Raw genomic sequence first — 288,358 nt, 5'->3', positions numbered from 1 at the left:
GCTGCCTCGGGCCTAATCTCTGGAATTCCCTCCCTAAACTTCTCCTTCTCTCCGCCTTTGTCTCCTCCTTTAAGTCACTCCTTAAAACCTACCTCTCCTGTCCTAATATCTCTTTACGTGGCTCGGTGTCAAATTTTGTCTGATTATCGCTCCCGTGAAGCGCCTTGGGACGTTTTACTATGTTAAGGGCGCTGCGTAAATGCAAGATGTTGTTGTTGTTGTTGTTGTTGTTGTTGTTGTTGTATGGATCAAGCCGCCCTTTAAATGCATCAATGCTGTCTGCTTCAGCCATTCCACGTGGCAGAGAGTTCCACATTCTCACCACTCTCTGCGCAAAGGAATTCCTCCTAAATTGTTCATTTGGATTGTTTGTGGCCATCTTAGATTGTGAAATGTGAAAATGGTCTTTGAATGTTGCTGCAAGAAGGTGGGATATTTTAATACAGTTTAATTTTAACTTTAACTTGCAGACGAGTTTAATTGTCTGGATATTATCAGGTCCCAAGATAGCAGCGCTCCTGGGTTTTTCCCATTTATAAAGACAAGTCAAGGACTTAAGTTGGATCTATGATTCATGAGGTTAGACAAAAATTAAAGTAAAACAATAAAAATAGAGATCACAGTCGTTTGCTTTTAATTTTTACAGTAATTGAGCTATTCCTAAAGTAGTTTTCATACTTTAATATTCTATTGGTGATATTTTCACCGTCGCCGAACTTAAGCTGAAAGCTGACAAACTCAAAATAAAAGCAGAAAACGCAAGAGCTACACAGCACGGCAGCTGGCATCTGTAAAGAGAAAGGACAGGCTGGAACTCTCTGTCAGATCTGGAAACGAAAAGACTAGCAAGCATCTTCGTGAGGTTGGAAAAAATGGAGAGATAAAAAGGGGAGAGGTAGGAAAAATGGATGCTCAGCGAGAGAGTTCCTGACAAACTGGCTTGATCCAGGTAGAAAGGAAATGTGGAAATCCTCACTTCCCTCAGTCTTCAATTCTTTTTCTAATCTGCAAACTTGTAAAACTCAAACTTGCTACCACCTGACTTCTACTTTCTGATTTACTTTGTTTTCCCTCCTCTTTTTTCAATCTTGGTGATATGGGCTACCTCATTGGAAATCTAAGAGTAGACGTCCACTCTATCTTGAAATGTCACACAGGGATCCATGATGAATAATAATTATTTATTACACATATATATTTGGGTTATGGAAATTATTGCTTTTCCCACAGCCTTCCTCTCCTCACCCCTGACATTAATATTTCAAACCGTTGAAAATATACAATGTATTACGTAGAATGCACAGCACAGAAACAGGCCATTCAGCCCAACTGGTCCATGCCGGTGTTTATGCTCCACACGAGCCTCCTCCAACTTACTTCATCTAATCCTATCAGCAGAACCTTCTATTCCTTTCTCCCTCAAGCTTCACCTTAAATGGATCTATGCCATTCGCCCCAATTATTCCCTGTGGTAGTAAGTTCCACATTCTCACCATTCTTTGAGTAAAAAAGTTTCTCCTGAATTCCCTATTGGATTTATTAGTGACTCTCTCATACTTATGGCCCCTAGTTTTGGACTCTCCCACAAATGGAAACTTTTTTTTTCGTCTACCTATCAAAACCCTTTCATAATCTTAAAGATCTCTATCAGGTCACCCTTCAGTTTTCTCTTTTCTAGAGAAAAGAGCCCCAGCCTGTTCAATCTCAACAGCTTTTTGGGGAGAGAGTTCCACATTTCTACTACACTTTGTGTGAAGATGTGTTTTCCAACATCACCCCTGAACGGCCTAGCTCTAATGTTAAGGTTAGGCCCTGACGTTCTGGGCTCCGTCACCAGGGAAAATAGTTTCTCGCTATCTACCCTATCAAATCCTTTAATCATCTTTAAGCACCTCAATTAGATCACCCCTTAATCTTCTATACTCAAGGGAATACAAACCTAGTCGATGCAACCTGTCTTCATAATTTAGCGCTTTTAGCCCTGGTATCATTCTGGTGAATCTGCGCTGCACCCACTCTGATCACCCACGACCGTATAATCTGCTAACAGTTATTGTCCACAGTCGCATAATGAAGCATTGGCCATTTGGGTTAGGTAACGTGAGGCATTTGACCACATGCCAATGTCTCAAAGAGAGGAGAAAATGTAATTTAAGAAAGAATATATGTCCAGAACATCGAAACAAAAAAAATGATGAGGTGACCTGAGCGCACATTTGATTTGAAGAGAAAACATACTGGTGGTACCTGTAGGCATTGATTCCATCTTCACAGCTGCCTCCATTTTGACACCAGTGGTCCACACATTCATTTCTGTTGAGTGTGCACCTGCCTCCCGTCCAGCCAGGTGCACAGACACACACCGTCTGCATGTCCTCACTCAGGAAACAGCGACCGCCATTTATACACGGCTATCGGACATTAGCAGGCCGGGGGTGGGGGAGAAAAAAAAACACACAAATAAGGGCGGTTGATAAGATTATACAATACATTTTGGATATTTCATAACCTCACTACATTTTAATACTGATATGAGGAACAGCGAAACAGATGGCAGTATCTAGGGCATCGACTCTGTACAGTCAGCCACTTACTTACGCCACATGTAGCACGAGATCAGAAGCTGAAATGATAAAATGATGGTGAGCAATGTGAGTTACTAGGCAAGGAAGTGCTTTCCCATTTAGCTACAGGAAACAATGCACAGAGTGAATCTGAAGCAAGTAATCCATATATAAGTTGCCCTTCAGAAATATATTAATTCAGAGAAAACATAATAAGGTCCCAATGAGACTTGGTCATATTTCATAATCTCAACTGCAGTCAGGAAATGGTGCAAGTATTCTCCACATCTCCCTGTTTTTCTTTCTAAATTTGAAGTCCTCGATGATTTCGTGTGAGATAAAAACAGAATTACGCACAACGACAACCTCGCGGTGACTTACTCACAAAGTCCTTTACCTAAGAAGAAAAGCAGCGGTTTGTCACCACGATTATCAACATCCACCACGAGCAGGATGTGATGCCCAGTCAATGAAGGCGCAAAAAAACCATTAAGGCTTCTCCTTCCGCTAACTTTTCTTTTTGAGCGTGTCTCTGGAGTGTTGAAGCCATTCTCTTCGAAGTGATGCTTGCAATGATATCAACTGTCCAGCTGCCAGTGTTATCAAGAGTCAAGCACTTCCAGATTTTTTTGGGTGTAGTTAATGAGGAGGCGGGTAGCCACTCTCTCTTTGTGGTCAGGGTGACAGATCACATGATGAGGAACGTGCGTTTTCTGAATTTACGCCTCCTGTCCAAAATGGCTGCACCGCATCGTGGCCTAGAAAATTGGCCACGTGGCTGGCATTGCAGCGGCCCTCAGGTAAGTGAGGTGGCTGAGGAGGGAGGGGGATTGGTGGCTGGGGGGAGGCGATCAGTGGCTGGGGGGTGGGGGATTGGCGGCAGGGGGGGAGGATTGGTGGCTGGGGGGTGGGGGATTGGTGGCTGGGGGGGTGGGGGATTGGTGGCTGGGGGGGTGGGGGATTGGTGGCTGGGTGGGTGGGGGATTGGTGGCTGGGGGGGTGGGGGATTGGTGGCTGGGGGGTGGGGGATTGGTGGCTGAGGGGTGGGGGATTGGTGGCTGAGGGGGGGGATTGGTGGCTGGATGAGAGGGTAGTTGGGTGGGGGAGCAATCGGGAGCTGGGGATGGGCGATTGGTGGCTGGGGGTGGGCGGTTGGTGGCCAGGGGTTGGGGCTGGTGGCTGGGGGAGGTACCGATGAGTGATTGGATTGGTGGCGTTGGCCGGACGGGGTGGGATCAGTAGTGGCTGGGTCGGGGGGGGGATCGGTAGTCAGGGGGAAGTGACTCGTGACCAGGTCGGGCCGATCGGTGGCTGGAGGGACGAGAGCAGCCCTCCTCATGTGGGGTCGCGAGGACCACTCCTGCTCCTTCCGGCTCCACATACAGGTACGTATGGGGGTCTTCCTGTCGCAGGACCCTAATTTAAACAAATTATTCTGCACTTAAAACGTTCCTGATGTGCCCTCCTGATGCCAGTGCATCAACCTTATTTAATATGGCGAGCAACACACTTGTGGTTGGCAATGCGTGCGCTTCTTGTCCGCCATATTGAGAGCATAGTAGGCTATTTAAAGCCCGAATATCAGGCGCAGCGCAGCAGAATTTCTAGACCCATTTATCCAGAACAAGTGTCCCTCAACCATTGCCAAATCGCTAACATTTGTTTCAGGCAACGAAAACCCACTTCTGGGGAATAATTGAATGAATTTTAAAATTGGTCTAAACTTTAGCTTGGTCCTGTAAGATAACTAAATAACCTGTCCATAGCTACCCCTGGAGAATTAAACTCCGAGGCTGATGGAGGGCTTCTATTCACTTGCTAGAAGTGTGGCTTGTGTCATGATGCTCCTCTATATCAGGTGAACATTATGAGAGCCACTAAGAGAGAAAAGCAGTTACACGTTGACAGCATTTCAAAGATTGCTCCGTATTTTAACAGTGCAGGCAGACCTCTCGGAAAAATAAAGCACTATAAAATGGAACGATGTAACGTGGCCAAGGGTCTGAAAATTCAGGCCCCGCTCACACAGGTTTAGTCATTACCTGCAGCATCAGTGAGCAAGGCAAGGTTCCAAGGGGATCCCTGCCAGCTTCTCCGTAAATTGTTTCCTCGCCAGCTGGCATTGTGGGAAGCTGCAATCAGGCCTGGTGATGAAGTGAAAGGAGAAGCCCTGGTTAGACCCCACACCTGGAGCACTGTGTTCAGTCCTGGGCACCGCACCTTAGGAAGGATATATTGGCCTTGGAGGGAGTGCAGCGTAGATTTACTAGAACATACCTGGACTCCAAGGGTTAAATTACGAGGAGAGGATTACACAAACGAGGATTGTAATTCCCTGGAATTTAGAAGATTAAGGGGTGATTTGATCGAAGTTTTCAAGATATTAAGGGGAACTGATAGGATAGATAGAGAAAAACTATTTCCGCTGGTTCGTGAGTCTAGGACTAGGGGACATAGCCTAAAAAATAGAGCCAGGACTTTCAGGAGTGAAGTTAGGAAACACTTCTTCAGGCAAAATTTTGGAACTCTCTTCCACAAAGCTGAGATTGATAGATTTTGTTAACCAAAGGTATTAAGGGAAATGGGGCTAAGGCGGGTAGTTAGAGATAGGTCACAGATCAGCTATGATCTCATTGAATGGTGGAACAGGTTTGAGGGACTAAATGCCCTACTCCTGTTCCTACGTTCCTAGAAAGATGCAACGTATTTCAGGTTTTGTAGCCTGAGCAATTTGTATTAAACACCTTTTCAAATATATTAAGGCCTGGAGTTTCCTCCTTAGGCGCAAACCAGGTGTTAAACCCAAAAATGCGCCCAATGGTGATGTCAAATTATGCCCATGTATCCTCCCAATCTCATTGGAATATGCCCGAACTTAAAATAGGCACAAATCAGCGTAAACAATCGGGGCCCAAAGAAACGCTGAACCCACCCCAGTATATTTCTTCTTTGAGTCTTAAAATTTAAGTTTCAGCTCATTTCACCAGCATTCATGCACATCAGGCACAGCATGGTTCAAAACCTGGAAGATGAAAAGCTTTTAAATTTTTAATGTGACTTATTCTTATGCATAAAAATGCATTAAAGGATACAGAGAATATAGAGCAGGTTTCAGCAAGGGTACATTTCTGAAAAATGCTCTAAAAATTGCAATTAAAAGACCAGAAAAATGACTTTCTTTCCTGCTGTGCCTGAAAATCTGGTCGCAATGTTGAGAGACCCCCGAACGAGCACAATTGGAGAACATTCGCATTTAAGAGTTGGGGGCATGGGCAGTTTGTGGGCAGAGATCTTGAGCGAATTATAGTTACGTGGCTAACTCACTTAGACCCAAAACTCCGCAAACTTTTAAGCCACGTAATTGGCTTGCACCCCGATTACGGGTGTCTCTGGGTGCAAATGTGAGGGAAACTCCAGGCCGAGCATTTTTGGATCTTGGTCCACATCAGCATTTGCTGACATGAATCAGTGTAGATCAAGTCCCTCTCCCTTCAGTGGAACTTCAACTAGACTCCTCTTGCTAATACGAGTGACCCCGACTGCTGCATATTGCAGGCAGGAAATTTTGCAAAAACAGGAATTTCTGCCGACAGAATTCATTGGCAGCACTCAAATAGGAGTGGCATAGTGTTAAATGGCATTGTCATGCACATACCCCCTGGGAAGTGGCAATACTGACAATGGAGGGGAGGAGTGGATGGAAATGAAGAGGAAAGAGAAAAAGAAAATAGAAGTGGAAATGGATGGGAATAAAGAAATGGGAAAAGGATGGCAATCATGGCAGAGGGAAGGGGAATTGTATGGCAGGGAAGGGGAAACAAAAGAGGGAAATGGATGGCAATGAAGGGGATAGGACAGAGGAAGGGATGGCAGTGAAGGGGGAAAATGGATGGCAATAAAGGAGGAAGAGGAGAGAAGCTGAGTGTGATACTTTGGCGGGGTTAGAAAGAAAGGAATGTGCCAGGACTAACTAAGAGGGAGTGGGGAGGGAGAGTGCCAACTTGAAGTGAGATTGGGAAACACTGACAGCATGAAATTTGCAGGGTTACGGGAAAAGCGCAGGGGAGTGGGACTAATTGGATAGCTCTTTCAAAGAGCCAGCACAGACACGATGGGCTGAATGGCCTTCTTCTGTGCTGTAAGATTCTAGAAGTGTGTAATTTTTATCATCTTAATGGTTCCATTTTGTGAAAACATTTATCAGCTCTGGCCCTGGTCACCTTCAGGCAGGTCAATGATTTGAGTTGTCACTTCAACGATAGTGTTCTCTAGGTCATCTATCTTCGTATGCCAAATCCTCAACCAAGGAATTATTTTTTCATTCCTTACAGGCCTTCTAGTCTTCCCAGACAAAAATCCGTTTTGTTGATTCATGCAACCTGGAACTCCACATTCCCAATCTTTATATTAATCTACTTGAAAGCCATTATGATATAATGGGATTTTATTCTTACCAACTACAGGAGAACCTTTTCAATCTCCTGCTTTTCTGTAACAACCCACTCACTTTCCAACCAGATGCAGTGGGAGGAGGGGGTGGGGAAGGAGGAAGCTATTTTTGTGTCAGTGGTTGCTCTCTGACCTTTTGTCACAAATTCATGGGATCAAGCCCTACGCCAGAGACTGGAGCACATAATCCAGGCTGACACTCAGTGCAGTATTGAGGGAGTGTTGCACTGTCCAAGGTGCTGTCTTTCCGATGAGATGTAAAAACCGAGGCCCTGTCTGCTCTCCCAGGTGGACGTAATACAGCCCATGGCACTATTCCAAAGAAGAGCAGGGGAACTCTCCCCGGTGACCTGGCCAATATTTATGCTGGATTGCTTTTGCAAAGAGCCGGAATGGACTCGATGGGCCGAATGGCCTCCTTTCGCGCTGTAACATTTCTATGATTCTTTCTTTCCATCCCTCAACCAACATGCTGTTTGTGGAACCTAGCACTGCGCAAAATGGGCAGCCATGTTTCCGTTCATTACTGCAATACAAACGTACTTAATTGGCTGTGAAGCACTTTGGGATGTAATGGCGTTATATAAATGAAAGTTCTTTGTCTTTTATTTGCCTCCGGCAATGAAGGAAGCCTGAACAAACCTCACAGTGCCATTCAGCCAGGGTGTTCTATCCAGTTTATTGGTGATGACATCCTCAGTAAAACATTAAAATTACATAGAATGTACAGGACAGAAACAGGCCATTCGGCCCAATTGGTCTACGCCAGTGTTTATGCTCCACATGAGCCTCCTCCCACCCCTCTTCATCTAACCCTATCTGCATATCCATCTATTCCTTTCTCCCTCAAGTGTTTATCTAGTTTCCACTTAAATGCTTTTAAACTATTTGCACAACTACTCCTTGTGGTAGCGAGTTCCACATTCTCACCGCTCTTTGGGTAAAGAAGTTTCTCCTGAATTCCCTATTGGATTTATTAGTGACTATCTTAGATTTATGACCCCCACTTTTTGACTCCCCCACAAGTGGAAACATGATTGTGACATTATTGCTGAAAGTGGATCAAGTGATAACCTCCAATTGATTGCCATTAAATAAGGGCCCAGAGTTTGCTGTAGCATGGCAACGAACGGTGCCCGCCATTAGTTAGATTTGTCCTTGCCCGTTTAATCTCGGTGATATTTTGCACCACCAGTTGCTGGAAGTGGGAGATGGAAATGGTGCGGCGCCCCCTACAGGGCATCTGGGACCTGAGTGAACAGGGCAAGCAACTGGGTATCTCCTGAACCAATCAGACTGAAGGACTTTGAAGTGAACAGCACGAGGACTGAACCAGAAAGTTTAAGTTGGGAGAGTGAATTTAATGTCAAATCAGATACAGAAAGATAAATAAAGAGAGGGAAAGAAAGATTGGATTCAGAGAAATAGAGAAAAAAAAGAGATGGAAAGAAAAAATAAAAAATGTGTTAATTAATTTAAAAAAAAATCTCCAACAATTAAAACCTGAAGGAATGAGACGCCACAATTGTAATATTTAACTTTCAGTGTCAGAGAGGTTGATTGGCAGTATTAACACTTATCATGCCATTAAAAAGGGTAACAAGCAAAATAGTGCAGATGCTGGAAATCTGAAATAAAAACAGAAAATGCTGGAAAAGCTCAGCAAGTCAGGCAGCATCCGTGGAGAAAGAAACAGAGTTAACGTTTCAGGTCAAAGAACTGACGAAATGTCTTCGACCTGAAACGTTAACACTTTTTCTTTCTCCACAGATGCTGCCTGACTTGCTGAGCTTTTCCAGCATTTTCTGTTTTTATTAAAAAAGGTACTTAGACTGAAATGGACAACACATAGCTTTCTGTGGCGAGTTTAGTTCGTATCTACCGTGCAAATATAGGAACTTCACGCCGTTCAATGTATTTCAATGGTGAGGCAGACAGCGAGATGCCGTTCTCCTGAAGCTAACGGCAGAGCGGCGCAACTCGGACAGCAACGTTTGGATTTTCTGCCCTCGCCTGAAGTTGATGTGCAATTTGTGCATAAATAATAGCGAGTGCCGTGAGCCTCACCCGTTACTTTGACAGCAAATTCTGGGCCAGTATAATAATCAGTATATACAGAGGGAGGGAGTGATTTTACACTTTTGCACTGGCACTCACAAAATTTCCCCCGTTAGCCATTCCTATAGTTCTTATACACTTGGAGAATTGGAATTACATTTCAGTGCACATTTCTTACTCCATCCGCAGGTTTTGGCATCAACCCAGAGGTCATGAGTTCAAATCCCGCCAAAGCAAATTGTTAAATCAAATTCAATAAATCTGGTGATTTGTGGAAAAATGACGGTGAGCACTTCCGGACTTCTGTGAAAATGCAACTGGTTAACGAATGTCCTTTAGGAGAGTCTGCTACCCCTACCTTGGCTGGCCTACATGTGGCCTTGAAAGCTAACCATTCGTAAGCAGTCATTACAAAATTATGAAGGGTTTTGATATAGTAGATAGGGAGAAACCGCTTCCATTAGTAGGAGGGTCAATAACCAGAGGACGCAGATTAATTGGCAAAAGAGCCAGAGGGGAGATGAGGAGAATTTTTTTTTAAGCAGTGAGGTGTTACGATCTGGAATGTACTGCTTGAAAGGGAGGTGGAAACAGATTCAATAATAACTTTCTAAAGGGCTTTGGGGAAAGAGCATGGGAGTGAATCTAATTGGGTTGTTCTTTTAGAGAGCCGGCACAGATACGATAGCCTCCTTCTGTGCTGTGTGATACTATAAAGTTCCCCTGCTTAACACTACTGTGGGAAACACCATCATCACATGAACTGCTGATGCTCAGGAACTCCCGCCACCACCTTCTCAGGGCAACTAGGGGTGGGCAATAAATGCAGTCTTACGAGCATTGCCCACAACCCAAGATCAAATAATAATTTTTAAAAAAACGTTTGTATTTTCTGTTAGATTTTGCCATCTGAGTTCATCTTGAAACTTGGAAGCTTTAGGCAAGTGAGGTTTTTGCACACTGCACATTTACAAGCTGCTAACCAATGCCAGCAGAGCTGAAATAGCTATTCCTCTGTTCATACACTCATGTGGTGACTTCCCCATTAGTCACAGCACTGCACAACAGAATGAACACCATCAAGCTTTATGCTTCTTTTGTGTGTGACAATATCACACATTTCAAAACCAGTAATGAAATCAGTGTTTGCCCACAGCCTCCCCAATGCATCACTGAATACCAAGCTGTACTGACTTGTTTGCCCCTAAGACACATCTGAATCATATCAGAAGCTTAAAGGAGATTTACAGACACACCAGTCACTTAAAAATTAACCCTTGGTGCATGATTTTGCATTGACTATCCAAAACCGTTTTGGCAACTACTGCAGAGCATAGTGAGCAAAGATTACCTATCCAAGTGTTCATTAGGATGAAGAATTAATATATTATTCATGTAATTGTTGGAAAGATTTGCGGTTTGAAACTTTAAATGTAAGTGTTAATCCTTCGCAACTTGACAGCTGTGTGTGAAAGCAGAATAAAAGTATGATAACGATTTGCATTTGTAAAGCGCCTTTACCTTTAAAAATGTCCCAAGGTGCATTACAAAGCGGGAAGAAAAATTATGTAAAGGAATGAATGCCAAGCCATGGTGGGAGAGCTAGGAGAGGTTTCAAAAGTTTGTTAATAAAAACATAGCTTCTGAGTAGGGTTTCAAAAGTGGAGAAGGAAGTCGAGAAGGAGGATGGTGCCAGAGGTGGAAGAATTGCCACTCATGGTGAATTGATGGAAGGAGACCCACAAAATGTCAGAGTTAGAGGACCAAAGGCTGCTGGAAGAAATATGTTTGGAGGAGGTTGTAAAAATAAAGTGGGGCAAGGCTAGGGTTGCCAATTCTGGTTGGACATATTCCAGGAGGTTTCATCACATGACCTGCTGCCTCGAACCACCCCGCCCCCACACTCCCACCATTGGTCGCCCGACATGTACATCCTCACGGTGCACCACCTCCCTATGCTAATCGGAAAGTGAACAGACTCTTCATTACCCGACTGGATGATTCTTGACTGTCAGTCAAACAGCACTTTTTCCCCATGTCCAATATTTTTATAGCTAGTAAACAAAAGTGTTCAAAGGAAATTTTTTAAAAACACAATTTTTTAAACCCGCGATGATTTTTCTCCTGGGTGTTGCTCGCTGCTGTGTCCTGGAAATTAGTCTTTAATTCCTGGAGACTCCAGGGCAATCCTGGAGGGTTGGCAACCATAGACAAGGCCATGGAGGGATCTGAAGATGAGGAAGAGGTTTTAATTCAACGTGTTATGGGACAGAGAGCCAATGTAGGTTAGCAGAGGTGATGGGCATGGGATACTCAGTGTGCGACAACATAAATGTGGCTGAGTTTTGGAAAAGTTGGAGCCCAGGAACAAGGAGGATGGGAGGCTGACATGGAGTCAAGAGAAAACAAAGTTGTGAATAAGAGGCAATTTTATATAAGATAGAAAAAAAAGTCCCAATGTCTAATTGTACACTGAACAAGTCAGTGCCTAATCTAAAACTTTCGTAGCCACCAATTAAACTACATCTATCTGCCTATGTGAACTAATCATACAAGTTTTGGCTGTGGGGCCATATCACAAAGGTTGGTCTGATGGAGAGTTAATCCACCTGCTTGATGCCTCCTTTACCAAATTGGTTTTCCCTAAAAGTGACCAGCACTGGTCCAGCTGTGTTCAGGAAAACCAGGTCTACACTTGGCCTAACCAGCTGGAGGCCACGAACATAAAGGTAGGTTTTTAAAAAATACTTACCTGAATGTGGAGCCGGAAGGTGCAGGAGTGCTCCTCTCAACCTCACATTAAAACCACGAGCTGCTGCCAACCACCATTCATCTCCCCGCCCAAGCGCTGCCTTGATCCTCTCCCGCCCCCGATCGGAGCTATAGATACATTGAGCACGTCTGCAGAGGGCTACATGTTGAGGGGGAGGTGGACATATGTGGCCCACTACAAGAGCCAGAAGAAGAACTGAGTCAATCGAAAATTTCAAAACTAAGATTGATAGATTTTTGTTAGGTAGGTTATTAAGGGTTACGGAACCAAGGCAGGTAGATGGAGTTAAGATACAAATCAGCCATGATCTGTTTGAATGACGGAACAGGCTCGAGGGGCTGAATGGCCTACTCCTGTTCCTATGTTCCTATCTAATGGACAGAGGAGATGCAAACCATCAAATTACTTTCCGACTCCTCACTATCAGTTCTCTTGTTTGGCAACGTCATCTTACAAAAAAACAATTCCAGTCTTCACTGAGTTGAGATGGGATGAATGCGGAGAACAAAAGAACATAAGAAATAGGAGCAGGAGTAGGCCATCCGGCCCCTTGAGCCTGCTCTGCCATTCAACAAGATCATGGCTGATCTTCTACCTCAACGCCATTTTCCTGCACTATCCCCATATCCCTTGATGCCTCTAATATCTAGAAATCTATCGATCTCTATTTCGAATGTACTCAATGACTGAGCCTCCACAGCTCTCTGGGGTAGAGAATTCCAAAGATTCACCAACCTCTGAGTGAAGAAATTTCTCTTCATCTCAGTCCTAAATGGCCTACCCCATATTCTGAGACTGTGACCCCTGGTTCTAAACTCCCCAGCCAGGGGAAACGTCCTCCTTGCATCTACCCTGTTGAGTCCTGGAAGAATTTTGTGTTTCTATGAGATCACCTCTCATTCTTCTAAACTCGAGAGAATACAAGCCTAGTCTACTCAATCTCTCCTCATACAACAATCCCGCCATCCCAGGAATCAGTCTGGTGAACCTTTGTTGCACTCCTTCCATGGCAAGTATATCTTTTCTTAGGTAAGAAGACCAAAATTGTACACGATACTCTAGGTGTGGTCTCACCAAGGCCCTATATAATTGCAGTAAGACATCTTTACTCCTGTACTCAAATCCTCTTGTAATAAAGGCCAACAACCATTTGCTTTCATAATTGCTTGCTGCACCTGCATGTTAGCTTTCAGTGATTCATGTACAAGGACACCCAGGTCCCTTTGAACATCAACATTTCCCAACCTCTCACCATTTAGAAATTATTCTGTATTTCTGTTTTTCCTACCAAAGTGGATAACATCACATTTTTCCATCTGCCATGTTCTTGCCCATACACTTAGCCTGTCTATATCGCTTCAAGCCTCTTTGCATCCTCCTCACAACTCACAATCCCACCTAGTTTTGTGTCATCAGCAAACTTGGAAATATTACATTTAGTCCCCTCATCCAAATCATTGATATAGATTGTGAATAGCTGGGGCCCAAGCACCGATCCTTGCGGTACCTGCGGTAGTCATAGTCTGCTAACCTGAAAAAGACCCGTTTATTCCTACTCTCTGTTTTATGTCTGTTAACCAATTCTCAATCCATGTCAGCATATTAAGTCCAATTCCACGTACTCTAACTTTGTTCAACAAACTCCTGTGTGGGATCTTATCTAAAGCCTTCTGAAAATTCAAATACACCACATCCACTGGTTCCCCCTTATCTATTCTACTAGTTTCATCCTCAAAGAACTCCAATAGGTTCGTCAAAAATGATTTCCCTTTCATAAATCCTATTATTATTTTCTAAGTGTCCTGTTATCACATCCTTTATAATAGGTTCCAGCATTTTCCCTACCACTGATGTCAGGCTAACAGGTCTGTAGTTCCCTGTTTTCTCTCTCCCTCCATTCTTAAATAGTGGGGTTACATTTGCTACCCTCCAATCTGCAGGAACCATTCCAGAATCTATAGAATTTTAGAAGATGACAACCAATGCATCCACTATCTCTATAGCCACCTCTTTCGAAACCCTGGGATGTAGATCATCAGGTCCTTAGGATTTATTGACTTTCAGTCCCATTAATTTCTCTAGTACGATTTTTTTACTATTACTAATTTCTTTCAGTTCCTCATTCTCACCAGACCCTTGGTTCTCTCGTATTTCTGGGAGGTTTTTTGTGTCTTCTTCCGTGAAGACAGACACAAAGGGCCCGATTTTACCAGGGGTGCGGGTTCCCGGCGGATGGGCAAGCTGGCGCGTTGGTAATGCGCCCGGTGAAATTAGTGGGTTTCCCGCGCGATCGTAGCAGGTAACCCACTAATTGGATTCACTTACCTGCTCCTCCGGGTTCCCCGCTGCTGATCTGCGCGTCGAGCGGGCTGCGCATGCGCAGTAAGATCTGTCAGCTGGAGGCGCTCTATTTAAAGGGGCAGTCCTCCACTGACAGATGCTGCAAGAAATAGCAAAGATGACTGCATGGAGCAGCCCAGGGGGACGGCTGCTCCCAGTTTAATGATCCTTCACCCCAGGTATCAACACATGGGGTGAGGAGGAGGGGGAGGACAGAGATCTTCCACCCGGCGGGCGGGAGGAAGCGGCCCGCCTCTGCCACCAGGAAGGCCTGGCTCGAGGTGGCAGAGGGGGTCACCAGCGCAACCAACATATCGCCCACCTGCACACAGTGCAGGAGGCGGTCCAATGACTTCAGTAGGCCAGCCAAAGTGAGTACACGTAGTCTTTCCCCTACACTCATTCTGCTACAACACTGCCCCCACCCCACATCTCCTTCGGCACTGCCAACACTACTCTGTCACATCACCCCATCCTCATCTTACCTGCACCTACTCACCTCGCCAGTACGCACCCCGCCACTACCACTCAACCCAATCCTCATACAATGTCATGGCTCTATCCCATACTCACCCTCTCGTGCATCTCTCTCACGGCCAGCCTCACTCAACCTGCCACCACCTGTGCTGCAGCCACAGGGCAGGTATCACATATGTGCAGTAGGCAGCGTAAGGCAAACGTGTCGTGAGCATGAAGGGGATGCACAAGGGTGTTTGAGGGTTTGTCATGGTTGTTACTTCTATTGAATTTCAGAACAACTCACATCACACATTCTATTGGCACCACTACTGCCATGTCTTCGCGAATCCTGTCCGGTTTGTGCAATAAAGTCCACTTGTGGGTATCACTATGAGGACCCACCACTGATGCCACCCATTGTGTCACTACAGAGTGGGTGTAGGTGTATTTGCAGGGCTCTTCTGCGCAGACGACTGAGAGACATCGGCGATGTCCCCGGTGGCACGCTGGAAGGATGCGGAGGAGAAGTTCGGGAGGGCAGTGGTGACTTTGACACCGACAGGTAGGAAGATGGTGCTCGGGCCAGCCGGGAGCAGCTAGGCATGAAGGAGGCTGCAGATGTCCACGGCTACATGTCGAGTGACTGAGCCTCCGTGTGCACTGCTGCTCAAAGAGGTCCAGGAAGCTGCGCCTCGGTCTGTGGACCCTGTGGCGAGGGTAGTGCCCTCTGCGACGCATCTCTCTCTGCGGTAGCCCTCCCTCCTGCTGTACAGGTGGATGCGTCACAGCACTGTGTTGTGGAGCTCCGCGTGTCAGAGGTGGACGGCGTGGATAGCGAGGCTGGTGATGCTGTTCGCCCTCTGAGGAGGTCATGACTGCAGCTACGGCGGCCCCCATCCGCAAGATGTACATCTGAGGGGGTCCGCAAGGTAGGTACATGTCTCCGGACCCCGGGGTAAGTGTGCAGGTTGGTGACTTTGACCGTCAGGAGGAGGGTGGTGGAGGCCAAACTTTGTCCCAAGTAACAGAGCGGCCTCCTGCAATGAGTGAGGGTCTCCCCCCCCCGACCTGTCAAATGGACCTTTGCAGCTGCCACAGGCTGACAGCTGCAACACGTCCATTCCAGCTGGGAGTGTTTCCCCCAATACGGGAAACAGTCCCATGTTGCTCAAAAATCACACACAGTCCCATAATCAGGTCAGTTAATGACCTGAAATAGCAAAGTAAATAGCGACAAGTGGCATCCCGCTGGCTTTAATTGCCTGCGGGATTCCCATCAGCGGGGGCTGTGCGCGCACGCCCTCGCGTCAGCGGGGAACCCGGAAGTGGGCGGGATCGAGGCGCGATCCGGTCCCGCTCCTGGATTTCGCAATTTTCGAGGCCCCCCTGCCGAGAACGCACCCGAGAGTGGGTGCTAAAATCGGGCCCAAAGTATCTGTTTAATTTCTCTGCCATTTCCTTATTCTACATTATAAATTCTCCCGTCTTTGTCTGTTTGCCTTTACCAATCTTTTCCTTTTAACATACCTATAGAAGCTTTTACAGTCCTTTTTTATGTTTCTCGCTGGTTTTTTTTATTCGTTCACGGGATGTGGGCGTCGCTGGCGAGGCCAGCATTTATTGCCCATCCCTAATTGCCCTCGAGAAGGTGGTGGTGAGCCGCCTTCTTGAACCGCTGCAGTCCGTGTGGTGAAGGTTCTCCCACAGTGCTGTTAGGAAGGGAGTTCCAGGATTTTGACCCAGCGACAATGAAGGAACGGCAATATATTTCCAAGTCGGGATGGTGTGTGACTTGGAGGGGATCGTGCAGGTGGTGTTGTTCCCATGCGCCTGCTGCTCTTGTCCTTCTAGGTGGTAGAGGTCGCGGGTTTGGGAGGTGCTGTCGAAGAAGCCTTGGCGAGTTGCTGCAGTGCATCCTGTGGATGGTGCACACTGCAGCCACATATTCTATTTACCCCTTCTTTATCAATTTCTTGGTCCTCCTTTGCTGAATTCTAAAAAGTTCCCAATCATCGGGCTTACTGCTTTTCGTGGCAACTTTATATGCCTCTTCCTTTGATTTAATACTATCTTTAATTTCTCTTGTTAGCCACAGTAGGACCACTTTTCCTGATGGGTTTTTGTGCCCTAAAGGAATATATATTTGTTGCAAATTGTGTATTGATTCTTTAAATGCTAGCCATTGCCTGTCCACCGTCATACCTTTAAATGTAGTTCCCCAGTCAACCATAGCCAACTTGCGCCTCATACCTTCGTAGTTTCCTTTGTTTAGATTTAAGACCCTGGTATCAGATTGAACTACATCACTTTCAAACTTAATGAAGAACTCTATCATATTATGGTCACTCTTCCCTAAGGGCTCCTTTACAATAAGATCATTAATTAACCCTTTCTCATTGAACAATACTAGATCTAAAATAGCCTGTTCCCTAGTTGGTTCCTCAACATACTGATCTAGAAAACCATCTCGTATACATTCCAGGAATTTGTCCTCCACAGTATTTGTGCTAATTTGGTTTGCCCAATCTATATGTAGATTGAAGTCCCCCATGGTTACTGTATTACCCTTGTTACATGCATTTCAAATTTCCTGCTTTATACCGTGCCCAACATTACCACAACTGTTTGGTGGCCTATAAACAACTCCCACCAATGTTTTCTGCCCCTTGCTGTTTCTTAGCTCTATCCAAACTGATTCTACATCTTGATCTTCTGAGGCAAGATCCTTTCTCAGTATTGTACTGATCATCGTTTATTAGCAGCGCTCTCCCACCTCCTTTTCCTTTCTGCCTGTCCTTCCTAAATGTCGAATATCCTTGAATATTCAGTTCCCAGCCTTGGTCACCCTGCAGCCATGTCTCTGTAATGGCAATTAGATCATATCCATTTACATCTATTTGTGCCGGCAATTCATCTACCTTGTTGTGAATGCTGCGTGCATTCAGATAAAATGCCTTTAATTTTGCCTTTTTAACATTTTTTCCTATTTTGACCTTATTTGCTGCTGGCCTTTGTTTCCGCTGCCTTCCAATTTCACTTACTACTTTTCTGCCTTCCACTTCCAGCTTTGTTACTCTCCCTTCTGAATCTCCTCTCAAGTTCCCATCCCCCTGCCAAGTTAGTTTAAACCCTCCCCAACAGCACTAGCAAACCTCCCCGCAAGGATATTGGTCCCGGCCCTGTTGAGGCGCAACCCGTCCGGCTTGTACAGGTCCCACCTTCTTCAGATCTGGTCCCAATGCCCCAGGAATCTAAAGCCCTCCCTCCTGCACCATCTCTCCAGCCATGCATTCATCTGCTCTATCCTCTTATCTCTATACCCACTAGCGCATGGCACTGGGAGTAATCCGGAGATTGAGGTCCTGCTTGTTAGTCTCTTTCCTAACTCCTTAAACTCTGCCTGCAGGACCTCATCCCTCTTTCTACCTATGTCGTTGGTACCGATATGGACCACGACCTCTGGCTGTTCTCCCCCCCCCCCCCACAGAATGTTCTGCAGCCACTCAGTTACATCCTTGACCCTGGCACCACGGAGGCAACATACCATCCTGGAATCACATCTGCGGCCGCAGAAATGCCTGTCTGCACCCTTAACTATGGAATCCCCTATCACTATTGCTCTCCTGACCTTTTTCCTCCCCCCACCCCGTATAGCTGAGCCACCCATGGTGCTATGGTCTTGGCTCTGGCTGCACTCCGCAGAGGAACTCTCTCCCTCACCAGTATTCGGATCTGAACACTGGTTGGAGAGCGAGATGCCCTCAGGGGACTCCTGCACTACCTGCCTGGTCCTCCTTGTCTGTCTGACGGTCACCCAGTCCCTCTCTGCCTGCACTCTCTTAAGCTGTGAGGTGACCACCTCCTGAAACGTGCTATCCACTTAGCTCTCAACCTCACAGATGCACTGCAGTGATGCCGCTGTCACTCAAGCTCAATAATCAACACCACTAGCACTGGTGTTATCCTCAATATCAATACCAAAATTGTTGATGTGCATGTGAAATTTCAAATATCATTTCATGCAAAAAAGTTCTCCAATAATTTTGTCATGAGTTTGCCACTTAAAAAAATTAACAATTTACTTACCTGAATCGCCTTCCCAATTAGATCTGAATACATATTGCTATTGAATGCGAATGCTTTATAAACTGCAGTTGGTAACACTATCGCCTCTGAGTCAGAAAATTGTAGGTTCATAGTTCCACTCCAGAGACTTGAACACAAAATCTAGGCTGACATTCCCAGTGCAGTACTGAGGAGTGCTGCACTATCGGAGGTGCCGTCTTTCAGATGAGAGGTTAAACCAAGACACCATCTGCCCTCTCAGGTGGATGTAAAAGATCTCATGGCACTATTTTGTAGAAGAGCAGGAGAGTTCTTCCCGGTGTCCTGGTCAATATTTATCCCTCAACCAACATCACTAAATCAGATTATCTGGTCATTATCACATTGCTGTTTGTGGGACCTTGCTGTGCACAAATTGGGTGCTGTATTTCCTACATTACAACAGTGACTACTCTTCAAATGTACTTAATTGGCTGTAAAGCACCATGGGGCGCCCTGAGGTCATGAAAGGTGCAATATAAATGCAAGTCTTTCTTTCTTCTATATAGAAACATTCTTAAATTGTTAAAATATGCCTAGTAAGAATTCCCAAACCTTTTGTTCCCATAATGCTGGCTTTGAACTGTTAGCGGCTGAAAGATACTCCATGTAAATTGCAGGGCAGTGAAGCCAATTGGGAGCAGCACAACATCAGCTTCAAGTACCTAAGCCGCTAGGACACAGCAGAAATAGAGTTGCCATTTGTCTGTACTTGTACTCAACAATCCAGTTTACCAATGGCCTATCCAAAAATTTCTCGAGCGTAAGCCAGGCAAAAAAGATCTTTTCATTACATAGAATTACATCCAATTTTACAGCACAGAAACAGACCATTTGACCCAACAACAACTTGCATTTATTTAGTACTTTTAACGTAGTAAAACGTTCCAGGGCGCTTCACAGGAGCGATTATCATAACAAAATTTGACACCGAACCACATAGGACCAAAAGCTGGGTCAAAGAGGTAGGTTTTAAGGAGCGTCTTAAAGGAGAAGAGAGTGATAGAGAGGCGGAGAAGATTAGGCAGGGAATTCCAGAGCTTAGAGCCTAGGCAGCTGAAGGCACGGCCACCAATGGTGAAGCGATGAAAATCGGGGATGGGCAAGAGGCCAGAATTGGAGGTGCAGGTCAATGCTGGTGTTTATGCTCCACACAAGCCTCCTCCCAACCCTACTTCATCTCACCATATTGCCATATCCTTCTATACCTTTCTCCCTCATGTATTTATGTGGCTTTCCCTTAAATGCATCAAATCGCATAGAATAATAAACATTTGTTATTTATTTTAAAAGAACAATAATTTTTTTTACACCACTTACTTCAGTATCTTGCTAATTATTAAGGTTTTCAATGAATTTTCATCAGCGGCAAAACAAACCTCAGAACTCAAGCAGTTGACCCAACTCTATCTCATTTTCTGTCTGATAATAGACTTGCAATTGGTAGTAACATGAAAAAGAATTGGTAGTTCAAAATCATCATGAAGCCATTTCTTGCTAAATGCTTTGATTGATTGATAGAAGACCATTATTTCAAGAAAGATCTTGAAGGAGAGGCCATTTTAAAGCTTAATTCTAGAATATTCTTTCAATAAGTTATCTGAATTGCAGTGCTCAGTGAATGAATCCTGCTAATTTATGAGTCATTAGGTTTCTCTTTAGTTAGTAAATGAGTTCAGCCTTTATTTTAACACTTCTGAAGGCTTTCTACTGTCAACGAGCAGTATTTCAGCTTGATTGATGGGAAAACACAGACATGTTGGAAAGTTGCTCACTGCATTTGCAGAACCTATTAAAATTCTCCACAGATTTCTACCGATTCTGATGATGGGCAACTCAACAGGTGAATCATGGTCAAAATCTATCAGACAATTCACAATGATTGCCAGTGCTATGATACTCCAATGTGATCCATTAAGCATACATTATCTCAGTGTGCCTATTCTAAAAAAAGGCTTTTGTCCCAAAATGCTTTACAGCCAATTAAGTACTTTCTGAAGTACAGTCACTGCTGTAATGTCGGAAACGCAGCAGCCAATTTGCACACAGCAAGGTCCCACGAACAGCAATGAGATAATGACCAGATAATCTGTTTCTTAGTGATGTTGGTGGAGGGATAAATATTGATCAGGACACTGGGGGAGAACTTCCCTGCTCTTCTTCAAAATAATGCCGTGGGATCTTTTACGTCCACCTGAGAGGGCAGACAGGATCTCTGTTTAATGTCTCATCCAAAAGACAGTACCTCTGATAGTGCAGTATTCCCTCAGTACTGTACTGGGAGTGTCAACCAGGACTTTTGTGCTAAAGTCTCTGGAGTGAGAATTGAACCCACAACCTTCTGCTTGAGAGGCAGGACTGCTACCCACTGAGCCACGGCTGACACTTAGTTTACTGATTAACTGCTGAAGTGGAGGATATACAAGAAGCTTTGAAGCGTATTAATAAGTTTATACAAGTGGCCTAATAAGCACAGTAGGCAGCAAGGCGATTTTGGGAAGGTGGGGGGTCTTTATTTCAATATATTGGTCATCTCTCCACAATAAAACTGTTGCACAATATTTTTCTTTCTACACTAGGCAGCCTCACTCATGGTGCTCAGCCCTTGGGTCAAAAAATGATGAAATTTTATTTAACAAATAACCAATATGAACTTAGCAAATCAAAGAGTCATTACACTAACATAATAAGATTACATTACCACAAATCTGACTAATAATCTTCATTCTACACATCTGGGCTGTATTTTGCTTGTGAATTAGTTTCTCTGTATATTTTACTTGACACTACCTTGTTTAGTGAAGATGTGGAGATGCCGGTGATGGACTGGGGTTGACAATTGTAAACAATTTTACAACACCAAGTTATAGTCCAGCAATTTTATTTTAAATTCACAAGCTTTCGGAGATTTCCTCCTTCCTCAGGCAAATGTTTGCCTGAGGAAGGAGGAAATCTCCGAAAGCTTGTGAATTTAAAATAAAATTGCTGGACTATAACTTGGTGTTGTAAAATTGTTTACAATTGTTTAGTGAAAGCATTACACCCACAAGTCAACTCAAAAGTTAAAACTTATAAGACTAAATTGAACAGAAAGTAAATGAAAGTAGTGATTGTTTTGTCATTGTTATGATAGCTGTTTCAAAAGCATTTTAAAAGCATATAGTTATCCATGAATAATGTAATCCATTCAGTATTTCAAGCCGAAGGCTACATTCCCCCCAATATTTATTATTTTGCTAATTTAACATGTTCCTCAAGTATTCTATACCGCAAAACAATAGGATCAGTTTGTAGTTGATTATACTTTTTCCCTATTTTCTCTCTATCCTCCCTTTTCAATTTCCTAACACCTTTTGATGACCCTTCCAATTAACTTGTTCCAGAACCTTCCAAGTAATTTGTTCTGGACCCTTCCAATTAATTTGTTCCGGACCCTTCCAATTAACTTGTTCCAGACCCTTCCAATTAACTTGTTCTGGACCCTTCCAATTAATTTGTTCCGGACCCTTCCAATTAATTTGTTCCGGACTCTTCCAATTAACTTGTTCCGGACCCTTCCAATTAACTTGTTCTAAACACTTCCAATTCGGTTGCAAAAACCATTTGTAAATTATCACATGAAAAGGGAACTTGCATTATATGTGCACGAGCACACTTTTCCTGCTAATTTCCCCTGTTTGTTACATTGCTTCCTTTTCTTTTACAGCGCTAATACCCGACAGGAACGGTCACCTCTGCATGCCAGATCACCTGTTATGCTTCATGCTTGAAGTAGAATATTGTGTATTTATCAATTTCTGTTGGCTTTAACTTAAGTGTTCTACTTTTTTAAGGTAGTGCAGCATGTTGCGATACCAAAGTATTGTCCAAGATTATAATGCAATTCCCAGGCACGATTCCCCACACAGTTGAGTTCCCATATCCTTAATCTGCAATTTAGCTGAACAACACACAGTGCTCATGTCCTCCTGGACATGCTGCTTTCTTCTTTGAATCTCATAGAATGACGCTGGGCTTCGATCGTGTTTGTTATGGGAGATGAATGACAGAGGGTCCAAACTGTCATTCGCACAGCGTGTTTGCTCGGTAAGCTGACCCATGCTGACAGCCACACATCTCTGTCTAGTCAGTTAGCTTGTTCGTGTTGACAGCCACATCACGACTATTCAGTCAGCTTACCCACCGAGCTATAATTATCAGCTCCCGCTGTGCATCTGGTCTATCATCTTCCTCATCAGTTTGCAAGTAGCCTTGTCAGAATTTTCTTACCACTGACTACATAGTGGAGGTGTGCAGCCAGTGGCCATGGTATGAAAGGATTGGTGAATTGGCTTTGTCTGCATCATGGTCGTTCTCCAGTCCAACAAGTTGATCAACGCACTTCATACCACATAGTACCTACTTTAATCACCTTTTGACCCAACATAAATTTGGATCTGTTTACCCTTCAGAACATGGAATAAGACATGGAGCCTCCTACAGCCGGGTGGGAATGGCCCTGGGGTCCTAAACATTGACTCCAGACCCCATGACTCTCATGGCTTCAGGTCAAACAAGGGCAAGGAAACCTTCTGCTGATTACCACCTACCCTCAGCTGATGGATCAGTACTTCTCCATGTCAAACAACATTTGGAGGAAGCACTGAGGGCAGCAAGGGCACAGAATATACTCTGGGTGGGAGACTTCAATATCCATCACCAAGAGTGGCTCGGTAGTATCACCACTGACCGAGCGGGCCGAGTCCTGAAGGACATAGCTGCCAGACTGGGCCTGTGGCAGGTGGTGAGAGAACAACACGAGGGAAAAACCTACTTGACCTTGTCCTCAACAATCTACCTGTTGCAGATGCACCTGCCCATGACAGTATTGATAGGAGTGACCACCGCACAGTCCTTGTGGAAACCAAGTCCTGTCTTCATACTGAGGTCACCCTCGTGTCATGTGGCACTACCACCGTGCTAAGTGGGATATATTAAGTACAGATCTAGCAGCTCAAAGCTGGGCATCCATGAAGCGCTGTGGGCCATCACCTGCAGCAGAATTGTATTCCACCACAATCTTTACCACCGGACGAGATAATGGTGGAGACTGATAAAAAAAAAATTGGGGCATGAGGCCTACTACTGCCTCATCGTCCGACCTGCAGTTCCCTCCCCTACCCCTGCCAGGACTACCGTTGACTGCTTCTCACAGCATGGTAAACAGATCCAAATTTATGTCGGGTCAAAAGGTGATCAAAGTATGTGGTATGAAGTGCGTTGATCAACTTATTGGAGTGGAGAACGGCCATGATGCAGACAAAGCCAATTCATCTATCGTTTCACACTGTGAGGACAGGGCACAGGGTTCCTGGGAGATTTTCCTGGCATCCTCCACCGAGATTGCCGCTTCCCAGGGCTGGCATGCAGAAGGTGGCAGTAGGACCCAGGAAGTGGTGGTAATGGCCCTGTGGTCCCCTCCTGAAGGGGAAAAGGCCTCCTTTCCAACTGTCTCGCTACCAGTGCTTCTTTGCTGAAGGACTCTATCTTGGCCGAAGCCTTCAGTGGGACATTTTTTCCAATCTTTGGGTCGCTTTTCTCCCTTTTACGCCATTATCATCTCTTCTGCTGCTGCAGTAGTGGTCCCACTCCAGTACTGGCAGAATTTCCCCCTCATACCAAATGACTATTGTTCCAGGAAATTAGGGGTTGGATTCATAGCACAGGCGGAACTTCATCCCCACCGGAACGCCGGCACTGGCAGGGAATCTTGACCAGCTCTCAAATTCCCTCCCCAAACCTCTCCGCCTCTCCACTTCCCTCTCCTGCTTTAAGGCCCTCCTTAAAGCCCATCTCTTTGACCAAACTTTTAGTCACCTATCCTAATATCTTCTCTTTGGTTCAGCTTCCAATTTTTTTCCTCCCAATTGAGCCTCAGTGAAGCACCTTTGGATGGTTTTCTACATTAAAGGCGCTATATAAATGCAAGTGGCAGTTGTTGTATTTGTGCTTCGGGTAGGTTTTACTTTTCTCCCCCACTGCGTTTTTCACTGAGGTTCTGATCTACAGCTTTTGTGAAAAGAATCGATGAGCTGATGGTTCCAGCCAATTCAATATTTTTTATATCAGGAATAAAGGGTGTAAAAATGGGGGAAAAGCGGGGGAGTGGGACGAATTGGACAGCTCCTTCAAAGAGCTGGCACATCCACGGTGGGCCAAATGGCCTCCTCCTGTGCTCTACCATACCATGACTATGTAGTTGCCAATCTTTGTGGTCACGTGGTTGGCAATTTTTCTGTTCACATGAGATTGCTATGTTTTACTCATCATGTCGGCAAGAAGCAAATCCTTGCCCCTCTCTTAGACAACATAACATTCATAATTTGAAGACTTCACGTCATTCTCTGAAGTCTCTGAGTGCACTAATTGGCTTCTTTTTCAAAATGACTTCAAGTGGTTTGTTATGACTTTCCACAGCTATTTTCATTTCAAACATGCAAAGTTCCAATTTCTCCACATCAAAAACAAGTAAGAGTAACATCTCTATTCTCAGTTAGAGCTCTTGAGGTATAAGCCATGGGTTGACCTTCTTGCGTGAGACAAGCATTCAATCCTCTTTCAGATGTGTCATATCAGAGAAGTACATCCTAATTAATTTCAAATCGTTTGAGTACTGTGTTTGAGACATTATTATCTTGACCTCATCCAGACACATGCCCTGATGACAGTCCTATGTAAAGTCAACTTCTTTCTTCAGTCGGTCATGAAGAGGAACAATCACCTCTGGTAATTTTGAAACAAACTGATGCAGGTAGTCATCCCACAAATTATCTGGATACCTTGGTTATTGGTGGGAGAAGCCATTTTAAGCACTACTACAACTTCAGCAGGATCTGATTTTAGTCCATCTTCAAAAAACCGATGACAATTTCTGCTCATTTACCCCCTGGATTTTTTGCCAATTATCTTAAATCAGTGTCCTCTGGTTACCAACTCTCCCATCAGTGGAAATAGCCAGTCCCTATCTACTCCATCAAAACAATTTATTTTCATGTTATTTACAGGAACTTCCCGAAATGTCCTGGGCTTCATATCTTGAGTCACTTTCTCCGTTTTCTCTACTGACTACTCCATTTCTTCCCGGCCACTTGCTTCTTTGTTGCAGCCTTACATCGAACAATGCGTGGTTTCAGTGTTGGTTTCAGTCGTTGTAAAAGTTTCTTCCTAGTATGCCAGTAACGAAACTGTCTCTAATTAGAATTTCTTCTTGAGCCCTATTCTAGCTAAGATGCAGAGACTCGCTACATATTAGGGCAGATTCTCAGAGTCCTCACCCACTGCGACTGCTTGTCACGTGTGGTTTTGGGTGGCAGGTGAGGGCTGACAAAATGTGCCCAACTGTTGAATATATAACATTCGTAGGTTTTATTTGTCGATCAAACACAAAATTGTTCCATCTTGCTAAGAACAGCTTCTATAAAAGTCTCATCTTCAACTGTCTTAAACTGAGAACCATTCAGTATTGTCAGTGCTTTTCTGCCTATGCGGGTAATTAGTGTGGTGGCTCTAACATCTTTTGGTTGGATAATAGGAGGCAATGCAATCTGCTAACTGTCCCAAATTCTCTTAAAGCTTTTCAAATTGCTGGTTAGATTACCTGCAATCTCTAGTTTTTGCAGCAAATGGTACATTTTGAAACAATTGATTCCCAGAATTGTATACTGGTCAGATTCCCGAGCTTCACGCTTTAAGCTTCTGTTTTAAATAACTTTCGACTGATACAGACACCACAGAGCAGGATCCTGTCAAACAGGAACAGTATCAGATGCAGGTATGATCAGTTTACAGTACTTGGCTAAAAAACATCTGAACCTGCAGAAAGCTGGCTTTTGCGTTTTGAAATGTTCTTTTTTCTTTCCTCCTGCATTTCCTTTTAAAACAATCTGGTAGATTCAAAGTGTGTGACCGCCAATTCTGACACCACAAAGCATTTGTTATTAAAGTTAGTCGGTAACAAACTAGGAAAGACTTCAGGGTTTAAGGACATGCGATTTACTACTTACAATCAACCGTCAATCATAAAAACACTTCCAAGTCAGAGGGGAACAGTCATAGAACTTACTGCAACTGACTGCGGATACAAAATTACAACAATATCGACACATCGTCCATTAATTTTAATGGGCGCAATATCGGTGGGCTGTGTCCATGCAGGGAGTGCATAAGCAGAAAACTTATCCTGAAGTCACCAGTCTCATCGAGAGAAGCCACATAAATAAAAAAAGAAAGACAGCATTCACAAGCTCAGGACGTCCCAAATCGCTTTCCAGCCAATGAAGTACTTTTTAAGTGTGGTCACTGTTGTAATGTAGAAAACACAGCAGCCAAATTGCGCACAGCAAGGTGCCACTAACAGCAATGTCATAATGAACAGGCAATCTGTTTTAGTGATGTTGATTGAGAGATAAATATTGGCCAGGACACGGGGAGAACTCTCCTGCTCTTCTTCGAAATAGTGCCATGGGATCTTTTACATTCACCGGAGAGGGCAGACGGTGCCTCATTCTAACATCTCATCCGAAAGACGGCACTTCCGATGGTGCAGCACTCCCTCAGTACTGCACTGGAGTGTCAGTCTAGATTATGTGCTCAAGTTCCCGAAGTGTTACTTAAACCCACGACGTTCTGACTCAGAGAAGAGAGTGTTACCATCTGAGCCATGGTTAACACAGGATGATTAATCTAACCTCGGTGCTGGGCAAATTATTGGAATCAGTTCTGAGGGACAGCAGAAATCGTCATTTAGAAAGGCACGGGTTAATCAAGGGAGTCAGCGTGGATTTGTTTAGGGAAGGTTATGTCTGACTAACTTGATTGAATTTTTTGAGCAGACAAACAAGGAGGGTCGATGAGGGTAACGCATTTGATGTAGTGTACATGGATTTTAGCAAGGCTTTTGACAAGGTCCCACATGGCAGACTGGTCAAAAAAGTAAAAGCCCATGAGATCCAAGGGAAAGTGGCTAGTTGGATCCAAAATTGGCTCAGTGGCAGGAAGCAAAGGGTAATGGTTGACGGGTGTTTTTGCGACTGCAAGGCTGTTTCCAGTGCGGTTCCACAAGGCTCAGTACTAGTTGCTTTTTGTGGTTTATATTAATGATCTGGACTTGAATGTGGGGGGCTTGATCAAGAAGTTTGCAGATGATACAAAAATTTGCCGTGTGGTTGATAGTGAGGAGGAAAGCTGTAGACTGCAAGAAGATAGCAATGGACTGGTCAGGTGGGCAGAAAGGTGGCAAATGGAATTCAATCCAAATAAGTGTGAAGTAATGCATTTGGGGAGGGCAAACAAGGTAAGGGAATACACAATAAATGGGAGGAACAAAGGGACCTTGGACTTCATGTCCACAGGTCCTTGAAGGTAGAAGGACAGGTAGATAAGATGGTTAAAAAGGCATACGGGATTATTATCCGAGGCATAGAATGTAAGAGCAGGGAGGTTATACTAGAATTGTACAAAACATTGGTTAGGCCACAGCTAGAGTACTGCATACAGTTCTGGTCTCCACATTACAGGAAATATGTGATTGCGCAAGAGAGGGTACAGAGGAGATTTACGAGGATGTTGCCAGGGCTGGAGAATTTTAGTTATGACAAAAGATTGGACAGGCTGGGGTTGTTTTTTTTGGAATAGAGGAGGCTGAGGAGAGATTTAATTGAGGTGTATAAAATTATGAGGGGCCTAGATAGAGTGGATAGGAAGGACCTATTTCCCTTAGTGGAGAGGTCAATAACCAGGGGGCACAGATTTAAAGTAATTGGTAGAAGGATTAGAGGGGAGCTGAGGAGAATTTTTTTCACGCAGAGGGTGGTGGGGGTCTGGAACTCACTGCCTGAAAGGGTGGTAGATGCAGAAACCCTCAACTCATTTAAAAAGTATTTGGATGTGTACTTGAAGTGCCGTGACCGACAGGGCTATGGACCAAGAGCTGGAAAGTGGGATTAAGCTGGATAGCTCTTTTTCGGCCGGCACAGGCACGATGGGCTGAATGACCTCCGTCTGTGCCATAACTTTCTATGATTCTATGATTACTGAGGTAAATAGGAGAATGTCACTTAGTCGGTGGAAGTAGGCTTCCGGCTAAGTTACGGCAGCAGAGAGGGAAAAGCTCCGTGGAAAATTACCCCCATTATTTCTCATTGAACCTCAAGTTTCACCTCTTTTCCCCATCCAATTTCCCTCTTACACTCCGATTCCCATTCCAGAGGATGTATGTGTTTATGTTTGTTCTGCTAATTATCTTCTCTCCCTTGAATTCACTGACTTCATTCCCTAATATTCATCAGCTGTCTTTATTTCTCTTTTAACCTGGACAGCTCTCTTGAATGTTACAGTTTCTTCTCTCAGCTCCAACTTCTCTCCCCCCTGAAATCATTATTCTTGGTGACTTCAAAGTTCACCATCAGTAATGGTTCTGTTTCTCCTCTTTAACTGAACAGGCGAGAACTTATGGTGAGTCATTTGCTTTCCTGAATGATCTCAAACAACTCATCGATCAGCCAGCTCATATTCCTGATCAATCTTGCAATTCTCCTGGATCTTTTCGTCACTTACAATCCTAACTCTTACACCCAATCTGTCCTCTAACATCTACATATTTCAGAACACCCGACAACAAATCACACCTTGTAAACCCATCCCATCTTGTTTGGTACTATGGGGCTAATTATGCACAGCACTCATAATAACCTGATGCAGTTTGAGTTCCGTACACGCTCTCTGCACACTGGCCCAAGTGCCTGCAGGGCATTGATGGTGTTGGGGGCAGGTACGTGGGAAACCTGGCCCCACTCCAGAGACTTGAGCACAGAATCAAGGCCGACACTCAAGGGTGACCAGTGCAATATTGAGAGAGTACTGCTTTGTCGGAGGTGCCGCCTTTTGGATGAGACATTAAACCAATGATTAGCTGCCCTCTTAGGTGGAAATAAAAGATTCCATCGCACTATTTGAAGAAGAGCAGGGGAGTTCTCCAGGTGTCCTGGGCAATATTTATCCCTCAACCAACATTACTAAACCAGATTATCTGGTCATTATCACATTGCTGTTTGTGGGACCTTGCTGTGCACAAGTTGGCTGCCTGGTTTCCTATATTACAACAATAACTACTCTTCAAAAGTACTTCATTGGATGTCCTGAGATCATGAAAGGTACTACCTATCAAGGCAAGTCCTTCCTTTCGTACTCAGGAAGGGCAAATATAGAAGATGTGTCTAATAAAAACAATCTGATACTAAAAAAGGTATAAAAGCATTGCAACAACAAAAAACATGCAACAGCTATGCCATTGTAGCAGGTGTTTCATTCATGGAACTTTCCGTGCCCCCATTCCAACTGGATTTGCAAAGAAAAAAGTGCAAACCCTAGGGCAAATTCTTCAGAATTGTGCTAAGTGCTCATTTCAATATTTTTTCATTAAATCTGGGGCCTCCATGAAGTTCAAACACAAACTGAGTGCAAGCATTCCGCAAGCAAAATGCAGCAGAGCACAGAACTGGGTCTCGTAAAAGAAAGAACTTGCATTTCTGCAGCACCTTTCGAGACCTCAGGACATGCTGAAGCACTTTACAGCCAATGAAGTACTTTTTGAAATGTAGTCACTATTGTAATGTAGGAAATGTGGCAGCCACTTTGCACACAGCAAGGTCCCACAAACAGCAATGTGATAATGGTCTGTTTTAGTGATGTTTGGTTGAGGGATAAACATTGGCCAGGACACCGGGGAGAACTTTCCTGCTCTGCTTTGAATAGTGCCGTGGGATCTTTTACGTCCACAAGATTGGCTCGTGATAATGATGCTCTTACCTACACCCCTGATAATGATGCTCTTACCTACGCCCCTGATAATAATGCTCTTACCTACGCCCCTGATAATAATGCTCTTATCTACACCTCTGATAATGATGCTCTTATCTACTCTCTGACTCTCATAGTGATGTGGTTAATAATACCACATGGTCAGCACCTATGCGATCATACACAATAAATGAACATACATTGGATTGGTTTTTTTTTTATTCGTTCACGGGATGTGGGCGTCGCTGGCAAGGCCGGCATTTATTGCCCATCCCTAATTGCCCTCGAGAAGGTGGTGGTGAGCCGCCTTCTTGAACCGCTGCAGTACTTTTCGTAGCGAGATTTTACAACTGAGTGGCTTGCTAGGCCATTTCAGAGGGCAATTAAGAATCAACCACATTGCTGTGGGTCTGGAGTCACATATAGGCCAGACCGGGTAAGGGCGGCAGGCTTCCTTCCCTAAAGGACATTAGTGAACCAGATGGGTTTTTACGACAATCCGGTAGTTTCATGGCCATCATTACTGATACTAGTATTTTAATTCCAGATTTTTTTTTTATTTAATTAATTGAATTGAATTAATTAATTGAATTTAAATTCGCCAGCTGCCGTGACGGGATTTGAACTCATGACTCTGGATTTTAGTCCAGGCCTCTGGATTACTAGCCCAGTAACATAACCACTATGCTACCGTACCCCTGATAATGACATGAGAGACAACATCACATGGTTACCACAGAGCTCTGAGGCTGTACAATGGTAAGTGTTCCCAGTGAACAAAGCTCTGCGCTACATATACCCTACAATTGATAATATACGCCTGCTACCTTGATCGCTTTTCACCTTGCTGAAATTAGGAGGCAAGCTCGCTTACATTTGCGGAACACGGAGCGAGGCAGGCGTACTCCAAGCCGATCGGCCGATCCAGGCACTGCAATCGCCTCGGGCAGGTAGCATTTAGTATTGTACAGGCATCCAAATCTATTTCACAATTCTCGCCTTCAAATCCTGCAAGAAATAAAATGTCAAAGCATGTAAAGGTACACTGGAAAGGCAATTCACTAAGGAGAGTTCAACAGCGATAACTAGCATTTAATATACCCAATAGAGATTAATTACAGCATTTTACAAATCAATGTTAGAACTCATGCAAAATTTGACCTTTGCTGACATTTGAATAGATTTTGGGTGCGCTTACATATTCCTGTGTTTTTTTTGTATCATTGAGAAACCTAAGTGACAGGACAAGTATAGGGTTCTACCCATGTGGAAAGGAGCAGAGAGAAGACAAGGACAATTCCAAAATAGTGGTTTGGGGTTGCCAGACTGCTGCTTTCTGCTTTAAATGCAATGTCAGAGAGGAATCGATGCTACAGTTGTGTTACAGTTACATAAAGCTCTGGTTAGACCTTATCTGGAGTACTGCGTTCAGTTCTGGACACCGCACCTCAGGAAGGATATATTGGCCTTGGAGGGGGTGCAACGCGGATTCACCAGAATGATACCAGGGCTAAAAGGGGTTAAATTATGAGGCCAGGTTGCACAGATTAGGCTTGCATTCCCTTGAGTGTAGAAGATTAATTGAGGAGTTTAAGATGAATAAAGGATTTGCTTGGGTAGATAGAGAGAAACTATTTCCTCTGGTGTGGGAGTCTAGAATGAGGGGGTATAACTTTAAAATTAGAGCTAGACCATTCGGGGTGATGTCAGGAAGCACTTCTTCACAAAAAGGGTAGTGGAAATCTAGAAATCTCACCCCAAAAAAGCTGATGAGGCTAGATGAATTGAAAATTTCAAAACTGAGATTGATAGATTTTTGTTAGGTAAGGGTATGAAGGGATATGGAGTTAAGGCAGGTAAATGGAGTTGAGGTACAGATCAGCCATAATCTAATTGAATGGCAGAGCAGACTCATGGGGCTGAATGGCCTACTCCTGTTCCTATGTGAGGGAAAGTCACTTCTTCAGGTGGGTCTCGCTGAAACCAGGGCTGCCATCGGTGGTAAATTGGCGCAAACTGTACCATTAGAGAATGTAACCGTGGCAAACCACTACTTTGGGTGAGCTGGACTAAAAGCATGTTCCTTTAGCTATAAGAATTCCTTCTATTTAACAGGAAGATCGACCTGTGTGCATAGTCAGGAAGGAAAATATGAAAATTTAGTAATCCATAGGGATCTAAGGAATCACAATGGTGTTCTCAGTTATCTTATTAAAAGGTTGCAATGATTTTCAAACTAGGGCAATAAAGGATGTATGAAAGAGAACAGCGAGGATATGAAAGCATTCTCCAGAGGGACATAACCAGTTTTCACCAAACTTGCAATTTTATAAGGCATTGTGTAAGTGGCATTTGTAGATTAATGAGGTTTGAGATATCAGTTTAGAGCATTATTCTACTTGTTTATTGCTTAACAACATGTCACAACAATGTTGTGATACCCATTTTTCTCTTATATTTTGCCTTTTCACTGCTGAGATCACACAGGGAGAAAAGAAAACATAAGACGTCCATCTGCAAAAATTCCACTCATGATCTAGGAATACAGTGCAAAGGCAAATCCGGCTACAAACAGTAAGAGGAGGATTCAGTTTATTTTTATTTTCAACAACAACAACAACAACAACTTGCATTTATATAGCACCTTTAATGCAGCAAAACATCCCAAGACGCTTCACAGGAGTGTTAACAAACAAAATTTGACACTGAACAACATAAAAAGAATTTAGGACAGGTGACCAAAAGCTTGGTCAAAGAGGTAGGTTTTAAGGAGTGTCTTAAAGGAGAAGAGAAAGGTAGAGAGATTTAGGAAGGGAATTCCAGAGCTTAGGGCCTAGGCAGCTGAAGGCAATAAAAATCGGGGATACGCAAGAGGCAAGAATTGGAGGAACGCAAAGATCTCGAAGGGTTGTAGGGCTGAAGGAGTTTACAGGGATATGGAGGGGTGAGGCCATGGAGGAATTTAAAAACAAGGAAGAGAATTTTAAAATCGAGGCATTGCCGGACCGGGAGCCAATTTAGGTCAGTGAGCACAGGAGTGTTGGGTGAGCAGGACTTGGTGGGAGTTAGGATACGAGCAACAGAGTTTTGGATGAACTCAAGCTTACGGAGAGCGCAAGGCCAGGAGAGCCTTGGAATAGTCGAGTCTTAAAGTATCATAGTGACTAATGGATTGTTTCTACAAGAAGGTATTCTGTAATACAAATGCGACACAATAGTGTCACGAGTACAGCATTTTAAAGATATAGACACTACATTAATCAGTGAACCATTGATTATAAAATAAAAGACCTTGTTATACCTTCCTGTAAACCTTGCAATTCTCATTCACACAAATGTGAAACTCTTTTCATGAATGTCACGGTGGTATTTATTCCAACTCACATCAACAATCGCTTCACAGAGTCTGGTCTTCTCAGCAGTGTTGCGACCAATTAAGTTTTAAAATTCTAAATTATGTTGGCATGCATTATAGAAAATAGAAGATGCTGTGTAAGGAAATAAAAGTCCTAGTTCATTCTCAGTGATTCTTCTGATCCTCATAAAAAGGACACAAACTGGCTTCCTGTGGCTTATAAAGCCGTTAGATTACCATGGTAGAATCGCAGCTCTTTGGGCTACAGCAATAGTAGAGTGCCCTGTTATAATAATACACCGTAGAAAATAGGTCTGCATCCTTAATCCTTCACACAACATGCATTTATATCAGGCTTTCAACACAGAAAACTGTCCTATGGTGCGTCATGGGGGTGTAAGGAAAATGGATGCTGAAGCAAAAGGGGAGAGATTGGAAGGGACCATCAGCTCAATCAAAGAGGTAGGCGTCAAGGAAGGTCCTAAAGGAGGAGACGTTAAGGTGGAGAGATGGAGGGGTTTGGGGAGGGAATTTCAGAGTGTGGGATCTCGACAGCATGGCCACCAATGGTGGGGCAAAGTGTTATAAGCAGTATAGCCCGGTGGTGAAGGATAGAATACTAGGGTCTTCAGTTGCTTCCAAGCCTTTATTCACAGAGCTCCACATTACCCACTCCACACCCTAGATCATCTCTCTAAAATATGGAAACAAGAGAGTCCCCAACTGATACACACCACCTGAATACAATTAACACTAATTGACATAAATCACATGGATACAATTAACACAAAGGAATTGGGCACAAGAGGCTGGAATTAAAATGTAGAAAAGGTTTCAAAGTTGTAGGGCTGGAAGAGGTTGGAGAGATATTGAAGGGCAAGGCCATGGAGGGACTTAAAGACAAGGACAAGGACAAGGACAAGGACAAGAATTTTAAATTTGATGCCTGCGAGTCCGTGTAGGTCAGCGAGGACAGAGGTAATTGGCAGTGGGGAGGGTGATACTGCAGTTAAGCCTGACCTTGACCATGTACTCACCAGGCATAAGCACTGGATAGTGTCCACGAGCAGGGATCCTGGCTCATTTTTTTTTACCTTTGAACCCAAGGACACTAAGGCCAATTATAGTGTCTCCAGTGCTTCCCCTGTGTGATCCCATGCCAACATAACAGTAGTCACTGCACTTAAAAAGTACTTCATTATGTGAAGTTTCTTTTGAGATAAAGCACTAGATAAATTACATATTATAAAATTATTGTAGACCGGCTAATACAGCTTAAACCAGGGAGCAGTTGTAGATCTCTATTTTTTGATTACAACAATAACGACACCATGCAGTGTACTTTTCACTGAGCCAGTTGAGGAGCTGTGCAAGTGATTGGGTATCAATGCACCTGAACCTTTCAACTACACATAAGGGCGAGTTGATAGAGCACTGTGCACAGTTCTGGTCTCCATATTACAAAGGATATGGAAGCACTGGAAAAAGTGCAAAAAAAGATTCACAAGGATGATACCAGAACTGAGAGGTAATAACTACCTGGAATGACTGAACCGGCTGGGGCTCCTTTCTCGACAAAAGAGAAGACTGAGAAGTGACCTGATAGAGGCCTTCAAAATTATGAAGGGGTTCGATAGGGTAGACGTGGAGAAGATGTTTCCACTTGTGGGAGAGTCTAAAACTAGGGGCCATAAATATAAGTTAGTCACTAATAAATCCAATAGGGAATTCAAGAGAAATTTCTTTACCCAGAGAGTAGTGAGAATGTGGAACTCGCAACAATATGGAGTGGTTGAGGCAAATAGCACAGATACATTTAAGGGGCAGTTAGATAAGTACATGAGGGAGAAAGGAATGGAAGGTTATGTTGATAGAGTTGGATGGGTGGGAGGAGGCTCGTGTGCAGCATAAACACTGGCATAGACCAATTGAGGCGAATGGCCTGTTTCTGTGCTGTAAATTCTATATAATTCTATGTAATAATGTGGCTTTTGATGTTACCATTAACGTAAACTGTACGGGGGAACTGTAAACTTCAGTTGGCTAAATAGCTGAGAACTGAAATATAGGAGGGTGAATATGGCATGGGGAAGGAAAAACTTTGACCATAAAGAGCTGCTTCCATATGATTGGAACTAGCTGTTCCCCTACTCTCTCATCCCTCTAAAGGAACCATAACTAGTATTAGCTACCATCAACCTGCTAGAAACTTACTATCCCAGGTCTCACAGTTAGTCTCGAGCCTTCATGACAATGTTTTTATAATTGCTTTGGGGATTTTTGGGATTGGCAACCAGGATTGAGAATTATGCCAATCTGCCCTCCTGGTGGAAACTTCCTCACATACAGGCTGGAAAGGAGTTTTCTTTTGGCTGTGAAACCCAACGTACCTCTGAGTTTCTCCCCGAGACCACCAGTGACTCACAAATGTTATAGTCTCTTCTCACCCATGGAAGATTGAAGGTTTGCATTACAGGCTATCCAGAGGCCTTACTTTACCTTGAGAGTATTTTCTTCTCAACGTGATATGTCACTAATTTAAAACATGTAAGGCTGGATTTAGTGTCAGCCGTGGCTCAGTGGGTAGCACTCTTGCCTCTGAGTCAGAAGGTTGTGGGTTCATACTCCCACTCCAGAAGACTTGAACACATAATCCAAGCTAACAGTGCAGCACAGTACTGAGGGAGTGCTGCACCGTGAGAGGTGCTGTCTTTCAGATGAGATGTTAAAATGAAACCCTCTCAGGTGGATGTAAAAGATCCCATGGCTTTATTCAAAAAAGAACAAGGGAGTTTTCCCTGGTGTCCTGGCCAATATATATCCTTCAACCAACATCACTAAAACAAATGATCACATTGCTGTTTTCGGGACCTTGCTGTGCACAAATTGGCTGCTGTGTTTCCTACATTACAACAGTGACTTCAAAAAAGTGCTTTGGGATGTCACGAAAGCTGCTATATAAATGTCTTTCTTTTTCTCTCTTGTTGGCAAGGTAGTAACAGGTCAAGAATCCAACCTGCCGCTTTGTACCCGCGGTAACCCTGAACCATTTTCCGAGGTTGGGGCTCGTCAGGCTTGCAGAGTGGGCTCCCAGTGGGTTCCCTGTCACCGAGAGGGAGCCTGCTGCTGCCGAAGAGGAAAATACTGCTGGTGCTGCAACAAGACCAGCGTTGCAGCACCTACGAGGTGGGACTATTTAAAGGGGGCAGAACAGCCTTGGAGACGGTGCAGAGAAGACTTACCAGACTGGTGCCTGGAATGAGGGACTTCTGTTACGTGGCAAGACTAGAGAAGCTGGGGATTGTTCTCCTAAGAGCAGAGAAGGTTAAGGAGAGATTTAATGGAGGTGTTCAAAATTATGAGGGGTTTTGATAGAGTAAATAGGGGGAAACTGCTTCCACTGGCAGAAGGATCGGTAACCAGAGGACTCAGATTAAGCTAATTGGCAAAAGAACTAGCGGAGAGATGAGGAGAAATGTTTTTACGCAGCGAGTTGTTATGATCTGGAATGCACAGCCTGAAAGGGTGGTGGAAGCAGATTCAATAGTATCTTGGACTGGGCCAAGACCTAAAAAGATAAGAGTCTGTGGCCTAATTGGATTGAAAGGCGCTTACAATGGGACCCCCTTCTTCAAAATGGGCATCAGCAGGCCTTTTACAGGTATCCCAGGGACTACCACCACCCCTCTCCTGGTGGTCCCTGGGATTGGTGGTATTAGGGGCCGAAGGCAAGGAAATGGGGCAACTTACTCGGCCCCACCTCCCCACCATAATTTACATGTGGCATGTGGGGAAGGGTAGCCAGCGGGAGCAGGGGGGAGGAAATCGAGGAAGCGTCAGGAAGACAGCAATCGGCTTCAACACTTGATTTTGCCCTTTGCCAATTTTGGGTGCCATGGCGGAGGACAAACTAACCCCTACTATGATTTCAGTTTCAAACAGACAAACTTAGGTGGAAGGTCATAGGTCAGAATATCGGCACCATTCAGAAAAAGGTCTTTTCGGAGGGAGGGAGGATTGAAGGTAGTAAAAGATTTTGGGGTAATTACTCATTTCAGAAAGCATTGGTTCAAACAGGTGATAGGTCTGGATTTCAACAAAGATAAGCAACAGCAGTTTAAAATACTTTAAAAGCCACCCTACCCCACCCACCCTGCATCTCGAGGCTTGATCGCCCACCTTTCCTCACTTACCTGAGGGCCGCTGTGATGGCAGCAGCTGCCCGAACTTCAGTCACGACTCCTTGGCAGCTCTGCGCATCTCGCTCGCTCTATTTAAATGAGGCCCGAGGGCCAATATCAGGGACACCGAGGGCCTCACCATTCACGTGCAGGGATCATGCCCTGGGCCCCCAGTGTGCCCGAGAATTCAAGGCCTTAATCTCTTAATTCACATGAGGTTTATAAACTTTAGTCTCATAGTATGAAGCTCTCAATTACATCATAATCGTATTACAGGTTTCCTCGACTTGTCCTCTTTTTGACAAGCATGTAAAGAGGATGTCATTGCTTAACCATCTTCCAAAAGCTTCTCCTCTATTTTTAATCTCTGATGAAGGTTTACTCCTGAAAGGATTTATTTTAATTGTTCAGATACAGATCAACCGACTCTGCATTTTCTGTTTGTCTAACATTACAAAGGAGAAGACTGGGGGGGTGATCTGATAGAGGTCTTGAAAATTATGAAGGGGTTTGATAGGGTAGATGTAGAGAAAATGTTTCCACTTGTGGGGGAGTCCAAAACTAAGGGTCATAAATATAAGATAGTCACTATTAAATCCCATAAAGGAATTCAGGAGAAATTTCTTCACCCAGAGCGTGGTGAGAGTGTGGAACTTGCTACCACAAGGAGTAGTTGAGGTGAATAGCAAAGATGCATTTAAGGGGAAGCTAGATAAACACATGAGGGAGAAAGGATATGCAGATAGGGTTCGATGAAGTAGGGTGGGAGGAGGCTCGTGTGGAACATAAACACCGGCATGGACCAGTTGGGCTCAAATGGCCTGTTTCTGTGCTGTAAATTCGATGTAAATCCTCTATGTAAATTGTTGCACATTAATAAAGTCTCCTCCATTATGCTGACTGTGAAAATGCTGCTCACTTTTAGATATCTATTAGGAACTTAGGAACAGGAGTATTCCATTCAGCCCCTTGAGCCTGTTCTACCATTCAATTAGATCATGGCCGATCTGTATCTTAATTCCATCTACCTGCCTTGGTTCCGTAACCTTTAATACCCTTGCTTAACAAAAATGTATAAATCTCAGTTTTGAAATTTTCAATTGACCCCCAGCCTCAACAGCTTTTTGAGGGAGAGAATTCCAGATTTGCATTACCCTTTGTGTGAGAAGTGCATCCTAACTACACCCCTGAACTGTCTAGCGCTAACTTTAAGGTTAAGCCCCCTTGTTCTGGACTCCCCCACGAGCGATAGTAGTTTCTCTCTATCTACCCTATCAAATACTTTAATCATCTTAAACACCTCAAGGTAATACAAGCCCAGTCTATGCAACCTGTTCTCATAATTTAACCCTTTTAGCCCCAGTATCATTACTTTTGATAAAAATTAAACTGGTCCAACTTACCAATGGGACAGGTACAATTATAATATCCAACGTTATCAATGCAGAGGCCCTCGTGTCTGCATGGGTTTGAAGAGCATTCATCGACTTCTGTCTCACAATGAACCCCTGGTAATTTGAGAAGAGCAGTTGTCAGAGTTCAAGTGAGCTGATGGTTTCATTATTGCTAGCTCTGTTTGTTCATTCCATAATGGAACAAGCAATTTATTACAACATAAGTTATAATCATTTAAATGAGCTTTGGTGCAATGCACTGATTAACTGTAAACACACGTTGGGGAGCTGTCTTCCAGGTGGCAGGCAGAAAGGTATTTTGGGCTGCTGTTAGGCACTAAGGAAAATATTGGGCCAATGTTATTCTATTATCCACTACAGTTCATAATTATTCACTAATGGAGGATAAATTCTGCTGCAGAAGAAGTGGGATATCCAGTCATGTAATGGCATCAACATTCACTGTGTTATCAAAACAAAACGTCTCAAAGCAGTTCACATAATTAATTACTTTTGGATTTCAATGACTACTGTCAAGTTGTCAAATTCCCATCCATTCTGCAACAATGTTCTGCAAACAACAACAACAACAACTTGCATTTAGTTAAACGTCCCAAGGAGTTTTACAGGAACGTTATCAAACAATATTTGACACCGAGCCACATAAGGAGAGATATTAGTCCAGGTGGGAAGTAGGTTTAAGGAGTGTCTTAAAGGAAGAGAGAGATGGAGAGGCAGAGTGGTTTAGGGAGGAATTCCAGAGCTTAGGGCCTAGACAGCTGAAGACATGGCCACCAAGGGTGGAGCAAAGAAAATTGAGGTCAGAATTGGAGAACGCAGAGATTATGGAGGAAAACATAACAACAGAAGAAATAGGAGCAGGAGTGAATGGGACTTGGTGCGAGTTAGGATACGGGCAGCAGAATTTTGGATGAGCTCAAGTTTGAGGAACATACGAACATACAAATTAAAAGCAGGAATAGGCCATTCGGCCCCTCGAGCCGTCTCTGCCATTTGATAAGATCATGGCTGATCTGATTGTGATCTCAACCCTACTTTCCCGTCTACCTACCATAACCTTTGACTCCCTTGTTAATCAGAATCTATCTAACTCAGCCTTAAAAATATTCAATGACCCTGCCTCCACCACTCTCTGGGAAAGGGAGTTCCACAGACACACGACCCTCTGAGAGACATAAATTCTCCTCATCTCCGTCTTAAATGGGAGACCCCTTATTTTTAAACTGTGGCCCCTAGTTCTAGTCTCTCCCACAAGGGGAAACATCCTCTCAGCATCTACCCCTTCTAGTCCCCTCAGGATCTTATATGTTTCAATAAGATCACCCCTCATTCTTTTAAACTCCAATGTATACAGGCCCAACTTGTCCAACCTTTCCTCATAAGATAACCCCCTCATCCCAGGAATCAGTCGAGTGAACATTCTCTGAACTGTCTCCAAAGCAATTATGTTCTTAAATAAGGAGACCAAAACTGCACACAGTGTTCGAGATGTGGTCTCACCAATGCCCTGTACAACTGTAGCAAAACATCTCCACTTTTATATTCCATTCCCCTTGCAATAAATGACAACATTCCATTTGCCTTCCTAATCACTTGCGGTACCTGCATATTAAATTTTTGTGATTCATGTACTAGGACACCCAGGTCCTTCTGTACCTCAGAGTTCTGAAATCTCTCTCCATTTAAAAACATAGAAATATAGAAATAGAAAATAGGAACAAGAGTAGGCCATTCGGCCCTTTGGGCCTGCTCCGCCATTCAAAATGATCATGGCTGATCGTCCAACTCATTGCACTGTTCCTGCTTTTTCCCCATATCCCTTGATCCCTTTAGCATTAAAATATATCTATCTCCTTCTTGAATACATAGGAACAGGAGTGGGCCATTCAGTCCCTCGTGCCTGCTCCGCCATTTGATAAGATCATGGCTGATCTGTGATCTAACTCCATATACCTGCCTTTGGCCCATATCCCTTAATACTTTGATTGCCAAAAAGCTATCTATCTCAGATTTAAATTTGGCAATTGAGCTAGTATCAATTGCCGTTTGTGGAAGAGAGTTCCAAACTTCTACCACCCTTTGTGTGTAGAAATGTTTTCTAATCTCGCTCCTGAAAGGTCTGGCTCTAATTTTTAGCCTGTGCCCCCGACTCCTAGAATCTCCAACCAGCGGAAATAGTTTCTCTCTATCCACCCTGTCTGTTCCCCTTAATATCTTATAAACTTCGATCAGATCACCCCTTAACCTTCGAAACTCTACAGAACCCCAAACAAACAATCCCAATTTGTGTAATCTCTCCTCGTAACTTAACCCTTGAAGTCCGGGTATCATTCTAGTAAACCTACGCTGCACTCCCTCCAAGGCCACTATGTCCTTCCGAAGGTGCGGTGCCCAGAACTGCTCACAGTACTCTAGCTGCGGTCTAACCAGGGTTTTGTATAGCTGCAGCTTAACTCCTGCTCCCTTGTACTCTAGTCCTCTAGATATAAAGGCCAGCATTCCATTAGCCTTATTGATTATTTCATTTAAATATATTGCTTTTCTACTCCTCCTGCCAAAGTGGACAAGTTCACATTTTCCCACATTATGCTCCATCTGCCAAATTTTTGTCCACTCACTTAACCTATCTATATCCCTTTGCAGACTCCTTATGTCCTCTCCACAACTTATTTTCCTACCTACCTTTGTGTCTTCAGCAAATTTAGCAACCATACATTCGGTCCCTTCATCCGTGTCATTGATATAGATTGTAAATAGTTGAGGCCCAAGCACTGATCCCTGTGGCACTCCACTCGTTACATCTTGCCAACCTGAAAATGACCCATTTATGTCCACTCTCTGTTTCCTGTTAGCGAACCAATCCTTTATCCATGCTAATATGTTACCCCCTACACCATGAGCTCTTATTTTGTGTAGTAGCCTTTGATGTGGCACCTTGTCAAAAGCCTTCTGGAAATCCAAGTACACCACGCCCACAGGATCCCCTTTATCCACGTTACTTGTTACTTCCTCAAATAACTCCAATAAATTAGTCGAACACGATTTCCCTTTCACAAAACCGTGTTGATTCTGCCTGATTGCATTGAGATTTTCTAAGTGCCCTGCAAGAACCTCCTTAATAATAGATTCTAGCATTTTCCTTATGACAGATGTTAAGCTAACTGGTCGTGGTTTCCTGCTTTCTTTCTCCCTCCTTTCCCAAATAGAAGAGTTGAAATTCGGTATTTTCCAATCTGATGGGGCCCTTCCAGAATCTAGGGAATTTTGGAAAATTAATACCAATGCATCTACCATCTCTGTAGCCACTTCTTTTAAGACCCTGGGATGAAGTCCATCAGGACCTGGGGACTTGTCAGTTTTTAATTCTAATATTTTTTTCAGAACCCTTTCCCTGGTGATTGTAAATGTTTTAAGTTCCTCCCTCCCTTTCACCTCTTGATTCACAATTATCTCTGGCATGTTATTTGTATCCTCTACAGTGAAGATGGATGCAAAATATCTGTTCAATTCATCCACCATTTCCTTATTCTCCATTATTAATTCCCCAGACTCACTCTCCAGAGGACCAATGCTCACTTTACTTACTCTTTTCCTTTTTAAATACCTGTAGAAACTCTTACTATCTGTTTTTATATTTCTAGCTAGCTTTCTCTCGTACTCTAATTTCTCCCTCATTATTCTTTGAGTCATTCGTTGCTGTTTTTTGATAGAGTGTCCAATCTTCTGACCTGCCACTAATCTTCGCGCAATTGTATGCTTTTTCTTTCAATTTGATACTATCATTAACTTCCTTAGTTAGCCACGGATGGTACGTCCTTCCCCTAGAGTCTTTCTTTCTCACTGGAATATATCTTCGCTGAGTGTTATGAAATATCTCATTAAATGTCTGCCACTGCATCTCTACTAACATATCCCTTAACCTAAGTTCCCAGTTCTCTTTAGCCAAATCTGTCTTCATGCCCTCATAATTGCCCTTATTTAAGTTTAAAACACTAGTTTTAGACTTACTCTTCTCTCCCTCAAACTGAATGCGAAATTCAATCATATTGTGATCACTGCTACCTAGAGGCTCCTTTACAACAAGGTCATTAATTAATCCTGTCTCATTACACATTACCAGATCTAGAATAGTTTGCTCTCTGGTTGGCTCTAGAACGTGCTGCTCTAAGAAACTGTCCAGAAAGCACTCTATGAACTCATCTTCCAGGCTACCTTTGCCAATCAGATTCTTCCAATTTATACGTAGATTGAAATCACCCATGATTATCACTGTTCCTTTCTCACAAGCTCCCATTATTTCTTCCTGTATACCCTGTCCTACAGTGTGGTTACTGTTAGGGGGCCTATAAACTACTCCCACAAGTGATTTCTTGCCTTTACTATTGCTTATCTCTATCCAAACTGATTCTACATCTTGATCTTTAGAACGAAGGTCATTTCTCTCTGTTATACTCATGCATTCCTTAATTAACAGAGCTACCTCTCCACCTTTTCCTATCTTCCTGTCCTTCCGAAATGTCAAGTACCCTTGAATATTCATGTTCCAGGTGCAAGGTGGGAGGCTGGCCAGGAGACCATTGGAATAGTCAAGTCTAGGGGTCACATAGGCATAGATGAGGGTTTCAGCAGCAGATGAGCTGAGGCAGGGGCGAAGATGGTCGATGTTACAGAGGTGGAAGTAGGCAGCCTTGGTGATGGAGAGGATATGGAGAAGCTCATCTCAGGGTCAAAAAGGATAAAAGACCAATTAATTTGTGTGGTGACATTGATTGAAGGAGGGATGCCAACCAAGATCCCAGGAGAACACTTCTCCAGATAGTGCCATGGAACATCCACCTGAACAGGCGAACAGGATCCCCTGTTTATGGCTTTAGCTCTAACTCAAAAAATTATTGCCAGCTGCAGCAACATCTGCACTAACAGCACAGTTACAATTACACCTTTCATTGTGACTGGTGAAATCTCCTGTACAACAGCATGTAAGCAGGAGATAGGCACTGAGGGAGGTTTATCGGAAAGACCAGAACATAGGGGCATGACCTTAAAATTAGTGCTAGGCCATTCAGGGGTGATGTCAGAAAGCACTTCTTCAAACAAAAGGTAGTGGAAATCTGGAACTCTCCCCCCGAAAAAGCTGTTGAGACTGGGAGTCAATTGAAAACCTCAAAACTGAGATTGCTGGATTTTTGTTAGGCAAGGGTTACAGAACCAGGGCGGGTAGATGGAGTTAGGATATGGATCAGCCATGATCTAATTGAATGGCAGAACAGGCTCGAGGAGCTGCATGGCCTACTCCTGTTCCTGCTACAACTTAAAGGCCTTGGGGACAATAACTGACGCCACAGCTGAAACTAGGAACGCAACAGGCAGGAAATTGCCAGTGTAACCTCACACCCCATCACACTGTAGGAACACCATTCTACCCATATTTGCTAACTCATATACTCACATTATGGGGGTCTTCCTTTTTTTTTCGCTATTAGTGGAGAACCTTGCACACCAGCAGTGGACATCAGAAATAATAACCCCTGTGTATCACTTACATCCTAACTCACACCAAGTCCCGTTCACTCATCACCACTGTGATCGCTGACGTACATTGGCTCCTGTACCGGCAACATCTTGTTTTTAAAATTCTCATCCTCATGTTCAAATCCCTCCATGGCCTCGCCCTATCCCTATCTCTGTAACCTCCTCCAGCCCTACAACCCTGCGAGATCTCTGCGCTCCTCCGATTCTGGCCTCTTGCGCATTTCCCGATATTCATCGCTCCACCATCGGCGGCCGTGCTTTCAGCTGCCTAGGCCCTAAGCTCTGGAATTCACTCCCTAAACCTCTCCGGCTCTCCACATCTCTCCTCCTTTGAGGCGCTTCTTAAAACCTACCTCTTTGACCAAGCTTTTGATCTCAGAGGTCTTCCGAATATTCACAACATTCACCCTATAAAGTATGCTCCAAGGCAAAAAGCATCTTATTGCCTCGGAAATCATTTACATTCATCATAAGGTTGGGAGTTTATGACCATTTTAAAAAAGCTTTCAAGGATTATACTTGCACCAGCTTAACTATAGTGGGACTGCTGATCTAGACTCAAATTGATAAAACTTAAAATAAAATCTTTTATGCAAATAACAAAATGGATATTCATCAAAATCAACAGGGGGAGAATTTGTTTTTTTATGCACTTAACACGATTATATTTTAAGACTGGGCTTTGCCATCAATCTCCTGTCCTCTATTGATGCTTTGTCAATTTTGGCACAAAGGCATCTTTGAAACTGATGACATTGTGACAGCCTTCATTGAATGTTAAGAGAGTTTATGACTACTTCACTCTCTCAATACTTTGTATGTTTTTGCTTTATTGATCGGTCAGTATATAAGCAGCAGTCGTTCTTTTTTAACCCTTCGACTTCTGGCAGATGCATGGAAATTCCTGGGCTGGCCCTTTGAAAAATAAAAATCAGCGCACAGACAGAGAAACTGAAACAAACTCTAATATTCCAGTAATCAAGCTTCTCCTCCCTCACTATAGCTCTCGTACAGCAACATTAACCCTTAATTACCAAAATGCAATGTTAAAAATGTCAATTGGAAGTAAAAATTTTAAATGCTACTTCTTCTCAGCACACCTTCCCTTTTATCCTCTGCTTTCCTTTTCTCTTTCTCTTACATTTTCCTATTTGAGATGTCTCGCCCAGATTTCCAATAAATATAACATTCAATCAATTCCATTATAAACTTATATGACTGGTCTGTCTCCATTTTTTCTTCAGATTAATATTTGTTTAATCTTGGCAACCAATGAAATTAAAATGCAGGATATATCGCATTCAAGTTACTACACTGGGCTGTTCTTCCATTTTATTTTTGGATTAAAAAGTCTTTCCTTATCAGATGTCCTGGGCTTAGCAAGTCCTTTTGCTCATTTATTGAATAAGATGGCCTTTGATTGGCAGAAAAATTGACCTTTGAAGCCAATCACATGCCAGAAGAGTAAACATTGTCACAGTTACATCAAAGTTACAGCTAATCAACTTTTTCAATGCATCAGACACTCACTATTCTAGGACATGTGATGAATTTTCAACTTGATTTCAATGGAAATGATAATCAGGAGGTTTCTATTATGGGCGGCTGATCTGCAACACTACTTTACCCCCAGGTATCAGATGAAAATCTACCACATCATCTCAACCATGATACGGACAGCAAGATTGGGCCCATGTGAGATAATGGGGCAGAGTTTCTCATGGATGGCAGCAGGATATGGGTGGTAAGTGCTGCGATGCGATTTCCTTCACCCTACTGCCTTGTTCCCATCCGATGGAAAATCGGCCCCGTTATCCCAAGCCGTTGCCCTTTGTGAGGACTCAACTATTAATTCCCAACACATCATGTAGGGCACTCCCTCTTCTATAGATGGTAGTTGATAGAGACCAAAGAATCTTAAAGAAAAGACTTGCATTTATATGGCGTCTTTCACAACCTCAGAACATCCCAAAGCCCTTTATAGTCAAAGAGGTATTTTTGAAGCGTAGTCACTTGTGTAGGAAAACACAGCTGCCAATTTGTACACAGCAAGACTTAACATCTCATCTGAAAGACAGCACCTCTGACAGCACAGCACTCGCTCTGTACTGCACTGGAGTGTCAGCCTAGATCAAGTGTCTGAAGTGGGATTTAAACCCATGACCTTCTAACTCAGAGGCAAAAGTGCTACAACTGAGCCACAGCTGACACCTTAGGCTAAGCTCTCTACCTGCAATGTTAACCTATCTTTTTTTCCCCCTTTCACACTATCCTGCTGCGTCTTTGTGTTTTCATTTTGGATAAAGCATTTACAGTTTTATATTAATCTCTATCTGCAGGCTTTTTTATTTTTGAAACTGCAAACTCAATGAGAGACACTTACCCAATTCCTTTAAAACCTGGAGTACTGCCTTCTGAAAAGATAGGCTTTTGTATGAATGGCTAAAGCTTTTCACAGAGATTTGCAAAGAAATTATCTAACAATGCGATTAGGATTTATCTATTCAACTCATGGATATAAACATTTTCTTTGGCATTTGAGTTAATTAAAGCAGCACCTCCAACTTTAATTGGTTCTCAGTCCCTTCTAGCCTGAAGAAGGCTCGAAGTTTCATTATAACTATACATAGTTTTTCCCTTATAGTTAAGCCTATTATAATTTCTAATGTTTCATTAATGCCTCAGGCAAATAATCATTTTGCCACATGAACTGATAAAGATCCCCTAAATTCAAATATGAAATCCCAACATAACCCAACAGCATTAGTGAACTCTGCCTTTCTCTCTCGATTAGTGAGTGAGTTTCATCCGCAGGATACCGTGGAGAAATTAACAGTGTAAATTGGTGCTTAGAGTGTAAAGATTATTCAGATGTTAGCATTATTTTTGGCATAATTTCTGCCAACGTACAGGCTTCCCTGTTCATTATGCAGAGTAAAGGTGTATTGTTGCCCAAGACGTAAGTAACCCATCAGAAGAATGGAGGCATGACAGTATCCAACCAGTGAGAATCATGATGGGTGCATACAATTATGTCACTGGGCCGGAAAACAGGCACCCACTCTGTAACTCTCTGGCTGCAGATATAAGGGAAGGAAGTGGTCCTGGGTATGTTTGCTAATTCATTTTTCGGACACCAACGCTGAATTTTCCTTTAGAAAATCACTCGTTTCTGGGTCAGTGTTACCGCCACAATACTGCCCCCACCCCCAAAAAAAAATTGCAACCAAAACTGTGCTCTTAATAACCTGCCAGTTGCCATCCCTGCATATAAATGGGCAGGGGTAGGTTTTTACTATCTTCAGTTAGTAGCACTCTCACCTCTGAGTCAGAAGGTTGTGGATTTAAGCCCCACTCCAGAAACCTAAGCACAAAATCCCAACTGACACTCCCAGTGCAGTACTGAGGGAGTGCTACACTGTCGGAGGTGCTGTCTTTCAGATGAGACGTTAAATTGAGGCCTCGTCTGCCCTCTCAGGTGGACGTAAAAGATCCCATGGCACTATTTCAAAGAACAGCAAGTGGAGTTCTCTCTGATGTCCTGGCCAATATTTATCCCTCAATTAACATCACTAAAACATACTACCTAGTCATTGGGGGTGATTTTAGGAAGCAATTGCGGGTACATTGGAGGTGGGGGGGCTCCAAAAATCGCAGAAATCCCATTCGGATTCGGAAGCCGGCTCCAGCCTGCTGACTTCCGAGTTTCCCAGGGACCCACCTGTGAGCGCGGGGCGACCCGGAAATGGAAGTCCCGCCGACATTTAAAGCCGGCGGGATGACAATTAAAGAGCCAAATGTACCTCATTGAGGTACTTAAGGCGCTTTACCTGTTACAGATTAAGTAATTAGAACGATTTGCCCAGGTGGCTTGCCCACCGCTTTTGATTCACGCCTGGTAAAACCAGGCACGAAGGACCGGATCAGGGAAGAAGAAACTAAATAAATTAAATTAAAAAACCATAGACGTAAGTGAAAATACAAAATGAACCAACCTTTGCACCCAGCTCCGACATCCGATGTCTCCCTCTCTGATGTCCCTCTCTTCACCACCCCCTCACCCAATGCCCCCCCCGATATCCCCTTCTTCAACCCCCTCTCCCTCCCGATCTTCCCCTCTCCCCCACTACGGCCTTCCAGGCAAGCGTCGAATGACGTCTCGCTCTCTCTCTTGCTCACCTCTCCACCTCACGTTGCAGCTCCTGACGGCAGACAGCCTGTCAATCAGGCTGGCTGCCGGACAGGAAACCTGGAGAGGACATTAATCATCGGCAATCAACATGCGATCGCCTCGAAAATGGTAAGTTTTGTTCATGCGGGTTTGTCACGCGCACCTTCACTCCCCCGCTGCCAACCACCACCATTGCAAAATCGAGCCCGTTATCACATTGCTGATTGTGGGACCTTGATGTGCGCAAATTGCCTGCCATGTTCCCTACATTACAACAGTGACTACACTTCAAAAGCTATGGGACGTCTTGAGGTTGTGAATAGTGCTATATAAATGCAAGTCTTCCAAGTCTTTCTTTTTTTCTCAATGGAATCTACATCGCAAAAGTCAGCAAGATGTCCAATTTTATAGACTGGCAGGGTTTCACTCAACTGATGGGACCCTGTGGCCTTGAAAGCTGCTATGACAACCCCCCCAAAAAAATCGGAAAGTGTTTCATTCTATCAATATCCAGATGGTATGTGATGCCATCATCTTATCTTGGACATATTGAAACGGGGTTTCCCCCAAAGTTATGGCGATGGAGCAGAGGGGCCCCGAAGAAATTCCAGGCCAATAACTTTCACCAAATAACATTAAAATTGAGGGAAAGAAACAGATTTTGAGAGGGGCTCCCACTGCACCACATATAATATCTGTTCCAGTGCAAATTTCCCCTGGTTTTCAACACAAACAGATTGCAGAAAAGGCTTTTTCCCAGCTTGAATTCCCCCAAGGAACAGGCAACACAATTGTAAACTCACTCTAGAAACCTCTAGGGACATTCCGGAGAACTGTTAATCACTATGCTAATGTACCAAATCTTAACAGCACAATTACATGTTACGAAACAAACTGGTTTGTCCACGGCTAAATATTGGCAAGGAATGGTGTAAACAATGGAGAATATTGTCATATCACCTCATTTTTGGTTCATCAACCAGGCACCACTGAAAATTTGCAAGACTGAATAGGATTACTCATTGGCAGCCGTGGCTTCAGCTGACTAGGCCCTGGACTCTGGAATTCCCTCCTTAAACCTCTCCGCCTCTCTACCTCTCTCTCCTCCTTTAAGACCCTCCTTAAAACCTACCTGCACCTGTCCTAATATCCCCTTACATGGCTCGGTGACAACATTTTGTCTGACAATGCTCCTGTGAAGTGCCTTGGGATGTTTTACGACATTAAAGATGCAATATAAACGCAAATTGTTGCTATTGCTCAGTAACAAACGTGCTGGGGTAGATTTTCGCCTTAACCGCCTGGGTGTGAAGCACCACCTAGTCGGCGTACAGAAGGGAAAATCTAGCAGGGAGAATAGCACAGAACCCACCTCATTTTCCTTCCTTTGAAATTAGTGGAATGAAAATCTGGGGGCTTCTGGAAGGGGCATGTGGTTCTCCCGGAGCTTACAGCCCAGGAAGTAAAAATTAAAATCTATCCCGCTCTCTGTATCGCACGCCTCTCAACCTGCAATGTGTTGAAAGAGTGTTAGTTAGGTCATTATTTGAGACGAGAGTGCAGTTTCTGAGACAGTAAATCAGCTGATTCTTCTGAGTTATGGCTCTTGTATTTGTCTGCTGTTTTAGTTACTGTTTAATGTTGGGACATGGTCATTAGAAGAGGGCAGTTGAGACTGACTGCTGAGTGCCTGCATCTTGATCCAATTTCTTTTATCCAGTGTAAAAGAAACAGAGGATGACAACTCTCTCAGTGCCAAGTGACTCACTGGTTTTTATAAGCCATTGAGAGAGGGCTAGGCCAAGCTTGACTCAATACAAGTGGATGTCAGTTGTAGTCAGATTATCATCCTCCATCATCATGGTGCTTGTCATGGCTCTTAACTCAATAATATTAAAAAGTGACTTGACTTTATTTGTCCAATTGTGAAGGTTGAGCCAACCATTATTTCTTCCTTGTACTTGTTTACTAAATTGTAATATTAGCTGGGCTAGTCTAAGCTGCAGTGAAAAGATTTTCTTCATTTATTTTTCTGTTTCAGTACAGAATCGTGTTCGCTAATGGTATGTTTTGTTACATAGAATTACGTAGAATTTACAGCACAGAAATTGGTCCAACTCTCCTGTGCCGGTGTTTATGCTCCACATGAACCTCCTCTCACCCCTCTTCATCTAAGCCTATTAGCATAACCTTCTATTCCTTTCTCCCTCACGTGCTTATCTAGCTTGGGGGAAATGGAAGAGGTTTTTTTTCTGAACGCCCAGCTTCAAAGGTAAAGTTCATTCAGGATCAGTGTGGTTGAGCAAGTATATTCAGGTTTCCTCAATACCGGTATAGGAGAATTAAACAATTGTAATGCCTTCTTCAGCAAGATCCCACAAACAGCAAAGTGATAATGACCAGATAATCTGTTTTTTTAGTGATGTTTGGTTGAGGGATAAATATTGGCTCAGGACACTACTGGAGAACTCCCTTGGTCTTCTTTGAAATAGCATTGTGGGATCTTTGAGAGCGCACAGAAATTGGTCCAACCTGGAAGGAAAGGTTTTGCATAGGACGGTGGGCCTCATGGGCAAACAAAACCTCTAAAAGACTAATCCACATGTTAAGTACAACGTGTGAAGAGCTGAGAGTGGGGAGATCCGTGATTACTCTGGTGAATGTTAAGCTGTTGAGTACAATCTGTAAATATAATGTTAATTAATCCATCGGGTGTGCTTAAACGTTTTAAATATTAATTCACAAATTGGTTGGAAACAAATCTTGTTGTGCAACTGGTTATAAAGGCAGTCGTAGGTACGGTATCCCGGTGGTAACAATAGGAACCTAGAGATAGATGGAGTGAAATTGGACTTTGTTGCGCCCAGATGGAAAACGGGTGCAAAGAGTTCCAATTTAAGGGACAAACCTCCTGTGCCTGAATAGCATTGGAAACAAGTCAGACACCATATTGGTTCGGGTGCTGCAGAGGTGTCCCTGGCGGCTGCCTGAAACAGGTGTTCGGCCTCTTGAATATGCTAATAAGAGGACCTTGCTATGTGTCAAACTGGCTGCTATGTTTGCCTATATATCAGTGACTTCACAGCAAAAGTAATTTATAGGTTGAAAATTGCTTTTGAGTTTCATAGGATCATGGTAACAGGAGTCGGCCATTCAGCCCCATCGAGCCTGTTGTGCCATTCAACTAGATCATAGCTCCATTTACCTGCCTTAGCTCCATATCCCTTGATACCGTTACCCAACAAAAATCGATCAATCTCAGTCTTGAAAGCTCCAAATGTCCCCCAGCATCCATAGCCTTTTATGGGAGAGAGTTCCAGATTTCTACTGCCCTTTGTGTGATAAAGTGCTTCCTGATTTCATTCCTCAATGGCCTAGCTCTAATTTTAAGATTATGTCCCCTCATTCATGATGCCCCCCATCAGAGGAAATAGTTTCTCTGTATCTACTCTATCGAATCCTATTAACATTTTAAACACCTCGATCAGATCACCCCTCAATCTTCTATACTCAAGGTAATACAAAAAAAGTTTATGCAACCTGTCCTCATAAAGTAATCCTTTAAGCCCCTGTATCATTCTGGTGAATCTGCGCTGCACCCCCTCCAAGGTCAATATATCCTTCCTGAGGTGGGGTGCCCAAAAACTGAACGCAGTTACTTCAGATGGGGTCTGACCAAGGCTCTGTACAACTGAAGCATAACTTCCTCCCCCTTTGTATTCCAGTCCTCTTGAAATAAAGACAAACATTCCATTAACCTTTTTGACTGCTTTTTGTGCCTGTCCGCTAGCTTTAAATGTGCTATATAAATGCAAGTGCTTTCATATATGTGCATTTTTTGTTTTCAGCGTGAAGCTCCCAAGGTCATACATCAGCAGGAGGACACCAAGATTGTAGAGATTCCAACCTGGAAGGAAAGGTTTTGCATAGGACGGTGGGCCTCATGGGCAAACAAAAACCTCTAAAAGACTAATCCACATGTTAAGTACAACGTGTGAAGAGCTGAGAGTGGGGAGATCCGTGATTACTCTGGTGAATGTTAAGCTGTTGAGTACAATCTGTAAATATAATGTTAATTAATCCATCGGGTGTGCTTAAACGTTTTAAATATTAATTCACAAATTGGTTGGAAACAAATCTTGTTGGGCCAGTGTCCTTATGAATTATTCATTAACTGGGTAAGTTTTTTTAAAAAGTAAAATATTATATATGTTATTAAAAATAAGTAAAGTATTATGCATTTAAGGGGAAGCTAGATAAACACATGAAGGAGAAGCAATAGAAGGATATGCTGATAGGGTTTAGATGAAGAGGGGTGGGAGGAGGCTCGTGTGGAGCATAAACACCAGCATAGACCAGTTGGGCCAAATGGCCTGTTTCTGTGCTGTACGTTCTATGTCATTCTATGTGAATATGAAATAGAAAACATTAATCTGTTCTATTTTATTAGTTGTATGAATTTAAATACAGTAGACTAGACATTCCTCCGTCCTCCACTTTAACACAGCCACGGGTTAGAATAAAAGGATTAATGGCCGCATTAAAATGGAGGACAGAGCAATGTCAAACAAACATGCGAAGCACCGTTTGATAATAATAGCCAACTGCAATTTCTCGTTTAACATCATTCCTTTCCGCAATGGTTACTAATTTCTCCATATGTTTTAATTCATTATATGTAATTTATTTAAGATAAGATAAGATTTAGCTAGATGTTGAATTTATTGAATATCATTAAATGTATTAGTTAAAAAAAAATTTTAACTCCTGACGGTATTTATTACCTAATAACTTTTACACATAATGCAATTCATTTTATTACGTATGGGATGCCAGTGGAAATAAAATATATTTCCACTGGAATGGAGCCAAAAAATGCAGACATCCGTTTCTTTTTCTATTACCCCACCACCAATGACAATAATGGATAATACAAGATTCAAAATTACACACGCCTGTAAATGTCAGGAGCCATAACACCACATTTATAATTTTACTCAGCAAATATTCTTTGAGTGTCCGCACGATATTAAACATGTCACAGCTCCTTCACTCTCTTACATACACATTAGCGTGCAAAAAAGAAAGACTTGCACGTATCTCGTGCCTTTCACGACCTCAGGACGTCCCAAAGCACTTTACCGCCAATGAAGTACTTTTGAAGCGTAGTCACTGTTGTAAAGTAGCAAACGCGGCAGCCAATTTGTGCACAGCAAGCTCCCACAAACAGCAATGTCATAATGATCAGATAATCTGCTTTAGTGATGTTGGTTGTGGGATCAATATTGGCCCCAGGGCACCAGGGAGAACTCTCCTGCTCTTCTTCGAAATAGTGCCATGGGATCTTTTACGTCCACCTGAGAGGGCAGACAGGGCATTGGTTTAATGTCTCATTAAAAAGACTGCATTTTGGACAATGCAGCTCTCCCTCAGTACTGCAGTGGAGGGTTAGCATAGATTTTGTGCTCAAGTCTCTGGACTGGGACTCAAACCCACAACCTTCTGACTCAGAGGCGAGAGTGCTACCAACTGAGCCACAGCATAGACACACAGGCACATTCTACCACGGACACACACACAGATTGCACAACTCTTTCACTCCCCCATATGTACTTTGCAATGGCACCTCTCCTCTTATCATAATCCATCATTAAAATAAATGGAAAATAAACATTTTTTTAAAATATAGGTCCTGGAATGCAACCCAGAAGTTAGAACCGAGAATGCGCCCATTCTGCCGATGTAAAGTTACAGCCAGTATCCTCACAATTTCATTACAATACACCCGAACTTAAAATGGGTGGGTATGGGCATAAATCTGCATAAACAATTGGGGCCTAAGGAAATGCCGAACCCACACCAGTATTACTTTGAGTCTTAAAATTTAAACCTCAGCTCATTTCACCATCATTCATGCATTTCAAGCACAGCGGGTTTAAGAACCTGCAAAGGGGAAAGCTTTTCAATTTTTAATCTGCCATTAAAATCCGTTCAAAGAAACAGAAAATATAGAGCAGGTTTCAGTGAGGATAGATTTTATAAAAAGCGCTCAAAAAACTGCAATTGAAAGATCAGAAAAATGACTTTGTTTCCTGCTGCATCTGAAAATCTGGTGACAATGTTGAAAGACACCCAAACAAGCATAATTGGAGGATTTTATAGACACAAGAACAATGTTCTAATGCGGTTATACCAATCAACAAGTATTTATATAACAACGTTCTGATACAGTTATATCAAATAAACAAGGATGGTACAATCTGTCCCAAGGAAATTTCATGGTGATCTGACCTGGTTCGTAGGTGGACCTCCGCCCGTCCATCCCGAGAAACTGCTTCTAACTTGTAGTGGGACAGTGCCCCAGTTTCTATATTTTTCTGAAGCATATTTGCAGCTTTGTAGCTTAACGACATTAGTCCCATGATGTCATCTGTCCCGGACATCTATCCCCCCGGGGTGCTCATTGTTTCAGACATCTTTCGGATATCCGTTCTATGGTGTTAACTATCTGTCCGAACCTATTCTATGGGGTTAACTGTTGTCAATTCTATCCAGTTGATGGGGGAGTGACATGCCCTTATCTTTCTGTGTATTTGAATTGTTCGGATGCAGACATTTATGATGTCTCATCCTGTATACGCTAATCATGAAGGTTACCTAATTATCTGAACAAAGCTCCTGCAATTAACATAACAGGATTAGTCTGTGTCCAGATCCTGAATCTTTGATTATGCCTTGGGACTTCTTGTTATCTGTTTTTGAAAATTGGTCTTTAATGTGTCTGTTTCATGCTTCTTTTGTCTCTGCAATATTCCCAATCACTTTACCTGATGCCAGACATACCATTTCCCGTGGAACGTTGGCTCCCTTTGTATTCTCACAGATGCAAGGCCTGCCATTCACTTTGTAACCAACTGCTTGAAGCTTTGCAGGATGGGATACATGATTATATCTAGAAATTGCGGGCAGCATTTTAGCACCCGCTATCGGGTGCGTTCCTTGCGGGGGGGGGGGGGGGGCCCGAAAATCGGGAAATCCCGGAGCGGGACCGGAGCCCGCCTCGAACCCGCGCACTTCCGGGTTCCCCACTGATGCGCCAGCGTGCACGCGCAGCCCCCGCTGGTGGGAATCCCGCAGGCAATTAAAGCCAGCGGGATGCCAATTGGAGGTATTTATTTTGCTTGTTCAGGTCATTAACTGACCTGATTAAGGGATTATGTGAGGAGGGGTGGGATTTTAAAGCAAACTGGGACTGTTTCCCACACTGGGGGAAACACTCCCAGTTCAAATGGACGTGTTGCAGCTGTCAGCCTGTGGCAGCTGCAAAGGTCCATTTGACAGGTTGGGTGGGTGGGGGGGGGGGGGGGGGGGGGGGGAGACCCTCACCCATTGCAGGAGGCCACTCTGTCACTTGGGACAAAGTTTGGCCTCCACCACCCTCCCCCTGACAATCAAAGTCACCAACTTGCACACTTACCCCGGGGTCCAGAGACATGTATCTACCTTGCGGACCCCCTCAGATGTACATCTTCCGGATGGGGGCCGCCGTAGCTGCAGTCATGACCTCCTCGGAGGGCGAACAGCATTACCAGCCTCACCAGCCTCGCCATCCACGCCGTCCACCTCTGACACGTGGAGCTCCACAACACAGTGCTGTGACACATCCACCTGTACAGCAGGAGGGAGGGCAACCGCAGAGAGAGATGCGTCGCAGAAGGCACTACCCTCGCCACAGGGTCCACAGACCGAGGCTCAGCTTCCTGGACCTCTCTGAGCAGCAGTGCACACGGAGGCTCAGAGTCAGTCGACATGTAGCCGTGGACATCGGCAGCCTCCTTCATGCCGAGCTGCTCCCGGCTGGCCCGAGCACCATCTTCTTACCTGTCGCTGTCAAAGTCACCATTGCCCTCAACAACTTCTCCTCCGCATCCTTCCAGGGTGCAACCGGGGACATCGCTGACGTCTCTCAGCCGTCTGCACAAAAGAGCCCTGCAAATACACCTACACCCACTCTGCAGTGACACAATGGGTGTCATCAGTTGTGGGTCTTCATAGTGATCCTCAGGAAAGGGCATTATTGCACAAACCAGACAAGATTCGCGAAGACATGGCAGTAGTGGTGCCAATATAATATGTGATGTGAGTTGCTCAGAAATTAAATATAAGTAACACCCATGACAAACCCTCAAACACCCTTGTGCATCCCCTTCATGCTCATGACACGTTTGCCTTACGCTGCCTACTGCACATATGTGATGCATGCCCTGTGGCTGCAGCACAGGTAGTGGCAGGTTGAGTGAGGCTGACCATGAAAGAGATGCACGAGAGGGTGAGTATGAGATAGAGCCATGAGATTGTATGAGGATTGGGTTGAGTGGTAGTGGCGGGATGAGTACTGGCGAGGTGAGTAAGTGCAGGTAAGATACAGAGTAGTGTTGGCAGTGCAGAAGGAGATGTGGGGTGGGGGCGGTGATGTGGCAGATGGAGTGTAGGGGAAAGACTACGTGTACTCACTTTGGCTGACCTACTGAGGTCATTGGAGCATCTCCTGCACTGTATGCAGGTGGGCGATATGTTGTTTGCGCTGGTGACCTCCTCTGCCACCTCGAGCCAGGCCTTCCTGGTGGCAGAGGCAGGCCGCTTCTTCCCGCCCGCCGGGGGGAAGATCTCTGTCCTCCCCCTCCTCCTCACCCCATGTATTGATATCTGGAGTGAGGCATCATTAAACTGGGAGCAGCCTTCCCCCTGGGCTGCTCCATGCTGTAATTTTTTCTATTTGTTGCAGCATCTGTCAGTGGAGGACTGCCCCTTTAAATAAAGCTCCTCCAGCTGACAGATCTTACTGCACATGCGCAGTCCGCCCGACGCGCAGATCAGCAGTGGGGAACCCGGAAGAACAGGTAAGTGGATCCAATTGGACTACAATCGCGCGCGGGGCAGACTGATTTCGCCGGGCGCGTTACCCATGCGCCCGATAGCACCCCCCCCATCGAGAACCCGCAGCCCTGGCAACATCGGGCCCCGCATTTCTTACAATCAGTATAAAATCATAGAAACACAGAATCTTACAGTGCAGAAGGAGGCCATTTGGCCTGTCATGTCTTTGCTGGCTCTTTGAAAGAGCTATCCATGGAATCTTACTTTTAATATTGGCCAGGACATTGGGGAGAACTCCCCTGATCTACTTCGAAATAGTGCCATGGAATCTTTTACGTCCACCTGAGAGGGCAGAGGGGGCCTCGGTTTAACGGCTCATCCTAAAGACGGTACCTCCGATAGTGCAGCACTCCAGTAAAGCGTCAGCCTAGATTACGTGTTCCTGTTGCTGGAGTGAAGACAAGGACTTGAACTCACAAACTTCTGATTCAAAGGTTGAGAGTGCTACCCATTGAGCCACGGCTGACACTGCATGAGATAACTAACTTGGCACATGCACACGGCCAGGGAGATTTTCCAGGGTCTGGGCCCCACATGCAGTGCGTGGCCCGGGCATGGCAAATGTTGGAAACAGGACCATTCAGAGCACGTGCCTGTCAAGGAACCCATCTGATTATTCTTCTGTTCCAATTAATGGACAAGAATCGTGCTGGTAGCTGGGCAGTCATGGGCATTGCCTGCCACAATATTCTGATATTTGCTGCTGCCCAGTCAATCCAGTGCAGCCACAGGCCCAGCAATAATCTCTCCTACTGTGGGGAACCTTGAGCCCTTACTGCAGATTTAGTCAATCTTTTGGAGGATTACGTTGGTGCCTGTGCAGAAAATAAAACAATCATTAATGAATACTTTGCGTCTGTCTTCACAAAAGAGGGGGACGATGCAGACATTGCAGTTAAGGAGGAGGAGTGTGAAATATTGGATGGGATAAACATAGTGAGAGAGGAAATATTAAAAGGGTTTAGCATCTTTGAAAGTAGATAAATCAGCACGCCTGGATGAAATGTATCCCAGGCCTTTACGAGAAGCAAGGGAGGGAATAGCGGAGGCTCTGACCATCATTTTCCAATCCTCTCTGCCTACAGGCATGATGCCGGAGGATCGGAGGACTGCAAACGTTGTACCGTTGTTTAAAAAGGGAGAAAGGGATAGACCGAGTAATTACAGGCCAGATAGCCTAACTCGGTGATGGGCAAATTATTGGAAAACATTCTGAGGGACAGTATTAATCATCATTTAGAAAAGCACGGATTAATCAAGGACAGTCAGCACACATTTGTTAAGGGAAGGTCGTGTCTGACGAACTTGACTGAATTTTTTTGAGGAGGTAACAAAGAGGGTCGATGAGGGTAGCGTTTTTGATGCAGTTTAATGGATTTTAACAAGGCTTTTGACAAGGTCCCAAATGGCAGACTGGTCAAAAAAGCAAAAGCCCATGGGATCCAAGGAAAAGTGGCTAGTTGGATCCGAAATTGGCTCAGTGGCAGGAAGCAAAGGGTAATGGTTGACAGGTGTTTTTGTGACTGGAAGGCTGTTTCCAGTGGGGTCCCGCAAGGCTTAGTACTGGGTCCTTTGCTTTTTGTGGTATATTTCATTGATTTCGACTTAAATGTAGGGGGCATGATTAAGAAGTTTGCAGATGATACAAAAATTGGCCGTGCGGCTGATAGTGAGAAGGAAAGCTGTAGACTGCAGGAAGATATCAATGGACTGGTCAGATAGGCAGAATAGTGGAAAGTGGAATTCAATCCAGAGGAGTGTGAGGTAATGCATTTGGGGAGGGCAAACAAGGCAAGGGAATACATAATAAATGGTAGGATATTGAGAAGTGTAGAGGAACAGAGGGACCTTGGAGTGCATATCCACAGATCCCTGAAGGTAGCAGGACAGGTAGATAAGGTTGTTAAGAAGGCATATGAAATACTTTCTTTTATTAGCCGAGGCAGAGAATATAAGAGCAGGAAGTTTATGCTATAAGTGTATAAAACACTAGTTAGGCCGCAGCTAAAGTACTACGTACAGTTCTGATCACCACATTACAGGATAGATGAGATTGCACTAGAGAGGGTGCAGAGGAGATTTATGAGGATGTTGCCAGGACTGGAGAATTTAAGCTATGAGGAAAGATTGGATAGGCTGGGGATGTTTTCTTTGGAACAGAGGAGGATGAGGGTATAAATTGAGGTGTATAAAATTATGAGGGGCCTAGATACAGTGGATAGGAAGGACCTATTTCCCTTAGCAGAGAGGTCAATAACCAGGGGGCATAGATTTAAAGCAATTGGTAGGAGGATTAGAGGGGAGCTGAGGAGAAATTCTTTTACCCAAAGGGTGGTGGGGGTCTGGAACTCACTGTCTGAAAGGTTGGTAGAGGCAGAAACCCTCATCGCATTTATAGTACTTGGATATGCACTTGAAGTGCCCTGAGCTACAGAGCTACGGACCAAGAACTGGAAAGTGGGATTAGGCTGGATAGCTCTTTATTGGCCAGCGGGGACACGATGGACTGAATGGCCTCCTTCTGTGCCGTAAATTTCTATGATTCTATGATCTGAAAGCAGCACGCATTATGGCTGAAATATTGATACGTAATTTTTTTAAAAACATACATTTGACAAAGAATTTTATCAAAACGAAACACTGGCAGTGCAATGAGAAAGCCTGTTCTATTGTAATTGCTACTCTGGGGTAATTTAGTCCTCACTGAGGCATGCACAGAAGGTTCCAGCTCAAGACAATATTCCTTAATTACTGAGCTGATGTCTTACTGCTAGTCAAATAAATAGAACCTTCAATCACTCCTGCAATTTCTCTTTATTGTGGAAACGTGAGGTAACTCGCAGTCTGCCGACCACTGCGACATCCCCTACTGTTACCAAAGCTGCTCATGCTGGTCTCTCTCTCAGTTTAGCTTTTGTTGTAGGTTTTTCAGCTTTGAGGCTTTTTGCTTTGTCCTCTTGTTCCACAGCAATCGTGAGTGTCACATCGAATTAAGGCGAGAAAACACAGTTATTACTTCAGTGCCGGTTTTGGTCAACAGCTGACAGCGATATTACCCGCGTTTTATCTCAAGCTACATCCCTCTTGTAGAAATCGAATATCAGACGCAATATGTAGTTTAAGCCCTACAGGCAGCACAGGGTGAGAAAATTCATTATGACCAAAAACAGGTTAGACGTTAATGTCAATCAAACTGCACTCCATAGCCCCGGCTCAGCAGGAAACGTCAGAATGTGCTTTAGCGGCACTCAATTAATACGGAAATATACTAAAATAAGTAAAGGGTACTGTGTGGGAGATGGTTTTAATGCTGATTGATATTTCCCCCATAACTCATGAACAATTAAATCCCTAGTGCTCGCTGGCGGTTGGTCACTGTGATAAACTATGACTCAGTTTTGCACAGGCTGTATTCGCTTCATACCCAATGTGTAAGAAATGAACAGAACATGACTATGGCTCAATATCTCTTACACAAAGAATTTCTCAGGCAAGGTGTACATTATTTTCTAATAAAGCTGAAATGATGTTTTAACAAACAGACTCTTTACAGAGCTTTGCTGAACACCTCCGTTCAGTCCGTAAAGCGTGACCCTGAGCTTCCGGTCGCTTGCCATTTTAATTCTCCATCCCACTCCCACTCTGACCTTTCTGTCCTCGGCCTCCCACACCGTTCCAGTGAAGCTCAACGCAAGCTCGAGGGACAGCAGCTCATCTTTCGATGAGACACTTTACAGCCTTCCGGACTCAACATTGAGTTCGACAACTTTAGATCATAACCACCGCTCCCATTTTCTCGGACAGCAGGTGCTGGTAATGGTTCTGCTGTAAACATTTACAGCGCCTTTGGGCCCACCTTTTGTTTCTTTACACGTCCCTTTTGTCTTGCACTATCATCCCTTTCAACAATTAATCACTCCTGCCCTCCTCTGTGTCACAGACCTTATTCTTTCCTCCCCCACACCCTTTTCCCTGGCACTGTACTTGTTTAAAAACTATTAAATCTCTAACTTCTTCCAGTTCTGATGAAAGGTCATCGACCTGAAACGTTGACTCTTGTTTCTCCCTCCACAGATGCTGCCTGATCTGCTAGGTGTTTCCAGCATTTTCTGTTTTATTTGTTTCGGGAGATTGGCTGGGTCAGTGGTTCGGGACTGACCTTTCACCTCTGGGGCCTGGGCTCGAGACGAGTCCAGATTTAAGCTTCCTACTGTCTGCTGGGTGTCAGGGTCATTCGTGAAATTAGTTGAGGCAGTCTCAAGTCACTTTCCTTCTGGACATGGAATCACAGTGAAAGAAATGCCCCTAATTCGGCACTGATATTACTCAGAATGGCCACAGAAATAACTAGTGTGGGAAATTGAGGTCTTCAAGTTTATTAAAGGATTTGATAGGGTAGATAGAGAGAAACTATTTCCTCTGGTGGGGGGAGAGTCCAGAACAAGGGGGCAGAACCTTAAAATTAGAGCGAGGCCGTTCAGGGGTGATGTCAGGAAGCACTTCTTCACACAAAGGGTAGTGGAAATCTGGAACTCTCCCCCCCAAAAATCTGTTGAGGCTGGGGGTCAATTGATAATTCCAAAACTGAGATTGGTAGATTCTTGTTCGGTAAGGGTATTAAGAATTACGGAACCAAGGCTGGTAGATGGAGTTGGAATACAAATCAGCCATGATCTAATTGAATGGCAGAACAGACTCGAGGGGCTGAATGGCCTACACCTGTTCCTATGTAAATGGAAAATGACACATTGGTGCAGTAGGGGGCGCTCTTCTCAGGTTGGAGCCAAAATATGTTGATGGAGCAGAACGGAAGGACCTTTATTCGCACTTGAACATGATAAGCTGCTTGTTGCGAGGGAAGGGGAGTGGCAAACTTTCTTGGAGGGACAAGAGCTTTTCTTCTCTCCACCAGGTAATTCAAAAGCTAAAATGTAGTTTTGCTGCTTACTGGTGTGAGGGGACGGTGGCGGGGGTGGGTCACTATCTGGGGGGCCAGTTCTGCTGGTGAGTGAGGTGGGGGGAGGGGAAGGCAACGACATCAGGCCTGATTTTGGTGCTCAGTGGAGGGGTGTTACTATCCTGGGGCTCATTTCAATTCTGGATGTAGAGGGGGAGCAGTGCATGGGGCAGTTGATCTCTATGAGGGAGGGGGTTCGCATCCCCCAGGCTGCATTGCCTTTCAGCATTTGGGTCGGGGCCCACTAGATCTAGAAGGGCCACGGGGAAACTACCAGCAGGACCGTAACCTGCACTTTTCTACTGCGGGAGAGTTGAATGGAAGACTGAAGCTCTTACATCAGTAAATCCTCCAGTAATCTAAGGTTGGGGGATTTATATGTTGGACACCCAAACCACCCAGCACTATTTAGACCAACCGAGAAACTGGCAAATTAACAGGTGATCTTTCAGGTTTGGTGGACGGATGTATTGCCACTACTCATTATCTTTAATAGGACATAGTGACAAGAGGAAAAAAAGGGACACCAAGAGTGGCAGCGCATTTATTTTATGTCAGCTTCATCACCCATTGAAAATGTGACCACCCACCTGATTTTAAATGAGAAAATCTGATTATGTGCTGCCCATTCACAAATTGCTGTATTTCAAAGTTAGACAGAAAAAGGCCAATTTTTCAAGAGTGATTTTTTTTTATATAAAATGTCTAGATCCAACGTGAAAAGAGTTTTTCCAGTCACGCATGTACAAAATGGAGGACCAACTGCACATGTGAAAAACGGTCTGCTCGCACATATGCAAATATGAAATGGCCTCATATAAGCTGTGTAGAGGCCAATAGCTAGGTATGAGTGGACAGTTTCACATCCTTATTTAAATGCCCAGTTCAGTTTTGAACTGATCAAATGCCGGTCACCCTATAAACCCGATGGCTGCTGCCAGGACAGAAACTGACCCATCAGCATTTTAACAAGCCACATAGAAAGAAAAGCGTACACACAATAAATCTAACATGATACCGTGAGGAGTTGATAGCTGTAATCTCTTGGTTCAGATACTGGTTATTAACAGTTCAGGCACTACTCTTGTGATTACTCATGCCATCTGAACAATTCAATTAGATTAGTTCCTTGTAAGCATTCCCAGGTATCCATTGTTCTCGATTTCAACTGGGACTTTATCTTTCAGGTTGGGCTGCGTTTACTGCAAAATGCGTTTTCTCCACAAACCATTTAGCCTCAATTTTAAACCAGCGCATGGTCATTCTGTGTGGGGGACCTGGGCGAGGAACCAAGCTTGCAGGTCGAGGCCCGGACAGATTTTAACTCCCGGGCCTCATTTTAATATCCAGGTTCTGACTCCTGCCCGAACCCGGCAGGAATCACTGCCTGGCTGGCGGGAGGGAGCAGGAATTCAGGAGGTGGGAGGCTATCACCGGGCTCCTGCGGGAATGGTTCCTGGCAGTCAGGTAAGTGTATTGGGATGAGGGGAATCCGGATGTGATTGGGGGATGGGTGGGGGGCAGCCTGCTGCAATGAAGGACCAAAGTCCTGGCTCACAAAGAAACATAAGAGAAAATTTAAAACTTACCACGCTGGCCCGCTTCTGGCCCTCAATGCAGCTCCTGGCAGGTTTTGACCTGGAAGGGAAACCACAACTGCTGCCCAGCTCAGGCCTCCGGTTAAAATAGCAAATCAGGCCCGATGACATCATCAGAGCCTGATCTGCATATTTAAAGAGGACCCACCAGCTTGTCAGATCGGGACGGGAAAGGAGTGGGTAAGTCTCCCTCATTCCATTTTAAATGCCCCCCCACCCCCAACCCCAGCCTGGTTTCCGCTAAGCAGGGAGAGTTAAAATGGGGGCTTTTATTTTCACATACGGTCTTTGTGATCTAAACTCCCATTTGAGTTCGTTCACTCAACTTCAGCTTCAATGATAAAAGTTGAGTTTGGAGAGTAACCAGGATGAACCTTGAATGAGATCATTCCTGTGAAAAATCTCACAATATATTTCACCAATGGAACATCAATATATATTGCACAAAAATGTCTCAATTATTTAAACATGGGTACGTGTAAAAATTTAGAATTATGTTGAAAACATCTTCAAATACACTGAAAATACATCAACAAAATGAGAGATCATATTAAAATATGTCAGTACATTGCAGGAGATTTTGACAAGTTATTTTCGTTTGAGTTTGCAATTCATAGAGTTACATGAAGCCACCCAACTGCTTAGAATTACAAACATCTCTTTAGTAATGAAAAACAATTGTCGCATTTTAAAGGGTTGCGTATAATTTGTCCATTTATACTGGATGTAAGTAAACTGCAAATGCTGGAGATCCAGTTGTACTTTCGAGTTGATGTGACGCAGGTTTTTGTGTCGCATCAACAATAACAACTTGCATTTATATAGCGCCTTTCACATAGCATAACGTCCCAAGGTTTTGCAGGAGCGTTATCGAACAAAAATTGACACCAAACCAAAGAACGAGACATTCAGACAGGTGTCCAAAAGCTTGGTCAAAGAGGTAGGTTTTAAGGAGCGTATAAAGGAAGAGGGAAAGATGGAGAGGCAGAGAGGTTTAGCGGGGGAATTCCATAGCTTAGGGCCTAGACAGATGGAGGCACGGCCGCCAAGGATGAAGGAAATGGGGGATGGACAAGAGGCCAGAGTTGGAGGAATGCAGAGTGCTCGGAGGATTGTAGGGCTGGAGGAGTTACGGAGATAGGGAGGGGCGAGGCAATGGAGGGATTTGAAAACAAGGATGAGAATTTTAAATTCGGGGCATTGCTAGACTGGGAGCCAATGTAGGTCAGCAAGCACAGGGGGTGATGGGTGAACGGGACTTGGTGCGAGTTTGGATACGGGCACAGAGTTTTGGAAAGGCAGAAACTACAAGATCATTGGGGAGGGAGCAGATATAAATATAAAGATCCTAGAAAGTCCACAGGACTGCCCATTAACTTTTTAATATTAATAAGGAGCTGAGAGGATAGCCAGCTATTCATTAGCTTCAAAACTGTAACCCGAGCAGATTTCCACACGTGTTTAAGCTCCAATTACCCAAAAACAGAGCAGTGCAGATTGGCAGCATAACTCAGCTCATAGCCCTTTAAAACTGGCCCCAGATGCTTCATTTTTTTTGCGGGTCTTCCCTCCCCAAGGACATGGTCGTCAGTGGGCCCGAATAACGACACTGCCTCCGACGGGGAGGGGGGGAAGAGCGTCCTCGGGGAAGGAAGGCCAGCAAAAAGATGAAGCACCTGGAGCCAGTTTTAAACTGGTCTCAAACTGCCGCAACAGTGCCAAAAAATGTATCTATAGTAGGCTTATTATTCCAACATTCACTTGTTTAAAAGTAGAAAAAAATTATGGTAATCGCTCTTCAGGGATCTCCAGCATGCTGTGGTAGGGAACGTTAAGCGCTTGTGGGATTTATACCCATGATTCCCCTCATGTTAGATGGAAAATCACCACATCTGTTAGCTCTGCCTGTTTTCCCAGGGATATCTCATTGCTTGCTGTCTACATCCGCATCCCTCTGTATCTGCAGGGTTCGGGAGAGAAGGAGTAGCTAAGAAGGCATAGCAAACAGGCACACCTCCGATGCTCGCTTAGGACCTGCCCTTTTGCCATGTCTGTCCAGGGTCAGGCAACTGTCCTTGGACGTGCCCAAAGATGCCTGGACGTGGAGACTGCAATTCCCAAAGAAAGACTTGCATTTATATAGCACTTTTCACGGCCTCAGGATGTCCCAAAGTGCTTTACAGCCAATGAAGTACTTCTGAAGTATAGTCCCTGTTGTAATGTAGGAAGCACAGCAGCCAATTTGCGCACAGCAAGGTCCCACAAACAGTAATGTGATAATGACCAGATAATTTGTTTTTAGTGATGTTGGTTGAGGAATAAATATTGGCCAGGACACCAGGGAGAACTCCTCTTCTCTTCAAAATAGTGCCGTGGGATGTTTTATGTCCACCTGAGAGGGTGAACATACGGCTTGCTGTTATTAAAATATATTATGTCCAAAAAAGAATGGGCGATCTGCCTGAAAACCATGACATACAGGCCTCGACATGACAAAACAACAGGACTGGAATCAATTGAAAAATACTTACTTTTCACATCAAATCATTTTTTTTCTTGTAAAGGGCAACTAACTGAAGATCCCTTCGGGCTATGGTCTTTAATGAGGAGCGGGAACCCAGCATCCATCTCTCCTCCTTTGCTCCCCAGCCACGCACATAGGTGCATCAGCTCAGGAAACAGTATGACTGCTGATGCTTGGTGGCAGACGCTCACTGCAAACAGCAGCTAAAGGAGCAGAAATTCCATGCTGCTCGCAACCTGTACCTACTTTAACATGCTAATTACCATTTACTGTCTGCTCCTAATGGAGAGCGCTTTGTGTTCTAATTAGAAAAAAGCAACTTGTGCTTGTATTGTGAGGAGTGTTAGGGTGCATAGTTTAAGTAATATCCCCATTCATTTAAAAAAAACAGTCTGCCGACTCTAGACTTTGAATACCTTGTTTAATTATTGCAGGAGGAGGGCTAATCTTTTCTCGAGGCATTCCTAAGGGATTTCAATGGTATCCAAGGCATTACGTCTTAAATAACATTAAAGAGAAATTTGACTTTTTAAAAATAAGACTGGAAGCAACAGTTTGCAAAATCATGTGAGAGAATTGAACCTTGAATTTCCGTGCCCCCCGCCCCACCCCAAACAGTGTGTTGCCATTACCTTTCAGTCTTGCAATGCATTCTAGGAACACTGGCCGCAATATATTCGACAGCTGTGTTGAGGAACTCCGTATTTAAACCGTGACACTTGGCACTGCATTCTGTGTCATAATACAATAATTTAAAAAAAATCTGCTTTATTTATGAGCAAAAATGCTCTGTAGGATTTTATGACACAGCTACAGAGTGCAAGTCAGTCACAGTGATACTCAGGGAGCACTCCATGAAGGAGCAGTTTCTGGGGTGAAAGAAAGGCCTAGCTCCAAAACACTGCAACAAACACTTAGCTGCAGTTTTGTTTTTAAAAATCGTGATTTAAATTCACATTTTCTTTTTAATGTTACCTTACTGGGGAACAAATATGCTTGTTTTATATACACTTCAGCCCTTCACACCAGGAGTTTCCAGAGGGAGCACTGAGTGCCCTTACCTGGAACAGGTGAAAGTGGCAGTGATGTCAACATGCTCCCTGTCAGGAAGAGTCCGTGAGAGAAAAATTGGACGGGGCCTATTATTGGGCAGGGGTAGCACGATCCGCTATTACTCCACACCCAATGGCCTCTGCGCAGGCGGGACGAGACTTTCATCAGGCCTGTGGACTTACCTTCAAGCAGCGCTCCGAATCAGCGTTGAACAAGAATTCAAAACAATTTTCACTTTTCACCAGCAGGGGGAGCCCCAATCCCTGAAAGGCAGGCTGCCTCTTAAAAATCCCATAAAGGTAGCTGATACCCGTTATTTGCTGAAAATAACAATCTGCTGTCTGCACGGAGTCTGAACGGAGATCAGACATCACACATGCAGAACAGAGATGCAGGTTCCGTCCCTATGTTTACACACTGCTGAGTTATGTTAAGATGTGGAGATGCCGGTGATGGACTGGGGTTGACAATTGTAAACAATTTCACAACACCAAGTTATAGTCCAACAATTTTATGTTAAAACATTGAATAAAGGCTGCACACTACTAAATCGCACATCCTCCAATCTGCATGCCAGAACTCACCAATCTGCCGATCTGAGTTGGTATCAGGCCTGCGAGAGTGAGTGCACCAAGGTTTTCTGCTAATGCACTAGAGGCCTTGGTGCAAGAGGTGGCCAGAAGTAGGGACATCCTATATCCGCGTGGGGGGGGGGGAGAGGGACAAGAGGCCCTCCAGACTTATACCCAAAAGGCAGCAGGGGATGAAGTCAATGCCAGGCGCACAGCATCATGAACATGGATGCAGTGCAGGAAGAAGTTCAATGCTTTGACACAAGTGGTCAAGGTGAATGAGGTCAACTGTCAAGTGGCGTCTCCTACCAACTGCACCACTAGCCTCATCCACTGCTTCATGCACTACACCCCCATCACCCACATACCAACAAACTCTTTCCATCAGTACTCAACTCTTTGAATCAGATGCTTCCTCTCTCCCTCACACATTACCACTGTTTCAAGCCGCCCACCCACAACTCACAGGCCACACACACTGGCAGCTATTCAACCATGACAGGCACATCACCCAGATACACGTCCCGCTATCTTGCGGGAGAAGGTGGCGCATAACAGGAGGCAGCAAGTGGCAGTGGCATTTAACCCCTCAAGCCTGTTCTGCCATTCAATGAGATCGTGGCAGACTTGTGATCTAACTCCATTTACCCACCTTAGCCCCATATCCCTTAATACCCTTGGTTCACAGAAATCTATCGATCTCAGATTTAGAATTCACAACTGAGCTAGCATCAACTGCCATTTGCAGAAGAGCATTCCAAACTTCTTCCACCCTTTGCATGTAGTAACGTTTCCGAAAACACTCTTGCACATCCTGGCTCTAAATGTTAGGCTATGTCCTCGAGTCCTAGTATTCAAGTATAGGAGACCTCTAAAAATAGTTATAAATGTCTCGGCAGCCAGAAGCAATAATCCAGCCATTAACCTATAAATCCTGCATGGTCCCTTTAAATAGCACTGGTGGGGCTCCTCCAGTCCCTTTAAGACATGTTCAGATGGTCGGGGTTAAGACTGTGCGTTAAGTTGAGCTTTAAGTGCCAAAACGGTGTCTATCACTTTAAATCAGTGTTGCACGTTTCCATTTTCTCCTTACTTTACATGCTCTGCCGTTTGGTATTTACACATGCGCTAAGTCCTTCACCAAGATGCCGTCCGGCACACGTCATGCTGGAAATGTGCATGTGCAGCCAAGATGCCAACTTGGCATCTCGAGAGCCCGAGAGCCTGTGCAGTGTCAAAACAATGAGCGTTCCACAGCCCAATTTAGCGCCCTGTTTGTTTTCCAATCAGCATGGGAAGGCGGTGTGTCACGGGGATGGGCATGTTGGGTGGCCAATGACTGGATCATGAGGGCTGGGCAGTTGGAGGCAGGACGTCATGTAATGAAACCTCCAGGAATACATCCAACCAGAGATGGCAATCTGAGGTGGGTTCGATGAGCCAAACGGTCTATTCTTGTTCATTATGGGGGTGAATTGCTATGGGGGTTCTCCCACTTAACTTGCGTAAAATCCGTTTTTCCAGGTCTACCAGCCAAAGTTACGGTGACCCAGTGTTAGACCCCCCCCCCCCCCACCACCATGGGAATTTACACCCTGCATACTTAGCACAGGTTTTGTTATTGGCACGGAAATTGGAAGAAGAATATGACGACAAAATTGGAAGCATCACAACAACAACAACAACTATTACTACTACTACTTGCATTTATATAGCACCTTTAAAGTTGTAAAACATCCCAAGGCGCTTCACAGGAGCGTAATCAGACAAAATCTTACACTGAGCCACATAAGGAGATATTAGGTCAAGTGACCAAAAGCTTGGTCAAAGAGGTAGGTTTTAAGGAGCATCTTAAAGGAGGAGAGAGAGGGGTAGAGGGGTGGAGAGGTTTAGGGAGGGAATTAGGGCCTCGGCAGCTGAAGGCACGGTAACCAATGGCGGAGCGATGAAAATCGGTGATGTACAAGAGGCCAGAATTGGAGGAGTGCAGAGATCTGAGAGGTTGTAGGCCTACAGGAGGTTGCAGAGATAGGGAGGGGCGAGGGATTTGAAAACAAGGATGAGAATTTTTAAATCAAGGTATTGCCGGACCGGGAGCCAATGTAGGTCAGCGAGCACAGTGGTGATGGGCGAATGGGACTTGGTATAAGTTAGGACATTCTAAATGTAGAGGAGAGGACCTTGATTGGCGCAGTCCAATGTGAAAAGCTCTGCTCTAAAATTTAAAAGCAGAAACTTGTGGAATACAAGCATCCATGGAGCTTTGCTGTTAAGTGAGTCCAACAGGGAGGGTTTGGAGCAAAAGCCCTCCTCCTGAGGTATAGGATGAGGGAATAACAGACGTAAATAAGGTTACGGCCTATGTAATGGGTTCCCAAAGACTTACCTCTGGGAAAATAAAACCTTGGGCATTAATGCATCAACTTACTGCTGTGGGCTCCTGAGAGAGATAAACAAAAGCAAGAATAGAAGGCATCAGGGACAAGTTGCCAGAGGCGGTAATGCAGCTAGTGAGGAAATGGAAGTCTGGAGATGTACTTGTGTGTTGAGCGAAGTCTCTCTAAGTTCACTAACAAGTTAGGTTTGTGTTTCATACAGAAATTGCCAAAAGAAACAAAAATGGGCCTTAACATTTACTGTAATACCTGGTGTACAAGTCACACCATGTATTTTATGTACACTAAATGTTGGGGTGCAGCATATACAGTTTGTTAGGTTTTCACTATCAGTAAGATAGGGGACAGAATTAGATCCAGAGCTACTTATATATTTGATTTTACTGAAGCCTCTCTTACTCATCATCTGAAAGATCAGCACAAGAGGTTGATTTTTTTATGGACTCTGCACTCACAATGGAGAAGAGGACAATACGTTTGCTGTGATTTATCACAAACAGGTCATATCATACAAAAATGTCATATACAGCAGGGTTGTGTTTTATTAATGGCGATTACAGGGAAGCATGTGAATGGAAATATCAAATGGACAGTCTAAAGTAAAGTGCATGATGGGAAATTTATAAATTAAAAACAGAGACAACTTGCGCAAAATAAAAACTAAACCATAAACATTCTGTTCATGTTAAGAATGTGGGATGCTGTGCATTTATCTGAAGTCAACCCTTTAGTGCAGGAATGAGAAAAAACCCAATCACCTTTTCTTGACCTTCAATGGCACCGCCATCGTTGAGACCCCCACCATCAATATCTGGGATGAGGGGGTGGGGGGGTGGAGGTCATCATTGATCAGAAGCTTAACAGGACCAACCATATTACAACTGTGCCTACGACAGCAAGGAAGAGGGTGAGTGCTCTGCAATGAGTGTCTTACCTCCTGAACCCTCGATGTCTCTTCACCATCTACTAGGCTCAAGTCAGAAATGTGATGGAACACTCTGGATGGTAACAACAACACTCAAGAATCTTGACACCATCCAGGCCAAAACATTGTCACCCCTGACACTGAGCTCAGTCCCTCCCCCTCCCTTCCAACACCAGTGCACAGTGGTGCATTATGTAATATCTACAGGAGGCACTGCAGCAACTTGTCAAACCTACTTTAAAGCACCTCCCATCCCCACAATCTCTATCACTGAGAGCAGTAATGTCATAGAAACACCATCAGCTCCAAGTTCCTCTTGAAGTCACAAACCACCCTGGGCTTGGACGTAGGTCGTTGCTCTTTCACTTAACTTAGACGTAGAGAAGATGTTTCCACTTGTTGGGGAGTCCAAAACTAGGGGCTATAAGTATAAGATAGTCACTAGTAATTCCAATAAAAAATTCATGAGAAACTTCTTTGCCCAGAGAGTAGTTAGAATGTGGAAGTTGCTACCACAAGAAGTAGTTGAGGCAAATAGCACAGATGCCTTTAAGAGGAAGCTAGATAAGCACATGAGGGAGAAAGGAATAGAAGGATATGCAGATAGGGTTAGATGAAGAGGAGTGAGAGGAGGCTCGTGTGGAACATAAACACTGGCATAGACCAATTGGGCCGAATGGCCTGATCCTGTGCTGCAAATTCTATGCAATAGACTGGGTCAAAATCTGTATGGTGACTGGAGATGGGCAATAAATGTGGCCTTGCCAGTATTGCTCACATCCTGAGAAAAGAAGCTTTAAAAAAGTGCAAGGAATGATGCATACTAACTGCTACACAAGTCCTTTAGTGTACGGATAAGTCCAATGAATAATGCATATCTGCCTCAACAGCAGCCTGTGAATGTGAAAGTAATTGCAAGGAAATGAAGGCGAATCAGCCTCTGGTATAGAAGTACAAGGAATGATGAGCTCCAGAATGTGATCCTCACATCTGAACCTTCCTATTATTTTTTACCCTATTTCATTACATTTAAATTGTATTTATTGCACTTATTTTTATCTTACTACTTTCCAATTATTTTTTTTAGCATTCTTTGCTTTTTTTTTCCATTATTATTTCATCTCCTAAGTGGCAGGTCCCGGTTCATTCAACCTCTCCACCCTGCCATGAAATGAACTTTCCCCTCCCCTGATAACCGCACTCTCATGTTCTATCCACTCCTTACACACTCCCAATCCTCCACCAGGCCTATAATCTCTCCTTTCCCATCCCCCCACCGAATACTGCTTCAAAATAAGAGTTTTTTTTTATCTTGCCCTTCTCTGTAGCGTAGTTGCTATATAGAATGACAGAATTTACAGCCCCGAAACTGGCCATTCGGCCCAACTGGTCCATGCCAGTGTTTATGCTCCACACGAGCCTCCTCCTACCCCTCTTCATCCAACCCTATCAGCATATCCTTCTATTCCTTTCTCCCTCACGTGTTTATCTAGCTTCCTCTTAAATGCATCTATGCTAGTCGTCTCAACTACTCCATGTGGTAGCGAGTTCCACAATCTCACCACTCTCTGGGTAAAGAAGTTTCTCCTGAATTCTTTTTTGGATCTATTAGTGATATCTTATACTTATGGCCCCTAGTTTTAGACACCCCCACAAGCGGAAACACCTCCTCTAAATCATATATATTCCCTATGAGTACATGTATAGAGTAGATTATCTCCTGAGAAAATCTGAAAAGACACAGGTCTGTGCCCCTGAACATAGGTTACTGCTACTGCTGGCTTTCACTGAAAAAATATTGAGAAAATAGAAGTGGCACTTGCACACTTCCACTTCGCTGACCTGCACTGGCTCCCGGTCCGGCAAATCATTGATTTTAAAGCTTTCATCCTCGTTTTCAAATCCCTCCATGGTCTCGCCACTCCCTATGCCTGTAACCTCCTCCAGCCCTATAACCCTCCAAGATCTCTGCACACCTCCAAACCTGCCTCTTGTGCATCCTCGATTTCCTTCGCTCCACCATTGGCGGCCGTACCTTCGCCTGCCTCGGCCGTAAGCTCTGGAATTCCCTCCCTAAACCTCTCCGCCTCTCAATCCTCCTTCAATTGCTCCTTAAAACCTACTTATTTGACCAAGCTTTTGGTCACCTGTCCTAATATCCCAAGCCTTATGTGGCTCGGTGTCAAATGTTTTTTCATAAACGCCCTTGTGAAGCACCTTGGGATGTTTTGCTACATTAAAGGCATTATATAAATGCAAGTTGTTGTTGTCGTTGAGAAAGACCGATTCATGTTTTCTGAAGACATGCTGTAAGATTCATCTCTCTCTTTCCACCTGTTGTGGATGTCCAACAATTCCAAGAAAAATTATGGTTAGACTTTTAAGAACAAAAAAAAAGGATCTGAAACAATTGACATTCGCTTGAAATCACCATGGCCGCTGTTATCTGAGCTTACCTGAGTAACCCGGCAGGCACCTGCACTTGTACTGTGGAGGTTGATTGGACTCGCTGATGTCCACGCACGTGGCTCCATTCTGGCAGCGACTAGGATAAATTAGGCAGGCGTTCTCCACCAGTTGGCACAATTCGCCCGTCCACCCAGGGACGCAGAGGCACTACAGAAAGGGGAAATATTACACATTATTTGCATGTGAACAACTTTGAATTCCAGCCTCGCCAATCAATGTGCGAAGGATTAATCAAGTAGTCGGAACACTGTGACTTAACATTTTTTTTTAAAGTCAAGGGCACAGGAGTTTTTGATTACAATTCTTCTATAAAGAGAGAACTTGCATTTCTATAGCGCTTTACGCGACCTCAGGACATCTCAAAACGCTTTACAGTCATTGAAGTGCTCTTGTGAGTGTAGTCATTGTGGCAATTTAGGAAAAGCAGCAGCCAACTTGCGTACAGCAAAGTCCCACAAACAGGAATGAAATAATGGCCGGATAACCTGTAATGTTGGTTGAGGGATAAATATTGGCCACGACATTGGGGAGAACTCCCCTGCTCTTCTTCGAAATAGTGCCGTGGGACCTTTTACGTCCACCTGAGAGGGCAGACAGGGTCTTGGTTTGACGTCTCATCTGAAAGATAGCACCTCCGACAATGCAGCGCTCCCTCAGTATTGCACTGGGAATGTCAGCCTACATTATGTGTTCAAGTCTCTGGAATGGGACTACAGCCTACTGCCCTCTGACTCAGAGGCGAGAGTACTACCCACTGAGCCACGGCTGAATGTAGAAGTACAACACCAAAATAGCTTGTGCTGTGGCATTCAAAAACCCGTAATCCTTACAAAGTCTCTGTACATTTGTTATTTTCATGCAAACTGCACCGTTTTCATTAAGAACTAACGAGAAAATAATTGGAAATAAATCTGTTCTTTCTGGGTGACAAGTACCTGCCATTATGTTTGATTCCAGCTCAGCACGGAAAGATGAAAGTTAAGCAGCTCCCTCTTCAAATAACAGGGAAACGTGAATTACATAAAAAATACAACACAGAAACAGGCTGTTCGGCCTAACCAAGCTGCAATGGTATTTTATCCACCACACGAGCATTAGTCCTAATCTAATGTGCTCACTTTGGTCCCCCTTTCCTTCAGCCTAATTCTAAATATTGACATGGTCTCTGCTTCAGTTCTGAGCTCATTCCCCGTCCTCACAACCCTCTGTGTAAAGAAGTTTATCCTGCTCTCTGTCCTAAATCTCTTATATTTAATCTTACCTCTATGGCACTTTTGCTCAACATAAGCTCGAGGAACAGCACCTCATCTTTCAATTAGGCACTTTACAACCTTTCGGCCTCAACACTGAGCTCAACAACTTCAGGTCATAACTACTGCTCCCATTTTCTCGGACAGTAGGTTCTGGTAATGGTTCTGCGTTTGCCATGTACACCTCCTTTGGACCCACCTTTTGTTTCTTTACTTGTCCCATTACCACCCCCCCTTTTGTGTTGCACCATCATCACTTCTGTCATTTAATCACTCCTGCCCTCCACCCTATCACAGATCTACCCTTTTGTTCTTTCCTCCCCTTTTTCCCTGGCTCTGTACTTGTTTAGAAACTGTTAAATTTCTAACTTCTTCCAGTCGATGAAAGGTCATCGACCTGAAACGTTAACTGTGTGCCTCTCTCCACAGATGCTGCCTGACCTGCTGAGTGTTTCCAGCATTTTCTGTTTTTATTTTATATCTATGTCACCTCATTCTAGACCCCTCAATCACTGGAAACGACCTGCTTCTACCTGCTGTGTCTCATCCCTTCATAATTTTAAACTGCACCGTGTAATCTCCTCTGTTCTAATGAACACAGCCTCAGTTTTTCATCTTTGTATTTGCATTTCCTCATACCAGGTCGCATACTAATGAATGTGTGCTGAAGGGCGATGGATAGCAGTGATAATGTGATGTTTCTGTCTCTAAAGGTGCATTTACATCACAAGTTCAGTTTTAGTGCAAAGCAATTTCGGTTTCGCACTGACGCTAAGCTTGTAAGTACTATGTAGGTACTGACAACGTAGGATCGGATTTTAATACTGACGCTGGGTATTAAAATCACCAATGTTCACACACGGCATTGTCAGTCCAGCGGTACCCCTGCAAGAGATTGCACAATTGCCAGCATTCTGCACGCACTCCTTCCTGAAACTTTCATTACCATGCAATCATGAGGTTTCCACTTTGCAAGCAGTCACTCCCAGCCCCATTCTGAATCCCCACACAAGCAGGATGAGACGGTTGGGACCGAGAACTGAATGAACTATGGAATGAAATGAAAAAAAAAGTTGCCCTTGAAGTCATTAAGGAAACAGTCCCAAAGCATAGAAGGCGTAAGGGAATAAACCGGATCAGAAAGAAGACCTAAACTTTACTGAACAGAGAAGAAGCCAACAGGTTAACTCAGAGGTCAGTGAGGGAAGGCAAAGAAAAACTGAAGGAAAAGTGATGAGATGGAAATCCATGACAACAGAGTGAAAACCATAGGAGAATTTCCAGGTTAATAGAACATGATATAGAATGAAAGGGTCATTCTTGGCTGACAGTCAAGATATTAAAGAAAGAAAGAACAAACTTGCATTTATATTGCACCGATCACAACCTCAGGACGTCCCAAAGCACTTTACAGCCAATTGAATACTTATGAAGTGTAGTCACTGTTTGCACACAGCAAGGTCCCACAAATAGCAATGAGATAAATGAGCACATAATCTGATTTTAGCAATCTTAGTGGGGAGAAAGGAAGGAAATCCCTCACCAAGATGACTATGCTATGAGAAATTAAATGGAAAGCAAGAGGAAGACCAAGGAAAAGCTGGACGGGAAATGTAAAGAATTGGACCAGAATGCCAATCCCAATGTCAAGTAAGCACAGCACAGGAAAGGCACAACAAAAGCAAGATTGGTGCAGTATCATAAATGTGGCCATTTAAACTCAGACATGAGAACAACATTCATGATAATCCTGCATCAAATCACAACGAATTAGAATCTTTCCTTGTAACACTGGCACAGGCAGGATGGGCCAAATGGCCTCCTTTTGGGCTGTGTCATTCTATGTATCATTCAATTATGTTTATTGTGTCAAATGGAAGCCAAAACATAAGAAATTAAAAACAATGGTTTGATTCACTTTTTGTTCCCTATTTACTATTGTAAACTTTGTAAATTTACTGAATCCACAGACATTAACTCACCGTTTAACTGAATCTTCTAAAGTCAGAGTTTCCACCAATATAGACACTGATCGGCCCTGGGTGTAGACTGTGAATGGGACTAGGGGTGTATTTTCAAGCTTGTCAAAGTGAGAAATATCAGTGGGGAATAGGGAATGTTTCTGCTTATTTATTTGAAGAGTTAGAGATTTAGCATGGCCACCACCAGCCTTCCTACACTCATCCTTGTATTCCAACCTCAATAGTTTTCACAGAACGTACCTCGAATGTGGCTCCTCTTTGAAAAGGAATTGAAAGGGAAGCTAAAAGAGGTGAGGGAAAAAGTGAAACATGTCTGAGCTACGAACAGAGTATTCAGCTAAACAATGGAGAAAGTGAACATACAGAGCCATATCCAAATGCTGCCCTGTGTGTGTATACAAGATACTAGCTGGAGTTAACCCTAACCCTAACCCTTGATTACCAATGGTTGATGTGTCTCATGAGGACTGATACTGCACTTCGACAGGATTCTGAAAGTGAAATAGATTTTAAGATCATGAGGCAACTACGTAAATAAAACACTGGGGATTTTCTTTGCCCACTAAGCATTTCCCACAATTTCAGTATTTTTCTTCAGTGAGTTTCTCTTCAGAATATTTCTGACCTCTTTCTTTGTGGTCCCCCCCACCCCCCAATCTGTTGTAGCAATATTCAAATTGGTCAATGGAAGCATGGGATGTGTCATCATTTCCTAACAAATAGGAAACCCCTGTTACTGTACTTAATTGTTTTTCATTACTCTTCCACTGGACCATCACTCCATGCTTTGAATTTTAAAAAAATAATGTCACCAAGGGACTGGGTAGCACAGTGGGTAAAGAACGCCTGACCTTTCAGAACAAAATTTCTCACAATTCAGCAGTAATTGGCAGTCTCAGTCAGAGACAGCAAGGATAGCTGGCGTGGGAGGTGGAAGGTTCAGTGAGAGAGCTGTGTTCTTATAAGATATAGAATAAGTCATTTGGGTGAGTCAGAGCTGCAGGAGATTTATACTGCGCCTAGCCTGGGAGTGCTGTATTCTGACATCGGGAGGAGGGGAGAGTGTGGTCATTTTAACTTAACCCGCACTGCGGGAAACTGACGCGATCAGATCGACCGGCCAATTCTATTTTCCACTGAAGTCGAGGGCGGCGTGTTTAACAGGCGGCATATCTGATGGGAGTCAAGTTCCCACCAGGCAGGTTAGGTTAAAATTACCCCATAGCTAATACTCACTAATAAATCCAATGAGGAATTCAGGAGAAACTTCTTTACTCAGACAGTGGTTAGAACGTGGAACTTGTTACCACATGGAGTGGATGAAGCGAATTGCATAGATGCATTTAAGCGGAAAGCTAGATTCGTACATGAGAGAGAAAGCAATAGAAGGATATATTGATAGGGTGAGATGAGGTAAGGTGGGAGGAGGCTCGTGTAGACCAGTCGAGCCGAATGGCCTGTTTCTGTGCTGTAAATTCTATGTAATTCAATGTACATACAGAGTCCCTTCACTTTGCAACATTCCCAACCTCAGGAGAGCAAGTTCTACTGCACCAGGTTGAATTTCTCCAGTTCCCACATTAGACATCTATGTGGCTTACCTGAAAGGGCATTGCCAATTAAGTATTAATTTGGTTTGAATTGTAAATGGTTCTATACTGGGGGATTGTATCCCCTGGCATCGGGTGAAAATCACATAATTTGATCTCACTTAGGACTTTCCAGCCGGTGTGGATCGGAGATTTCCATGTTTTTCTACCTTACCATTTTTACACAATCACTGTAGTTACTCTGTTCTTCTCTGGTACAAAGTGACAGCCACCATCGATTCCATTACGCCAGAAAAGTCATGAATTATGTTCAGAATTGATTGTTAAAAGACATACAGGCAGTAGTATAAATGTCTCAAAATGGATTTTAACCTAATATAAAAAGTGATCATGGAATCATAGAGTGATACAGCACAGTAGGCGGCCATTCGGCCCATCGTGCCTGTGTCAACTCTTTGGAAGAGCTATCCAATTAGTCCCAGTCCCCTGCTCTATTCCACAGCACTGCAAATTTTTCCCCTTCAAGTATTTATCCAATCCCTTTTTGAAAGTTACTATTGAATCTGCTCCCACCACCCTTTCAGGCAGTGCATTCCAGATCATAACAACTCGCTGCGTTAAAAAAAATCCTCATGTTGCCTCTGGTTCTTTCGCCAATCTGTGACCTCTGATTACCGATCCTTCTACTACTGGAAGCAGATTCTCCTTATTTACTTTATTAAAACCCTTCATGATTTTGAACATCTCTATTAAATTTCCCCTGAACCTTCTCTGCTGTAAGGAGAACAATCCCAGCTTCTCCAGTCTCTCCATGTAATTGAAGTCCCGCATCCCTGGTACTATTCCAGTAATTCTTCTCTGCACCCTCCCTAAGGCCTTGATATCCTTCCACAATATTGCAGCTAGGGTCGAACCAGTGTTTTATAAAGGTTTAGCATAACTTCCTTGCTTTTGTACTCTATGCCTCTATTTTTAAAGCCAAGCTCTGGATTCCCCTGAATATTTGATGTCCCAGAGCTGAGTGGACTGACAGAGAACTGGTTGAACCGAATAGCCTTAATACAAACAAATAATGTGAACTGTCTTTGTGAATGTGGGCTAATGTTCACAACACACACAAACTGATTGGAAACCAATATGACATTTGACTGTAAATGTCAACATTTTGCAAAAAAAAATATAGAAAGGATATTTTTTACAACACAATAAAAGAAATAAATGTTGGTGATTTTCAGATAATTTAAGTTTTTTAAAAGGCAGAGGCAAGAAAAGGAGAAAAGGCAGAAATACCAACAAGTTGAACTGACATATGTGGCTCAGAATTTTCTGGAGCGGTGAATCTCGTGGCATACACCGTTGGGTAGACTCTTTCCTGCACCCTTCAGCTCGAAAATATTTTGCGCTGTAACTTGTAGGAAGTGTGAGATGATAACGGAGCCTTGGTGAACGACAGGAACAACAATCCATCTCCTTAACCAGTGAGATTTAAGGATAGAGAAAGAAACAAAGGAATGACAGAGAAGGAAGTAGGATGAATTAGAATCAAATTAGATACAGAAAGAGAAATAAAGAGAGGGAAAGAAAGATTGGATTAAGTGAGAGAGAAAAAATAGATAGAAAGGAGAAGTAAGAAAAAATATTAAAATTGATTTTAAATTTTAAAAATCTCTAGGAACAATTTACCACCTGCAGGAATGAGACCCCACAGTTCCAATTGTTCCCTTTCTGGGCCAGAGAGGTTGAGTGGCATTGCAGGAACATAAATCTCCTCATTAAAAGCGTCCTTACGCCGTTAAGTACCAGCCCTAACTTTCCACGGCACGTTTAATCGGCAATTAATGCGCAAATGCAGCAATTTCTTGAAACTCACGGAGAGGTTGAGGGTGAGCTGCTGTTTTTGCGGGGCTAACGGCGGAGCGGCGCAAATCGTCCAGCAACATGTGGTGATTTGCAACTCACGAGGTATCTTTTCCTCGCCACAAATTGCTGAGTTTTTTTGCACATTAATAACAGCGAGCGCCATTAAACTCGCTGTTATTTTCCCAGCAAATTCTGGGCCATGATCCCCTGTCCCGGCGCATGGTTAGTGAGCGCCAAACGGAGCGGAGCAGGAGCACCGGGTCTTCTGCCGCAGTGGAGCCAGGAGGAGCCTGAATGAGGAGGGGCCCGGAGAGATAGACTGGGGGCCTGGGGAAACCAAAGAGATTGGAGTTCAAGTGAGAGAGAAAGACCACCAGATTGGAGCTCGAGGGTGTGTGTGAGAGAGAGAGAGAGAGAGAGAGAGACTGGGCGCGAAGTGACGCTGAGGAGCTAGGGTGGGAAGAGGCCAACAGCAGGCGAACAGTTTAAAAGGAGGGTGGGAGATATGGAACAGCATAGGCAGGAAAAGCTAAGTATTATTTAAGAATTATTCAGCTAAACTCTAATTTATAGTTTTTACTGTAGAATAGCTTCAGGGGCAGGTAAAAGTAATACATTAGAGTGAGTAATAGAAATCATTCAATAAACAATAACTGAGAAAGTTTTTTTTCTGATGGATTAAATGCATAAATGGGTGTGGTGGGATAAGAGTCTACAGTGATGTGTGCAGCATATATAATGTGGATTTGCCTGGACTCCGATACCGTGCAAGGTGAATACTTATGTATGAAGCGTATACAGGTTGCATTCCTTCAGTATAAAGTTGCACAGCTTGAGAGTTAACTGGGCACACTCAGCAACATTCACAAATATTTTCTGGAGCAGCCATTCCGGAGGGTTGTCATGGCACCTGTTGCTAGGGGCAGAGAAGCTGGTAAGGGAGACTGGGTAACCATCGACAGACAAGGCAGGAAGCAACAGGTCGGGTAGAAAGAGGGTCATCTGTGGAGCTGGATTTGTCCAATAGGTATACCTGTCTAGGTGCCAGTGATGTGGACAACAAGGATGACACTGAGGAGGGTAACCATGAGAGACTAGAAGGCAATGAGGAGCAAGTTGGTCATCCATGGGGGTAACAGTGCAGGTAGTAAGAATATGGGAGTAGTGGTTGTGGGGATTCTATAGTCAGGGGTGTAGATTGTTCTTTTTGCAGACAAGATCCAGAGTCCCAAATGATATGTTGCTTCCCAGGTGCTAGGGCTCGGGATATTACAGAGTGAATACAAAAAATTCTGCCATGGGAAGCAATGACATTGATAGGAGTAAGTTTGAGGTTCTGCAAAGGGATTTCAAAGGAAGAAAAGAAAGACTTGCACTTATCTACTGCCTTTCACAACCTCAGGACGTCCCAAAGCGCTTAATAGCCAATGAAGTACTTTTTTCAAGTGTAGTCACTGTTGTAATGTAGGAAACGCGGCACTAATTTGCACACAGCAAGCTCCCACAAACAGCAATGTAATAATGATCAGATCATCTGTTTTTTAGTGATGTTGGTTGAGGGATAAATATTGGCCAGGACACCGAGAAGAACTCTCCTGCTCTTTTTCGAAACAGTGCCGTGGGATCGTTTACGTCCACCTGAGAGGGCAGACATGGTTTCGATTTAGTGTCTCATCTGAAAGACGGCACCTCCGACAGTGCAGCACTCCCTCAGCACTGCACTGGAGTGTCAGCCTGGATTTTCTTCAGAACAAATAAGGATTCAGGATGAATTCATTAAAATTTATAAGATTACGAAAAGTAATTCAGAAAGTTAAGGATGCTGTTCACTGTGGAAGAGCGTTCAAACACTTTGAAACACAAGTTAAAAATGAGGAAGCTAGAAGTATGAGCTTAAGTCGGTGAAGTTTTTCACTCAAAGGGTAGTAGATTCTAATATGAGTTACATGAGACTGCAACCGAAGCAGACAATATAAATGTGTTCATGAGACAATCAGATATATTCTTAAGGAGAGAAGGGATTAAAAAAATCTCCTGAGAAGATGGACAGGTGAGGTCAATATCTCAAAAAAAGACAGTCAGGTTTAGCCTTTTTCTATTCCTAAAAAATGTAATAAAGCTACTGAAAAATGTGTTCATGATCATCAAGTTATGTCTTCTTCCATGCAATATGCACAGTCAGACAAACTGCCATGCCTGTGTTCCAGCACTGATCAAAGGAACAAAATGATTGCCTGGGCAAGAACAGTACTTCTCTGTCCCTCACTTGACCCCCTTTCTCTCACTAGAAAATGTTGGCATTAGAGCTGTGCAGTAACACCACCTTTTGCAAATGTCATGTTGCTTGTTAATTATCACAATTCTTTCAATTAAACACCCATCTTTTCTCTCTCTGGGATCATAAACAACTTAGGGTCTTGATTTCTCAATCTTCTGCCGGGTCAACGGAACGCTTCTACATAGCACCTTGCATGTTCTCAGGACACACTAAAGTGCTTCATAGTCAATTAATTATTTTGGAGTGTGGTCACTGTTGTTTTGTAGGCAACACAGCAGCTAATTTGCGCACAGCCATTCTCCACAAACAGCAATGAGATAAATGACCAGTTAATCTCTTTTGATGGTATTAATTGAGGGATACACTGGGGAGAACTCGCCGTTCATTTCAAATAATGCCATAGGATCTTTTAAGTCCACCTGAGCAGGCAGATGGGGCCTCGATTTAAAGTCTCATCTGTCAATGAAGCACTCCTTCAGTACTGCACTGAAATGTCAGGCGAGATTATGTGATCAGGTTCTGGAGGAGGGCTCGAACCCAGGACCTTCTGACCACAGCTGCAGATTCTCAGACAGTTTTATGAGACATTCTGGCAATGTGGCCGAAATATGTCAGCTTCTTTTGCTTAATCGTCTGGGATGCTGGTGGTTACTGTATTCTATCCCTGACAACCTCATTCCTGATTCTCTGTTGTCATTTAATACCAAGTATCCTTCTGAGGCCTCATTAATCAAATGTTTCAAGCTCTCTTTCCTCTGCTTGAGTGAGGAGCCAAGTCTCAGCTGCACTGAATTTTAAGTAAATCCTAGGAACCAAAATTGGTAGGGTGAAATATTCCCATGCATGAGGAAGGCCTTCAGAATATCTTCCCAAAGATACTTACATTTTTCCCAATAAAACCAAGTCTAATTTAGGAGGTAAGTTAAATGTCATTAAAGTGCCAGGTATATTGTCAGACCCATAAAGATAGTGCATATTTTAATAAACAAATGGTGTTGAAAACATAGACCATTATCACATACAACAAAGCAAATGACCACTTAATTTTACTATTGACTCCAGTATAAAAACAAATTAATAGTACAAAAAAGAAACAAAATGGAAAATCAGATATTTGAATTTAAAAACATGTTCCACTCTTACACTAGGTATTCTGTTAACTTATTTATGGGTTCCCACCAAACACCCAAAACTGTAATTGCAAACGGAAGGCAATTAACTATCGAATGTTCACAATGTCTTATTGTTATTTTTGTTTCTTTTATAGGTTTCATTTGCTAACTTCTCCCTAATCACTTCTTAAGATTCCCTCTTCAAATTGCGCCATAATCCAAGCCAAGAGGTAAGAGGTCTGACTCATTCTCAGACGTTTGTCATTACTGCACCATAGAAGGAAGTGTGCAAAATTGGCCCATAATGATTTTCATTCACCTTGGTGTTACTCTTTGAGACGCATGGCCAAAGCTGGCAACTCACTGCATAGGAAATCACAGGTGTGAATCCACATTCTACCACTATATGATACAACTTGTTTGGTGTCCAAACACACCGAACCTACTACCCTTTATCAATCCTCCTGCAATTTGCCGTTCTATTCCCCCTCCCACCCCCCCACCTTTGCTTTATCTCCTGAAGATTACATAGAATGTACAGCACGGAAACAGGCCATTTGGCCCAACAAGTTATGCTGGTGTCTTATGCTCCATACGAGCCTCTTCCCACCATTCTTCATCTAACCCTACCAGCATAACCTTCTATTCCTTTCTCCCTCATTTCTTTATCTAGCTTCCCCTAAAGTGCATCTATGCTATTCGCCTCAACTACTCCTTGTGGTAGCGAGTTCCACATTCTCACCACTCTCTGGGTAAAGAAGTTTCTCCTGAATTCTCCTAATTTTGGTCTTTTAAATGATGACACATGCTAATTTACTGTGCTTTGGGTACCACCAATCCCTTCAATACCGTGTCCAAGGGATCATTGGGTAGGTTTGAGAGAGCACAAAGAGTTCTGGTGTATCAATCGACCAATGGGGAGTGGTGGCCACAACTTGATCCACCACAGGCAGGCTTCCAAATTGGCCACTCGATAGTTATCAGGAGTGGGGTCTTTGGCTAACTTTTCTCACACCTGGGGAAAGTTGTACTGCTCCAACTAGCATTGGAATATTCAACATAAGCCCGGTTTCAAATCGGGAATCTCCTTGGAGTATTTACCTAAGGCAATTGGGAAATCCATGCCACTTTTTTAGTAGTTATTTTTCAACATACAGCTGAAGTGAGTCAACCTAAATCCCATATCCAGAATTGAACTCCTCTCTCCTCCCAAAAAGAAAAACAAAATATCATGCAAAATAGCTCTGAGCACAACATAATAATATAATTTGGAGAAACATTTATCTGAAACTTTCTATACTAGTTGAGCCACTGATAGTTTATCAAAGGACTTAAAATTACTTACAGTGAATCCACCAATTAAGTTCAGACACAGCCCTGAATTAAAGCAGTCGATGCTGAGGAGTTTACAGTTGTCGATTGCTTCCTCACAGTTTTTTCCAGTAAATCCGGGCAAGCATCTGTGGAGACATCAGAACATTAGACAACCTGAGATGGAGGCAGGAGGTTGTAGCTGTAGCTCCTTCCCAGATAAACACAAGTGTATTTCATGCATCACAAACAGATGCTGTGTTTCTTTAATTCATCCATCAGATCGAGAGCACAGGAACCACTACGACACCATTAATTTGGTATTAAAGAAAGAATTTGCATTTATATACCACCTTTCACGACCTCAGGACATCTCAAAGCGCTTTACAGCCAATGAAGCACTTTCTGAAGTCACTGTTGTAATGTAGGAAATGCGGCAGCCGATTTGTGCACAGCAAGGTCCCACAATTAGCAATGAAATAAATGACTAGATCATTTGTTTTTAGGTGTTGATTGAGGCATAAATATTGGCCAGGACACCGGGGAAAACTCCCCTGCTCTTCTTCGAATAGTGTCGTGGGATCTTTTATGTCCACCTGAGAGGGAAGCGAGTGCCTCGGTTTAACATCGCATCCAAAAGACGGCACCTCCGACAGTGCAGCACTCCCTCAGAACTGCACTGAAGTGCCAGCCTAGATTACGTACTCAAGTCTCTATAGTGGTACTTGAACCCATGACTTTCTAACTCAGAGGCAAGAATGCTACCCACTGAGCTACAGCTGTCAAGCACTCATACAGTCCTCAACATTAACCGGTACCAGGACTTGTTTGTGACTGACTAGTTTCTTATTTTCAACATTATGAACAGTGCAGTTAAAACACAGATTAACTCACACTCGAAGGGATAGATCTATAATTATGCTTAACCCACAAAACTCCAGGGCGACGCTCATTCGAATCTCTATTTGAATTGCTAAGTCTTTGCCTTTTAGAAACACAAATTTATACTGGGCTAAATTTCCTCCCCATTCACAATCAATGGATGTGCAATCTATTGACACAACTCACGTGAAGTGACCACTGTTGCTTTTATTGTTGACCAGCATGAATCTAGTCAACAAAATAAAACAGATTGGTTTTCTGGCTCAGCAATAGGCAGCTGGGGGATTTGTCAATTATTTTGATGTTGACAAGGCTTTTCTTGGCAAATGTATATAGAAAGACCTAATTTTGAACATCCGTGTTAATGAAGCCTGCAAACCTAGGGACTAGTGTCTGTCACAAGCAAATTTGGCTCATAAGTTTATTGGTTAGCTTCAATGATTTTTGATACCTGCATCAAAAACTCTTTTATTTTAGTGCCTACATAAAATAAACAGAGTGAATATTGACACTGGCGCAAGGCCGATGACGTGTATGCGTGTGACGTTGCTCAAGCCCGGCCCAAGTGTTAATGCTGTGCTGTGTTGAAGCTCTTTACATTGTTGAGTTCTGCACTTTGCCATGTAGAGAGAACCTTACAGCCTGACTGCAACAAATTGCAGTTCTTCATTAATTGTACCGGCGGTGTAACTAAACATGGCCTTTATTTTATTCTCACTTCGCCCACCGGGGGGGGCGGGTTTCTCGACATCTCTCCTGAAGACGTTGGTAAAGTGCCGGGGTTACAGTTACCATCCCGCTGAATTGTAACGGAAGAGCCCCAGAGTTAGGCCCCCTTGTACAGTCCCACTTGGGAGTGTTGACTGCATCAAAATACACCTGCCAGGCAAAGTGTTGGGTGATTATTAGTCCTCCCACTTCTTGGTGGTGCAACTACAGGTCTTGTTAATTACACCGGGAGGTGTCCCTAAACGCTGCCATAAAAAAAAGACCAACAGTATTCCTTCAAATAAAGGTTAAAAGCAGGTGATTGTGTTTTCCTTACTTGAAAGGGAAATGCGTGGTCTTATTCTTGAGGGACTAGCATAGTTAATTAGGTCAACATTCTAAATGTAAATACCAGTTGCTGTGTTTATAGGAACTAATGGGAAGAGACTCATGGTTTAGTCCCAGTCGTAAGAACTCAGGAATTGTTTATATCAATTTCAGACCCAAATTAGTTGGTGTTATAATTGGCTGACTGGTGTGTGTTGAATGTGGCTTTGCATTATTATAAACCTACAGAGTTTTACTGCATCGTATTTTTGCTTGGTTATATCTTTTAACATTCATCTGCTTTCTTCTTTCAACAGCAACCTGTAATGTAAGAAAAAAAACTGCCCAAAGCGCTTCACAGGGGTGCAAGGAACAACAATGGACATCGAGCCAAAGGAGATATTAGAAGGAGAGACTGACAGCTTGGTCAAAGAAGGAGATATTGGAAAGGGAGACTAACAGCTTGGTCAAAGAAGGAGATATTCAAAGGAGAGACTGACAGCTTGGTCAAAGAGCTGTATCTTAAGGATGTGCTGAAAGACGAGGGAGGAGAAAAGGTGGAGGGAGTAGGGGAGAGAATTCCAGAGCGTAGGGCCTAGGTGACTTAAGGTACAGTCACCAATGGAAGGGCGAAGGGAAGGGGGGAATGCATCACGGCCTGGAGTCAGAGGAATGGAGTGATCGAGGGTGGGGAGTAGAGGTTGTAGCACTGGAGGAGGTTACAGAGATAGGGAGGGGGAAAAACCATGGACTAATTTAAAGCCAAGAACAAGAATTTTTAATTTAACGCATTGGACGAGCAGGAGCCAATCTAGGTCAGCAAACACATGGATGATGGGTAAGCAAAACCCAAAGGAATTAAAAGGATGAAGCCAGCAGGAATGGAAGGTTATGCTGATAGGGTTAGATGAAGTAGGGTGGAAGGAGGCTTGTGTGCAGCATAAATATCCACATCGTTCACCTGAGGAAGGAGGTAGCCTCCGAAAGCTTGTGAATTTAAAATAAAATTGCTGGACTATAACTTGGTGTTTTAAAATAAAATTGCTGGACTATAACTTGGTGTTGTAAAATTGTTTACAAGCATAAATATCGGCATGGACCAGCTGTTTCTGTGCTGTACATTCTATGTAATTGTAAAAAAATGCAGTAAATAGAGTATTCTGTTGAATGCCTGAGCTGAGCTTGCTACAAATTATTGGTGAGATAAATACATGCTCTGGGTCATCGGGAGTAAGGGCTCATCTACAGGATTGGTCTGAGACAGTGAGCCGCCCCAAAAATATCTAGAGTACAAACCAAAAATGTAACAAGCCCACCTTGAGGCATTTATCAGCATGCCTGACCCAATTATGCTAAATCTGATGAATAGTTACTCTGGTTACGTTACTTCACTTGAATAAGGACCCTTGTTATTGATGTGAATTCAGTGTTTGATTCAAGGAATAATCGAGTAACAGCAGGGAGTGAAGCTGATCAACTAGATTTCATACCACCTCTTTTGGGGTTCTACTTCCACTGTATTAAAGTAAAACTAAGAGGTAGGAAGGTTTTTTTTCGTGTTAAGGTACAGATCATCAATGATCTAAGTGAATGGCGGAACAGGCTCGAGGGCTTGAATGGCCTACTCCTGTTCCTATGTTCCTAACCTGCAGATCATGTGGAATACTTGATCTCCAAGTTCTCTCAAACCTTCCCGAGCAATAAATTCATGCCCCTGTTACATTATGGAAGTTTTGTCCACAGAAAGGATTTGGAAATAAGTTACATTTAACTAGCATGTTTTAAATTAAAATGGGTTTGCACAGATTTAAAATTTTGCTAACGGTTATAAACTGCTTTCACCGAGACAAAGAGGACTTTATGTGTTAATGAGCTAGACATTGAAGATATATTCCACAATGACGAGGGACTATCTGAGATTTGTTATTTCATTTCAGGTTTCCAACAAACATCCACAACTATTATCATCGCAATTTGAATGCAACATGGGATGATTGCTGAGAATCCACTCTTGGCTTGGGGGGGGCGGAGCGTAGGGTGGGGCAGGATGCCAGTTTTATTGACAGGTGAATCCCTGAATGGGAAAGAATTTGAATGCACAGCTCCTCCCTCTCCATTTCCTGTCATTAGAATTAACAAAAATAGTTTAGATTGGTATAAAATCTGGTAAAAAAAAAGTTGCTGGGTGGACAGATTTCCCTGTTTAAGAGAGAGCTGATTAGTCCTAGTGAGAGATGGTCGGATTCAGTAATAAGACCGACCGCAATAAAATAAGTGAGTCCAATAATAGGGCTAGCATGGCAGTAATTCATGATTTTATTTGCTGTAAGGAGTGACACGGAATAAAGTTGTATGTAGTGAGAGCAAAGTGAACTAGTTTGCATTCAGCCCCTTCTCTTCAAACTGCCAATCAGTCTGCACATGGGGAACTGCATGTAAGAAATAAACAAAATCCAGTCCAGGTCACGATGTGTTATGCCCCCGCACCAGTTTTACACCATGTTTAGACATTGGGTAGTAGAAGTGCACTCCTGAACCTAAGATGCAGGGACCACTTATGGTGGTGACCAGCACCACTGAACCCGGGAGAACATCAAAGGTAGACCCAAAACCTTACATTAGGTAATTTACATAGAACTACAAAAAAATATATGTAAGGATATAGAAGCACTGGAGAAAGTGCAAAAAAGATTTACAAGGATGATACCAGAAGTGAGAGGGTACAACTATCAGGAAAGATTGAACAGGCTGGGGCTCTTTAAAAAAGAGAAGACTGAGAGGTGACCTGATGGAGGTTTTTTAAATTGTGAAGGGGTTTGACAGGGCAGACGTAGAGAAAATGTTTCCACTTGTGGAGGAATCCAAAACTGGGGGCCATAAATGTAAGAGTTACTAATGAATCCAATAAGGAATTCAGGAGAAACTCCTTTACCCAGAAAGTGGTGAGAATGTGGAACTTACAACCACAAGGAGTGGTTGAGGCGATAGCTTGGATGCATTTAAGAGGAAGCTAGATAAACACATGAGGGAGAAAGGAATAGTTGGATATGTTGATAGGGTGAAATGAAGTAACGTGGGAGGAGGCTGGTGTGGAGAATAAATACCGGCACAGACCTGTTGGGCCAAATGGCCTGTTTCTGTGCTGTAAAAATTCAATAAGGTAATTTCTCACAATATAATTGTTTGTATCATATTACAACAGTGATTACACTTGCAAAAGTACTTCATTGGCTGTGAAGCACTTTGGGACATCCTGAGGTTGTGAAAGGTGCTATATGACTGCAAGTTCTTTCTTTTGTATGAATGTGATGATATGAATAAGGTGAAATATATCTACATTATAAATCTGAACACTTATTTCATCACTAAGGGAGATTTCTCCACCCATTAGATGTAGCAAAATCAGAAACTGTCTTTTTCTTTTGAACCACATTCACGAATTTGCTACACCGAGCGCAGAGAGTAAATCACTCCCCCACCCCCCACCCACTCAAGTGTCAGGTACAGATTACTGCAGACAGTTGCTATTAGCTTCACTTTCTCAAATGTTTATTGTCAAATTGAACTGTGCAGCTGTTGTGGTCAATTTGAGGAACCCAGCCTATGCTGGCTTCAAGGAAACTGACATCATCTTCTCAGTTTAGTTCATAATTTAATTGGATGTTAATTAATTAAGCTGTTGAGGCTGGGGGTCAAATGAAAATTTCAAAACTGTGATTGATAGATATTTGTTAGGCAAGGGTTTTAAGGGTTTACAGAACCAAGGTGGATAAGATACAGATCAGCCATGATCTAATTGAATGGCAGAACAGGCTCGAGGGGCTGAATGGCCTCCTCCTGCTCCTATGCTTTCTGAGGTTTTTCAGCGGGGCCATGAACTGAAGGTTGAATTCTGATTTGTCAGCAGTTAGTCAATGAGAGTAATGAAAGGAAAATAGCACTGTGAGGGATACCAGTTGTCACTTTAAACTCTTTTGTGGGTTAACATGTGATGAAGACAGATCTCCTTGAGGCCGATTTTAACTTTTATAGGCGGGTGAAAAATACGCAATAATGACTGGGTCATTTTACATTTCGCCTGATCTTTTTCATTAGGAATGTAGGAATTACTAGACGAAGAAAGACCAAGGTCCATCCAGGTCGCCTTCCACCATCTTGGTAGTCCCATGACACAATGATAATGGAATTGTTGACTAATCATAGTAGCAATCTCAATCATTTAGTCTACAACAGACCCAGACATATGGGCCTGGATTTTCGGATGGTGGAGCGGGTGCGTTGGGGGCTGGGGGGCTCCTAAAATTGGAGAAATCTGTAGCGGGTTGGCTCCAACTTCCGGGTTCCCCAGTGACGCGTTCGGGTGCACGCTCGGCTCCCGAATGCGGGAGTCCCACCGACAATTAAAGCTGGTGGGTTGATGATTTACATACTTTTACACATAGTTAAAGTACTTGAGATATTTGATTGAGGAGACACTTTGGCAGTGGTGCAATTTTGAAGGATCCGCAGTGTGTTTCCCGTGCTGTGGGAAACACCCCCTGTTGCAACAAACGTGTTTCAGCCAGCAGCTAGTGGGAGATGCAAAGGATTATTTGACAGGTGGGGGGAAACCTCATTTATTGCAGCAGGGCACTCTGTCACTTCAGACAAAGTTTTGGCTGCAAGACCTTCGTGTTTCCACTCAAAATTCTTATTTTCCACCCAAAACTCTGCTGTGCAAACATATTTACCAACTTTTCGGACTCCCTCAAACTCACACGGTCCGGATGGGAGGCGCCATGCCATCACTTCATCCGAGGATAAGCAATATCACCAGCCTCGCCAGGCACAGCGTCCACCTCCGCCACGTGGAGCTCCACAACACAGTGCTGCGCCACAGGCACCTGCACAAGAGCACAGAGGGCAACAACAGAGAGAGCGACGTTGCAGGAGGCACTACCCTCGCCACAGGGTCGACAGACCGAGGCTCAGTTTCCTGGACCTCTGATGAGCAGTGCATACGGAGGCTCAGAGTCAGTCGCCAGGTAGTCGTAGATGTCTGCAGCCTCCTTCATGCCGAGCTGCTCCCAACTGGCCCGAGCAGCATCTCTTTACCTGTCGCTGTTAAAGTCACCACTGCCCTCAACTTCTTTGCCTCCGGATCATTCCAGGGTGCCACCGGGGACATCGCCAGGGTCTCTCAGTCGTCTGCACACAAATGCATAAGGCAGGTCACCGACGGCCTGTTTCGCAAGGCCTCGCACTACGTCGGCTTCCCCATAGACGACCTCAGCCAGGTGGCGAGGGCAGTGGGATTCCACGCTGTGCCAAGCTTCCCACGGGTGCAGGGTATAATCAATTGCACCCATATAGCAATACGAGCACCTCCACACAAGCCAAGACTGTTCATCAACAGGAAGGGCTATCACTCCATCAACACTCAGCTCGTTTGTGACTACCGCAAGAGATTCCTTCACGTGTGCGCCAGATACCCGGGCAGCTGCCACGATTCCTTCATCCTCCATGAGTCCAACATCCTGCCCCTCTTTCATGCACCGAACACCCACAAAGGCTGGCTCCTCGGGGACAAGGGATACCCCCTGCAAACGTGGCTCATGACACCTCTGAGGAACCCCACCACCGAGCAACAGCATCGATATAACGACAGCCACATCGCTATTAGATCTACAACTGAGCATGCTGTAGGGCTGCTCAAGATGCGCTTCAGATGCCTTGATCGTTCTGGTAGAGCGCTTCAATACTCACCAGACAGAGTGGGACGCATTATAGTCGTGTGCTGTGCCCTGCACAACAAGGCACAACAGAGAGGGGTGCCGCTCGAGGAGGCCCCATCCACATCTGCCACCCATATTGAGGAGGAGGAGGAGGAGGCGGCGGAGGAGGAGGAGAAGCAACCCATGGGCAGAACAGCGGCTCTTCTGGCTGCTCGTGAGGCCAGGGAGTCACTGATATGTGAACGGTTCTCCTAACATCAGACAGTGTGAAGAGTCCAGTCCTCACCACCTGGATAGAGCAGCGGCCACAGCAGCCCTGCCCCCTCTCCCTGCACAAAACAGTCCTGCAATTACACATATACCCACTGTAGAGTGACCCAATGGGTGGCATCAAGTGTGGGTGTTTATGGTGAACCTCATGAAAGGGACTTATTACAGAAGCCAGTCAAGAATGCCCAAGACGTGGCAGTAGTGGTGACAGTAATAATATTTGATGTGCGTTTAACAAAAAGCAAATATAAATAAAAAACATGACCAACCATCAAACACACTTGTGCATCCCCTTTGTGCTTACGAAATGTTCGATTTTCGCTTCTGACTACTTTTACGTGGTACATCCCCTGTGGCTGCAGCAGAGGTAGTGGCAGGTTGCTCATGTTCATGCCCTGACCGATTAGATGCTTTGGGCCAATGCCCTCTGGGTTTCGGTGCCCGTGAGAGCCCCTCCAAAGACGGCTCCAACTGCATCTGTGCATGGGCAGACTCGGCTACCTGGAGAGGAAGTAGCATTGCGGGTATTGGTTCAGAGGGGGGCAACGGGTGAGACATGGGGTTGCTTTGAGTGGTGTCCGCGCTTCCATGTCCCTTTCGCCATCTTCCCTCCCCTGGACCAAGTCCATACCACTCCTACCACTCTGCTGGACGACAGTGCTAGAGTACCTGTCTGCCTGTTTAAGGTGGCAGATTGTTGTTCAACCTGAGTCCGAACAGACCATTGTCAGGGCCTGATTGGACTCATTTGTTGGCTGTGCTTTAAGCTCCATGGAGGCTAGCCTTCCCTCCATCGCTGACATTCTCGCACTTACCCATGACACCATCTCAGAGATGCCCTCACGTCCCTGCGACAGTATCGCAGAGATGCCCTCCCTTACCTGTGCCACCATTCCACTCATACAGGAGTTGGACTCCTCCATCCTCTGCGCGATTGTGGAGAGTGCGCGTGGCACCTGTTCCAGCACCTCGCAAATGTGCTGCTGCCCCTCGATCATTCTCCTTTTAATGGATGGTCCCCAGGGTTCAGCATCTGTGTCCAGCTGAGCAGAGCCTGGAGAGGAGTGCTCCCACCGACGCAGACTCTCCACAGCTGCTCCTGCCACCAGTGTCTGCTCGTGCTCATATGTGTGGGGTAACTCACCATATGCGACCCCAGCTAACTGCGGACAGGGACCCACTGAGGTGTGTGTATCTGTGCTGGTGGATAGCTTGCTCAGATGTGTCAGTGCACCATCAGAGGCCGGCAGGTCCTCTGAGGAATTGCCCTCCACTGTCATAGCTGTCGCTGAAGGCCCTGTAAGAGAACAGAAGGTAATATTAAGTATCATGACAGATGTTGAGGTGCTAAAGATGGCAAGGCATGTTAATGTCAATTGCTATTGTGTGTGCTGAATGTTAAAGTTCTGTCACCAGACGTTTGTCGGGTGCCAATTTCGGCGTCCCCGACGGACAGGCACTCGAGGGTGCGGCTCAGCTCCAGCGCCTCCTGCTCCTCGTCTGTGAGGACGACTATCTGTTTCGGCCTCCCTCTGGTCCTCGCCCTCTCCCGTGCATTCTGGGCTCGCTTCTCCTATAAGGGGAGAAAGTAGAGACACGTGAGTGAGGGATGGTGACGTGGCCAACCGCTGAATGCATTGGTTTGGGTACGGCTGACTGTGAAAGAGATGCATCAGAGGGTGAGCATGAGACAGAGCCATGACATTATATGAGGATTGGGTTGAGTGGTAGTGGTGGGGTGAGTACTGGGGAGGTGAGGAAGTGGTGAGGAAGTGCAGGTGAGTTGAGGATGAGCTTTGAGTGGGTGTGAGGAGTGATGTGATAGAGTAGTGTTGGCAGTGCAGAATGAGTTGAGGGGGGAGCGGTGATGAGGAAGACGGAATGTAGGAGAATGTACTGACTTTGACTGACCTAGTTAGGTCACTGAAGCATTTCCTGCACTGGATCCAGATGCGGGAGATGTTGCTGCTGCTCGTGACCTCCTCTGCCAACTTGAGCCAGGCCTTCTTGGTGGCAGAGGCAGCCCACTTCCTCCCGTCCGCCGGGTAGAACACATTCCTCTTCCTCCTCACCTAATGAGTGAGGCATCACTGAATCTGGGAGCAGTCTTTCCCCTGTGCTGCTCCATTGTGTAATTTTGGGTGTTTGCTCCAGGAGCAGCCATTGGAGGACTGCTCCTTTAAATAGAACTCCTCCAGCTGACAGCCTGTGATGCGGGTGCGCAGTCCGTCCGCTGCACAGGTTTCAGACGCCAAACCCGGAATCCATGTTAAGTGGCTCCAATTTACCCACAATCGCATGGGGAACGGACGGATTTTATTGGGCGGGTTACCCACGCGCTCAATCGTCCCCCCGCTGCCACCTCGCCTCCCCGCTAATATCGGGGCCAAGGTGAGGAAAACCCCCAGTGGTGGAGAGCTTTGGGAACCATGGCATGTTTCATATACTGTATCTCAAAATGTTATTTTCTGAAGGAAAGTGATCTAATTTGCATTTGAATGAATCAATGCTAACCGCTTCCATCACCTCCCTAGGGAGCCTGTTCCATAGATTGACCACTCGCTCACTGAAATATTATTTCCGCAGATTAGTTTTGAATTTACTCTCCTTCAACCTTATCCTCTAGTTCTACTGTTCTGGATAAGGTGAAATAGCAAGCCATCATCTACGTTATCTAATCCTTTTGTACTGACAATTTAGAAGAAAATTGGGTGAGTTGTAAAATGGTCGCTGATTCACTAACACCCATTTTTCACCTGGTGATGAAAATTAAAATGACCCCCTTTGACTCGTAATATTGTACGTTGTCTGTTTACACCACATTTTAGTGACACAAGTACCTCAAAATGAAGAACAGCATTTTATTGATCAAGCAAATGAGGGCAGCTGTTGATTTATTGTTTCTGCAGAAGAAATGTGCATCTGGTGCAGACAGAAACCGGGCTATTCTTCCAGCAGAGCGGAGCTGTTAAGGGTCGTCTTCACTTACAGAACAATTCCATGCTGGGCTTTTTCAGCAATTGACAGGAGATTGATTCCCCTGTAGTTGTCATTAAGCAGAGATTTATTTTATTTTGGCAGCGGTACAATATGGTTTGTCTTCCAATGCTTGGGTGCCTTATTGGCTAGCACATGTCATGGGCAGCTTGTTGAATGAGATCCCAGCGATTTTTCAGGACTTGGGCTTTGCTGCACAGCCACATCCTGCTGTGTCACCACATTTTAGCCGCTTGAAGGCTTTCTTTCTTTCAACTGGTGTGACTGGCTTGATATTGATGAACATATAATCAGTGGTGGGTTTAAAGTGGGAGGCTTTTGTAGCGGATCCAGTTGCACACAGAAGTGTACATTCTATTATTTATTCTATGTGGAGCATCGACAATCTATCAAATCCTCTTGTTTTTTTTGTCAGTAAGTATTTGCAGCTCAGTTTGAGTGTTTCCTTTAAGCAAGTCTAAAAGTCCTTTTGGGCTAGTTTGAGCCAATGTTTCCAGTGCTACCTGGTTTGACTCTATTGGTGAATGATTGTTATTTTCATCTTGCCTGCAATAAATGTGGAATACTGTACATGACCCAAACTGTATCTCATTGGTGGCCGTGCCTTCAGCTGCCTCGGCCCTCAGCTCTGGAATTTCCTCCCTAACCCTCTCTGTCTCTCCACCTCTCTCCCCTCATTTAAGACGCTCCTGGAAACCTATCTCTTTGACCAAGCTTTTGGTCACCTGTCTGAATATCTCCTTATATGGTTCGATGTAAAATTTTGTCTGATAATCGCTCCTGTGAAGTGCCCTGGGATGTCTTACTACATTAAAGGCGCTATATAAATGCAAGCTGTTGTTGTTGTTGTCTTCAAAGTAATGCACTTCTGTTGGATGTTGTTCTCAGTGTTTGTGGACATTGTGTTTCGGGAGCCTGTGGTAGTGTAACATTTTCAAACTTTGCTTTTTGTGTCCTTGGAGCATTGTGTGGCGAGATATCTCAGATAACATCGCCCGTTATCCCTGTCCTTGCTGACCTACAATGGCTCCCGCTCCCTCCAACACCTCAAATTGAATATTCTTGTCCTCGTCTTTAAATTCCTTCATGGCTTTGTGCCTCCTTGTCTCTGTAACCTCCTTCAGCTCTATGAACGCTTTGTTCCTCTTGCGCATAATCCCCTCCCATCGCCTCCCATGCTCCCGACACACCTTCACGTTACCAATGGCAAGTTACAAACTTGGTTATGAGGAAATGTTGCATAAGCTTGATTTGTATCCCCTTGAGTTTAGAAGTTTGAGGGGTGATTTAATCAAGTGTTTAAAATGATCAAGGGATTCAATAGGGTAGATACAAAGAATCTGTTTCCTCTCGGAGGGGGGGCGGGGGGAATCCAGATCAGGGGAGCATAATCTTAAAATTAGAGCTAGGCTGTTTAGGAATGAAATGAGGCAGTATTTTTTCACACAAAGGGTGGCAGAAATCTGGAACTCTCTCCCCCAAAAGGCTGGGACAATTGAAATTTTCAAGACTGAGATCGATAAGGTGATTGTTGCTCGGTAATGGTATCAAGGGTTATGGAACAAAGGCGGGTGAATGGAGTATGAGGTACTGATCAGCCACGATCTAATAGAATCAAGGGGATGAATGGCCTACTCCTCTTCCTATGTTGTAATTTACCTATAAAGTATCTGCAACGTCGCTAATTCCAAACTACAATTTGCACATCGGGAGATGAGTGAATGCTGTTTTCTAACTCGGAATTTTTTTTCGGGGCAATGCAATGTTCTTCTCTGATAAACTTGTATGTAAGGTTTGGAACATGAACCATTGGGTATTCCAAAGTATGCTTTCGTTTCCAACTTGTTTCATGGTCAGATTCCCTTGTGATTGATCTCCAAATATACTGCAATGCAATTAGTTGCGTTACATTTGGGCAACCAACTGCAATCTGTTGAGGCTTGCACAATTGCACTGAACCTGTATTTCTAGGAGCTCATTATGATTAAGTTTACAATGTTTTGCTTTTGTGCTCAGTCTCTATTTGTTCAGATCAATTTAAATCAATTATTAAGCAGCAATGTGAATTCAGTTCCCAAGTATTTGTGCTTTGATTTCTTTGTGGCTGCAAGTTCAGATTTTGTTGTGTTGTAATGTATTTGGCAGCATTGCCAGCTGGTAGTTCATAGAATCATAGAATCATAGAAGTTACAACATGGAAACAGGCCCTTCGGCCCAACATGTCCATGTCGCCCAGTTTATACCACTAAGCTAGTCCCAATTGCCTGCACTTGGCCCATATCCCTCTATACCCATCTTACCCATGTAACTGTCAAAATGCTTTTTAAAAGACAAAATTGTACCCGCCTCCACTACTGCCTCTGGCAGCTCGTTCCAGACACTCACCACCCTTTGAGTGAAAAAATTGCCCCTCTGGACCCTTTTGTATCTCTCCCCTCTCACCTTAAATCTATGTCCCCTCGTTATAGACTCCCCTACCTTTGGGAAAAGATTTTGACTATCTACCTTATCTATGCCCCTCATTATTTTATAGACTTCTATAAGATCACCCCTTAACCTCCTACTCTCCAGGGAAAAAAGTCCCAGTCTATCTAACCTCTCCCTATAAGTCAAACCATCAAGTCCCAGTAGCATCCTAGTAAATCTTTTCTGCACTCTTTCTAGTTTAATAATATCCTTTCTATAATAGGGTGACCAGAACTGTACACAGTATTCCAAGTGTGGCCTTACTAATGTCTTGTACAACTTCAACAAGATATCCCAACTCCTGTATTCAATGTTGTGACCAATGAAACCAAGCATGTCGAATGCCTTCTTCACCACCCTATCCACCTGTGACTCCACTTTCACAGGTGGATAGTTCGATCCACACCTGCCATAAAATGTAGAAAGAGCATTGAAATTCGAAGCAAATGACAAGAAGAGGCTTTTGCACGCCAACCATATTATTGTGCAGTTGTTAGAGAAGTAGGAAATTTATATTACCAACGTATGAAATTGATGGTCCATCAAGCCTGCCCCACACTATGATGGTCAGATCATCATGAGTAAACACTTCGTCCCACCCCTGCCCCAATACCTCTCACCCAATGTTGCCATGTAATCTCCTGGGAGAGGCAAAAAAAAATTAGAAGTGATTAAAAAATGAATAAATTTAAGAAAAATGCAACTCCAAACACTCCAAATCTTACAGTGACTCCATTTCACTTGGTTCTGCCCAATTCGGTGTGCTGTGGACAAACTTTGTGTTACTGGTGCAATGCAGCAAAGCAAAGCTTTTTCTGTGAAATCCTTCAAACGCAAAAGAAAGAAAAGACTTGCATTTATATAGAACCTTTCACAACCTCAGGACATCCCAAAAGCGCTTTACAGCCAATGAAATACTTCTGAAGTGTAGTCACAGTTGGAAACGTGGCAGTCAATTTGGGCACAGCAAGCTCCCACAAACAGCAATGAGATAATCGGTTTAAGTGATGTTGGTTGAGGGATAGATATTGGCCAGGATACCAGAAAAACTTCCCGCTTTTCTTCGAATAGTGGCATGGGATATTTTACATCCACCTGAGAGAGCAGACAGGGCCTCGGTTTAAAGCCTCATGCAAAAGATGAAAAACATACAACAAGTAAGAATCATGCAGAACAAGGTACAGGAAAACACACCAAAACTTAGCCCCCAACAATTTTGAGAAATGAGTTGGAAATCACAGTAGAGTGGAATGAAGGTGAGTTTTATCTCAAGGATATATTCCAGAAACATGTAATATGACCGTGGTGCACTATCCTTCGTCAACCTTCTCGACCTGCCTGCAGACTTTACATGGTTGACCACGCCAACCTCTTCCACCGCCTCTCCTCCACTGTCCAGCTGGATGGAACTGCCCTCGCCTGGTTCCGTTCCTATCTATCCAGTCATAGCCAGAGAATCACCTGCAATGGCTTCTCTTTCTGCTCCCGTGTCTTTATCTCTGGAGTCCCCCAAGGATCTATCCTTGCTCCCCCCCCCACCCCCATCATCTACATGCTGCCCCTTGGCGACATCATCCGAAAACATAACGTCAGATTTCACATGTACGCTGATGATACCCAGCTCTACCTCACCACTACCTCTCTTGACCCCTCCATTGCCTCTGTGTTGTCAGACTGCTTGTCTGACATCCAGTCCTGGATGAATTGGGAAGACCAAAACCATTGTCTACAGCCCTCACCACAAACTGCGTTGCCTAGCCATCGATTCCATCCCCCTCCCTGGTCAGTGTCTCAGGCTGAACCAAACTGTTCGCAACCTCATCATCCTATTTGACCCTGAGCTGAGCCTGCAACCCCACATCCTCTCCAACACAAAAACCTCCTACTTCCACCTCCATAATATTGCCCGTCTCCACCCCTACCTCAGCCCACCTTCTGCAGAAACCCTCATCCATGCTTTTTTTACTTCCAGACTTGACTATTCCAAAGCTCTCCTAGAGGGTCTCCCATCTTCCAATCTCCATAAACTTGAGCTCATCCAAACTCTGGTGCCCTTTTCCTAACTCACACCATCCCGTTCACCAATCACCCTTGTGCTCGCTGACCTACATCAGTTCCCGGTCCAGCAATGCCTTGAATTTAAAATTCTCAGTGTGTTCAAATCCCTCCATGGCCTTGCCTCTCCCTATCTTTGTAACCTCCTCCAGCCCTACAACCCTCCAAAAACTCTATGTTCCTTACTCTGGCCTCTTGTGCATCCTCCACGTCCTTCGCCCCATCATTGGCAGCCGTGCCGTCAGCCGTCTAGGCCCCAAGCTCTGTAACTCCTTCCCTAAACTTTCCCATCACTCCACCTCTCTCCTCCTTTAAGACGCTCCTTAAAACCTACCTCTTTGACCAAGCTTTTGATCACCTGTCCTAATATCTCCTTCTTTGGCTCAGTGTCAATTGTTGTCTGATTATGCTCCTGTGAAGCGCCTTGGGACGTTTTACTGCATTACAGGAGCTATATAAAAGCCAGTTTTTCTAAGGTACACAATCGGTGTTACAAGTAGCAGTACAGCTCAATTTGACTCATGCTTCCTATCGTTCAAGATGAGAAAGAAAATCCATGGGGTTTCATTCTGAAGCCTACAATTTTAAGCAGTACCTGCAGTAATAATTCATCTTGGTATGCACACAGCTCCCATTATTCATGCACGGTAAAGATTCACACAGTACAACCCGATTCTCACATCGTTCTCCAGCAAATTCAGAGGTGCAGGTGCATGCAAAATTCTGGAGAGAAAAAACGAAATGAACAGAACTAAATATGTATTCAAACAATAGTGGATGGAACACAATGCTTTTGAAATGAAGCTAGTAAATGCACCGTGTTATAAACTCAGTAAATCTGAATGTAACATGAGACTTAATCGTGACACAGATCAGTGATCCTGGAAGATTTTCACATTGTGAAAGGCTGATAGATGAAATCAAACTCCGAATAAACCGAGCCCCGGGGGATGTATTCAGCAAACAATTTTTTTCTCCATCTTGTGTGGCATGTCACATCCAGCACAGAGTCTGCCAGACTGACAAACCAGTCGCAACATTTTTTTTCTCTCTCGCTGACTAATTGCTGAGAATTTCTAATTGTTGCATTAGGCGTGATGTTTATTCACGCTTGTAAAACAGTGCGAGGTACGGTACAAGCGATGATTCAGATGCTTTTGCAAATCGACTAAAGTGACTTTCTGCAAAGTGCTGAACTGTTCTGTAAAAAATGATCGCTTGCAGACAAATTGCAACAAAAGCAAAAGCTGACCTTTTAAAAGACCTGGAAAAGTTTTATGATTTGGGCCAAAGGTGCCTTGGCATGAGCTCATCGATAGCAAAAGGAGAGGGGCGCAAAAGGAAAGGAGTGCACAGGGGGAGGGCTGTGCGGGGGAGGGCTGTGCAGGGGAGGGGCACGCTGAGGAGGGGGGCGCAGGGGGGAGGAGCGCGCTGGGGAGGGGCTCGCAGGGGAGGGGCGCTCAGGGGGTGGGGCGTGCACAGGGAGGGATGTGCAGGGGGAGGGGCGACCAGGGGGAGGACCGCACAGGGGGAGGGACGCACAAGTAGAGGGGCGTGCAAAGGGAGGGATGTGCAGTGGAGGGAGGCGCAGGTGGAGAAACAACGGGGGGGGGCACACGGGGTGGGGTGGGGGGGGCACACGGGGAGGGACGTGAAGGGGAGGGACGGGCAGGGGAAGGGACGTGCAAGTGGAATGGCGTGCAGGGGGTGGGGCAGGCAGGGAGTGGGACGCGCAGGGGGAGGGGCGCACTGGGTGTGGGGCCCACAGGGGATAGGGCGAGCAGGGGGAGGGTCGCACAAGGAGAGGGGTACTCAGGGGAAGGGACGTGCAGGGGAGCGGCATGCAGGGGGAGGGGCGCGCAGGGGAGGGACGCGCAGGGGGAGGGACGCGCAGGGGAAGGGACGCGCAGGGGAAGGGACATGCAGGAGGAGGGGCGCGTAGGCAGAGTGCCGTCCAGGGGGTGAGGCGGGCAGGGGGTGGGACGTGCAGGGGGAGGGGCGCGCAATGGTGTGGGGCGTACAGTGGGAGAGTCCCGCAGGTTGTGGGGCACACAGGGAGAGGGACGCGCAGGGGAGGGACCCGCAGGGGGAGGAGTGCATAGGCGGAGTGGTGCACAGGGGGTGGGGCGCGCAGGAGGAGGGGCACGCAGGGGGTGGGGATCGCAGGGGGAGGAACGTCTGGGGGAGAGCATAAGACCAGAAGAGATAGGAGCAGGAGTAGGCCATTCGGCCCCTCAAGCCTGCTCCGCCATTTGATGAGATCGTGGTTGATCTGATTTTTACATCAACTCCACTTTCCCGCCCTTTCCCCATATCCTTTGACGTCCTTGCTGATCAAAAATTTGTCTAACTCACCCTTGAATGTATTCAATGACACAGCCCCCACAGCTTTTTGGGGTAAAGAATTCCAAAGATTCACGAACCTCTGGGAGAAGAAATTTCTCCTCATTTCCGTCTTAAACGGGCGACTCCTTATTCTGAGACTATGACCCCTAGTTTTAGATTCCCCCATGAGGGGTAACATCCTCTCAGCATCTACCCTATCGAGTCCCCTCAGAATCTTGTATGTTTCAATAAGATCTCCTCTCATTCTTCTAAACTCCAATGAGTATAGACCCAAGGGGGGAGGCGCACAGGGGGAGGGGTGCCTGGGGGAGGGATGCACAGGAAGAGGGACGCCCGGGGAGAGGGGGAGGAATGCGCAGAGGGAGGGGTGCGCAAGGAGAGGGGCGTCCAGGGGGAGGAGTGCACAGGGGGAAGGGCACGCAGGGGGAGGGATGCGCAGGGGGAGGGGTGCTGCTGTACGCACTTGTTCATGTGGTTGCAGGGACCATGTGAAATTGGTGCTGCCGGTTCATTATCATGATTCAGGTGTGCAGCCAGCACTACCCATGCTATTCATGGGTTTGGGAGGTGCTGTCAATTTGGCTACTTGCTGCTGTGCGTCCTCTGGATAGTACACACTGTAGCCAAGGTGCGCCGGTGGTGGAGGGAGTGTTAAGCTGGTGGTCGGGCTGTCAATCAAGCGGGCTGCTTTGTCCTGGATGGGGTCGAGCTTCTTGAGTGTTGTTGGAGCTGCACTCATCCAGGCAAGTGGAGGGTATTCCATCACACTCTTGACTTGTGCCTTGTAGGTGGTGGTAGGCACTGTAACAGACCTCAGCACCTGTAAGTTAGGAGTGGCTAGAGTTGACACACCTGATCGCTATCCGGTGACCTCTGCTGAAGGTGTGCTAGTGTGGATATTAGGTAAGGACAGCAATGGATTTAGCAGTAATGCCCCTGTGTTGGGATAGCATGCGAGCACTGTCAAGGCTCACACTTAGATGAAATACTAGATAGTACCAGCACTTGGGAGAACCTTAATCCAGCCAAGACAGGAGAGGAAGAGAGGGGACTGAACTGCAAAGAAAACAGGGGAAAAAAACAAATCAAACAATTGCAGGGAGCTCTGGTTGACTTTAAAATTTATTTTGCCAGCTATTTCTGCTGATTTGTTTCAATATCTCTGGAAATCCACACTGATGACATTAGTTCTGATGACTTCAGATCATAACCACTGCTCGCATTTTTTTTTTCATTTTTGCTGTTGGACTGCAGCTGCTGGTTATGGTTCTGCTGTTGCCATTTACAGCTCCTCTGGACAGATCTTTTGTTTCTTAACCTGTCCCATTACCACCCTCCTTGCCTTGCACCATCATCCCTTTTGTCATTTAATCACTCTTGCCCTCCACCCTATCACAGACCCTCCCTATTGTTCTTTCCTCCCCTCCCCTCCCTCCCCTCACCCTTTCTCTGGCTCCGTACTTGCTTAAAAACTTCAGTTAATCCTTCCAGTTCTGACGAAAGGTCTTCGACCTGAAACATTAACTCTGTTTCTCTCTCCACAGATGCTGCCTCACTTGCTGAGCTTCTCCAGCATTTTCTGTTTTTACTTCAGATTTCCAGCATCCACAGTATTTTGCATCTGATGACATTACTGCTGGGCCTGGCTGGAAGGAGTTACTGAGTCTGGCAGTGTGAGGAAAGTGAACACCAGTCGAGGTACAGCTTCAGCACAGCCTCGAGCTCAGTGAGTGCTCCAAAGGTGCTCCCCAGTGATATCATTAGCAGTCAAAAATAAGCAAAAGAATGTTACAGCTAATGATATTTTTTTGAATCCGCTTGATATTTCTTTTTCTTATAAAAATGAGGGTGAGTCCTTTTATCTCTGGTGTCTGAGTTTGAATTCAGCCCAGACTGACAAGATACAACTTTCTTTCGCACATTGGCTTGTAATAGAATCTAATTTGGGCTAACAAATGAAATCTTCTCTCTATGGTGTTGGCTGTGAGGCTCCTGAATGATTTGTGCTTGGGGAAGCTAAATTCCTGAAAGACACAAGTCTGACATGCTTCATTCTCCAGCACTAGCAGCCCTGATGTTAATGAGTATGAGAATTCACCCAAAGGAAAACAGTTAAAAACTCTGCATTGATTGCAATACTTGTTTGTTAATCTGAAATCACTTGATCTGCTCTATCATTGGCTGGACATGATTTTATAGGAGCTGGATATAACCTTTAAAGAAAGTAGCTCTCAGCAAAAAACAACAATTCACATTTATATCACGCTTTTAACATCCCAGGGCACTTCAGCAGCATAATCAGAGAAAAATGGACGCCAAGCCAAAGATGGAAGGATGACCAAAAGCTTGGTCAAGGAGGTGGGCTTTAAGGAGGGTCTTAAAGGAAGAGAGTGAAGCGAGTCGGAGAGGCAGATGGGAAATCTAGAGGGGGTAGGGCCGAGATCGCTTAAGGCATGGCCTCCAGTGGCTTGGTGAAGGGATGAGTTGGGGTCGTGTAGAAGAGGACAGAGCCAGAAGAATGTAGAGTTCGGGGAGGGTGTTATAAGGGTGAAGGAAGTTACGAAGATAGGGAAGGGTGAGGCCTTGGGACCATTTAAACATAAGAATTATAATTTTAAATGGGGGCACTTGGGGGGTTCAGGAGCCAATATAGGTCAGCAAGGACAGGAGTGATGGGTGAGCGGGACTTGGTGCAAGATAGAATACGAGCAGCAGAGTTTTGGACGAGCTGAAGTTTATGGAAGGTGGAGGATGGAAGATCCTGGAGGTGACAAAGGCTTAAGTGGCCCATGATTAATTTTAATCCTGATTTATAATTTTTTTTTTCCCATGCAAGATGAACCATACTTACATTTAATCCATTGAGGCATGTACCACCATTCAAGCAAGGCTTTGAAGAGCACTCATCCACATTGATCTCACAGTTGTGTCCAATGAACCCAGCTGGGCAATCACAGACATATCCCGGCATTGTATTCCGACACATTCCACCATTGAGGCACGGCAGCAAATCACAGTACCTCATCATCTCTTCACAAAAGGGTCCTTTAGAAGACAGTATCAGTTAGTTTAAGAGCAGAAATTGAAAGCTTTGTATCACAGTTAGACACATACTACTTTCGTCAATATTATATGAGCTATTATTTCCTTCATAACAATTTGCAGAACGAAGTTTGTGTGGTATGTCTGACATTTTCAACAGCTTAGTTTCCCCAGACAATATAAAAGGAGGGGAGGATAGTTCAGTTTGAAATTCAGGGGCCTTACATTGGATAGATATGAAAAGCACTTTCATGCAAGAATAAATGTCTCTATTAACTGAATGTGTGATAAGGTACTCACTCTTATCAAATGGAGAAACCATGCCAGTCCTGCTTGCTTTATTATTAGTGTACAGGAATGTTTTAGTCATGATGATTTATTTGATCATGAAGAATTTAGTCACTAGGTTCACATGCACAGTGACGACCCTTTAGTGTTCAAACAGTGACAATGTGTAACTGAAGCCCAAAAGCAAATCCTTAATAAATATCCCCATTCTTGTTGATGCGTATTAGACCACAAGTTCTACAGTATCTCTATCTAATAAAACAGGTGATTTATATGTTAATATAAATTGTTATGAGTTGTTATGATCTGGAATGCACTACCTGAAAGGGCTGTGGAAGCAGATTCAACAGTAACTTTCAAAAGGGAATTGAATAAATCTTTGAAGGGGAAAACTTTGCAGGGCTATGGGGAAAGAGCAGGGAAGTGGGACTAATTGGATAGCTCTTCCAAAGAGCCAGCACAGGCACGATTCTGTGCTGTATCATTTTATGATTCTATAAGTTGCTTGTTAATTACTAGTTAACTGCTAGTTAAAGAGAACAAACATGACCTGTCTCCGAACTCAATAAGTGTACGAGGGAAGATGTCCTCATGTCCTGCCCTGTTTGAGTGTGCTCTTGGACATGTCAATAAACCTGTTTCAATGATGTAGAACGAGCCTTGTGATGTCTTTGTTCACTTTAGTTTCCCTTAAGAGGAGGTGAAGTGAAATAGTAAAGGGTATTCTGGATAACACGGAGGTACATCGACTGGTGCAACAATGGGATATGATACACCTAGGGTTGGAGCCCTCCAGGATTGTCCTGGAGTCTCCAGGAATTAAAAATTAATCTCCAGGACACTGCTGCGAACCATCCAGGAGAAAAATCATAGTGGCGTTAATTTTTAAAAAAATTTTCTTCATCACTTTTGTTTATTAGTTATAAAAATATTGGAAATGGGAGAAAAAAGGCTGATTGACTGGGTGAGGTGGGAGGTCATGTGATGAAACCTCCAGCAATACGTCCAACCAGAGTTGGCAACCCTAGATATACCACAGGATCGTGACTGTAGTTCTTTATATAGTTAGATGGTCAATTCAGCTGAATCATTCGGGATGATGCCCAGTGTTGTGCCACGAGGCTTACATGAAGGTGCAAGAAATAGACAGGGAATTCACCCAAACTGGCATAGGAAGAGGCTTCGATACAAGTCACCCCCACCTACCCTCTCAGACAGGGAGCAGTGCATGTTGTGAGTAAATAGTTTATGAAGGGGGGGAAAAGCAATAAAAAAAGGGGATGAAATCGGTCTACGCCAGCAGCGTAAAATGGGCACATAGCGAATCGGGGGCCCATTTTACACTATGCCTGATTTTCTTTCCCATTGAAGTGAATGGAAAAGAAAATCATGTGTGGTGTAAAATGGGCTGCCGATTCACTCTGAACCCATTACCCGCTGCAAGGGTAGACCAATTTCATCCCAAATGACTTTTGGAAAATATGTATTGAAATGTAACTGAGGAGAAATGATAAGCAAATATTTTTATACCACTTTTCATGCTTTTCAACTTTGACAGATAAGATATCTTCCACGCCATCAGTAATGGTTTAACAATCACAACCTTTCAAACCCAGAGCAGTTTCAACATGAATGTTTCATGACCAATACAACTGCAGATTCTGTGGAAGAATTTAGAATTTCATGAAGCATTTAGATTAGAAATCTAAAACAACTCTGCAGAAAGAAAGACTTGCATTTATATAGCACCTTTCACGACCTTGGGATGTCCCAAAATGCTTTACAGCCAATGAAGTACTTCTGAAGTGTAGTGACTGTTGTAATGTAGGAAACGCAACAGCCAATTCGCGCACAGCAAGGTCCCACAAACAGCAATGTGAAAATGAACACATAATCTGTTCTTTAGGTATTGGCTGAGGGATAAATATTGGCCAGAACTCCCCTGCTCTTCTTCGAAATAGTGCCGTGGGATCTTTTACGTCTACCTGAGAGGGCAGGCGGGGCCTCGGTATAATGTCTCATCTCAAAGATGGTACCTCCAACAGTGCAGCACCTCCTCAGTACTGCACTGGACTGGGAGTGTCAGCTTAGAATTTGTGCTGTCGTCCCTTGAACCCACAACCTACTGTTAGGCTACAACTAACAAAACTATAATGGTTATAAGTCTTTACTTAGGAATATTATTTGCGTCACATTTGGGCAGTTGGCAGCAGTTTTTGTTGTTGTTGCTGTCTGGAATTACTCATTTGTTTACCCACAAAGTCCTGCCAATCCTAAAATGTTTAGCTGCCTTTTAACGCCAAGGGGCAGAAAATATGCCAATCACCCTCTGCTCAGTGGCAGCCGGATACTGAAACTGTGATATACATTATGTCAATTGGCCATTTGCAGTCAGAAGACCCAACATGGCTGACAAAATGAAGAATGTCTTCATTGTAGAACTAACATTTGCACTTCCATTGTTTTCTAATATTCTGGGAGGAGTACTTCAGATGAATAAAAAAATACTCTCTTCCCCACAACACAGAATGTGTCCCTGCTTAATATAACATTGATGTGGAGATGCCGGTGATAGACTGGGGTGGACAAATGTAAGGAATCTTACAACACCAGGTTATAGACCAACAGTTTTATTCTGAGAAAGATGGAACGGTAAACAGCCAAAATATTTTTAGCATGAACTTTTAGGCCTTGGTTGGTTCAGATCCTATTGCTGTGCGAGTGGTCAAAAATAGTCACATCTTAAAACGAAAGAAAGACTTGCATTTATGCAGCATCTTACACGACTTCAGGACGTCCCATAGTGCTTTACAGCCAATGAAGTACTTCTGAAGTGTAGTCACTTTTGTGATGTAGGAATCACAGCAGCTAATTTGTGCATAGCAAGATCCCACAAACAGCAATGTAATAATGACCAAATTATCTCTTCTGGTGATGTTGGCTGAGAGATAAATATTTGCCAGGACACAGAAAGAGATAAATTCCACTATGCCTAATATAGTGATTTTCCAAAAAAGAAAATCATCTGTTGACAACAGTTCAGGAAACCTTGATAATAGATATGGGTGAAGCGATTTTGAACTTTGGCCCACAACGGGCGTGACGTCAGCAGTCCGCCCGCTCTGCCAGCCTACTGGGCGCAACGCGAGGCCTGAACCATGCTCAGGTTCGGGCCTTATCAAAATACAGTCCGCCAGTTTCTCAGCACTTAAAGATGGCTAGCAGGTAGCTCACCTAACCAGGTTGGGGTGGGGGGGGGGGGTGGGGAAATCCAGTGGCTGCATGAGCCTTGCTAGAAGTTGGCAGCCAAAGGCGGTGGGGGAGGAGGTGCACCAGGAGGGGCCATGTTATTTTTGGTATTACCCCCTAAAATCTTCCAGACCATTGTTGGAGCCACAGGTGATCAAGAAGGCCAACGGAATGTTGGCGTTTATTGCTAGGGGGATAGAATATAAAAACAGGGAGGTATTGCTGCAGTTATATAAAGGTATTGGTAAGACCGCACCTGGAATACTGCATACGGTTTTGGTGTCCATACTTAAGAAAAGACATACTTGCTCTCGAGGCAGTACAAAGAAGGTTCACTCGGTTAATCCCGGGGATGAGGGGGCGGACATATGAGGAGAGGTTGAGTAGATTGGGACTCTACTCATTGGCGTTCAGAAGAATGAGAGGCAATCTTATTGAAACATATAAGATTGTGAAGGGGCTTGATCGGGTGGATGCGGTGAGGATGTTCCCAAGGATGGGTGAAACTAGAACTAGGGGGCATAATCTTAGAATAAGGGGCTGCTCTTTCCAAACTGAGATGAGGAGAAACTTCTTCACTCAGAGGGTAGTAGGTCTGTGGAATTTGCTGCCCCAGGAAGCTGTGGAAGCTACATCATTGAATAAATTTAAAACAGAAATCGACAGTTTCCTAGAAGTAAAGGGAATTAGGGGTTACGGGGAGTGGGCAGGAAATTGGACATGAATTTAGATTTGAGGTTAGGATCAGATCAGCCATGATCTTATTAAATGGCGGAGCAGGCTCGAGGGCCGATTGGCCTACTCCTGCTCCTATTTCTTATGTTCTTATGTTCCAGCGATCCCCTTGAGGACCGCTGGTTAGGCCACCGCACAGATGGATGGAGCATTCGCAGTGCACGCTCCACCCATATGTACTTTAATATTGCAAGCGGGGTCCAAAGCCAGCAAAGGACCACGATTTATGTATGCAAGCAGCCTCCCACCTGTTTCAGTTGGGAGTGCTGGCTGCCCATTTACAGGACTGCCTGAAAATTGCATCAGGCCTTAGGTGACCAAAGAGGGCGGGCACTTTTTCCCCTGCCATTTTGGACTGCCAGATACCTCGTCAACAAGGCAGCCTGCAATTTAAAATAGCCCCCCCGGTCTACAGGAATGTAAGATTGATTGCCAGTGGGGAGTAAGTTTATGCTTGTGATTCTGTACAAAGCAAATTCCCAATTTCAGCTGACCTGCAGAACAAAAGCATTCTCTGAGGGAAAAGACCAGAGGAACAATCTCCTGGCAGCATCGGAACAGGAGCTATTCAGCCCCTCGAACCTGTTCCGCCATTCAATTAGATCATGGCTGATCTGTACCTTAACTCCATCTACCCACCTTGGTTCCGTAACCCTTAATACCCTTGCCTAACAAAAATCTATCAATCTCAGTTTTGAAATTTTCAATTGACCCCCAGCCTCAACGGTTTGTTGGGGGAAGAGAGTTCCAAATTTAACTGGAGCCAATCACACTCATACACTTCTCAGCACTTGGTTCAAGACAGCATAAGCAACTGACATTGAGCAAACCGCCAATCTACGCTGCTGAACATTACACGTAAAAAAAGAAACGATGGAAGGAAAGGAAATCTAAATATCGAGCAAAAATTATTTCAAAGGAATGCAGATGTTCAAAGTTGAAGTATGCAACAACACCATCAAGATATTCCTGACACCTCAATGCCCAACAAATCCTCAATGATATGGATGGTTATGGATGCAAGACTAGTTAGCACCAACCAACTCTTCATTTCTGGTTTTGCGAAGGAACTAAATTAAGAGACTCATTCTAAAAGCTATGGGAGTATTGTTGTTGAAGATTTGATTTTTATGAACAGTTCAAAGTGAAACACGAGTGCTCTATAATTAATATTTTGCTTTGTGTACGAAATGTTCTTCAGGTGACCTGACTTTAAAAATAAAAGCCTGGAAATTGTGCGATAAGCATCCAGCTTATTGCATGGCAGGGGGAGGATTGGAAAAAGGGGGTAGAAACCCTGGGGCCAGGCGCTTCTTCTGCCTGACCTCTTACGGCCTGGCAGCATTTTGGAAGCATTTCTGAGGATGTTCCTGGGCTACCCTGGCTGCCAATTGGGAGAATCCCACCCCCCACCTGGAAATTCCCAGCAATATGTGCAAACTGGTTCGGTCAGAAGTGGGTCAAATAGAAAGAAGAAAGAACTTACATTTATAAAGCGTCTTTCATGACCTCAGGACGTCTCAAAACACTTCACATAAATTAAGTACATTTGAAGTGTAGTCACTGTTGCAAAGTTGGGAAACACAGCAGCCAATTTGCGCACAGCAAGGTCCCACAAACAGCAATGAGGTAAATGACCCGATCATCTGTTTTAGTGATGTTGTTTGAGGGATAAATGTTGGCCAGGACGCTGGGGAGAACTCCCATGCTCTGCTTCAAATAGTGCCATGGGATCATTTACATCCACCTGACAGGGCGGACGGGGCCTCGGTTTAATGTCTCATCCGAAAGACGGCACCTCCAACAGTGCAGCACTCCCTCAGTACTGGCACCAGGAGTGCCAGCCTAGATTATAAGCTCAAGTCCTAGACTATATACGTCTACCTCCAACAGTGCAGCACTTCCTCAGTAATACACTAAAAAGTCAGCCTTTCTTATGAGCTCAAGTCTTTGGAGTGGAGCTTGTACCCACAACCTTCAGACTCAGAGGTGAGAGTGGTACCAACTGAGCCAAGTCTGACACCTGTCAAAAATAAGGACACAAGAAAGCATAGAAGAAGAAGCAGGGCATTTCACCCAATCAAGTTCATGCCTACCACAGACCGTGTACAAGGATTCCATCATATCCATTTAAGCTCCTGAGAGAAGGCTCTGCATAAATATTCCCTGATGCCCAACTGTAATGCATCCCAATATCTTCACTTTTCAACCCTGGCCAATTGGCCTTCATAGACAACACCCTCCTTTCACCACCATCACACGACCATTGTGTCTCACAGACTATAACTATCCCTATAACCCGTATTCCATTTGCCAGATGTTTTGACTAGTTCCTTTTTGAAGGAAGTAAGCAACATAGCATCAATTACTTGTGCTGCTGGTCTAACCCACAAGAGATAACTTTTGGTGTGTTTGACTTTAATGGAGTGGAATTTCCCATGGGGGTATAATTAGGAAGTTACGCTGATTCTTGCAATATCAATTTACTCTTAAATTTCCTGCCAATCTCAATATCGTAAGCCACAATGTAAAATTCGGTGTAAACAAGCTGAAGTCAGTGTAAACAATTGGGGACCGAGGCAAGTGTGGAACTCACATCATATATCCCTTCTTTGAGTATGATAATTGAAGTTTCAAGGCATCTAACCATCAAGGTGTCTAACCATCATTCATGCACATCAGGCACAGCATGCTTAAGAATGTGCAAGCGTGGAAGCTTTTCAATTATGAATGTGACTCACACTGATGCCATAAAAATGCATTCAAAGAAACAGAAAATACAGAGCAAGCCTCGGTGCGGATGAATGAATAAAAAAATTGCCTAAAAAAAATTACAATACATCAGAAAAATAACTGTTTCCTGCTGCACCTAAAATTCTTAATTTTACACCCGTTTTGAACCAACGTAATTGCAGGAAATTTGCTCTTTAGCATGGGGACGGAGCCATTATAATGTGCCAAGATGCGTTTGGGCACAAGGATCGATAGACAGGCGTAAAAGATTGAGGAAATTTCAGCATGTTTGCTCGATCTTTTCTGCTGGATATTTGCATTATATCCCAATTCTGCTGTGTGCAGATACACAGGAAATTCCGCCCCTATCGCTTAAGAGTCATAGATTCGTAGAAGGAGGCCATTCGACCTGTCATGCCTGTGCTGGCTCTTTGAGACAGCTGTCCAATTTAGTCCCATGTCCCAGATTTTTCCCCATAACCCTGCAAATTAGTCCTCAAGTACATATCCAATTGCCTTTTGAAAGTTCCTATGGAATCTGCTTCCACCACCCTTTCAGGTAGTGCGTTCCAGATCTTAACAACCCTCTGTGTGAAAAAATTTCTCCTCATTTCCCCTCTAATTCTTTTGCCAATTATTTTAAATCTGTGACCTCTGGTTACTGACCCACTTGCCAGAAGAAATTGGGTCTGGGGAGGAGATAGGGGGGGCCAGGAAGAAGATCGGGGGGACGGGGAGGAGATTGGGGGGCCAGGAAGAAGATTGGGGGGACGGGGAGGAGATTGGGGGGCCAGGAAGAAGATCGGGGGGCGGGGAGGAGATTGGATGAGCCGGAGAGGAGATTGGAGGGCTGGGGAGGAGATCAGAGGGCCGGGACTTGGAGATCGGAGGTCACTGGAGGTCAGGTGAAGAATTGGAGGTAGGTGGGGGGTCCACCATGAGGTGAGGTCAGCCATGTGAGCTTGGTGTGCCTGGATGAAGCACTCCTGCTCCTCCAGACCCACAAGCAGTGCAATAAAGGCAGTTACCTCATGGATCCGACCCTTCCCGCCTGCTTTCACCTGACGTGATTCAGAAGCGATGGGAAACTCGAACAGGTAAGGTTAAATTCATTTTAATTTTCCAATACACAAACTATGCCTCAAGTATCTCAATGAGGTACATTGCCCTTTTAAGTATCGGCCCACCGGCTTTAAGTAGTGACAGGACTTCCTGATGTCTGGTATCCATGCGCATACAACCCTGCCTGGGTTAAACCCAGAAGTGGGCGAGTTGAAGCCAGGATGTGGTCATTCCAAAAAGCTGATATTTTAACCTCCCACCTGCCCCAACCCAACCGTTCTTGGGGGTTAAAATTTACCCCCAAGATTGTTAAGTTGTTTTAGTTTCAACATTAGTTCAAGCTGCGACTTTTTAAAAAATTTGTTCATGGGATGTGGGCATTGCTGGCCAGGCCAGCATTTATTGCCCATCCCTAATTGCCCTTGAGAAGGTGGTGGTGAGCCGCCTTCTTGAACCGCTGTAGTCTGTGTGGTGAAGGTTCTCCAACAGTGCTATTAGGAAGGGAGTTCCAGGAGTTTGATCCAGCGACGATGAAGGAACGGCGATATATTTCCAAGTCGGGATGGTGCCTGACTTGGAGGGGAACGTGCAGGTGATGTCGTTCACATGTGCCTGCTGCTCTTGTCCTTCTAGGTGGTAGAGGTCGTGGGTTTGGGAGGTGCTGTCGAAGAAGCCTTGGCGAATTGCTGCAGTGCATCCTGTGGATGGTACACACTACAGCCACTGTGCGTCGGTGGTGAAGGGAGTGAATGTTTGGGGTGGTGGATGGGGTGACAATCAATTCGGCGATGGTAATGCCGTTGAATGCTTTGTCCTGGATGGTGTTGAGCTTCTTGAGTGTTGTTGGAGCTGCACTCATCCAGGCAAGTGGAGAGTATTCCATCACACTCCTGACTTGTGCCTTGTAGATGGTGGAAAGGCTTTGGCGAGTCAGGAGGTGAGTCACTCGCCGCAGACTACCCAGCCTCTGACCTGCTCTTGTAGCCATAGTATTTATATGGCTGGTCCAGTTAAGTTTCTGGTCAATGGTGACCCCCCAGGATGTTGATGGTGAGGGATTCGGCGATGGTAATGCCGTTGAATGTCAAGGGGTGATGGTTAGACTCTCTCTTGTTGGAGATGGTCATTACCTGGTACTTGTCTGGCACGAATGTTATTTGCCACTAACCCAGGTTGGCTTTCTGCCATGGAAACTTAGACAGTTGAACGAAGAATTCACGTGGAGAGGGTCAGGGTCACTGGGCTCATCAGGAGTGAGATCTTTTGCACTCAAAGCACATAAAGAAGGATTTCACCAATGGTTCCTTGAGCCATTCAGACCAGGAAGGTCCTAGATTTGATTGTTGGCCCATGACTGGCTACTTGATTTCAGGTAGGGTAACAATTGGACGCTACAGTTAGCATCTGCACCCTTAGGCTAGAGACGGGAAAAGTTAGTTGCCGTTTCCACTCTTGATTGCATGCAGGTAACACTGGCTGAAAAGCACAGATCTTATGGATGTTGAATGAAGGCAGAATTAGGCTCCGCTGTGATGGCCTCAATGGCAAATAGCCAGTCAACAGTCACTGTGTGAACGTGAAGACTGGTCGCCTGGATGAGGCTGACAGTGCCAAATCAGTGGTAACGACCGTCAATTACGACAACGTACATATGGCACCCCAAGTTGGCTCAGTTGGTTGCACTCTCACCTCTGAGTCAGAAGGTTGTGGATTCAAGACCCACTCCAGAGACTTGAGCACAAAATCTAGGCTGACACTCCCAGTGCAGTACAGAGGGAGTGCTGCATTGTCGGAGGTGCCATCTTTTGGATGAGACGTTAAACCTGTCTGTCCTCTCAAGGGACATAAAAGATCCCATGACACTATTCGAAGAAAGGCATGGGAGTTATCCCCAGTGTCCTGGCTAATATTCTTGTGGAGAAACATCTTGCCTCTACTCAGAGCCTCTGATTAGCCAGTCAGGTTGAATTTGGAAACTCTCCAAACGGGAACCAATATTCCAAACGCTCCATATCTGTCTACTCATAGCTCAGGTATTGTTTTAACCTGCTGTTGATTTGAAATTGAGAACAATCTTAAATCTGATTCCAGATTTTGACCTTCACTCAAAATCACTTTTGTGAACTGCTACCTCCTGAATACTAGGTACATGTATGTGCTCATCACAAAAGCTTATTACCAGTTGAGCATTTGACCTTTCCAATAGTGTATTTGACAGGGATAAAATGTCTTAAAAGCATTTGTTTATGAGGGACTCTTAAGACCTTCTATTTTAGAGATTTTTTCAGTCTACAACAGTAAAAACAAAGCAGCAATCTGTTGGTTTTAAAGCTTTTCAAGAGATAACACCTGCTTGCTGCTATAGCAGTTATTAAGAAATAGAAGTTAGAGGAAAATCCATATTTTTTTTTACTGAGGTAAATCACTTTATATTGACTAGAAAGAGTAAGGTTATTTGAATAAGGTTTTTGGATTTTTTTAAAACTAAACAAAAGACGGTTCATTTTTAACAATAGATTTCAGATGGAAATTGAGCCAAAGAGGTTAGAATGGGTGATTTACGCTAAGTCAGCAGTACCAGTATAAAGCACAATTCCATATGGCACCCAATTTTATCTGGCAATGGTAACTGAAAGGCACACTTTCAAACCAAGTCCTGACGCCTCACTTATATCTATTTCGACCACACTTTCATATTGGCACACTGGAAAAGGAAATGGCCAATCTCGACACTAGAAATTTAAAATGTCCTTTTCTTGGTGATGTCAAGTCAGAAAAAGAAAATTACACCAACATCATTGGAATTCTTCATCTGAGTCAGGGTGTGCAAATGATGGCTTTATTTAATCATTTATTTTTATTGAGAATGGTACAACAGTAGCATGCTGTTTTTGGGTCTCTGCCTCCATTACTCTGGATACATCTTTGACCTCTGTATCTCGGGCTACTAGTGTGTCTTTCAGAGTGTTTACACTTGCTTTGATCCATAATTATCTTGTGATAATTTTACAATCCTGATGGACCGACAGGAGGGGTTCAGGCCCTCACCTGTTGGATCTTCCGTCCATAATGGACCAAAAGTTGCGGAAGGCATATATCCAGATTCTCAACGTGCACTCCTGGCCAGTGGCACCCTGCACCGGCAGTGAAATTCGTAAAATTACCCATTTGCAGTTTTGGTCACTCTACTTCGAAAAGGACACTGATGAATATCGAGCGGGATCAGGGGGCAGTAACAGTTACAAGTACAATACTAAGAATTAGAACTCAAAACAATTAGGAGAAATTCAAAGAGCCTAACTCCTTTTCAATGAAGAGAAGATTGTGGGGAATAATTAATGATGGAGATATAAGCCGGCTATTTGACTTGTATTGTGAGTGCAGAACTAGAGGAAAGGGCTTTAAAATTAACAAGGCTTCTGTTAGAAGTTGTTTTTCCCCTTAAAGTAGTGGCTACGTAGAAGAAAAAAAGATTTGATGCCATGCTGACTAAATCCTTGGAAAAAGAGCTAAACATGGAGATTATAGAGATAAGTATAGAAAGATAGAACTTGCATTTACACAACGCCTTATCATGTCCTCAGGACATCTCAAATTGCTTCTCAACCACTGAATTACTTTTGAAGTGCAGTCACTGTTGTTATGTCCAGACTGAAATGATCAATATTCTATGGGGTACATTGGTTCCTGTCCTCTTGGGACCGAGGTGACATCTGTGGGGAGCACCTGCCCAGGATTCAATAGTGGGGATTTAAGGATCGATAGAGATTCTGGGGCTTTGTTTCATTACCTTTGAGGATTTGGGAGTGCCAAAGCTGAACTTGTTATAATTATCAAGGGGTTCGATAGAATCACAGAAGGTTACAGCATGGAAGGAGGCCATTTGGCCCATTGAGTCCGGGCCGGCTCTATGCATGAGCAATCCAATTAGTCCCGCTCCCCTGCCCTATTCCTGTACCCTGCACATTTTTTTGTTTCAAGTACTTATCCAGTTCCCTTTTGAAAGCCATGATTGAATCTGCCTCCATCATCCCCTCGGGCAGTGCATTCCAGATCCTAACCACTTACTGTGTAAAAATGTTTTTCCTCATATCACCTTTGGTTCTTTTGCCAATCACCTTACATTTATGCCCTCTGGTTCTTGACCCTTCCGCCAATGGGAACAGTTTCTCTCTATCCACTCTGTCTAGACCCTTCATGATTTTGAACACCTCTATCAAATCTTCTCTCAACCTTCTCTGTTCCAAGGAGAACAATCCAGGCCTCTCCAGTCTATCCACATAATTTAAGTCCCTCATCCCTAGAATCACTCTAGTAAATCTCCTCTGCACCCTCTCTAAGGCCTTCACATCCTTCCTAAAATGCGGTGCCCAGAACTGGACACAATACTCCAGTTGTAGCCGAACCAGTGTTTTTTAAAGGTTCATCATGACTTCCTTGCTTTTGAACCCAATGCCTCTATTTATAAAGCCCAGGACTCCGTAGGCTTTTTTAACCGCTTTCTCAACCTGCCCTGCCACCTTCAACGATTTGTGCACATACACCCCCAGATCCCTCTGTTTCTCCACCCTTTTTAGAATTGTGCCCTCTAGTTTATATTGCCTCTCCTCATTTTTCCTACCGAAATGCATCACCTTGCATTTTTCCGCATTAAACTTCATCTGCCATGTGTCTGCCCATGCCACCAGAGTGTCTATATCCCGTTGAAGTCTATCGCTATCCTCCTCACTGTTCACTACCCTTCCAAGTTTTGTGTCACCTGCAAATTCTGAAATTGTGCCCTGTACTCCCAAGTCCAAGTCATTAATATATATCAAGAAAAGCAGTGGTCCCATTACCGACCCCTGGAGAACACCACTGTACACCTCCCTCCAGTCCAAAAAACAACCGCTCACCACTACTCTCTGTTTCCTGTCATTTAGCCAATTCTGTATCCATGTTGCTATTGTCCCCTTTATTCCATGGGCCGCAATCTTAATAGCAAGCCCACCATGTGGCACTTTATCAAACGCTTTTTGAAAATCCGTATACACCACATCAACTGCATTGCCCTCATCTACCCTCTCTGTTACCTCATCAAAAAATTCCATCAAGTTGGTTAAACACGATTTGCCTTTAACAATTCCATGCTGGCTTTCCCTAATCAACCTACACTCGTCCAAGTGACTATTAATTCTGTCCCGGATTATCGTTTCCAAAAGTTTCCTCACCACTGAGGTTAAACTTACTGGTCTATAGTTGCTGGGTTTATCTTTACACCCTTTTTTGAACAATGGTGTAACATTTGCAATTCTCCAGTCCTCTCGCACCACCCCCGTATCCAAGGATGTCTGGAAGGTTGCGGCCAGTACCTCCACAATTTCCCATCCGGACCAGGTGATTTATCGATTTTAAGCACAGCTAGCTTTCTAGTACCTCTTCTTTCTCAATTTTTAGCCCATCCAGTATCTTAACTATATCTTTCTTTACCGAGACTCTGGCAGCATCTTCTTCCTTGGTAAAGACCAATGCAAATTACTCATTTAATACCTCAGCCATGCCCACTGCCTCCATGAGCAGATCTCCTTTACGGTCCCTAATCGGCCCCACCCCTCCTCTTACTACCCATTTACTGTTAACATGTCTATGGAAGACTTTTGGATTCCCTTTTATGTTGGTCGCTAGTCTATTCTCATACTTTCTCTTTGCCCCTCTTATTTCCTTTTTCACTTCCCCTCTGAACTTTCCATATTCTGCCTGGTTCTTACTTGTGTTATCAACCTGACACCTGTCATACGCTGCTTTTTTCCGCTTCATCTTACTCTCTATCTCCTTTGTCATCCAGGGAGCTCTTGTTTTAGTTGCCCCACCTTTCTCCCTGGTTGGAATGTACCTTGTCTGTATGCGAATCATCTCCTCTTTAAAGGCCGTCCACTGTTCAATTACAGTTTTGCCTGCCAATCTTTGATTCCAATTTACCTGGGCCAGATCTGCTCTCATTACACTGAAATTGGCCCTCCTCCAATTGAGAATTTTTACTTTAGAGTGGACAGAGTCCTTTTCCATTGCTATTCTAAACCTTATAACACAATGATCACTGCTCCCTAAATGGTCTCCCACTGACACTTGTTCCACTTGGCCCGTCTCATTCCGTAGAACCAAGTCCAGCAATGTGTCCTTCCTCGTTGGGCCAGAAATGTAATGGTCAAGGAAGTTATCCTGAACACATTTCAAAAATTTCTCCCCCTCTTTGCCCCTTATATTATTACTAGCCCAGTCTATATTGGGATAGTTGAAATTCCCTGTTATCAATACTCTATGGCTTTTGCACCTCTCTGCAATTTCCCTGCAAATTTGCTCCTCTATACCCAGTAGTGTAATGGCACCTCTATTGTTCCTTAACTCTAGCCAAATAGATTCTGTCCTTGACCCCTCCAGGATATCCTCTCTCTCCAGCACTGCAATATTCTCCTTAATCAATAAGACCATAAGACCATAGAGATAGGAGCAGGAGTAGGCCATTCGACCCCTCGAGCCTCCTCCGCCATTCAATGAGATCATGGCTTATCTGATTTTTACCTCAACTCCACTTTCCCGCCATTTCCCCATATCCTTTGACTCCCTTGCTGATCAAAAATTTGTCTAACTCACCCTTGAATGTATTCAATGACTCAGCCTCCACAGCTTTTTGGGGTAAAGAATTCCAAAGATTCACGAACCTCTGGGAGAAGAAATTTCTACTCATTTCCATCTTAAACGGGCGACTCCTTATTCTGAGACTATGACCCCTAGTTTTAGATTCCCCCATGAGGGGTAACATCCTCTCAGCATCTACCCTATCGAGTCCCCTCAGAATCTTGTATGTTTCAATAAGATCTCCTCTCATTCTTCTAAACTCCAATGAGTATAGACCCAACCTGTTCAATCTTTCCTCATAAGACAACCCTTCCATACCCGGAATCAACCTAGTGAACCTTCTCCGAATTGCCTCCAATGCAAGTATGTCCTTCCTTGAATAAGGGCACCAGAACTGTATGCAGTACTCCAGGTGTAGTCTCACCAGCACCCTGTATAGTTGTAGCATGACTTCCCTGCTTTTATACTTTCTAGAAGGCGGCTCACCACCACTTTCTCAAGGGCAATTAGGGATGGACAATAAATGCCGGCCTCGCCAGCGACGCCCACATCCCATGAACGAATAAAAAAATACTCCATCCCCCTAGAAATAAAGGCCAATATTCCGTTTGCCTTCTGGATTACCTGCTGCACCTGTACGTTGACTTTTTGTGTTTCATGTACGAGGACACCCAGATCCCTCTGTACCACAGCATTTTGTAGTATTTCTCCATTCAAATAAAATTTTGCTTTTTTATTTTTCCTCCCAAAGTGGATGACTTCACATTTTCCCACATTATATTCCATCTGCCAAATTTTTGCCCATTCACTTAACCTGTCAATGTCCCTTTGCAGACACTGTGTGTCCTCATCGCAACTTGCTTTTCCAACTATCTTTGTATCATCAGCAAATTTGGCCACAAGACACTCTGTTCCTTCATCCAAGTCATTGATATATATTGTAAATAGTTGAGGCCCCAGCACTGAGCCCTGCGGCACCTCACTAGTTACAGATTGACATTTTGAAAATGACCCTTTTATCTTGACTCTTTGTTTTCTGTTAATTAGTCAATCCTCTATCCATGCCATTATATTACCCCCAACACCATGAGCTTTTATCTTGTGCAGTAATCTTTTATGTGGCACCTTATCAAATGCCTTTTGGAAATCCAAATATACTGCATCCATTGGTTCTCCTTTATCCACCCTGCCCGTTACTTCCTCAAAGAACTCTAATAAATTTGTCAGACACGATTTCCCCTTCATAAAACCATGTTGACTCTCCTTGATTGTATTATGAGTCTCTAAATATCCTGCTGCTACTTCCTTAATAATGGATTCTAGCATTCTCCCAATGACAGATGTTAGGCTAACTGGTGTATAGTTACCTGCTTTCTGTCTCACTCCCTTCTTGAATAGGGGTGTTACGTTTGTGATTTTCCAATCCGCTGGGACCTTTCCAGAATCTAGTGAACACTAGAAAAGTGACAGCACAGAAGGAGGCCATTCGGCCCATCGAGTCCGTGCCGGCTCTATGCAAGAGCAATCCAGCTAGTCCCACTCCCCCACCCTATCCCCCATAGCCCTGCAATTTTTTTCCTTTCAAGTACTTATCCAGTTCCCTTTTGAAAACCACCACCACACCCTCGAGCAGATCCTAACCACTCGCTGTGTAAAAGTTTTTCCTCATGTCACCGTTGATTCTTTTGCCAATCAGCTTAAATCTATGTCCTCTGATTCTTGACCCCTCCACCATTGGAACAGTTTCTCTCTATCTACTCTGTCTAGACCCTTCATGATTTTAAATACCTCTATCAAATCACCTCTCAATCGTCTCTGTTCTAAGGAGAACAACCCCAGCTTCTCCAGTCTATCCCCTTAAATAAAGTCCCTCATCCCTGGAATAATTCCAGTAAATCGCTTCTGAACCCTCTCTAAGGGCCTTCACATCTTTCCTAAAGTGCGGTGCCCAGAACTGGACACAATACTCCAGTTGTGGTCGAACCAATGTTTTATAAAGGTTTGTCATGACTTCCTTGCTTTTGTACTCTATGCCTCTATTTATAAAGCCGAGGATCCTGTATGCTTTTTTAATTGCTTTCTCAACTTGCCCTGCCACCTTCAACGATTTGTGCACATATACCCCCAGATCTCTCTGATCCTGTATCCCTTTTAGAATTGTGCCCTCCAGTTTATATTGCCTCTCCTCATTACCGAAATGTATCACTTTGCATTTCTCTGCGTTAAATTTCATCAGCCACGTGTCCGGCCATTTCACCAGCCTGTCGATATCCTCTTCACGTTTATCACTATCCTCCTCACTGTTGACTACACTTCCAAGTTTTGTGTCATCTGCAAATTTGGAAATTGTGCCCTGTACACCGAAGTCCAAGTCATTGATATATATCAAGAAAAGCAGTGGTCCCAGTACCAACTCCTGGGGAACACCATTGTACAGTCCCTCCAGTCCGAAAAACAACCATTCACCACTACTCTCTGCTTCCTGTTACTTAGCCAATTTTGTATCCATGCTGCTACTGCCCCCTTTATTCCATGGGTTTCAATCTTGATGACAAGCCTATTATGCGGCACTTTATCACTTTTGAAAGTCCATACACACCTCATCAACCGCATTGCCCTCATCGACCCTCTGTTACCTCATCAAAAAACTCTGTCAAGTTAGTTAAACATGATTTGCCCTTAACAAATCTCTGCTGGCGTTCCCTAATCAATCCACACTTGTCCAAGTGACTGTTAATTCTGTCCCGGATTATCGTTTCTAAAAGTTTCCCCACCACCGAGGTTAAACTGACTGGCTATATTGCTGGGTTTATCCTTACACCCTTGACTTTGAACAAGGGTGTAACATTTGCAATTCTCCAGTCCTCTGGCACCACCCCTGTATCTAAGGATGTTTGGAAGATTACGGCCAGTACCTACGCAATTTCCACCATTACTTCCCTCAGTATCCTAGGATGCCTCCCATCCGGACCGTGTGACTTATCTACTTTAAGTACAGCTATCCTTTCTAGTACCTCCTCTATCAATTTTTAGCCCATCCGTTATCTGAATTACATCTTCCTTTACTGAGACTCTGGTAGCATCTTCTTCCTTGGTAAAGACAGATGCAAAGTACTCATTTAAGACCTCAGCCATCCACTCTGCCTCCACGAGTAGACCTCCTTTTTGGTCCCTCATCGGCCCCACCCCTCCTCTTACTACCCGTTTACTATTTATATGCCTATCGAAAACTTTTGGATTCCCTTTTATGTTTGCCACCAGTCTATTCTCATACTCTCTCTTTGCCCATCTTATTGCCTTTTTCACTTCCCCTCTGAACTTTCTATATTCAGACTGATTCTCACTTGTGTTATCTACCTGACATGCGTCACCCCTGAGCTTCTGCACTGAGCAACGCCTCATTCCCGATGATTTTAATCTCCAACTCAGCTCTCCTTATCCTCTCTCCTCTGAATTCACTGCACTTTTGTTCTCCTGAACCTCTCCCTCCATATAAACTCTCCATAGGAACAGGAGTAGGCCTTTCAGCGCTCTGATCCTGTTCCACCATTCAATTAGATGATGGCTGATCTGTACCTCAACTCCATTTAGTTGCCTTTGCTCCGTATTCCTCAATACCCTTACCTAACAAACGTCTCTCGATCTCGGTCTTGAAAATGCCAATTGACCCAGCATCCATAGCCTTTAGGGGAGAGAGTTTCACATTTCCACTACCCTTTGTGTGAAAAAGCACCTCCTGATTTGACTTTGTATAAATAACCGCAGAGGTTTTTATAAAGTGGCAAACTCACATTTGTTTCGCACTAGGGTGAAATTTCTATATATAATTACTACCCATCTCCTGCGGCCTGTCGACTCCTATTATTCTCCATCACAGGAATAGCCATCTCCAACTGCTTCATTATAACCCTCACCAATCATGTCATAGCCCCTTTTAAGCCCACTTCCTTCTGCAACTTCCCCTGGAAAAAAAACTCTCCCATGCCCCTTACAACTGCACTTTCAAACTCCCAACTATCAAGCCTTTGGTCCTCCATTCACCCGATACTTTTGCAGCCTCGATTTGATCAACCACTCCCTCACTTCCCCAGCAAAAACCTTTACTCTTTCCCATTCCAGTTTTTCGCCCTGATATGGCCTCCATTTTCGTTCCCTCAAGTCCAAGAGGCGCAGACTTGAGCTTATCTGGCACATATTTCCTTCTTTGGCTCAGTGCCCATTTTAAAAAAATTACACTTCTGAAAAGTATGTTGAGATATCTTTCTATTTTAAAAACACTATGTAAATGCAAGTTGTTGTTGGGGGAGGGGTGGAGTTGGATCTTCCGCCCACACCCCTACATCAAAGGAGTGCATCTGGGGGAGTTCCCACAATATCCCAGAAATTCCACCTTTTACACCTGGGCTTCCCTACATTACAACAGTGACTGCACTTTAAAAATATTTCATTGGCTGTGAAGCGCTTTAGGATGTCCTGGGGTCATGAAAGTTGTTACACAAGTTCTATCTTTCTTTCATACAAAGGTGCAGAAGAACTCGTGTCAGCAGAGAGCTGGTGTGAATCTTATTGCAGGAGTACCTTCACTACATGAACTGCAGCGGTTCAAGTAGAAGGCTTACCTCCACCTTCTCAAGGGCAACTATGAACGGGCAATAAATGATGGCCTTGCCAGCGACGCCCACATCCCGTGAAAGAATCCCTCTGAGGGCCTGGAAAGGCCTCAGAAAGGTCTCAGGCCTGGCCAGAAGTAAAGTAATCGATTTCAGAGGGGATTGATTATGCTGCTGAAGTCATGGCTCCATTTGGAGCCAAAAATCCTTTCCTGCCACTTTTTTGTTGGCTGGGAAGGGCCTCGGGCCGACTTACTTCCAACAAGTGAATTGGAGCAGGAGCCTCTGATATGCCCTTACAAGCCCGGACCACCCATCACAAACAGGCTAATGACCCTGATCTCAAATTTGAGACAGGGCTGGCATTCTTCAATTCGGGCAGCCAAGGGATCCACTCCACCTCACCAGCAGAACAAAACCATTGGAATTTCATCCCTACTGTCTTTGAAGAATTGAAAGAAGATTTTCACTGTCCCACTGAAGTGCAAATGTGATCCATTGTTAAGCATCTCTATCACTGAGAAAATGGCCTGAAACTGTACAGTAGTTGTTGACTAATCCGAAGTGATCAATAATTAATTTTGCTCAAATGCACTGATTGATATATAGAACTGGTTAGATAATTTCAACATTTGGTAGTTTTGTCCTATGTACGACTGATTACTGGAAGATTACGACCAATGGAATACTGGAAGATTACAACCAATGCATCCACTATCTCTGTAGCCACTTCATTTAAGTCCCCCGGACTGGCACCCCGAGTCCGGACTGGCACTCCCCCCTCTTATCTTTCCTTCCCTATCTTTCCTGAACACCCTGTATCCAGGGATATTTAGTACCCAATCCTGCCCTTTTTTGAGCCAGGTCTCCATTATTGCCACATCATATTCCCATGTGGCTATTTGTGCCTGCAGCACACCAACCTTATTTACCACGCTTTGTGCGTTCACACACATGCACCGCAAACCCATCTTAGACCTTCTTGTAATCTCTCTTGGTCTGACCCCATCTAACACCTTACTATTTTTTACTCTACGGCTATCCTTCTCTCCTGATCCTTTATGCTCCTTGTTTCCCCTTTCCAACACTACATCCTGGTGCCCACCCCCCTGCCAAATTAGTCTAAACCCTTCCCCCACAGCACTCGCGAACCTCCCCGTGAGAACATTGGTCCCAGCTCCATTGAGGTGCAACCCGTCGACATAGAGAAGATGTTTTCACATGTGGGGGAGTCCAAAACTAGGGGCCATAAATATACGATAGTCACTAACAAATCTGATAAGGAATTCATGAGAAACTTCTTTATTCAGAGAGTGGTTAGAATGTGGAACTTGGAGTGGTTGAGGCGAATAGCATAGATGCATTTAAGGGGAAACTAGATCAGTACATGAGGGAGCAAGGAATAGATGGATATGCTGATAGGATGAGATGAAGCTCGTGTGGAGCATAAACACCGGCATAGACCTGTTGGGCTGAATGGCCTGTTTCTGTGCCATAAGATTCTATGTAACTTGCCTACACAAGATTAAATAACTTATTTTTAGAAGCCAAGATGAAAAAGATCGCACCAAGATTGCAAAGAGTAGGATGGTAGATAAGATAAAAAAAAGTACAGATTGGGTGATGGATTTCAATAGTCAGTAGATTGCTGAAGAAAGGTTACACAAGTGGAGATGTGGTGCAGCCTATGATGGGCTAGACTACACCCAGTGGCCCCAAAAATGCATAGGCCACAATCCCAGCAGTAACGTTAGGACTAAGGCTGCTAGTGCCCCCTAAAGCTGACCTTACCAGAGTACGTGGGGTCAGTGGACCAGCACCTCATTTCCATGGGGACAACGGGTGCAACATCGTAAGTGCCCACCTGTTCCGTTGTGCCGGATACTCCTGCACCTCGCCGCCATCCGGGGGTTGAGGGGGTACTTATGCCCCTGTCCTCCGGAGAGCCCATGCAACTCCCTGTCTCATCCCCATGAGTAAGGTGTGGCCAATACTTAAGTGTATTTTTAGGAAAAGAATCACCCCTTTTTAAGGGGTTCAGGCCTCTTCCCCAGCCTGGAACTCCTCTTGTTTCCAGTAAGACCCACTTCCATCCTTCTTAAGGCTGGTATGCCTCACCTCACTGAACATATCAGCTTACACCAGCTCCCTCATGGGTTTGGAAAGCAGGGAAACCCAACGTATGGAGTTCCCACACCCAACCCCATCCCCTTTAATGTGGCTGGAATTGTAAGGTTTGGGTGGAGGCTCCGTTCCTTAGAAGGCCGACTGGTATTTCCCAACTAACCTCGGGAACTGGCGTATCTGGGTCCTGTCCTTTTCCCAGGCCGTTCTGTCAGTTACAGTGGGGATCTGATGGAATGGCTGAGGGAATTTGGCCTAAGTCTGTTGAAGCAACAGGTTTGAGAGGCTGAAAATCTTTTCCCAGCTCTATGATTTCCATGTTCTTAATAGGCACTTGGGCAGAGGAAGGAAGAACTTGTCCGAACCTTTCTATAGCTGAGTGCATGATGGCATATCTGAATTGCAGGCAGAAACATGCACCCGAACCTTCTGTGGCACATGTTATTGATATCTCAACAGGCTCCTCATTTCGAAGAGGCTGAGTTTCCAAGCTTCTAAAGGTATTTCTCAGCCAAGATCAAACAACTAGCGACATCAACAGAAATTTTCAAGGTTACCTCTGTTGCCAAGATGTTGAAAGATGCCAGGCTATTAATAAATTACTCATTTACATTACAACTAAGAAAACAGAAATAATGATAAAATGCAATTACTGAAGCAACTCTTTGCCATTTTTATTGGTGAGAGCAACATTTGCGTGCAAGCTATTTCATACACAGGCTGGTGTGTCTACTCGACCTCACGCAACAAATACTTTTTCTTCCCCCATTTATTTTGCAGAGTGAAAAATGTTGGTAGTAATTCATAAAGTAGCAACTTATGAAATTAAGATTTAATCACCCGTTACTGATAAGACAGTGCTTGAGTTCAGGATGTATGGGGAGCTGATTGTTCACTAAAAAGGTGCAAAAAGATTTGCATGGATGATACCAGAACTGGGAAGTTTTCACTATCAGTAAAGACTGAACAGGCTGGGGCTCTTTTCTCAAAAAGAGAAGGCTGAGGTATGACCTGAAAGGATTTGATAGGGTAGGCTTAGAGAAGATGTTTCCACTTGCGGGAGAATAGGGGCCATAAATATAAGATGGTCACTAATAAATCGAGTAGCGAATCCAGGAGAGACTTCTTTACCCAGAGAGCGGTTAGAATGTGGAACTCGTTAGCACAAGGAGTAGATGAGGCGAATGGCATAGCTGCATTTAAGGGGAAGCGAGAAAAACACATATGGGAGAAAGGAATAGAAGATACGTTGATAGGGTTAGATGAAGAAGGGGGGAGGAGGCTCGTGAGGAGCATAAACACTGGCATGGACCAGTTGGGCCGAATGGCCTGTTTCTGTGCTGTATTTTCTCTGTAATTCTATGTAATTTTGCTCATATTTTCCTTGTGCGTAACCTTGAATTTAGTTCAGTTGCTTTTCCAGTTGCATAAACGTTCTGTAATACAATAATAATATTATCTATTGTTTGTTTTGCTGTCCAGTTCTTTCCTTTTGCCCTGTTCTGTTTCTTGCCTATGTGTTTTGCCCTCCGCTATCTATTTCTCCCTTTTCTCTCTGTTCTGTTTATCCCTTTCTTCTGCTTTTCACTTGCTCTCCTTTTTCTCTATTTATCATCCTTGTCTTTTATGCTTTCAGCCATTTTGAATGAAGTCAAGGAAGTATTTGGTGCTGCCAAGACCGGGAAACAATGTCCTTGTATATAACATGTTGATCGCACATGGTAGAAGTTGGTATGTGTCACGTCCATTTTTCAGGTATAAAACGGGCACAAAGCATACCAATTTAGCATTGGGATGGCCTGCACCCGATCTGCGCAGACTTTAAAATAGGCATTGGGCTTAGCCCACTTAGGATTCTTTGGCATCTCTCACGGCCGCCAATAGCAGGTAATTGTACAAAATGTTGTTTAAGGAAAACCCTTCCTGTGGAGCCTAGAGGAGCAGGAGTGATCCCTCGACTCTACAGGCATCACGATCGCCCTGTCCCTCCCGGAACTGGCTCATTGTTTTCAAATCCCTCCATGGCCTCGCCCCTCCCTATCTCTGTAACCTCCTCCAGCCCTACAACCCTCCGAGATCTCTGTGCTCCTCCAATTCTGGCCTCTTGCGCAATCCCGATTTTAATCACTCCACCATTGGAGGCCGTGCCTTCAGCTGCCTAGGCCCTGAGCTCTGGAATTCCCTCCGTAAACCTCTGCCCCACTCTCCTCCTTTATGTCGTTCCTTAAAACCGACCTCTTTGACCAAGTTTTCGGTCAACTGTCCTATTATTTTTTTTGTGGCTCCGTGTCAAATTTTGTTTGATAACGCTCCTTGAAGCGCCTTGGGACGTTTTTGCTACGTTAAAGGCATCATAGAAATGCAAGTTGTTGTTGTTTTCTATCTACAGGTGCTGTTGTCTGTTTATGGAATTTCTTTTTGTTTTTATTTCAGATTTGCAGTTTCTTTTTAATTGGATTTGGGAACTCATTTTCTTATTCACATATTTCAAAAAAATCATTAAAAATGCAGGAATCCTCATCCATCTGGAAGCACTGACTGAGTGAAGCTTTATTCCCCAGCTGACAGAACACACAGGCAGACGACCCACACCAAGGCCTCTGTTAGCCCTCCTGTCGAATAAGCTGTGAGGCGGTGAACAATTCTTTGAGCTTATAAAGCACGCTTAAACTTATGAATCTTTATGGATTTGTGAAAGAATACCCGGGTCAGATTTTGACTTTTGATCATGATAAATCTGATGACACCCATCTTATAACAGGATGTGTTTGTAAGACAGGGGTGTATTTACAATACCCATCTCATGTCAGGACAGAGTGGGGAGACTGAGACATATTTACAGTATCCATTTGCTTGAGAAATTTACGATATTTAAAAAGATGCAAGCACATACAGAATTTATCTTAATATCCAATGAACAATATGTTATTAATAGTTAATGTTTCATTATCGATGACCTTTTCATCATAAAATTTCTGAAAGGTCATCGACCTGAAACGTTAACTCTGTTGCTCTCTGAATGTTTTCAGCATTTTCTGTTTTTAATTCAGATTTCCAGCATCTGCAATATTTCACTTTTGTAATATGATGATGTTGCTTGTACTAATTGGGCACTGTCTACCCAAGTTTAATTGGCAGAAGTGTATACCATGTAATGAGGTCGAGAATTAATAAGTTAACTAAAGTTATGCTGGCAGAATGTTGGCAATTCATCTTCATTGGTAGCCAAGGCACAGGTCCATTTTTTAGTGATGCCAAGATAGATGCCCATCTGAATACGGAAATGATTGAGCACATTGCAAACAATATGCAAACAGCCACTATAAAGGGAGCTGTACCTTCAAAACTAAAATGCTAAACTGAGCCAGTTTGAGAATGTCATGATCAAACTGTGCACTGCTCTGGTCAGACAACATCTTGAATACTATCTCCAGTTCTGAGACACAAGGGACACATTCATTGGAGGCAGTATCAAGAAGAGTCACGAGGCTGATCACTGATGTCAGGGGAGTAAGTTATGAGCAAAGATGGAGACACTCAGAGTTTTCATCCTGGACAGGGAAGGATCTGATAGGTGATCCTACAGAGGCATACAAAGTAGCAAATAGAATAAGACAGTAAGAAACTCATTATCCTATACCTATTGCCTTTACAGCACACATAGCTATCCAGCAAAGAGTCCACTATGTCTTCACTCTCTCTGTGGCTTGTAAACTGCTTCTTAGTCCAAGCTGTTCTACCTTGCTTTCTAGTTACCTCCTTTAATGAAACCTGGGGGTAAATTTTAACTCCCCTGAAAGGGTCAGGAGCAGGTGGGCAATGAAAATACTCCAATTTCGGAGCGGGACCGCATCCCGGCTCCAACATGCCCCACTTCCAACTTCGACCCAGGTGCATTTGGGTGTGCGCGTGCTTCTGAAACCCAGAAGTCCTGCTGGCTTTGCCAATATCTTAAAGGGCCAGGTTAGGGATTTAAAGCACTTAATGTTATTAACTTTTTGTGCATTGAGTTGCACAGGCCATTTTAATGTCCCTTGAACGTGTCTCCCATGGCCTCCGAAACACGCTATGGAAATGGAGGCGAGTTGCAGCCGGCCCTCTTTGGGACCTTTAAACCAGTGATTGACACATCTGAGTAAATGGTGAGTTTTTGCAGCAGGGCAATTAGTTCTCTCAGACAAACCTTTGGCTGGGAGTTCTTTGTGTTCAGACTGAGATCCCTTTGTTCACACTCAGAATTCTTGTGTTCAGATATAATTACCTACTTTTGGATCCCTCAAACAGACAACATCAGGATCTATTCCACAGTATATCTGAGGAGGAGGCACATCACCATCCACGGCGTGCAGTTCTGGGAGTTGCAGATGCACAAGGCAGAGGTATGCCACAAGGACCTGCAGAAGAGCAGAGAGGGGACAAACGGAAAGGCAGGAGGCACTATATCCAAGTGAGAGGGTGTTCAGGCAGAGGCTGAGTTTCCTGGACCTCTCTGAGGAGCAGTGCCTATGAAGGCTCAGATTGAGTCGCCAGGCGGTCGCAGACATCTACAGGCTCCTTCATGCAGAACTGCTCCTGGCTGGGGTGGTGGCCAAGTATTACCCGTCACAACTAAAGTCACCACTGCACTCAATTTCTTCACCTCCTAATCTTTCCAGGGTACCACCGGTGACATCTCCAGGGTCTCTCAATTGGTTGCACACAAGTGTATACGACAGGTCACCGATGGCTTGTTTGTCCACTCTCTGCTCTTCTGCAGGTCCTTGTGGCACACCTCTGCCTTGTGCATCCGACTACGTCAACTTCCTCATCAACGACATCAGCCAGACTGAGAAGGCAGTGGGTTTCAACTCTCTGGCTGGCTTCCCACGGGTACAGGGCGCAATTGATTGCACACACGTAGCAATCCGAGGACTTGCACATGAACCAGCCCTTCAGTACACACCAGCGAGGGTGTGTAGATTAATCGTCATGTGCTGTGTCCTGCACAACATCACTCAACAGAGAGGATTACTGGGGGATGAAGTCCCATGCGCTCATGAAGCAACTGCACCTACCATCAACATTGCATAAGACGAGGAGGAGGAGGAGGAGGACAATGGGCAAACCATCGGCAGAGCAGTGGCTCATGTGGCTGCTCGTGATGCCAGGGAGTCACGCATATTTGATAAATTCTCATAGGGAGATCTGCAAAGTGACGATAGTCAAATTCTCAGACCACCTTTAACGACCATCACCAGCACCAATCTCCCCCACCCCGCAACTTGCACAAAACAGTCCTTCAACCACGCATACACCCATTGTAAACGCACCCAATGGGTGGCATCAAGTCTTGGAGTTCATGATGAATAACATTTGCACAAAAGGTACTCAAGAGTGGACAAGACATGGCAGCAGTGGTGAAAATTAGAACATTTAACGTGCATGTAAAAAAAACCAAATATAACAGAAAACCATGACATTGTGTCAGACAGCCTTGTGCACACTCTTGGTGATTACAAAACCTTAGCCTTCCTCTTCCGAGCGCTTCTACTGTGGCTTCAGCAGAGATAGTGGCAGGCTGCTCAGGTCCCTGCCCTGACTACTGAGATACTCTCAGCCTACGCCCTCTGGTTTTTGGAGCCCATGAGGGCCCCATCAAAGACTGCTCCACCAGCACCTGTGCAGGGGCAGACTCGGCCATCGGGAGAGGAGGCATCATTGCGGGTACTGGTTGATGGGAGGGGGCAATGGGTGAGGTATAGGGGCACTTTGAATAGCGTCCCCACTCCCATGTCCCCTTTCATCATCATCCCTCGCCTGGTCAAGGGCCGCCACTCTGCTGGACAAGAGCTTGGAGCATATCTGTGACGTGTTCTAAGGCCACAGCTAAAGTATCTATCTGCCTGTTTAAGGTGGCAGACATGTTGGCATCCAGAATCCGCACGGCCGTTGTCATGGCCTGAATGGACTCATTTGTGAGTCGTGCTTGAAGCTCAATGGAGGCTGCCATTCTCTCCATCGCAGACATTCCTGCACTTACCTGCGCCACCATTCCACTAATGCTGGAGGAGGACTCCTCCATCCTCTGCGCTATTGTGGAGAGTGAACTTGGCACGTCTTCCAGTACCTCATCCCAGAAATATTAGAGAACCAAGGGTCTGGCGAGAATGAGGAACCAAAAGAAATTAGTATTAGTAAAAAAAATAGAACGAGAGAAATTATGGGACTGAAAGTCGATAAATCCCAAGGACCTGATGATCTACATCCCAGGATTTTGAAAGAAGTGGCTATAGAAATAGTGGATGCATTGGTTGTCATCTTCCAAAATTCTATAGATTAGGGAACAGTTCCTGCAAATGTAACCCCACTATTTAAGAAAGGAGGGAGAGAGAAAACAGGGAATTACAGACCTGTCAGCCTGACATCAGTAGTAGGGAAAATGCTAGAACCAATTATAAAGGATGTGATAACAGGACACTTAGAAAATAGCAATGGGATTCGACAAAGTCAACATGGATTTATGAAAGGGAAATCATGTTTGACATACTTATTGGAGTTCTTTGAGGATTTAACTGGTAGAATAGATACGGGGGAACCAGTGGATGTGGTGTATTTGGATTTTCAGAAGGCTTTCGATAAGGTCCCACACAGGAGGTTGGTGAACAAAGTGAGAGCACATGGAATTGGGGTAATATACTGGCATGGATTGAGAATTGGTTGACAGACAGAAAGCAGAGAGTAGGAATTCAGGTTGACAGACTGTGACTAGTGGGGTACCCCAGGGATCGGTGTTTGGGCCCCAGCTATTCACTATCTATATCAATGATTTGGATGTAATATTTCCACATTTGATGATGACACAAAACTAGGTGGGAATGTGAGTTGTGAGGAGGATTCAAAGAGGCTTCAAGGGGATATAGACAGGCTAAGTGAGTGGGCAAGAACATGGCAGATGGACTATAAAGTGGAAAAATGTGAAGTTATCCACTTTGGTGGGAAAAAGAGAAATGCAGAATATTTTTTAAATGGTGAGAGATTGGGAAATGTTGATGTTCAAAGGGACTTGGGTGTCCTTGGACATGAGTCACTGAAAGCTAACATGCAGGTGCAGCAAGCAATCATAAGGCAAATGGTATGTTGGCCTTTATTACAAGAGGATTTGAGTACAGGAGTAAAGATGTCTTACTGCAATTATATTGAGCCTTGGTGAGACCGCACCTGGAGTACTGTGTACAATTTTGGTCTCATTAACTAAGAAAGGATATACTTGACATAGAGGGAGTGCAACGAAGGTTCACCAGACTGATTCCTGGGATGGCGGGATTGTCGTATTAGGAGAGATTGATTAGACTAGACCTCTTTTCTCTAGAGCTTAGTTGAATGAGAGGTAATCTCATTGAAACATACAACATTTTTACAGGGCTCGACAGGGTAGATGCAGGGAGGATGTTTCCCTTGGCTCGGGAGTCTAGAACCAGGGGTCACAGTCTCAGAATAAAGGGTAGGCCATTTAGGACTGAGATGAGGAGAAATTTCTTCATCAGAGGTTGGTGAATCTTTGGAATTCTCTACCCCGGAGGGCTGTGGAGGCTCAGTCATTGAGTACATTCAAAACAGAGATTGATAGATTTCTCAATATTAGAGGCATCAAGGGATATGGGGATAGTGCAGGAAAATGGGTTTGAGGTAGAAGATTAGCCATGATCTTGTTGAATGGCGAAGGAGGCTCGAGGGGCCGGATGGCCTACTCCTGCTCCTATTTCTTATGTATGTTCTTATGTAGTACCTCGCAAAGGCGCTGCTGTACCTCGGTCGTTCTCCTTCTCAATGATGGCCTCCCGAGGTTCAGCATCTGTGTCCAGCTGAGCAGAGCTTGGAGAGGAGTGTGCCCCCCGACGCGGACTCTCCACAGCTGCCCGGCCATCAGTGCAGCAACTCAAGAGAGGAGCCGTTGAAGTGGGATGCTGCCTTACTCTTTTGATGCTGCTTGTCTGCACGTTCCTCCTTTGTCCCTCAAAATCCATGGTTGCAATGGCCCTTTAAATACTCCAGTTCCCAGCACGACATTTCGGTGCGCAGTACGCCCGCTGCGCAGCTTGGAGATGCGAAGCCCAGCAGTTACATTAAGGGCCTTCAAGTTAGTCGCGATCGCTCGTGCTAATTGTGTCTACGTAACATATCAATTAGTATTCTTTTTAAAAAAAACACTAATTGATATAAGTCACAGAGATACATTAACAGCTCAAGCTGACACTCAGAAATTTTTTCTGGGTTTCCCACGCGACTACTCGCCCTCTCCCCTCCCCCCCCCCCCGCACCCCACCCTGCTGAGTTCCTGCCGCCATGTTGAAATTATGCCCCTTGTCTCCTGCATCAGTTATTATTAGTGTCTGGTATCTGCTCGGTCCCAGGAGCCCTCCTGGAACGTGCATCTTATGTAGAAGGGCGTAAGTTAACATTGTTCCGAACCACGAGCAGTACCAATGAGTCGTTTCATATCATCGGTCATTTCTGTATCTCAAGATTTTGTATAAATAAATCAATTAATAGACCAATTTATTTTAGTATGAAGTCAAATGTTTGCAAAGGACTAGCCAGGCTATTTTGGTTAATGTTGACTCTGGTGCTAACCTGCTGACACTCACTCCCTAGGTTTATATATGAGGCAGGACCACTTGGATGAAGGAGTTTTTCATGGCCAGTGCCCATGAACCTCCCTTACCGCATGAGTCAGTACTTTCAGGACAGGAGGGGAGGCAATTGGAAAATAAAATCATGGCTCTACATTCTGATTCACAAGTGCATGGTCTTAATTACCAGGAGAAGAAACCTGGGTATTGATATTTGTTTAAATTTATCACTAGTGTGAATGAGGTGTTATAGGGTTAACGCCATAGGTGGTGAATATTGTTACAAATATAGATAGAGGAACAGAAAATTTGGGGCAAATGTTTTTATTAAATGATAAATTAGCAAACTCGTTCAGAGAGGGCCTGAAAATGGATGATGATCACAATAGAAATGTCTTACTGGTGCTGTGGCGGAGGCCGGGGGGGTGTTCTTCTGAGATTTGGGACTCTCTAGTTTTGAATAGTTTAGCAATTATCTCCCCCTATCTATCTTAAATGTCTTTATGTCTTTTTTGATCTCTTCTTCTAATGTCATGCCCAGCACGTTAGTCTCCCTGGTAAATACTGAGGCAAAATGATTATTGAATATTTCTGCCATTTTGCTGTCATTATCTGTGAGTTTATCGTGTGTATTTCTTAGTAGCCCTATCCCTATCCTGATTTTTCTTTTGTTATTTATGTGTCTGTAGAATACTTTACTATTTTTATATTCCTTGATAATCTGATTTCGTAGTTTCTCTTTGCTTTCCGAATTGTTTTTTTGACTTCTTTCCTAACCTTTTCATATTCCCTTTTGGTCATCCTCTTCTTTATTGTCTATGTGCTTAGTGTATGCCATTTTCTTTAGTTTCAATTTTGCCCTTATTTCTTTATTCACCCATGGTGTGTCATTAATGGCTGGTTTGTTCTTCCTTTTTAAAGGGATATATTTCTCCCGAACTCTATTGATCACTGTTTTAAATGTTTCCCACTGCTGTTCTTTTTCTTTGTTTGTCAGTCAATTTTTCCAGTTTATTTTCCCTAGTTCCATTATCATTCCTTTAAAATACAGGTGGAATTTGGAGAACATTTACAATTAAAGAAGCTCGGCAGGTTTAGTATATCACAGGGCCTGATTTGAAAAACAATACACACTGGTACAATTTATATTTCATGAGCCAAATCACCGTTTTAGAGTGGGAGGAAAGTGGATGGATTATCATTTAGCCTCAGTCAATGACCATTTGTTCTGCTTTTTCCAGGCTGACATCCTTGAGGCTGATCACATTACTGGCTTGAAGCACTTAAACTGTGGGGTGAGATGTCCTCGACCTCTAGGCCTGTAATGTGTCCTTGATACACCAAGGGATTGACATGGGGGCAGAATTTTGAGAGACTCCACGCCACAGATGGAACCTTTGATGCTTCTGACTGCCGGAAGTTTTCTGTCCTTTCATGTTAACATACAAGAGGAAATGTAGCAAGTTGGACAGGAACCAGTCGTTGGGATTAAGAACATAAGAACATAAGAAATAGGAGCAGGAGTAGGCCAATCGGCCCCTCGAGCCTGCTCCGCCATTCAATAAGATCATGGCTGATCTGATCCTAACCTCATAGGTGATTCATAGGTGTTTTTCAAATTAGAGAAGGGTCGGATGTGGTGCACCCCAGGGATCAGTGCTGGCTCCACTTTGATTCTCTACATAAAGATGGTTTGTATTCTATGATTCTATGTGGAGGAAATTGCAGGGCAATGGGGAAAGAGCAGGGGAATGGGACTAAATCGATAGCTCTTTCAAAGAGCTGGCATAGGCACGATGGGCCGAATGGCCTCCTCCTGTGCTGTATCTACTATGATACTATGAAAGACATCAAATCGAGGTTTTAAAAAAAAATTATGAAGGGTCTTGATGAGGTGAATAAGGAAAGATTACTTGCTCAGGTTGGGGAGTCGTTGAGAAGGAGTCACCAATTTAAAAATGGTCAGCAAGGGAGTGAGAAGAGAGATTAGGGGAAATGCAGAGAATTGTTATAGCATGGAATGCTTTGCCACAAGGAATAGTTAGATTCATGGAATCATAGAGCACAGAAGGAAGCCATTCGGCCCATTGTGCCTGTGCCGGCTCATTGAAATAGCTATCCAATTAGTCCCACTGCCATGCTCTTTCCCCATAGCCCTGCAATTATTCCCTCTTCAAGTATTTATCCAATTCTCTTTTGAAAGTTATTATTGAATCTGCTTCCACTGCCCTTTCAGACAGTGAATTCCAGATGATAACAACTCGCTGCTTTAAAAAAATTCTCCTCATCTCCCCTATGGTTCTTTTGCCAATTATCTTAAATCTGTGTCCTCTGATTATTGACCCTCCTGCCAGTGGAAACAGTTTCTCCTTATTTATTCTATCAAAACCCTTCAAAATGTTGAACACCTCTATTAAATCTCCCTTAACCTTCTCCGCTCTGAGGAGAACAATCCCAGCTTCTCCAATCTTTCCACATAAGAGAAGTCCCTCATCCCTGGTACCATTCTAGTAAATCTCCTCAGCAACCTCCACATCCCTCCTAAAGTGTGGAGCCCAGAATTGGACACAATACTCCAGCTGAGGCCTAACCAGTGATTTATAAAGTTTTAGTATAACTTCCTTGCTTTTGTACTCTATGCCTCTGGTTCAGGCAGAGAACATTGCATCTTTTAACAGAAGCATAGATAAACACTGCTATTCATCTAATATTGGCTATTTCAAAAGATATTGAAACAGAACACAACACAGCACACTCAAAGAGCTAGTGGATATTGCACTGTTCTCCTTGTGAAGATTTGCAGTTGATAATACATGAACACAAAATTGAACTCTTAAAATTCCAAGGGTGGCAGATTTGGCCTGCAGGCCTTATGTTATATGAGATTGCCACTGACCCTACACTGTCTTCTAGATGGCTGTATTTGGTTACTTCAACACTACTATGAGCATTCGTTACCCCACATCCTTGTTAAGATTCTTTCAAGCATTACTATGTACACACACACGCACACACAAATCAGAGAGGTAACATAGCCATATAAAAGCATTCACTACTTTTCAGGCCCACGGAGGTTATAAATGAATATTTATATACTGATGAGAGACATAGATAATGTAGCTGTCAGCAGACTGTTTAATTTGGATTGTGATCATGGAACTAAAGGGCACAAGTACAAAACTAACAAGCTTCGAGCAAAGACTAAAGATGTGCACAGGCTTTATTTAATCTTTTTTGTGCATACATGGAACAACTCCCAGCAAAAGCAATGTGGTGTCAATTGACTCCTTCAAAAGAAAACTGGATGGCTATCTGTCTCAGAATGGGATTGAAGTTTAGACAGTTATTATATGGACAGAGATAATCAAAGAACACAGCAGTTCTTATGCTCTGTGGCCAAGTAAATGCTCTCTGCGGAAAAGCAACGGCTAAAGCAATAAATGCCTGCTGCTGCAGGGTGTTAGCCATGGCTCAATGGGTAGCACTCTTGCCTCTGAGTCAGAAGGTTGTGTGGTTCAAGTCCCACTCCACAGACTTGAGCACAAAATCTAGGCTGACACTCCAGTGCAGTACTGAGGGAGTGCATCACTGTCAGAGGTGCTGTCTTTCAGATGAGATGTTAAACCAAATCAACCCACTCAGGTGGACATAATAGATCCCATGACACCTTTTGAAGAAGAGCAGCAGAGTTCTCCCTGGTGTCCTGGCCAATATTTATCATTAAAACAGATTATCTGGTCATTTATCTCATTGCTGTTTCTGGGACCTTGCTGTGCATAAATTGGCTGTTGGATTTCCTACATTATAACAGTGACTACACTTCAAAAGTATTTCATTGGTTGTGAAGCTCTTTGGGACGTCCTTAGGTTGTGAAAGGTGCTATATAAATGCAAGACTTGCAAGTCTTTATTTTTATTAACATTAAGGTACAATGCACTCCCAGTCTCGAGGCTTGGGTTTTGCATTGAATGGGCTAGACAGCTGGTTGCCAGATGGTGGTTGCCCACTGCACGTAGCTCGCTGGAGAGCAGTCGAACAACTTGCCAAACCATAGCATCGAGGCTAACACATGAATGCTGGCCACTTGGGAGAGGTACCAGAGGGGGACCAGGAGTTGAGGGCAGATCTGCAGACAATGCTGTTTTTTATTTGTTGTGCTTTTTGTTATGCTGGTGATGCCACTCAGTTTGACTGACGGGCCCAACAGATTGAGTTGTCTGCATCTCAGTGGTGTAAAAGGGATACAGCATCATTTTGTGATCATATTCTTTTCTGGCCATTCACAGTCAGCTGCTTTTTTTTTGTCAAATTTCCTCCCATCCTTTCCAGCCTCTGTGCTGGGATACAGGTCGACAGGCACTGGCCCACCTCTAGGACACAGCCCAAGTGGCCATTATTTATGTGCGACCCTTGACAGTACGTTTTGGCAAATGTTTCGACCGCTGGAGAGCAAGAAAGCCAAGCCTGATCTTGTCCTCCCCCTTGACAGCCACACATGTGTACTTCAAGCTGTAGTCACAGGAGCAACAAGGAGCAGGAACGCTGGCAGATTTTCAGCTCACTAACCCCACGGGTGCTGAGGTTAATTGCGGAACCAATCCCACTCGCCTCAGCCAAGATACGCTAACTCAGCACAGACTGGGAATCAAACCTGGGACCGTCATGATGATTTTTACAGCTCCACATGATTACAGAGACTACTCAGGCACGACAGCCATTTCCGACTTGTTTTCATGAATTTGTAGTTTTGGAATTCAGATGAAGATTCAAGTATTTGGTCAGTGATTAATCTGTTGGTCAAAAAACGCCTGCATTCCAATAACTCTTTGCATTAGTTCAGGAATAATACTGAAAAATATTCATTATCTCTGCAATTATTTTGTTTCACTGCTACCATTGAGCTCTGTCTAAATTTCACGTCAAATTGTGTCCCTAATTGATTCCACTGTGGCAGATTAGATCCACAGGTAATCATTTATTTACTTTGATATTCATTTTCATTCTCATATCACAGAATGCATAAATTCTAACTCATTCCTCAAAACATCAAAACAGCAAAATCCCTTACCCCCTTCTCCTAACCGTTCTTCAATCTTGGTTTCAAAAAAATGACTGTATTTAAATAGCACCTTATCACATCTCTCAGTAACGTCTCAAAGTACTTCACAAACAACAAATTACCTTGAAGTGTAGTTACTGCTGTTATGTAGGGAAACAGAGTTTTGCAATGAATAAAAGTTCCGACAATAGCCAGCCATTATCTCAATTTTTCCCTCATCTGCAACGTTCCATCATCACCAGGATAGTCATAGTCCCAATCAAATTCCACCATCAGCATCACTAGAGTCATAATCCGAATCACAGCTCCCCCATCACCATAGTCCCAATCACAGCTCCCCCATCACCATAATCCCAATCACAGCTCCCCCATCACCATAATCCCAATCACAGCTCCCCATCACCATAGTCCCAATCACAGCTCCCCCATCACCATAATCCCAATCACAGCTCCCCATCACCATAATCCCAATCACAGCTCCCCCATCACCATAATCCCAATCACAGCTCCCCCATCACCACAGTCCCAATCACAGCTCCCCCATCACCATAATCCCAATCACAGCTCCCCCATCACCATAATCCCAATCACAGCTCCCCCATCACCATAATCCCAATCACAGCACCCCCATCACCAGAATCCCAATCACAGCTCCCCCATTACCATAATCCCAATCACAGCTCCCCATCACCATAATCCCAATCACAGCTCCCCCATCACCATAATCCCAATCACAGCACCCCCATCACCAGAATCCCAATCACAGCTCCCCCATCACCATAGTCCCAATCACAGCTCCCCCATCACCATAGTCCCAATCACAGCTCCCCATCACCATCATCCCAATCACAGCTCCCCCATCACCATAGTCCCAATCACAGCTCCCCCATCACCATAGTCCCAATCACAGCTCCCCATCACCATAATCCCAATCACAGCTCCCCCATCACCATAGTCCCAATCACAGCTCCCCCATCACCATAGTCCCAATCACAGCTCCCCCATCACCATAGTCCCAATCACAGCTCCCCATCACCATTACCCCAATCATAGCTCCCCCATCACCATAATCCCAATCACAGCTCCCCCATCACCATAATCCCAATCACTGCTCCCCATCACCATAATCCCAATCACAGCTCCCCATCACCACAGTCCCAATCACAGCTCCCCCATCACCATAATACCAATCACAGCTCCCCCATCACCATAATCCCAATCACAGCTCCCCATCACCACAGTCCCAATCACAGCTCCCCATCACCATAGTCCTAATCACAGCTCCCCATCACCATAGTCCCAATCACAGCTCCCCCATCACCATAGTCCCAATCACAGCTCCCCATCACCATAATCCCAATCACAGCTCCCCCATCACCATAGTCCTAATCACAGCTCCCCATCACCATAATCCCAATCACAGCACCCCCATCACCAGAATCCCAATCACAGCTCCCCATCACCATAATCCCAATCACAGCTCCCCCATCACCATAATCCCAATCACAGTTCCCCATCACCATAGTCCCAATCACAGCTCCCCATCACCATAATCCCAATCACAGCTCCCCCATCACCATAATCCCAATCACAGCTCCCCCATCACCATAGTCCCAATCACAGCTCCCCCATCACCATAATCCCAATCACAGCTCCCCATCACGACAGTCCCAATCACAGCTCCCCCATCACCACAGTCCCAATCACAGTTCCCCATCACCATAATCCCAATCACAGCTCCCCCATCACCATAGTCCCAATCACAGCTCCCCCATCACCATAATCCCAATCACAGCTCCCCCATCACCATAGTCACAATCACAGCTCCCCATCACCACAGTCCCAATCACAGCTCCCCCATCACCATAATCCCAATCACAGCTCCCCCATCACCATAGTCCCAATCACAGCTCCCCCATCACCATAATCCCAATCACAGCTCCCCCATCACCATAGTCACAATCACAGCTCCCCATCACCACAGTCCCAATCACAGCTCCCCCATCACCATAATCCCAATCACAGCTCCCCCATCACCATAGTCCCAATCACAGCTCCCCCATCACCATAATCCCAATCACAGCTCCCCCATCACCATAGTCACAATCACAGCTCCCCATCACCACAGTCCCAATCACAGCTCCCCCATCACCATAATCCCAATCACAGCTCCCCCATCACCATAATCCCAATCACAGCTCCCCCATCACCATAGTCACAATCACAGCTCCCCATCACCACAGTCCCAATCACAGCTCCCCCATCACCATAATCCCAATCACAGCTCCCCCATCACCATAATCCCAATCACAGCTCCCCCATCACCATAATCCCAATCACAGCTCCCCCATCACCATAGTCCCAATCACAGCTCCCCCATCACCATAATCCCAATCACAGCTCCCCCTTCACCATAATCCCAATCACAGCTCCCCCATCACCATAGTCCCAATCACAGCTCCCCCATCACCATAATCCCAATCACAGCTCCCCCATCACCATAGTCACAATCACAGCTCCCCATCACCATAATCCCAATCACAGCTCCCCCATCACCATAATCCCAATCACAGTTCCCCATCACCATAATCCCAATCACAGCTCCCCCATCACCATAATCCCAATCACAGCTCCCCATCACCATAATCCCAATCACAGCTCCCCATCACCATAATCCCAATCACAGCTCCCCATCACCATAATCCCAATCACAGCTCCCCATCACCATAATCCCAATCACAGCTCCCCCTTCACCATAATCCGAATCACAGCTCCCCATCACCATAATCCCAATCACAGCTCCCCATCACCATAATCCCAATCACAGCTCCCCATCACCATAATCCCAATCACAGCTCCCCATCACCATAATCCCAATCACAGCTCCCCATCACCATAATCCCAATCACAGCTCCCCCATCACCATAATCCCAATCACAGTTCCCCATCACCATAATCCCAATCACAGCTCCCCCATCACCACAGTCCCAATCACAGTTCCCCATCACCATAATCCCAATCACAGCTCCCCAATCACCATAGTCCCAATCACAGCTCCCCCATCACCATAATCACAATCACAGCTCCCCCATCACCATAATCACAATCACAGCTCCCCCATCACCACAGTCCCAATCACAGCTCCCCCATCACCATAATCCCAATCACAGCTCCCCCATCACCATAGTCCCAATCACAGCTCCCCCATCACCGTAATCCCAATCACAGCTCCCCCATCACCATATTCCCAATCACAGTTCCCTATCACCATAGTCCCAATCACAGCTCCCCCATCACCATAATCCCAATCACAGCTCCCCCATCACCATAGTCCCAATCACAGCTCCCCATCACCATAATCCCAATCACATCTCCCCCATCACCATAGTCCCAATCACAGCTCCCCCATCACCATAATCCCAATCACAGCTCCCCCATCACCATAATCCCAATCACAGCTCCCCCATCACCATAATCACAATCACAGTTCCCCATCACCATAGTCCCAATCACAGCTCCCCATCACCATAGTCCCAATCACAGCTCCCCCATCACCATAATCCCAATCACAGCTCCCCATCACCATAATCCCAATCACAGCTCCCCCATCACCATAATCCTAATCACAGCTCCCCCATCACCACAATCCCAATCACAGCTCCCCCATCACCATAATCCCAATCACAGCTCCCCCATCACCATAATCCTAATCACAGCTCCCCCATCACCATAATCCCAATCACAGCTCTCCCATCACCATAGTCCCAATCACAGCTCCCCCATCACCAAAATCCCAATCACAGCTCCCCATCACCATAGTCCCAATCACAACTCCCCCATCACCATAGTCCCAATCACAGCTCCCCATCACCATAATCCCAATCACAGCTCCCCATCACCATAATCCCAATCACAGCTCCCCATCACCATAATCCCAATCACAGCTCCCCCATCACCACAGTCACATTCTTGCCATCACAGTACAGTTCTGCCCCCAATCTCAGTTCCACCATTACTAGCACAGTCTCAATCATAGTCTCACCATTACCACAACAGCCTCAATCTCAGTCTCACCATTACCAGCACAGTCTCAATCACAGTTCTAGCACAGTTTGGCACAACCCTGATTCTGGTTACAGTGTTCGCCTCACCCATGTATTCCTGTTCCCAGTAATGACTGTAATGGATAACAGTTGTCCATCTGAGAACTGGATATTTAATTGGATGGAGGGGAGGATCTTTACAAAGGCACTGCTGATATATCAACTGTACCAGTTGCACAATGGAGGAAGATTAGAGGTTATTTTTTATACACGATCTATCCTTTTTATTTGCACTTGTTACATTAATGAAGTAAATCCTCTGGCTGCAAGTTTCGGGACTGTCGAGTGGAGAGGGAGTTAAAATATGTGGCGAGTAATTACAAAAAAATACACTGATTTAACAAGGAACAAAAACACTGTTCCAGACATTTATCTTTGCCAAACTATTGTCTGTTCTTCATTTAGTTCAATTATTATGATGGCGAGAAGCTGAATTACATCATGCATTTTAATATGTAATCCAGAGTCTGATATTGAACGGTCACTGTAACATGTACTGCTGACTGTGTCATCTGATGAAGTCAAAATATAATTAACTGCATTTTGAATATTTCAGCTTTCTGTCTGCAAGAAGCAAACAAAAAAAAATTACATTGGCTTCAAAATGATCAGATGGAAATTTCAGCACCGGGTCTGAATACATTAGCAAGACGGTTTTATGACACGTGCAGCTAGGGATCTGTTTATGTGCTACAGAGCTTCCTTAGAAATACCGCTTTAAAATTTCAACTGTAAACCGTCCGATTTCACTGCCCACTAAATGACATGTTCTGTCTGCAACAAATCATTTCAAATACCTTCAAGAAGAAGAGAAAGTAAATTTTTAAAAAGTGAGGAAGGGAAAGTTGAAAGAAAACAGGGAGAACTCACTTAAATCGCAACTGGGCTTATTATTTGGTGATAACGATTCGAATCAAAGGACTGGGGGCATAAGAATTACACCAAGGATGAAGTGAGAGAGAGATTTTCTCCAACAAATGAAAAATGATAAAACAATTTGGTGTTTCAATATCAATGAATGCATTTTTTTTTTGAAGACACAGTAGCTTTAGACGTGTTCTTAACCAGAAAAGAACAAGACTGATGCACTAATCTGCAGAGATGAACAGGGCTCAGGAGTACAGTAAATAGTATTCTTGCAGCGCTAAGGAAATATATCAGACAGACAGCAGAGCTTGGATTGGGAGTAGCACGACGCACTGAGAAATCAGTAGCCACTCACTCTGTGCCAAGTGCAATGAAGCCTGACTTTATATCCAGTAATTTCCTGTTTAATCATTTGTCATGTCTTTAATAAAATGTAATTGATATCCAGTGATCCAGAGAAAGTGAATTGGTAGAAGTGCCAACTTTCAATGATTGGACGTATCACATTCAAAAGTTGAAGGTCAAGGAGTGTAGTCTGTTCTTCTATCCCCCACTTTTAGCTAGTGGGAAGAGACAATCTTTTGCATTGATTAATCAAGGATAAAGTCTCAGGAGTTTGGGTCAAAATTGAACCAACATGGTCTAGCCTTTGCTTTTTAGGTGGATCCAGTGAACTCTCAATTTATTTGACAGTCAAGAATTAATTCATTCCCAAAAGGATATTTAATAAAAACAAAATAAAAGTAATCATTGAGGTGATAGAAGGCAAAATCAAATGAATAGGTCAATGCATAGACATCGCTTGAAGGGCAGTGGTCTGCTGAGCCAATAGAAAGTTGTACAGCCTTACAGTAAAACACAAGTCAGAGGAAGTCATGATCCAACTATAGGGTGCTCTGGTTCGGTTGCGCCTTGAGTAGGAGGTTCAATTCTGATCGCCAAGAAACAAGGAAGATATTCAAGTATTGGAGGCAATACAGAGAAGAGCCAGCAGATCACTAGTGTCAGGGATCTGAGTTGTGAGGAAAGACTGGAGAGATGCAAGCTTTTCAGCCTGGAAAAGAGGCAACTGAGGGGTGATCTTACAATGAGTGGTATGTTAGATAGTTAAGAGAAGGGGAAAGGTTAATCCAGAATGCAACTTTAAGCTGAAGTGTGAGAGTTGGACAATGGGACATGGGTTCAAATTAATAAGAAGTAAATTTAGAACTGATATTCGGAATTTTCACTTTGCATAAAAAGAGTGATCAACACTTTATGGACTCCTGGTGGAGTAACGGAGGCAAAAAACATAATTACATCACAGCACATCCATTTAGTTTCCCATTAGACTTAATGAGAAACATTTGTGTCACAATAGATGTTAGAATAACAGAATCTTACAGCACAAAAAGAGGCCATTTGGCCCATGATGTCTGTGTCGGCTCTTTGAACGAGCTCTCCAATTAGTCCCACTCCCCTGCTCTTTCCCCATAGCCTTGTAAGTATATGTCCAATTCCCATTTGAAATTTACTATTGAATCTGCTTCCACCACCTTTCAGGCAGTGCATTCCAGATCATAACAACTCACTGTTTAAAAAAAATTCTCCTCATCTCCCCTATACTTCTTTTGCCAATTATCTTAAATCTGTGTCCTTTGTTTACTGACCCTCCAGCCACTGGAAAGTTTCTCCCCATCTATGCTACTAAAATCCCTCATAATTCTCCCTTAACCTTCCTTGCTCTAAGGAGAACAATCCCAGCATTTCTAGACTCTCCAAATAACTGAAGTCCCTCATCCCGGGTATCATTCTGGTAAATCTCCTCTGCACCATCTCTAAGGCCTTGACATCACTCCTAAGTGTCCTGCCCAGAATTGGACACAATGGGCTAGAAATCACTCAGAACGGCGAGGCAACGGTCAACGCCACACCTGCGAATTGAATTAACTTACTGCGGGCTCTGTGGTGTTGAATTCTTGAATTTGAACTTTTGAAAAATTATGCGCTAAATGCCCAGCCTCTGAGCAGCGGGAGTTGCTGCGCGGCTGGAAAAGTCTGTGAGAGGAGAAGACACGCCCACAAAATCAGTCAGGAAAAGAAGTCCCGCCCACAGATTCAGCCTGCATTGCTCAAACAGGCAAGCAGACTTCATTCATATTCTGTATGTCATTGTAAATAATAATTAAAATGTTTTTTTATAAAAAGCCAAAGAAATAATTGAATTAAATAAAAGAGACAGAAGGGAAAAGTAAAAAAATAATTTTTAATTTAAGTTTTTTTTTAATGACCAAAAACTGTTAAAATAAGGAGTAATATAGAATCATAGAAGTTACAACATGGAAACAGGCCCTTCGGCCCAACATGTCCATGTCGCCCAGTTTATACCACTAAGCTAGTCCCAATTGCCTGCACTTGGCCCATATGAGACTCCACATTTTGAAAAGTTAATTTTTAGTTGTTTGGCAGTCATTAAGACTTACCGCGCTGTTAAAACTCAGTTTAGACCTGTATTTTTAGGCGTACCTGTTTGGTGGCGTAATTAGTTACTTTCCAGCTGGGCAGATAAGCAAGTTTGCACTTTTTCAATGATTTCCCTGATTTCAATGATGTCCCTTTAATTTGAAGCTGTCATATCGCCACGAACAAGTAGGAGCATGTTGTGGATTTCTGCATTTCACTGCGCATGTGGGAACGCCGGAACTTGCTCCTTCAATTCGCCACTAAAAATGGTGAGCGCTGTTGAGCTCCTCCGTTATTTCGGGTGCGATTTCTGCCGCGTTACTCCAGCTGAGGCCAAACCAGTAATTTATAAAGGTCGAGCATAACTTCCGTGCTTATTTATAAAGCCTCTATTTATAAAGCCAAGGATCCCATTTGCTTTTTAAACAACTTTATCAACTTGTCCTGCCACCTTGTGTATGTGAACCTCCAGGTCTCTATTCCTGCACCCACTTTAAAATTGTACCATTTAGTTAATATTCCCTCTCCTCATTCTTCCTTCCAAAATGCATCACTTCAGCACAAACTTCATTACTATGGCTTCTGCAATTTATTCATATTTTTTTAATTTAAATCATTAAAGGATGCAACTGAGCCTTTCAGTGCTCAATGCGCTACTGAAATAACAATGCTTTAGTGACGATGACACAGTGCAGTCTTCTGTGTACAAGCATGATAACATTTTTTCACAGGTCATTTTACCATTAGGATATCACACCCACTCCACGATAGCCCAGCTAATAAAGCACATATATCATAGAATCTTACATACAGAAGGAGGCCATTCAGCCCATCGTGCCTGTGCTGGCTCTTTGAAAGAGCTATCCAATTATTCCCACTCCCCTGCTCTTTCCCCATAGCCCTGCAATTTTCTCCCCTTCAAGTATTTATCCAATTTCTTTTTAAAAGTTACTTTTGAATTTGCTTCCACCATCCTTTCAGACAGTGCATTCCAGATCATAACAACTCGCTGCATAAAAAAAATCTGCTCATCTCGCCTCTGGCTCTTTTGTCAATTATCTTAAATCTGTATCCACTGGTTGCTGACCCTCTTGTCAGTGAAAACAGCTTTTCCTTATATATTCCATCAAAACCCTTCATGATTTAGAACACCCCTATTAAATCTCCCCATAACCTTCTCTGCTCTAAGGAGAACAATCCCAGCTTCTCTTGTTTCTCCACGTATATAACCAAAGCCATACATTCCAGGATCCCAGGTTTAATTACTGATTGTACTGAGTTAACTGCTCTGAGCCAGCCCACTTGTTGGGGCAGAATATATGGTCGCAGTATCCTTGGGCTTGGAAGAGGAAACCAGGCTAGGGAATCCTACTTATGATCTGTGTTCAGTAACTCTCACTTGAATATATGTGTTGCAATAAATGGATCTGTATCCTCTGTGATCCATTAGCTTCCCCTATAAAAAAAGCCAGGTTAAAAGAAAGAACTTGCATTTATATAGTGCCTTTCACGACCTCAGGACATCCCAAAGTGCTTTACAGCTTAGTGAAGTCCTTTTTTGAAGTGTAGTCACTGTTGTCATGTAGGGAAACACGGCATCCAAATTGCGCAAAGCAAGGTCCCACAAACAGCAATGTGATAATGACCAGATAATCTGTTTTCGTGATGTTGGTTGAGGGATAAATATTGGCCATTTTTTCTCCCTGTGATGAACTTGTGTATTTCATTGATATTTCGAAGTGTGAGTGGATAGATTGGGCTGAGCCCTGATGTCCAATATGGTTGAATAGTAGGCTGTTGCTCGCCGTCTAAGGTGGCGCATGAAGATAGCAATTGGGTGAGGGACCAGACAGCATCCAGCACCGTACCCCACCAATCAAAGACACTTTGCCAGGAGAAGAAGGGAGAGAATTGGGGAGAAAAATAAAAGCGTTGGGCCCTGAACAGATAACAGACAGGTCTGCTGAGCCAGGGCGATTGAGTGAAGGAATGAAAAAAAGCTTAAGGGGCTGTTGTGTGAAAAATGATAGGGAGAAAGAGTCCTGTGTTTGGTTCTTGGATGTGTGTTTGATAATAATGTACGTCATGAAGATTAAATTGCTGTAAGCATTTTAAAACTTTTTAAACTGCACATCCAAGTGGAAAAGTTAAATGGCTGCAGGTAGGATCAGAAGATTATACAGAAAGATTTGTTCAATGTAAAATTAAACAAGAACAGCTGCTAAGAACTGCCATTTCATTATCTAATCTACTGGAAAAGCCATTAACTACTTCAAGCTGATGTTTTATTTGAATCCAGCATCACAAATTTTCTTTATAGCAATATTTATAAGTCAGTGAGAAAATCTGACTCAAATTATTTGCAGAATAAAATCAATGGCAAGGACAGATGAATGACAAGAGAGGGGGGCTTTGATATTAGGGCATCCCAAAATATACCACAGCAGGATGCTGTGTGGGCAGATAGTTGGACTCCTTAGAACCATAATGAGACATGAAGTTGTCATTCAGAGTAAAGGTGCCACAGTGCAGGAAACATTATATAATTATAAGAAAATATGACTAAAACTTCTACCGAATATCTCAAGGAACAGTAGGAACAGGATTAGGCCATTCAGCCCCTTGAGGCTGTACTGCCATTCCATTAGATCAAGGCTGATCTGTCTCTTAACTCCATCTATCCGCTTTGGTTCCGCATCCCTTAATACTCTTGACTAACAAAAATCCATCATTCTCAAATTGATAGATTTTTTTCAGTTGATCCCCAGACTCAACAGCTTTTTGGGGGAGAGAGTTCCTGATTCCAATACCCTTTGTGTGAAGAAGTACTTTCTGACATCACCCCTGAACGGCCTAGCTCTAATTTTAAGGTTATGCCCCCCTCGTTCTGAACCAGAGGAAATAGTTTCTCTGTGTCTAGCCTCTTAACTCCTTTATTCATCTTAAACACCTTAATTAGATCACTCCTTAATCTTCTGTATTCAATGGAATACAAGCCTAGTCGATGCAACCTGTCCTCATAATTTAACCGTCTCAGCCCCGGTATCAATCTGGTAAATCTGCACTGCATCCCTCAGTGATTGAGTATATTCAAGACTGAGATCATTGGATATTTGGACTCTAAGGGAATCAAGAGATATGATGATAGGGCAGGAAAGTGGAGTTGAGGTAGGAGATCAGCCATGATCTTATTGAATGGCGGAGCAGGCTACAGACGGTCACGGTGTCCCTGGACTAGGGAGAAGGGAAATCACCCAAGGGTTCCCACTGCTGAGTGCTGTGATCCTTGCTAAAAAGCATGGACATTGAATGAGAAGAGGAATGGGTAACATGTAATATGAGTATGGCCTACTCCTGCTCCTATTTCTTATGTAATATATCCTTTCTGAGGTGCTGGACCCAGGTTCTATGATTTTCAAAATTAGTTTTGCAGTTCCTCTTGTCATGTATCATGATAAGTCCAAAACTTCTGAGGACTTTTCCAGGTCTAACTATGAGTTCAGGGAATCTTTGAACATTCAGGCAGGAGCTGCTGAGACTAATATGTAAAATATACTCGATCACTCACTTAGTGGATAAATGCACTGTTCAGTACGGTACTGAGCCATGCCGACTAGAAAGATCCCATGCTCGATCCTCAATCCGTGCTATGTTATTTGATCTTAGTGTAAGCTGTGCTAACACTTGCATTTATTTGTCACCTTTCACGACCTCAGAGTGTCCCAAAGCGCTTTACAGCCAATGAAGTTCATTTGAAGTGTAGTCACTGTTGTAATGTAGGAAACGCGGCAGCCAATTTGCGCACAGCAAGGTCCCACAAACAGTAATATAATAAATGACCACATAATCTGTTTTAGTGATGTTTGTTGAGCGATAAATATTGGCCAGAACTCACTTCCCTGCTTGCCTTCGAAATAGTGTCGTGGGATCTTTCACATCCACCTGTGAGTGCAGATGGGGCCACGGCTTAATATCTCATCTGAAAGACGGCACCTCCAACAGTGAAGCACTCCCTCAGTACTGCAATCAGAGTGGAGTGGAGCTCGAAGCCACAACCTCTGACTCAGAGGCGAGTGAGCTACCCACCGAGCCAAGGCTGACAAGATGCTACAGATGGTCACGGTGTCCCTGGACTAGGGAGAAGGGAAATCACCCAAGGGTTCCCACTGCTGAGTGCTATGATCCTTGCTAAAAAGCGTGGACATTGAATGAGAAGAGGAATGGGTAACATGCAATGTACCTCATGGTGCAACGGCCTGAAGATGCTCACTGTCAAGGCTCACATATGAAGAATGGTCACTTGGGTGAGGTACCCAACTGTAACTCAGAATTCTCGGGATTTTGTCCATTCCTATTTGCCCTTGAACAAGTGATGGTGGGCCTTCTTGAACTGTTGCAGTTTGTGTGGTGAAGGTACTCCTGCAGTGCTGTTAAGTAGGGAGTTCCAGGATTTTGACCCAGCAATGTTGAAGGAACAACCAACATATGTTCAAGTCAGATTGGTGTGTGATTTGGAGGGGAACTTGGAGGTGGTGGTGTTCTCATCCACCTGCAGCCCTTGCCCTTCTAGGTGGTTTAGGAGGTGCTGCCGAAGAAGCCTTGGCAAGTTGCTACAATGCATCCTGTAGATAGCACACACTGCAGCAATGGTGCACTGGTGGTGGAGGGAGTGGATGTTTAAGGGGATAAATGGGACTGAGGGAGTGTCAGCAAAAGAGGAAGGGTGAACATTGTAAAAAAATAGATCGGAAGCTCATTTATGGATTCCACATTAGTTTCTTATTACCTTTCAAAACTTTTAAACCACCAGGTTAAAAAAAAAGAGATCTACTGGAACAATAAATGAGAAACTGGTGCAAATAGCCATGAATTTACAATGGTGAAGGATAGTCTCTGAATTTTTTTTTAACATAAAAATTAATATGCTCAAGAATTATTATTTTTTGTGAAAAAATTCAATTTTATTCCCTGGCTGGAGAGCCTCAACTCATGCCCAGTGCCTTTAGGTCTGTTTCATTGACATCACTGATGGGGACTGTCGCCACCTGTCCTGAAACAATTCCATTGCCAATAATGCTGGTTGCTCAACTAACATCACCAACTGGGAGCTTCCCAGTCTATCAGCGGTGGCCATAACTTGGGTCTAGTCCGAGGGCTGACCTGGAGCCACGGGGCTGAGGGAAATTTCACCAATGGCATAGAAAGCAGACTCTAGGGGGAGTTTGGCCCACCCAAAAGGGTGTCCATCCAGCTTGTTCTGGCTCAGATTGTCTAATTCAGAGGCTAGCTGGCAATTGTAAAGATTAAAATGGACTTTCCCACCTTTGGTTTTACAAAAGGCTGTGTGCATAAATGAAACATCAGCTGATCATGCACATAAAAATGGTTCTGTTTTATGTTTGAGGATGTATCACTTTGTGTGAGCGCACATTTTCTTTTTTCAAATACCCTATTTATGGACTAGGCAAGGTAATCAGCAGACAAGGTTCATTGGACAGCTTGTTCAAAGAGCCAGCAAAGGCACAATGGGCCGAATGGCCTCCTTCCATGCTGTAAGATTCTATGATCACCTAACCTTAAATATAAATTTGATGAGGAGAATTTTTTTTTATGCAGTTTGTTGTTATGATCTGGAATGCACTGCGTGAAAGGGTGGTGGAAGTAACTTTCAAAAATTGGATAAATACTTGAAAGGCAAAAAATTGCAGGGCTGTGGGGAAACAGCAGGGGAGTGGGACAAATGGCCTCCTTCTGTGCTGTATCATTCTATGCTCACCTAACCTTCTGTGGCCAGAACAAAATAGTGGTAGGGACTGTTTAACTTCACTACTCACTTTGGCTCCAGAAGCAGGCACCCAAGTAACTCCCTAAGTTGGGTCTTGCTGTTTCCATAGATATTTACGCCAAGGGATTTAAATTACACCACTGCCTATCTTATCCCCATCGATACTACACCCCAAAGGAGGACTATAATACAAACGATGTAGCAATCATTATGGTAGAGTCTCTCTACAAAGGAATCTTAGCACCTTTACCTTGCCACGGTTAAATGACCAATTACCAAATCCATAATTGATCGTGCTATGAAACATTTGATCATAAAAGGTTTTGAATTCGTATTATTTTGATTCTTCACCAACAGCTGATTTAACATTGGAAAAATGTTTTCTCCCCCCTGCTTCATCTTTTACGTATTGTCATCTAAATTTTGAATAATGAATCCAACTTGCAGATAATTTCGCATTCATACATTTTTTGTTTCAGCTCTTCTGGATAATAAAGATGTATTCATTACCAGTTTTAATCTTTGAATCCACATCGGTCGATCTATAATTTAAATCTGCATCGCCCAGTAAGCCAGAAATTCTGATTCATGTTACACATAAACGGTAGAATTACAATTGACAATTCGACATTAGTCAAGTTACAATGGCTCTGTGATGTCATTAAGTAGTTTAAGTATTTCCAAATGCTGAGATCTCATAATGTCAATCGTTTTTGGGCACTTTCTCCTGACTCCTATCCAAGGAAACCACGGCCCCTGATTTTGCTGTCAAAATAACTATGAGGCTAAAGGCGCTCGCTATTATTCATGCGCAGATGCTACAGCAACTTCAGGCCAGGGGCAGATACGCAGTTAAAGATAAATATCCAAAAGTTGCTGTCCGAGTTGCGCCGTTCCGCCGTTAGCTTCGCAGAAATAACATCTCGCTGCCTGCCTCACCACTGAAATGCATTGAATGGCGTGAAGCATTGGAGCCATTTAATATCGATGCATATTTAATTAAGGCTGGATTCAGACAAAGGGGGCTTTTTAGCTGTGAGAGATTCTTTTAACAATGTTCTAAGTGTTAATTAGTGCCAGTCAACCTCTCTGGCACTGAAAATTAACTGTTACAATTTTGTTTTTTACTTTTCCTTTCTGACTCTTTTTTCTCTCACTCCTAATTGAATCTTTCTTTCCCTCTCTTTATATAACGGATTTGACTCTAATTCACCCTCCTTCTCTGACGTTCCTCTGTTTCTTTCTCAATCCGAAATCTCATGGGTTAAGGAGATAACACTGTTGATCCCCCCATTCACCAAGGTCCCAGATGTCCCGTTGCCCTCGTTGCACTTACAGCAACTTGCAGGGCAACATTCTTTCGAGCTGTAGGGTGAGGGAAACAGTCTAACTAACAGTTGCTTGCCCTGTTCAATCAGGTGTCAGATGCCCCGTTTCCTTTGCCGTGACATTATCAGCTCGCACTTTCAGCAACTTGCAACTCAAAAAAAATTAAAAACCTAAAGGGGCAAGGCCAAGTCTAACTAATGACAGACGCCCTACCACAACAAATTATAGCCCAATGTTGTTTTGAGAGATGTCTGGGTCAGGGCTCTGGGGTCCACAGCTCAGGAACCACCATGGTTCAAAGGAATGGGAGAGAAGATGAGGTAAATCAAGAAATAGCCAACTCTTGGTTTTAAAAGGCAGTGGTTGGAGGGTGCGTTTTTCAAACAGGAGCACTTTTCTTTTTCTGAAAGGTCCTTTGCTGCCTTGGGCTTTCTTCTCACGATGGCTGGTGCTATATTCTAAAAAAGGTACAATTAACAGCTCAGTCTGTACACCAGTTGGTGCAATGCTACGAATCTATAGGAAGGATGTCAAGGCCTTGGAGAGGGTGCAGAGGAGATTTACTAGAATGGTTCCAGGGATGAGAGACTTTAGATATGTGGGGGGTTATATTGGATAACCCCATGAAAACGGGCGCTGGGATCGCGGTGCAGGATTAACCAGAACCAGGTTGTTGCAATGCCTGATGTTTTCAATGATTGCTGCGTGCCACCAGCGCTACCTGCGCTGTTGAGTGGCTGCACGCACCAGCAGGGGCCCCCGCTATTAGGAGTGGTTAGCACCACTTAAAGTCAGACTTTACCTCTTAAAGTGGAGGTGCACTGTGGCTGCAGGAAGTGCTGGAAGTCCATTGGGAGGTAAATCTGTGCTGGAATATAGTGAAGAATGCCTGCGCCTGCGAGAGTGCGTGCACTAAGGTGCTCTGATGATGCACTAGAGGCCTTGGTGGAAGAGGTGGACAGAAGGAAGGGCATCCTATATCTGCAGGGGGGCAAGAGGCCTTCCAGACATATGCTCAAGAGGCAGTGGGAGGGAGTAGCAGACGAGGTCAATGCCAGGAGCAGGACTGACAGGACAAACGTATGAGAAGAGATTGGGTCGACTAGGCCTATATTCACTCGAGTTTAGAAGAATGAGAGGTGATCTCATCGAAACACATAAAATTCTAACAGGACTAGACAGACTAGATGCAGGGAGGATGTTCCCGATGGCTGGGGAGTCCAGAACCAGGGGTCACAGTCTCAGGATACGGGGTATGCCATTTAGAACCGAGATGAGGAGAAATTTCTTCACTCAGAGGGTGGTGAACCTGTGGAATTCTCTACCACAGAAGGCAGTGGAGGCCAAGTCATTAAATATATTCAAGAAGGAGATAGATATATTTCTTAATGCTAAAGGGATCAAGGGATATGGGGAAAAAGCGGGAACAGGGTACTGAGTTAGACGATCAGCCATGATCATTTTGAATGGCGAAGCAGGCCCGAAGGGCCAAATGGCCAACTATTGCTCCTATTTTCTATGTTTCTATAGCGCCACGAGTATGGATGCAGTGTAGGAAGAAGTTCAATGATTTGACACGAGTGGTCAAGGTGAGTGAGTTCAGTGGTCAAGTGGGATATCCTACCAACTGCACCACTAGCCTCATTCACTGCTCCACATACTACACCCCCCATCACCCACTTACCAACAAATTCTTTCAATCCGTACTCAATTCTTGCAATCAGAGGCGTCATCTCACCCTTACACATTGCCACTGTTGCAAGCCACACACTCACAATTCTCAGGTCAAGCACACTGGCAGCTATTCAACCATGACAGGCACTTCACCTAACATCTTGCAGGACACTCATCGACACGTCCCGCTTTTTTGCAGGAGAATGTGGCGCATTACAGGAGGCAGCAAGTCACAGTGGCTCCATGGAACATGAACCTGCTGTCCTCTCTCAGGATGACACCATTCCTGTCCCACCCCTGCCACTCCGCCAGTGCCCTTGCTGTTGCCTGTCAGCCCTGTAGAGTATTGAAACTTTATCCAAGTATAGGACACCTCCAAACACAGGTACAAATGCATCAGCAGCCAGAACAAATAATGCAGCAACCAACCTGTAACTCCTGCATGATCCCTTTAAACAACGCTGGTGTTGCATCCTCCATGCTGTTTAAGTCCTGTTCAGCTGTGTGAGGTTGGAGCATTCGATGGAGTGTGGAGTTCTAAAATAGCAGCGGTCCGTTTAAATCAGTGTTGCACACTGATTTACGTCATAATTTCCCTACTCTACATGCTACTGGTGTCCGTTAGGTGCACGCACACAAACGCCTTTACCAAGGTGATGTCCTGCGCGTGACACGTCGGAAGTGTGTATGCGCATGTCGGACGCCATTTTCAGGGCTTAGCTGTCCACGTAGCGCCTACAAAACGGGTGCTACCCGGCCCAATTTTGCCGTGGAGTGACAAGAGAAGCTGGGATTGTTCTCCTTACAGCAAAGAAGTTTAAGGGGAGATTTAATAGAGGTGTTCAAAATTTTGAAGGGATTTGATAGAGTAGATCGGGGGAAACTTTTTCCACTCACAGCAGGGTTGATAACCAAAGGACACAGATTTAAAGTAATTGGCAAAAGAGCCTGAGGTGAGATGAGGCAATTTTTTTTAATGCAGCAACTGGTTGTGATCTGGAGTGCGCTGCCTGAAAGGATGGTGGAAGCAGATTCAATAGTAACTTTCAAAAGGGAATTGGATAAATACTTATGATGGAAACATTTGCAGGGCTACGGGGAAAAGACCAGGAGTCTCGGGCTAATTGGAGAGCGTTTGCAAAGAGCTGGCACAGGCATGATGGGCCGAATGGCCTCCTTCCATGCTGAAAGATCCTATGATTTTGTGATCTGATGCTCCCAGCGGGCAGCAGTGCTGACAGGCCCATGATTTGTCTATTAAACTGATGGGCAGACTATCTCAGGGTGCACACTCGTGCTAAACGATGCACTCGTTTAAACAAAATACCATTCATATTTAGTGAAGGTGGTAAATATTCCAACTAATGAAACTATTTGTACCGAAACAGAATGTTGAAAGTATCAGCATTTTGTTAACCAGCCCCACAGTTCAGTGAGTAATTGTACCAGTTGGTGCGTTACTGAATGATACAAAAGAGGGAATTCCTAGATTTGCTGCTTATGGCAGAAGTAGAGATGCTACTATTTGCCACAGAGACGTCCCTGGGTTAAAGAGAAGAAAAAGAAGAAAAAATACTCCACGCTCCTTCTCCCGATTGCTGTCCGTTGGCCCCTGGTGGAAGTTTGTGTTTGAAAAGAAGGTAAGGACAGGTTCGGAGTCGGGGTCAAATACCCCAATGACACTTCCTGTCTCAGTTCACTGGCTTGGATGAGGTGTCAGAGGCCCGTAGCAGTAGTAATGGCTGCCCACTGTAAAGGCTGTTGCCCAAAACCAGCAGCCAGAGGCCTCCAGCTCTGAAGACCAATGAAGAACCTGAACAAAAAAAAATAGGGCATTTATCTTTTTGTGTCTTCAGTCGTCTTGCTTCCTGCCTCCCTCGGCTCCTTAAACCTGAGGGCCAGCTGGGCACAGAGCCTAAGGCCTACTTCTTCACGGCAGCCTTCCTAATGGGCCCCTTGTCCGGCTTTAGGGGAGAAAAATGATGCAGGAGCAGCTAGCACTCCGTCCCACCTGGGGAAAGTCTGAGAGGTCCCAATGCAAACGGGGACGAAGACACAGCATTCTTGCTCCTTTGCATCACCTTGAGGCCATCACATTCATTCATTTTTTAAATAGAATTTACAGCACAGAAACTGCCAATCAATCCATGCCAGTGTTTATGCTCCACACTATTTAATTTATCTCACTCTATCAGCATAACCTTCTATTCCTTTCTCCCTCACATACTCCTCTAGCTTCCCCTTAAATGCATCTATGCTAATCGCCTCAACTACTCCTTATGGTAGTGAGTTCCACATTCAAACCACTCTCTGAGTAAAGAAATTTCTCCTGAATCCCTCAATCGACATCACTGCAAACAAAACAGATTATCTGGTTATTTATCTCATTGCTGTTTGTGGGGCTTTGCTGTGCGCAACTTGGCTGCCGTGTTTCCTACATTACAACAGTGACTACATTTCAAAAGTGCTCCATTGGCTGTAAAGCGCTTTGGGATATCCTGAGGTCGTGAAAGGCGTGATATAAATGCAAGTCTTTCTTTCTTTCTTATTGGATTTATTAGTGACTATCTTATTTTAACAGCCCCAAAGTTTTTGAACTCCCCTAGTAATGGTCCCATGACAATATATTTTTATTTCTCTCCTAAACTACATCTTTTGGTCAATCTTTTGTGTTAATATGGATGAGAACTGCCAGTGCTTTGTAGCAGAATAGATTTTCATTTTTGCACCCAATTCGGCATCAAATGCTTTCAGCCAGGTACAGAGCAACAATGGCCTGAAATTTGCTGTTTTGTCATTTTGCATTGTTATTTATGATCCAGTAACAAAATGGTAGGATTGCATGGTTTTGGAATATATAGTTACGTTAAATGTAGTTTCCTTAGCAAGAATGAGAAAAAAAAGCAGTCAATCAAGACACACCATTAACATTTCTCAAGCAGCGACATTATGTAGAAATTATGAAGGGTTCTGTAATCTGGCTGAGGAATGTACAATATATTTGCAAAGTGGCATAGCAGAAAATTTGAGAAGTCTCTTTTTTTCCACGATGTCCTTGTCAACTGCCCTATGTAGAAAGGCAGCAAGTTAGCCTCTCGTCATGATATAGAAGCTACAAGCGTAGCGATATGTCACAGATAATGTCAGAACAGCACAGGACATATATGCAAATGAAAGAACATAGCCAATTCTTAAAAATATATGCAAAGAGTGCTGTGCTCACACAGAGAAATGTTAACAAGGAGATAGGTATTGGAATTGAAAATAATAAGCTTATGGAAATTACAGTACACATACGGCAAACATAATGTACTGCAGGAAGGGATTTTCATGGGCCAAATCACCCTGTCTCAATCAGCACAGCTCTTCCCTTTGTCTGCTGCGGCTCAGTGGGTAGTACTCTCGCTTCTGAGTCAAAAGATTGTGGGTTCAAGCCCTTCTGAGTTGAATGGGGATGTAGACTTCAGTACGACCAGTGTTGTGGGCTCTCACAGATCAGTGAGGATTGTGACTAGATGCCCTCCAACAGTTGCATGTGTGGAGTAGCACAGGAGCAGATAGTTGTTTCTTATGGCAGCAGCAGTGTTGCACCATTAAGTAGCTCTGCTCACCAGCTCTGAAAGCAACAAGCCAACAGTGGCACCAGCTCTCGAGGCAGTACAAAGAAGGTTCACTCGGTTAATCCCAGGGATGAGGGGGCGGACATATGAGGAGAGGTTGAGTAGATTGGGACTCTACTCATTGGAGTTCAGAAGAATGAGAGGCGATCTTATTGAAAAATATAAGATTGTGAAGGGGCTTGATCAGGTGGATGCGTTAAGGATGTTCCCAAGGATGGGTGAAACTAGAACTAGGGGGCATAATCTTAGAATAAGGGGCTGCTCTTTCAAAACTGAGATGAGGAGAAACTTCTTCACTCAGAGGGTGGTAGGTCTGTGGAATTTGCTGCCCCAGGAAGCTGTGGAAGCTACATCATTAAATAAATTTAAAACAGAAATCGACAGTTTTCTAGAAGTAAAGGGAATTAGGGGTTACGGGGAGCGGGCAGGAAATTGGACATGAATTTAGATTTGAGATTAGGATCAGATCAGCCATGATCTTGTTGAATGGTGGAGCAGGCTCGAGGGGCCGATTGGCCTCCTCCTGCTCCTATTTCTTATGTTCTTATGTTCTTAAAAGACAACCTAGTACTGGCGGAGATATAACAAGGTAAGGGGCCTTCTGTATCCTAACTAACATACTGAAGTTTATGGAATAAAATGGAAAAAAGCATCAAGTTGCATTAGACACATGTCCCACATGTGAATTGTATCTTGTGATTTATATCAATTAGTGTTAATTGTATTCAGGTGGTGTGTTTCAATTGGGAACGCTCTTGTATCATATATGAGAGAGCTTATTTAGGGTGTGGTGGGTGGAATGTGGATCTCTGTGAAGAAGGGCTTGGAAGCAGCTGAAGGTCAGGTGCTAGTATTCTATCTTTCACCACTTGGCTATACAATTTGCAACACCACATGCATTGATTGATACACAAAATAAAATGTATTCACCGGGTACGGTAGCATAGTGGTTATGTTACTGGGCTAGTAATCCAGAGGCCTGGACTAAAATCCAGAGTCATGAGTTCAAATCCCGCCATGGCAGCTGGCGAATTTAAATTCAATTAATTAATTAAAAATTCAATTAATTAAATAAAAATCTGGAATTAAAATACTAGTATCAGAAACTACCGGATTGTTGTAAAAACCCATCTGGTTCACTAATGTCCTTCAGGGAAGGAAGCCTGCCGCCCTTACCCGGTCTGGCCGATATGTGACTCCAGACCCACAGCAATGTGGTTGATTCTTAATTGCCCTCTGAAATGGCCGAGCAAGCCACTCAGTTGTAAAATCTCGCTACGAAAAGTCATAATAAGAATAAAACCGGACGGACCACCCGGCATCAGACCACTAGGCACCGGACACGACAACGGCAAAACACCAAGCCCAGTCGACCCTGCAAGGTCCTCCTCACTAACATCTGGGGACTTGTGCCAAAATTGGGAGAGCTGTCCCACAGACTAGTCAAGCAACAGCCTGACATAGCCATACTCACAGAATCATATCTTTCAGCCAACGTCCCAGACTCTTCCCTCACCATCCCTGGATATCTCCTGTCCCACCGGCAGGACAGACCCACCAGAGGTGGCGGTACAGTGATATACAGTCAGGAGGGAGTGGCCCTGGGAGTCCTCAACATTGACTCTGGACCCCATGAAATCTCATGGCATCAGGTCAAACATGGGCAAGGAAACCTCCTGCTGATTACCACCTACCGTCCTCCCTCAGGTGAGGAATCAGTCCTCCTCCATGTTGAACACCACTTGGAGGAAGCACTGAGGGTAGCAAGGGCACAAAATGTACTCTGGGTGGGGGACTTCAATGTCCATCACCAAGAGTGGCTCGGTAGCACCACTACTGACCGAGCTGGTCGAGTCCTGAAGGACATAGCTGCTAGACTGGGCCTGCGGCAGGTGGTGAGCGAACCAACACGAGGGAAAAACTTACTTGACCTCGTCCTCACCATCTACCTGTCGCAAATGCATCTGTCCATGACAGTATTGGTAGGAGTGACCACCGCACAGTCCTCGTGGAGATGAAATCCGGTCTTCGCACTGAGGACACCATCCAACGTGTTGTGTGGCACTACCACCGTGCTAAATGGGATAGATTCAGAACAGATCTAGCAGCTCAAAACTGGGCATCCATGAGGCGCTGTGGGCCAGCAGCAGCAGAATTGTATTCCAGAACAATCTGTAACCTCATGGCCCGGCATATTCCTCACTCTACCATTACCAACAAGCCAGGGGATCAACCCTGGTTCAAAGAGGAGTGTAGAAAAGCATGCCAGGAGCAGCACCAGGCATACCTAAAAATTAGGTGCCAACCTGGTGAAGCTACAACTCAGGACTACATGCATGCTAAACAGCGGAAGCAACATGCTATAGACAGAGCTAAGTGATTCCACAACCAACGGATCAGATCAAAGCTCTGCAGTCCTGCCACATCCAGTCGTGAATGGTGGTGGACAATTAAACAACTAACGGGAGGAGGAGGCTCTGCAAACATCCCCATTCTCAATGATGGCGGAGTCCAGCACGTGAGTGCAAAAGACAAGGCTGAAGCGTTTGCAACCATCTTCAGCCAGAAGTGCCGAGTGGATAATCCATCTCAGCCTCCTCCCGATATCCCCACCATCACGGAAGCCAGTCTTCGGCCAATTCGATTCACTCCACGTGATGTCAAGAAACGGCTGAGTGCACTGGATACAGCAAAGGCAATGGGCCCCGACAACATCCCAGCTGTGGTGCTGAAGACTTGTGCTCCAGAACTAGCTGCGCCTCTAGCCAAGCTGTTCCAGTACAGCTACAACACTGGCATCCACCCGACAATGTGGAAAATTGCCCAGGTATGTCCTGTCCAAAAAAAGCAGGACAAATCCAATCTGGCCAATTACCGCCCCATCAGTCTACTCTCAATCATCAGCAAGGTGACGGAAGGTGTCGTCGACAGTGCTATCAAGCAGCACTTACTCACCAATAACCTGCTCACCGATGCTCAGTTTGGGTTCCGCCAGGACCACTCGGCTCCAGACCTCATTACAGCCTTGGTCCAAACATGGACAAAAGAGCTGAATTCCAGAGGTGAGGTGAGAGTGACTGCCCTTGACATCAAGGCAGCATTTGACCGAGTGTGGCACCAAGGAGCCCTAGTAAAATTGAAGTCAATGGGAATCAGGGGGAAAACTCTCCAGTGGCTGGAGTCATACCAAGCACAAAGGAAGATGGTAGTGGTTGTTGGAGGCCAAGCATCTCAGCCCCAGGGCATTGCTGCAGGAGTTCCTCAGGGCAGTGTCCTAGGCCCATCCATCTTCAGCTGCTTCATCAATGACCTTCCCTCCATCATAAGGTCAGAAATAGGAATGTTCGCTGATGACTGCACAGTGTTCAGTTCCATTCGCAACCCCTCAGATAATGAAGCAGTCCGAGCCCGCATGAAGCAAGACCTGGACAACATCCAGGCTTGGGCTGATAAGTGGCAAGTAACATTCGCGCCAGATAAGTGCCAGGCAATGACCATCTCCAACAAGAGAGAGTCTAACCACCTCCCCTTGACATTCAACGGCATTACCATCGCCGAATCCCCCACCATCAACATCCTGGGGGTCACCATTGACCAGAAACTTAACTGGACCAGCCATATAAATACTGTGGCTACGAGAGCAGGTCAGAGGCTGGGTATTCTGCGGTGAGTGACTCACCTCCTGACTCCCCAAAGCCTTTCCACCATCTACAAGGCACAAGTCAGGAGTGTGATGGAATACTCTCCACTTGCCTGGATGAGTGCAGCTCCAACAACACTCAAGAAGCTCGACACCATCCAAGATAAAGCAGCCCGCTTGATTGGCACCCCATCCACCACCCTAAACATTCACTCCCTTCACCACCGGCGCACTGTGGCTGCAGTGTGCACCATCCACAGGATGCACTGCAGCAACTCGCCAAGGCTTCTTCGACAGCACCTCCCAAACCCGCGACCTCTACCACCTAGAAGGACAAGGGCAGCAGGCGCATGGGAACAACACCACCTGCACGTTCCCCTCCAAGTCACACACCATCCCGACTTGGAAATATATCGCCGTTCCTTCATTGTCGCTGGGTCAAAATCCTGGAACTCCCTTCCTAACAGCACTGTGGGAGAACCGTCACCACACGGACTGCAGCGGTTCAAGAAGGTGGCTCACCACCACCTTCTCAAGGGCAATTAGGGATGGGCAATAAATACCGGCCTTGCCAGCGACGCCCACATCCCGTGAACAAATAAAAAAAAACTTCTAATATGACTTGTTATCTGTTATTCTTTCACTGTGCAGAAAAAAAGCACAGTCCAACAGGAAAAACAGAACAGATGCAGTTCTCTGCAACAAATAAACAGGTAAAGCAAATAGCAGCCCTGTCATTGTAAAGATGTCCAACATAAAGTAACAGAGCCCAATGACAGAGCTCACTGGAAGCAGGAGGAATGAGCTTCTCTTGCGCCACGTTGACTTCAATGGAAATTAAAATGGGGAGAGATGTATAACAGGCGCCTGATCCGATATCACCCGTTTTACACTATCACCCAAAGTCAAAACCAGATAGTGATACAGGAAAGCACAGGAGAGTCCCCAATAATCTGGTCTTAGACGTGTGATAGAGCAATCCCCTCAGCACAGGAATACAATGAAAAAAATAAAGGGAGCATTGCATAGTTTTATTCAGGAAGAAAAGAAGAGCAAATAAAAACTGACAGAAAAAGATGTGCAATGAGATGTTGTCTCACGCAAGGCTTTGTCTTGCAAGAAATCTAATGGATAATCAGGATGGCAGATAATGTGAGTGTGGATAATGGAATTTCCACTATGTGCTATTTCTAATTACTGTTGATATTTTATTTCACCTTTTCCACCACTAAGCTTAATGACTATTTTGTAGCCATAGAAATTGATTTTGCATCTTTTTTTCCAAGATGGTTAGTGGTTTTGTATTTGTCTTCCCTTGAAGTTTATTGCTGGCATATGTTCCAGGTTCCGAGCAGTCTAGGACTAATAAGTACAGCTCATGGGATTAAACATAAGAACATAAGAAATAGGAGCAGGAGTAGGCCATTTGGCCCTTCAAGCCTGCTCCACCATTCAATAAGATGATGGCTGATCTTCTACCTCAACTCCACCTTCCTGACCTATGCCCATATCCCTTGATTCCCTTGGTGTCCAAAAATCTATCGATCTCAATCTTGAAAGGGGCAGTGGTAGCGTGGATATGAAATTGGCTAAGAGACAGAAAGCAGAGAATAGTGTTGAACGGTTGTTTATCAGACTGGAGGGAAATGTACAGTGGTGTCCCCCAAGGATCGATATTGGGACCACTACTCTTTTTGATCTATATAAATGACCTCGACTTGGGTATAGGGGGCATAATTTCAAAGTTTACTTATGACATATGTGAAGAGACGAGAGAAGCTGGGGTTGTTCTCCTTAGAGCAGAGAAGGTTGAGGGGAAATTTACTCGTGGTGTTCAAAATTATGAGGGGTTTTGATACTGCAGATAGGGGGAAACTGTTTCCACTGGCAGGAGGGTCGGTAACCAGAGGACACAGATTTAAAATAATTGGCAAAAAATCCAGGGGAGAAATTAGGAGAAATTTTTGTATGCAGCGAATTGTTATGATTTGGAATGCATTGCCTGAAAGGGCGGTGGAAGCAGATGCAATAGTAACTTTCAAAAGGGAATTGGATATATACTTGGGAAGGAAAAAATTGCAGGGCTATGGGAAAAGAGCAGGGCAATGGAACTAATTGGAAAACTCTTTCAAAGAGCCAGCACAGGCACGATGGGCCAAATGGCCTCCTTCGCTGCTGTATGATTTTATCATTCTAATAGATTTTTCAGTTCCTGGCAGCTTATTACTGGTTAATGTTCATGTCGTTACCAGGCCAGCAGTGACATTTATGCCGATAAGTTTTAGGTAGTGGGCATTAGGGCTAAGAGTTGCTGTCACAGTACTTCTAACATTTGTGACCTGAACATCCCTGACTGTTAGCTCCCACTTTGTCCCCCACTTCATTAGCACAACATCTCCTTTTACCCTCTGTCTATCTCTCTCTCTCTGTCCTCTGGAGACACATATTAAGCCTGCCTGGTTAATGCCAATCAGCACAGAGACAAGATTACAGTCATATCATGCTTTCCATTCATATCTACTGGGTATTCTAGATTTTTTTCAAACTGTGACACTTAAAGGACAAGTGATATGGTTCAGATTTCCATAAGAACAACGCTGAATTGTCAGGATATTTCCCTTCTCAGAAAGCCATCTCTTAATAGTTTCTCATGATATCACACTGTTTGCTTAGCGTCTCACTGGCTGTAAGGACATCTGTGTGAGGCTATAGTTACTCTTAAGAGGTCAGAGCATCCAGAGATGACATAACACTATTAATCTCTCAGCCTTCCTGAGCAGCAAACTTAAAAAGATTAAACAACAAAGTCATCGACTTAAAGATCCTCACTTGATACAAAATTGAAGATGAAATATGTCACCTCAATAACAACCTGCACCAATGCATGATAGTAACAAGAGCAGACAGCAGAATATACTAGAAATTCATTTTGCAGAGAAAATGAAAAATATTATGTTAAAAAGGTTTGTCTAATATTTTATTAAATGTCTTTTTTCTTCATTTTTTAGCTTTTCACCTCTGAAGATGGTCTTGAATTCTGAGAATGGTTATAGGAACATAGGAACAGGGGTAGGCCATTCAGCCCCTCGAGCCTGTTCTGCCATTCAATTAGATCATGGCTGATCTGTATCTTAACTTCATCTACCTGCCTTGGTTCCGTAACCCTTAGTATCCTTGCCTAACAAAAATCTATCAATCTTAGTTTTGAAATTTTCAATTGACCCCCAGCCTCAACAGCATTTTGGGGAGAGAGTTCCAGATTTCCACTACCGTCTGTGTGAAGAAGTGCTTCCTGACATCACCCCGAATGATCTAGCTCTAATTTTAAGGTTATGCCCCCTTTTTCTGGACTCCCCCACCAGAGGAAATAGTTTCTCTCTATCTACCCTCTCAACTCCATTAATTATCTTGAACAGCTCAATTAGATCACCCCTTTTTCTTCTATATTCAAGGCAATACAAGTCTAGTTGATGCGACCTGTCCTCATAATTTAACCCTTCTGGCCCCGGTATTGTTCTGGTGAATCTGCGCCTGCACCCCCTCCAAGGCCAAGATATCCTTCCTGAGGTGAGGTGCCCAGAACTGAACACAGTACCCTAAATGGGGTTATATCAATGGGTGGTTGCTTGCCGATTTGGGCACAATTCATACTTCAGCATGGACGAGATCCTTGTCGGGCATCACAGCTGACCGACCCACACCGAAGACCTGCACGCACACACTTTACTTTCTAGCTGGGGTCTCCGGTGAGCAATCAGGAGTCGCAATCCAGGTTGATTTTACCTCTGCTCTTGTCTGGGGATCCTGAGGCAAAGTTGTAGCACCTGTCACTCTTCACGATCTAAACGACTCATGATTGTACCACATAATAATTTTTCTCTTTAATTTTTTGTCAGCTATTTTACTTTCTACTATCTACCTGTGCCAGCAACAAGATAGAAAGAAAGAACAAACTTTCAATAATATAGTGCCTTTTATGACCCCTGGTCATCCCGAAGCGCTTTACAGCCAATGAAGTACATTTGAAGTTCAGTGACTGCTGTAATGTAGGAAACGCAGCAGCTAATTAGTGTAAAGCAAGATTCCACAAACAGCAATGAGATGAATGATCAGATAATCTGTTTTTAGCGATGTTGCTTGAGGGATAAATATTGCCAGGGAAAACTTCCGTGCTCATCTTTGAAATAGTGGCTTGGGGTCTTATATGTCCACTTGAAAGGGAAGGCGGGGCCTCGGCACAACCTCTCATCCGAAAGACGGCACCCCCGACAGTGCAGCACTTCCTGAGCACTACATTAAAGATTCAACCGTGATTTTGTGCTCAAGTCTCTGGAGTGGCACTTGAAGCGACAACCTTGTGAATCAGAGGCAAGAGAGTGCTACCACTGAGCCACAGCTGGACCACTAAAGTGGTGGGTGTCATACTCTTAAGGCTCTGCTCATCCATAAGAATATGATATCACTCTGAACCATCCTGGGAGGCACACAGATGAGGCTGCGTAACTCTCCCTCTGCTATTCCTTCTTGATGGGGAAGCGCCTGTCATCAGCTTCACAGTAGCTCATTGCGCAGAAGTCACCAAAACAAACCCAGATTCTACCAGCACACAGTATTGTCCCAAGATATAAATTAGAGTATCAATAACTAAAGTCAATTCCTGATTGAAAGATATAAGGAAGTGCTTTCCACTGTTGTTTTAATGACAACAGTGGCAGAAAAGGCCTTCAAACTGGCAGTAAATAGGAGACAAGATGAAATCTGTTTCTTTGTCCCTGAGCCACTCCTGGATTCTTGCCCCCAAAAAACTGAGGGGGGGGGGGAAATCTGTATTGATTTTGGTGAAAAATGTGCTGACTCGTTTATACTGCATTGAGGCCTTTTAAATGAGGTTTCTGGAATTGATGTGGCAGTTTTCCATTGGAGGGAATTAAAACAACCAGGTAAGAATTAGGTCACCCAGTGGATTAATTCCTATGATGCAGTAGCTGGACCCTTCGTTACAGTATCTGTTCCACATCCCTTTTGCCACAATTATTACATTGTGTTGGCATTGGTGAGCCAGAGCTGCCGGTGCGTGAAGTGTAGGCCCCGAATCAGCTGCACCGACCGATGTGCGCAAATTCCCGATACGTGCCCCACGTCGCACGAAACTCTGCTAAATTGTAAAATGTACCACAGAAGAAAAGAACTAGTTGGAAGGAGACTGCTGCAGATTGGACATTCTCACTTGGTACCACCAGCTGAAACATCCACTCCCTCCACCACTGGTGCACTCTGGCTGCAGTGTGTACCATCTGCGGGATGCACTGCAGCAACTCGAACAAGGCTTCTTCGGCAACACCTCTTAGAAAGACAAGGGCAGCAGGTGCATGGGAGCAACATTACCTCCAAGTTCCCCTCCATCAACCTGACTTGGGCATATATCGCCGTTCCTTCATCATTGCTGGGTCAAAATCCTGGAGCTCCCTACCTAATAGTGATGTGGGAGAACCTTCACCACACGGACTGCAGCGGTTCAAGAAGGCGGCTCACCACCACCTTCTTGAGAGTAACTAGGGATGGGCAATAAATGTTGGCCTTGCTCGCGACACCATATACCGAGAATTATTTTTTTAAAAAATGTCCTCAGCGGTTCTCCCGATCGACCGTCGTAACTTCAGTGGAAAATCGGAAGAAACCTCGGATAGACCGGGAAACGTATCCCAAAGAAGCCTTGAGGAAATTCCCGATGTCTGTGGTGGAATGTACTTATCAGAGAAGATTTTAATGGTACACTAACAGTATTTTATAATTGATGCGACAAAAATTCTTTGCCTTGCTAAACAAAGGGACAGCATGTCTTATGATATCTATTGCCAGCCTGGTTCCAATGACTGAGTGTCTGACTGACTGGATGGGGAGCACCTGTTGAGACCCTTCTATGAACTGGGGTCTTTCCTTCTGCAATATGATTGGGTTGACATCTGAATTCTTTTACTTCAATGATGTTGGACTTACGGCTGAACTTGTCTGTCTGCTGCTGTTACATTGCTCTGGTCGGTAAGGTGCTTCCAGCTTCCAGCAGCAATGACAGCAAGGAGGTTATGCACCCACCACACAACGTACCATTGGACTTTTAAAGTCTGCTATACTGCGCTCGCCAGCAGCAGCCCACTCAAAGGATAGTGGAAATCTGGAACTCTCTCCCCCCCCACCCAAAGCTGTTGAGGCTGGGGGTCAATTGAAAATCTCAAAACTGAGATTGATAGATTTTTGTTAGGCAAAGGTATTAAGGGTTACAGAACCAAGGTGGGTAGATGGAGTTAAGATACAGATCAGTCATGATCTGACTGAATGGCGGAACAGGCTCGAGGGGCTGAATGGCTTATTCCTGTTCCTATGTTCCAAAGCACCCTAAACAGATGAGCAGTAAACTGGTGAAAATCCTGATCATCTGCAAAATTCATTTTCCCTCATGGGAAATCAATAATCTCCAAGTTTGGCTGTTTAGTAAATCATAGAGTAGGAGAGTAAGGAAGGCCACCTATATAATGAAGAAATCAATTTAAATATCATTTTCAATTCAAACTGCACGAGGAGTTGATCTACACAATTTCAACACTTGTATTGCTGTTAAATTTCTGTTTCTTACTTCAAAACTTAAGAGATCGAAAACCCAAATAAGAGCAAATACTTCCCGTTTCTGTTGCCATTTATCTGTTATATATTAAAATTCTTTGGGCATGTTCGCCCTTCCTTTTGTCTGCTCCATTTGACTTCCTGTTGTCATGTTTTTGTCACACTTTTTGTGTCACTGTTTCCCATTATAAAACCCTACATCCTCATTTATAACGGGATTTGTCTCTGTAAACTGGTCACACTGATTGCACAACTGTAAGTGGCTCTGCAGCAGCTTTTGAGCTGTCTGTGCCAAGCTCCATCTTGTTACATAGGAACATGGGAATTGCTAGACATAAAAAGACAATGGCCCATCCATCCAGGACACCTTCTACCATCTTAGTCATCGCATAATACTACAATAATGGAGTTGTTGACTAATTATGGCACCAAATCTCTATCAACTAGTCAACAACACAGGCGAGGCAAACCCCCAGTTTTGGGAACCATAGGTTCAAAGTCACCTTATTCCTCCCAAGCATGCGACACTTACCAAGTCATGTCTCAAATCACTCATATACTGTGTCCCAAAATGTTATTTTCTGAAAGAAATCGATTTAATTTGCATTTGAATGGATCAACACTTCCTCCTTTCATCGTCTCCGTCGGGAGCCTGTTCCACAGATTGACCGCTCGCTCACTGAAATAACGTTTCTGCAGATTAGTTTTGAATTCACATCCCTTCAAGCATAGGCCGTGTCGTCTAGTTTTACCGTTCTGGAGAAGCTGAAACAGCTTGTCATGGTCTACATTATCTAGTCCCTTTAGAATCCTAAAAACAGTAATCATATCAGCTCTCGACCTTCTCTTCTCCAGTGAGAAAATGCCCAATTTACGTAATCGCTTCTCATAATTTTGCCTAAATTTCCAATAAGTCAGTATTAAATGATAATTAAACATTTTAACTTTTTACTTTTTCAAGAATGTAATATTTCACACTTTGAAATGTTGTGGTTTCCATTTGCTTTTTGTTGTTGAATGAACTTTTCCCAGCGTTTCCTCTCCCTCCCGCCATCCCCTCCAAGCTCTCTTCAATGAGTCCTGCAGGTCCAGGTTGGGGCACTGCACATTTTCACTCGACTCGGAACCGTTTCCTCACCTACGGTTTGTTGGTCTCCTTCCTTGTCAGTCTCTGACCGGACCTTCCCCAATGTTGCTTCCCCAGCCTTGCTCACCAGCCCCGTTTCAGGCACAACTGATTTCCACCCTTAATGCTCAGCATCCTGCAAGGCAGCCCATAATACTCGCAGATTCAGGCAGCTCGGACTTTGGACAGCTTGGAATTGTATGCAGTGTAGCAATTCACACTAATGCATGGTCCTATTTAATTTTATTTATTTATTGTCCATCAGACTCACGGACTGAAGGGTAGACATTAAAAAGCATTTACGTGACAGATCTATTTTTTAGGGTTTTAGAAGCATTTACTTGACAGATTTTTTTTGTTAGGAATCTACAGTTCTCCGATTAATCATACATGGGGATTAAGGCTGCTACGGGGTATGGTAGTGTAGTGGTTATGTTACTGGACTAGCGATACAGAGGCCTGGACTAATTCAGAGAATTCGATTTCGAAATCCCACCATGGCAGTTTGAGAATTCGAATTCAGTTAAAAAAAGAATCTGGAGATAATAATAAAAAACTGAAATCAGTAGAAGTGACCGTGAAGCTAGCAGATTGTTGTAACAATCCAACTGGTTCACTAATGTCCTTTGGGGAAGGAAGCCTGCCGTCCTTACCCGGTCCGGCCTATATGTGACTCCAGTCTCACACCAACGTGGTTGACTCTTAACTGCACTCTGAAGTGGCCTAGCTAGTCTTTTAGTTGTTTAAGCTGCTACAAAGGTATCACACGGACTGCAACGGTTCAAGATTCAAGGTCAATTCTCGGGACAACTAGAGATGGACAATAAATGCCGGTCTTGCCAGCGACGCCCACATCACGCGAATGAATATGAAAAATATGGAGGCTAAAGTCTCAAGTCTTTGCCCCGGAAATTTGCAATCAGCATGGTTATTCATCGGCTCTATCCCCAGTTGGCAGTCACTGTACACCCAACAGTCAGAGCATACCCAGCATGTCTGAGCACAGTCGGCACCAAGGGAAGTTTGAAACCTGCTGAGCAGCAACCTTGACTTCAGACACCAATAGACAGCACTTTAAAGGATGTTTTTTTGTTGGCTTCAGCTGGCATTGAGACAAGGAAAGAGGAATTAAAAAAACTCAAGTCAGCCCTTTTTTAAATATAAAAAGCCAGTTGAAAGTACCCAGGGATAAAAGGAATCCAGCTGTTCACTGTTAAAAGAAAATACCTTAAAGGTAGTTTAAGTAAAAGTGTTGCACTGCCAGTTGATATTTGGGCAAAGGCAAAAAACAGATTGTCGACTTTACAGAGAAGATTGTCAAGTTGACAGCTGAGGGTAAGTATTTGGCTGTACCTTATAAAATAAAACCTACACATCTGGCATAACATTTCGGCATTTCACACCTCACATTAACCATCGAGTAAAAAGAAAAAAGAAAAACTTGCATTCATATAGCGCCTTTCACGACCTCAGGAATTCCCAAAGCACTTTACAGCCAATTAAGTAATTTTTGTTTGACGTGTAGTCACTGTTGCAATGTAGGGAAACACTACAAGGAGTAGGTTACAAGGAGTCGGGTGCAATCGCTGGATTGGGGCAGGTTGGAAAGAAAAGGGAGTACTTTGGACGGGAACGTGGAAGGCACGAAGTGAATATTTGTTGGAAAAGCTGGCACATTAGGATCCCTGCACTCGTCATCCCTCATGGTAGAAGCCGCAGTTAGAAGTGGGTCGATCTGAAGAAGACGAATGTAGATACATCCCCTCGCCACATATCCCTGTTATTAATGTTGGCTCTTAACTTCCACAATCGACATGCTCCAGCCTTCAAGTGGCAAGGAAAAAAGAAAGACTTGCATTTATATAGCTCCTTTTGTGATCTCATGACGTCCCAAAGCACTTTACAGGGAAGAAATACTTTTTGAAGTGCAGACACTGTTATAATGTAGGGAAACATGGCAGCTAATTTGCGAACAGCAAGCTCCCACAAACAGCAATGTGATAATGACCAGATAATCTGTTTTAGAGATGTTGTTTGAGGGATAAATATTGGCCAGGACACTGGGGAGAATAGTACCATGGCATCTTTTACGTCCACCATGATTGAGAGAGGGAGATGGGGCTTAGGTTTAATGTGTCATCCGACAGATGGCACCTTTGACTGCCCAGCACTCCCTCAGCACTGCACTGGAGCGTAGCCGAGATTTTGTGCTCAAGTCCCTGAAGTGCGACTTGAATCCACAACCTTCTGACTCACAGGTGAGGGTGCTACCAAAAGAGCCACAGTTGATACAGAAACAGAACAACAACAGCAGCAGCAACTTGCATTTAGATAGGGTTTCCGAGGCACTTCACAGGAGTGTTATCAGACCATATTTGACACCGAGTCACATTAGGAGATATTAGGACAAGTGACCGCAAGCTTGGTAAAAGAGGAAGGTGTTAAGGAGCATCTTAAAGGAGGAGAGAGAGGTGGAGAGGTTATGGGAGAGAATTCCAGAGCTTAGGGCCTAGGCAGCTGAAGGCACAGCCACCAATGGTGGGTCAAAAAAAGTTGGGGTTGCCCAGGAGGCCAGGATAGGGGGAACGTAGACTTCTCGGAGAGTTGTAGGGCTGGAGGAGGATACAGAGATAGGGAGGGGCGAGGCCACGGAGGGATTTGAACACGAGGATGAGAATTTTAAATTTGTGGAATTGGGACCGGGAGCCAATGTAGATCAGCGAGCACAGGAATGATGAGTCACTAAGACTCATTACATTTATATTCTGAGGAAGCTGAGATGGCCATCCTTAAGGTTTTTTTTTACATTCTCACTCAGAATGTGGACTGTGGCTGATGGTTACAAGTGTGGATTTCAGTGCACTCCTGGCACAGCAGTCGTACTTAAGAACTTCTTACCCTTAGCCCCCATTGCAATTTTTTGTTTGTCTTGCTTTTGATAGGAAATATGGATTTTGCCAGTACAAGAGTGCAAACTTCTCAAAGTACACTTGCTTTAAGTGTGCATGGTATTGTTATTAGGCATGTGACTACACGAACAACTCCCTCTGTGTGACTCTCAAGACTCAAAAGGTGTTTAATTTAACTCCCCAATTGAGTGGTTCTGAAGTAGTTCTGCGGCATGGGCTCGATGGGTCGAATGGCCTCCTTCTGTGCTGCAACTATTCTATGATTCTATGGTGTGTTTTCCTTTGTTAACTCCCCTGTCCACCTGTACTTCCCTTTCACCTGGCCCCACTTCCCTTCACCTTGCTCTGTCTTCCTCTTCCCTTTTCTCTCTCCCTCCCCCTTCATTTCCCTCCTCCACAGTTCCCCTTTCCTTCCCTCCCTGACCATACAGATGCTGCCAGCTTCAGCAGTGTGGCTGCTTCCTTTGCACTCCATCTTCACTCTGTCATCCTCTGAAGAGTTATTCTCTCCTCCCCGTCTCCCAGACCTCTAACTCTCCTCTACCTACCTTCTCCTCCACGGGCTGTAGCTTTGCTTTGCTCTGCTCCTCCTCTTCCCATGGCCTCTAATCCTACTCTCACTCCTTCCCTCATCTCTAAATCTGCTCTATCTTCTCTCCCTCTTGCCCTCTAACCCCACGATGTCCTCCCCTCATACCTCCCACCGCCCACCCCATTGTACCTTCCCTCTTTGGCCTCTCATCATTGCATCTCCCTCTCTCAATCATGGTCCAATTATCCCCTGCTCGCTAACCCCGCTTCACCTGCAGTCTCCACTAACGGTTGCCAACTCTGGTTGGACATATTCCCAGAGGTTTCATCACATGACCCTCCCGCCTCCAACCGCCCCACCCAGTCAAACAGTCTTCTTTTTCCCCATCTCCAATATTTTTATAACTAATAAATAAAAGCATTCAAAGAAAATGAAAAAAAAACACACAATTTATTTGAATGTCCCTATGACTTTTTTCTCCTGGATGTTGCTCACAGCAGCGTCCGGGAGATTGATCTTTAATTCCTGGAGACTCCAGGACAATCCTGGAGGGTTGGCAACCCTAAGTCCACTTGGTCTTGACTCCTCATGAACCAAAGAAAAAGAAGCATGGCTCACTCTGAACGTGTGGGAATTGACAAGTACGAACAGGCTCAGCAATACATTCATGAAATGAAAGTGTAACGACACTGTCCAGCAGGAAGCCAGCATACTTCTGAAGTGACATATTACTGTGAGCCAGCGCCTTGCACTGTCCAAAAGTCCTGGGGAGTTGTGGGGTTGGCTTCCATCATCAGCAGCATTACATGTGACTGCAGAGCTTCAGAGAACGCTTCCAAAATAGGAGTCCTGCAAACAGGGAAATGGCTACAGCCACCCTGATATGCTGGAAGACTCTCATGAAATTCAAACAGTGTCAGAAAGGTGAGATTTTATTGAGCCCTCCTGGTTAGTTAGTGTGCACCAGCTAATAAGGGAAGTTTCACATGAATTATTTCTCTGAGTCATCTCTGGAGTATTTCTGCAGCTATGATGTTGTTGAAGTGCAGCACAGTGATGAACAACAACAACAGTTTGCATTTATATAGTACCTTTAACATAGTAAAACGTCCCAAGGCGCTTCACAGGAGCGAATATCAAACAAAATTTGATACCGAGCCACATAAGGAGATATTAGGACAGATGGTCACAGGGGTAGGTTTTAAGGAGCGTCTTAAAGGAGTAGAGAGAGGTAGAGAGGCGGGGAGGTTTAGGGAGCGAATTCCAGAGCTTAGGGCCTAGGCAGCTGAAGGCACGGCCGCCAATGGTGGAGCGATGAAAATCGGGGATGTGCAAGAGGATAGAATTGGAGGAGCGCAGAGATCTCAGAAGGTTGTAGGGCTGGAGGAGGTTACAGAGATAGGGAGGGGCGAGGCTGCGGAGAGATTTGAAAACAAGGACGAGAATTTTAAAATCGGGAGCCAATGTAGGTCAGCGAGCAAAGGGGTGATGGGTGAACCGGACTTGGTGCGCGTTAGGATACGGGCAGCAGAGCTTTGGGTGAGCAGCTATGATATTGTTGAAGTCCAGAGCAGTGATGGACTTCAGATAGACCGTCTTTGATCTCCAGTCTAAAGGTGATTCCATGAAAAAAGGTATAAACCCCACACCAGCTCAAAGCAGAGAATGTTAAAAGCTGCCACTACAATGCTGCTTTTAGATTTTCACTTTTTTTTCCCCTTTGGCTGGAAGATATCTTCTGACAGGTTGGCCACGCTATAAATACCAGTAAGACATCCTTTTGCATTCCTTTGTGGTTTCTCTTCTTTTATTTTAATCACTGCCAAGATTGATGTTATTACGTTATTGCATCCATCACTGTGCTATCACAGGAAATCTGCTGATTAAGCATGTACAAGGTCAGGAATCGCAAGGCCCTGCACCCCCCCATCCCCACTGCCCCCCAACCACCCACCCCCCCAACCCAAACACTGTCGCCAAGCAGAGAAACTGCTACATGAAAGACTGCCGAAGCGGACAACACTCAAAGCAGACAGGACTGTTCAGAAAAACATCTACAGTTCATTTGTTGTGGTCTAATGGATTCGCTCGGTAGTGGACCCCACCAAATTTGGGTTATGCAACTCTGACTTATGATAACCTTGATAGCAACAGAAGGTCATCAGTACAAATAGAGCTGATTGAAAATGAACGATTTTTTAACGTGGTTAGGCTCTTTTCAAAAGATTGCGTGGCATCAAATGCACATCCGCTGAACTACTGCACAGTACTAGACTAAAAACTTGCCACTTAGGTTGATTCGTGCATTGAAATTGTTAAGAACACATTGCTCCCATGATTAACATCTGATTGAAATGATTTCAATGCATAGTGAAGGCTGAATTGAAATGAATCCTTTCTATAAAGATATGAGAAGCAAAGCAGTACATCTGCTGGCTGCCACAAGATGGTGTTCCAGCATTGTAGCCACTGATTATGCTTTTTGCAATTGCTTTTTTCTCTCTTTGATCCTCCTGATGGTTTGCTGTGAGAGACACTGCTAGCCTAAAGATTATCTTGTTACAAAAATCCCACTGTGGTACAATAGCAATAGCAATGATGCAATGTGGGAAGTCGGATCCTTCTACCCATAAACGCCACACTTGCGAGTTGATAATCCAATCCCAAGGAATGTAAGTCAGCCATGTTTTCTTCAGTATATTATCTTTCAGAAGGAGTTCACAACAAACAAAGGTAGAGCTCCTTGTCAAACAAGTTCAGCCAACAAAGTACTGTACCAACACAATCATAACTAACGGTGGCAGTCATTGCTCAAATTACTTGTATTCGGCACTTTTTTTTTAAAAATGCTGTCCATTCTTATCAAACTATTAAGCTTGAAAAGTAGTTAAAGACGAACAAATGAAATTAGTTGCAGCACTAAAACTTGTCTAAACTGTACAATCCCAGGGCTTGAAAGCCAGACCAGATAATTTAGAGTGATAGGTTTGAAAGCAAAGGAACTCCACTTGTGAATACAGCTGGTTTTAACACATTAAAGCGAGATTACATTTCTGGTCCATCAAATACATGCCCTCATTCATTTCTAATTTAGAAATCTAGGTGAAGGGCCAAGACAGCTGTTAATGCAGGACATCACCAACGTTAAAAAAAAGGAGACAATATGAGGCAAATCAAAAAGTTGTGATGAGGTGATTAAGTTTGGATTTCAAGAGCCTGAAGACCATAGGAAGAAGGGGAAACTAATGAAGACATGGAATTCTACATTTTTGAAGTCCTGTTAAAAAATCAGTTGGATGGTGACTAAGGAACGAGGAACCAAAAGGATATAAAGGGACGAAAGTATGAAAAGTCAAAATTCAATAAATTATCATAAGAATCATCCTTGTTTTCAAATCCCTAAATGGCCTCACCCCACCATGTCTCTGTAACCTCCTCCAGCCCTACAACCCTACGAGATCTCTGTGCTCCTCCCATTCTGGCCTTTTGCCCATCCCCGATTTGAATCGCTCCACCATTGGTGGCCGTGCCTTCAGCTGCCTAGGCCCTAAGCTCTGGAATTCCCTCCCTAAACCTCTCCGCCTCTCTACCTCTCTCTCCTCCTTTAGTACACTCTTTAAAATCTACCTCTTTGACCAAGCTTTTGGTCACCTGTCCTAATATCTCTTTATGTGGCTCGGTGTCAAAATTTTGTCTGACAACGCTCCTGTGAAGCACCTTGGGATGTTTTATTATGTAAAAGGCGCTATATAAATGCAATTTGTTGTTCAACAGGACAGATAGAAAGGTGGAGAATGGAAAAGAAGTTGAAACTAGAGGCTGCCAACCGCAGACTTTGGAACATTGTTGTGTAACTATATTTGTAAGAGGTGACAATGGCGCCTCTGGAGTTGGCAGGTGTGAGATGAATCCAGTTCCTTTGCTTCCCCCTCTCTTTTTCTTCAGAAATCAATTCAGGTGTTTTCTCGCATCGCATATTCAAGAAAAGCAGTCGGTATGTTATGTAGCGCCAGTGCATTTTATAATAGAGAATCATCAAGCAGAAAATGATGTAGAGATATCTCATTACATCTACATAATACACTCTCTATTTCGAGAAACAGTGCATCAATTATTATTGTGCAAATATATGTGAAGCAGCTACAATAAATGGCCAGGGTCAGAGAAATCTCAGAATGCAAAGGGAGGGGAAAGTACAAAGACACGAGGTGCAAATAGGATAGGCTAGATTGAGATATTGCATATATCCAATTGACTGGTACTTATGAAAGAACGCTACAGAGCAGAGTATTTGCTATTGTCCTTCAATCTGTCTCTCAGGCATTAAATACAGCCAGTGATGGCAGGGCTGGGAGTCAGGAGGTTTCCAGTTTTGATTTTATAGATATATATATTTAAAAAGATAACAGATCAATTTAATCATTTGTTTTACACAGTCATGGAAGGTGAGGTGCACTTTCTATATCTATCTCTATAGTATATATCTACATCTATCAATCGCTATCTATTCATTGCTATCTATTGATATATCAATCGATATCTACCTATATATATCTATATCTATCTTTCGATATCTATATATATTTATCAATCTCTCTGTGTCTATACGTATATGTAAAGATTTTTATATATCTGTGCCCTTCCGTGTCTATATAAAAGATAAGATCAAAAAATATCATTTCAAAAAGTCAATTTTGCATTTTCTGCTCAGAATAGACTTGCCACTTTGTGTCTCTTTCCATATAGCCTGGGAGCTCATCAGGAGACAACTGACCCTACAAAACACATCACAGACTGGATACGCTGGACTCCCAGCCTGTAACATATTTTCTTGGTATCAGGTGGTCCAGATCTTCTTTGAGGCATCTTAGATTTGTGTGATCATATTTTCGAGTAGAGATATCGGACAGACACGACTCTCTTTTAAATCGTCCTTCCTCTTCAGCAGAGTTGCATGCATGTAGCAGGCTGTGTGATTTCCTAAAAGACTAAAGCTATCAAGTGCAGCCAGTATCATTCCTTATAATTAATGTAAAAAAGTCTTGTATTTATTCAAATTGTTAGGAAGATCAGACCTTCCAAACAACCTTATGTTCTATGAACCAACTCATCAAACATTTTATTACCAAGGCGTAGGTCTGGATTGTTCTGCAGAGAAGAAAGAGCAGATGCACAGTACTCATCAGGTACAAGCCGACAGCTAATTGGCATCTGGTATTATATAGCCTGTGGATGTTTCTCAGTCCTGCCTCTTGTACATGTGTGAGCTTTTTACCCTTTACACTGGGTAAATGGTAGCCTGGCCATTGCAGAATAACCATACCCGAGAGCAGAACAAGCTGTGTTGTTGACGGAAGGTGCAGCATTCTAGACAGCTGTACCTGCCCACTGTAAGATACATCTCCCAGTGCAAATGGGAGTTCGTCTTCTGACCAAGTGTCAGGCAGCTCTCAAATAAAAAGCATGTGAAAGATTTAAGAGTGTGAGCTTTTGCACAATGTGTACTGTACTGTGAGACATCTCGCCTAACATGCAAATTCCAACAGACTTGAAGGACTGATGAAACACATGGATAAAGAGAGCTCATAAAATTATATCTGGAGAATTTTTATTATGGATGTGACTGTTCTGAATGTAACTGGGCATTCTTTGTATCAGTATGCCAGCTGAAGTAGGCTTGTAGTTCCACAGCTCATATACTGTATAAGATATATGCTGCTAGAGGTAGTTCCCAGTAATCAACTGTGGATTTTATTGCTCAATATACTGTTCATCTGCCATAATCATTAATTTTTCAGTGTGGACTCAAAATCCCTCCATGGCCTCGCCCCTCCCTATCTCTGTAACCACTTCCAGCCCTATAACCCTTCGAGATCTCTGCGTTCCTCCAATTCTGGCCTCTTGTGCATCCCCGATTTCCTTCTCTCCAGCATTGGCGGCCGTGTCTTCAGCTGCCTCGGCCCTAAGCTCTGGAATTCCCTCCCTGAACTTCTCAGCCTTTCTACCTCTCTCTCTTCCTTAAAACCTACCTATTTGACCAAACTTTTGGTCACCTGTCCTAATACCTCCTTTTGTGGTTCGGTGTCAAATTTTGTTTGATAATTGTTCCTGTGAAATGACTTGCAATGTTTTACGACGTTAAAGGCGCTATATAAATGCAAGTTGTCATTGTAAAGTAAAGTCGCCACCTTCAGCAGCAAAAATGAAATGAGTGAGGTGAGTCCTGATTTAATGGAATTTAGGGGAAGGTTTCCTCTGTGAACTGTATGTAATGAAATTATAAACCAGTTCTTTCCAAATGTTTTATGATTCTGTGCACAGAGGAAATCTCCCCACTTTGTGGCATGCTACTGCTCCAACGGACATCAGAAAGAGACTAACCAAACTAAGATGCCTTGGGTTGAGTGAAGCAGACATAACAATTTGGTTTTGGAAAGTGAAAAGGCAGCAGTTAACATGGAAGCACAAACAGTAAGCTGTTTTACTGCAGACATGCTTGTGAGATAGGACAGTTTGATTTTAGATAAAGGAACAATGAGCAAAATGTTTTCTTAGAGCTGTTCATGCGTGCAATAAATTGTGAAAGTGGATACTGAGACAGTGAATTCTTTCAAAAGGAAGTAGGACAGATTGCTGTTATGAAGTTACAGAGGAGGTTTAATATAAATACACTGTAATTGAGTGGTTGGGTTTTGGAGACTAATGCCCCTGTTATATGACATCGGCCAGCAATTTCCTCAAAAGGGGTAAATGGCAACTTACGCCAACATTTATGCCGATCCTGCCATCGGTAACTTACACCGAAATTTCCTGAGAGTCTGATGAGCATAGGTAAAAAAGACAGCATTAAAAAGACAGCAGAAATTAGCGTAAACAATTAGGGCCGGAAGAAATTCATGCCATTTTTCATCTTTAAGTCCCTTTTGAGCGCATGATCTAGGCTGGCATTCCTGAGGGAGCGCTGTACTGTTGGAGGTACTATATTTCAGATAAGATGTTAAACTGAGTCCTTGTCTGCCCTCTCAGGTGGATGCCAATAATTCCTAGGCATTATTCGGAGAACGTATCAATCACAGGGGAGTTCTCCTGTTGTCCCAGCCAACAATTATTCCTCAAATAACATCGCTAAAAGAGATTATCTCATTGCTGTTTGCGGGATCTTGCTGTGCGCAAATTAGCTGCCGCATTTCCCTATATTACAGCAATGACTACACCTCAAAAGTACTTTGTTGGCTGTGAAGCCCTCTGGAACATCCTGAGGCTGTGAAAGGCGCTACATAAATGGAAGTTCAGTTGTTAATTTTGTTTCTCGGTTACTAAAATTAGTAATGTTCAAAATAAGGTTTAAAACAAAATAAACCATGAAAAAAGTCACATATTTCACAATGGCACGATTAAATTTACTCATAGAATTCTCTTTTGTGTCTTTTAGTACTTTCATTAAAGGTTTTACTTCAAGGCCTTGGCTTCTCTCAAAAGCCTCGACACCAACTTTATATTTTGATTGAGAGTTATCGCTAAACACTGGTTAGGCCCCAGTTGGAGTATTGTGTCCAATTCTGGGCACCAGACTTGAGGAAGGATGTCAAGGCCTTGGAGAGGGTGCAGAGGAGATTTACTAGAATCATACCAGGCATGAGGGACTTCAGTTATGTGGCGAGATGAGAGAAGCTGGGGTTGTTCTCCTTCGAGCAGAGAAGGTTAAGGGGAGATTTAATAGAGGTGTTCAAAATGATGAAAGGTTTTGATAGAGTAAATAAGGAGAAATTGTTTCCAGTAGCAGAAGAGTCGGTAACCAAAGGACACAAATTTAAGATAATTGGCAACAGAACCAGAGGCGACATGAGGAAAACATTTTTTACGCAGCGAGTTGCTACGATCTGGAATGCACTGCCTGAAATGGTGGTGGAAGCAGATTCAATAGTCACTTTCAAAAGGGAATTGGATAAACACTTAAAAAAGAAAAACTTGCAGGGCTATGGAGAAAGAGCTGGGGGCGGTGGGACTAATTGGATAGCTCTTTCAAAGAGCCGGCACAGGCACAATGGGCCGAATAGCCTCCTTCTGCGCTGTATGAATTTCTGATTCTACGAAATCAGCTTCAGGGAGATGCGCAGTCTGAGCATGTGCGTCATGCACAATTTCCCACCTGGCATCAGTAAGATTTTCTCACTGCTGTTTGTCCTGTGAGAGGATTTTTGCTTTTCTTAGATTCAAATTATTCCAAATCACACTAGGGAATAAATTCTTTTTTTTCCCCTTCAAGTAATGCTTACATTTTAACTATTATTTATTGCTGAATTAAATTGTTTGTATTTTACCTCAGAGACAGTCAAACAGCAGCTGTCCCGTCTGTTATTTATTCTTAAAGCCGAACAATGAACTTATTTTTCTCAGTGGAATGCTTCCTCCTTCTTCATTTTAACTCCACACGTTGCGCAGAATTTTTTTCTTTTCAGTTGAATGAACAATCACAGTGGGAAGGTTGAGAGATAATCATTTTTTTTGTGGATAAAACCTGAAAGGAGTATAAACTATGAAGTGTGGTACTTTTATCTAAAGGTCCTTAAATAAATTCTAGACTTTTTTCCCATTGATACCAAGGCTATTGTGCATTTTTGTGTGAGCGGTAAAGAAAAACAGACAAAGAGAGAACACGCAAGAGAGAAAAGGAGAAAGAGAGAGAGTTAGAGTGGTGAAGAAAAAAGATAGAGAAAAGAGAGAAAAAGGGAAATGGATAAAGAGGGACAGAGAATGAGTTGGAGAAAGTGAGGAACTGGGAGAAACAGAGGGGGCAGAGAAAGAGAGAGAGAAAGAAAAAAGTGAATTAGGCAGAGCAAGAGTGAAATAAAACAGATAATGAGTGGAAGAGCTAGAAATTTGGCTGCCGAACACTCGTTGTTTCGATGATACGCAGCCTCCGAAAGTGCCAAGATGGCGTCTTGGCCGCGCACGCACGTTTCCAGCATGATGTGCGCCGGACGCCATCTTGGTATAGGTATTAGCGTGTGCGCAAATACTGAATGCCGGAAGCATGCCGTAAGGAGAAAATGGATACAACCAGTGTGCAACGCTGATTTAAAGTGATTTAAAGACACTCTTTTGTGACTTAACGTTCAGATCAATGCACAATCTTAACCATGACCATCTGAACATGTCTTACAGTGCCTGGAGGAACCCCACTAGTGCTTTTTAAAGGGACCAAGCAGGATTTACAGATTAGTTGCTGGGTTATTGCTTCTGGCTGCCGATACATTTGTAACTGTTTTTGGAGGTCTCCTATACTTGAATTCTAGGACACGGGGACATAGCCTAACATTTAGAGCCAGGAATTGCAGGATTGAAGTTAGGAAATACTGCGACATGCAAAGGGTGGGAGAAGTTTGGTACGCTCTTCTGCAAATGGCAGCTGATGCTGGCTCACTTGTGAATTCTAAATCTGAGATTGATAGATTTCTGTGAACCAAGGGTATTAAGGGATATGGGGCTAAGATGGGTTTATGGAGTTAGGTCACAGGTCCACCATGATCTCACTGAATGGCGGAACAGGCTTGAGGGGCTAAATGCCACTTCCGCTTGCTGCCTCCTGTTATGCGCCACCTTCTCCTGCAAGCAAATGGGACATGTGTCTGGATGATGTGCCTGCCATGGTTGAATAGCCGCCAGTGTGTGTGGCCTGTGAGTTGTGGGTGGGTGGCTTGCAACAGTAGTAATGTGTAAGGGTGAGAGGAAGCATCTGATTGGAAGAGTTGAGTACTGATGGAAAGAGTTTGTTGGTATGTGGGTGATGGGGGTGTAGTGCGTGGAGCAGTGGATGAGGCTAGTGGTGCAGTTGATAGGAGACGCCACTTGACAGTTGACCTCATTCACCTTGACCACTCATGTTAAAGCATTGAACTTCTTCCTGCACTACATCCATGTTCGTGGTGCTGTGCGCCTGGCATTGACTTCGTCCCCTGCTGCCTCCCACTGCCTTTTGGGCTCGTGCCCCCCGCCCCCCACAGATATAAGAGTTCCCTCCTTCTGTCCACCTCTTGCACCAAGGCCTCCAGTGTATCAGCAGAGAACCTTGTTGCACGCAGTCTCGGAGGCCTGGTACAAACTCAGATCGGCAGATTGGTGAGGTCATGCGTGCAGATTGGAGGATGTGGGATTTAGTAGTGTGCAACCTTTATTCAATGTATTATCGTAACTCAACAGTTTGTAAACGTAGGGATGGGACCTGCATCTGTGTTTTACGTGTGCGATGTCTGATATCCGTTCAGACTCCAAGCAGACAGCAGACTGTTATTTTCAGCAAATAACAGGTACCAGCCACCTTTAAAAGATTTTAAGAGACAGCCTGCCTTTAAGACATTGGGACTCCCCCTGCTGGTGGAAAGTGCAAATTGCATTGACTCCTCATGTCAATGATGATTTCCAATGCAGCTTGAAGGTAAGTCCACAGGCCTGACGAAAGTCTCGTCTTGCCTGCGCAGGAAGCACTGGGAATGGGTTAATGGCGGATTGCGTTACCTGCGCCCGGTTTTTGGGATTATCCAATTTAACCCCTATGTGTCTATGTGTGTGTGAGAGACACTCAAACAGGGATTTTGTGTGTAAGAGAGGGAAAAAGTCAGTGTGAATGTGGGAGACACACAAATGGAGTGAGACCGACACACAGTATGAGAGAGAGAGAGATAGAGAGGAGGAGAGAGAAGGGAGTGGTTGGGGGAAAGAAAGCTAGAGAGTTGATGTGACCCATACCTAGCACAGTCCTGGTTCATGATTCTCCTCTGCTGCCTGACCCATTCCCGGTCAGGGGTACATCCAAAACCCTCTTCTAATGCTTCTGTCCATCAGGTGACCTTCCATTCCCATCGAGAACCCAGATCATCAGTCCTAGTACCAACCTGAAGCGCAAAAATTACTTCAAATACAGCGACGGTAAATTTTGGGCTTGAAACCAGCCACAGACCAGGATTTGAGCCAATGGTTGAGAACATGTTTGAGCCGGTCAGTTCACATTTTCCTGGGTTCACTCCTCCCAATACTACCATATCCCGACTCCCTCTCAATACTGCTAAACCTGCATGTCCACCTCAATGCTTCCAGACCATGGCATCCCTCTCCAGTGATTCCGGTCCCAGCATCCTGCACCCATGTTTCCAGATCTCAGAACCTCTCTGACACCCTAGCACCACTGAGGTCCCCCTGGTCAGTACAACCAGACTCTGGGATCCCCCTGTTCACTACTACCAGACTCTGGGATCCCCCTGCTCACTACTACCAGATCCTTGGATCATCCTGCTCATGACTACCAGACTCTGTAATCTCCCTGCTCACTACTACCAGACTCTGGGATCCCCCTGCTCACTACTACCAGGCTCTGGGAGTCCCCTTCTCACTACTACCAGATCCTTGGATCATCCTGCTCATGACTACCAGACTCTGTAATCTCCCTGCTCACTACTACCAGACTCTGTGGTCCCCCTGCTCACAACTACCAGACTCTGGGATCCCCCTGCTCACTACTACCAGATCCTTGGATCATCCTGCTCACGACTACCAGACTCTGTGATCTCCCTGCTCACGACTACCAGACTCTGTGATCTCCCTGCTCACGACTACCAGACTCTGGGATCCCCCTGCTCATGACTACCAGACTCTGGGAGTTCCCTTCTCACTACTACCAGATCCTTGGATCATCCTGCTCACTACTACCAGACTCTGAGGTCCCCCTGCTCACTACTACCAGACTCTGGGATCCCCCTGCCCATTATTACCAAACTCTGGGATCAACTTGCTCACTATTACCAAACTCTGGGATCATCCTGCTCACTACTACCAGAGCCTGGGACTACCCCCACCCCCTCAATGAAATTCCCTTTAGTCCTGAAACTTTCTGCCCCCCGTACTGACGACATTGGTAACTCTCCCAATACTCCCGAGCCATGGGGCCCCTCTCCATTGATCTTCCAACCTCCAACACCTCCCCAAGATCTCCCCAATGTGGCCAGATCCATGCCTGTCCCCAGTACGCCAGACACCCACCCCTTTTCTGATCCTGTCCCCGATACTGACGGACCCTCGTACTTCCCTGCGACACTCCCAGATTTTAGGGGCCCCCACAAAGCTGGCCTAACCCATTACCCCCATCCCCAACTACTGCTGAATCTATGCACACCCACCATTACTGTCAGACTACAGGAGTAATCCAGTAAACCAACTCTCACATTTCATCCCCAGGTTCATTCTCTGCAATACTGCCACAGCACAATGCTATCAAATCCAGCAACCTGCCACAACTTCTGCTGAACCCCACAGCCTTTTCCTTCCCTACTAATGGTAAATCCCACAAACCTATTTCCAATCTGCTATCTTCTTGCTGCGTAAATTAGTGATGATCAAGGTCACCCATGGACAGCTTACCGTGGAATACTGGACAGAGTTGTTGAATTCGAGCCTGAAAACATCAGTAAGAATGCTAACAAAAAAACAGAATTTCAGCTATTCAGTCACTAAGTTAGTGGTCCTGAAAATTATCAGTGCTCACCAATGTGCCAGCCATGAGTTGGAGGCGGGGCAGGATTTACGGCAGTACACACAGCAAACAGTCTATTTTACAGCAAATCTATTTACTCAGCAAACAGAGTCTATTTAAACAGTGCACTACAGCAAACAGTCTACAGCGTCGATTTAAAACGTCTCCACGAAACAACAAACAGAACTCATGACTGATAATGTAGCAACTTCTCCCAATAAAAGCGGGGTGATTTGCCCAGCAAATTGCAGTGAATGGAGGATACTTACACAATACAAATGATGTGCCTAAAATCAATCCCAGTCATTTACAGCAGTGCGGTCTCCAGGCGTGATTGATGGGGGAATTACCCAATCATCTTCATTCTGGCCAGGAATAGTGGTGTTGCTATATGCAGCCGAAATTTATAGATTACATGTCATATGGCATAACACCCCTACGGCTACAAAAACAGGGATCCTCTGACTCACCCTACTCACCCCCATGGGCGATTTGCTAATATAAAAAAATCACTCAATTCACCCTGTCCCCACCTAAAAAAAAGCAGAATTTGGTAAAAAGTGTTAAGCACAAAGGATAGAACACAGAATTGTTAACCTGACTGTTTAGAAGGCACACTGGGAAGGCTGACCAAGATCGAAAGGTATTACTGTATTCTTGCTTCAGACTGTTGAAGGCTAACAGACGACGTACTTTCGCGGAGATGAGGGGCGAGGTTAAAGTTAAGACACCTGCCGAGCTTAGGCCTTCAAAGTCTGTGAGAAGCTGCCGTAAACATCCGATTCTGTAGCATCAGTTTGTTTTTGAACCATGGGAAAGAGCAGCTTGTTTTTGCCAGTGAGAATGGTACAAGAGCAGCCATTCTAAAGCGAAAGAAGGAGACCGAGTCCACGAGACAGACCAGAAGAACACCAAGAAGGATGTCAACGGACAATTAACCCCTCAGTCTCCCGAAGCAGAAGACGTTGACCATTCTGAGCTTGAAGTTGTAATTCTAACTAAGGTTGTAAGCAGTTCTATCTTTAAAACTGTTATGCTTCAGTGTTAATAAAACCAATTGTTTGAAAAGTTTGATAGCCTTGGTTAATCTTACCTCTGATTACTCTTACCTCTGATTACTCTAAGGAGTACAGAGAGTTAAAAAATACTCCACGCAGAGATTTTATTCAGTCCGCTCCTGGATAGCACCAGGCCTGTGTCTGCCTGCTCGCTGACACAGAAGGGACAGTGGCCGACGGCATGGCTATTTCTGGGAAGGGTAAAACACTGTGGGCAGGTGTGCAGCTGTCCCATCTGAAGAAGTGTTTACAGATGTGAGCGCAGCTGTTCAGTTGCGGGAAGGTCTCGAGAACAAGTCGACCTCCTGGTTTTTTAAAACTGTTTTCGTGTGCGAGCAGGTGCAGACCACCTGCGGTGACAAGGCCTCATTCTTGGTCACGTGCCCTACATCTGTGGACTGACACATCCTTGTGCCAGAACCAACAGCCTGTGTCATTCATCAGCCCATGCCAAGAGTCCCTCTTCATGTTTGCTGACAGTCTTGAGACCACGTCCACACATGCTGCTGCCCCACACCTCAGAATGGGAACGCAGGGCCGCCTTGGAAGAAAGGAGACTCGGCTGGCCCTGTTAATAAAATGGTGGCAAGTAAATACATAGAAAGATGTTGCACACAAGCTGCATGGTAGACTTCAGAGAAATCCTAACCTCTTCCAAATTCTCCAAATATTTCTGATACAAAACTCTTCCTTGGCTTTCACACAAGAAATACCTTTGCGGTGTTTTAACTGTAAGAGGAGCTCTCGAAACCCAAGAGTTCTTTAAAATACGGCTGGCGCGTTGCCACATTTGCTAACTTCAAGTGAGGTTGCTTATTTTGAAGATAGGTCAGCTAACTATTACGGTGCAACGCTGCATGATTCTGCTTTGACAGTATCCCTATCCCAACCGGAGCTGGAGGGGAGTGGGGGAAAGACTCAGACTGGCTACAGTGCCAAACTCAGCTCTATATGAATATCACAGACAGTTTCTATTCTGAGGTGCGGTGCGGAGCAGTAGCACAATTGGATGGGACCTCAGGACTGGTAGCTGGACTGCATGACACTTACAAATTCCGGTGTGCTGTCGTTACGTAGCAGTCCTTGGAGTGGGGATGCCAACCCTCCAGGATTGTCCTGGAGTCTCCAGGAATTGAAGATTAATCTCCAGGACACTGCTGCGAGCAAGCCCTGGAGAAAAAAAATCATAGGGGTATTAAAAAAATTGTGTGTTTTTTTTATTTTCTTTGAACACTTTCGTTTATGAGTTATAAAAATATAGGAATTGGGAAAAAAGGCTGTTTGACAGTCATGAATCACTCAAATGAAGAGTCTGTTCGCTTTCTAATTGGTGTGGGAAGGCGGTGTGCCATGAGGATGGACGTGTTGGGTGACCAATAGCGGGAGTGTGGGGGCAGGGCATTGGAAGGTCATGTGACGAAATCTCCAGGAATACATCCAACCAGGGTTGGCAACCCTACCTTGAGACAAGCGGGAGAGCCAATTTGTCATCCTCTCTCACTTACCTTTCCAGTATCTTCATATCTTTTGGTGACACTTCAAAATCTTCCAGTCAGTCAAGGTCATGATGCCAGGTCTGACCTGGAATTGCTCACTTTTTGATTATGGCTTTTTATGTTTGGCCTTTATTGAACAAAGCCTTAACCAGTGAAAATGTGCTTTTTTTTCTTACTTTTCATGATTTTTCTTGAACTTCCTTTTTTGGGTAGGTGCTATTCACGGAGCAACACCAAACACAGAAAAATAGTTGGTTGGTGCATTGTAACTTTAGTGCACACATCTACTTTTTCATGACAATTAGTGAAGAAAGGAAAGTGTGGCCCAAGTATCTGAGGGACTAAATGGTAGGTTTAGCATCCAACATTCACGAATACATTAGTTAATTTACATTGGCTTTCCAGTCTTGTTGGCTTGTCCATTCGGTGTAGGACAACCATCTTACCAGGTGCATACTGAAGATGATGTATCCTGGAAATGTTGCCAAAGTTCACAAATCAACATTTGAACCTCAAAAAAAAATGTGTGCGGCTCTATTATTTGTAAATGAAAATTCATATTTATATTTCAGCAATGGTGACTTTAAGAAACTGCTGTAATCTCTTCCAATGTAATCGGTCTCCTCACCACAAAAGTAATGTCTTAACCATAAGAATCCAATATATGCTCCAGACACCATTATCTCCAGGGTTTGAAGTATCACAGTTAGTGTCTTCTCTGCAGGCCACAATTAAAGTATCAGGCTCATCATTTTTCAAAGGAAGGTCAGCTCCTGTGGTTTTCAGTGAAAATTGCTGTAGGGAAGATGAGCTGGACTCTGATGTTAAAGGTGAGAGAATCTGAAGAGGAGTGAAAATTCCCTAGTTTCCAATATACACGATGTCCGATACAATCACAACAACAGAATCGTCTCTGGTAGCATAAGATGCCCTAAAAACAGACAATAGGTCGAGGAGTCAAAGCAAGAGCTAGTTAGGACACAAGCAACAAAGCTTCTGAAAATCTACAAGAAAGGACACACAATTCGACAGGTGTGGGGTCGATATTATGGAAACTGGGAAAAGACAGGAAATAAAGTAAGAAAAGAAGTTATATGGAGGAGCAAGAATTACGGAGAACCATGAATTGGAGCAGGAAAAAACAAAAATAAAGGAGTTAGGGGAAGCCAATAATGAAAGGTCAGAAAAAGAAGTGATAATCCAGGAAATGCCATGTTTCCTACATTACAACAGATGACCACACTTCAAAAGTATTTTATTGGCTGTAAAGCGCTTTGGGACATCCTGAGGTCGTGAAAGGTGCTATATAAATCCGTCTTTCTTTCTTTTATATGGATAGAAAATAGTACTATCGGGAACCACTATCATTTTGCATTGTAATACTGACCTGCAGAATGACACCGCCATTCGAAAGTACTTAAATTCGTGGCAGCTCTTTCGATCATCTGCTTAGCAGTGGATAAATGCCTCTTACATTTCACTCCTTGCTGCCTAAACCTGGTGAGTTCCAGTCTCAGTTTGCACAGAACTTAAAGAAGAAAAATATAGAAGATGGGATGGGCCAGTGCAGTGGCATTTCAACCTGCGGTAGATTGGGATGGTAGGGTGTAGCTTTGTTCCCAAAATTCGCCCACATGGTTCAGCTGTGCCACCAGTTAGAAACTCTGGGTGGAAGGCGTAGAGAAGAAAGGAAAATCAACAGATGAGTCTCCCTGCCCTCTCTTGCACACACCCAGCAAGTGGATGAAGAGAGGCATTGATAGAAAAAGCTCCAATCTATAATGTTGACTGTGAAATTATACACCGTGTACAGTGAAAGGGGCGAGATCCCTTTGAGGAAGGAAGTAAGTAGAATGGGAACAAAAGATCAAATCCCAAGCTTTGAAGTCTGTACGTACCCATACGTAAAAATACATTCCTTCTCATTGATATTATGGAAATAGGTTGATGGTAGGACCTTGGCTTAACCCTCATGACAGAGGCTTCTCTGCTTGCTGCTGCTTTCCAAATGATCAATTGAAAGGCAGGAGATTCTAAACATGTCTGGTTGCCTATGTTCAATTTTCAGACCTTGCTTCTCAACTTCAGCGATTATGTGTTTAAATGCAGCACAGTAAAGAGAAATCCGATAGAGATTTGAAGACTTCACTTACCAGATTTAGGTACTGAGAAAAGAATTTCTGGTCAGGGAGCATCAGGAGTTCAAAGCTGCACTTGGGTATTGTGAATGCGAGTTCACAGAAATAATGGCATCTTTCAAATTATTCGAGAACGAAGGCTCTCAGCGGGAATTGCCGTAGTGGTTGCTATATTTACTCTTTGATGGTCACTATGTACAGGCTGTTTTTAGTATCATTAATCACTCTTCCACCATGCTTTGCATACAGCTGCTATTTGGAGAGTGGTGTCATTAAAAACAAAATTATAGTTAAGACACCTTGTATGAATGTGTGGTTTAATTCAGGCTGAGTACAAACCATTCCTCTGCTAACTCGAGGGGCTGAATGGCCTCCTCCTATTCCTATGTTCCTAACCCACGTACATCAGAGATGCGTTTGCATTACAGTTCCTTTCCCTTCTCTTCTCTCCACCTTTTCTCCGTCTCTTGCACTTTCTCACTTTTCTTGCTACCTTTCCTGAGTGCTTGCTTCCTTTTTAGTTTCTCTAAATTTCTCGTTGCATTTCGTGGATAATCACTTCTTTTTCTGGCGTTTTATTTTTGGGTTCCTCCCACTCCTCTCCATTATTCCTGCTCCATTTCCTTGTTTCTCTGTAATGCTTGCTACTCTTTATAACTTATTTTCTTGCTTTATTTCCTGTCTTTTCCAAGTTTCCCCACATCCTCTCTTCCACTTTCATTGCTTCTGATACTTTCTATTCATTTCTTCTTAATTTTCCGACTTTTGTTCGGTTTCTTCACATCTCATCTGTCCCTTCTTCTCACTCACTCTAGAGAGGTAGTTTTGAAATAAGGAGTTATAGTCCTTATTGTAAGCTTGATCTGAAATGAGGTAGTGAATATTGCAGTATGTAAATAGTTAATTGCATGCTGAATGAGCAAGTTAATGAGATAACAGGCAAAGAACTCGACACAAAGCCGACATTGAATGCTTGAAGGACTTAGAACTAGAATAGGTTCCAAATGAAGAATAAGAGTGTTTGATTCTTCACCAACAGAAACATTGGGCGTCATTTTAGCACCCGCTATCGGTTGTGTTCCTGGTGGGGGGGCTCCAAAAATCGGAGAATCCTGGAGCTGGACCGGAGCCCGCCCCGAACCCGCGCACTTCCGGGTTCCCCACTGACGCGCCGGCGTGCGCGCGCAGCCCCCGCTGGTGGGAATCCCGCAGGCAATTAAAGGAGCGGGATGCCACTTGAGAGTATTTACCTTGGTATTTCAGGTTATTAACAGACCTGATTAAGGGATTATGTGAGGAGGGGTGGGATTTTAGAGCAAACTGGGACTGTTTCCCACACTGGGGGAAACACTCCCAGGTCAAATGGACGTTGCAGCTGTCAGCCTGTGGCAGCTGCAAAGGTCCATTTGACAGGTGGGGGGGTGGGGGGAGACCCTCACCCATTGCAGGAGGCCACTCTGTCACTTGGGACAAAGTTTGGCCTCAACCACCCTCCTCTTGACAGTCAAAGTCACCAACCTGCACACTTACCCCGGGGTCCAGAGACATGTACCTACCTTGCGGACCCCCTCAGATGTACAGCTTGCGGATGGGGGCCGCCGTAGCTGCAGTCATGACCTCCTCGGAGGGCGAACAGCATCACCAGCCTCGCCATCCACGCCGTCCACCTCTGACACGTGGAGCTCCACAACACAGTGCTGTGACACATCCACCTGCACAGCAGGAGGGAGGGCTACCGCAGAGAGAGATGTATCGCAGAGGGCACTACCCTCGCCACAGGGTCCACAGACCGAGGCTCAGCCTCCTGGACCTCTCTGAGCAGCAGTGCACACGGAGGCTCAGAGTCACCCGACATGTAGTCGTGGACATCTGCAGCCTCCTTCCTGCCGAGCTGCTCCTGGCTGGCCCGAGCACCATCTTCTTATCTGTCGCTGTCAAAGTCACCACTGCCCTCAACAACTTCTCCTCCGCATCCTTCCAGGGTGCAACCGGGGACATCGCTGATGTCTCTCAGTCGTCTGCACAAAAGAGCCCTGCAAATACACCTACACCCACTCTGCAGTGACACAATGGGTGGCATCAGTTGTGGGTCCTCATAGTGATCCTCAGGAGAGGGCATTATTGCACAAACCAGACAGGATTCGCGAAGACATGGCAGTAGTGGTGCCAATATAATATGTAATGTGAGTTGGTCAGAAATTCAATATAAGTAACACCCGTGACAAACCCTCAAACACCCTTGTGCATCCCCTTCATGCTCACGACACGTTTGCCTTACGCTGCCTACTGCACATATGTGATGCATGCCCTGTGGCTGCAGCACAGGTAGTGGCAGGTTGAGTGAGGCTGGCCGTGAAAGAGATGCACGAGAGGATGAGTATGAGATAGAGCCATGAGATTGTATGAGGATTGGGTTGAGTGGTAGTGGCGGGATGAGTGCTGGCGAGGTGAGTAGGTGCAGTTAAGATGAGGATGAGGTTTGAGTGGGTATGAGGGGTGATGTGACAGAGTAGTGTTGGCAGTGCTGAAGGAGATGTGGGGTGGGGGCAGTGATGTGGCAGACGGAGTGTAGGGGAAAGACTACGTGTACTCACTTTGGCTGAACCACTGAGGTCATTGGAGCGCCTCCTGCACTGTATGCAGGTGGGCGATATGTTGGTTGCGATGGTGACCTCCTCTGCCACCTCGAGCCAGGCCTTCCTGGTGGCAGAGGCAGGCCGCTTCCTCCCGCCCGCCGGGAGGAAGATCTCTGTCCTCCCCTTCCTCCTCACCCCATGTATTGATACCTGGAGTGAGGCATCATTAAACTGGGAGCAGCCTTCCCCCTGGGCTGCTCCATGCTGTAATTTTTTCTATTTGTTGCAGCATCTGTCAGTGGAGGACTGCCCCTTTAAATAGAGCGCCTCCAGCTGACAGATCGTACTGCGCATGCACAGCCCGCCCGACGCGCAGATCAGCAGTGGGGAACCCGGAGGAGCAGGTAAGTGGATCCAATTAGTGGATTGTCTGCTACAATCGCGCGGGAAGCTGACTAATTTCACCGGGCGCGTTACCCACGCACCCGATAGCCCCCACGCCGAGAACCCTCAGCCCTGCTAACATCGGGCCCATTGTTACAAAAGCACTGAGGAACCCTATAGAAATTAGATCGTGCAATAAGGGGGAGGGATAGAGAAGGTGGATGAATGGAATAATTAGTGAACTCTGAAAAGGAAGGAACAAGCCGATAAGAGGACCAAGCATCACGGAGAAGGTGTAAAATACAGTGAGAAGTGAGGACCACGAGGCAATTACATAGAATTTACAGCACAGAAACAGGCCATTCAGCCCAACTGGTCTCTGCCGGCATTTATGCTCCACATGAGCCTCCTCTCACCCTACTTCATCTGACCCTATGAGCACAACCTTCTATTCCTTTCTCCCTCAAGTGTTTATCCAGCTTCCTCTTAAATGCTTCTATGTTATTCACCTCAACTGCTCCATGTGGTAGCAAGTTCTTCATTTTAACCACTGTCTCGGTGAAGAAGTTTCTCCTAAATTCCCTATTGGATTTATTGGTGACTATCTTATATTTATGGCAACTAGTTTTGGACTCCTTACAAGTGGAAACATCTTCTCTATGTCTACTCTATGAAACCCTTTCATAATTTTAAAGACCCCTATTAGGTCATCCCTCAGCCATCTCTTTTCTACAGAAAAGAGCCCCATCCTGTTAATCTTTCCTGATAGTTATGAACCTCTCAGTTCTGGTATCATCCTTGTAAATTTCTTTTGCACTATATGCTGAATATATCAAGAAGCTGGGCGAGAAGGACAACACATCGGATGAGTGATCTCAATTTGGATCACAATTTGTTATTTGTGTACCCTCACCCCAGAACATAATGTGACTACTTTTCTCAGAGAACTACAGTAGTGTTCAATTATGTGTTGATCAGATGCCAAAAGTGATTCATTACCTTGATTCTCCATTCTATCTAACCCCAAATTTAAATTATAATTGAACTTGCTCTGTTGGTGCCACAAGAGAAATAGACAAGATATAATGAAATCAATAATTAAATGAATGAAACTTGAAGTTTGTGTCTCTCAAAGCAAATTACATAGGTATGATGGTCGAGTTGGTGAAGGTAGATTGGAAAATCAGATTAAAGGGTATGACGGTTGATGCAATGGCAAACATTTAAAGAAATATTTCAATATTCTCAACAAGTATACATTCCATTGAGAAATAAAAACTCCACGGGAAAAGTGATCCACCCGTGGCTAACTAAAGAAGTTAAGGACAGTATTAGATTAAAAGAAAAGGCCTATAATGTTGCCAAGAAGAGTAGTAAGCCTGAGGATTGGGAGAGTTTTAGAAAGCTGCAAAAGATGAACAAAAAATTGATAAAAAGAGAGAACATAGAATATGAAAGTAAACTGGCAAGAAATATAAAAACAGATTGTAAGAGCTTCTACAAATATGTAAAAAGGAAGAGAGTAGCAAAAGTAAACGTTGGTCCCTTAGAGGCCGAGACAGGAGAAATTATAATGGGGAATCAGGAAATGGCAGATACGTTAAACAAATATTTTGTATCTGTCTTCACAGTAGAAGACACCAAAAAACATACCGGAAACAGTGGGGAACCAAGGGTCTAATGAGAGTGAGGAACTTAAAGTAATTAATATCAGTAGAGAAAAAGTACTTGAGAAACTAATGGGACTAAAAGCTGATAAATCCCCTGGACCTGATGGCCAATATCCTAGGGTTCTAAAAAAGAGGTGGCTGCAGAGATGGTGGATGCATTGGTTATGATCATCCCAAATTCCCCAGATTCTAGAACAGTACCAGTGGATTGGAAGGAAGCAAATGTGACCCTGCTATTCAAGAAAGGAGGGAAAGAGAAAACAGGGAACTACAGGCCAGTTAGCCTGACATCAGTCATCGGGAAAATGCTGGAATCCATTATTAAGGAAGTGGTAACAGGACACTTAGAAAATCATAATATGATTAGGCAGAGACAACATGGGAAATCGTGTTTGAGAAACCTATTAAGAGTGTGTTGAGGATGTAACTAGCAGGGTAGATAAAGGGGAACCACTGGATGTCATATATTTGGATTTTCAAAAGGCATTCGATAAGGTGCTGCATAAAAGGTTGTTGCACAAGATAAGGGCTCATGGGGTTAGGGGTATCATATTAGCATGGATAGAGGATTGGTTAACCGACAGAAAATAGAGAGTAGGGATAAATGGGTCATTTTCAGGTTGGCAGGCTGTAACTAGGGGGGTGCCGCAAGGATCAGTGCTTGGGCCTCAGCTATTTACAATCTATATTAATGACTTAGATGAAGGGACCGACTGTAATGTATCCAAGTTTGCTGACGATACAAAGCTAGATGAGGGAAAGTAAGCTGTGAGGAGGGCACAAAGAGTCTGCAAAAGGATATAGACAGGTTAAGTGAGTGGGCAAGAAGGTGGCAGATGGAATATAATGTGGGGAAATGTGAGATTATTCACTTTGGTAGGAAGAATAGAAAAAGAGAATATTTTTTGAATTGTGAGAAACTATTAAATGTTGGCGTTCAGAGAGACTTGGGTGTCCTCGTACAAGAAACACAAAATGTTCGCATGCAGGTACAGCAAGCAATTAGGAAAGCAAATGGAATGTTGGCCTTCATTGCAAGGGGTTGGAGTACAAAAGTAAGGAAGTCTTACTACAATTTTACAGGGCTTTGGTGAGACCTCAGCTGGAGTACTGTGTACAGTTTTGGTCTCTTTATCTAAGGGAGGATATACTTGCCTTCGAGGTAGTGCAGTCAAGGTTCACGAGATTAATTCCTGGGATGAGAGGGTTATCCTATGAGGTGAGGTTGAGTAGAACGGGCCTATACTCTCTGGAATTTAGAAGAATGAGAGGTGATCTCATTGAAACATATAAGATTATGAGGGGGTTTGACAGGGTAGATGCTGAGAGTTTATTTCCATGGGTGGAGAGTCTGGAGCTAAGGGGCATATGTGCAGGGTAAGGGGTCGGCCATTTAAGACTGAGCTAAGGACGAATTTCTTCACTCAGAGGGTTTTGAATCTTTGGAATTCTCTACCCCAGAGGGCTGTGGATGTTGAGTCGTTGAGTATATTCAAGGCTGAGATAGACGATTTTTGGACTCTAGGGAAATCAAGGAATATGGGGATCGGGCAGGTAAGTGGAACTGAGGTCGAAGATCAGCCATGATCTGATTGAATGGCGGAGCAGGCCCAAGGGACCATGTGGACTACTCCTGCTCCTATTTCTTATGTTCAAATAGCAAACAAATACAAAAAAGACAGTAATTCAACATGTATCAACATGTAACATGTATCAACATTAAATTGGCTCCAATTTATGATCATGAGATGCTTAGCAATATTAGTGATTATTCCACCATTTTGGAACACAAGCAGAAACAAACTTTAAGCATTATATCCATCATATCACAGCATAACATATATTTGTTCATACCAGCTACAATTCTACCTCCAGCATAACATCATGCACAGCCAGACACATGCCCCAACCTCTGTACAATCAATTTTTTAAAAAGAAAATGCAAAGGTTCGTGCCTAGGCGGCTGTCCACATTACACCATTGGAATGCCTGGGTTCTTTCCCTGTAGGGCACTGACTCATTGAAAAATATCTGAATAACTTGTCATATCAAAGGAAAACTGCGCTGGCTTTTACGTATTTCAAAATAAGTCCAAAAAAACATTAGGGCGTAGAAATTTCTCTGAGCCCATTTTCTCGGTGCTGCGTGGGCAGCGCGCACCCAACTGAGAGGCTGCAGGCCCGCTCACAATTGGGCCTCGGACCTCATTATCATTTTTTTGCACGAGTTGACAGTGCCTGCTCAGGTAGCTCGTACATTTGAGGAGCATGAGGAATAGAAATTGGACCTTGTTGTGCCTGTTGGACGTAAATCGGGCGGGAGCAATGAGGGCTAAATTCGGGGACCAACGTCGCGTGCCCAAAGGATACCTGTAAGATAGGTCAGGCTGTTTTTCAGGTATCCCTAACGGCTGTCTAAAGCAGGCGTCAGGCCTCCAACATATGTACATAAAGGTATCAGCAAGAGTTGGAGACAATGGAGGGCACCAAGGCAGGGGGAACAGGGGAGTCAGCGAGAACGGGCAAGTGAACGCATACAGAAGCATCCCAGCAAGAAAGGAGGCATAGGGACGCTAATGGGCAAGGGATAGAGGGGCACATGGGGACAGCAAGAAAGTGGGGGGGATACAGGAACACGCAGTAAAGGAGTAAGGGGATGGTGAGGAGGTGTATATAGAGGTGGGGGGTCAGTTGCCCTACTTCCTGAAATCAAATCGTATATCATATATGTTCCAGCAGTTCCTACTGCTTCAAAAACAGGACAAACATAAAATAATCTAATTCAAACACTACATAAACCGTATATTAAATTGTATATACTTTACATAATGTTGTATAATAAATTATACCCTTTAATATATAATTTACTTTTTCACATTAATTACTTTTTTATAGTGCACTATATTAAATCCAAACATTATGTCAAACCTATTTCATATACAATTTCAATTCATTTCTCAATTAATTGAATTAATTCAATTTCATTTATTTTACATGAATTTATCTATTTTTAACGAATATTAATTTTATTCCGGACAACACCAAAAAATATCAGACTCGTTCATTCTCTGTTGCATCATTTAATACTCTTCTCTTTATAAGACATTTATACTCTCACTTACTGTGCGGAATGCCAAAGGGGATAAATGATTGTATATTAATGCTGTGAGTTGGATCACATTTCAGGTGCCACATTCTGTTACAGATACAGAGCAATCTTAAAAAAATAGATATAAATAAGTGACACAAATCCAATCATTTCCCATTGTTGCCAATCTACTGAGAGGCAATTACCTTCAAATTGCCCTCTGGATGTTCCTTACTGCAGCAAATAGACCTTTTGGCGTTAAAGGGATAGGTCATTTTACACACTGCGTGCTATACAAAATTACGCTTATAGTGTATCCTGTGACCTGCCACCACTGGGAATCCATTAGCATTTAATAAATATCAAAGTTTTCTAAATTGGGATTGAACTATATTTCTTTCTTCAAATGATATGTAGCTCCAACCTTCAATGAAGGAGGGCAAATTTCTATAGTTTTGACATTTATTAGCTGTGGCGCAGTGGCTAGCACTTTTTCCTCTGAGTCAGAAGGTTGTTGGTTCAAGCCCCACTCCAGAGACTTGAGCACAAAATCCAGGCTGACACTCCAGTACAGTACTGAGGGAGAGCTGTACTGTCAAGAAGTGTAGTCTTTTTCATGAGAGGTTAAATTAAGATAAAAGATTCCATGGCATTATGCGAAGAAGAGCAGGGGAACTCTCCCTAGTGTCCTGGACAATATTTATTCCTCAACCAACACCAGTAAAACAGATCATTTGGTCAATGATCTCATTGCTGCTTGTGGGATCTTGCTGTGCACAAATTGGCTGTCACGTTTCCCCACATTACAACACTTCACAAGTGCATCTTGGCTGTGAAGCACTTTGGGACGTCCTGAGGTCGTGAAAGGCAAATAAATAAAGTTCTTTATTTGTTTACATCTTTTATCACTGAATACAGTTCACAGCACTGTTCCTGATAGACAGCATATTCTGATTAAAGCATTCTACGACTGTGTCTGCTGTTATGGTAGATTCACATCAGCTCCCGACTATTAAAACATCCCTGTCGGCAATTAAATATATCACCATCAAATGGGGATTAATTTATTCCGCAACCAATCAGCTTCACAGACTGCATAATGGCCCTCTACCAGCGAGTTATTGCAACATGATTTAATAGCAGTTGTAAGTATTAGCAGGCAACAGTCAAATTGAAAGCAAAAATAAAATGGGAACTTAAAAACCTAATGGCGATTTGAACTTCATCTTTGTACTCACGATCACACATGCAAACAAAAGTATTCGGTGTTATGTTGCTGCAGTTTCCATGGACACAGACATGTGGCTCACACTGCCCAATCATCTCGGAACAATTATCACCTGTGAAAAACATCAAAATTAAGAGTTAATTATAATTCACCATCAGCTATAGCGCACTGACAGCAGCATTAACCTGTAGGCCTTTTTACAGTAAAAGAAACTAATTACAATAAATGTCATGAAGCATAGTTAAATGCCAACTCTCATTTCTGAGCCATTTATTTGATAATCAGCGACAGACCAAGCCGAAACCAAAATGATAAAGTAACAGCTAATTGCTACAGTTGCCAGTTTTGTTGAAGTTAACCCCTCAACCCTGCTGGGTTTCCCCTTGATAGAGCAGTTCATTAATAGTTTATAGATATAATTGTGACACCACCAAGCAAAAGAAGGTGGTCACTTGAATTCTAAAGTCAGCAGGCTGCCTGTATTTCCAGATGGAAAGTATTTCCTTCTCGAAGGCCTATGGTGTAGTTTTTTTTAAAACAGATTCATAACACAAGCACAAATTATTTTTTGTGAAGGGGCTCTTGGACAAAACAGAGTACTCTGCTGATTTGCCAGAAGGTTGGATCATTGTGTGCCTGGTTACAACCTGACTGGGAACAACTATTCATTTTTAAACTCCTCTCCCCCATCTCCCAATGGATTACAACAGCAACAGCAACTTGCATTTATATAGCGCCTTTAACAAGATTTTAAGGAGCGTCTTAAAGGAGGAGAGAGAGGCAGAGAGGTTTAGGGAGGGAATTCCAGAACTTGGGGCCCAGACAGCTGAAGGTGCAGCCACCAATGGTGGGGTGAAGAAAATTGGGGATGCGCAAGAGGCCAGAATTGGAGGAGTGCAGAGTTCTAGGAGGACTGTAAGGCTGGAGGAGGTTACAGAGATAGGGAAGGTCGAGGCCATGGGCTGATTTGGACACAAGGATGAGAATTTTACACCCTAGTTGCAATGACAGGGAAACTAACCAATCATGATGTCAGTAGGGTGCACTTATTTGCATTAAATCATGGTCTATCATGCTGAGATTAAATGTCTATAAGGCAGCACAACCAGATGATATTCACTTCAGAATTCTTAATGCACTGAAGTAGGGAAAAGATGAGCACCTGGTATGTATTTTAGGACTTGAATAAACATAGCAGTTATAACTGAAGACTGGAGGATAGTAAATGCTATCCTAATATTTAAACAAAAATAAACCTATACCGAGAAATTATAGGCCAATTAGCCAAATATCTGTAGTAGGAAAAAATGTTCTTTGGGACTATTATACAAGGTGTTATCAACATTCAGCTAAGAATCATACAAAGGCCATGACATGTATCTGAAAAACAGATCATTCAACATGGTTTGAGAAGCAATAAGTCATGCCTCATGAGTACATTGGAATTCTTTAAAGATATATTCAATAATAAGGGTTATCTAGTGGATATCATTTACTTGGAATGTCAGAAGTCATTTGACAAAGTTCCATTTGTGAGACTTTTAAAGAATGCTAAAGTTCACGGAATCAGCAGGAAAATAGCTAGCTGGATTGAAAAGAAGAAAGTGATAACAAAAACTTTTTTTAAACATCAAGGATGGGTTTGGATAGTTCCCTCCCACACCACCAATTTTCATCTCTTCCCCCCTTCCTCTGAAGATGTTGACTCATTGCTGCGTTAAGGCATGGGTTGCTTCTTGTGCCTCATCCTGGGGCAAATTTAGTACCCGAATGTAGCATTTTGGACTTTTGCCAATAAGGCCTTGAAGGGATTTTGTTTTTGATTCACTTTACAATATTGCCATATACGTTAGGTTCAGCTTACAAACAGTTAGCTCCCAAAAATACAAAGCCATTTAGAATGTTGACTAGAGTGGTTCCCAGGTGACAACACTGTTTAACTTATTTGCTTTTGAATGTTACTTTAGCTTTGAGACAACGAGGTTTGTTAAGACCTGAGCCCAGGTAGTTCTCACCATTATGATAGAATGGGTTTTCATTCACCATGCCCGACAGGAGGGGAGTTTAGTTGAACTAAGCAGACAGGTGTTGCAAGCCCTTATTATCAGAATGCAGCATTTCATTCTTTGGCATAGAAGAATTGAGGGAGCAGTAAGAAGACTGTCTTTCTTTCTCTCTCCTTTTTTTCTTCTCTGGAGACAGAGGGAGAAAGCGAGTAAGTCAAGAAGATCTGCAATCGAGGAAATGAGGACCAACTAGTTAAGGGAGGTCTATCTTGCAAGTGAGATTTTACTAGAATAGCGGTAAAGTTACATTTGTTTATATTTTTATATGTGAAGATGTGTAAGAAATAGGTGTATTTCACTGGAAAACTGTATAATGTTCATTCATATATTCTATGTAAAATAAACCAATTTTAATCATGCCTAATCTCTCAAGTGCATTTTAGTCCAGCTTCCATGAAGGCAGAATAATGCACGTGGCAGCATGTGAGAGATCATAGTCTCCAGAATATGCAACAAGAGGTTTATGTTATGATCTCTGGGTCATAGAATCATAGAATCATACAGCACAGAAGGAGGCCGTTCAGCCCATCGTGCATGTGCTGGTACTTTGAAAGAGCTAGCCAATTAGTCCCACTCAACTGCTCTTTTCCCATAGCCCTGCAATTTTTTCCTTTTTAAGTATTTATCAATTCCCTTTTGAAAGTTGCTATTGAATCTGCTTCTACCACTCTTTCAGGCAGTGTATTCCAGATCATATTAACTTGCTATGTACAGTAATTTCTCCTCATCTCAGATCTGGTTCTTTTGCCAATTACCTTAAATCTGTGTCCTCTGGTTACCAACCCTTCTGCCACTGGAAACCGTTTCTCCCTATTTACTCTATCAAAACCCCTCATTATTTTGAACACCTCTATTCAATCTCTCTTTAACCTTCTCTGCTGCAAGGGGAACAATCACAGCTTCTCCAGTCTCTCCACGCACCTAATATCCCTCATCCCTGGTTTCATTCCAGTAAATCTCCTCTGTAACCTCTCGAAGGCCTTAACATTCTTCTTAATGTGTGGTGCTCATAATAACACACAATTCTCCAGTTGAGGCCTAACCAGTGTTTTGTGAAGGTTCAGCATAACATCCTTGCTTTTATACTCCAAATGCATCTATTAATAAAGCCCAGGGTCCCATATACATTTTTAACAGCCTTTTCAACTTGTCCTGCCATCTTCCAAGATTTGTGTACATACATCTCCAGGCCTCTCTGTTCCTCCAACCCCTTTAAAATTGTACCATTTAGTTTATATTGCCTCTCCTCATTTTTCCTTCCAAAATGCATCACTTCACACTTTTCTGCATTAAATTTCATCTGCCATGTGACAGCCCATTTCACCAGTCTGTCCTCCTCACTGTTTGTTACATTTATGAGCTTTGTGGCATCTGCAAATTTTGAAATTATGCTCCCTACTCCCAATTCCAGGACATTAATATGTATCAAAAAGAGCCGGGGTCCTAATACCAACCCCTGGGGGCCATCACTCCAGTCTGATAAACAACCGTTCACCACTACACTCTGCTTTCTGTCTCTGAGCCAATTTCAAAGCCACACTGCATCTGTCCCTTTAATCCCATGGGCTTCAATTATAAGTGCGAGACTGCTGGGAACCTGGAACATATGCCAGCAATAACCTTCTGGGAAAGACAAATACAAAACCATTAACCCTCTTGGGAAAAAAAACTCTGATTTCTGTCTCTCACTCAGATTAATCCTCTCCATTTTTTGAACATGGGTATAACATTTGCAACCCTTCAGTCCACTGGCACGACTCCCATATTCAAGGAGGATTTAGAGGTGCCCTCCCCAATTCTCCCATTTATTGGTGCCCTCCCCAATTCTCCCATTTATTGGTGCCCTCTCCCAATTCTCCCATTTATTGATGCCCTCTCCCAATTCTCCCATTTACTGGTGCACTCTCCCAAGTCTCCCATTTACTGGTGCACTCTCCCAATTCTCCCATTTATTGGTGCCCTCTCCCAATTCTCTCATTTATTGGTGCCCTCCCCAATTCTCCCATTTATTGGTGCCCTCTCCCAATTCTCCCATTTATTGGTGCCCTCTCCCAATTCTCCCATTTATTGGTGCCCTCCCCAATTCTCCCATTTATTGGTGCCCTCTCCCAATTCTCCCATTTATTGGTGCCCTCTCCCAATTCTCCCATTTATTGGTGCCCTCCCCAATTCTCCCATTTATTGGTGCCCTCCCCAATTCTCCCATTTATTGGTGCCCTCTCCCAATTCTCCCATTTATTGGTGCCCTCTCCCAATTCTCCCATTTATTGGTGCACTCTCCCAATTCTCCCATTTATTGGTGCCCTCTCCCAATTCTCCCATTTATTGGTGCCCTCCCCAATTCTCCCATTTATTGGTGCCCTCCCCAATTCTCCCATTTATTGGTGCACCCTCCCAATTCTCCCATTTATTGGTGCCCTCTCCCAATTCTCCCATTTATTGGTGCCCTCCCCAATTCTCTCATTTATTGGTGCCCTCTCCCAATTCTCCCATTTATTGGTGCCCTCTCCCAATTCTCCCATTTATTGGTGCCCTCCCCAATTCTCCCATTTATTGGTGCCCTCTCCCAATTCTCCCATTTATTGGTGCCCTCTCCCAATTCTCCCATTTATTGGTGCCCTCCCCAATTCTCCCATTTATTGGTGCCCTCCCCAATTCTCCCATTTATTGGTGCCCTCCCCAATTCTCCCATTTATTGGTGCCCTCTCCCAATTCTCCCATTTATTGGTGCACTCTCCCAATTCTCCCATTTATTGGTGCCCTCTCCCAATTCTCCCATTTATTGGTGCCCTCCCCAATTCTCCTATTTATTGGTGCCCTCTCCCAATTCTCCCATTTATTGGTGCACTCTCCCAATTCTCCCATTTATTGGTGCACTCTCCCAATTCTCCCATTTATTGGTGCACTCTCCCAATTCTCCCATTTATTGGTGCCCTCTCCCAATTCTCCCATTTATTGGTGCCCTCCCCAATTCTCCTATTTATTGGTGCCCTCTCCCAATTCTCCCATTTATTGGTGCCCTCCCCAATTCTCCCATTTATTGGTGCCCTCTCCCAATTCTCCCATTTATTGGTGCCCTCCCCAATTCTCCCATTTATTGGTGCCCTCTCCCAATTCTCCCATTTATTGGTGCCCTCTCCCAATTCTCCCATTTATTGGTGCCCTCTCCCAATTCTCCCATTTATTGGTGCCCTCTCCCAATTCTCCCATTTATTGGTGCCCTCTCCCAATTCTCCCATTTATTGGTGCCCTCTCCCAATTCTCCCATTTATTGGTGCCCTCCCCAATTCTCCCATTTATTGGTGCCCTCCCCAATTCTCCCATTTATTGGTGCCCTCTCCCAATTCTCCCATTTATTGGTGCCCTCCACAATTCTCCCATTTATTGGTGCCCTCCCCAATTCTCCCATTTATTGGTGCCCTCCCCAATTCTCCTATTTATTGGTGCCCTCTCCCAATTCTCCCATTTATTGGTGCACTCTCCCAATTCTCCCATTTATTGGTGCACTCTCCCAATTCTCCCATTTATTGGTGCCCTCTCCCAATTCTCCCATTTATTGGTGCCCTCCCCAATTCTCCTATTTATTGGTGCCCTCTCCCAATTCTCCCATTTATTGGTGCCCTCCCCAATTCTCCCATTTATTGGTGCCCTCTCCCAATTCTCCCATTTATTGGTGCCCTCTCCCAATTCTCCCATTTATTGGTGCACTCTCCCAATTCTCCCATTTATTGGTGCCCTCTCCCAATTCTCCCATTTATTGGTGCCCTCCCCAATTCTCCTATTTATTGGTGCCCTCCCCCAATTCCCCCATTTATTGGTGCCCTCTCCCAATTCTCCCATTTATTGGTGCCCTCCCCAATTCTCCTATTTATTGGTGCCCTCCCCCAATTCCCCCATTTATTGGTGCACTCTCCAAATTCTCCCATTTATTGGTGCACTCTCCCAATTCTCTCATTTATTGGTGCCCTCTCCCAATTCTCCCATTTATTGGTGCCCTCCCCAATTCTCCCATTTATTGGTGCCCTCTCCCAATTCTCCCATTTATTGGTGCCCTCCCCAATTCTCCCATTTATTGGTGCCCTCTCCCAATTCTCCCATTTATTGGTGCCCTCCCCAATTCTCCCATTTATTGGTGCCCTCCCCAATTCTCCCATTTATTGGTGCCCTCTCCCAATTCTCCCATTTATTGGTGCCCTCCCCAATTCTCCCATTTATTGGTGCCCTCTCCCAATTCTCCCATTTATTGGTGCCCTCTCCCAATTCTCCCATTTATTGGTGCCCTCCCCAATTCTCCCATTTATTGGTGCCCTCTCCCAATTCTCCCATTTATTGGTGTCCTCCCCAATTCTCCCATTTATTGGTGCCCTCCCCAATTCTCCCATTTATTGGTGCCCTCTCCCAATTCTCCGATTTATTGGTGCCCTCTCCCAATTCTCCCATTTATTGGTGCACTCTCCCAATTCTCCCATTTATTGGTGCCCTCCCCAATTCTCCCATTTATTGGTGCACTCTCCCAATTCTCTCATTTATTGGTGCACTCTCCCAATTCTCCCATTTATTGGTGCCCTCTCCCAATTCTCCCATTTATTGGTGCACTCTCCCAATTCTCTCATTTATTGGTGCCCTCTCCCAATTCTCCCATTTATTGGTGCCCTCCCCAATTCTCCCATTTATTGGTGCCCTCTCCCAATTCTCTCATTTATTGGTGCCCTCTCCCAATTCTCCCATTTATTGGTGCCCTCCCCAATTCTCCCATTTATTGGTGCCCTCTCCCAATTCTCCCATTTATTGGTGCCCTCTCCCAATTCTCTCATTTATTGGTGCCCTCCCCAATTCTCCCATTTATTGGTGCCCTCTCCCAATTCTCTCATTTATTGGTGCCCTCTCCCAATTCTCCCATTTATTGGTGCCCTCCCCAATTCTCCCATTTATTGGTGCACTCTCCCAATTCTCTCATTTATTGGTGCCCTCTCCCAATTCTCCCATTTATTGGTGCCCTCTCCCAATTCTCCCATTTATTGGTGCCCTCTCCCAATTCTCCCATTTATTGGTGCACTCTCCCAATTCTCTCATTTATTGGTGCCCTCTCCCAATTCTCCCATTTATTGGTGCCCTCCCCAATTCTCCCATTTATTGGTGCACTCTCCCAATTCTCCCATTTATTGGTGCCCTCTCCCAATTCTCCCATTTATTGGTGCACTCTCCCAATTCTCTCATTTATTGGTGCCCTCTCCCAATTCTCCCATTTATTGGTGCCCTCCCCAATTCTCCCATTTATTGGTGCACTCTCCCAATTCTCCCATTTATTGGTGCACTCTCCCAATTCTCTCATTTATTGGTGCCCTCTCCCAATTCTCCCATTTATTGGTGCCCTCCCCAATTCTCCCATTTATTGGTGCCCTCCCCAATTCTCCCATTTATTGGTGCCGTCTCCCAATTCTCCCATTTATTGGTGCCCTCTCCCAATTCTCCCATTTATTGGTGCACCCTCCCAATTCTCCCATTTATTGGTGCCCTCTCCCAATTCTCCCATTTATTGGTGCCCTCTCCCAATTCTCCCATTTATTGGTGCCCTCTCCCAATTCTCCCATTTATTGGTGCCCTCTCCCAATTCTCCCATTTATTGGTGCACTCTCCCAATTCTCCCATTTATTGGTGCACTCTCCCAATTCTCCCATTTATTGGTGCACTCTCCCAATTCTCTCATTTATTGGTGCCCTCCCCAATTCTCCCATTTATTGGTGCCCTCTCCCAATTCTCCCATTTATTGGTGCACTCTCCCAATTCTCCCATTTATTGGTGCACTCTCCCAATTCTCTCATTTATTGGTGCCCTCCCCAATTCTCTCATTTATTGGTGCCCTCCCCAATTCTCCCATTTATTGGTGCCCTCCACAATTCTCCCATTTATTGGTGCCCTCCCCAATTCTCCCATTTATTGGTGCACCCTCCCAATTCTCCCATTTATTGGTGCCCTCCCCAATTCTCCCATTTATTGGTGCCCTCTCCCAATTCTCCCATTTATTGGTGCCCTCTCCCAATTCTCCCATTTATTGGTGCCCTCTCCCAATTCTCCCATTTATTGGTGCACCCTCCCAATTCTCCCATTTATTGGTGCCCTCCCCAATTCTCCCATTTATTGGTGCCCTCTCTCAATTCTCCCATTTATTGGTGCCCTCTCCCAATTCTCTCATTTATTGGTGCCCTCCCCAATTCTCCCATTTATTGGTGCCCTCTCCCAATTCTCTCATTTATTGGTGCCCTCTCCCAATTCTCCCATTTATTGGTGCCCTCTCCCAATTCTCCCATTTATTGGTGCCCTCTCCCAATTCTCTCATTTATTGGTGCCCTCTCCCAATTCTCCCATTTATTGGTGCCCTCCCCAATTCTCCCATTTATTGGTGCACTCTCCCAATTCTCCCATTTATTGGTGCCCTCCCCAATTCTCCCATTTATTGGTGCCCTCTCCCAATTCTCCCATTTATTGGTGCCCTCCCCAATTCTCCCATTTATTGGTGCCCTCCCCAATTCTCCCATTTATTGGTGCCCTCTCCCAATTCTCCCATTTATTGGTGCCCTCCCCAATTCTCCCATTTATTGGTGCCCTCCCCAATTCTCCCATTTATTGGTGCCCTCCCCAATTCTCCCATTTATTGGTGCCCTCTCCCAATTCTCTCATTTATTGGTGCACTCCCCCAATTCTCCCATTTATTGGTGCACTCTCCCAATTCTCCCATTTATTGGTGCCCTCCCCAATTCTCCCATTTATTGGTGCCCTCTCCCAATTCTCCCATTTATTCGTGCCCTCTCCCAATTCTCCCATTTATTGGTGCCCTCCCCAATTCTCTCATTTATTGGTGCCCTCTCCCAATTCTCCCATTTATTGGTGCCCTCTCCCAATTCTCCCATTTATTGGTGCCCTCTCCCAATTCTGCCATTTATTGGTGCCCTCCCCAATTCTCCCATTTATTGGTGCACTCTCCCAATTCTCCCATTTATTGGTGCCCTCCCCAATTCTCCCATTTATTGGTGCCCTCCCCAATTCTCCCATTTATTGGTGCCCTCCCCAATTCTCTCATTTATTGGTGCCCTCTCCCAATTCTCCCATTTATTGGTGCCCTCTCCCAATTCTCCCATTTATTGGTGCCCTCTCCCAATTCTCCCATTTATTGGTGCCCTCCCCAATTCTCCCATTTATTGGTGCCCTCCCCAATTCTCCCATTTATTGGTGCCCTCCCCAATTCTCTCATTTATTGGTGCCCTCCCCAATTCTCCCATTTATTGGTGCCCTCCCCAATTCTCCCATTTATTGGTGCACTCTCCCAATTCTCTCATTTATTGGTGCCCTCCCCAATTCTCCCATTTATTGGTGCCCTCCCCAATTCTCCCATTTATTGGTGCCCTCCCCAATTCTCCATTTATTGGTGCCCTCCCCAATTCTCCCATTTATTGGTGCCCTCTCCCAATTCTCCCATTTATTGGTGCCCTCCCCAATTCTCCCATTTATTGGTGCCCTCTCCCAATTCTCCCATTTATTGGTGCCCTCTCCCAATTCTCTCATTTATTGGTGCACTCCCCCAATTCTCCCATTTATTGGTGCACTCTCCCAATTCTCCCATTTATTGGTGCCCTCCCCAATTCTCCCATTTATTGGTGCCCTCCCCAATTCTCCCATTTATTGGTGCCCTCCACAATTCTCCCATTTATTGGTGCCCTCTCCCAATTCTCCCATTTATTGGTGCCCTCTCCCAATTCCCCCATTTATTGGTGCCCTCTCCCAATTCTCCCATTTATTGGTGCCCTCCCCAATTCTCCCATTTATTGGTGCCCTCCCCAATTCTCCCATTTATTGGTGCCCTCCCCAATTCTCTCATTTATTGGTGCCCTCCCCAATTCTCCCATTTATTGGTGCCCTCCCCAATTCTCCCATTTATTGGTGCACTCTCCCAATTCTCCCATTTATTGGTGCCCTCCCCAATTCTCCCATTTATTGGTGCCCTCTCCCAATTCTCCCATTTATTGGTGCCCTCTCCCAATTCTCCCATTTATTGGTGCACTCTCCCAATTCTCCCATTTATTGGTGCCCTCTCCCAATTCTCCCATTTATTGGTGCCCTCTCCCAATTCTCCCATTTATTGGTGCCCTCCCCCAATTCCCCTATTTAGTGCCATCCTCCAATTCCCCCATTTACTGGTGCCATCCCCCAATTCCCCCATTTACTAGTCCTCTCCCCCAATTCCCCCAATTAATGGTCCCCTCCCTAATTTACTGGTGTCCTCCCCTAATTCTCCCATTTACTGGTGCCCTCCCCGAATTCCCCCATTTACTGGTGCCCTCCCTAAATTCCCCCATTTACTGACCTCCTGCTGATTACCACCTACCGTCCTCCCTCAGCTGATGAATCAGTCCTCCTCCATGTTGAACACCACTTGGAGGAAGCACTGAGAGGAGCAGGGGCACAAAATGTACTCTGGGTGGGGGACTTCAATGTCCATCACCAAGAGTGGCTCGGTAGCACCACTACTGACCAAGCTGGCCGAGTCCTGAAGGACATAGCTGCTAGACTGGGCCTGCGACAGGTGGTGAGCGAGCCAACACGAGGGAAAAACTTACTTGACCTCGTCCTCACCAATCGACCTGTCGCAAATGCATCTGTCCATGACAGTATTGGTAGGAGTGACCACCACACAGTCCTCGTGGAGACGAAGTCCCGTCTTCGCACTGAGGACACCATCCAACGTGTTGTGTGGCACTACCACCGTGCTAAATGGATTAGATTCAGAACAGATCTAGCATCTCAAAACTGGGCATCCATGAGGCGCTGTGGGCCATCAGCAGCAGCAGAATTGTATTCCACCACAATCTGTAACCTCATGGTCCGGCATATTCCTCACTCTACCATTACCAATAAGCCAGGGGATCAACCCTGGTTCAATGAGGAGTGTAGAAGAGCATGCCAGGAGCAGCACCAGGCGTACCTAAAAATGAGGTGCCAACCTGGTGAAGCTACAACTCAGGACTACATGCATGCTAAACAGCGGAAGCAACATGCTATAGACAGAGCTGAGTGATTCCACAACCAACGGATCAGATCAAAGCTCTGCAGTCCTGCCACATCCAGTCGTGAATGGTGGTAGACAATTAAACAACTAACAGGAGCAGCAGGCTCTGCAAACATCCCCATCCTCAATGATGGCGGAGTCCAGCACGTGAGTGCAAAAGACAAGGCTGAAGCGTTTGCAACCATCTTCAGCCAGAAGTGCCGAGTGAATGTTCCATCTCGGCCTCCTCCCAATATCCCCACCCACAAAAGCCAGTCTTCAGCCAATTCGATTCACTCCACGTGATACCAAGAAACAGCTGTGTGCACTGGATACAGCAAAGGCTATGGGCCCTGACAACATCCCAGCTGTGGTGCTGAAGTCTTGTGCTCCAGAACTAGCTGCCCCTCTAGCCAAGCTGTTCCAGTACAGCTCCAACACTGGCATCTACCCGACAATGTGAAAAATTGCCCAGGTATGTCCTGTCCACAAAAAGCATAACAGATCCAATCCGGCCAATTACCGCCCTATCAGTCTACTCTCAATCATCAGCAAAGTGATGGAAGGTGTCGTCGACAGTGCTATCAAGCGGCACTTACTCACCAATAACCTGCTCACCAATGCTCAGTTTGGGTTCCGCCAGGACCACTCGGCTCCAGACCTCATTACAGCCTTGGTCCAAACATGGACAAAAGAGCTGAATTCCAGAGGTGAGGTGAGAGTGACTGCCCTTGACATCAAGGCAGCATTTGACCGAGTGTGGCACCAAGGAGTCAATGGGAGTCAGGGGGAAAACTCTCCAGTGGCTGGAGTCATACCTAGCACAAAGGAAGATGGAAGTGGTTGTTGGAGGCCAATCATCTCAGCCCCAGGGCATTGCTGCATGAGTTCCTCAGGGCAGTGTCCTAGGCCCAACCATCTTCAGCTGCTTCATCAATGACCTTCCCTCCATCATAAGGTCAGAAATAGGAATGTTCGCTGATGACTGCACAGTGTTCAGTTCCATTCGCAACTCCTCAAATAATGAAGCAGTCCGAGCCCGCATGCAGCAAGACCTGGACAACATCCAGGCTTGGGCTCATAAGTGGCAAGTAACATTCGCGCCAGATAAGTGCCAGGCAATGACCATCTCCAACAAGAGATAGTCTAACCACCTCCCCTTGACATTCAACGGCATTACCATCGCCGAATCCACCACCATCAACATCCTGGGGGTCACCATTGACCAGAAACTTAACTGGACCAGCCATATAAATACTGTGGCTACGAGAGCAGGTCAGAGGCTGGGTATTCTGCGGCGAGTGACTCACCTCCTGACTCCCCAAAGCCTTTCCACCATCTACAAGACACAAGTCAGAAGTGTGATGGAATACTCTCCACTTGCCTGGATGAGTGCAGCTCCAACAACACTCAAGAAGCTCGACACCATCCAAGATAAAGCAGCCCGCTTGATTGGCACCCCATCCACCACCCTAAACATTCACTCCCTTCACCATCGGCGCACTGTGGCTGCAGTGTGTACCATCCACAGGATGCACTGCAGCAACTTGCCAAGGCTTCTTCAACAGCACTTCCCAAACCCACGACCCCTACCACCTAGAAGGACAAGAGCAGCAGGCACATGGGAAAAACACCACCTGCACATTCCCCTCCAAGTCACACACCATCCCGACTTGGAAATATATCGCCGTTCCTTCATCGTCGCTGGGTCAAAATCCTGGAACTCCCTTCCTAACAGCACAGTGGGAGAACCGTCACAACACGGACTGCAGCGGTTCAAGAAGGCGGCTCACCACCACCACCTTCTCAAGGGCAATTAGGGATGGGCAATAAATGCCGGCCTTGCCAGCGACGCCCACATCCCATGAACGAATAAAAAAAAATTCCCCTATTTACTGGTGCCCTTCCCAATTCCCCCATTCACTGGTGTCCTCCCCCAATTCCAACATTTATTGGTGCCCTCCTCCAATTCCCCCATTTACCGGTGCTGTCTCCAATTCCCCCATTTACTAGTACCCTCCCCGAAATCATGGACCCCTTCCTCATTTACAGGTGCCTTCCCTTAATTCCCCCAATAATTGGTGCCATCCCCCAATTCCCTCTTTACTGGTCTCCTTCCCCAATTCCCCATTTATTGGTGCCATCCCCAACTCCACATTTACTGGTGTCCTCCCCAATTCCCCCATTACTGGTGCCCTCCCCCAATACACCCTTTTGATGCAAGATATTGGGCAGTAAAGGTGCACTCTAGATCATATGAGAAATGTGAACTGCTTAGTGGAGTGAGTATTAATGCTGAATATGAAGAGTATCTTGTGTAGACCTTTGCAATTTGTTACACCTACTGTTGCCCTTCTGAGATTAGTTAATTTAGCGCTGATCGCAATCAGACCCTGGTTTTTTTTCTAAACCATATCATATAACTATTAACTAGATAAACTCACTTAGCCATTAAAGTAGCTGATAAAAATTCTCGCCTAAAGGTCAGTGACAACGAAAGTTCCACAAGGATCTGATAGGGTTCCCCTGCTGTTCACACTAGTCGCAAAAATTTTGAAAGTTCTAGAAATATTGGAAATTGAACAGATGGCACTAAGCTGCATGACAGGTGGTTGATGATATTCAAGAGTCTGAATCAATTAAGTATTTAAGTTAAGAAAAGCCAGAAGAATTTTGACGTGAATGAATGCAATAGTAAATATGAAACATGTTGAGATGGGAACAGGTGTCCAGTAGCAAAGATGGGAAAGAATAAAAAGGCTTTTGTGTATGGTTACTGATCATTCCCTGAAGATGTCTGGACAATGCGATATGGTTATCAACAAAGCTACTGGGAGGCAGATCGAGCTCATTTACTTTTAAGTTTAAACTCACAAAGAACATGGGTGAGTGCAGATGTGTAATATTCTGTACAATTTTGGGCATTCATTCCTTCGAAGGTACATCGAAGTGTTGGTGAGTGTTCAGGAAATACTGGGAAGGGTGATTCTGGGAACTGGGGCACAAAATGGAGGAGGAACGCTGACAGAGTTGAATTTGTTTTCACTGGTAATGAAGATGAAAAAGAAGAACAAGATCAAGGTTTTTAAGATGCTGACAGGCATAAATAAATTGTCTTAGTTTATCAGATAATCTCACAGGTATGAAGGAGATCTCCTGTTGCTTAGTGGATTCTGCTGAATTAGAATAGAATCCCTCTGTTCAGGCAGCCCACACTTACTGGCTTCCTCAGCAAACTTATTCCCATCGTCCTCAATATCACCTCACAATGCACTTAATGATACATTCTATTATCATTTCAGCACTCAAAGTTGATCCCTTCTTGTATGTTTGTGATGTGCAGAGACAACAGTTTTCCTTGCTTGTAGTTTTTCTTCAATACTATCTCCTTTCTTGATCTCTGATTTGAACTTTTCTGATCAGCACAGTCCTTCAGTTCCCTTTCCTCTGGATCTGCTCATTATGCTTTCATTTTGCTTGTCTATGGGCAAAGTGATTCCAGTTCCTCCACTGAACAAGGATGTAGCGAATGTTTCACCCGTACTCATCTATGGGGTAGCACAGCGTTTTCTCACAAACTTCCACAGTTCTTGCTTCCATTATTTTCCTTCAATTTACGCTGGGTGGAATGTCTTTTTAAGTTTCCTCCTAATTCCCCCTACTCCCGGACAAGATAGTCTTATCCTCCTGTGACAAAATCTGTGATAAACGTAGAATTTACAGCACAGAAACAGTCCATTCGACCCAACAAGTCTGTGCCAGTGTTAATGATCCACACGAGCCTCCTCCCGCCTTACTTCATCTCACCCTATCTATTCATTTCTCCCTCATGTGTTTATCTAGCTTCCCCTTAAAGGCATCTATGCTATCCACCTCAGCTACACCATGTGGTAGCATGTTCCACATTGTAACTACCCTCTGAGTAAAGAAGTACAATGGAATCCAGATAATGTGACTGATCCAGCAAATAATACAAGCTGAGGACGATAGCGGAAGACAAGTACCTCCCACACTGCTCCGGACCTCCATATTCTCCACCGTGTTGTCAGCCGGTTCCAAATGTTCTGTTCAAAAAGTTTGCGAGTTTCAAAGCTGAGAACAGGTAAAGATTCAAAGAAAGAAACTCGACATGACTCACCTGGCGTGGTGAGTCACTGCAGCGCTGAGGGATCCTGGACCCAGGGGCCACAATCCTGCAGGTTACGCCTGGGTCGTGCTTGCAGGTTAGTTCCAGCCCTGACCCCATTGGAGTTCACAGGGTTAATGGAAGGACACTTCATTTGCAAGGGGCTCCACCATAGGCACATTCTGCCCCATCTGGCATCCTCTTTTTTGTTGCAGAAAATGTTCTTTCTTTGGGCCTCAAGGCCCTTTGCCATGACCTTAGGGCGTCCCACTGTGCTTTACAGCCAATTAATTACTTTTGCAGTGTAGTCGCTGCAGTAATGTAGGAAACGCAGCAGCCAATTTGCGCACAGCAAGGTCCCACAAACAGCAATGAGATAATGACCAGATAATCTCTTTTAGTGATGTTGGTTGAGGGATAAATAATGGCCAAGACACCGGGGAGAACGCTCCTGATTTTCTTTGAATAGTGCCACGAAATGTCTTATGTCCACCTGAGAGGGCAGACGGGGCCTTGGCTTAATATCTCATCCTAAAAGACGGCACCTCCGACAGTGCAGCACTCCCTTAGTAATGCAGTGGAGTCTCAGCCTAAATGATGGGCTCAAGTCTCTGGAGTGGGAGTTGAACCTCTGACCTACTGACTCAGAGGTGAAAATGCTATCCCTGAAAGGTAACTCCTTGATAAAAAGCAGATAATACTATGTTGAAAGTTGTTGGAATATTGCACCGTTAAAATGATTGATCATCATCAGATTTGACAGGTTCTCAAATTCCATGAACAGCCAATATCTTATCCAGATTTGGGCTTGTTGCTGAAACAGATGGTGATTTTAACATTTCAGCTTCTACAAATCTTGACGAAGCATCAATGATCACAGGCAGGTATTTGCCATGTGTTCTGTAGCAGATAACATATAATTAGCATCACTGATGGTTTCACAGAATCTGGCTTTATCAATCACGTTCGGTATTGCTCTAAGGCAAACAGGATTCTCAGGCTCTCATTGCTTGATAGTTTTCTCGATGTTTAAGGACAAGACAACAGAATCACAAGATCATTGGGGAGGGGGCAGGGGTTGAATTTACTCATCCGTTCTGGCAGACCCTCCCTCCCACCGCCACCGCCGGTAAAACGTGGCAGGAATCCGGCGGAATGGCATAGAAATAGACAACAAGCATAGAGCTGGTGGGTAGCCTGAGGTGATTCCATACTGGTGTGGGCTTCTGCTGGCTCCATACAAATGAGATATGCACCCGTTGGCCTCGTCTACTCTGGTGGGTCAGTGCTAGAGTGCAACAGCCCAAGGATTTTCAGGGCCTTAGTCTTTGAACAGCTGCAAGACTTTGTCCTAAATCACACCAAGACCCATCCACGCTGACCTACGTTAGCTCCCTGTACGGCAACACCTCGATTTTAAAATTCTCTTCTTTGTTTTCAAATCCCTCCATGGCCTTGCCCCTCTCTCTGTCTGGAATCTCCTTCAGCCCTACAACCCTCCGAGATCTCTGCGCTCCTCCAATTCTGGCCTCTTGTGCATCTCCTATTTTCATCGCCCCACTATTGATGGCCACGTCTTCATTTGCCTACGCTCTAAGCTCTGGAATTCCCTCCCTAAATTCTTCGCCTCTCCACCTCTCTCTCTTCCTTTAAGAAGCTCCTTAAAACCTACCACTTTGTACAAGCTTTTGGTCACCTGTCGTAATATCTATATGTGGCTCGGTGTCAAATTTTGTTTGATAATCGCTCCTGTCGTTTTATTACGTTAAAGGCACTACATAAATGCAAGTTGTCATTGTCATCACTTTTGGCTTCCCATTGGGAATCTGGATCTTCCGCTTTTAGTACTCGCAGCGATTCTGTGATTGTAACGAGGTTAGTGGTAGAGCATTATACTTGGGGCACCTCTGGTATGTTTTTTTCAGCTCATTGGCTCCTCACACTGAAGGTGCCTACGGGAGAGCTACCAACTTAATTAGATCTGATAACAGGGTGCCTGGTTTCATCTGTACATTGTTTCGCTTGCGCACACTTTAGCTTATCAGCGTCAGCATTATTCAGCTGGTAGCTTGCTTGCCTCTGTGTCAAAAGGTTGTGGTTTTGACCCTCATAATAATGGGACTTGAGCCTGAAATCTAAGTTGATACTCCAGTGGAGTGATGCATTGTGAGGGATGGCATTCTTTGATTAAGACAGTAAATTGAGGCCTATTGTGCTGGTTCAAGTGAATGTTGAAGATCCTCAGGCACTATTCAAAGAAGACAGGTAGTTCTCACAGTTTCGTGGCCTATGTTCTTACCTCAGCCAATGCCACCTAAAAAGTATCTGAAGTGGTTATTTATTTCATTGCTTTTTGTAGAAACTTGCCGTGTTCAGAATGAGTGTCGTGACCTACAAAGTGGAAGTCAGTCACTGTGGTTAAATAACTTATTTTAAGTGAAGTACTTTGTGATGTTCTGGACAGATGAATGCTTTGAATCAGCTCTATTTGCTTAAAGCTCTGCTCATATGTACTGATTCTCAGGCACCGTGAAACAAACACTACTTTCACTGATACATCTTCAATTTGTTGCACTGTTGTCACATCATTATTTGTCGCAGGGTTTTCTCTGTTACAGCAATCTTCTAACCTACTATTGACTGTCTTGTGATACATTTGATTTGGTGAGTTTTGCTCTTTTGTTCGTAGCCTTGCTTCTGTAGTTTCATCTTGTTTCCACGTGTGGGGGGAGTCCAAAACTAGGGGTCATGAATATAAGACAGTCACTAACAAATCCAATAGGGAATTCAGGAGAAACTTCTTCACCCAGAGAGTGGTTAGAATGTGGAACTCGCTACCACAAGGAGTAGATGAGGCGAGTAGGATAGATGCATTTAAGGGAAGCTAGATAAGTACATGAGGGAAAGAGGAATAGAAATATATGCTGATAGGGTGAGATGAAGTCAGGTGGGAGGAGGTCTGTGTGGAGAATAAACACCGGCATGGACCAGTTGGGATGAATGGCCTGTTTCTGTGCTGTAATTTCTATGTAATCTCAGCTATCTGGTTATTTTTCTTCACTGAGAATAGTTCATTCTCCAACAGGATTTTCCTTTTGTTGGCCATCCTCCCTCATATGGATATGCATCATCACAGAAAGAACATTCTGTGCTTTGAGCTTTCATACCCTCTTGTTTTCCACCACTCAACATTTACCTTCTTCGCATGGCCTTTGGCTCAGTTTCCACATCACCCGCCTTGCTGCCTGATAGCTCAGTTGATTATGCTAGCTCCAACACTTCAATCAGATCTCCGAGATCTACATTCTGGATCTGCTGCTTCATTACTAACTGCCCTTAGTTGTGTAACAACTCAGATCCACTGTACGTTCTGTTCAACCCAATGGAAATGGATTGTTTTGTACATAGTGCTTTTGTGCTGCTTAGACTAGTGGAATTCTCACTCTTCCCCCAAATTATGTCAGAAACCTCTTGGAACATCTCACCATAATGTAGCAGCACAACAACAACTTGCACTAATATAACGCCTTAAACATAGTAAAACGTCCCAAGACGCTTCTCAGGAGCGATTATCAAACAAAATTTGACACCAAGCCACGTAAGGAGATATTAGGACAGGTGACCAAAAGTTTGGTCATACAGGTAGATTTTAAGGAGCATCTTAAAGGAGGAGCGAGAGATAGAGAGGGGGAGAACTTTAGGGAGGGAATTCCAGAGCTTAGGGCCTAGACAGCTGAAGGCACGGCCGCCATTGGTGGAACGATGAAAATCGGGGACGCACAATAGGCCAGAATTGGAGTAGCATAGAGATCTCGGAGGCTTGTAGGGCGGGAAGAGGTTACAGAGAAAGGGAGGGGCGAGGCCATGGAGGGATTTCAAAAACAACAATGAAAATTTTAAAATCGAGGCGTGGCTGGACCGAGAGCCAAGTAAACTAGATACATTGATCATTATAGTGAAACACTCATAAATTAGCAGATGCAAGTGAGGAGTGAGAATGAGAGTCAAGCAGTCACCAAATGCATGATCCACTTCCAGAATAGCTTACCAGAGAAGGTCATTGAAACAGGCAGCATAATTGGGCTTAAGAGGCAATTGGATGTGTTTAAGGGAGAGAAGGGATTGAAGAATACAGTGAATAGGTGGGGCTGACATCAATTAAAAAGAGGGTCAGGCTTTTTGAACCTAAAGGCTTGTTGCTTTTCCTAAATATGGTAATGTTGCAAAGACATCAAAACAGGTTTTGGGTTACAATAACTTAATGGTTATGGTGCTGGACCAGCAAACCAGAGGCAAATCTCACCATGGCAAATTGTGAAATAAATTGGTGTAATTTGTGGGTTTGCACCAAAAAAAATGACCGTGAAAGCTGCCAGATTGTTGTAAAAACCCAAATGTCTTACCAATGGCCTACGGGAAAGGGAACTTGACACCCCTATCCATTCTGGCCTACATATGACTCCAGTCCCATGGTTGACTCTTAATGCCCACAGGGCAGCCAGGAATGGACAATAAATACTGCCTTCCCAGTGCTACTCACACCACAAGAACAAATGAAAAAAGAAGTGTGAAGTTATGAGTTATAGACTTGATTTTACATCAAAGATTGAATAAAGGATTTAGAATAATGTTTCTTACTTGCTATCCATTTGAAGGTTTTTCTGCAGTCAATGAAACTATTATCAGCAAAATTCAAACAAAATTTCATTAAGCTGTGAAAGTACCAGTATAGCAGAGACCACTGCAGGCTATTAAGATCCCAATGGTACAACACAGTAACTGATTGACTAATAGACTATCAGACTGGTTACAATTAAGCAAAGAAAGTTGAGCAGAGGGTTCCTCTCATGGATAACAAATAAAGGTTATAATGAAGTGATTTTCAGCTGTCTAAATGCAGATGTGTGGATGATCTTCTAGCATATAAGTGCAGTGACTGGAGCACCCAATAATCACAATCTGTATTTTGAGAAACACAGGAATGAGAAGGGCCAAGTGGCCATTTGTAAAAGCCAACAATCTTCCTTTAGGGTTGCCACCTTTTGTACGTAGATTATGTAGAATGTACAGCACAGAAACAGGCCATTCGGCCCAATTGGTCTATGCCGGTGTTTATACTCCGCATGAGCCTCGAACCACTCCTCTTCATCTAACCCTATCAGCATAACCTTCTATTCTTTCCTCCCTCATGTGTTTATCTCGCATCCCATTAAATGCACCTTTGCTATTCGCCTCAACTACTCCTTGTGGTAACGAGTTCCACATTCTAACCACTCTCTGGGTAAAGAAGTTTCTCCTGAATTTTTTATTGGATTTATTAGTGACTATATTATATTTATAGACCCTAGTTTTGGACTCCCGCATAAGTGGAAACATCTTCTCTATGTCTACCTTATCAAACCCTTTCATAATCTTAAAGACCTCTATCAGGTCACCCCTCAGCCTTCTCTTTTCTAGGGAAAAGAGCCCCAACCTGCTTAGTCTTGTAATAGGGAAAAAAGTCAGGAAAAACCAAGCAAGTAATAAATTATGTTGATAGCTGTCATGACTTGTTTTTTGACCCTACTGTCAACAAAAATCTCTGATGAATTAGTGAGTATTGATACACGGGCAAGAACCCCTTAAAAAGTATGGGGGTGAATTTTCTGGGGGGGGGGGGGGTCTCCCGCCAGGCCACCATAACTTCAGCGTGAAGGCCACGAAAACCCTGGAGAAATGGTGTCAGGGGTTTCTGCGGCTCTTCTGCCTAAGTTACGGCAGACGTACGAAATTAATCCCCTAGATTTCTGAAAACTCTGACAAATGAGCTAATAATTGCAACTGCAGTGCGGGTCACACAGTCATTCAGAGACAGACTCTACACTTGAACATTACTTTACTGACCATTCCCCGCTGTGTAAAACCAGTCCTAAATGAAACATTTATCCTGGTAACATATGGGGCTCGAATTTAGCAGGCCTGCGGGTTCCCAGCGGGTGGTCCTCCGGGAGCGTCGAAAACGCGGACGGGTAATTGTGTGCGTCCCCCACGCGATCGCGGGATAATTGGACCCATTAAGGCCTGCTTCCGGGTTCTGCGCTCCCCAGCTGCGTGCCGGCCGGCTGCGCATGCGCAGTACCGTCGACGCGATGTAGGAGCTCCAGTTAAAGGGGCAGTCTCCCAAAGCCCCTCCTGCTGCAAGCAAGAGGTCTGGGAGAATGGCTCAACCAAGGGGAAAGGCTGCGCCCCGTTTTTCAGATCTGGCACTGCAGCTGATGCTGGAGGGCGTGAGGAGGAGGAGGGAAACACTCTTCCCTGAGGATGGGCGCAAGTTCCCTGCCGCCGCAACCAGGAAGGCATGGGCAGAGGTGGCGGCGGAGGTGAGCAGCAGGGGCAACACCCCAAGGACTTGGGAGCAGTGCCGCAAGCGCTTCAATGACCTGACTAGGTCTGGCAAGGTGAGTACACCAACGCACCCTCCCACATCCCGTCCCCACCATCACGCCAAGCAGATCACAACCCCCTCCTGCACAGCCACCACTGCGCTCCATCAGCAGTCCTCACAGCCACTCATTCACCATCCTCGCCGTGCACGCAAGTACCCACCGTCCCTGACCCCACCCGAACACTACCACACACCCCAATCCCCATGCAATGGGATGGGCACGTGGCCCACACTTCCTCCCATCCGTTCCGCGCCACGCTCAACCCAACCACACTGATGCTCGATGCGTCTCACGATGCAAGACGCACCCACTCACACATCTGTGTTTTGCCTTCACAGGAGAAGAGGAGCAAGAACAACCGCGAAAGGGCACGCACCGGAGGTGGGCCGCCGCAAGTGGTGGAGCTCACCGACGCAGAGGTGGAGGCGCTCGACCTCGCCCGCACGCGACATTGCCTGTCGGTGGCCGATGGCGAGTGTGTCGCTGCCGAAACGGCCGGTAAGGGAAAGCTGACACTCAACACCCATGATCGCGAGTGACCGTATCATCACCTGCCATCAGGCGCACTGTCAAGTTGGTCCACATGCCTCAAAGTGCCCTCTGTTCTCTTGCAGGTGCGTCTTTGGATCAAGCGAGCATGGAGGGCGATTCCTCAGAGGACATGGCGGTCTCTGAGGGTGCATCGTCACATCAGAGCCAACCATCCACCAGCGCAGAGACACGCACCTCGGTGGGTCCCCCTCGCCAACTAGTTGGGGTAGCACTTGGTGAGTCACTGCGCACGAGTGAGCATGAGCAGACCCTGGTGGCAGGGGCAGCCGCGGAGGGTCCGCGACGGAGGGAGCACTCATCTCCAGGCTCTGCTCAGCCGGACCCAGATGCTGAACCCAGGGGGCCACCAGAGAAAAGGAGAGTCGTCGAGGGCCACCAGCTAATTGCTGAGGTGCTGGCAGAGGTGCCGCGCGCATTGTCCACAATAGCGCAGGCGATGGAGGAGTCCACCTCCTGCATGTGGGCATTGGTGGCGCAGGCACAGGAGGGTACCGGCGACACAGTGTCGCGGGTAGGTGCGGGACTGTCTGCGGTGGAGGACAGGCTGGCCTCCCTCGAGCGTCACGCACAGCTCCACTTCGAGTCCTTGCAGGCCCTCACAACGTCTGTACGGATTCAGGGTGAGCAACATTCCGACGCCACCAACAGGCTGAGGGATACACTAGGGGTGGCCTTGCAAGGCCTCACACATGCCATCCAAACTGCCGTCCAGCAGGGTGGAAGGGGTGATGTGGGCCGAGGCCAAGAGAGGGATGATGGTGACCGGGGACATGGAAGCGGGGACGCCTCTCAAGGCGTCCCCACGTCCCACCCGTCGCCCACCTCTCAACCAGCACCCGCAATGGTGCCTCCTCTCCAGGTGGCCGAGTCTGCCCCTGCCCCGGTGCAGGAGGAGCAGTCTGTGGAGGTGCCCTCACGGGCACCGAAACCCAGGGGCCGTCCGCCAAAAGCATCTACCCGGTCAAGGCAAGAAGACGAGCAACCTGCCACTACCTCTGCTGGAGCCACAGGGGTAGCACCACGTAGGGGTTCCCGGAGAAGAATTCCAAAGGCCTTATAATCACAAAGGGAATACACCAGGGTGTTTATTATTTTGTACTTTGTTTCTTAAATGATGTCACATTCCACATATTAAATAGTCTATTCTCACCACTCCTGCCACCTCTCGTCCATTCTTCCGCGGCTTGTGCAGTAGTTGCGTTCCGTGGAGGCCATCATGACGGCGAACACCTGCTGCCACCCATTGGGCACACTGCTGTGGGTGCAGGATTACTGGCAGCACTCTTCAGTGGAGGGGGCTGGTATGGCCGCTCGCATGTGCAGGTGAGGAGATGCGAGCGCCTCGCAGTGTCTGACTCTAGGAGAACCGTTGACGTATGAGTGCGTCCCTGGCCCGGCGACCATCCCGGTGAGTCGCGGCTCGGCGCATGGGTCGTCCAACATCCTCGGGCGCGTCCTCCTCCTCCGCCTCCTCCGCCTCCGCCTCCTCCTCCTCCTCCTCCTCCTCCTCGCCCTCGCCTTCCTCAATGTGGGTGGCGGGTGTGGATGGGGCCTCCTCCAGCAGCACCCCTCTCTGTTGGGCCATGTTGTGCAGGGCACAGCAGACAACTATGATTCGTCCCACTCTGAATGGTGTGTATTGGAGCGCTCCCCCAGAACGATCAAGGCACCTGAAGCGCATCTTGAGAAGCCCTATGGTCTGCTCAATTGTAGACCTGGTAGCAGTGTGGCTGTCATTGTACCGACGCTCCGGCTCGGTGATGGGGTTCCTCAGAGGTGTCATGAGCCACGTGTGGAGGGGATACCCCTTGTCGCCGAGGAGCCAGCCGTTGCCGGCGTTGGGTGCCTGCAGGATGGGCGGGACGGCGGACTCCCTGAGGACGAAGGCATTGTGGCAGCTGCCGGGGTATCTGGCGCACACGTGTAGGAATCTCTGGCGGTGGTCACAGATGAGCTGGGCGTTCATGGAGTGATACCCCTTCCTGTTGATGAACAGCCCTGGCTCATGCGGAGGTGCCCGTATTGCGATGTGGGTGCAGTCGATTACACCCTGCACCCGTGGGAAGCCGGCCATGGCATGGAATCCAACCGCCCTCTCCATCTGGCTGCGCTCGTCCATGGCGAAGTTGATGTAGTGGGAGGCCCTGCGGAACAACCCATCGGTGACCTGCCTTATGCACTTGTGTGCAGAGGACTGACAGACCCCGGTGATGTCCCCGGTGGCACCCTGGAAGGAACCGGATGCGAAGAAGTTGAGGGCAGTGGTGACTTTGACGGCGACAGGTAAGAAGATGCTGCTTGGTCCATCAGGGAGCAGCTCGTCGTTAAGGAGGCTGCAGATGTCGGCGACTACCTGGCGATTGACTCTGAGCCTCCGTATGCACTGCTCCTCGGAGAGGTCCATGAAGCTGAGCCTCGCTCTGTACACCCTGTGCGGAGGGTAGTGCCTCCTGCGACGCATCTCTCTCTGCGGTTGCCCTCCCTCCTGCTGTGCAGGTGGGTGTGCCGCAGCACCGTGTTGGGGGGCCCCACCTCTCCGAGGCGGACGGCGTGGACTGCGAGGCTGCTGGGGCTGGTCATCCTGTTCGTCCTCCGACGATGTCAACGCACCACCCATCTGGCAGGTGTTGGTGTGAGGGGTTGTGCAGGGTAGGTGGGTGGGTCCTCGGACTGGGGCTGCGGTTTCGTGTCGGTCTGTCCTCTGGCTTGGCGGGGGTTGGTGGAGGGCAGGGGTTGCCCTATGTGACGCGGTGGCCTCCTGCGTGGGTGAGGGCACTCCCCCGTGGAGCGCACCTTGGCACCTGGCACAGGCTGCTGGCTGCAACACGCCTGGTTTGAAGGGTCCTGTTTCCCCCAGTGTGGGAAACTGACTGCTTTGACCGTAAAATCCCACACTTCCTCTTTTGACAGCTGCTTCAGCTCATTAACTCACCACAACGAGCAAGTTAAGTACTCTCAAGTGGAACCCCGCTGGCTTTAATTGCCTGCGGGATTCCCACCAGCGGGGCTTGCGCGCGCAGCCCCGCACGTCAGCGCGGTACCCGGAAGTGGCCGGGATTTCGTCCGAATCCGGTCACGTGATCGGAGATCGGGATTTTCGGGGCCCCCCCGCTGGAAACCCGCAGGTAACCCGACCCTAAAATCGAGCCCATGGTGTCAGCCATGGCTCACTGGGCAGATACCCTTGCCTCTGAGTCAGTAGATTGTGGATTCAAGTTCCACTCCAGAGACTTGGGCATATAATCTAGGCTGACATTCCAGTGAAGTACTGAGGAAGTGCTGCACTGTCGGAAATGCAGTCTTCCGGATAAGACTTTAAACCAAGGCCCCATCTGCCCTCTCAGGTGAACGTTAAAGATCCCACAGCACTATTTTGAAGAAGAGCAGTGGAGTTCTCCCCGATGTCCTTGCTAATATTTATCTCTTAACCAATAATGCTAAAACAGATTATCTGTTCATTGTCACATTGTTGTTTGATGGGAGCTTGCTGTGCGCATATTGGCCGCCATGTTTCATACATTACAACAGTGACTAAACTTCACAAGTCTTTCATTGGCTGTAAAGCGTTTTGGACGTCCTGAGGTCGTGAATGGCACTATATAAATGCAAGTCTTTCTTTCTTTTTATTTCCTCCAATTTCTGTCAAACAATTTCCTTCCCTTCAATTTGTGATAGTGAAATGCTGCAGCCTAACCTGCAAGAGACAAGTACGTCCCGTTCTCCCCAACACCATAATTGGTGCAGTCCACCATTATAAGGCAGGGTTTGATGGACCAATTTGGTATCTGATGGATTTTTTACCAAGTTGATCAAGAACATATATTAACCTAAACTAAGGTTGCTTGAGGGAAAAAAAAATTGATAGTGTGTGAGACGTGACTTCTGGTTCAGAGCATCAGTCGCTGGGAGTATAGATCAGAGTACGGCTCATGACCAATTAGAGGCGATTCAATTTTCTGGTATTACGCAGCAAATTGGGCACAGGGACTTCTGCGTCTGATCCTCCAATCTGCACTCCTGGCGTGCGTCAGGAATGGGGCCTCATAAAAATTAATCTATCACGTCATGGGAAGCGATGGGCTAATAATTAATGTAATAACAGATATTAATATATAATAGTCATCAATTTATCAATTATATGAATAACCTATTCACCAACCAGTGATAGATGTGAAGATTAAAAAATTGGCCAATTTAAGGCTGGTTAAAACTTTCTTCAGAGTGACTATTGACACCACTGTGACAGCCAATGAGTTGGAGGCCGGGGCGAAACCTGCAGTTTTAATTTACAGTCTCTGAACTCATGACTGAAACTACAGCAAACAGTCTCCCGACTACAGCAGGGTGATTTCTCCAGCAAGAGACAGTGAGTGGAGGATAGTCACATAATACAAATTATGTGCATAAAATCGATCCCAGTCACTTACAGCAGTGTGGGCTCCAGGCGTGATTGACAGGGAAATTACCCAATCATCTTCATTCTGGACAAGAATAGTGGTGTAATGAATTCAAAAATAAGACCTCCATACTGATGAAATGGGGCTGGGTAACAATTCTTCCAGTCATTAGAGAGGTTGAAAAGAATTTGTAAATATTTGTCAGCTTTCCAAAGGCTTTAGGGGCGGGGGGGGGGGAGCAGAAACGACATGACAAAACCCGAAGTAGAGGCATGTAACAGAGTCTGTGGATAAGTTGCAGTGTACGCAGCCCCTAACCTTTGTTTGATTCCTGGTGAAGTAAACCTGTTGTTGCATGAGGCGGATGTGAGGCAGGTTTGCCCCATTTGGCACTCCCAAAGAACCCTCCCCACAAGACGTAGAGCACCATGCCTGGCAAGAGATGGTGCCCAGAATCAACACTGTGCACAGTACCCGTAGGGTCCTGGGACAGATGCAGAATAAGACGGCATAACTTGGCGAACCTGCGAACTGCCCAACAGCATGAGTCGCCCGCCGATCTGCTCCACATTCACTGCTCGCCCATGGAAAACCTTCACATAACCTTACAACTCTTTCGTTGCATTTCACGCACTTCTAACTTTCAGCAGGGCACGTATTGAAGCTCAACTTATACTTTAAAAACCTTGTCACACTCGCATCATTCGAGGGATTGACACATAAAACCACAGTGCCACATACAGGGTCACTTACTGCCACTAGTATTATCCCTCAGGAAATGCAGTGGTGCAGTGACATTAGGTAGCTGTGCCTTGCAGTGAAATGCTGAGTGTGCTGGCTAACACATCTGTTAACTATTTGGGACACGAGTAAGCCGCTGATATTTCAGTTCCAATCAAGAATGAGTAACAGGCATAACAGTTGAGAGAAAAAAAGAAAAATAGAACGCCTTTCATGACCTCAGGATGTTCCAAAGCGCTTTACAGCCAATCAAGTACTTTTGAAGTGTAGTCACTGTTGTAACGTAGGAAACTCGGCAGCCAATTTGTGCACAGCAAGGTCCCACAAACAGCAATGTGATAATGGCCAGATAATCTGAATTTGTGATGTTGGTTGAGAGATAAATGTTGGTCAGGATACCAGTGAGAACTCCTGTGTTCTTCTTCGAAATAGTGCCATGGGATCTTTTACATCCACTTGAAAGGACAGACATCTTGGTTTAACATCTCATCTGAAAGACGGCACCTCTGACAGTACAGCACTCCCTCAGTACTGCACTGGGAGTGTCAGCCTAGATTTTGTGTTCAAGTCTCTGGAGTGGGACTTGAACCCACAACCTTCTGACTCAGAGTGCTACCAAGTGGTGACCTTGACAACCATTAGCAATGCCATTTCTTCGTTGCAACATGGCCGCAGGTGTCCTTACTGCAGGTGGCAAAGCTCTGCGATTGTCTCTCTGCTGACACTGAGATTAATGACTCTTGTCTTCAAGTCATTGACAGGTATGTGTGCCAAAGGTGTGCAGACATGGCTTTTTTGCCTGCTAATCTTCCTGGCATGCCTTCTTTCATCTAATACCACCTCAATCAGGAAATAGTATATTTGAGGCACTTTAAAAACAAACTCAACGTAAGGAAATTTTTTTGAGAAAAAGCTCTCTTTATTCTCACAAATGTATGAACAAAATAAAATTACGGAAATATGGAAAAAACATCCAATAAAAATGCTGTACTTAAAAGCACTTTGACCCGCCTCCATGAACACTGGAAATGGGTGGGTTGGAGGCGGGTTGGGAGCAGGTTTTAGATTTTTAAAATTTTTACTGCCCTGCCCCCAACCCACCTGCTTTTCCCATTTAAAATCATGCCCTTGATGTTAATGTTGATTAAAACACTAATTATCCACCTGTGTTTTGTTGACCGTCAGACGATGCAATTGGTAAGAGACAGAGGGAGCGAGTTTTGTCTCACTCGCCCTCCGCCCCCCACCCCCGCCATTTTTTTCAGCGTGAATGGGGCGGTAGTGAGACATTTTTTCTAAAAATACTTACCGTTCACTTGCCGCGCGAGGCCTGCTGAGAGCAATTTTTGAGCAGGCCTCAAATTAGGTGGCCAACGCTCCTGCCCAAAACAGGCGGCAACCTCATTAATATATTTAAATCTGGGTCTTACGGTGTATTTAGGACTCTGATGCAACTTTGATCTTCCAATGGGCGAAGTACGTACTGCTGCCCAATGGAACAGAACACAGAGCGACCAAACCAGCGGCCCTTAAAGGGATCATTGACAGCCGCTTGAAAAACATGACAGTAAGGTTTATTTTTATAACCAATTCTTGTTGGGTCAAAAAAAGCATGGATGTTTCTCCTGGGCCCACAAAAATCACCCCACATTCTGCCAGTCCCTCTCAGGCCCACCTCCTCCACTTAATGAGATTCTGCTGGCCTGGCATGCGCAGGAGTCATTAAATCCCATTCTCCCCCTCCTCCCCAAACCCCTGCCCCCGACTGCCGAGCTGCCTGTCAGCACTCGTTTGGCACTGGTAGCTCGGTGATTTTATTTAAATGAGACCTCCTATCACCAAAATCAATCGGGTCTCCCGCCGGTGGCATCTGGAGGGCAATGCGATCTGGAGGCCCATTGCCTGCCCAATGTCCAGTCAAATTCAAAATGGCCCCCAGAGATTCTAATTGCTAACAGTGAGAAAGACAGACAGACAGGGTTTTCCTCATTCAAACTTATTTTTTCATAAAAGAACTGGAAGCTGAATTTTGAATTCAAGCAAAGCCTCTCTGACCGAAACTGAAGGGAAGAGAGGGTAAGAGGGAGGGGAGAAGGGAAACAGGTTCAGTGTGAGGGGGCCTCTCACCACCAATCTTTGGGGGGGGGGGGGGGGGGTGGCGGCTGTGGATGGAAGGTTAAGAGTGAGGTGAATGACAGCAGACCAAAGGGAGGGGGAGGATAAATGGGTGAATAGGTAGTTTAAAGGGGAGGAGGTAGTGATAGGAGTGAGGAGTGGCAGGAAGAGGAGGAGATGGTAAGATGAAGGGGTTGGGGACACAATGGGAGTGAGGGGGTGAGAAGACGTGCGAGAGGTTGGAGGAAGAGATGAATTTCCTTGCAAACGCACCCCAAACGCAGCCTTTCCCAGCTACATTATCCATCTCTTCCCACCTGAGAAGAAAGAAGAAGAAAAAAGGATAGAGGGAGAAGCAGAAGAGGGCAGAGAGAAGCAAAAAAAATGGGAGAAAGAAGCATAAGATAAGAAGAAAGAAGCAGAAGAGGCAAGACAGAAAAAGAATCAACAACGTAAAGACAGCAGAGACTGGCAACAGAAAGATCATGTTCTCCCATTTACCACGTGCAATGTTCGGAGAGATCAAATAGTAATAATATAAAACATGAACAGAATCAGAAACAATAGAATTGATAACACAGCCAGAGCTGTCCCTCCAGCCTCCACTCCTTCCCAACCCTAATCCCAGACTCTTACCTACCTCACTCTTCTAACCTTTAAGGTGAATGGACAAACAATGAATGCAAGAAAGAAACTGTAGTTATAACTGTTTTCCAACCCAGTCCCTAACCCAAGCTCCTTGCACAAATGCAACAATATAAGATATGCCCCACTCCAACATCCCACTGAGAAAGATCATTTCTGTGCCTGGAGCTCTTCATCTGCCTCAAGGTCTCTATGGGAGGTAAGAGGAAAAGAACAGAATACTCGATACACAGAAAAAGGAGCGAGAAAGACAGAGAGAGGAAGAAACTATGTGTGAGAAGGTTATACATTCACACACATTTTACATATATATTGTACATACATACACACATACAGAGAGAAAGAAAGAGAGAGGGAAGCAGAGGTACAATGGGAAAGGTAGAAACTGTAAGGCGTATAGAGGGGAAATGAGAGATAGCATGGAAGACTAAAAAAAGAGAGGAAGGCAAAGGATGAGAGAGTAGGGAACAGAGAGACAGTTACAGAAAGAGATAAGAGAATTTTTAATGCTTGTCTATTGCCAACACTACAGGATATCAAGTGGTACATACATAAAATGCATGAGAAAAAAGGCACACACCTGAAAATTGTGGTTGACAAGCACAATCATATCTTTTTCCATCAAGTCCTTCCATCTTGTCAGCACAGGTACCTCCATTCAGGCAAGGTCTCACAGAGCAGGCATTATACTCTTCGCAGAAAAAGCCAGTGTAGGCATGTTCACAATGGCAATTATAAGCTGCCTGCCAAGGTTGTGTTTGACATTTTCCATGACCCGAACAAAATGGAGCATCATGGAAAACCCTGCAACGTTGTGGCTTAACAGTTACATTAATCCGAAGGCCAAGTGCACATAAAGGAGGTCCATCATCCTGGACTTCGACAAAAAAGTGGGTTCCAACAGTCAGCCACTTGGGCTCAATCTGCTGTGTGCCCTTTGCTCTCCCACCAAACAAAAGTTGGGTCTTTGGAAACCTTCTATTAGCACAGTCAGTAAATTCTGCCTCTGAAACATTTGCCAGGTTCATTCCATGCTTCTCAAAAGACGGATCCAGGGAAAGAAAAACATTGACCCCTAACTGCACTTCTAAAGGGCAGTTTTGGGCCATGTTAAAAACCAGCTTGCTGGAAGAAATATTCCATGTGCTAAAACTCCAGCATTCTTCATAAAAGTCTGAGCATACGTTCTGGGTCAGTGTCCACTTTACATCGATTTTTTCAAGGTCTGGATACCATTCAGTAACTTTATCTCGCTGACAACTTGTTTGTCCATTCACCTTAAAGTTTAGGGATGAATGCAAGATAGAAACTGCAGTTATAACTTTGAAGAATCCAGCGGCAGTTTGAATCATGTGGGCTCCAGTTTTGGCTGTCATGGTTTCTAATCAATAAAATCAAGAACAATAGAAACTGTTTTCCCACATGCTCAGTGTTTTCCTTTAAACATAGTCAAACCGTGACAGGCAATGATGAGAATCAGTATGTGATCTGCACCGGGAGTCCTCGCATCTGTCTCTTAGTCCAATAGATTGGAATATGATGTACTTTCCTCCAAGGTACTGACTCTAATATTCCGTTTGTTCAGTCGCACCGGGAGGATTGAAGTGAACCTGAAGAAAAAGAAAGAAAGAAAGTCATTAAAACACGAACAATCACTCTAGAGAAGCACAGGGTCTTAATGATCCCTCCTTGAAGCAAAATTGTAACATTTGCACTGGATTCACAGTCCTTTCATTTGTGCACAGCAGGGGACAATACATTCACATTTATCCTGCTCTGTTCCATACCCTTTCATTTCTTTTCATCACCCGTCTCATCTTTGCATATAAAGCTGAGCAACTACAGAAAAAAAATTAAGGCACAAATAGGTCATCAAATATCTCCAATCAAAACTTTAAAAACAAAAATCGATTATATAATATGAAAACAACGGAGGTGTCGTGATTAGATTAGAAATTCAGTTTCTCATAAATGGTGTACATTATTTCCCAAAAGGCTCCTATTACCCTCAGCATTCCAGCAACGATCGTCAACCACTGCATGGAGCAATTATACATTTGTCAATACCGACACAAGCACATACATTGTCATACATCTGATGTAGGTTAGACTTCATGTCAGTCCTCTCAACCAAAAAGATAAAAATCAATATAGCACAAGGCTTCTTTTTTTTTGAAGGCTAGCCCTACAGGGATAGATTTGAAAAGAAAATCAAGTTTTGAATTTTCATTCTTACACAGTGATTTATAACTAGAACCCAGACGCTAATTTGAAAGATTTGTTTCCAGTTTAGCTGTAATCAAAGCAATATCATAAGCTGCTCTTGGTGTCATTTAATTCGGAGAGCTGTCTAGGAAAATCCAGATAAATCGCTGCTTGTTATAATGTCCTTTTAATGAGAAATAATGATGTCAATTGAGTACTGAAAGTACATTTTTATATAAAAGTAGCACTCTGGTATGGTTCGGAATAGAGCATTTGTCTTCCATTGAGAAGGCCCAGTTTTTATTGACACTGAATCTTGACTGTCCTCCGAGGATAAGTTTTTGTTGCTGCTTGGCAGGCTCATCAGATGGAATGACCTATAATGGCAGATGATTCCATCTTGGCAGGAGCAAAGTCCTTTGGGGTGTGTGCTTCTGTACAATGCACATCTCTCCTGCTGCCTGATAGAGTTCCAAAGATATCAACATTGCAGCAAAAAAAAAACGGTTCTCTTTCAGTTGGATTGATGGAAAGGAATTCATATAGAACAAATAAAAATGATATCTCCCTCCCCACCTTCAAACAAAGATTCATTAAAGAATACGGCTGAAGTAATGAAACCTACTAGCTGAAATAAATGGTTAACTTGTTTTTTTTTAATGAGGTAGCACACATACATTAACTTTTGAAATTCAAGCGCGTTCCCCATTTCCAACCTTATCTTCTCCACACCTAATTCCTTCATTAGCAAAGAAGGTGGGAGGGTTAGGGTTCAGCTACCATTGTGCATTCCTCAAATCTGAAGTCAACTTCTCATAGATTGGCCTTTCTCAGTGAACAATGTGGTGCTCCATCCACTAACCTGGTTGAAATGATTAAACGTGATCAAGCAAAGTCTTGGAAGGAAGATTGTGTATATCTAAGCAGATTAACTGCCTTAACATGAGAACACAACTAAGGATAGGGGTTTAAAATGAACAAACGACAAGCAACAGCAATAGCAATTTGCATTTATATAACGCTTTTAACATAGTAAAACATCCCAAGGCACTTCACAGGAGTGTTATCAAACAAAACTGACACCGAGCCACATAAGGAGATATTAGAACAGGTGACCAAAAGCTTGGTCAAAGAGGTAGGTTTTAAGGAGCGTCTTAAAGGAGGTGAGAGAGATAGAGAGGCAATTCCAGAGCTTAGGATCAAGGCAGCTGAAGGCACGGCCGCCAATAGTGGAGCGAAGGACATCGGGGATGTGCAAGAGGCCAAAATTGGAGGAGTGCAGAGAGGGTTGTATTGCTTAATTGTAAACAATTTTACAACACCAAGTTATAGTCCAACAAATTTATTTTAAATTCCACAAGCTTTCGGAGGCTTCCTCCTTCGTCAGGTGAACGGTGTGGAAATGTTGCTGGAGGAGGTTACAGAGACAGGGGCGGATGAGGCCATGGAGAGATTTGAAAACAAGGATGAGAATTTTAAAAGCAAGACAATAACTATCTGGCAAGGAATGTGAATGGTGGTTCCTGCTGGGGAACCATTGGGCATTCATTTTAAAAAGAAAAACACCCAGAATTTCCACTAGGGTTCTCCCAATCTCCCATCATAACTCGGCAAAAGGTTGGCGGAAACCCCAGAGAAATGGCGTAGACAGAGTTTGGGTGAACCCCTGTAGAAATTCTACTCCAAAGGCTTTTAAGCACTGAAGGGAAACTGTATCATGATGTGTTGTAGAAATTAGGTGAGATTTTATTATATTCCGAATATCATGAAAATAGCTTAAACATTAGAATAAACCGCACTGACAAACTGTTCATAGAAAAAAAAATCTGCAACTATTTTCATATTATCCACCCCATTGATAGTGTTACAGGATTTCTGCACTTCAGAAGCAGAAAGAGGCAGGAAAATCTTCACCTCAAATAAATACATCAAGCAGTGGCACTGGAATTTCATTATCTTTTGTTGTTAAGTAGTCCCTGGTAGTTAATCCATTGTATAGTCAGCTTTACGTGTGCCTGTCTGTTACAGACAAGACAAGGGGCATGAGAGAGTCCAAAAGTATGGGCCATAAATATAAGATAGTCACCAATAAATCCAATAGGGAATTCAGGAGAAACTTATTTACCCAGAGAGTGGCAAGAATGTGGAACTCTCTACCACAAGGAGTAGTTGAGGCGACTAGCATAGATGTATTTAAGGGGAAGCTAGATAAACACATGTGGGAGAAAGGAATAGAAGGATATGCTGATAGGGTTAGATGAAGTAGGGAGGGAGGAGGCTCATGTGGAGCACAAACACAGGCATAGGCCAGTTGGGTGGAATGTCTTGTTTCTGTGTTGTAGACTCAATGTAAATTAAAACCTACCTCTTTGACCAAGCTTTTGCTCACCTGTCCTAATATCTCCTTATGTGGCTCGGTGTCAAATTTTGTTTGATAATCGCTCCTGTGAAGCGCCTTGGGACGTTTTACTACGTTAAAGGCGCAATATAAATGCAACTTGTTGTATACGAAGAGGACGAATGAAGACTGGAAGAATGAAGATGGAAGAATGGCTTTCCTCATCTGTAAATATATTCTGAGACTCCTGTCATTTCCTTGAAGAAATTGTGGATAAAAGTTGAGTGCTGTCGTCACTTTTACCACAGCTGTCAGCACAGTACTGATGCTCTTCTTTGGCTGCAGGCCTGGTTCCAGGGAGGTGGAAATATTCAACTGCGACCTCCTTGGTGAGGCAGTGCCTTTTGGTGAGGTGGAAGTGGCTCTTTCCACTGCAACGGGCAACGCAAATCCGCACCACACTATTTTCTATCGATTAAGATGAATGGACGGAAAATAATGAGGAGTACACCTACGGTCTTCTGATAAGCGCTCGCAATGGGTGAGGCTTCACACCGGAAGCATAAATTATAAAATCAACCCTCACATTCCAAGGAAATTTTAGGGGTGTGGCAAAAATTAGCAAATGCTCCATAAATGATAACGCACCAAACTGCTACACAGTAATGCACAGTCTCACCTTCATAAAGATCTATTAAGATCAAATCTTATTCTCTGTCAATAAAAGAAATATTGAGAGACCCTTTGAACTTTTAATAACTATTTTGTTATATCTGGTTAGATACTTGATGTTGATACACAAATTACTCTGTGATAATTCAAAAGCTTTAAGGCAAGCCCTTCTTTTATTACCTAATACAAGCAAGCTCATTAATGACAAGATAATATAGTCAATACGATAGAATTGTGGCCACCCAGCAGCAACTTCCCACCTGGCCCCCACCTCCTTCCCTTCCATCACTCTCCCCCCTTCCATTATTCCCCTCTTCCCTCCCCTTTCCCACCACTTCCCCTTTCCTTCCCAGTATTATGCCTGTCATCGCTATCCGAAAACAAGAATTGCAGCCAAAGCGTAAATAGAGAGTAGTTGAGAACAAGGGTTAGACATCAACATCACCCCTCTCTATCTCTGTAACCTCCTTCAGCCCTATAATCCTCCGAGATCTTTGCCCTCCTCCAATTCCGGCCTCTTGCGCATCCAAAATTTTCATCGCTGCACCATTAACAGTTGTGCCTTTAACTGCCTAGGCCCTAAGCTCTGGTTTTCACTCCTTAAATCTCTCCACCTTTCTTTCTTTAAGGTGCACCTTAAAACCTATCTCTTTGACCAAGCCTGTCCTAATATCTCCTTATGTGGCTCGGTGTCAAATTTTGTTTGATAACGCTCCTGTGAAGCACCTTGGGACGTTTTACCACGTTGAAGGCGCTCTATGAATGCAAGAACTCAAGAAACCCGTGTTTCAGTCTTGAACTTCTCCAAATCACATTATCCATAAAAAATGCATCCATCTTTCCAGGCAGAATTTTTTAGAAACTGGAGTGCGTGCAGGGGCTGAGAATAAGACCCGACTGGTCAGCCTTTCTGTTACAATCGGAAAACCATGTGATAAAGGATAGAATACTAGAGCCTTAGCATTTATTCACAGAGATTCCCCTGACACACACACCACACCCTAGATAAGCTCTCCTATAAAAAAGATACAACAGAGTCCCCAACTGATACCCACCACCTGAATACAATTAACACTCACTGATATAAATCATACAATTAACATTTCTGCCCAAATTTAGTGGATCAGTTTGACTGAGAAAGTCCCGCGGCATCCCAGATACAGAGCTTTTTATTTCCAAACTGATTTTATAATGCCTTTGCGAAGCTTGAAGCTGATGCCTATTGTGAAGCAGTGAGATCAAGTCGGGTTCTAATCTACACCTGGCACAGCGTCATGAAAACAGCAGGCTGCTGTAATGGCTGAATCTAGGCGAGGGAAAGAGAAAGAAACACAGGAATCGTCTGCAGGCAGTAACCATTGGGAACCTTCCATCTGTGAAGTATTAGATTTACTGGAAATGAATTAGTGGAGAATTAGGAAATAATGAAAGGCTCCAGCATCCCACACACATTCTGCACCACGGTAATAGTTGCACGTACCAAAGCAGAGGGTGGGAGTGAGGCATTAACAAGCTGTTCTCCTCTCAGTTTCCATTCCTTTGGCATTCAACAGAAGTATTTTCCTCATCCTTCATTATTGCTAGTTTACACTTTTTTCATGAACAAGGTTTAAATTTAATGTAACTCATTGCTCTTCTATCCTTTTCTATCTACTACAAGCAGGAAACTACAGGTCAGTTAGCTTATCATCTGTCATAGGGATAATGCTAGAATCTATTATTAAGGAGGTCACAGCAGGGCACTTAGAAAATCTCAATGCAATCAGGCATGGTCAACATGGTTTTTTGAAAGGGAAATTGTGTTTGACTAATTTATTGGAGTTCTTTGAGGAAGTAACAAGCAACGTGGATAAAGGGGATCCTGTAGATGTTGTGTACTTCGATTTCCAGAAGGCTTTTGACAAGGTGCCACATCAAAGGCTACTACACAAAATAAGAGCTCAAGGTGTAGGGAATAGTATGTTAGTATGGATAAAGGATTGGTCAGATAACAGGAAACAGAAAGTAGGCATAAATGGGTCATTTTCAGGTTGGCAAGATGTAACAAGTGGATTGCCACAGGGATCAGTGCTTGGGCCTCAACTATTTACAATCTATATCAATAACTTGGATGAAGGGACTGAATGTATGGTTGCTAAATTTGCTGATGACACTAAGGGAAGTAGGAAAGTAAATTGTGAAGAGGACATAAGGAGTCTGCAAAGGGACATAGATAGGTTAAGTGAGTGGACAAAAATTTGGTAGATGGAGTATAATGTGGGAAAATGTGAACTTGTCCACTTTGGCAGGAGGAATAGAAAAGCAGTATATTATTTAAATGGAGAGAGATTTCAAAACTCTGAGGTACAGAGGGATCTGGGTATTCTAGTACATGAATCACAAAAAGTTAGTATGCAGGTACAGCAAGTGATTAGGAAGGCAAATGGAATGTTGTCATTTATTGCAAGGGGAATGGAATATAAAAGTAGAGATGTTTTGCTACAGTTGTACAGGGCATTGGTGAGGCCACATCTAGAATACTGTGTGCAGTTTTGGTCTCCTGATTTAAGAAATGACATAATTGCTTTGGAGGCAGTTCAGAGAAGGTTCACTTGACTGGTTGTTGGGATGTTTTTTTTTATTCGTTCACGGGATGTGGGCGTCGCTGGCGAGGCCAGCATTTATTGCCCATCCCTAATTGCCCTGGAGAAGGTGGTGGTGAGCCGCCTTCTTGAACCGCTGCAGTCCGTGTGGTGACGGTTCTCCCACAGTGCTGTTAGGAAGGGAGTTCCAGGATTTTGACCCAGCGACGATGAAGGAACGGCGATATATTTCCAAGTCGGGATGGTGTGTGACTTGGAGGGGAACGTGCAGGTGGTGTTGTTCCCATGTGCCTGCTGCTCTTGTCCTTCTAGGTGGTAGAGGTCGCGGGTTTGGGAGGTGCTGTCGAAGAAGCCTTGGCGAGTTGCTGCAGTGCATCCTTTGGATGGTACACACTGCAGCCACAGTGCGCCGGTGGTGAAGGGAGTGAATGTTTAGGGTGATGGATGGGGTGCCAATCAAGCGGGCTGCTTTATCTTGGATGGTGTCGAGCTTCTTGAGTGTTGTTGGAGCTGCACTCATCCAGGCAAGTGGAGAGTATTCCATCACACTCCTGACTTGTGCCTTGTAGATGGTGGAAAGGCTTTGGGGAGTCAGGAGGTGAGTCACTCGCCGCAGAACACCCAGCCTCTGACCTGCTCTCGTAGCCACAGTATTTATATGGCTGGTCCAGTTCAATTTCTGGTCAATGGTGACACCCAGGTTGTTGATGGTGGGGGATTCGGCGATGGTAATGCCGTTGAATGTCAAGGGGAGGTGGTTAGACTTTCTCTTGTTGGAGATGGTCATTGCCTGGCACTTATCTGGCGCGAATGTTACTTGCCACTTATGAGCCCAAGCCTGGATGTTGTCCAGTTCTTGCTGCATGCGGGCTCGGAATGCTTCATTATCTGAGGGGTTGTGAATGGAACTGAACACTGTGCAGTCATCAGCGAACATCCCCATTTCTGACCTTATGATGGAGGGAAGGTCATTGATGAAGCAGCTGATGATGGTTGGGCCTAGGACACTGCCCTGAGGAACTCCTGCAGCAATGCCCTGGGGCTGAGATGATTGGCCTTCAACAACCATTACCATCTTCCTTTGTGCAAGGTATGACTCCAGACACTGGAGAGTTTTCCCCCTGATTCCCATGGACTTCAATTTTACGAGGGCTCCTTGGTGCCACACTCGGTCAAATGCTGCCTTGATGTCAAGGGCAGTCACTCTCACCTCACCTCTGGAATTCAGCTCTTTTGTCCATGTTTGGACCAAGGCTGTAATGAGGTCTGGAGCCGAGTGGTCCTGGTGGAACCCAAACTGAGCATCGGTGAGCAGGTTATTGGTGAGTAAGTGCCGCTTGATAGCACTGTCGACGACACCTTCCATCACTTTGCTGATGATTGAGAGTAGACTGATGGGGCGGTAATTGGCCGGATTGGATTTGTCCTGCTTTTTGTGGACAGGACATACCTGGGCAATTTTCCACATTGTCGGGTAGATGCCAGTGTTGTAGCTGTACTGGAACAGCTTGGCTAGAGGTGCAGCTAGTTCTGGAGCACAAGTCTTCAGCACTACAGCTGGGATGTTGTCGGGGCCCATAGCCTTTGCTGTATCCAGTGCAGTCAGCCGTTTCTTGATATCACGTGGAGTGAATCGAATTGGCCGAAGACTGGCTTCCGTGATGGTGGGGATATCGGGAGGAGGCTGAGATGGATCATCCACTCGGCACTTCTGGCTGAAGATGGTTGCAAACGCTTCAGCCTTGTCTTTTGCACTCACGTGTTGGGGTTATCATATGAGGAAAGGGTGGACAAGTTGGGTCTGTATAAATTGGAGTTTAGAAAAATGAGAGGTGATCTTATTGAAACATATAAGATCCTGAGGGGACTTGAAGGGGTAAATGCTGAGAGGATGTTTCCCCTTGTGGAAGATACTAGAACTAGGGGCCACAGTTTAAAAATGAGGGGTCTCCCATTTAAGATGGAGATGAGGAAACATTTTTTCTTCAGAGGTCGTGAGTCTGTGAAACTCCCTTCCCCAGAGAGCGGTGGAGGCAGGGTCATTGAATATTTTTAAGGCTGAGTTAGATAGATTCCTGATTAACAAGGGAGTCAAGGGTTATAGTAGGTAGATGGGAAAGTAGGGTTGAGGTCGCAATCAGATCAGCCATGATCTTATCAAATTGCAGAGCAGGCTCGAGGGGCCGAATGGCCTACTCCTGCTCTTAATTCGTATGTACGTAACTGGTTTCCACACTCTCCAATCAGCACCCTGGAGGGAACTGCAACTGATCAAAAGGGAGCTGGATGAGGTCCGAACTGCGGCTAACATCACAGTGTAAGAAAGGTAGATGGGGTATCGCACAGTGTGTCTCCCAGTCATCTCCTGGAACTTGTTTGATCATGTTTAGGGGTCAAAGAGGAATTTCCCAGATAACCCCCCCCCCGAACCCTACATTGTCCTGGTGTTTTTTTTTTACCCCTCCCACTAGACTGCAGGGCTGGCTGGTGGTGCTGGTGCAGGTGGGGTGGTTGATAGGGACCATGATGTGCTTAAATTCAACCATGATAGTATGGGACAGGCTCGATGGACCAGCTGGTGGTCTTCTGTCCATTGTTTTCATAAGTTCATTTCAAACCATGAGAATGAGACCGTGTCAAAAAATCTTCTCAATGCACATGATCTGCCAAATGGACCATATAGAAAATACTGCTCACAATATCATCATCAGTAATTGTGCATAGCATAAACTTAAATCAAGTTTCCTGCAAATCTATAATTGACACCCACTACTGATTCGAGGTAAATCTAAAGGCTCACATTTTCTTCTCATTTATAATTACATATATTAACTTCATCAGCATTCGTCAAGTCGAACAACAAAACAAAATGCTTCATAGCATTCGAAACTGCGTAAGGAAACAAGAAATTTTATTTCCTCTGCTGTTTGTAACGGCAAAATACATTATTCAGTAACTTTAAACAAATAGGGCATGATTTTAAAATGCCGGCGGGATGGCAGCGGGGGCGGGGGGGTCAACGGGCACGTGGCAAACCCGAATAATAAAACCTTACAGTCCCCCACGCAATCGCGACTTAATTGGTGGCCACTAACCTGGTTTCCAGGTTTGCCGTCCGGAAGCTGCGCAGTGGGCGGACTGCGCGCCCGCATGACAGGCTGTCAGCTAGAGGATCTGGATTTAAAGGGCCACTGCACCAATGGCTTTTTCTGAATTAAGGAGCAAGGACACAGAATAGAGCAGCGGAGGGGCAAGCCAGCTCCAAGATTCAGCAAAACCTCACTGGAGGTGCTGCTGGCCGGGGTGAGGAGGAGAAGGAGGGAACTATTTTACCCGGCTGACAGGAGCAAGCGCCCTGCCTCTGCCACCAAGAAGGCCTGGCTCGAGGTGGCAGAGGAGATCACCAGCACGAGGAGCACCTCCCGCAGTTGGGTCCAGTGCAGGAAGCGCTTCAATGACCTAACTAGGTCTGCAAAAGTGAGTACACTTACTGATACTCCTGCATTCCGTGTTCCACATCGCCAACTCCCCCCCTCCCCCACCCCGCCCCCCCAGCATTCTGCACTGCCAACACTACTCCATCACATCACTCCTCACACCCACTTAAGGCTCATCCTCAACTTACCTGCACTTCCTGAACACTTCCTCACCTCCCCATTTGTGACCTCACCACTACCACTCACCCCAATCCTGATCCAATATGATGTCTCTGTCTCATACTCACCCTCTGATGCATCTCTTTCACGGTCAGCCTCACCCAAAGCAATGCATTCATTGGCTGACCACTTCACCATCACTCACTCACACGTCTGTACTTTCTCTCCCTCTAGGAGAAGATAGCACAAAATGCACGAGAGAGGGCGAGGACTGGAGGGTGGCCTCTACAAACAGCGGTCTTCACAGACGCGGAGCAGGAGGCCCTGGAGATCAGCTGCACCCTCGAGTGCCTGTCCCTCGAGAATGCCGAGACTGGCAGCCCACAAACGTCTGGTGACACAACTTCAACGTTCATCACACACAACATGAATTGATGAACACCTCAGTATGCTCATCGCAACATGGCACATCTGTGATGATACTTAATATTGCCTTCTGTTCTCTTCCAGGCCCTTCAATGACTGCAGTGATGGGAGAGAGTGATTCCTCAGAGGAGCTTCCGGCCTCTGACGGCATACCGTCACATCTTAGCGAGCCATCCACCAGCACAGATACTTACACCTCAGAGGGTCCTAGTAGTCACCTAGTTGGGTTGGCACCTGGTGAGTCACCACATACAAGTGAGCATGTGCAGACACTGAGGGTAGGGTCAGCTGTGGAGATTCGAGATTCCGTGTCAGTGGGACCCCTCCTCCCCAAGCTCTGCTCAGCTGGACGCAGATGCTGAACCACAGGGGCCATCCTTTAAAAGTTTTTAAATTGAGAAACAGCAGCACATTTGCGAGGTACTGGAACAGGTGCCACGCACACTCTCCACAATAGAGCAGAGGATGGAGGAGTCCGACTCCTGCATTAAAGGAATGGTGGATGAGGGAATCTCTGAGATAGTGTCGCAAGGATGTGAGGAACTGTCTGAGATAATGTCGTACCTACCTGCGGAAACATCTGAGATAGTGTCACAGGTAAGTGCGGGAATGTCTGTGATGGAGGGAAGGCTAGCCTCCATTGAGCTTCAAGCACAGCTCACAAATGAGTCTGTTCAGGCCCTGATAACAGCCATTCGGACTCAGGGTGAACAACATTCTGCCGCCTTAAACATGCAGATAGAAATTTTTGAACAGGGTTCATAAGGCATCATATACATGTCCTCCAAACTGTTTTCCAGCAGGGTAGTAGGAGTGACGTGGGCCTGGCCCAGGAGAGGGATGATGATGAAAGGGGACATGGAAGTGGGGACCCCACTCAAAGCGCGCCCATGTCTCACCCGTTGCCCCCCTCTCAACCAGTAGCCACAGTGCTGCCTCTTCTCCAGGTGGCCGAGTCTGTCTCTGCACAGGTGCAGGTGGAGCAGTCTTTAGCGTGGCCCTCAAGGGCTCCAAAACCCAGAGGGCATAGGCCGAAAGCATCTAAACAGTCAGGGCGTGAACATGAGCAACCTGCCACTACCTCTGCTGCAGCCATAGGGGATGCACCACGTAGAAGTAGTAGGAACAGAAAGGCTAAGGATTTGTGATCACGAAGGGTATGCACAAGGGTGTTTGACAGACTGGCATGTTTTTCATTTATATTTGTTTTTTTGATAAAGTCACATTAAATGTTATCATTCTCACCACTACTGCCACATCTCGCCCATTCGTCACTGCCTTTTGTGATTGCGCCTTTTCATGTGCTTCATTATGAACGGCGAGACTTGATGCCACGCAGTGGATGACTTTACAGCGGGTGTATGTATAGTTGTAAAGTATACATACACCCGCTGTAAAGTCATCCACTGCGTTGCATCAAGTCTCGCCGTTTTGTGTGGGGGAAGTGGGGGGAGTGATGGTGTTGGCGCTGCTCTTTCCAGGTGGTCTGAGGACTGGACTATTCTCACTTTGTGATCACCATAAGAGAATCGGTCAAATATTAATGACTCCCTGGCCTCACGAACAGCTAGGTGAGCCGCTGCTCTGCCGATGGGTTCCTCCTCCTCCTCCTCAATGATCATGACAGATGTGGATGGTGGATGAGGGGATGGGGCCTCATCAACCGGTACCCCTCTCTGTTGCGTCATGTTGTGTCGGACACAACAAACAACTATAATGCGACCCACTCTTGCCGGTGTGTATTAAAGTGCTCCCCCAGACCGATCCAGGCACTGAAATTGCATTTTCAGCAGCCCTATCGCATGTTCAAGAACAGACCTGGTGGCGATGTGACTGTCATTGTATTGACGATGTTCCTCACTGATGGGGTTCCTCAGAGGTGACATGAGCCACATGTGCAGGGGGTATCCCTTGTCCGCGAGGAGCCAGCCCTTAAGGGTGTTTGGTGCATGGAAGAGGGCCGGGATTTTGGATTCCCTCAGAATGAATGAATCACGGCAGCTGCCAAGGAACCTGGCATACACATGAAGAAATCTTTTGCGGTGGTCACAAATGAGCTTAGCGTTGATGGAGCGATATCCCTTTCTGTTGATGAACAGTCCTGGCTCATGTGGAGGTTCTCGGATTGCCAGATGGGTGCAATCGATTGAGCCCTGTACACGTGGGAAGCCAGCCACAGAGTGCAATCCCACTGCCCTTACCGTCTGGCTGAGGTCGTCCATGGGGAAGTTGACGTATTGCAAGGCCCTGCGAAACAAGCCATCGGTGACCTGCCTTATGCATTCGGGGAAGACGACTGAGAGACCCCGGCGATATCAACGGTGGCACCCTGGAATGATCCAGAGGCGAGGAAGTTGAGGGCAGTGGTCACCTTAACTGCGACGGGCAATGCAAAGCCACCTGGCCCAGCAGGGCGCAGCTCTGCATGAAGGAGCGCGCAGATATCTGCGACCACCTGGTGACTCACTCTGAGCCTTCGTTTGCACTGCTCCTCAGAGAGGTCCAGGAAGCTCAGCCTCGGTCTGTAGACCCTCTCACGAGGGTAGTGCCTCCTGCGACATTGGTCCCTCGATCATTCCCCTCTCTGCTGATGTGCAGGTGCCTGTGGTGTAGCACTGTGTTGTGGAGCTCCAAGTGGCGGAAGTGCATGCCTTGCCTGCCGCGGATGGCGATGTTTCTCCTCCTCGGATGTACTGGTTGGTGAATGCAGCCATTGCGCCTCCCATCCTGATGATGTCAGCTTGAGGGGGTCCGAAAAGTTGGTAAATATGTGTAAACAGAGCAATTCTGAGTGGAAACCAAGAATTTCAAGCTTAAACACAAAGATCTCCCAGCCAAAAGTTTGTCTGAGAGAACTGAGTGCCCGACTGCAATAACTCATCTTTAATCCCCAACTGTCAAACAGGGTTTTAAATGTTTCAATGGCTGCCGGCTGAAACACGACTGCTTTCCCATGGTACCATGGGAAACACATTGAGGCAGCATTAAAATCGCTTGCTTTCATTCTTAATTGGATTTATGGATATTTCAAGTACTTTAAGTGCTTGATTTTACTGCTTTAAATATCGTCCCGCTGGCTTTAAGTGCCGGTGGGACTTCTGGGTTTGGGAACAGTGCAAGCACGCAGATGACTCTGGATTGTGCGTGTTCTTCAGCGGGTTGGAGCCGGGATCCCTGACCGCTCCAAAAAATCCCGATTTTCTTTGCCCCATCCCCCCCTGCCCCCAATGCACCCGGACTTTTGTTTTAAAATCGAACCCGTAATAGCAATTGTAATTAAGCTTTGTGAAACCTTCTTGAAGACCTCTCATCGATTGAGTGCTTCATCATATCTCACTTTATTAAGATCAATAACCATAACCACAAATGACCGTAAAAACCATCATTAACAAATTCTTATAATGATTTGGTTTTTCTTATTTTGGGGCTCAAATCTGGCACAGAAGAGTCACCCATCTCCACAGGTGACGGTTAGTCAGGAATCATTTGATTCCCTCCATTCCTCCCCCAACAGCTCTCACTGAACTGATTCAACACAAGCGATCGCGTGTCTGCTCAGTGAACTGGAGATTAGCTCTGTTGATGATGAAATTTAATTGCCGATCTTATTTACTTAAATAGTCAATGCCTCCACAACACGAGACATAGAAATAAGTAGAAAATGGAATTCTATTAAAACAAAACACACAGGCTTCCTGTTTACAATTTAGAAATCTCCGGACAACTCATTTAAAAATGGTCCAAAAACCTGCATTATGGTACCATATTGTTCAGGGGCCCATTACAGGGCCTACTTATCTTAATTTGCAAAAAAAAATCCCCACAAAATCCTATGTTAAAACTCTATGCTGTTGGCTGTAGCAAAACTGCAGTCAAGTCATAATGCTGCACCGCATATTGGAAGTGGCGGCATAAGGAGAATTTTTTTTGCGCAGCGAGTTATTAAGATCTGGAATGCACTGCCTGAAAGGGTGGTGGAAGCAGATTCAATTTTAACTTTCAAAAGTAGTTGGATAAAAACTTAAAAAGAAAACATTTGCAGGGCTTTGGGGAAAGGGCAGGGGAGTGGGACGAATTGGATGGCTCTTTCAGGCACAATGGGCCGAATTGCCTCCTTCTGCACTGTATGAGTCTATGATGATTCTATTATGATTCTATTATGACTTAGGATAGCTATGATTTGTCACGTACATCACAATGTGCAGTGCTGCTGAGATGATTGATCCACTATTGATAATATAATTGCAACATTAAGCAAAGCTCGGTTAGTTAATGGATCAAAATTACATAAAACAAATTCCCTTTCAGAGATCACAAAGACCAGTTTCGTACTGTTGTTAGCATTAACACTTAGAGGTGTGCATTGACAATTCCTAACTCTTGATTCCAATGCTCTCCTGGCCGGCCTCCCACCGACCACCCTCCATAAACTTCAGCTCATCCAAAACTCTACTGCCCGTATCTTAACTTGTGCTACATCCCGTTCACCCACCACCCCTGTGCTCGCTGACCTACATTGGCTCCCGGCCCGGGAACACCTCGATTTTAAAATTCTCAACGTTGTTCAAATCCCTCCATGGCCTCACCCCCTCCCTATCTCTGTAACCTCCTCCAGCCCAACAACTCTCCAGAATCTCTGTGGCCCTCCAATTCTGACCTTTTGCGCATAACCAATTTTCTTCACTCCACCACTGGCGGCCGTGCCTTCAGCTGCCTGGGCCCTTAGCACTGGAATTCCCTCCCTAACCCGTTTCTGCGGCCGCAAACGTGACTCCAGGATGGTATGTTGCCTCCCTGGTGCTAGGGTCAAGGATGTCACGGAGCGGCTGCAGGGCATTCTGGAGGGGGAGGGTGAACAGCCAGTAGTCGTGGTCCATATTGTACCAACGACATAGGTAAAAAAAGGGATGAGGTCCTGCAAATCGAATTTAAGAAGTTAGGAGATAAATTAAAAAGCAGGACGTCAAAGGTAGTGATCTCAGGATTACTACCGGTGCCACGTGCTAGTGAGTATAGGAACAGGAGAATAGACAGGATGAATGCGTGGCTGCAGGGATGGTGTAGGAGGGAGGGATTTAGATTCCTGGGACATTGGGACAGTTTCTGGGGAAGGTGGGACCTGTACAAGCGTGACGGGTTACACCCGAGCAGGACCGGGACCAATGTCCTCGCGGGGGTGTTTGCTAGTGCTGTTGGGGAAGGTTTAAACTAGAGTGGCAGGGGGATGGGAACCTGAGCGGGGAGTCAGAAGGGAATAAAATTGAGAGCAGCAAAAGAGGGGAAGACCCAGGGGAAATCTACAATACAAATAGTACAAAAAGTTGTTCAAGAACAAGTGAAAGGGAAAAGTGTAAAGCAGCGGAAAGAAAGTGTACTTTAGGCACGACAGAAAAAATAAAAACTAGAAGGCGTAAGGCGATTAACCCAGCATCAAAGCTGTGGCAGGGGGTTGGGAACCTGAGCAGGGAGACAGAGGAAAGCGTGTCAGGGACAGAAGGTATGGAGTAAAAGGTAAATGTTAAAAAAGGAAAAAGCAGGAACAAAGTGTCACAAAACATATTTGAAAATTCTTTATCTGAATGCACGTAGCATTCGTAACAAAATGGACGAGTTAACGGAACAAATAACTACGTATGGGTATGATCTTGTGGCCATTACAGAAACAAGGCTGCAGAGTGACAACGACTGGGAATTAATTATGCCAGGGTATTTAACAATCAGGAAGGACAGGCAGGAAGGAAGGGGAGGTGGGGTGGCTATGTTAATAAAGGAAGGAATCACCGTAATACAGAGAAATGATATTGGGACAAAGGATCAGGATAATGAAACAGTTTGGGTAGAGATAAGGAATAATAAGGGGAAAAAAACACTAGTGGGCGTAGTATATAGGCCTCCTAATAGTTGCAACTCTGCTGGAAGAAGTATTAATCAGGAAATAGTCGGGGCATGTAATAAGGGAGCAGCTATAATTATGGGGGATTTTAACTATCATATTAACTGGACAAATCAAATTGGGCAGGGCAGCCTTGAGGAAGAGTTTATTGAGTGTATTAGGGATGGATTTCTTGAGCAGTATGTAACTGATCCTACAAGGGGGAAAGCAACCTTGGACCTGGTCCTGTGTAATGAGCCAGGATTAATTAATAATGTCCTAGTTCGGGATCCCCTTGGAATGAGTGACCATAACATGGTTACATTCCATATCCAATTAGAGGGTGAGAAGATTGGTTCTCAAACAAGCGTACTGAGCTTGAATAAAGGAGACTATGATGGTATGAGAGCGGAATTGATTAAAGTGGACTGGGAAAATAGATTAAAGGGTAAGACGGTACATGAGCAGTGGTGTTCATTCAAGGAGTTATTTTACAACTTAAAAAAAATATATATTCCACTGAGGAAAAAAGGGTGTAAAAGAAATGACAGCCATCCGTGGCTAAGTAAAGAAATTAAGGACAGTATCCGACTAAAAACAAGGACATATAAGGTAGCCAAACTTAGTGGGAGGATAGAAGATTGGGAAGTCTTCAAAAGACAGCAAAAAGTAACAAAAGGATTGATTAAGAAAGGGAAGATAGATTATGAAAATAAATTTGCAAAAAATATAAAAACAGATAGCAAGAGTTTCTATAGTTATATAAAAAGAAAAAGGGTGGCTAATGCAAACGTAGGTCCATTAGAGGATGAGACCGGGAAATTAATGGTGGGAAACATGGAAATGGCAAAAATGCTGAACAAATATTTTGTTTCAGTCTTTACGGTAGAGGACACTAAGAATATCCCAACACTGGACAAAAAGGGGGCTCTAGGAGAGGAGGAGCTAAATACGATTAAAATCACTAAGGAATTGGTACTCAGTAAAATAATGGGACTCAAGGCGGATAAATTCCCTGGACCTGAAGGCTTACATCCTAGGGTCTTGAGGGAAGTGGCAGTAGGGATTGTGGATGCTTTGGTAATAATTTTCCAAAATTCTCTGGACTCGGCAAAGGTCCCGGCAGATTGGAAAACTGCTAATGTAACACCCTTATTTATAAAGGGTAGTCGGCAGAAGGCTGGAAATTATAGACCAGTTAGCCTAACATCTGTGGTGGGTAAAATTTTGGAATCTATTATTAAGGAGACAGTAGCGGAACATTTGGATAAACATAATTTAATAGGACAAAGTCAGCATGGCTTTACGAAGGGGAAGTCATGTCTGACAAATTTGCTTGAGTTCTTTGAGGACATAACGTACAGGGTGGATAAAGGGGAACCAGTGGACGTAGTGTATTTAGACTTCCAGAAGGCATTCAACAAGGTGCCACATAAAAGATTATTGCTCAAGATAAAGAATCACTGGATTGGGGGTAATATTCTGGCATGGGTGGAGGATTGGTTATCTAACAGGAAGCAGAGAGTTGGGATAAATGGTTCATTCTCGGACTGGCAACCAGTAGCCAGTGGTGTTCCGCAGGGGTCGGTGCTGGGTCCCCAACTCTTTACAATCTATATTAACGATTTGGAGGAAGGGACCGAGTGTAATATATCAAAGTTTGCAGATGATACAAAGATGGGAGGGAAAGCAGAGAGTGAGGAGGACATAAAAAACCTACAGGGGGATATAGACAGGCTGGGTGAGTGGGCGGAGATTTGGCAGATGCAATACAATATTGGAAAATGTGAGGTTATGCACTTTGGCAGGAAAAATCAGAGAGCAAGTTATTATCTTAAAGGCGAGAAACTGGAAAGTACTGCAGTACAAAGGGATCTGGGGGTCCTAGTGCAAGAAAATCAAAAAGTTAGTATGCAGGTGCAGCAGGTGATCAAGAAGGCCAACGGAATGTTGGCTTTTATTGCTAGGGGGATAGAATATAAAACCAGGGAGGTATTGCTGCAGTTATATAAGGTATTGGTGAGACCGCACCTGGAATACTGCATACAGTTTTGGTGTCCATACTTAAGAAAAGGCATACTTGCTCTCGAGGCAGTACAAAGAAGGTTCACTCGGTTAATCCCGGGGATGAGGGGGCGGACATATGAGGAGAGGTTGAGTAGATTGGGACTCTACTCATTGGAGTTCAGAAGAATGAGAGGCGATCTTATTGAAACATATAAGATTGTGAAGGGGCTTGATCGGGTGGATGCGGTAAGGATGTTCCCAAGGATGGGTGAAACTAGAACTAGGGGGCATAATCTTAGAATAAGGGGCTGCTCTTTCAAAATTGAGATGAGGAGAAACTTCTTCACTCAGAGGGTAGTAGGTCTGTGGAACTTGCTGCCCCAGGAAGCTGTGGAAGCTACATCATTAAATAAATTTAAAACACAAATAGACAGTTTTCTAGAAGTAAAGGGAATTAGGGGTTACGGGGAGCGGGCAGGAAATTGGACATGAATTTAGATTTGAGGTTAGGATCAGATCAGCCATGATCTTATTGAATGGCGGAGCAGGCTCGAGGGGCCGATTGGCCTACTCCTGCTCCTATTTCTTTTGTTCTTATGTTCTTAAACCTTTCCATGCTCCTTTAAGTCGCTGCTTAAAACCTGTTTCTTTGACCAAACTTTTGGTCCTAACATCTCTTTATATGGCACAGTGTCAAATTTTGTCTGATATCGCTCCTTTGAAGCGTCTTGAGATGTTTTAAAGGTGCGATATGAATGCAAGTTGTTGCTATTACGTGGTAACTTTCAGGTGCACTGTGCCACTCGCAGGTAGCACACTGTTTCTGACCTGTGAATTGTCCTGTTGTGATTACTCAATTTCAGCCAAGCAAATCTGTAGAGTTGTTTAAGAAGAATGAAAAAAAAAATCAGATGGTGTCTGTGATAGAGTCCATGATGGGAGTGAGTTGAACATGGCTTGTGCATGTTTTGTTATGTTCTGATCAATCAACTTACTTCCCTGGGTGTGAGTTCCCTTTTTTTGCTCTTCCCACTTTTCTTACCTTTATCTCCTAAGGCAGTGGCTCAAGCTGAGGTACACTTCAACTCAGCTGGCTATCATCCAGTCTCTCATTCATATGGTCATCCCTCACTGTTTCCCTCATTGGGTCGTGCCTTTTCCAGTGGAGTCATCAAGGGAACTAAGTGCTTGATTTTATACAATGCTTCGAATAGTCATTCTCACAACTACACCATATTCTTCTCCCTTTATGGCTCAGTGGGTAAATAACCACATTGGCTGGCATGGAGCCATACAGGCCTGCAAGGTCTTGAGTTTAATCATTGGTCCATGCAGCATTAGCCAAGATCAGTGGGGAGCAGAGCAAATGCCCTCAGCAACCTCAGATAGGGAAAGGAATAAGTATAGCCAGGTATAGCAAGGTATTTGTGATGTCATGGCGCATTTGGTGCCATTGTTTCTCGGACGTGGGGGTAGGGGTCAGAGCCAAAACTGTGAGAGGAAAACCTAAGGTTTTCCAAATACTTGGGACGTTGTTACAATCACCTCCGACTTATAGAATTAGATATGGAATATTAATAACGTGAATGCTGCAGGAGCTTGGATTTTTGTCACGGAATTCGGCCCAAACTGATAATATGGCAGAGAGCTGAAAATGTCATAAGTTACCAAATAGGAAGATGACCTACTTGCCCAAAAATCACCTCAATCCTTACAGAGTTGATCTGGGTAACAATTGAGGAAGTGAAGCATCCGTTGCTTCTGGAAAACTGAATTGCTTGTAAGGAATTATTCACAAATAAGGCTGTGATGATGTTTTCAGGGCTACAGTGCATCTCCTGACTCAACTTCCAATTATTTATTTTTATTCGTTCACGGGATATGGGCGTCGCTGGCGAGGCCAGCATTTATTGTCCATCCCTAATTGCCCTTGAGAAGGTGGTGGTGAGCCACCTTCTTGAACTGCTGCAGTCTGTGTGATGAAGGTTCTCCCACAGTGCTGTTAGGAAGGGAGTTCCAGGATTTTGACCCAGCAACGATGAAGGAACGGCGATATATTTCCAAGTCAGGATAGTGTGTGACTTGGAGGGGAATGTGCAGGTGGTGTTTTTCCCATGTGCCTGCTGCCCTTGTCCTTCTAGGTGGTAGAGATCGCGGGTTTGGGAGGTGCTGTCGAAGAAACCTTGGCGAGTTGCTGCAGTGCATCCTGTGGATGGTACACACTGCAGCCACGGTGCGCCGGTGGTGAAGGGAGTGAATGTTTAGAGTGGTGGATGGGGTGCCAATCAAGCGGGCTGCTTTGTCATGGATGGTGTTGAGCTTCTTCAGTGTTGTTGGAGCTGCACTCATCCAGGCAAGTGGAGAGTATTCCATCACACTCCTGACTTGTGCCTTGTAGATGGTGGAAAGGCTTTGGGGAGTCAGGAGGTGAGTCACTCGCCACAGAATACCCAGCCTCTGACATGCTCTTGTCGCCACAGTATTTATGTGATTGGTCCAGTTAAGTTTTTCTCAATCGTGACCCCCAGGATGTTGATGGTGGGGGATTCGGCGATGGTAATGCCGTTGAATGTCAAGGGGAGGTGGTTCGACTCTCTCTTGTTGGAGATGGTCATTGCCTGGCACTTGTCTGGCGCGAATGTTACTTGCCACTTATCAGACAAAGCCTGGATGTTGTCCAGGTCTTGCTGCATGCGGGCACGGACTGCTTCATTATCTGAGGGGTTGCGAATGGAACTGAACGCTGTGCAATCGTCAGCGAACATCCCCATTTCTGACCTTATGATGGAGGGAAGGTCATTGATGAAGCAGCTGAAGATGTTTGGGCCTAGGACACTGCACTGAGGAACTCCTGCAGCAATTACAAATATTACAAAGCATTTATGACTTTGCATCTATTCTTTTGAAAATACATCTTCATCACAACAATAGCAGAGGCTTCTCTGTAACTATCTTGTGCCTTTGAAAATTGAACTAATAGCGCCATACTTATCTGAAATTAAAGCCATTGACCGTGAATACCTTAATCATCTATCCCAGGCCTGCTGCTAATTGTGCTTATGATCAATGATTTCCCATCATAAACTAAGGATAAACTTGTAAATGGTTAAGAAGCCATATGGACTACTTTCCTTTATAAGCCAAGGCATAGAATATATGAGCAGGGAGGTTATGCAAGAACTGTATAAAATATTGGTTAGGCCATAGCTTGAGTACTGCGTACAGATCTGGTCACCACATTACAGGAAGGATGTAATTGCACTGGAGAGGGTACAGAGGAGATTTATGAGGATGTTGCCAGGACTGGAGAACTTTAGCGATGAGGAAAGATTGGACAGGCTGGGGTTGTTTTCTTTGGAACAGAGGAGATTGAGGGGTGAATTAATTAAGATGTATAAAATTATGAGGGACCTAGATACAGTGGATAGGAAGGACCTATTTCCCTTAACTGAGAGGTCAATAACCAGAGGGCATAGATTTAAAGTGATTGGTAGAAACATTAGAGGGGAGCTGAGGAAAAATATTTGCACTCAGAGGGTGGTAGGGGTCTGGAACTCACTGCCTGACCGGGTGGTGGAGGCAGAAACCCTCAACTCATTTTAAAAGTACCTGATGTGCCGTGACCTACAGGGGTACGAACCAAGTGCTGGAAAGTGGGATTGGGCTGGGTGGCTCATTTTCAGCCAGCACAGACATGATGGGCCAAATGGCCTCCTTCTGTGCCATATATTTTCTACGATTTCAATGATTTTAACCACGCATTTTAACACTCTTCAAAAAAAAATGAACCTAAAGATGTTTGCCAAATGGCTCAATCTTGCCGGCATGAAAAAAAACAACAATGGTGATCAGCACACACAGATTACAATCCCGAGCCTCAACTGCTTTCATTAATGGCTCTTACCTCTTCAATGGATGTTAACGAAGACCTTGGGATAATGCTTGCACAGCAGCCCTATGATTCCAACTAATCGATGCAAATAGAACTCATTTAACTGGACAGTGTGAGAAAATGTTTCTTTCAAGCTCTCATCCAATTTCCAGTCCCTTATCCTAAGCAAAGTGAGTTCAATGGTAGTGGCTTGGAAACGCATAGGAGAAACCCAACAGGATATACTTTAAACGGCAGAGTGTTTCAGAGCATAATTTGCTTGGGTATCATAAATCTGACCCTACAAATAAAAAAGAAAACTTGCAACTACTGGAAAGTGGGAACAGAATCAAAAAATAAAATGCTGGAAATAGAAAGCAGCATTTACTGTTTTCATTTTTATAAATTGGATCATATTAGTCATTTTACTGTATTGGTGAAATTGCTTAAAATAATCATAGAATCATAGAAAGGTTACAGCACAGAAGGAGGCCATTTGGCCCATCGAGTCCGCGCCGGCTCTTTGCAAGAACAATCCAGCTAGTCCCACTCCCCCACCCGATCCCCGTAGCCCTGCACATTTTTTCGTTTCAAGTACTTATCCAGTTCCCTTTTGAAGGCCATGATTGAATCTGCCTCCACCACCACCTCGGGCAGTGCATTCCAGATCACAACCATTCGCTGTGTAAAAATGTTTTCCCTCATGTCACCTTAAATCTATGTCCTCTGGATCTTGACCCTTCCGCCAATGGGAACAGTTTCTCTCTATCTACTCTGTCTAGATCCTTCATGACTTTGAATACCTCTATCAAATCTCCTCGCAACCGTTTCTGTTCCAAGGAGAACAGCCCCAGCTTCTCCTGTCTATCCACGTAACTAAAGTCCCTCATCCCTGGAATCATTCTAGTAAATATCTTCTGCACCCTCTCTAAGGCCTTCACATCTTTCCTAAAGTTCGGTGCCCAGAACTGGATACAATACTCCAGTTGTGGCCGAACCAGTTTTTTATAAAGGTTCATCATGACTTCCATACTTTTGTACTCTATGCCTCTATTTATAAAGCCCAGGATCCCGTATGCTTTTTTAACCGCATTCTCAACCTGCCCTGCCACCTTCAACGATTTGTGCACATATACCCCCAGATCTCTCTGTTCCTGTACCCCTTTTAGAGTTTGCCCTCTAGTTTAAATTGCCTCTCCTCGTTCTTCCTACCGAAATGTATCACTTTGCATTTTTCTGCGTTAAATTTTATCTACCACGTGTCCGCCCATGCCACCAGCCTGTTCATATCCTCTTGAAATCTATCACTATCCTCCTCACTGTTTACTACCCTTCCAAGTTTTGTGTCATCTGCAAATTTTGAAATTGTGCCCTGTACACTCAAGTCCAAGTCACTGATATGTATCAAGTAAAGCAGCGGTTCCAGCACTGACCCCTGGGGAACAGAACTGAACACCTTCTTCCATTGCGAAAAACAACCATTCACCATTACTCTCTGTTTCCTGTCACTTAGCCAACTCTGTATCCATGTTGTAACTGCCCCATTTATTCCATGGGCCGCAATCTTGATGATGAGCCTACCTTCCGGTTCTTTATCAAACGCCATATACACCACATCAACTTCAATGCCCTCATCTACCCTCTCTCTTACCTCATCAAAAAACTCTATCAGGTTAGTTAAACACAATTTGCCTTTACCAAATCCATGCTGGCTTTCCCTCATCAATCCACCCTCGTCCAAGTGATTGTTAATTCTGTCCCGGATTATCGTTTCTAAAAGTACATATGTTACAAAAAAATTTTGCAAAACTTTCTATGTATTTCATTCAAATTTAATTGGAATAAGTAGAAACAGGATTGGTCATGGGTAGCCATGTGATATCATACATACCTTCACTAATGAAAGTGACCAGATAACAAATAATAAAATCATGTGTGTTACTATTAACTCATCAGCAGAAATGTTTCTCATATCATATACCTACCATGATGTTTTTTGTGTGTATATATATATATATATATATACATATATATATATACATATTACACACACATATATACACATACACACTGATACATATACACACACACATATACACATGTACACACACACACACACATATACATATATATATATATATATACACATATATTCCCTTTGCTTTTTACGGCTCTCTTTATGTCATGTACTGAGTCCAGCAAAGAGGCTGGGTGGCCAAACTGCTCCTGTCCCTTTGTCACTGCTTCTCTGAAGTTGACTGTTGGGAAGTACACAAGAGTGACCTGCCTTCTGATTTTCCCTCCCTCCCTGTGGGCCTCTGCTCATTTCCTCCTGATTGAATTACATATTACATAAAGGCTATAGTACAGAAACAGGTCATTCAGTCCAACTGGTCCATGCCAGTGTTTATGCTCCACAAGATCCTCCTCCCATCCCTCTTCATCTAACCCTATCACCATAATCTTCTATTCCTTTCTCCCTCATGTCCTTATCTAGCTTCCCCTTAAATGTATCCACGCTATTCATCTCAACTATTCCTTGTGGTAGCGAGTTCCACATTCTTACAACTCTCTGGATAAAGAAGTTTCTCCTGAATTCCCTATTGGATTTATTAGTGGCTATCTTATATTTATGGCGTCTAGTTTTGTTTTGTATTTTTGGCAGGACTGAGATCAGAAACTGATCATGTGATCAAAGCAAGAGAACAGATCTGAATCCAACCATCCCTTGGAGCTGATGTTGCGACTCCATCTCCAATTTTCCTCAGCAGAGAGAAGTTTACCTGCTCAGGTATCTCCTGCTGAGATTAGAAACACATCTGTGGGGAATTGTGGGACCAATATGGACCCATGTCATGCTGGACCATGTAACAAGTTGGTGTATAACCAATGTTGCTAACAACCCAATTTTTGATGACCTGCCATTAGATAAAGTTGAGAACTGTTCAAAGGGGACATATTTTTCCTGCCCATCTCTCTTTCCCTCTGATAGTTGTCCTTCTGTTATCTGGCAACATTTGCTCCCTGGGAGAAATTGAACGTAAAAATTAGTTGAAAGGGGAATTCAAGCTTTGGTCTGTCAGTTGAAATTCATGCCCTCCATCATTGCAGCTACCAGGCTTAATTAAATATATAAAAATCAAATTCAATTTAGAAAGAAGAATCACATTATCAAGGTATGGAGTGAATATATCTCTCATGGTGGGGTTTCAACTTTGTGAGGGGCTAAACCTGTGGTGCTGTAGGAAAGATTGATCTAGAGTTCATTATTTTATGGTGAATTTGTAATTCAATTTGGAGTTATTACATAAAAATGACTTAATGATGAGTACTGCAATCCTGACTAGAAACACCAATTAACATTGAATGCAGGAAGGATCTGATGTATTACACAATATACTACTACAGCTAATGTATCTGATGTTAGAATATTACAATACATACAGTTATGGATTGTAACTTCAGAATAGCCTTGGCTCAGTGGGTAGCACTCTCGCCTCTGAGTCAGAAGGGTGTCGGTTCAAATCTCACTCCAGAGACTCAAGCACATAATCCAGGCTGACACTCCAGTGCAGTACTGAGGGAGTGCTGCACTGTCTAACGTGCCGTCTTTCGGATGAGATGTTAAACCGATGCCCCGTCGGCCCTCTCAGCTGGATGTAAAAGCTTCCACGGCAGTATTCAAAGAAGAACAGGGGGGTCCTTCCTGGTGTGCTGGACGATACTTATCCCTCAACCAACAGCACTAAAAAACAGATTAACTGGTCACTTTCTCATTGCTGTTTGTGGGATCCTGCTGTGCGCAAATTCTATGCTGTGTTTCCATACATTACAACGGTGACTACACTTCTAAAGTAAACTACTTCATTAGTTGTAAAGCGCCTTGGAAGGTTCTGAGGTTGTGAGAGGCGCTATATATCTCCAAGTCTTTTTTTTACTTTTAATAGATACCATACAAGGATACAGTTATAAATGTTAGTTTAAACAGCAAATGCCAACTTCCATAATTAAATTGGTAATGTTTTCTGGGTGATTAACCATGACACAGCATAACAGAATCTAATGGCTTGAGATCAAACCACCTTTTAAACCTGTCGAGAGAAAATGATGTGCAGAGGCTGTGTAGGCAGAGTTCTGTCCTTTTCTGCTGATGGACAATTGGCACATCCATTCACTTGATCTGCTGATATAAACGCTTTTCTAAGAATAACAATGAACTGTGCTTCTGAGTGTTGTGACGCAACCCAATCTTTAAAGCTAGTGAGTCTGATGCAACAACAACAACTTGCATTTATATAGCCCCTGTAACGTGGTAAAACATCCCAAGGCGCTTCACAGGAATGTTATCAAACAAAATTTGACACCGAGCCACATAAGATTTCAGGACAGGTGACCAAAAGCTTGGTTAAAGAGGTAGGTTTTAAGGAGCGTCTTAAAGAGAGAGAGGGAGAGAGGCTGAGAGGTTTAGGGAGGGGATTCCAGAGCTTAGGGCCTAGACAACTGGAGTGAAGAAAATCGGAGATGCGCAACAGACCAGAATTGGAGGAGCGCAGAGACCTCAGAGGGCTGTGGGGCTGGAGGAGGTTGCAGAGATAGGGATGGGCCAGTCTGTGGAGGGATTTGAAAACAAGGATGAGAATTTTAAAATTGAGGCGTTGCCGGACCAGAATATCAACATTTTTCTCAACTGAACAGTGTTGTTTCATCTCCTTCTCCAACCATGAGAAGGAATGCTAGATGCTTGTTCAAAGACCTAGGACCGGAAATGAAAACTGAATACTGTACTCCAAGATAGAGTGGCCCTGACATGCTGGCCTGTCCTGCTCCAACATTCCAGGAAATCTAACATCTGGAATGGACAGGATGGGATGGTGGTGGGGGGGGTGGGGGGGGGAGTGGGAGGAGGCAATGCCCCCCACCATAACCCCATAAGAATGTGGATGTCCGTATTTATATTGTCAAAATGTGCACCTCCTTGTTTTTTTGGGGCTCCAGGAGGCCTCAATTCTTGATCAGAACTGGAACATCCCTTGCAGGACCATAAAACATATACATATATAATTAAAACTATCTTAATTGTTTTGCACCTGAAATAATACAAACTAGACTTGACGCTGAAATGGTTATTGTGTTCATTTATTTATTTTTTTATATCATCTGGTTGATTTTGAAGTTTTCAAATAGTTTTAAGCAGACCAGTCATTTAGTCATGATTTGTGATGAAGAGGTATGTTACATTGTCCGAGGATGCCAATGGACCACCAATTTTATTCTCAGCTCATGTATCTTGGTGGTGAAACAGACATTAAAATTGCAGCAATAAAGCTGTCTAAACAGAAGGAATAGCTCCATTGCTGTAATTTAAACGCTTAATGGCTGGATTAGATACCTCTGCACAGTAAAATAAGAAAATTGTAAACACATATATTTTTCCCTCCCTTCTTTAACTTTACTTATTTTCCACCACGCTCTATCTATCCTAACCCCTTTCTCCCCTCTCCCTTTTTCATAGCCTTTGTGTTTCATGTATCTTCATTTTGCTTCACCACTTATTTTAAATGTGGAGGCATTTTATTTATAAAGATGTGCTTCCAATGGCTGCAAATTTTCAGCCAATAGAAAGCCTGCTTGTAAAGATTAACTTGGTTACATCGTAGAAATGAGCAGGCCAATCTTTGATTTGAAACTTGTATCCAAACCAGGAAGTGCTGACGCCAATGAATAAACTTGTCCGTTAAAAGGCCAACAAAGCAGTGGGGTTCATTTCTAGTGGAATAGAATTGCAAAGCAGAGAAGTTATGCTAAACTTGTATTGGGCCTTGGTTAGACCACACTTAGAGTAATGTGCTCAATTATGATTTCCATATTACAAAAAGGATATCAAGGCACTGGAGAAGGTGTAAAAAAGATTTACAAAGATGATACCAGAACTGAGAGGTTATATCTATCAGGAAAGATTGAACAGGCTGGGGCTCTTTTTACTAGAAAAGAGAAAGCTGAAGGGTGACCTAATAGATCAAGGGGTTTGATGGGGCAGACACAGAAAAGATGTTTCCACTTGTAGGGGAGTCCAAAACTAGGAGCCATAAATATAAGATAGTCACCAATAAATCCAGTAGGGAATTCAGAAGAAACTTCTTTACGCAGAGAGTGGTTAGAATGTGGAACTTGTTGAGTTGAATAGCATAGATGCATTTAAGGAGAATCTAGATAACTATATGAGGGAGAAAGGAATAGAAGGATAAGCTTATAGGGTGAGATGAAGCAGGGTGGGAGGAGGTTCGTGTGGAGCATAGACCAGTTGGGCTGAATGGCCTGTTTCTGAGCTGTAAATTCTATGTAATTCTATGTAAAATAGTTTAAAGGACACATCAGGTTTAATCAAAAATTAAAAGCTAAGTCAGAAGTCTGTCAGTGCATAAACTAGGAGCGTTGACCAGAGCTGACAATGAATGCTGTGGTTTTCTCTCCAGATCAGTAAATATCTACAACACGCCACCTCCCCTCTTCTTGACTGCATAGGAAACTGAAGGCATTTAGGAGATGGCGGCTCTCTGGAGCAGTGGAAGAGCAACTGCATGAAGCTGGCCCATCTGGGTACTGTGTTCAGAACGACCTCGGGACCCGGGGCCTGACAATGAGAATCAGTTGCCATCCAGAGGCCAGCAGCAATAATGTAGGTGTATTCAGTGTCTTTCGGTAAGGGTAGCAAAGGCAGGTAAATGGAGTTGAGATACAGATCAGCCATGATCTAAATGAATGGCAGAACAGGCTTGAGGGGCTGAATGGCCTACTCCTGCTCCGATGCGCATCTTGAAAATTAGAAAATGAGTTTGCCAAGAAAGTTTGTGCTTACCTCAAAATTCTATTGAATTATTACTTTTAATAAACTTCATGCAAAACAACCAATTTACAAATCTTTGGACCACAGCTCAACTAATTATTGATTAATTTATTCCGATCAAATGTATTACACATAAAATTGAGAAGAGTTCTAAAATGTGCTGGTACCTTCAGCTGAAGTTCGACAATGGAGTATTTATTGTTTGAGCATTAAGAATCTAATAACCAGGGAGCATTTTATGCTTGGATAAGGAATTCTATTTAATGAGTTAGTTGGAACTGATGTGCTACGTTCCACAGAATTACATAGAATATGCAGCACAGAAACAGGCCATTTGGCCCAATTGGTCTATATCGGTGTTTATGCTCCCCATGAGCCTCCATCCACCCCTCTTCATCTAACCCTATCAGCATAACCCAATGTGTTTATCCAGTTTCCCCTTAAATGCATCTATCTATGTTATTGGCTTCAACCACTCCTTGTGGTAGCGAGTTCCACATTCTAACCACTCTCTGGAAAAAGAAGTTTCTCCTGAATTCCCTATTGGATTTATTAGTGACTATCTTATATATATATGGCCCCTAGTTCTGCTCTCCCTCACAAGTGGAAATATTTTCTCTACATAATCTTAAAGATCTCAATCAGGTCACCCCTCAGTCTTCTCTTTTCTATTTTGTTCGCAGATCACAATTATGCTTCAGGGAGTCTGCCTGCAACTGATCATTTGGAGGGTTATTTAATCCAGTGCTTTTGAGGTTTAAGAAAGGGTCAAATAAATTCTTATTAATTAGAAAGTATGCAATTAAAATAAAAAGAAGGCATTCAGCTCATTCAGGCAACTTAATCCACATACGAACTACAATCGCCCCTATCGTGGAATTCATGCTTCCACAGTTGTAAAGTTGACAATTTGAGATTGGGCCTTAGAAAACTAAGCATAGCTGTTTAATTTTCAAGTAATTAATATTTTCAATTTTATGAAATTAATTCATTGTTATGGTTGCACAAAGTAGCCCCAATGTGTAAGGAGAAAAGGCCAAAGCATGTATAATGTAGGAAACGTGACAGCCAATTTGGACGTAGCAAGCTCCGACAAACAACAATGTGATAATGACCAGATAATATGTTTTTTCAGCATTGTTGATTGAGGGATAAACATTGGCCAGGACACCGGGTGAACGCCGCTGCTCTTCTTCAAATAGTGCCACGTTCACCCGAGAGGACAAATGGGGCCTCAGTTTAACGTCTCATCCAAAAGACGGCAGTGCAGCATTCCAGTACTGTACTGTACTGAAGTGTCGGCCTAGATTCTGAGCTCATGTCTTTGGTTTGGGGCTTGAACCCACGACCTTCTGACTCAGAGGCGAGAGTGTTACCCGCTGCGCCATGGCTGACACAAAAAGCAAATCAAATCAGCTTTATGGGGAAATGTATTCAAAAATGTTAAAAAAATAAATCCCAAGTCCCTTTCGGAGTTCCAACTCAGAAAGAATTACATGTTATTTTTACAGCTATTTTATTTGCATCAGAAAAACTCCACATTCTGCTTGTCTCCTGTAGTCTATTCCCTTGACCAATAATGTTGAGGATCTTGACTACACAGCGTGCTCCAGTGGCACCTCAAGCCCGTGCAGTCAATGATTGATTGGCACCCCATCCACCACCCGAAACATTCACTCCCTTCACCACCGGCGCATCGTGGCTGCAGTGTATACCATCTGCAGGATGCACTGCAGCAACTTGCCAAGGCTTCTTCGACAGCACCTCCCAAACCTGCGACCTCAACCACCTCGAAGGACAAGGGCAGCAGGTACATGGGAACAACACTACCTGCACGTTCCCCTCCAAGTCACACACCATCCTGACTTGGAAATATATCACCGTTCCTTCATTGTCGCTGGGTCAAAATCCTGGAACTCCCTTCCTAACAGCACTGTGAGAGAACCTTCACCATACAGACTGCAGCGGTTCAAGAAGGCGGCTCACCACCACCTTCTCGAGGGCAATTAGGAATGGGCAATAAATGCTGGCCTTGCCGGCGACGCCCACATCCCATGAACAAATAAAAAAAAGTGTACTCTTTGTATCCAGTGGACTGACTGACCGACTGCAAAAATGCCTGGTGGGCTGCTCCTTAAGCTGGACCCACCAGTAGAATCTACACCTCCGCTTCTTTTGGATGATTGCATGTTACTGATCTGATGCCACCAGACACCAACTCATAGGTAGATTTAAGATAATTGGCAAAAGGTCCAGCAGGGAGATGAGGAGCAATTTTTTTACGCAGCATGTTGTTATGATCTAGAATGTACTGCCTGAAAGGATGGTGGAAGCAGATTCAATATAATTTTCAAAAGAAATTGGATATATCCAAAAAGAAAAATTTGCAGGGCTACGGGGTAAGAGCATGGTAGTAAGACTAATTGAATAGCTCTTTCATTGAGCTGGCATCGGCACCATGGGCCGCATGGCCTCCTTCTGTGCTGTATGATTCTATATATTTCTTGTTGAGGACAGGCTAGTGCAGAACTCGCTAACTAGCTGCACAGCATAGTATGGTATTGTGCTATGTAAACCAGGAAGATCCTAGGTTTAACCTGTTGAGTTAGCCAATCCGGGCTATGCAGCAGCCAAGGCAATGCAGTGAATCTCAATATCTCAAACATCTAGCAACACTGCTGCTAATGAATGCTTGTGCACACCATGTGATGTAGACTGGGCTGAGATTTGTTGGCCCTCTGATAGGGTCTGTTCGCACTCGTTGTCAAGGCCCATGCATGAAGAGTTGCCACTCGAAAGAAGGAGACCGCACCACGTCACTGCCTTCAGTAGAAAATAAAGAAGGGGATAAAATTGGAACAGAAATATCCTGCCACTACTGCCCATTGCAGTAAAGTTCTTTTTTTTTGCCATATTCTACTAAAATCCTTTCAGCTTGATATCCAAAATAAATTATCTTAATTTCTACCATCTACTAAGTAATGTCCAATTATACAAGTCTTCACTATGTACCCATTAAAGCAATTAGACATCAGAAGTTGCTCTTTATGACAATGTCCTTTCAAGTCCCCTTCATCTTCGAGCTTTGGAGTTTTAAAAGTATGATTCCATTACGTTAATTTTTTATTTCCTTCTGATATTACAAGCAACCTTTCACTAATATTCATAATTACAAGTAACTTGTTATGCCAATACATGTATTAACTATTCAGTTCAGAGGCAGATAAAAATTGCTTGCTGCTATCTGCCTTCTTGTGAGATCTAAGCCTTGGTTCAGAAGTGTTTCTCATTAATAAACTCCATCTCCTGTTCACAGTAATGATGGCAAAGGCTAGCTGCATAATTGAAAGTGATATTTCCATTTCTCTTCATGTTACTTTCCTTTTTGACAAACACATTTCAAAAGGTATATAGTGTTAGGAACATGCATCAATGACAACAGAGAGAATCCAAAATTCAGTTAGTTACAATTCTACCTCAGAGTCCGGCTGAACAAATATTCTATATAATATTTTTAATAACAGAAAACTGATATATTTTCCCATATTTTGTAAACAGCTGAATACATATAAGTGCCTGTCACTGAATATATTTAAAAGAAGCAAAATATGTCAACAATGATTTACAACAGCACGCATTTATATCGCACCTTTAATGTTGTAAAACATCCACAGGAGCGTTATCAAACAATTTGATGCCGAGCCACATAAGGAGACATGATGACAGGTTACCAAAAGCCAGGTCAAAGAGGTAGGCTTAAAGGAGGAGAGAGAGGTAGAGAGGTTTAGGGAGGGAATTCCAGAGCTTAAGGCACAGCCGCCAGTGGTGGAGTGAAGGAAATAGGGGCTGCGCAAGAGGCCAGAATTGGAGGAACACAGGGACCATAAAGCGTTTTAGGAATGGAGGAGGTGACAGAGTGAGGGAGGGGTGGGGCCATGGAGGGATTTGAAAACAAGGATGAGAATTTTAAAATTGAGGCGTTGCTGGACTGGGAGTCGATGTAAGTCAGCGAGCATACAGGTCCAACATTTAAAATAGAAAACTGTAACATTTTGGTCTTTACCTGCATCGTCTGCACTGAAATTTTAATTTATAATGTTTCTGTAATGTTAAAATTTAGCATTTTGGTCTCAACAATTGTTAGCATACGGGAGCCAAACTCTAGCATTTTGGACTGTTAATTAGTAAACAGAGGGGGAAATCATTGTGTGCAATCTCTCGCATTTCATGTCATTACAATGAAATGGTTTCTTTTCAATACCAAAGTGGCCAGGCATTGTCTTATTCCATATGCCCAGCAGGAGGCCTAGCTCAATTAGACACTTGGCTACCGCATTTAAGGGTTGACATTTCAATCAAAGTACCGACGTTGATTGACGCTCAAAGGACTAAGCGCCCCTCAGCTCCCCACCTCACAATCTTAATGAGCTGGCCCTTTCACTCTGTGGGGCACAAAATGGGCAAGTGGGCACTAATAGCTTGTAATGGGATGTCTAAATCAGCTAACTTTGGAATAGCTTAGCTGGAAAATAAATCTATACCGACAGCATTATTAATTATGCCATCACTGATATTTTTTCATGAAATGAGCAGCTTAGAAAATTGACTGGTATCACTGTGAAAACTGTACACTGTTTACTCATGTATTTTACGTGAAATAAACCCGATTGTTGGACTAGCTTCAACTCAACAGAATGCTTTTCTGCCTATCTCCTGGACAGAGAAGAGAACACGTGTGGTGCAACAGTTAAGAAACAGGTATCTGAAGCAAGGGTTGTTTGTTACCATCATGTTACAATCACAACCTGAGTCATGCTATTATTTAACTAGATATTGGGCATTAGAAGGTGCGCTCCAGATCATAGGGAATCCAAGGTCCACTGATCGGAGTGACGGGTAATGTTGAACCTGAGAGAATATTTAGCACAAAACTCAAATTGTGATACAAAGGCAAGGTATTCCAGAAGTAACACAGGCTATGCCATTTATTCTCATTTACCAAAAAAAAACCTCAGAATCCTAATTTATGACCCTTCTTTTCTTTTAGGCTCATTCAGATTTAAAGGCAGCTGATGCCCATTAGATACCACAGGGGAGTTGATTTTCACTGTTCACTATTTATGGTAAAATCAAACATGCATGAAGAAAGCATTTATAATTGCACTGCAAACAGTGAACAAAATCTCCTCCTGTGTTATTTTCAGTGAAACAAGTAATGTTTGGAACTTGGAAGTATGAGGAATACAAACAAGTGTCACTCAATGAAATGTGTTCATTGGGAACGATGTGGAAATGATCCATGAGAAGGGATGACACATAGATGGGCAAATGTCATTGTGAGGTCAGAGGCCCCAGTTGTAAAACATACAGCCATTTGTATTACTTGTTTTTCAGAAGAACTTTCAAAAATATCTTTTGCACATGTGATAAAGCAGATACAAATTTTTTACCACCTAACACAAAAGTGCAATTTCTAACTCTGGTAATTAAATAAACTCTCACTGTTAGTGGCAGAAAGAGCATTGCCCTCTTTTGGCAAAACCTATCCTTCCCTCCACGAGCAAAGGAACTAAGCACCAACGGGACATGCGTTAGTCAGGGCGTGTACGGGCTCCACGCGGAACTGGGAAAGTATCAACAAAAATAAGTTGCATTGATATAGTGCATTTAGAGGCTGTGTCTAGTGACACCACTGTGGTGCAAATAAAGGAATTGCTTATTCTCACCACCAAGAAGTGGGAGAATAATACTCACCCAACACTTTACCTGGAATGTGTAATTTGATCCCGTCTGCTGTCGACTCGTTCAAGTTCTCTACAATGTGTAATTTGATCCAGTCATTGTCAGGCAGCTTGCAGATTTCAGAGAATGCACAGTGCTAACAATACTGATTTCAGAGAGCACACAGCGCTAACACTCTGGGGTTCAGAGAATGCACAGCGCGAACACTACCGAGTTCAGACAATGCACAGCGTTAACACTCTGGAGTTCAGAGAACGTACAATGTTAACACTACTGAGTTCAGACAATGCACAGAGCTGCAGTAAGATGTCCCAAGGTGCTTCACAATTGAGTGTTAGACCCAAGCAACAATAGAAGGCCGAGGTTAGGGCAGGTGATTGAAAGCACAGTTGATGACATTTTAAGGAGACTTCTGAAGGTGGGGAGAGAGGTGGCAAAAAAAAGAGGTTTACGGAGGGAGTTCTAAAGTGTGGGCGCAAGATGGCTGAGGACTTTACCACCAATGGTAGAGTGGAAGGAGGGAGGGGGCTGGGGTGAAGAAGTCAGGACCTCCTACCTGAAGGGCCCTAATACAAATCCCCTCACAAACCCTACAATATGGCCCTGAAATCCCTTACAGGCTGTCGCATCCTTGGAAGTGCAGCAGGGCTTGAACCCACAACCATCTGACTCAGAGGCGAGATTGCTACTATTCATCCCAGTTTCTAATAAGCAGAAGACACAAATCAAATGTGGTTAAAAATTGTTGAACTTGTTAAGGCAAAATATCAGACATCTGTGAACAAGATATGTGCACAGTCCCAAGTATTTTGAAAAAAGACTCAGTATCTGACGAAGAGAAGTTGTATCAGGTAAATCTGGGAAACTGTTTTTAAGTTACTGCAGTGACAAATTGGTGTTCACTGAGATAGAGCGAGAGAAGATAAAGAGCTAGTAGCTTAAATCTTCGAGAAGCAGAGCGGGGGATTAAGAATTGTAAGATCATGACTGGCGACTGGTCCACCAAAACAGGAAAATGCAAGAAAAGAAAGAAAAACAAAGAGATAAGTGCAGCAAGGGAATTAAGGAAACAGAAAAGCTAAAGGAATGTCAAATAAACCTGGGCAGTACTATCACAAATTACAGAGGGAGGGGCATAAAAGAAAACTTGAAGTAAAGCAAACAACTACAAAAAAAGTCAACAGTCTCAAAAGCTAAGAGCTAAAGAAATAAAATATTTTGACTGGAGGCTTATGTAGATAAGAGAAATGTGAACGTAATTGGTGCAACTGAGACCATAGTAAAATCTGAGGATGGACCAGAGATCAGACTCCAGGTAACCTGCTGTTCAGCAGTGATACATCCATAGGCAGATCCCAATAGCTTATTGTAAATGAGTGTTAGCAGCTCTCCCAAAGGCTTAGTGGTGCTACGTTTTAGGGTTTTATGCTACATATTGTACTCAGGTTCAGTGTCACCAACCGCTCCCATAAGCAAACCTCACATCCCTTACGATCTGGAGTACACCTTTACCTGTCCAATAGTGTGACCCAGGAAGCAGAGAACCCTGTACCCTGGCTTACTGGAACATAGCACCACATGATTCTCATCAACTTTTATCATCAGTCTATCAGACTGAGACTCCAGCTCCAAACCAAGAGCCGATTTGACCCTATTATTTCTTGCCTAATTTCCAGGCCCTACAGAGAGGGTAAGGGAACAGAGACCCATTACTTCTGCAATTCTGGCCACTTTACATTGTCCCAATTTCTATGGCTTTCCCAGAGATACAGTCCTGGGCCTGCACCTACTAGAGGCACGGGGTAACAGCTGTTATAGAGACGAGGCAGAAGGTGGCGCTTCAGATTTCTAACAGAATGGCACCTGTTTTGAGTATGCCTGAAGAAGCTGGCATTTTGGCCCTGAAGATCGGAAAACCTGAGGGTATCAGGTAGCAAAAGGGAGGCTTCAAAAGCCAAGTCCCGCCTTCCTTTCAGTCTTTCAGTTCTTTGGGTCTGGGGGCATTCTGACTGCTGTTCCCCTAACTACAGCCAGAAGGCCCCATGTTGACTGCCAGTCCATCAACAATTAACTACCGTTGGACCATTTCGCTCTTTCGTTGACTTGCTCTGCACTGTAGCTGCGTCACAGCTTGCAGGTTGTGGATGTCATTGGCCAATTCAAGGATTATCTCATCTGCCTTTTGATGGCATTTCCTTGATCTACGCTCCCACTACCCTCCTCCAGATGCTCAACACCCAAAGACGTTGGCACTTCCTGAAGGTGGCCAGTTTACTTAACCACCGCCCAGCATTTGAACCTTGGGGCAGAGAAAGAGGCCAACCAGATTTCTTGCCCTTGATCATTGTCCAGCTACTGGATGGAAAAAGCTACTGGGCAACATACTGTGAAATTTAACCAGAGGAAGAATTAGTCTTCAGGAGGGAAGATTTAAAATATCAGCAATAAGCCGAAATCCTAATAATTTTACCATTCCCTAATTGTAAAATTAGCTGTAATGCATTCCATTGAATGAACAAAAATGGGAGTCAATATCAAAACAAAATGGAACATTTTCTGCACTCTCCTATCCTAACCCTTTTACATTAGAGCTTTGGGTATGAAAGTGCACTGATATTTTTGACAGTAATCGCTAAAGGAAGGTGCAGTATATAGTTCACATTATGGGTGATTTTTAGATGCAAGGGACACAAATCCAAGATGCCAAGAATCACGAGGGCGTAGCTAGTTTACTCATTTTAAGAGAAGGGAAATCACGGGTTGTAATCTTGCAATTTCCCAACTGCATGTGGAGTAAAAGCATCAAGGCTTCAACTTCCTTTGTTTCAAACTGGGCTTCAAAGGTTTTGTTAATGAATTTTAAATGTACAATTATCACTCAGCGTCACTTATACCGATTTTATCAAATAGATGTACCATGGGTTCAAGAAAGCATTTTTGGTGAAAGTAATTGAAGGATATGTTCCTTAACACTTCTTTTATTCTCAAGCTTGACTCTGCATGGAGTATATTTTCCTGCCTTAGTGCCACATTGAATCCATTCCCACTCTGCTCCTGACCACCCACTCCCTTTCTGATCCCATGCGAGCAGTTATTGTAAATGGTTTCCTCTCCACAAGCATTGTCTTGCTTCATTTCAATACTACCGTCATCATTCCGGCTCAAAAAATTCACCCTTATCCCCTCTGTCCTTGCAAATAATCTCTTCATTTTCAATCTCGCTTTCTGCTCCAAGGTCCTTTTACATGTCATCATCTCCCAGATCTGTGCCCACCTCTCGCTCCACTTCCAGTCTGAATCCTTCCAATCAGGTTTCCTCCCCTTCCTCATGATGCCTTATGCCTTCTCAACTTCTCTGCAATCTTTGACCTGGTCAATCTGAAATGCTCTGCGGGATTGCCCTTGCATGGTTCCACTCTTATCAACCTGATCATGGCCAGAGATTTTTCCCAATGGCTTCTTTTCCCAATCATGCACCATCACCTCAGAAGCGCCTCAAAGATCCATCCTTGGTTCTCTACTCTTCCTCATGTACCTGCTACCCCATGGTGATATAATCCACAGATATGGGATCAGCTTTCACATGCACTATAATGACACTCAGGTCTAACTCTCCACCACCCCGCTTGACCCATCCATTCCCTCAGCGCTGTCAGGCTGCTAGTCTGACATCCAGTCTTGGAGAAGCCATAATTAAACTGCAGTAGATCTAGGTTCAAACTAGAGAAGGGTGCTTTAGGACTGATATCAGGAAATTCTTCTTCACACCAAGAGATTTCAACATGTGGAATAAACTTCCAGGTAGAGTAGCGGAGACAAAAACCTGGAATTCCCCCTGGTTTGCGAGTTTCCTTCCCTAGTCATACTCCCCCTTTTGCCGGTGACCTGGTTTGATGTGTGTGGTGGCTCCAGCCCAAACAAGGCCCCACGGGAACTACTGGGTAAGCTAGGACTAAGCCTAAATCATAGCCCTTCCACCGCACTCCTGCCAGAATCACAGCTGGAGTTAGCTGGAAGGGCCTGCTTGACCCCTGTCGATATATTACTGCCAGATGGCGGGAGATTCATGCCCCATTCCGGGAGACTCACGGACAATCCAGGAAAGTTGGCAACCCCACCCTTAACTACCATCTAAAATGGCCTACCAAGCCACTCAGCAGTATTAAATCACTACCAGTGGTTCAAGAAGAAAGCCCACCACCACCTTCTCAGGGTAACTAGGGATGGACAATAAAATCCGGCCTTTCCACATCCTGAGAATGAATGAAATAAAAGGTAAGAAGTTAAGCTCACTGGGGACAACGTGAGAAAGAAGATTTTTTTTAAAAAATTCCATTGATTGCTTCTGTTTAATTTTCATATGTTTCCACTGACAACATGAGAACATAAGAAATTGGAGCAGGCGTAGGCCATATGGCCCCTCCAGCCTGCTCCGCCATTTGATAAGATCATGGCTGATCTTCTACCTCAACTCCACTTTCCTGCCTATCCCCATATCCCTGATTCCCTTAGTGTCCAAATAACCATTGATCTCAGTTTTGAATATACTCAATGAGTGAGCGTCCAAAGTCCTCTGGGGCAAAGAATTCCAAATATTCACAAACCTCTGAGTGAAGAAATTTTTCCTCATCTCGGTCCTAAATTGCCGACCCCTTATCTTGAGACCATGACCTCTAGTTCTAGACTCTCCAGCCAGGGGAAACAGCATCTCAGCATCGACCCTGTCAAGCCCTTTAAGAAATTTATACATTTCAATGAGATCACCTTTCATTCTTCTAAACTCCAGAGAATATAGGCCCACTCCACACAATCTCTCCTCACAAGACAACCCTCTCATCCCAGGAATCAATCTACAGAACCTTTGTTGCATCTCCTCTAAGGCAAGGACATCCTTCCTTAGATAAGAAGACCAAAACTGTACACAGTACTCGAGGTGTGGTCTCACCAGAATCGTTTATAATTGCAGCAAGACTTCTTTACTCTTATACTCCAACCCTCTTGCAATAAAGGCTAACATACAATTTGCCTTCCTAATTGCTTGCTGTACCTACATGTTAACTTTCTGTGATACATATACAAGGACACCCATATCCCTTTGACTACCAACATTTCTTAATCTCTCACCTGTTAAAAAGGAATTCTGCTTTTCTATTCTCCCTACCAAAGTGGATAATTTCACATTTCCCCACATTATACTCCATCTGCCACCTTCTCGACCACTCACTTAACCTGTCGATATCCCTTTACAGCCTCTTCCCACCTAGCTTTGTATCGTTAGCAAACTTGGATACATTACAGTCAGTCCCTTCATCTAAGTCGTTGATATAGATTGTAAACAGCTGAGGCCCAAGCACTGATCCTTGCGGTGCCCCACTAGTTATAACCTGCCTACCCAAAAATGACTCGCTTATTCCTACTCTCTTGTTTTCAGTCTATTAACCAATCCTCAATCCACGCTAATATATTACCCCCAATCCCATGAGCCCTAATCTTGTGTAACAACCTCTTGTGTGCAACCTTATCGAATGCCTTTCGGTAAGGTTCCCCCTTATCTACCCTGCTAGTTACATCCTCAAAATACTCTAATAGATTTTTCAAACACAATTTCCCTTTCATAAAATTGTGTTGACTCTGCCTAATCATATTATGATTTCTAAGTGTCCTGTTACTACGTCCTGAATAATAGATTCTTGCATTTACCCTACTATTGATGTCAGGCAAACTAGCCTATAGTTCCCTGTTTTCTCTCTCCCTCCTTTCTTGAATAGTGGGGTTACATTTGCTACCTTCCAATCCACAGGGATCATTCTAGAATTTAGGGAATTCTGGAAGATCAAAACCAATGCATCCACTATCTCTGCAGCCATCTATTTTAAAAGGATGTAGACCATCAGGTCCAGGGGATTTGTTGGCTTTAGTCCTATTAATTTCTCCAGTACTTTTTCTTTACCAGTCTTAATTGCTTTAAGTTCCTCACTTTCATTAGGCCCTTGGTTCCCCGCTATTTCCTGTATGTTTTTTATGTCTTCTACTGTGAAGACAGATACAAAATATTTGTTTAACATCGCTGCCATTTCCTTATTCCCCATTATAATTTCTCCTGTTTCTGCCTCTAAGGGACCCACGTTTACTTTTGCTGATCTCTTCCTTTTTACATACTTGTAGAAGCTCTTACAATCCGTTTTTATATTTCTTGCTAGTTTACGCTCATATTCAAATTTCTCCATCTTAATCAATTTCTTGCTCATCCTTTGCTGATTTCTAAAACCTTCCCAATCCTCAGGCTTGCTACGCCTTTTGGCAACATGGTAAGCCTCTTCTTTTAATCTAATACTATCCTTATCTTCTCTAGTTAACCATGGTTGGATCATTTTTCCCGTGGCATTTTTATTCCTCAATGAAATGTATATTCGTTGAGAATTATGAATTATATTTTTTAAATGTTCACCATTGCTTATCTACCGTCATATCTTTTAATCTAATTTCCCAATCTACCTTCGCCAACTCGCCTAAATAATTGGCTTTGTTTAAATTTAAGATGCTAGTTTTGGACTTAACTACATCACTCTCAAACTCAATATGAAATTTGATCATATTAAGATCATTCCTTCCCAGAGGATGCTGAACTATAAGACTACTAATTAATCTTAACTCCTACCCATTTCCGTAGCCCTATCCCTTTCTGGTTTTGGACTTGGTGAAACTGTTGTAACTGTTTAAGTTGCCATTCTTCATGTAAAATGCTTGACAATAAGTGTGGGCACATTATATCTCCATGGAGACATCACAACTGAGCCCAATCCTATCCTCATCTTATATTCACGTTTCCACAGGAGTCACTTGGTTGTGATGAAGGGCAATAATCCTGTCTGATTTTCCCTCTCACTTTTGCGGGACACTAAGCCAAATTGTAACACCCCTAGTACTGCCTAGTCTGAGTGCAGCTACCTCAGTACAGGCCAGGGATTGAACTATGGTCTCATGTGTCACCATATGGTCCACTCACCCATTACATATCTTCAAATGTAACACCATCACCACGACTGATCTATGCATAGCATAGATCAGCCTTGGCTCAGTGGTAGCACTCTAACCTCTGCCTCAGAAAGTCATTGATTCAAGGCTCAAGACACTTAAGCACATAATCTAGGCTGACACCTCGATGCAGTACTGAGGGAGAGCTGCACTGTCGGAGATTCCGTCTTTTGGATGAGGCGTTAAACTGTGATCCCATCTGTCCTCTTAGGTGGACGTAAAAGATCCGATGGGCACTATTCGAAGATGAGCAGGGGAGTTCTGGTCAATATTTATCCCTCTTCCAACTTTACTAAAACAGATTATCTGGCCACTATCTCATTGCTGCTTGTGGGATCTTGCTGTGTGCAAATTGGCTGTGTGATTCTTACCTTATAACAGTGACTACACTTCAAAATTACTTCATTGGCTCTAAAGCAATTTGGGATGCCCTGAGGTCGTGAAAGGCACTGTAGAAATGCAAGTCCTTTTTCTCCCCCCATGTCGTTATAGTTGTACAATATGCTGCAACTGGCAATAATCCATAGAAATAGCAGTCGGAATAAGCCAAGAATGTGTAATGTGTGAGTACCTGGTGTGTGTGGGAGAGGAAGAGAGAGCGACCTTCTTATACTTATACCATTTTTCTATTGTCCATGTACTGAATTATACAGGAACACTGTAATTTCTGCAATGTAGCATCTGTAAAACTAATGTTCCATAAACTTTTGAGTGAGAAAGACTGTAAACTAAAGTTAAGGGGTCATTTGAAACCTATGATCATTTTGAGGTTCATGGTACTCTCTGAATAAAATCAATTTCAACATTTTTATCTACAGTGGCACGGATAGTCTACAAAATGTAACTAAGATGATTAACCCAGTTCAGATCCATAAGTATTAAGATACTGAAGGAAGCTTAAGTTGTGCTTCTTACAGCAGATGGATGTCACACAAGCATATCCAAGAGAATGGAGGCCTGGGAAATGGAAAGGCAATGATGACAAAACTAGTGTATTCTATTTATAGAAAAAACTGATGTAATAAAAAAAACAGGGCTTATAATGGGACTAAACCAGGTATTCCATTGCTGCCCATTGTGTCTTCTGTTTATACAGGTAGGATTAATACATGTTTTTATCCATTTTGATCTTGTTCAATCGCAGTCAGTCGAAGCACAGAATAAACTGCATACTACTACATTTGCATTGAAATAGATTGCAGAGTATAAAATGTGCCTGTAGAACTTGTGCCATATTTTAAATAATGATTTGTGTGCTGGCCACTATTCAAGCACATCCTTGGCACTCCACAGTTAACACCAATTGTTTAATTCAAATCAGACCAACTGAATTGTCACGAGTGACAGGTTTTATTTGGTGCAGATTGGGTGTAATTTGCTGTGAATGTCTTAATATTTTGTCATTTTAGTCAGGTGTTTTCTAGCAATTGTAGAGAGACTACAGAAGCTGGGCATGTTCTCCTTAGAGCAGAGAAAGTTAAGGAGAGATTTAATAGAGGTGTTCAAAATTATGAAGGGGTTTGATAGAGTAGACAGTGAGATTTAGTATAAGTGGCAAAAGAACCAGATGGGAGATGAGAAGCTATTTTTTTATGCAGCGAGTTGTTATGATCTGGAATGCACTGCCTGAAAGGGCGGTGGAAGCAGATTCAACAGTAACTTTCAAAAGGGAACTGGATAAATACTTGAAAAGGAAAAATTGCAGGGCTATGGGAAAAGAGCTTGGGGAATGGGATTAATTGGATAACTCTTTCAAGAGCTGGCACAGGTATGATGGGCTAAAGGTCTTCCTTCTGTGCTGTATGATTCTACGATTCTATCAATTAGAATCTCAACACCTATTTTAAGTTATGAATTCATCAATTTCTGTGTCCTATGTTGTCTTTTATAGGAATCTGTATAGCTATGATTCTCCTAAAATCATTCCACTACTTAAAAAAGAGATTAAAAAGTAAAAATATAACTACAATCGTTGGACATTGCCTACCTGTACTTTTAGAAAGCCTTTGATAAGGTACTTTGCACTAGGATACTTCATAAGGTAGAATCTCATAGTATCAGTTGGAGTTTGATACGCTGGATTAGGAATTGGTTGCAATCCCCAAACCAAAAAATTGTAGTTAATGGGTGTGGATCAGCCTGGAGGCACGTTACTAGTGGTGTCCTCCAGGGATTGGTCCCAGGCACACTATTCTTCACTGATTTTGTTAATGACCTGGACAATGGTGTTGGAAATATGGTCAGTAAATTTGCAGATGATACTAAAATCTGTGCAAGGGTCAAGTCAATACAGGCGTGCAATCTAATGCCAACAGATTTAGATACGCTAAGGGAAAGGGACATACAATGGCAAATGGCATTTAACCAAGATAAATGGAGCACAGCACAGAATATCCTTATCATTTACAAGGAATAACACTGAAAGTGGCTGAGAGAAAAAAGGATCTAGTTGTTATTTTGCACAGATACTGAAGGTTCATGGCCAATGCAGAGAAGCCATAGCCTAAGCAAACAGGGTATTGGGTTGTATTAATAGTACAAATCAAAGGACACCATTTTGTCATTACACAGGTCGCTGGTTAGACCACATCTCGAGTTCTAACCTACTGTGTATTTCCAGTGTCATCTGTTGTGACTTTCTGAAAATGAGACCATGCACTGCGTGTATCTGAACTCAGTATCTGTGCTTGCCACGTAGGCAATGTATCCGTATCTTTTAACTTAACTTAATACAGAAGAGTTCACCAGTAAGTAACTTGGAATAACAACCCCTACCCACCCCCCCCCCAACCATATCACAGGACACTGTTTTTATTTGTGCACAAGATATTCTTCATATTCTGTGTGAGATTTTATAAAATGCAGTTTGCTTACAAAACCTAATTTACCAATATTGATTTTGCTGTACTCAAATGTTTACACTCATACTTGCGTGTCACTAAACCCACAATGCATATCCAGTCCTTTATCCCCAGGGGATGGTTCTAATTGCATTGTAAATAGTATAAACTGAAGATAGGACTTTCTCATTACGTGGATCTACTATGTGGTTCAGCAATATTAAAGCTTCTGCACTGTAATAAAGAGTTATAATAAATGTCAAATTAAAATAATTATACAGAATCATTGACACACATACCTATAAAATTAGACAACATAGTTCCCTCAATTGCTCAGCAAGCTTATCTGGTGCAGAGCTGAGTCACACCAATCAAGAAGGTACTCTTGTCTTTGAGTCAGAAGGTCATGGGTTCAAGTCCCACTCCAGACACTTGAGCACAAAATCTTCACTGACACTCTCAGTACAATACTGAGGGAGTGCTGCACTGTCAGAGGTACCGGCTTTCGGATGAGACGTTAAACCGAGGCCCCAAGTGCTCTCTCAGGTAAATGGCAAGACACTACTTCGAAGAAGAGCAGGGGAGTTCTCCCCTGTGTCCTGGCTAATATTTATCCTTCAAGCAACATCACTAGAAACAGGTTATCTGGTCATTGTCACATTGCTGTTTGTGGGATCTTGCTGTGTACAAGTTGGCTGCTGCTTTTCCTACATTACAACAGTGACAACATTTCAAAAGTACTTCATTGGCTGTAAAACAATTTGGGACGTCCTGAGGTTGTGAAAGTAGCTATGTAAACGCAAGTCTTTCTTTAGGTTGGGTCCCTGGATCGTGGTGAATTAGCTCTAACCTGGGTTGGTGGTAGAGGCTGCTGCACTTGATTTTTGGCACACGTGGGTCAGCAAAGGGGAATATCAAACGGGGCTCTCACTTTTGCTGACAACGTAGAAATTACCTGTTGGAAGTGGGCATTGAGTGAAGACCTGGCTTTGGACATGGCTTTGGTGGCTCCATCATTGAATAGTCTTTGGCTCTATTAAGGCTTGCAAGTGAATAGTTTGTTACTGGAACTAGCTATCTGGACCCCAGCAAAGAGTCAACTCCTTCAGGAGAGGAGAGGAGAGGTCAAAATTGATGAAGAAAACTGACAAGGAAAACAAAACTATGCAACACTGTTAATATGGTGCAAAAAAACCCTGGTTACCGAAGGGACAATTCACCATTGTTTCAGCCCATCTGTACTTTACTACATGGCCAACTGTTAAATCCATTTGATACTAGACAGCTAATTATGCCCGAACTAGAAAAGGAAGAGGGAGACACAGAGATTATTTCTGGAGAAAATCATTTTGTTGGTTGCTTGTTTGTTTCAGCTGTTGTCATAGATATTATGCTGTCATCGATCACTCCAGCTTTATATTATAATAACAAGCCAGCACAGAAGTGGTAACTCTGAACAGAAATAAGATGCATCTTAATGAAGCCTGGGCTGTAATTACTTAACAAAGAAAGAACTTGCTTTCTGCATCAATTTTACAGGTATAACCAGATGCCATAATGATCAAGGGCTTCAGAGTATACAGAATTATATACTGGCTTCATTCTGAACATGATTAGTTTGATAGCATTTATTCATTAAGAGGAAGATCTCTGTAATGGAATAGAGACACTGCAAGTTATTTCCCAAATTGTCATCATTTAGTTACCACTATAAAATAGATTATAGATCACAGCAGTAAGAGCTCTTGCTTGGCAATTGGAAGGCATGTCATGATCTTGACTCTCCGACCTGTCTATCATTCTAATCCACCAGAATTAGTTGAGATGAGTTTCTCCCTTTCTCAGCCAGGTCAACAGGCAGAACACCTGATGATAATCTGCTACCTGTCAGTTTGCTTCCAAATATAGTTGATCTCCCACAGTGTTACTCATGACAAGAAAAAAAAAACTGTCTGTCTTCAGCAGCTTCTCTCTCACTCGCTCATTCTTTCTATCTTCCTCCCTCTACCTCCATGGGCCTCGACCACATTTTCTCTCGTGTCCACATCTCCATTTGTCTCCGACTCTCTTCCTCCCTCCGTCAGTTTCTCCTTTCCTCAGTTTGCCCTTTCTCGTGAACATCCTCATTCTCTCTCCATGCCTCCGAGATATGATCACCGACTGTCTGATGCTGGATGAGGAGGGGATTGCAAACAGGGAGCCCTAACATGCTCGGTTAATGGCCATTTTATGTCAAACATCAAGAATACTGGGGCCACTATTTTTGGGGATTGAAAGTGGTGTTGTCCCGGCTTAATATATTGCTTGGTAATTGCCCTAAAAACCCATACCCAAGACAGACAAACAGCAAGAATAGAACTTCTCCCTCATACTACCTGCAGAAATTGATTTATTTCTGCACGGTGGCATGTCAAGGAATTCATGAATAAAATATTTATTCATTCACTCACAGGGGGGTAAGGAAAATGCTGTTAATTTATTTTCCACACGCCATGGAGACCTCTGACAGACTTCTTCTCAGTGGGAATGTGCAGCCTTTCCCATTCGTATACCCCAACTGTCCTTGGAAAAGCGTAACTACTAACTCGCCATGAGCAATGCCACGGGCGATCTGCTAGTGTGAATTGAAAAGAAAAGGTCTTGATTTAACGACTTGTTAAATTTAAACTGGGTAAAAGATTGTAGCAACACTTGACTTTAAACATTCAGCATTAGCCAATGATTAATGTTCAACAAATTTGAAATTCCACACAAAATGTTTATGGTTTCAAAGCATTGTAATAACATGATGAATAATGAATCATTTTAGGAAGAGCTGCATTATCACTAATAATTTATTGGTATTATCCCACTGCAACAAAGATAGAATTATGACCAATTCACAAATAATTAATAACATTGCACAACACACCATTAATTTGTAATACATGCTGGTTCTGAAAGATCTAACAAATATGTTCTCTCATTAAGTGACCCTGTCAAACTTATTTCAACTCTGCTCTGGTGGGATCTCAGTCAGGTTATTGTTCTGCCAACATGAAGTAATAATTGAATGTAATTGAGATGAAGTAACTTATCTTCAAGTACTAAACCATAAAAATTCAAGTTAAATATCAATAAAGATCTACTGAATCGGATCAAACCCACCTTATAGTGTGAGCCTTTTCATTGTGTCCCCTTTTTTCTCATCCTGTGCCAAGTCAAGCTGATGTTAGCTCTGGCGGCAGTTGAGACATGGCAATAGCCCTCAGGGCCTGGTCATACGAGAGGGAAAAATCGCCCACGGCTCCCGTTCTTGATCACAACCTCATGACTCCTGTGCAAAGTGCATGTGTGGGAGTCAGGTGAGAAGAGGACTGGAGTCTAATTCCTCCTTGTTGCAGGTAGTCCCGCTAATAAGGCAAGTAACTTGCAGGCACTGCACTTTAGGAAGGATGTGAAGGCATTAGAGAAGGAGCAGAAGAGATTTACGAGAATAATTCCAGGGATGAGGGACTTCAGTTACGTGGAGAGACTGGAGAAGCTGGGGTTGTTCTCCTTGAAGCAGAGAAGGTTGAGAGGAGATTTGATAGAGGTGTTCAAAATCATGAAGGGTCTAGACAGAGTAAATAGAGAGAATCTGTTCCCATTGGCAGAAGGGTCAAGATTTAAGATGATTTGCAAAAGAACAAAAGGTGACATGAGGAAAAACTTTTTTAAACGGCGAGTGGAATGCACTGCCCGAGGGGGCGGTGGAGGCAGATTCAATTGTGGCTTTCAAAAGGTAATTGGACAAATACTTGAAGGGAAAAAATTTGATGGGCTACAGGGAAAGGATAGGGAAGTGGGACAAGCTGGATTGCTCTTGCAGAGAACCGGCACGGACTTGCTGGGCTGAATGGCCTCCTTCCGTGCTGCAGCCATTCAATGATTGTATTTTTTGTATTCATTCATGGGATGTGGGCGTCGCTGGCGAGGCCAGCATTTATTGACCATCTCTAATTGCCCTTGAGAAGGTGGTGGTGAGCCGCCTTCTTGAACCGCTGCAGTCTGTGTGCTGAAGGTTCTCCCACAGTGCTGTTAGGAAGGGAGTTCCAGGATTTTGACCCAGCGACGATGAAGGAACGGCGATATATTTCCAAGTCAGGATGGTGTGTGACTTGGAGGGGAACATGCAGGTGGTGTTGTTCCCATGGGCCTGCTGCTCTTGTCCTTCTAGGTGGTAGAAGTCGCAGGTTTGGGAGGTGCTGTCGAAGAAAACTTGGTGAGTTGCTGCAGTGCATCCTGTGGATGGTATTCACTGCAGCCATGGTGCGCTGGTGCTGAAGGGAGTGAAAGTTTAGGGTGAAGGATGGGGTGCCAATCAAGCTTTGTCCTGGATGGTGTTCAGCTTCTTGAGTGTTGTTGGAGCTGCACTCATCCAGGCAAGTGGGGAGAATTCCATCACACTACTGACTTGAGCCTGTAGATGGTGGAAAGGCTTTGGGGAGTCAGGAGGTGAGTCACTCGTCGCAGAATACCCAGCCTCTGACCTGCTCTTGTAGCCACAGTATTTATGTGGCTGGTCCAGTTAAGTTTCTGGTCAATGGTGGCCCCCAGGATGTTGATGGTGGGGGATTCGGCGATGGTAATGCCATTGAATATCAAGGGGAGGTGGTTACACTCTCTCTTGTTGGAGATGGTTATTGCCTGGCACTTGTCTGGTGCGAATGTTACTTGCCACTTATCAGCCAAGCCTGAATGTTGTCCAGGTCTTGCTGCTTGCGGGCACGGACTGCTTCATTATCTGAGGGGTTGTGAATGGATCTGAACACTGTGCAATCATCAGCGAACATCCCCATTTCTGACCTTAGGATGGAAGGAAGGTCATTGATGAAGCAGCTGAAGATGGTTGGGCCGAGGACACTGCCCTGAGGAACTCCTGCAGCAATGTCCTGGGGCTGAGATGATTGGCCTCCAACAACCTTCCTTTGTGCAAGGTATGACTCCAGCCATTGGAGAGTTTTCCCCCCGATTCCCATTGAATTCAATTTTACTAGGGCTCCTTGGTGCCTCACTCGGTCAAATGCTGCCTTGATGTCAAGGGCGGTCACTCTCACCTCACCTCTGGAATTCAGCTCTTTTGTCCATGTATGAACCAAGGCTGTAATGAGGTCTGGAGCTGAGTGGTCCTGGCGGAACCCAAACTGAGCATCGGTGAGCAGGTTATTGGTGAGTAGGTGCCGCTTGATAGCACTGTCGATGACACCTTCCATCACTTTGCTAATGATTGTGAGTAGACTGATGGGGCGGTAATTAGTTAGATTGGATTTGTCCTGCTTTTTGTGGACAGGACATAGCTGGGCAATTTACCACATTGTCGGGTAGATGCCAGTGTTGCAGCTGTACTGGAACAGCTTGGCTAGAGGCCCAGCTAGTTCTGGAGCACAAGTCTTCAGCACTGCAGCCGGGATGTTGTCGGGGCCGATAGCATTTGCTGTATCCAGTGCACTCAGCCATTTCTTGATATCACGTGGAGTGAATCGAATTGGCTGAAGACTGGCTTCTGTAACGGTGGGCATATCGGGAGGAGACTGAGATGGATCATCCGCTCGGCACTTCTGGCTGAAGATGGTTGCAAACGCTTCAGCCTTGTCTTTTGCACACACATGCTGGACTCTGCAATTATTGAGGATGGGGATGTTTACAGAGCCTCTTCCTCCCGTTAGTTGTTGAATTGTCCACCACCATTCACGACTGGATGTGGCAGGACTGCAGAGCTTTGATCTGATCCTTTGGTTGTGGAATTGCTTAGCTCTGTCTACAGCATGTTGCTTCTGCTGTTTAGCATGCATATAGTCCTGTGTTGTAGCTTCACCAGGTTGGCACTGCATTTTTAGGTGCGCCTGGTGGTGCTCCTGGCTTGCTCGTTTACACTCCTCATTCAGGGTTGATCCCCTGGCTTGTTGGTAATGGTGGAGTGAGGAATATGCCGGGCCATGAGGTTACTGATTGTGCTGGAATACAATTCTGCTGCTGCTGATGGCCCACAGTGCCTCATGGGTGCCCAGTTTTGAGCTGCTAGATCTGTTCTGAATCTATCCCTTTTAGCACGGTGGCAGTGCCACACATGTTGGATGGTGTACTCAGTGTGAAGATGGGTCTTTTTCTCCACAAGGACTGTGCGATGGTCACTCCTACCAATACTGTCATGGACAGATGCATCTGCAACAGGTCGATTGGTGAGGATGAGGTCAAGTAGGTTTTCCCTCGTATTGGTTCATTCACCACCTGCCTCAGGCCCAGTCTGGCAGCTATGTCCTTCCGTAGTGGTGCTACCAAGCTACACTTGGTGAAGGACTTTGAATTCCCCCACCCAGAGTATTTTCTCTGCCCTTGCTACCCTCAGTGCTTCCTCCAAGTGGTGCTCAACATGGAGGAGGACTAATTCATCAACTGAGGGAGGGCGGTAGGTGGTAATCAGCAGGAGCTTTCCTTGCCCATGTTTGACCTGATGCCATGAGATTTGATGGGGTCCAGAGTCAATGTTGAGGACTCCCAGGGCCACTCCCTCCTGACTGTATATCACTGTACCGCCACCTCTGGTGTCTGTCCTGCCGGTGGGACAGGACATACCCAGGGATGATGATGGAAGAGTCTGGGACATTGGTTGAAAGGTATGATTCTGTGAGTATGGCTATGTCAGGCTGTTGCTTGACTGGACTGTGGGACAGCTCTCCCAATTTTGCCACAAGTCCCCATATGTTAGTGAGAAGGACTTTGCAGGATCGACTGGGCTTGGTTTGCCTTTGTCGTGTCCGGTGCCTAGTGTTCCGATGCCAGATGGTCCGTCCAGTTTTATTCTTCTTATGACTTTTTGTAGCGAGATTTTACAACTGAGTGGCTTGCTAGGCCATTTCAGAGGGCGATTAAGAATCAACCACATTGCTGTGGGTTTGGAGTCACAGAAAGGCCAGACCTCATCAATGATGATGTTCCGTCAGCACAATCGATATATGGCCCGAGGCCTCTGCAAAAAAAGCAGTAATCAGCAAGGGGTCTTATTAAGTGTGTCAACAACCATAATAATCGTGATGAAAGGAGCTCTGATCACTGAAACAACCACAGAGGTGTGTACGGACAGGAGATTATGACTGTTTCCCTCACAAGGAAAGTTACATTTACTGACCACACCGAATGTGCACCTTTGAATGCCAACAGCAAATATATTCGGGTCAGAAGGTTACACAGCAAATAAGAACTGTTGACTCTGAGCATGGGAAGAGGTGGAACAGCTGGATTGGAAACTAGAAGAAGCATGAGGAGGTGCAGGAGACATTCAGAAACATCAAGAAGGCCACCAAGCAAAGGACTTGCGATGGAAACTCGTCGAGAGCATATTTTGTTCAGCCAATGGGTTAGAAGAGTACCGTTACTATAGCCACAGCTGGCTGCTTAAGGGAAAATAGGAGTGAAACCGTCATCTCAAAGGCATGCCAATTAAGGAGATGGATCCGGCATTTATGGGATCTGTAGCATGAAACATAGAAACATAGAAAATAGGAGCAAGAGGTAGGCCATTCGGCCCTTCCGGCCTGCTCCGCCATTCAAAATGATCATGGCTGATATCCCCATATCCCTTGATCCCTTTAGCATTAAGAAATATATCTATCTTCTTCTTGAATAACTGAGTACTTCATACAGGTGTAGGGTGATAACGTAATGATAAAATTGATGAAGGCCAGCTCACCTTTTCATTCCCATGTGATTAGTGAATAATTACAAGTGGCAAAAAAAAGAACATCATGAGCACTTACAGGATAGTTAGACCAAGCGGCAAGTAAATGCAAAATGGAATGTGCGAATCACATTATGCATTATAGTTATCTTGCTGTCATTCTGCTTGTAGTAGGTCCAGGTTGCACACAAGATCATGGCACAAGCAGGAACCAGTGATGTTTGTGTGCTTGTGAAATTACCGGGTGGAGTGTGTGATTGACTTTATTGGCGCTGCAATATTGACTGGATGTAGCCTCTGATTCCACAAGGGAAACATCTGTAACTACTGTGATTTATGAGTTTGTGTGGCAATAGTGTCTGATAAGAGGATGTTCAATATACAACAACAGCTTGCATTTATTTAGCGCCTTTAATGCAGTAAATAATCCCGAGGCACTTCACAGGAGCGTTATCAAACAAAGTTTGACACCGAGCCACGTAAAGAGATGTTAGGACAGGTGACCAAAAGCTTAGAACACCAGGTGACCAACAGCCTGGTTAAAGAGGTAGGTTTTAAGGAACGACTTAAAGGAGGAGAGAGAGGTAGACAGGCGGAGAGGTTTAGGGAGGGAATTCCAGAGCTTACCGCCTGGGCAGCTGAAGGCATGGCCACCAAAGTTGGAACGATGAAAATCGGGGATGCACAAGAGGCCAGAATATGAGGGGCGCAGAGATCTCGGAGGGTTGTTGGGCTGGAGCAGGTTACAGAGATAGGGAGGGGTGAAATAATGGAGCGATTTATGACCACAACTGCTTAGCATCATGTGTGCCACAGCTTATTTCCCCCTTTGTTCTGTCTCAACACATGAGCGTCCTGATGGCATAAGGAGACCAGGGGTGGCCAGGCAAGCATGCCCACAGACCAACCGTCACTTTCACAGAGTACTTCTCGCCGAGGAGCAGAAGCACCTCACACCTCAGCGTGAGCATATTTCAGTCAGAGATGGGTGCACACCCAAAGGTCAGAGGGTGAATCCTGGGAGGACTACAGAGAGGGCAGTGGGCTATGCGCAGAGGCCCAATTGCCTGTTGCCATCCCTGTGTTGTTTAGGGATGGAGAGCTCTGTGTGCAGATTCCTTGGAACAGAGAATGCATAAAGATACTATAGGTGTGGAAAAGTCACTTAGCTTCATGGAGCACAGTTTGACTCCAAGTTTAAATGCTCCACATGAGTGCGTGATCCAGACGTCCATCAGACAGGCCAACTAGTTCAAACTATGGAGCAGGCGCTCTTCCAGATGCACATTGCAAGAGTAAGCCTGAGGGCATAGCCACTGCTTGTGCAAGCTGAATGCCTGCATGTACATTGTTCGGGATGCAGTGAATATCACACTGCAAGATGCTATTAAGACCAGCTTTGATTCTTTGGTAACAGGGGGATTCAAGGAGAGAAATGCAATCTCCTGTGCAGACATAGAGTTCTAAGTAAGTATCTGCTTTGCATAACTCTGACTCTTTGCAAGAAGGAGCAATGGCATCCATCCCAGTCCTTGAGCTGGAGCAGGGTGTTCTGGATTGTGTGCATCAAGAAGCGTTAAGCTTTCTTCATCCAGCAACCCCTGTGCCCCCCTCCCCCCCCCGCCCCTTCCCCCCAGCGAGGCTGCAGCAAGTATGTCAATGTCTGCAGATACATATTTTGGGCTGGGAGACCCTTAGAGGGAGAGGTAGAGGAAAATGTGCAAAGAATGCAGGTAACAGAAGGTGAGCATAGTGTGACTCTTCCATTTTATACGCATTGTCCCTGAAGCACTTGGGCCCTGATATTTGCGGGGAGGGA

At 44.4% G+C, this 288,358-nt stretch overlaps 1 long non-coding RNA gene across 1 annotated transcript; it reads right to left on the bottom strand.

Moving 5' to 3' along the window:
* Positions 1–106,803: 106,803 nt before the first annotated feature.
* LOC137321598 (uncharacterized) lies at positions 106,804–233,427 on the bottom strand. Its single transcript, XR_010962866.1, has 3 exons — positions 233,394–233,427; positions 202,717–202,818; positions 106,804–106,820 (listed from the first exon to the last, which is right to left on the bottom strand). It is a non-coding gene; the product is annotated as an uncharacterized lncRNA (long non-coding RNA).
* Between the last annotated feature and the right edge of the window lie 54,931 nt (positions 233,428–288,358).

The sequence above is a fragment of the Heptranchias perlo genome, chromosome 5, assembly GCF_035084215.1.
Source record: "Heptranchias perlo isolate sHepPer1 chromosome 5, sHepPer1.hap1, whole genome shotgun sequence".
Lineage (NCBI taxonomy): Eukaryota > Metazoa > Chordata > Chondrichthyes > Hexanchiformes > Hexanchidae > Heptranchias > Heptranchias perlo.
This window is presented reverse-complemented; position numbering and strand designations above follow the sequence as displayed.